The sequence below is a fragment of the Grus americana genome, chromosome 1 (assembly GCF_028858705.1).
Source record: "Grus americana isolate bGruAme1 chromosome 1, bGruAme1.mat, whole genome shotgun sequence".
NCBI lineage: Eukaryota > Metazoa > Chordata > Aves > Gruiformes > Gruidae > Grus > Grus americana.
In genome coordinates this window covers 88,358,000-88,623,863 of record NC_072852.1, presented here as the reverse complement: position 1 = coordinate 88,623,863, position 265,864 = coordinate 88,358,000, and the positions used below count along the sequence as shown (strand labels likewise).

The 265,864-nt window shown below is 41.5% G+C and overlaps 4 protein-coding genes across 10 annotated transcripts; 2 read left to right on the top strand and 2 right to left on the bottom strand.

The window, feature by feature from the left end:
- Positions 1-3,731: 3,731 nt before the first annotated feature.
- Positions 3,732-12,487, top strand: TENT5C (terminal nucleotidyltransferase 5C). 3 transcript variants are annotated; one of them, XM_054827188.1, is made up of 2 exons: positions 3,732-3,781; positions 6,453-12,487. In XM_054827188.1, exon 2 carries the CDS (start codon positions 6,479-6,481, stop codon positions 7,649-7,651), a length of 1,173 nt encoding a protein of 390 aa, XP_054683163.1. In that variant the 5' UTR covers positions 3,732-3,781; positions 6,453-6,478; the 3' UTR covers positions 7,652-12,487. The 3 variants fall into 3 exon arrangements, with proteins under 3 accessions (XP_054683163.1, XP_054683172.1, XP_054683181.1); XM_054827197.1 differs by lacking the exon at positions 3,732-3,781 and adding an exon at positions 3,795-3,957; XM_054827206.1 differs by lacking the exon at positions 3,732-3,781 and adding an exon at positions 4,989-5,019.
- Positions 12,488-31,445: 18,958 nt separating this feature from the next.
- GDAP2 (ganglioside induced differentiation associated protein 2) lies at positions 31,446-68,955 on the bottom strand. 5 transcript variants are annotated; one of them, XR_008577330.1, is made up of 18 exons: positions 68,824-68,921; positions 68,118-68,189; positions 66,943-67,189; positions 65,252-65,391; positions 60,991-61,144; positions 59,367-59,455; positions 56,917-56,993; positions 55,692-55,851; positions 53,877-54,027; positions 52,850-52,926; positions 51,414-51,490; positions 50,296-50,435; positions 49,670-49,724; positions 44,733-44,876; positions 43,678-43,842; positions 42,674-42,826; positions 41,357-41,417; positions 31,457-32,419 (listed from the first exon to the last, which is right to left on the bottom strand). XR_008577330.1 is itself a non-coding variant. In XM_054827166.1 (15 exons), the coding sequence occupies exons 3-15, from the start codon at positions 67,116-67,118 to the stop codon at positions 43,795-43,797; spliced, it is 1,488 nt and encodes a 495-aa protein (XP_054683141.1). In that variant the 5' UTR covers positions 67,119-67,189; positions 68,118-68,189; positions 68,824-68,921; the 3' UTR covers positions 43,531-43,794. The 5 variants fall into 5 exon arrangements, 2 of the variants coding, with proteins under 2 accessions (XP_054683141.1, XP_054683130.1); XR_008577331.1 differs by having other exon boundaries at positions 31,446-32,419; positions 41,357-42,826; XR_008577327.1 differs by lacking the exon at positions 41,357-41,417 and having other exon boundaries at positions 31,458-32,419.
- Positions 68,956-69,059: 104 nt separating this feature from the next.
- Positions 69,060-91,392, top strand: WDR3 (WD repeat domain 3). The gene is made up of 26 exons (XM_054843111.1): positions 69,060-69,354; positions 70,417-70,626; positions 71,101-71,219; positions 74,074-74,152; positions 74,498-74,593; positions 75,065-75,175; positions 76,212-76,313; positions 76,429-76,526; positions 77,433-77,528; positions 77,836-78,066; positions 78,878-78,971; positions 79,605-79,706; positions 82,040-82,125; positions 82,581-82,716; positions 83,428-83,484; positions 84,172-84,272; positions 84,423-84,534; positions 84,650-84,784; positions 85,513-85,563; positions 86,207-86,272; positions 86,772-86,864; positions 87,437-87,484; positions 88,556-88,599; positions 89,098-89,226; positions 89,905-89,998; positions 90,622-91,392. The coding sequence occupies exons 1-26, from the start codon at positions 69,184-69,186 to the stop codon at positions 90,775-90,777; spliced, it is 2,817 nt and encodes a 938-aa protein (XP_054699086.1). The 5' UTR covers positions 69,060-69,183; the 3' UTR covers positions 90,778-91,392.
- Positions 91,393-93,185: 1,793 nt separating this feature from the next.
- Positions 93,186-211,189, bottom strand: SPAG17 (sperm associated antigen 17). The gene is made up of 48 exons (XM_054810419.1): positions 211,036-211,189; positions 203,047-203,187; positions 202,602-202,661; positions 186,513-186,644; positions 182,535-182,742; positions 177,969-178,163; positions 171,271-171,452; positions 168,329-168,484; positions 167,520-167,601; positions 166,347-166,465; positions 165,355-165,492; positions 165,159-165,272; positions 163,534-163,684; positions 161,632-161,862; positions 159,207-159,295; positions 158,421-158,537; positions 156,685-156,839; positions 151,975-152,159; positions 150,244-150,338; positions 148,938-149,174; positions 147,629-147,740; positions 146,938-147,066; positions 144,855-144,968; positions 140,547-140,752; positions 136,034-136,154; positions 132,835-133,208; positions 131,080-131,212; positions 126,082-126,302; positions 125,328-125,472; positions 124,021-124,175; positions 123,424-123,600; positions 120,979-121,106; positions 120,674-120,804; positions 118,905-119,032; positions 118,329-118,511; positions 115,848-115,961; positions 113,596-113,641; positions 111,850-111,952; positions 111,355-111,408; positions 107,819-107,921; positions 107,103-107,199; positions 105,707-105,805; positions 103,646-103,797; positions 103,043-103,212; positions 99,205-99,265; positions 97,806-97,950; positions 96,444-96,581; positions 93,186-94,358 (listed from the first exon to the last, which is right to left on the bottom strand). Exons 1-47 carry the CDS (start codon positions 211,129-211,131, stop codon positions 96,445-96,447), a joined length of 6,621 nt encoding a protein of 2,206 aa, XP_054666394.1. The 5' UTR covers positions 211,132-211,189; the 3' UTR covers positions 93,186-94,358; position 96,444.
- Between the last annotated feature and the right edge of the window lie 54,675 nt (positions 211,190-265,864).

Sequence of the window (265,864 nt, the reverse complement as noted above, 5' to 3'; positions counted from 1 at the left end):
CTTGGCCTGCGTATCACACATTCAGGCAGCTCTGTTCTTTCAGGCTTTTAAGCAGTTTTGGGCTTATACATCAGAGGGTTCATGAGAAGAAGAGTCTGCAACCCACAGCCCGAGTTGTCAGAGGTGGCATGCAGCAAAGTGGTAGAAGGGCTAATGGGTGGGGACATCTTCAAAAGGACATTTGCGAGAGCAACTCTGGGTTTGTGTCTCCCTCAGGTCTAAATGCAGCAGGAGCTTGGAGCTCCCACTTTGCACAGGTCCTGGTGGTGAAGGGGCCTGGTGGCATTTCTTGCCCCTTGGAGGAGGAGTGTCTCTCAGCTTTTGCTGAGCTCAGAACTTGGAGCAGGAACTTCCCAGCTGTCGCTGTGCTTCTAGTGGAAAATCTAACCTCAGATTTTTGAAAGACTGCTGTTCCCTGCATTAGTACACTCTGCACGTCTGTACTGGACTTCACGTGTGTACTTTTATCTATGTGTCGGGAGGAAGGATTGCTGCATCTCCCCGCAGGAAGCCTCAGACTTGTAAAGGCAACTAGCAACAAAGGGGCTCACTCTTGATACTCTGCAGCAGGATTTCACCATAGCCCTGCGTGGGTGAGACGTTCCTACCTGTCTCCACACTCCCAGCATCTGCAGACATGCAGTTACTCCACACGTCAGACAAAAAAGAAGAGTTTCCCAACTGCAGATTTGATGATCAATTACAGAATGGAGCATGACAGCTACTACTACTGGGTATTAATAACTCTGCTTCACTTTATGGCTTTAACAGCTGTAGCAACCAAGATTTATAATGACACATTACGTTCAGCAATGCATCACGTAAAGAAACTAATCTGACAGTGCCAGGTCACTGAGCTGACTTACAAGTTTTTAAGTGCATTTCTTCTGCCAAATTTGCTGCCCTATTTACCGGATTAAAATGAACAATTTGCACTATGTTCATAAAACTCCATATTTGCCTCTGTTTTGGCAGCTCCCAGAGCCTGTCACACTGCCATCCCAGGAGCCATTTGGTCCTTCTTCCTTCCCCATCTTCTCTTTTGAAAACCCTTTGAAACAGGTCCCGTGGTGTGTATCCTGAAGGGGCATGCACCACAGGACAGGAGAGGAGGGACTGTAGCTGGGAAGAGGTGCAGGGGACACGGGCAGAGATGAGGGATGGAGCAGCTGTGGGAGAAGGGCGAGATAGTGGTTGTCCAAGGGCAGAGGTGGACCGTGGCTGCTGCCGCTCACTGCCTCTCGGCAGAAATTTGTCTGTATCCCAGTTGCTCTCGGAGAAAGGATGGCTTGCAAAGATTGGGATAATCCGTTACTTCTCCCTAGACTTGGAATTACAGTTGACAGCGGGAAAGTCAGTCCTAAATAAAGGTTAAATGTCAAGACTGTACCCTGGAGCTGGGTCTGGGCCTGCGTCAGAGCCACCTCGGCAGCCACAGCACTCGAGCAGTAACCCATGGCTTTTAATCTCTTGTCTCGCCAGTGGGCTGTGTGCTTCCACGTTTTCCATCCTCACGGCACAGTAATCCACCACACAGACACAAGCAGATGGATAGCAGGAGGCTGGCTCTCGTCTCATTCTCCTAGATGTTCATTACTCAAAGATGCATTCCTCGTTATTCCTGCAACTCACCCAGGAGTCTGGTCCAGCAGGCTTTAAATGGCGTTTCAAAATCCCGTCCCACGGGGCCGTTCTGTGGAACCAATGAAAAGCAATTAAAAAGAACAAGTATATAGTCAGGAGGTTTAAATTCACTGCTGAGAGGGCTGCACTTCCACTGACAAATACTCAAGGTCTGCAAATCAGAGGAGGCAGAAAACATCTCAGGCATCCAATCTTTCAGATATAGTTGAGATACCTCTTTGTTTTTACAAACATTTTTGTGAAACAAGAACTTGTAAACACATAATGTAAACTGTGAACCTTTCAGTATGTGCTGCAGTTTATCTTTGCCTCTACTGGTATCTAATGAATAGTACAAATAGAAAATATTTTTCAACATGTAATTTAATTGCTGTTTACCCATGGGGCAATGGAAAATATACTGTCAAAAATAATCAGGTATTGTCATAAAACAATAATTTTTGAGGCAGAAATATTGCTTAAAAAAATATTCTTAAGAGGGGAGACCATTCACTATTTTAACCTTGAAGTGAGACATTTAGTTACTGGTGTTTATGTCTCCGTCATTTCTGCTACTACTTCTTTTTGAGTTCCCTATTTCTCTTTCTTGTTTTAGAAACACAGGAAAAAAATTTTGAGAGAGATCTGGATCCTCATGTCCAACTCTGTACCACCACAGACAATCACATTACATATTTTCTTTTCTAGCTCAGTCTTGAAATGAGTTAGTTTTATTTCCCTTCCTCCCTCCTGCGATGCTCTGAATTCATGATTATCTCACTGGACAAAAAGATGGTAACTTGCCTTGAATCTGATTCTTGTGTCAATGTTATCCTTTAACTTAAACAGTTCCTTTTGTTTCCTGTTATTTATCCCAATGGTGTGCTATTGGAGAAAAATAAATACATAAATAAAGCAACCCACCCATATTCCTGCTCAGCTTTGGCTTTGTTGGTGAAACAAGGCAAGTCTGTTTGCGTTTGCTTGGCAAAGAGGAGCTTTTCAGTTTCCTTTTACAAGGTCAGCTCTTCTCCATGTGTGTGCAGGTTTTAATTCATCTTTCTTGACTACATATGACCAAACTGTATAACAGATGTGTTGTTTTGTAAATACTTTTTTTTAGCTCTACTAGAAATACATCAACTGGCCTGTCCTAGGATAAGTTTTGCTTTTTTTCCTCCCTTCACTGATTCCTGTTTATCCTATGAAAGGCAAATACCCCAGGTCCTTTCCTCTGCTGAAACGCTGAGCGTTTACAGCAGAAATTGTAGCTTTTATCCCTGCAGCACATGATCTTGCACCGTGTACTATTAAACGCCAGCCGATTTTGATTACTCTGTATCTCCAAGTTATTCATTGCTTCCTGTCTAATAGTTCCGTCCTCCTCCACGTCTCCAGTGCCTCCCACAGCCCATCAGCTGTGGTTTTCAGTAGCACGCTGTTTCAACACTTTCGCCCTGTCCTTGCTAGCGCATCCTTGGTAGTTTTTGTATAAATTCCTACTTTGGCTGTTTTCCGATGTAGCACCATAACAAACTCTTTAGCGAAGCCTGGAAATTTTGGCTCTATGCTGACAGTTGTTCTGTCCCTAACAAGGTACCTTTGGGAAAGTCACGCTGTATTTCAGCCTGCTTTTCGTTGTAGTCCACTTCCCTATCTTCCGTTAGTCCCTTTAAATCTTTAGGCCGTTGCTTTTCCTTCCGTGTGCGCTCGTACATGGGGGGGGGGGCGGAAAGCGACCGTTGGGCGCCCCCCGCCGCCACCTGCTGTGAGGGGTTCGAGGCGAGCCCCTGGAGGCGGCGGGGTGAGGGCTCCATGGCGGGGGGGTGCCATCCCCGTCCTCTCCTCACCCCGATCCCCACCGGGCTCCCGGGCTGAGCGCCCGGCGGCCCGAATGGCGGCCAAGCCCACCCCCGCTCCCCCTCGGCGGGAGGGCTGGGGCGGGTGGGGGTGAGGGGGAGCCCCGCCGCAGCGGCCGTTACTGGGGCGGCCGTTACTGGTGCCGCTGCCTCGCGCCCCGCCCGCCGGTTACCTCACGGCTGAGGGGGGGCGGGGCAGGCCGGCGGCGCGGCGATAAAGGGCGGGCGCGAGGGGCAGGGGATCGCGCGTGTGAGGCTGGCGCGGTCGCTCGAGGTGCGCGGCGCGGCTGAGCTGACCGGTGAGCACCGGGACCGGGGGCTGCGGAGGCGGGGAGGCTCGGGCCTCGGCTGCCGAGCCGGCGCGGCGGGCGGGGTCACTTACATGAGGAATCTCCTCGAGGCAAGCGCTTGGTAACGCTTTAAAAATGGTGGTTATTATTTAAAACGGCTTAACGGCAAGTTCGGCGTGGCCCAGGTGAGTACGGGTCCTGCGTGCGCGGAGCTGAGCCGGCGGTGCACCGTGTGAGTCGCCCCCGTCGGCTTAGCAAAGCGCGCTCAGCTCTCCTCTCAAGAGAAAATGTCTTGTTAGAGGAAGCTGAGCCTCCCCGCCCGCAGTGCCGCTTGGGTTTGGAGGGGGCTTGTGACACTGGAGTGTCACAGGGGTACCACTTGCTGCAGGTACAGTCGTCAGGGTTTTGTAGGTGTTGTGTCAAACTATGTCTTATAGGGAAACCTGCTGCAGAGTTGTGTACTTCATTATGACAAAGGTGATCCTTGTTCCTTTGCCTCTGATTTGGGATTTGCATCCATGTGAAGCTACAACGCTCTTTACTCCTGGTATTAAAAATAAGTAGTGCCTATCTCTGCTTCAGAGTTGTTTTCCCAGTGAATGAACATCTGAAGGTATCAGATCTTGTTGTGATGGCAAATGAAACAAGGCATGTGAACTGCTAGCATCCCAAGTACACTAAAGTCACTAAGATCCTGCTGTCGCTAACAGAAATCTTGTAGAGTAGGCAAACATATGAGTGATTTGGGGGTGGGAGGCTTCATTGGTTGACAGCCTGAGAATTAAACTCTCCACTGAACTGGAAATGAAATACTTTATCTTCCCCCAACAACACCAGCAACATGCATTACCCTTCTAGGTGAGGATCACCAAGCAGAACCAAGTGTGTGTGGTGGGGTGGGAAGCACTGCTCTGAGTCCTTTCTGGTCCCTGGGTGGGCTGTGCATGTTTTCTTAGCTGCTGAGGAGGCTACAAATGGGAAGGAAGAGAGGGAGCGCTGTCAGAGGTAGTAACTGAAAGCGCTTGCAGCTTAAGCTAGAAGTTATGGAAGGCTCTTGTGTTGTTTAGTAATCTGAAGGATTTAATGAAAATATAGTGGTTATAAGATGAAAATGTACTTGAATGTGTTTGAAGTGCCCGAGAGCAACTGCTGACAGGCTTGATGCCTCTGGTTTCCTGCTACATTGCAGCCTTGAGTTTGAAGAACCCCTTGATTTGTCCTGGATGAAACTATCTTACAAATCACAGGTGTGTTTCATGTCTGCTGGAGCTATGGAACCCACAGAAACTTGTAGTGCAGCAGCTCATGCTCAAGGGCAGAAATTGATTACCCAGGAGCATTTTTATCTTACTGTATATTTAATCTTGAATTTGACTCTCCTCTGTAGAAGAGGTGATGGATCAAATGAGCTGTTAAAAAGATTAAAAGCTGGAAGAAATGACAAAGGCATGAAATGACAATAGCTGCTCTTTGAATCTTGCTTTAAAAGTGTTCCATGAGCTATGTTGATGCATGTTAGGAAACTATATGCTTGGGTTTTAAACAATTCCTGGTAGGCAAGAGTTAACTACTTTAGGTCTGGCTAGTCTGACCTTGGCAGCTTCACAAGTACTTGGGGCAGAAGAAGGTGAGGCCTCAATTAGGCTGTAGCTGTCAGGAAGCACCTGGCCACAATAGAAACCTGGAACACTTAGAAAAGTGTATTAATACCAGTTGGAGTTGCATGACTGTAGAACATATGTAAGTACCTATGTACTTCAAAACACAAGCCACTTAAGCACAGGAGAGTGATCTGGTCAACTGTGACAAGACTCCTTAAAGTACAAAACTTCAGATGAGGCTGTGACCAAGTCTGGTCAGTGAGGTTCTCAAGTCCTTAGTGTTAGAGTAACACTAACATGATGTACATCATCTGAATATGTGAGCAAAAGGTTGGGGCAAGTGTGAGTATTTCTGAAAAGGTATTTTGATTATGCAGTGTGTCTGAAGAAGGGTAAAGAGTTGCTTACAGAGACTGGAGTGCAAATTGAATAGTTGTCTGACTTTTCAGCATCCTGGACAGAATTTCAACTGCAGTGCTGTAGCTTTTTGCAGGAGCAAGGTGTACTTGGCCCTTATCCCATGGGTGGTAGATGCTGGATGGTTGAGAAATGAAAAACTTCTATGAAAAGGAAGAAATCGTGTATCTGTGGCATAATTAAAGCTCTCAGTGGACTGGATGTCTAAGCCCTGAAACTGGCACCTGAGCGTCTTCCACTGTTGTGTTAGTTGGAGAGAGCAGTTTGAGCATTATGTATAATGAAACAAGTTCAAAGCTTAACTTTCAGAAGTGCTTTGCACTTATGGCTCATCTGGCTTCAGCTGGTGCTGCAGATGATCTTAAACTTGGGTAAAGCTTAGGTATCATCTTCATTGATGATTTCCCTTTAAAGCAAACTGCTTTCTTGAAGTACTTAACTCTACCTCACCAAAAAAAGGATGACAACTAAATCTTTTGCCTGCACCAATGAAGAAGCTGTGTATCACTTCATGTGAAAGGCTTGCTGATAATCATTAGGACATAGAATTGTTTCTTTCTAGTTTGTGTCTTTGTGTAGACAGAAAAGCAGAGTACAGGATGTGTAGGAAGTCTAAACGTAAAGTCTGACTTATCTTTTTTTTTTATTCCACCTCCTTACAGTTTCTTTGGAGAAGAAAAACCTTAAGATGGCAGGCAAAGGAAGTAACAGAGACTGCATGTCATGCAGTGTGCTGAACTGGGAGCAGGTCAGCCGTCTGCATGAGGTTCTTACAGAGGTGGTTCCGATCCATGGACGAGGTAACTTCCCAACACTGAAGCTAACTCTGAAGGACATTGTTCAGACTGTTCGGAGTAGGCTGAGTGAAGCAGGCATTGTGGTACATGATGTCCGTCTGAATGGCTCTGCAGCTGGTCATGTCCTGGTCAAGGATAATGGGCTGGGATGCAAAGACCTGGATCTCATTTTTCAAGTTTCTCTTCCAAGTGAGGCAGAGTTTCAGTTAGTTCGAGATGTGGTGTTGCGATCCCTCTTGAATTTCTTGCCAGAAGGAGTAAGCAAGCTAAAAATCAGTCCAGTAACACTGAAGGAAGCCTACATCCAGAAGCTAGTCAAAGTGTACACAGAATCTGACCGCTGGAGCTTGATATCACTTTCCAACAAACATGGTAGGAATGTGGAGCTGAAGTTTGTAGACTGTATAAGACGACAGTTTGAGTTCAGTGTGGACTCTTTCCAAATCATACTGGACTCCCTGCTCTTTTACTATGACTACTCAGAAACCCCCATGTCTGAGCACTTCCATCCAACTGTGATTGGGGAGAGCATGTATGGAGACTTTGAAGCAGCTTTTGATCACCTCCAGAACAAGCTGATAGCTACCAAAAATCCTGAAGAGATCAGAGGTGGTGGGCTTCTGAAGTATAGTAACCTCTTAGTACGGGACTTCAGGCCCATGGATAAGGATGAGATCAAAACATTAGAGCGCTACATGTGCTCCCGGTTCTTCATAGACTTCCCAGACATCCTGGATCAGCAGCGCAAACTAGAGACCTACCTCCAGAACCACTTCTCCAAAGAAGAAAGGAGCAAATATGACTACCTCATGATTTTGCGCAGGGTGGTGAATGAGAGCACAGTCTGTCTCATGGGACATGAGCGAAGGCAGACTCTCAACTTGATTTCGCTGCTGGCACTCAAAGTACTAGCAGAACAAAACATCATCCCTAATGCCACTAATGTTACCTGTTATTACCAGCCAGCACCTTACGTTAGTGATGTAAACTTCAGCAACTACTATCTTGCAAATGCTCCTGTGCCGTACAGCCAGTCCTACCCCACTTGGTTGCCTTGCAATTGATCATTGCGCTTGAGCGTTCTTGAGTAGATGGAGGCTACTGAAGGCCAACATGCTGAGTGTATATAGATAAGAAATAACTGTTACTTGGAGGTTTTCTAATGGAAATGTGACTGCATCGGACTGTCTATTTCCTGGTGTGCGGTAGGAATATGCAACCAGGTGACCTGCTATGAACCTTTCAGTATATGTCTACAAATGCCAAGAAGCCTTATTGCCTCTTTGTTAGAAGAGAACCAGCAGCCAAATATTAAGAGTAGTAGTTACAAAACTCTGTACTAGTTCTGGAAGTGGCTATAAACATGTGATCTAAGTGGAGTATTCAGTAAACCGGGTTAGTTAATAGAGGAAAGACTGTAAAATGTCTTGAGTGGAGCAGAAGCCGCTTGTGGAATAGCAGCAAAACTCTCTGCTTTCTATTGCCTAACCTCATTACTCTACACTTCCTCAGTTCAAGTTCTGGTCAGCTTTCTATTGAACTAATTGTGCAAGAGTGGGCTCGTGTCATGCTTGGGCTGCTTCTACTTTCTGGCTGTGTAGAACTGGTAACAGAATGGATACTGTCTGTCTTATAGAGGGCCTAAATGTTCTTTCCTGTAGTACCTAGGGATATATGGTCCTGCCTCAAGTTCAAGATTAATTTCTTGGAAGTTGAAGATGGATTAGTAAATCTATCTCTAAAGCATAAGCTGGCTAAACTTTTCTTGAGTACAAAAATTTGGAAGGTGGCATCTCTGAACATGCACCAAAACACAATCTGAAACTTGCTAATGTGAAAAGTCCTTGAAATGAGGAATTGAAGCCTGAAATAGAATTGGAACCACAGTTTGAATAGTTAGAATGGAACAAATACTGTTAAGTCCAGGCTCAAGATAAAGCCTTTCTGACTGCATCTTTCAAAACAATTTTTGGCACAGTTGGAAAGTAGCACAGCTCTTACACTGAGGTTTAGCCTGACTTTCTTCCTCACAGGTCCACAGCAAGCAAAAAAACCCCAAAACAAACCCAAATCACTGTAAATTGCAGGATTATGTGCACTCCTGCCACAGCATAAATTCCTGAAGTGCCTCCTGAAATGAATTTCTTCTTGTACAACTTCAGGCAGGTCCTGAAGGCTTGTCTTTCTGTCACCACTTAAGGGTTGAGCTTACAAGTTTATCACTATCACCTGGTCACTGCATGAGATGGTATTTTGAGTGGTTAAAGTCAAGTTCTTCCTCTCTACTGGTCTTAGCCCACACTTGAAGAGGTATATAAACCCGAAGCAGGGCTTTCTACAGAGGCTGTGTGCGGTGAAAGTCTGCCTCTGTTTTCAGAATAGCCTCTGCAAGAGTGTGTAGTCCCTTGGAGGTGTAGGGGGCTGACCTTCCTAAAGGGTATGTGCTGAACTTGCTGCTTTGAAACTCCTGTGCTTTATAAGGAAGATTAAAAATTCCCCAGTTATGTATATAGTGGTATTAGAAAGTGGTATATTAACTGGATGATTTTCACTGAATTGCAATAGTAAAATACATACAGCAAATTAATTTCCTTTGCTTAACCAGAGAAGTAGACTAGAAAGGCAAATCTTAGAGCTATTTATTATGTACTGATGCAATGTTTAAGAATACTTGTTTGCTAAACCTTTTTTATGACTTCTAGCTGTCTCTGTAAGCTTGTGAGACCAAACACAGAGCTTATGTCTGATCAAACAAATGATTTAAACTTAGAAGGTAAAGCAGAAGAAACATCAATGTATGGTTGCTGTTCAAGGTGGAAAGAAGTAGCAGTGCAGCATTTAAATGGCAGTAAAAAAACCTGCCTGTTCCTCATAGGACCAAAACCTTCTAGTTATATTGCAAGTTCTCTCACTTTTCATAACTACTTCATAAAGACTGCCTCAATAAAGCAGTGAGGCTACTCTTTTGTTCAGACTTCATTTAGCTTAGGAAGGCAGAGAGGGATACAATCTGGAAAGCAGACTATAGCCAAGCATGCTTTAGCTTAATTTTTTTGAACAGTCTTGTAAGCAACTTCAGTAGCAAATAGACGAATAATTTGGTGTCTTCTGTTGTGTGGTTTTTGGTTGGTTTTTTTCATTAAAGGCTTCCTGAGTAGTCAAAGTAGCTAAACTTGAAAGTGAACCCAGCCTTTTTCAGTAACTGTGGCTTGGACTTGATGTAGCTTACAGACAAGGCATCTCTCACCCAAGACTTTGACTATTTAGAAGGCTTTTTAAAAAACTAACATGATGCCAGTGTTGTCATGTGTGTTAAACTTAGTGCAGCCTTACTGCTGGAATGTGAACCTAGGTGTGAGGAACTTTGACATGCAGGGCAATACTTGGCTTAGCATAGAGTGTCACTAGAAAGAAGGAAGTCTTGCTTAGGAGTTTGTAATTGCTGTCATCTTTTAAATAGCTGTTTTTAAAGCCAACCTAAGCTGTACCCATTGCAGAAGTAAACCATTGCCTGAAGGGACATGTTTGATTTGCATATCAAATAACTTAGTCATGTATCTGTCCTGTGCAATCTCATGGCTGATCTTTAGAAACTGTTCCTGTGCATCAGCTCATGTGGAAGAAGGGGTCAGATGCTTAGGAGTCCTCACAAGCTTGAAACAAGTAGACATGTTTTACTGGTCTTTGAATGCCTTGGCTGCTGGACATCAGGCCAGGTGCATCTGTTGGAAAAAGATGTGCCAGAAAAAAGGCTTTAATGGATTCCTACTGAGATAGAGCTATGGAGAATTTAAGCTTCCTGCCATAAATACTGTGCTTTTGCTAATGTAACTTGTTGCTGAGGCCTCTAAGGAATCTCTGTGTTGAATGGCTGCTCTCTGAACAGCTGACTTCTTGAGTTTATGCTTTGCAGGACTGCTGTGTTCTCTGCCTGGTTCTTAGGTTGCTCTGGCATATTAGAAATATCAATGCTTTGTAGCCTGGATGCTGAGCTCTTGAATAGTTCAACTCTATCCTGAAGCTGCACACCACAGCTGCATTGGCCCTACTGTATACACGATTGCTGGAACACTGTTTGTCTCACTACCTTCAAAATAATCCTGGCTTGGCAGGTAGAGCTGGAATACTCAGTAGCTTTTTATCACTGTGTTGCCAGCAGCCTACCTCTTTGTTTCAAGTTGTCCTAGCAGCCTGATGTTGCATGTGGCAGTAGCTTAATTTGGTGTGTGCTAGCTGGTTTGAGTTCAGGCTTATGGTGGCCCCTGTAGCAAGGACTAACATGAGAATGACTGCTAGGTAAAAGTTAAAAATGATGACCCTAGGCCAAGTCTAGGCTGCCTGCCTGATTAGGTCTCCTGTCAGTACTTAATGATGCCTCTGCAAACCTGCTCTATCCTCTGTTGCCCACTTGTGTGTCAAGTGGAGGTTAGAGAAAGACTATGCTATTTCAGACTATTACCCTAACACATTCCCTCTGGGCCATGGCATCAAACCAAAGCTGCAGTAACACTAGACTGCAAGTCTTGTATGAGTGCATCATTCCTCAGGACTAGGCTTCTAGTAAACTAGACTGTGTGATTTAAAATAGCTGTTTTGTTTCTGTAGCTTAAGCTGTGCTGGGCTAAGCCAGTCTGAGGTTAAGCATCTGTTGTCAATATTTATTGCCAAGTCTCCCTTGACTTACAGTTTATTGGTGTGACTTCCTCATTGTGAGACAGATTTTTTTTTTTTATTTGATGAAGATGCTACCAAGGAGACCTAGTAGTAGACTGGGTTTTAGTCACTTTGGTAAAATCCCTATGCTGACCCATGGTCACTCTGAAAAAGTTAAGGTAGAGCATACTTCATGCTCCCTCAGCTCAAGTTTTAGTTGTTGCTGTGTTTGTCCTCAGCTACTTCAGTCAATCACTAAGCTGGAGGTTGAAGACTACTGCTTTCTCTTGAGTAACCATTTTCTAAAAGAGCCTCACATTTTATTTTAACATCAATCTTATCTACAAAGCAGTATGTAATATTGAAACTTAGACCCATATTTTTGGGATTGAGTTCTGGGGTTAAGCATTTGGTATGTTTTGTGCCTAGGCTTTGTGGGTTTCTGATCACAAGAATAGCTACTAATGTTGGTAGTGATCTCTGCTTATCACTATACAAGTGCTTGGGAAAAGGCCTCTTAGAAGACAACTTGGACAAATTTCTTCAATTCTAAGCTGTCAGTGTACTGATAGTACTTGTTTACTATCCCTCTCAACTCATTCAATCCGGGTGCCATAATTGTTAGGCACAGGAGTAAGGAATAAGTTGACCATAGTCACTGGCAACTTGGTTTAACTTGGGCATTGAGAGAGCCAAATGGATAGTAATACTTCCAGCCTTTGCATCTAAGTCTTACTCAACCATTTCTGAAGTATGGTGAAGTGTATTTCATACACATTCGTTAATTTCAATGAAACTAGTTATATGGTGGGATGCTGGGCTGTAGTTGTAGAAGCTTTGGGGGGAATGTTTGGAGCACTCCTGTTTTTCTCACTTGTATTGGAAGAGAAGGTCACTCACTGAAGTGTCTGGATTGGGCTTGTCTTTCTGATTAGAATTGCACTTTCTGTTGAAATTTAGAAGGCCTTTTTTTCCATGTTTATCTTATATTATTTTTTACTATTAAAAGAAGTCAGCTCTTGGAAAATCTTTCTCATACCTCTTTGGAAGAAATGAGTCTTTTTTTTTTTAAGCTGGCAGAACAAGGTACTAGAAATATTTGGATTTGTGATGAGCCCAAATGTGAGATTGGTCACAGTAACTTTGTCTACTGTTCTGCACTGTGGTGTTCACTTGTCATTCTTGGAAACTGGGTTTTGGACCTTAATGATTCTGAAATTCTTGTGCAAATAAACTTATGCTAGACATTGCTTGTCTCAAGTAATTCTTGTATCTAAATAGTACTGACAAAGTATTTGTGGAGCTTATTGGCCAATGTGTGTGTAGATACACTGAGGGGGGAGAAAGTGATGGGGTACACAGCAATGCTTGGGTTTAGATGTTACTCACGGAGCTCCTTTTCCCTCATGAATGCACAATCTGCCTACACATCTGCCTCAATTTACTGAAGATGAGTCAGTTAAGTGAGGCATGATTCAGCTTTCACTTACATTATAGTGATAGTTTCTAGAGAACCATTTTTGCCCTTTGACCATTATCTGGTCTCAACTTTAAAGCATGTAGAGGCACAGCCCTAGGCCTGTTAGATACAAGTGTCTAGTCTGAGCTGAAGTCTGCCAGTCTGTTCTGGGATGTGCTCCAGTTTATATGCTACTCCAAATCAGAGCTCCCTGCATAGCTCAACTCGTGAGTCAAGGAGGTGAGAAATTAAGTCAGTAATAGCTCTTCAAGTTATTTACAGATTAAAAGCCTTTGTACTTTCATTCTGTCCTAAGAGCTGATGCTTCTACATACCAATGGTCAATGGGGGTTGAGGAGGCCTATGCTGAACAAAAGCTAGGGGCATGTGGTGGTCTGCTTGCTGCTCCTTCCAGTCTAGGATCAAAAATAAATGCATTGTGAAAAGCGTGCTTGCTTCTCATCCCCTCCAGAGCTCAGACAAGCTCTAATATATCAGTGAAGTAATGCTGGAGAAATTCCAGTCTTCAGGACCTTGTAACACCTGCAGTGTAAACTTCTGTGGAGATTAGCAGAGGCAGTGTGATCCTATGGAAGTAATCATGAAACTTGTGTAGTCCCTTTTCAAGGTGTAATTGCTTTCCTCTGAACTTAAATGGAGAGCTGATATTGCAGCTGGGCAATATAAACCATCTGCCTGCCACCTGAAACCCCCTTACCTCAACTCTTCAGTTTATCTCCTCATAAAAGCTTCAGAGTTATTTTGAGTAACATCCTTAATTTTCTAGAATACCAAACTTAGATTTGCAGAGTCTGATACTGAAACAGCAAAATAGCTATGCTTGAGCAAGTGGTAGTATGTACTCTTTCAGTTCCATAAGGAGCTTACTTAATGATGAAAATTGAGAGGAACTAAAGAAAAAAGTTCTTGCTCTATTGCTGTTGTATTGTTGGTGAAAATATAATTTTAGGTGTCCTGTGGTACTGCTGGAACCCAGCCTTCTTCATACTGTGCAAGATGAGGTCAGTCTTGTGATGGGGGAGTGAAAGGCATTAGACAAATGATACTCTAAATTGTTGCCATTGTTCTGGCAGATGCACCTACTTACCTGCTTCCTTCCATGATGAAATATTTGATTTTTTTTTAAAATCAGAGTATTCAACATGGCCTTACAGAGACAGAGTAGATGCTCCTGTGAGCAAGAGAGATTTTCTTTGCATGCCTGCATATTTTGAATGTTGCTTACTATGTATTTAGTGCACTAATACACTAAATACATGAAGTTGCTATTTTCAGCAATAAAATATGGTTTATGTTTATCCAGTGACTTAAAAGGGAGATATATAAAAGACTGTAATACTAATATGCCACTTGAGTGTGGGCATTAGACATAGTGGTCGTGTTTTGCTGCAGTAGCAGTGCTGTAATCTGTTCTGCTTCATCTCAATGAGAAAAAGATGAGCTTCATATCCTATAGACAAGACTGCCCAGCGAAGGGAGTAGTTAACCTGCCAAACCTTAGTAATTTTCCTAGTAGGAAAGAGTTGAGTCATCATGCTGGAAAAAGAGAGTCTTGCCAAGAACTGCGTGCAAAGCAGCTGCTAGATCCTAAACTGGTAGTTCACGTGTATGTTAAGTAAAGCTATGCTACTTACTACAGTGTTATCACATTGACTCTCAGCTGGGTGGTTTAGTAAACCAGCAGGAACAAGTTGCCTAGGCTGGCTGATCCTGCAAAATGATGTGCTGAGTCTTCATCACTGATAAGTAAAGCAGAGGACAATCCATGCCACCTCACTGCTCGGAGAATGGAGAAGTGCAAACACTTGGAGAGGTCTCGCCAAGACAGAGCACAAGGAAGATGGCCAGTCTAATCTGTAGCAATAACCTCTTGTCACTGAGAAACCCCTGTAGCTAGCCTGAGTGCTTCAGGAGACTTCCAACAAACATCCAAGGCCTGAACTGCTTTGAGGAAATAATCTGTCCCTGTGTATTCCTAGCAGGCAAGTGATGATGTGGTGCTGTAGAGGTGGTCTTACCGTCAAAGCTAGAAAATTTCCCTTCTGATGTTACACAGTTTATTGTGGTCTGTGTTTCAGCATGTGAATGATGTAAGCAGGCAGTTCATGTGCTCTTACACCCCTGAAACATATGTTAACTTTATTCTACCTGTTCATGTAGCAAATCTGCTTCAGAAAACAGTGAAACTTGTGCTACCCAGGGATTATACTGATTGCACCTCAAGCAAAGGGAAAATTGTCTCCCCTGCAAGGGAGTGGTTGAAGTGTGAGAATTCTGATTCAGTCACTGTCCTCATGCAGCAAGGCAAGTCTTCTGAGCGTGTCGGATGTGTGGCACAGGAATTACACCCACAGGCTGGTCCCTTTGTGGATGCCCTTCTTGCTTCAGAATTGACTGTCCCCCTGCAACAATTCTCTTCTTCACCCCCTCTGTATCTCTTATCTGAATAACTTCTTCTGAAAGCTATATCTCAGTGTGCCTTCTGGAAAGTTATTCAGTCTTGCCCTAAAGGTGCTCAGTAGTGGCAATTCATTGTATACTTGGAGAACCTGTTCTAATGTTTGATTGTGGTAATTACTGAGAAATTCATTTGCATTTCCACATTGGTCTTTGAACTTCATCTTCAAACTGTGGATTGCTGCATCCTTATCAACAAGGCTGAAAAGTCCCAGACTGTCTCATGCTATCCACTAATCCTTTCAGCTCTTGGATGAACTGTGGAAAATGAGCACTTGAAACTTCATGTTGTATATATTGGATTCAGAAGCTGGAAACCTTTTCTTCTGGATCTTTGTGATTCCTGTGCATCTCACAACCCCGCACCAGTTGCTAGCCCAGTGCTCTACATATCACGAAAAAAAATAGTGCTAAGATTGCTTCTCATCCTCTTGATATTTGTGTCCACAAACTGTGCCTGCCATTTTTACCATGGCATTATGGCATGCCGAGTGCTCGTGCCGAGTTGGTTATTTGCAGTGATTTCAAAGTCCATCTGCTGCTTCTCAAGGCAGCCTCTCCCATCTGGTATTAACAACATCTGTGCTCCTGGTTTCCAGATGTAGTATTTTGCATTTGGTGGTATTAGAAAAACATTTTGTCTGAATTCAATGGGCAAATAGTCACAATGTAGATGGACTTGTCGTCTTCACTATTTACTACCTTACTGACTTAAGTGTTGCTTGCAGTTTTGCGTTGTTCTTGCATACTGAAGAGTACACAAGGTTGTCGTGGGCACTTTGAAACCTGCAGGTGGTTTAAAATGAACGTCAGCACAAAGTCTGCAAAGGTACTGGGCACAGGCTATTTTGGGAGTATTCTTTTTCCCCTGCAAATACAGGGCAGAGACAGCAGAGGAAGCTTAACAGCAGTTCCCCAGTCCTTTCCTCTGCACCCCCACGTCTAAAACACTGTGGTGACAAGTATCTCTGGGGCACGAGTTCACAACATGACCAAAGCAGAGCGCTCCGTGTTTCTGCTCTTGCCATCACATCTGTTAGTCATCACAATCATCTGCCTGTCTGTTTTACTGCTCATGTGGGGCTCCCCAAATATTGTGTAGCCCTGACTAATTGCCAGGACTGATGTAGCTCTCTAGACTTCATGAGCTCCCTTCCACTTTCTCCTCCTGGGCAGCTTTTCCTAAGACCGGGGGAAAGTAAGTTATTTTTGGGAAGAGAGCCTGCCGTCTCTCCCACCGCCCAAATTCCCTGTGACACCAGCGGGAATTTGTCAAATGCTGTGAGGGATTTGCTAACAACCTGGCAGACCTGAGTGACTAGGGCTCCTGCATTACAGCTGTCCTACTGCCCAGCTGCGCTGGAGAATGTTTCTGCAGCTCTGTTTGATCGGTGGGAGCAACACGTGTGGATGGGGCTCAGCCTCTGGCAGAAATTCATGGAATTACTGCAGAGAAATGCTGCTCGTAAAAAAAAAAAAGGCGTCTGTTTTGGAGCAGAGGAAACTTCGAATGTGGAGTAATATTCCAGCTAAGTATATGCATACTTCAAATTGGTGGTTAGCCTCCTTCCTTGCAGCACTTCTCTGATAGAAGGAGGATTCCTATTTACTACCATTTCCCAGATAAAAAAATGAGCCATGAGGAGGGGAAGCAGCACACTTGGGTAACACAGGGACCTGCTGGCAGGCCAAGAGTACATATTTTGGAAGCGCTGCCTGTTGATGAGGTGGGAAGGGAAGGGATGATGGATGGTAGTGGGACATTTCAGAAATCAAACAGAAGGATACAGGTGTTTAAAAAACCTCACAGATGAACTGAGGAACCACAGTTTTGAAGTAGAGGTGTACGATCTTCTCACAGACATCTCTGACTTAAAACTGCAGCAGCATGCCAGCAGAACTTGCAGGGGGGGCTGTGTTATGCCCATGTGTAGGATGCTCTACGCATATCATTCATGACTTCTTGCAATACTCAATTGCAGTATAAAATCATGGGGGTAAACGTGCTGTTCTGTTATTGTGTTACACACATGGCTGTCCTCAGCAGTTATGGCATGAACTCCGGCCTTTGGTATTCTCAGCCAGATTTTTGTTGTCTGGTTAGAAATAAAAGATTGCTATATGGGTATAATTGCAACTGCAGTCAGGAGTTTCAGTTGATCAGAACTTGAATTTTTGTTTTAATTGAAGTACCAGTTGAAAACATGGATTTAGTTAAAAAAAGGACATTTCTTTCATAAATAAGAGTTCATGAACTAGCAATGTGATACTTGACAGAAGTGGTCTTGCCTTTAACTCTAAAACTGATTGTGAAGTTATGACTTTTAATTCCAGAACAGCAGCTTTTACTTTTGTCCTGGTTTTTGGCTGGGATAAAGATAATTTTCACAAGAAGCTGGGAGGGGACGCAGCCAGGACAGCTGACCCAAACTAGCCAAAGGGGTATTCCATACCATATGATGTCATGTTCAGTATATAACTAAGCCAGGGAGGAGGAGTCACTGCTTGGGGACAGGCTGCACATGCAAGTTGCATTGTGTATCAGCCGCTTTGTATATTCTGTTATAAGTGGTGGTGTTGTTTTCCTCTTCCTTTGCTGTCCCAGTGAACTGTCCTTATCCCACGAGTTTTACATTTTTCTTCCCATTCTCCTTCACATCCCACCAGGCTGGGGGGAGGAGTGAGCAAGTGGCCACACGGTGCTTAGCTGCTGGCTGGGGCTAAACCATGACAACTTTGAAGGCATTTACTATCTGATTACTGATTTTACTTACTGCTAATAAAGAGCAGATGAGTAGTGAAAGAGGCTACAGTTCATCTCGGGCATCCTTTGACTGACTTATTGTAACACCAGCTCATTGTCGGAGAGCATATGTCCATTGCTGACAAAGCCTCCAGATCCCAGACTTCATGGAAAAGTAGTGGTAGTACTGCTGTAATGCATTGTACTCATCTGTACTTGAATAGAGGAAAACCACAGAAAATCAATTTAAACTTGGTTTCTTTATGATGACTGTTCCTGAGGCTGTTTCAGGCATGCTTGTTAGATTACAAACAATCTTTAATTTGTAAGAGGCACCATCTCAGAGGAGGCTGTTCATTGCTATATATATATATATTACATTGTAATAGATCACAAATAGGCTGCAGTGTGACAGCACTGGCTCATGGAACTATTTGAAACAGTCTGACCTAAATGGCTAAATTTTATACCCATTGAAGTGAAGCCACTTTTAAAAATGACAGCAGAGGACTGAGAAACCTTTAGAAAGACATTTAAGGTTTGAGTGGCCAGAGCGGTATGGAAGCTGGTGGTGCCCACTCTGCATCTTGAGGAGAGGATTTCTGTGCAGAGGCGATGTCAGAGGGGACCCCAGGGCACTGCCGAGCACCGAGCAGCAACATGGGGCCCTTCAATCTCCTGCCGTATTCACTGCATAATGATGAGAATTAAGTGTCAAGTTAAATCTTACCTCCAAATGACGTGAATCAAGCAGCAAGTTAAACCTTACCTCCAAATGTAATCGAGCTCCATAGCAACCTAACATACTTTTTTATTTTTCCAGTGGTTTAATTTCCTTTTTATTTCCGCAGCAATGGATTCTTGAGAATCCAGACATGCCAGAGTGCTGGCACATTACCTAGACTTTAACCAAATCTTCATTCTCACAGCATAGAGTTAGCAGAGAACTGTAGCACTGAGAAAAGAATGTGTAGATATTGTATAAATGTTGTAAACAAACATTTAAAGAACTGTTTTTAAAGCTTAAAGGACTGTTATTACTGAAAATAGTTTTAAAGAACTAACGTCTTTTACTACATAGTTGCCATTTTAATTTTTCTTTGGGTAGGTGCCAGTTGTAGCCTGGATCCCCAATATCACCCGGAGATTCCTGTCGTTGGTGATAAGGACAGCAAAATGTAGGTATGACTGTTATTCAGGCCAATGTTTTGCTCTCATGCTCCAGTGTGAAGACCATTTTTTCTTTAAAAAAATCATGGTGAAATATTGCACAGGCTCACAACAATATTTTTCTTTCACAAAAGATCATTTATATAAATTCCTTTCTATAAAAAGATGCGTTCGAGCAAGCTTAGGGGTTTATTCTGGCTGAGGGTTCCTGACGTGCAGCCACCTAAAATAAGTTGCTTAGAGCATTTCACACAGCGTTGTGTCCTCTGCCTGGGGGGTTACTGTGAGATGAGGTAGCCTGTAGTGCTGGTGCCTGGCTGCAAAACCTGTCTGGTGCTTTTTGCTCATTGATGCTTCGGCTTTGGGTTAGTTGAGGTCCAAATTCAGCCTGCAGTTAATATTTACAATATTGCTTCTACAAGGGGCTGGTGCACCAGGCATTGGATGAGGTCGATGTGGCGTGGAGGGCATGAGGTTCAGGGAAGAGAAAGCTGTTGTTTGTCGTGTCAGGTGTACCAGGACAAGCTGTGAGAATGTGATGGTTTCTGTGCACACACTATTTGTTTGGATTGTATTTTAGAAACCTTTGCTCAACCTCGTCCTTTCTTCTGACAAGCTGTGCTGTAGTGTGAGATCACTGGGCTGTAAAAATGTCCATGTCTCTCCAGTGAATATGAAGAAATCCTGGAGCAACTGGCTCAGATACCTACACCATAGACAATTGAAAAGGGTCAAGAAGAGTCTTATCCCAAACTGCTGGAAATCGGGCAAAAATACCAGGAACTTTCTTCCAAGCCCAGTGGAGGCATTTCTTCCTTTCTTGTGACTCTCTGTTTTTGTGATGACGACGTGGGTCCATTCTTACAGGTTGCTCGAGTCTCCTTCTCCGCTCTGTGTCAAGCTGGGTGTTAGCAACTCTTCCAGCCAAGGTCTGCAGGGAGCAGGGTGGAGATGTCTCCTACAGGGAAGACAAGTCATTGCACTGTCTGTCTTCCACTCTCCCCTAAAGTTGAGTCACCCACTTGTCTCAGCTTTTGTTTTTTTCCACATCTGTGGATGTGCCAGGAAGCCCTGCTGCGATGGCAGGAGCAGCGTGTCCAGGGGCAAAGTCTGACTCAGAGACCAGAGCTTTATTGGAGCAGAACAATTAATGTCTTTCGAGCATGTTTAGCCCATGCTCTTAACCATTTTTCTCCAGTTATCTTTGGTCCACAATTGGGTAAAGTAATTGTCAGCCCCACAGACTGCAAGGACTCCCCTGTTTCCAAGTGAAAATGACTCCAAAATTATTGCAAAACATTTAGGAGCCAACAGGAGAAAACCAGTTGGTGCTGAGAGGCACCTGGTGATCATACAGATGAGACCGGCTCAGCCATGAGACATTCAGGGGTCTGGAAGCTGGTCTTGGATATCCAAGCGATAACCTTTAGGATGTGAAACTGGCTGTTCCTGCTAGTGCTTTGATATGTTGTGGTGTATCTCTAAAAACCTAATATCCCAACAGGAGGAAATTCTGAGTAAAACAGATGGGAAGAAAACTTTGTGGAGGAAAAAAGCGTTTTCAAGTGGGGAGAATTCTTTAGGAAGAATATATTAGATAGCCAAAGAGCTATATGTCCACATTCAAGAGAGACGATAGGTTTAGCTAAAAGCCATTGTACTGAACTACAATGAAGGCAACAAGTAGAAACAGATATGCAGAATATTAGATATGGGGGGAAAAGCAGTAATAGGTGGCATTTGATGAAAGTTAGACTTCTGAACTACAAAAAATGGGGGGGGGAACGGGGGGATGGGGATATGATGCTGAAAACCAATTAGATACATTTTTCTTAAAGATAATGGGAAGGTCTTTCAGTTTTAGAACAAAACTTACTGTGCTAAAGGCATACACCTTCTTATTTTTGGATGTGTGTTAATAAAGATACAAAAAGATGGAAGTGTTTAATAATTTTTTCTGATGAATGTTTGGAAGGGAGAGTGTTCTGCTTAGATGACTAACTACTCTTCAGCCCATTAGCAATAGGGGAAAATTATTAGAAAACAGCAACTTGGACAAGGAGTTGGCTGGAGAGCATTCTGGTCTGCTGATATTAACGTTAAATCTTGAAATATTGGGTAAATTCCAGGAGAATGAGAACATACAGCTTCTATTCCAATATTGTAAGAGGGGATCTAGGAACCACATAAATACTCACCATTGACTCCAGTTTTACAGTTTAGTGCAAGAAATGGCTTCTACATGAGAGGGAGTGGTCCTGGCATGGGAAGTGAATAGGGGAGTCTTTCCCATAAGCTTTTGAACATAATATGAAGTGAGGTTCAAGAGGAAGCATCATACTGACTTTAAAAGATAAGAATTGGAAAGATGTCCCTTTTTTTTTCTGCCACGGGTTTCCCAAGGGTGTTATTTTGACTGTGGGCAGGGGCAATGAACTTCCTGCAGTGCAGCAGAGCAGAACCCACTTGCTGCAGCCACACAAGAGGATCTGGAACTGAGTTAAGGAGGATGATACAAGATATGCCACTTCATCTTGTGGCACCAGCATAAGGGGTCCAGTAGCTACAACTTGCCTTCTCCAGTCTTGGCTAGCAAATGCATAAGCTCCCATCCAGCCCCAGTTAGCACTCAGGAACAGTCTTGTAAACCCATTCAAATTTGAGATCACACACTCCATGTGGTTGACAACAGAAAGATTGGTGTCAGCTCTGAAAACCCTTCCATTGCCTCGCATGGCCATAGGGGTTCACCCACAGTACCTCACTCTCATTTACTCCTGTCCCATTTAATAGCAGCAATTAGGGTGCATCCAAGAGCAGGCCAGCTTCACCAGTCCCAGCTGCATGGTGCCTCTGCTGAGTACAAGGCAACTTTTTCCTTCTTTAAAGCCACCCTGAGGGGAACAGACCTTCATGGAGACAAAATATTTTTTTCTCTGACAATCCTTTAACAGGAGTCCTCAGGAGACCAGCCACTCTGTCCTTGTGGAAAGACAGGGTCGTTCTGTGGGTGTCTTCACCCTACCCATCAGAAGCAATCCTGATGGACACAGCTGAATGAAAGCCTTTCAGGTAGACCCTCCTGAATGACAGGATGACATCTGAGGACCCTCACAAGTGTCTTGATGGAGGCCAGACTTTCACATGCGAATGGTGGTGGTGCAGTATTTGCTGCCCAGTATGACCATTCCAGTTTTGAATGTGGCTTGTACAGCTGGAGATATTTAAAAGCCATCTGGACATGGTCCTGGGGAACTGACTCTAGGGGGCCCTGCTTGAGCAGGGGGGTTGGACCAGATGAACTCCAGAGGCCCCTTCCAACCTCAACCATTCTGTGATTCTGTGAATCTGGATAGCTAGACCAAGTCACATAGCTAGATAAGAAGTCTTCCTTTATGATAATGAAAAGGTGATTATGCATATATTCTACTTTTTACATGGTATTAAAAAAACATGGGGAAATGCTCCTTAGAACAGTTTTATGTAGACAGCTGTAAATAATTACAACTTTACAGAAGAACATTCTAGAACTGTCTTTATATCTGAGAGTGGTTTTTCCTTTTGTTCCTACAACAAGGTTTCGGTGCTTGGAAAGGGGGAAGGTGAGGCATGATGTGTGTTGGGAGGGGGAATGTGCTACTGTAGTTCCTTGAATTTCAGCCACCTCAGCCTCAAAGCTTAAAACTGTGGTGGACTGCTTGAACCTTTTTCTTCTGATGTCATCTCTCATCCTCTTCTCACTTCCTGCATTTCCTGCCCCACATAGAAGAAAGGGGATGTAGCAGATCACTGCACTGAGCAATGAGGCTGGTCCATGAGAGAAACTTTGCTTTACACACTTGGCATTCTCTGCCTGCTTGAGAAATAAAATGGAGCACAGAGCACCTTGTTCTGAAATTTTGTAAGCAAAAAGTCTTTGAAAATGCTTCAAGTACTTGCTACCTGTATTTTATACTGGCACAGTCCTTTGGAGAATGTAACTCAAGGCTGTAAGGGCAGTGTTCCCATTAGGAAATACACATGACGTAGTTTGTTCTTGAACTTTTGCTTTTGAAGAGTATTGAAAAGATTCCTTCCTGTGTGTTTAGTGCTATGGGTACTAAACATCACTGATTATGCAGGCTTTTTTATAGAGGAAGCAAAACAAGGTTACTGATCATTGTTGTTCAGACCCATGATCCTGTTCGTAAAAGTGGAAATATATGTCCTGTGATTTAACTCCTGCCCAACTTAGCCAATAAATTTTATCCCCTGAACTTGCTAAAAGAATTCCTGCTATCTCCAAACCCAGTTCAGCTCACCCTAAATAAATATTGCTAACAAGGAAGACCTTTGCTTTCAATTTCTTATTCTAGAGAAACATGGGTAAGAGAGAGAAGAGAGGCAGCCATTTAAATGCTGATTTTTAGGCTCAGATGAGTCATTCCCCTCTGATTTTGTCTCTGATTAATTGCCTCAGTGAATGAGCAGTGACTCATTCTATTTGTGTCTGCCTGCTGTGTTCTTTGGGTGAATCCCTGAGTCATTTTCTGTTACTCCCTGCCACCTTTTATACATATCACACACCTGTTCAGCAGCTGCATGTGCCTGTTTGGCCCAGCGACAAATGGTCCGCCCCTGTCATGAGTCTTGCTTTGTATTCATTTCAGGTCAGAGAGATGCCTGGAAGGACTGTGATGGTAAATATAAATAGGGTTGGTTTGTGGAAAGCTGTAAGGACAATTAACTATGTGCCATTACAGAAGCAGTTTGCTGAAATTTGTCAACCTCTGTACTTCCTCCCCTGCTTTTCAGGCTGCTGCAAAGTTCAGCAAGCCGCCTTCTCCTTCAGTGGCTAGGGAATGTGGTTTGGAATATGATTGAGTATGTTGTGAAGTACACAGAGGACTGAGTGAGTCAAAATAATTTTGTACCTTTAGGCTTGGAAGATGATGATACCCCGGAGCTGGTATGATGTGGAGAAGGTCATGCCTTAAAATCATTTTCCAATGTTAAATTCCAATTTTTGTGTAGTTTATTTGTTTGTTGGTTGGGTGTTTTTTTGTCTCGTTGGGGGGGGGAGGGAGGAGTGGCTTCACCCAAGGAGCAGACACTTCCTCTTTGCCCGGCGGTGCCCCCCCAGCTCCCCGGAAAGCCCCGGGGAGCGGCGGCGGCGGCTCGCTCAGCACCGCGGACAGCGCCCGGGCCGCCCCCGCCGGCGGCCGCCGCGGTGCGGGGGGAGGCGGCAGCTCCCGGTCCCTGCCCGCCCGGCGGCCGCTCCGCTCTCGGCGGGGAAGGGTCCGCCACCCCCCCGGGGGAACCTGCCGGAGACTGGGGAGGACCCCGCGAAAGCTAGCGTATTCAGACGTGGGGGGTCTGGAAGGGGGTGGGAGGGGAAGGAAGTTTGGCTGTTCACGTCTTCACCCTGGAATGGGCTCTCTGATGAGTTGCTTCACTTGATGGAGGGATCTCAAAAAAAAAAAAAAAAAAAAGAGGCAGAGACGCTGCGGGGATGGTTGGTTGGGGAGAAGAAGATGAGGAGTTCAGCAAGCTAAGCTGCCATGTTCCTTGTGATCCCAGTCTGAATGGAAGGCGCTAGAGAGACAGCTTATTCTCCCAGACCTCTTCCCACCAGTCTTTCTGAAGACAGCCTCCTTCTTGAGCTCAGGGAGGGCACTCATCAGCCAGCAAGTGACTGAATATAAATATCTAAAGGGCAAGTGCCAAGAGAATGGGGCCAGATTCTTCCAATGGTGCCCAGTGACAGGACAGGGTGCAACGGGCACAAACTGGAACACAGGAAGCTCCATCTGCATATAAGGAAAAACTTCTTCACTTTGAAGGTGACAGAGCACTGGGACAGGCTGCCCAGAGAGGTTGTGGAGTCTCTTTCTCTCAAAAGTCTCTTTCAAAACCTCCCTGGACATAATCCTGTGCAACCTGCTCTAGGTGATCCTGCTCTAGAAGGGGGGTTGGACTAGATGATCTCCAGAGGGCCCTTCCAACCCCTACCATTCAGTGATTCTGTGATTCTGTGATTCTGTGAAGCCAGGTCTTTGTTTGCTGAGCAAGTACCAGTCTACAACTAATGGAAGGACTGTAGTTGGACTTTCATTCAAAGTATGTCTGTAAAGAAACTTCTCCTGAGATTGCAGATCATCCTCACATTCTCCTGTGATGAGAAGTATGAAGGGATGATGAAGGCTCATTTCTACCCATCTCATGGCTTTTCTGGTACCTGCCACCTACACAAATACAGCACATCCACCTACTCACAGCCATGGTACATGTATACTAGTCTCTCAGTCTCAAGTGGTTAATACCATTTCATGTGGATCCTTTCACTGTGAGAGTCTCATAAGGATCAATTAATTTGCCTTTTGGCATGAGAGAAGAAAGCATTTTAATCCCGGTTTTATTGGTGGAGACCTGAAAAGAGAAGAAAAGAGAATAAAATTGAAATAGTCATACAGTAAAGTCCCTTTCTTCAGGACTTTAATATTTTGTGTCCCTGCAGGCTCACCTCTACATTTACTGTGAAACACTCTTCCCTGCAGCATGGGCTTGCAGAGAGTCCTTTGCTTCTTCCTCAAAAAGCACAGACAAGCAAAGTCTGAAGGCAAATCCTATTTAGTAGGCAGCTGCACAGAAAAGAGATAATTCAGGACTAGGGCTATAATAAAAGAAATACGAGAAGAAAAGCTTTCCCACCTCAGCTCCCACCTAATGCTCAGCTAATCAAAAATCTTTAGGGATTTGTTTCCAGCCAGCTGAGAACATTTAAAAGGCAATGCTTACCTGGTGTTGGTTTTGAATAGCACATGCCCCCTTATTTTCTGGTGTTACAGTGTGAGCTCCCTTCCTTGTTTACTCTACTTGCTCTCTGGGGCCAGAAACCACGTATTAGCTCACAGCACTGGTTGGGCAGTACTTCAACGTGTAACTTCTAATCCCCTTGACATGTGGTAGAAAAATAATGGGTAGGCCATGCTGTATGGGTTCTTTGTATGGCAGAGTGTAATACCAGTCTCTAAAAGACAGAAAATATCAGAAGGGAGAATATGTAACTAAGAATAGAGAGGTCAGGACTAGATCAGCCTGACCATGGAAATGTCAACGGGAGGAAGGAGCTGGATACATAGATGACCTTTCTTCTGCTGCCCTTAAAAGCTGTCTGGGGTATGTGCCCTGCAGTGTTGGTTCACCCAGTCAAAGAGGACTCAACTACCCACATGAGCTGCCTCCCTCCAGTGTGCCCCCTCTCACGGGGCAGAAAAAGGGTGAGGGGACTTGGGGGTTGGCTTGAAAACCTAAGTGGGTTTGAGTGCCCTTTGACTCCTAGAAGAATTAAAGGTCCCTTTAATGGTAGAAAAGTAGATGGAGAGGAAATATTGCTGGTGCGATGGGACTGAAGAGAAGAGGGATCATGCTGTGGAACAGCCCTCCCCAGGCTGACAGGTCTCATAGAGTGGAAAAATATTGGTTTTTGTCCTTAGGAACAAGAAGATGCTGCTGATGGGGGACAACAGGGAATTCAGGAGCCCAGACATCCAGGATGGCCTTCCTTTTCTCTCCCTCCTCTCCCACAGACCCCAACCCTTACAGCCCCTGCTTGCTCACCCACACCAGCCCCCCTCCCCATTAGCTTTCCCTTCACACCCCTTTGCAGGGGCTGCTCTGCATCTGGGCCGAATTTAGCCCTGTCTTCTCCCTCTTCAATTGCAAATCCCCCACTGCAGCTTTCCTGCCTTTTCTAGAGAGGTGCTCTTCTCTGCAGGACAAGGACCAATACCCATCTCCAGGGACCTCTTGCCATGCCGTGTGTGTGTGTGGGATCAGATTGAGTGCCTGTGCCCAGCCTGGGCTGTGGGCAGCTCCTCTCCAGTTTCACGTGTGCGCTGGCATGCCAGTGGTGCAGAAAGCCTGGGGACAGCATTTGCGTCCTCCCCGGGAGCCCGTGTCCCTGTGGTGCAGGGGTGTCCTGGTCAGCTGTGAGCGCTCCCTGGCAGCTGAAGGGTGGCAAGTTGTGTACACAGGAGTGTGTGAACTCAGTCAAACTTCACAAACACGGATAAGAACAGAGCCAGGACGTAATCTGTGCTCAAATATAGCAACTCAAGGTTTTCTGAGAGAGACAAGCGGAACAGTGAGGCAGAGCAGGTGTCGCGGTCCCTGCAGCTTTCACTTCCCCTTCTCAGCAGTGAAGCTGGTGCTGGCTACAGGGCCTGATTTAGACTATGGGCAGCAAAACAACCCGTCACAGGCAGCCTTGTTGCTATGCAGGACAGGATTCTCACTGTGCCCTACATGGTGGCCTGTCCTGGAGCCATGCAAGTCCCTTGCCTCTGGCAGAGTAGCTGCAACCAGCCCCCACCTCGTCCCCATTCCCATTGCTAGCTCCGGTTCTGCTATTGAAACAGTTGAGCATGATCCCAGCTGGCGGTTTGGAGCAGCCTTGCTGCTGGTTTGCGGATCAGGAGTTAAGGGGCTGTGCCCCTTTTCTGCACAACCCCTCCTGCTGCTCTGCAGAAGGAGCCAGCAGAGATAGAGCTCCAGCAAGGGAGCCAGCTCCCCATGACACTGGAGACTGCAGTGCCAGAGAAAGGTGGGGTGGATTGAAATAAAGCTCTGGAGCCTGGAGGTTCCCCCTCACCTCCAGAACCAGAAGCTAGGCAGCTTCTGCTCAGTGAAGGATGAGTAACATTGCTTGCAACACAGCTACTGGCCAGATTCAGTCTGGGTTGGCCTCTCTGACAGGTCTGGCCACAGCTATCAGGTGGTGGAAAGACTGGCTTGGTGAAGCATGTCATGGGCCAAGGCAGCTCCAGCCTCTCTGTCAGCCCCTGGAAGACACTATGGGGAGGGTCACAGCTGCCTGACATCCCCTCCCTGGTACGGCTTGGCTGGCTGAGTGCCCACCAGGCCTAACAGGGTCTGTACTTATGATTGCAACTGATAAATTGCTGCCCCTATGAGCCCCAAGGGAACTGCTGTAAGAGATGAACCGGTGCTCCCCAGCCATCCCAGGCAGGCTGCATGAGAGCCACCTGTAGCTCTCTGTAGGCTTGGGCACGGCTCGGGAAGAGGTAGCTGTGTGTAGGACATGGCCTGAGAAAATGGAAAGAGGAACCTTTGAGCCTAGGGTCAGGCTTAGAGCGCTCCTAGGGCTGGATCTAGGCAAAAGCTGGCTTGTGCTTAAGTAGGGACCACTGGAACATCAGCAGCATCAGAAGAAGACCCTCTTTGTTGGAGGCATTACACATGCTTGGCTTTCCTGTTGGTGCAACAGCAGTGTGGGCGGCAGGTACCGTGGCCATCGTGGCCATGCCATTGCCCTGGAGGAGAGGCCAGGTTTCCTGGGGAGCCGGAGCCAAAAGGGAAAATGTTCAGAAACAGGGGCCTCCTGGTTACACTGAAGCCAGGACACTTGGGGGGTGTCAGTGTCCTGCGAAGCACATCCCCCTCCTGCCCTGCTTCATCAGCCAGGCTGGCTGCTTTTGATCCCGGGCCATGCTACAGCAGGGCTTGTGGCTGGAAATAGCTGCTCTCTCAGTGTCCTTTTCTGACCCAAAACAGCAGATCTGTGAGAGGACACAGCAGCTAAAATGGGATGAAGTTGGAGGGCCAGGTGCAGCCTGCACAAAAGCTTTTGTAGTGTCCCAGGTGCTGATAATGTACTGAACAGGGGAGGGAGAAAAGGAGAGGGAAACCAGCCGCATCCTCCTGCACACGCACAGCAGCTCGGGCTCCCAGCTGAAGCCTAAACCAGGTGTTTCCTGGGGTGCGCAAGTGAGGGGGCCCCGTGGCTATTCCCTTTCTGCAAGATACTTTGGTCCCCATCCTCCTCTTCCTCCTCCTCTCCCCTCATGCTTGCACACTGTGTGGGAAGCGGAGCCACCTCTGTGCCCCTGAGAATTTGTCCCACTGCTTTCCTGCGCTCCTACACCCCACAAAACCACTCTTGGCCCTGGGTTTGTGCTCTGACCTGAGCACGAGCAGATAGATGGGGGCTGTGGCCAGCATGAAGCCTGTCGCAGCGGGGCTCTGCTCCATCTCCATCCATTGCCATCAGTGTGGTCACCTGCAGCCACAGGGTTTGACGCAGGCAGGCAGAGGATACCCATACCCAGGCTGAGCTGGGTGAGTTTCTCGAAGTAGAGGTGTCATACAATACCTCCAAACCCTGACACACACACCCCCCACCCCCCCCACCCCCCCCCGCCAAGCTCTCTGCGGAGCTGGTGGTCGACTTGCAAGTGAAATGCCACACACCAGCAAAATCCTGTATGTGCTGCTGTATCCCTGGTTCAGCCTGGTGATGGACTGAGCCACTGTCCCAGTGCTGGCTGGGTGTCCGCTGCCAGAGTGGGGTCCTGCAACAGGGTCTGTGGCTCGTGCTGCGCCTGCTCCATGCATGGCTCTTTCCTAGCCTGGCTGTGCTGTTTCCCAACTCTGAATCCAGTCCTCCATGCGCTCAGTGCTGCCCACACCCTGCTCTGCTTGTGCTCACCCCCATCCCACCCTGGGAAGTCTGGGGCTGGCAGGTGGCTGGGTGGGGATGTTCCCATCCACCTTGGAGGAGTGATGTGTGGGTGTGGGTGGACCTAGTTACCAGCTTAGGAAATTTCTGAGCTGTTCATAAGTCCATCCCAGTAACTGATCTGAAAAATCAGTGTGTGTGGTCCCTCAAGGCACTTGTTCCTTTGGGAATGCACAACAGCCCAATTCATGGTCTGACCAAAAGGGCTCTCTGATGCTGGGGGGGGGTTGTGCCCTTGTGTCTGAGTGGTACAGTGCAGTGGACAGAGCAAGTAACATGCTCACCTGGCCAACCTGTCTGTTTTGCAATGGGAAGGGAATCTTCACAGAGAAGTCAGAGTTTTTCAGAGAGTTTGGCAGCTGTGGATGGCAGCAGCATGCTGGAGACACAGCAGCAAGGTCAGACTAAACATCAGCTGTGCACAAGGTTATTGATGTTTTGTTCTGGAGGAAAAGATCCTGAAAAGACCTTGAGGAGGCAGTGAGGCAAGGCTCTGTGCCAGGATGGGACCCTTTCCCCAGTCGCAGCCATTTTGGAGAGACCCTTAGAGCATGCACCTGACCTCTGGCCCTGGCACATGTCCCCATGTTTGCGTGACCTGGGTGTTTATCCCAGAAAGGGAAGGCAAAACAGCCCTGAGCTTGTGCTGTATCTCAAGAGTCACGTTGCGTTTTGGAGTGCTGCAGAAGCTGCGTCCCCAGGGAGGCAGCAACTGTACCAACCCCTCTCCTAAGCACCAGCATCCCGGGCTGTGCTTGCACTGCTCGGGCCGTGGCGCCAGCCAGGGAGCTACCAGCCATCGAACAGGCTGACTCCAACAGCTGCCGCCAGCATGGCTCCTGTGGCAGAGTCTGCCAGGCAGGTTTTGCTGGGGCAGGTGCTGCAGCCATGCCGCTGCACACTAACCAGGAATGACAGTTCATCATGCAGCTTGCAGCATCTGCTTATCATGCAAAAGTCCTGGGCTCCAGCGGGGTTGGTTCCCAGCAGTTGCTGGCCCGGGCAATTAGGAATTTAAGTTAAATTGGGCCAAAAATAATTTTAAAAAGGGGTCTACTGAGCTGCAATTTGCTCCTCCCAGGCTGGAAGAGGATGGTACAGTCACAGCAGCACAGGAGACACTGGGTTGTCCAAGAGAAACAGCATGTGGTGCTTTCATGAAAGGTCTGTGGGTATCTCTCCAGCTGTGCTAGAAACTGTTCATTACCAGCCTAAACCCAAATCAACCCTGTCTTTAGGCTCGCTAATCTTAACCACTGCCCTGGAAGCCTGACCAAATATTCCCGTTCGTGTTTGTACCCTTTTGCTGGGCCCTGAGCCATGGCAGCACTTCTCCCCTTGTACCACAGAAGGCAGGACTCACCAGGCTTGGCTCTTCCTTAAACACATGGGTCATAGAATCATAGAATGGTTTGGGTTGGAAGGGACCTCAAAGCCCATCTAGTTCCAACCCCCCTGCCATGGGCAGGGACACCCTCCACTAGACCACATTGCCAAAAGCCTCATCCAGCCTGGCCTTGAACACTTCCAGGGATGGGGCATCCACAACCTCTCTGGGCAACCTGTGCCAGTGCCTCACCACTCTCACAGTAAAGAATTTCTTTCTAACATCTAATCTAAATCGACCCTCCTTCAGCTTAAACCCATTACCCCTTGTCCTGTCACTACACTCCCTGATAAACAGTCCCTCACCATCTTTCCTGTAGGCCCCTTCAGGTACTGGAAGGCTGCAATTCGATCTCCCCAGAGCCTTCTCTTCTCCAGGCTGAACAACCCCAACTCTCTCAGCCTGTCCTCATGGGTCAGGAACCAACAAGTAAAGTCCATATAGCCTTGTACTAGTAAGGAAGGTTTTAATATCTATTTCAATAATCTTTAGGTTAAACACCATGAGGCAGAATGGCTAGAAAGAAAAAAAAAAAAGCACGACCCTACATCCGTACACTGTGTCTGCAGATTAACTTATGAAAAACGTTATTAAAAACCTTGGAAAGCCCAAATTAATGTCAGTGCATTCCCTTTTAGCCACTTTTTGGCTGATTCAGCTGAATATCCCATTAGGTTTGTGAGATGTTGGTATTTGCTCTGCAGCAGGCATCCCCTGTCAGTGGGTTTATGATTTTCTAAATGTATCTTTGCTTGTCCTTTATTTATTGCCTTGGGTGATTTGCCAGGTAGGGATATAAACCCTATGGGTCTATGCTTCTCTAAAATGGTGGGCTAAAGCTTTTTGGAAGTCTCAACACAAATTGCTGGCATAAAATAGCCCATTTCATTCTGTCTCCAACTTGAAAACTTCCTTTTTCTTTGAAAAACAGCATTAAAACAGAAAGGAGAGTTGGCTTTCTAGCCTGTCTTGTGAGAGGGAGGAGGGAGGACAGTCGCTTTGTTTGGGGGATGTTTTTTGGTTGTTTGTTTCTTTATAAGCAGACACAAATATCTGCAACATTGGCAGACTTGGGTTTCTTCTTTTTGTTTGTTTATTTTTTTTATTTAGGAAATTAGGTCTTGATTGCTCTCTTTTTCCTGGAAGACTTTGCCCAGTACTGGTGGTGTACAAGATGGATTTGATACAACCCAAGCAAGGGGGAAAAACAAGAGCAACCAAGAGGCTCCAAAAAATATTTTAGCCAATGAAACAATTCAAAACATACATCTTTTATGTTGGTTCCTTTTAGAAGCTGTTTGTCTCCAGATGTCTGGCAAGGGGTCGGAAGAAGCATTTTATGTGAAAATTCAAAGAGCGGTCACTTGTTCAGCTAGCAATGGAGAAGGTTTCCATCTCTGTTTATCCTTATCTAACCATCTTCCTGTGGTAAACAGGAGGGAGAAAGGAGATGTTAGGGAAAGCAGCTCGTGCAAAGAGAACTCAATTCAGGATTAAAAAGCAAATCTGTGACTAAAAAAGCCCCAAACCCAACCCAACCCCCTTCTTGGCTGCCTTGGGTTTCTATAGACCAGAAAGCAAAAGCCCTACAAGTAAAACTCGCAGAAAGCCACAAATTGCCTGTCACCTTTTGGAGACCGTAAGTGACTGTCGTCCCCGTGTCTTTGCCCTGGGAGTGACATTGCGAAGGGCTGAGTCACTCCACAGCATGAGCCCTTTTTCTACCCAGGGAACGCTCTGGCTTAACTGATATGGTTTGTATCTTGGGAAGGATTGAACCTTGTTTCGAAAAACCTCCTCCATGTTTGACTGCTGGCTTTGCCTGGGGGAGGAGCTTTTTCAAAATGTGAACGGAGCTTTTGCTGCTAAAGCTTTGGGGAAAAAAAAGGGGGATAGCTGCTCTTAGTCTTGGAAAAAGAGGTAATTGCATTTGCATGTCATGGACTGAACAGCTTGAGCAGAAACCTGCAAGAAGCCTGGCCCGTTCCCACCGCCCTCCACAGCTCGGTGCCTCTCTGCAGCACAAACAGAGACGCCCGGGGCACGAGGCCGGCGAGCAGGCACAGCCGGGCTCAGGGTCGCTCCTATCACTGTTGCCCCTGCAAAGCAGTGCTGCAGCAGCAGCTGCTTGGCTTCCCTCTGCCTCAGCCCTGGGGCTGCCCGCCCTGAGGCCCAGCCGCACCAAAGCCCATCCCTGGTGGGTACCACGGCTCCCCATGCCCGGCCAGATTAGTGCCAGGGATGGGGATGAAGGACCGAATTCAGGACCAGTGTAGACTTAGACATGGCTCCCTATTCACTGTGCTGCTGCTCCTGGCATCTGGTGTCCTTGGGTAAACAAATGATTCTGTGACAATTTTTTTTTCATCTTTTTTTTTTTTTTCTTCAGAATAGAAAATCAAATCTGCCTTACTTGGCTTGGAAAGTGGCAAGAATAGGATGGGAGGATGTCGACTAGATGTGACCTTTCAAAAAGGTGTCTGCCAGCAGGAAAGTGAAAGGAAAGTGAAAGGGGAAAGGGAAGGGGAAAGGGAAAAGGAAAGGGAAAGGAAAGGGAAGGGAAATAAGGTTTAAAAAAAGTGAAATATTTAAAATTTAAGGAAAAAAAAAAAATCCCATGACTATCACAGTTTAGGCCATCAAATAACATCCTCAAAGTTTATTCTTTGGTTGAAGAAGACCTTGTGCTTTCTGGCTTATTTTCTAGGCAGTCCCAAGAAGCTGCCCAGGACCTGGCTGGCTGTGTGGAGCAGTGGTGCCGGTGCTGTGCCTGCCCGCACTGCAGGCAGGCGGGTGTCTGTCCTGGGACACAACAGCGCATCAGAACACCGCAGCCTGCACGAGTCAGGACTGAGCCCAGTTTTAAAAAAAAAAATAATTAAATACAGCCTTTTGGGCCCTGGGAAACAGAGCACCCCCTACCCCTGTCCTTGCCCCCCCCATCCCATGTCTTCCCAAAGGGACCAAGAGACTTTCTGCCAGCCCTTCAGGCTCCCTGTTGGGTTGCCTGGTCCTGGGGGGGAGCAGCTCCAATATCGCCCCATCCTCCCCGCCAGTCCTCCCTATGTGAGGCTACTCAACTGAGCATATGAAAATAACTCGTATGTCCCAGTTTATTATTTCTCCTAAGCAGATGAGAGGGTTGGAGGCGGATCAGAGCAGAGGAGTCTCCTGGTGAGTTTATTCTTCAAAAGCTTGGGTGGGCTGCTTCTCATTAGGGCTTGTTATAGTGCCAAGAGAAAAGAATATTGCTCTCCGGATTCATGTATGCGTCCCTCTACCGCTGTCCTGGAGCTGCTACAGCTGCTCCTCTCTTGGGATTTGCCAGACACAGCAAACCCCGTGCTGTTTAGACTGCACGGGGTGCTGGCAGCTGGAGGTGGAGGGCTCGGAGCAGCGTGAGCTCCCAGCTGTGCAGTGCTGCCGTGGGCACGGCACCCATCTCTCCCACAGTGCCTAGGTGCGGGCACGTGCTCCATTCATGGACCCCGTGACACATCAAAGAATGACTGAAGAGTCCAGGGGGCTCCTGAACAGCTTTGTTCCTCCTCACTCAAAAAACCCCCAAGCCAAAACCCCCAAACCTCAAGAAGTGTCTGGAGTCAACACAATTTAATGATAATGGTTTAAAACTGCACCAAGCTGTGCTGTGGAATGGGGTGCCACTGGAACTGCTTGTGTCCCGTCACCCTTGCTGGTTGCTCCAGGGTTGCAGGGCATTTCCTTGGGCCAGCTGATGAGCATTGCCTCAGGCAGAGGTGTGTGCAAGACCAGGCTAATGAAATAGTCCTCCAGAAAACTTTGCCACTGACTGCGATGTATTTTTTCACATTGTAAGGACTGTTTCTAGCTCTGCTGCTTGCTGCCTATCTGAATCAATAAAATAACTTGCCTCCAATAGCAAACACCAACATGCCTTTCCAACCCAGGTGCTGTTCTGTTGCACTGTGAGCCCCTTGGAAACACGCCACCTGAGGATGGGGCACAAGGGAGCAATGGGTTTTGCAGAGGGTAGCCCCGGGGTCTGTTTTTAGTGACTCACTTTGAAGGCTCGTTGCTAATTGTGAAATATTTCTGCACTGTTGCTTCTGTAATGACTATTTAACTAGTTTTGCTCACTAATGATAACAGTGATGATCGCAGGGCATAGAGCGAAACATTTAAATGTGATGCAGCAGAGGAGAATTTGCCTAACTCCATCAACGGCTCCAAAAATGTCTAAAAGGGCATCTTGCTCGTGGCCACTCCATCTGCACAAACTCCAATGTCTTCTTCAGGTCTAGGTACACTCTGTTGTACTGAGTACCCGTCCCGGCGCCCCTAGGCTCTGCTGTCCCGGGCTGGCACATCAGCAAGTCCCACTGATGGCTGCTACTGCACCAGCCAAGCTGCAGAGCACTTCTACGTATTGTGCTTTGGCATCGTCAGTTGGGGTTTAAAATTTATTTAAAAAAAAAAAAAAATTCCTGGATCAGCCCCTCAGCAATAAGTCCAAAGAGATGCTCAAGTGCAAACAAAGCTACTGAGATAGGACATGGAGTGTTTCCCTTTAATGTAACTACTTAATTGGGATCTGCCAAAAGAAGCTATCCTACCATTACTGTAAAATATGTTTGCATTCTTGAAATGCAGGTATACAATGTTCTTGTCTGGTCTCGTAAAAGCAACTCTTCTGCTTAGTGGTCTTTCTTACGGCTCTGGACTTACAGAAATTCTTGTTTATTGTTACCGTTCTGGCTGTGCTGTTGACCACCAGCTGGTCTCTGCTCAGTAACATCTTAAGTTCACATTTCAAACCAACTGTGCGTACGAGCCTCTGGATGTATTTTCATAACAAATCAGAGACGCTCATGTTCCTGAAATGTTGCACGGTCCAGCCACCTTTGGAAGAGCCCTCTGAAGTCCACTAGGAACAGAAAAGGGGGATTGCCCCTGCCGTGCAATACAGAGTGCTTTCAGGGAGATTTTCAGTTATGCCCAGCAGTTTTCTGTCAATTTACCCCCACCTCGCAGACTCAAAGGGTTTGACAGGCTGGTCTGATTAGGCTTGACTTACTGATGGCGGCAGATTCAAGTGACCTTGGGGTCTGAGGTTTCTTTCTCTGCTCTTCTGTGTTTGGGTGAGCACTCACCAGGTTGGTTCAGTGACTCTCTTTTGGGAATTCCTGTTGCTGGCTTGTTTCTGAGTCCTTGCAGCTTGCTGAGGAGATGGCCCAAAACCTTCTAGGAACTCCCATATCTGCATAGGATGTCTGTGACGCTGAGGGCAGTTTTGTTACACTTAGACTGTTATTGCTCCTGGCTGCTACTGAGAAGAGTAGGTTCCTTTGCTATGGATCCACCTGCCCCAAAATGCACACCTTCTCTTGCACGCTTTTGCCACTCCCCTCGCGTTCGGTCTGGCAGGCACACGGTGCCTCACTGCTCCATTAGAAACCCAACTCAGCAAGATCCAACGAGGAGGATGCTGATGCATGGTGAGCCAGAGAACTAGCAGAGCTAACACACACCAGCCAGTCAAGGGGCCACGTTGCACCTTCCCTGTTCCTGTGATGATGTTTGCTAGTGTTAGTCTTCAATACACAAAGCCACCTTTGAAATGCCCTTTCTGGGCAGACAGGGTAACAGCCTACTTGCAAATAAGCAAACCTGTTCAGATGATGTAAACGTGGCTTTTCCTGCCAAACTATTAGCAATGCTCAAGTGTGTCCAAGTTGTTACACCAACCAGCTGCTGTTATTAACCTAAACCGTGCAAGTTACGAGCTCCTTATTACACAAACATTCCGGTGAGAATGAGAAAGAGCGTTTGTGATCGGCTCTTTCTAGGAAATAAGCGTGATGGTAAACTGCGTGGACAACACCAGGCACGTTCTGCGGGATGGGCACCTAACCACAGCGCAGGACACTTGCGTACTGATACATCTGTCCAGTTTCATGCAGTGCTGCTTTATGGTAGGCATCAGTTTGTTACAACGTCATGCTAGAAACCAAAACAGTCCTACAAACAAGGCTCAATTGTGAATGATCCTACTGATAAATCACATATCATAGAATGGTTTGGATTGGAAGGGACCTCAAAGACCACCTAGTTCCAACCCCCCTGCCATGGGCAGGGACACCCTCCACTAGGCCAGGTTGCCAAAAGCCCCATCCAACCTGGCCTTGAACACCTCCAGGGATGGGGCATCCACAACCTCTCTGGGCAACCTGTTCCAGTGCCTCACCACCCTCACAGTAAAGAATTTCTTTCTAATATCTGATCTAAATTGACCCTCCTTCAGCTTAAACCCATTACCCCTTGTCCTGTCACTACACTCCCTCATAAACAGTCCCTCTCCATCTTTCCTGTAGGCCCCTTCAGGTACTGGAAGGCCGCAATTAGATCTCCCCAGAGCCTTCTCTTCTCCAGGCTGAACAGCCCCAACTCTCTCAGCCTGTCCTCGTAGGAGAGGTGCTCCAGCCCTCTGATCAGCTTCGTGGCCTCCTCTGGACTCTCTCCAACAGCTCCATGTCTCTCCTGTACTGGGGCCCCCAGAGCTGGATGCAGTACTCCAGGTGAGGTCTCACGAGAGCGGAGTAGAGGGGCAGGATCCCCTCCCTCGACCTGCTGGTCACACTGCTTTTGATGCAGCCGAGGGTACAGTTGGATAAAGTAGCTCTGCTTAGCACTACAGCCACATTTGAAACTTCACCTCCACCCCTTTCTTCTAGCAGAAGGCCACATTACAGCCTAGCTGCGCTAACTACTCAGGAGATGGTGTATCCATGTGCCAAGTAAGAACTGCAGCTCAGGCAGCAGCTGAGGTTTATGGTAACCACGAAGACCCCCCCACCCAAAGTGTTCCTCAGTCATGCCCAGAAACCACCTTTCCTGAAGGTACCAGGCACAGAGGTTTTTATGGGGAAAAGACACACAACACAGGCCATCTCTTGGCTGAGAGAGTTGGGGCTGTTCAGCCTGGAGAAGAGAAGGCTCTAGGGAGATCTAATTGCAGCCTTCCAGTACCTGAAGGGGCCTACAGGAAAGATGGAGAGGGACTGTTTATCAGGGAGTGTAGTGACAGGACAAGGGGTAATGGGTTTAAGCTGAAGGAGGGTCGATTTAGATTAGATGTTAGGAAGAAATTCTTTACTGTGAGAGTGGTGAGGCACTGGAACAGGTTGCCCAGAGAGGTTGTGGATGCCCCATCCCTGGAAGTGTTTAAGACCAGGTTGGATGGGGCTTTGGGCAACGTGGTCTAGTGGAGGGTGTCCCTGCCCACAGCAGGGGGGTTGGAACTAGATGATCTTTGAGGTCTCTTCCAACCCAAACCATTCTATGATCTATTGCTCTGCAACAGGCCCCACAGTCCCAGCAGAGGCAGTCAGTATGTCACTTCAGGACTTCACTGAAAGGTCAACGATTAAATCAGTCATTCTCCTTATCAACTATTTAAAAATTGCTTTCCTTTGCTTTCTGGAAAAAAAAACAAACCAAACCAAACGAAAACAAAAAACCCATCAAGAGCAAAATAATCATGCTGAGCCTTTCTTCTGAGTGTTTGCTGTTCATGTCAGTTCTCAGAGAGTTACAGAACCCTCCCAAAGGACTGAGATTAAGCCCATCACATTTTCCCTCAGCTTCCTTAATGGGTGATCTGAAAATCACATATGCAGATATCAATTCAGCTGCAGGCACCAGTCAGAGATGAATCAGGACCACACTAACATAAACAGAACGCACATTTGGTGTGCACGCTGGCTTAGGTCTCTAGCCAGGTACAGTCTCTCCAGGACCTGGCTCAGGCTACTCATGCCATTCCTAACTCCCTGGCTAGAAAGCCAGATCTCACTCCTCAAACCAGTTCCACCAAGAAGCATCAGTATTAGAGGAGGACACTGAACTCTTGCTCGATGCCTCAGGCTGTCCTCCTTCCACAGCACAAGGGGCGGGCATTTAACTATCTTCCTTTTTCTCCTCACTCCCAAAAAAGGGGAGATGAAGACTCCTCCAGTGGACATAAGGAACAAAGAAAAGGCTCTGCTGCCTACATATTCCTTGGAGTAAGGGCTGCTTCTCATAACATCTTGGTGAAAGCGCGGAGCACACGCTACATTGAGTTTTGCTGCTCTTGTGCTAACCACGCTGTAATTGCAAGCAGTCCTGCCTCATCTGGACGAGGAATCGGGTTTTCAAGGGAAGCACAGCTGAGAAAGGCTTCAAACAGGATCTGATCAGCCAATTAAAACCAGATGCAGTGCTGGCAGACAGGCTGCCGTGGATGATCTGATACAATCCCCTTCCCCTCATTTTCGTACATAATGTCCTTCCAAGCAAAGCCACCTCCCCCATAGCAATGTCTAAATTGCATTAGGAATCTTGGCATTTTTTCAGTTATACATGTTGTGAGTGGTTTTGCCAATTAAAATATTTCAGTGGGACTGTAGTGTCAAGTAGTTGACTGCTTATCAAAAATCCCCCCGGTATTCAAAGGAGGCAGAGGCCATGCTGCAGAGGGCCTGGGGCTGTAGCATTTTAATCTCTGCAGTCCTTAACCTTTACACAGCACTTTCCCCCCCCTCTTCTCTTGGAGGAAAGAGCTCCATCCACCCTGGGACCAGAGGAAGAACACCCTCCCCACCACCCCACATGCTTTGCTTTAGTTTTAAGCGTATGAGCTAAGAGAGCTCTGCATCCCAATACTGAGGCATAAAACATCTTTCTGTCATTCAACTTTAGAAGGAAACAGCACCTTGCAGCAGCAGGTTCGCTCGCTGCTTACTGCTCCAGTGTTGCTCACGGCTGCTTTAGCTCATCCAACATCCTCATCCTAGTGCAGAGGCTGCACATTGCTGGTCTATGTACTCAGTCATTTATCCCTCTAATTCGGACTGATTCTTTCCCATGGGAGACTGAAGAAAATTCAGTGGGTCAATTGCCTTAGGAGTACATGCTAGGAATTGGTGTTTGCCCTCCTTGGCACTGGAGAATCATAAATTGAGTTGTTCCAGGTAGACTACTACTTACCCTCTTCCCCAAATGCAGCTGAAACACTTCACTCACTTTCCCAAGATTGCACTTGCTAACAGAAGTCACTGGGATCAGTTCCTATTTAGCCAGTATCAACATACTCAGGAATTTCTGTAATATGCTTAGAGGTGCAAACAAGTTTCAGATTGGGACTATTCATTCTGTTGCTTGGTCACAGATGTACCAAGAGGTTCATCCCAGAGAGGCCAAGGAAAGGGAATAACTCCTTTTGCTCTTGTTTTTCAGTTTGACAAAGGAGAAGGGCTGATATCAGCTTGTTAAATAGCAGAACCATCTAAATTAATTTCACATGGAGTGTCTGGTCTCAGCAGTGGGATGCTAATCCTGTGCAGTACTACAGCCACATAAGCGCTCAGGGACAGACCAGGGAGAAGGCCTCATTCAGCGCAAAGCTGAGGCAACAGAGGCATATGTGATAGGAAAAAAAAACCCTGCTGGGGAAGAGAAGATGCCAGAGAAACTCAGCAGCTCTCTTTTCATTCTAGGATCTTGAAAGCAGGAGAGCACAGGAAAAGAGCAGCTCGGCTTCAAGCATACATCGCAAACTCACATTGGCTCAACGGCCTGTAGAAAGCAGACATTCTGACTTTGGCCACAACTTTTTGCTCCCAACAGCATCTGGTTAAGAAACGAGCACAAAACACAACAAGAGAAGCAGCCACCAGATACTTTACCTTTCACTGCCTTGGCATGCCCAAATGACAACAGGTAAGCCAAGAGTCACCTGTCCGTGGTCAGATGTCAGCTTGACAGACTTTTACAACATCTAATTGCAGTGTCAGCAAAGGAATAGAGGATGCTTTCAGAAGAGGTGCGGCTAATGAGTACCTAAGCACCACATCTGAGTTTTACTGACAAAAACCCTGTCACTCTACTGTCAACATCACACAGGGTGTTACAGTGGTAATAACACTCATAAGTACACAAATACACTTCTCTACGGAGACTCCCCTTTAGAAGCTGCAGATGGTGTGAAATAGCTTTAAGCAAGGCAATAAAACCTTCATCAGAACTTTTAGTTCTGCAGTGACTGCCTTGGGTAGGGGTGTTAAAATGCATACAGAGTTATGGCATACACAGACTGCCTCACTGGCCTCTTCAAGAGGAAAGCATTGTATCCACCCTTAATTAGGGCACACCAGTGTTTATCTCAGCCTAAACCAAATGCAGTTCAGCTGGTTTAATGCTTTTTTTTGCATATTAGAATTAAACATTTTAATAGCAATGAATAACCTGAGCACTTAAGTGATTTCCCCCCCCCCCTCCCCAGCACATTACATTTAAAAGTCTCCACTAAATGGGTAAATTGCTACGACTCCAGACTCACTGGAAAATGCAGGATCTTTGCAGCACAATGCAGGTCTGTCTTGCCACTCAAGTTTTCATGACTTGGGTAAAAGAAAAAAAATTAAAGCAAAGTCTTTCAAGGGAAAAATATACACAATAAGATGCACAGTGCCAAGATCTCCTTTTTGCTTTGCTAATGCTCTGGAGGCACATTCGCACTTCACTGAGCCAAGTAATTTCTTAAAATGACTGGACTAGGTTTGAAAAACGTGCAGACTGAGTCCTAAGAAGAACTGTTTGGGTTTTATGACTCTGAGCCATCTGTGAGCTAAAGAAACAGAAACCATCTAAAAGCTGTGAAGCTGAGAGTTCAGTTTTCACAATATGCTCCGAATTACCTTTAATCTGCCTATTAAGTGGACACTGGCTATTCTGCAACAGCCCCACTGAAAATGCCATGGGTGTGAAAAACAGCAGATGGTTAATGGGGGTGGAAAGCTATACAAATTGTTAGAGAAGCATGGAAAATTCATTGCTGGCTATAAATGTCACTAGACGAGGGCAGCTGTAAACAGCTAGATGAAAAGAGGAGGTAGGGACACGTGGTAGCTGGTCTGTATAGACTGCTGCTATTTTCTTCTCGAAAACCACCAGAAAAGTGCTGAAAGAATCACATGTGAACTGACCATAAGGTACAACACTCCCAAGTATTAACACCAAGGTGGTTTTCCATTGTGCTACAGTTTCCAGCTTTAGGAGCACCTTGGATCTGATAATGGAATCACGCAAGGACCCTGGGGGACACTTAAAAAGCAAAAACCACTTGCTTTTTATATGTTGTATATACATGACTCTCAAACCCCAGCCAAGTGATTATCTTAATCTGTAACTGACATACCAACATGCTGAGAATATGTGGAATATAAACCCAACATTAAGCCAGGAGGCCAAGGTAAGAAAGGAAACTCAGTACGGCTCATCTTTCACAGCACTCCTAACTTGCACAAGCCCTAACTCTCAGACTGCAAACACAAATTGTGACATGCAATTAGATGACCAAGGGAGGATTTTTTTTTCCTGTTTGTCCCAACAATTTACAGTATCTTTAAACAGGAGGGAGATACCTATTTCCTATCGACTCAATGGGTGTGAATAACCACCTTCTAACATATCTCACAATGACTTTTGCTTATGCTTAAAAAAAGGTAGTTATTGCAGAAGTGGCAGAACAGGGAAAATTGAAGTTCGGTAAAGAAAGAGTAACAGATACAAGTCAGGACAGGAAAGCAGCTAGAATGAAAACATGAAAACCATGCCATCATTTTCATATTCAGTACTGTTGTGACATTCTTCCTACCAGGGTTTCCATCCTTCTGTATTCGGGACTGCCATCCCTGATTATGTTTTGCAAGGGAGCCTTCTCCCTTCTCTTTTAGCTTTCCATTGGTAGGCTGAAAAACTTTTCACCTCCTGTTCCGTAAGTATCCTGTGGCTCTCTCACATGTATCATCTGTCAAAATCAGTGAGTGTCAGTGTAACAGGAAATAAAAGGGACACTGATATCTCTAAGAAACAATCTCTGCCACCAGAGGTTGGGGTTGGAGTCACCATTTCCCCCTCCCCTTCAGGCATATGGCATTCATTTATCATGCAAACACATCTGGCCGTGTCAAAGGAGAACATAAACAACTATAGTTAGAGAAAAGAAACTGCAAATGCTTTTCAATTTTATTCTTACTGGGAGGGTAGTGGCATCCTGACATGTCACATCATCCAATGAAAACTGACAGGGACTTTACCACGGCTCCTAGCTCACCTAGCATTTATGGTACTAAGTCTTGCAGTAACCTTGGCTTGGCTGTAGTGTTTTGTTCAGCCTGCAGACACGGCATTCCCAATTCCAGATACTTTTGCTGGGTCAAGACCAAACTAATCAGCACTAACGGAAAGGGAAAGTAATCAGATGTGAAACACAGAGACCATATGATGAGCAATGTGTCAGGCTAGTACTGCACAATATTTGTACAGGCCAGTCAGAAATGGGTATTGCAAATGGAGCTGGAAAATGGTAATAGTTAAAAACATGATCAAGTGCTTTTGATGGATTTCCCAGAAAAGAGAAAGTCTGTTCAGGAATAAATGTAACAGTTTCCAAAAAAAAAAAAAAGAAAAAAAGAAAAAAGAAAAGAAACAACCAAAATAAAATGCACCTAGTAATCTTTAAATCAACTTTTCCATTGGATAAATATAAATCAACTTTTCCATTGGATAAATATATTTGAAATAGTTGTACAGTTCACAGTGGCATAAAGTTCTCTGATTGCTTGAGTGCTTGAAAATATCTTATCAGTAAAAAAATACCAGAGCTGGGGGAGGAAAACCCTCTCTCTGAATTCTGTACATGGGCAAATGCACAGGTTTTGGCAGGCATCGGGTCATTGGATCCATGGGAAACCAGCAGCATCGCAGGACTGCACATCACAAGTCAGGGGACGGAGGATAAGAAGAATAGTAAGGCCCATTTTCCTGAAATGAGAACAGAATGAGCAGCTGAACAAAAGTCTTGTCCAATACACCTTGGTGCAATGGATGATTACACAGAGGCAGAAATAAACAGGTACTCCTGGCTTTGTCTTCCATGAGTACGGTGACTGCTGCAATTCACCCAGGAGAGGACTGTGCTGGTACACAGGCAAAAATAGGCCTTGGGTTTGCCTCTATTTTTAGGAAAAAGTGCAGGTTACACTTTTGCCATTAAGACAAAGCTGTGATGCAAGGAAGCCACAAATGCTAGCATAGCCAGTCACTCAAGACAAAGTGGCTTACGCAGACACACAGCTCTGGCTATTACAGCACATCCTCTTCAGAAGGATTTGGCCAATGCAAACCATATTAATTCCAGGTTAGAGACCTGGGATGAAGAAGGGAAGAGGAGGAGGAGGGACCAACACAAAGGCAAGGCACCCTTACACACTTCCGTTTTTCCTCACTGCTTCCCCCACCTTGCTGCATGCTTGTTGATAACATGGGACAGGGAAGATGAAACACAGATAGTATTTCTTTTTGCAGTCAGTGTGAGGTATACAGCAGGCATATAACATGAATTTTATCTTGTCCACAGGCTCCTAGTGTGTTATGTTACAGTTCTTGGCTGAAGAAAGGCAGTCTGCCTTTTATGCACATAGGAGACTGCTCTATTGGGAAAAGAGTCTGCTTCTTAGCCAAGCCCTCTACTTGGAGAAAAAGAAATAATTCAAGAAAATTGTTACTCACAGAAGAACAACTAGACTCGCCAGGAACCCTTTCTTCTCCTCACTCTTAAGATGTGGAAGTCAGCCCCTTCAAAGCAGAAGGGGAGAAGCACAAGAACTACGCTTAGGAGCAAAGACTCATGCTTGCCACATGCGATCACTTACCCTGGCATCATACTCGAGGACGAAAGGGGGGAGATCAATCTGTTCTGGGGGTATGGCTGTGAATAACTGCTGAAGGCTTTCCACATAGTGGATTTTGTCCTTTAGCCCTGAGACTGTAAAGGTTGTGAAAAACCATGCCGAGACCTGAAAATAAAACCAAACAACAACAACAAAAAAATTAAGATGGTGCTGCTTCAAAACCTTCAAGGTCAACATAATACTCCATAGTTAAACAGGCTTGAGTTAAACTTGAAACACTACTATCACGGCAATAACACAGCAAGGTCAGGAAGTACACGCCGCTGACTGTTAGCAAACACTGTCTTGAGAACTTCTAAGCTTGCATTTTCTGACTCCACACTCACTCCTCCCCAAGTGTCAGTTTAAGGTCCCGTTCTACTGTACAAGAGTTGACAGCTGTTCTGTTAGTTGTCTTCAAAAAGCCATCTGTATCGTGGCACATTTTCACTTCCAGTTTAGCCAGCTCAGAATATGACCTATTTGACTCTATATCTGACAGAAGCATTTTCAACCGTTTGCCTTCAAGCTTTCACAGAAGAGGCAGTTCAAGGGAGAGAAAGAGAGAGACTTTCAGCTGTTCAAAGGTCCTATTGCAATCTCGTCTCTGCTTTAGGCTGGCTGGCTGGCTGCGTCCTTCTGTTTTACCACATTTCTTATCAAAGCCTTATCAACTTATTCTATGAGAATAAGCCTTATCGACTTATTCTACAAGATTTTACTTTAAGTATTCACACCTCTGTCTCATTTGGATATAAACAGGATAAGGAATTATTGTTTTGCAAAGGCCAGTAAGATGCCATTGATGCTTCTACAAGTTATTAAATATTCCTTTTTAGATTGACTGCACAAACTTTTACTTTTCAACCCACGTTCTCCAAAATTAAGCAGTATATTACTTTTTGTTTATTTCTTATCTAGTATTTTCCTGGCAGGCTGAAGGGAAAGAAAAAACCCTGTTCTACAGGTCACAAATGCTCATATTAGGGACCACTCACACGGTCCTGGGCAACCAGCTCTTGCTGACCCTGCTTGAGCAGGGGGGCTGGACTAGATGACCTCTAGAGGTCCCTTCCAACCTTGACCATTCTGTCACATGAAAAGCCTCAAGGAAAGTGGGAGTTTCAAATAAACTGAAACATTAGGTTAATAAAAATGATCTGCCTGAATACAACATTGGAAGACAAAATTGATGCCTAAAAACTGTCCTGGAATAACTATGCTGCCTCCTCAGAACAGCATATTTTCATGAGAAAGGAACAATGAAAAAGAGAAAAGGAGATAAAGAATAGGACAGGACATTTAAGATCAGTTCATTATTTTAAGGGCAGAATTAGGGATTTGTTAGCAGAAAGCAAGGAGACAGATTATTACTGGCATCCATTATTTACTATATTTTTCCTAACAAGACCTCTTATGAGTGACACTGGATGACAGTTTGAGTGAAAAATACCCTCTCAATCCTGTACCAAAGTAGCATGCATTCCAAGGCCTATTATGAGTGACAATCATTAAACAAAACAGCTATGGATGTTTAATGTATAAAAGCCTAATGGAATATTTTTGCAGCCATCACAAAAACTGTTATCAGGAAAAGTGATCCCCCCAGTACACAAGCCATTGCAGTTTGACACATCTTACCCAGTAATACAGAAAAAAGGAAGAGGGGCAGAAATGTTCCTAGAGAATTTTTCTATTATCTCCATTCTCAATAATCACAGGTTATAGAAACAGTAATACCAGAGCAGCTATTTCCTTATTGGTAAGACGACATATAAGTTGTGATTTAAACCAAATCCCTGTTAATGTCTTGAAAGCAGAGTAAGTTATACCACAGCAGTCAAAAAAAGTTAAAAATCTAGTAATCTGCTGAAGTTTTCCTTCATTTTTCTTGTCCTGCAGTTCTGAATTTGAATAAGAGGCTATCAAAGTCACTGCCAAGCTACAAAACCAGAGCGTTGAAGTATCAGATATCCTTCCCTCATAAAAAGAGCAAAACACAGATAAAGTGTGTCACCAATCTCTTAATTGGGTCATACCCCATAGAGAAACTTAGTAAAATCTGGGAAATTTTATTACAATTGGAAAGATGTTGTGTAGAAAAAGCCATAAATTATTTGCAACAATCTTTATATTGGCATCTGATGTCCAGAAACTGCTTTTATGACTGCTACAGAAAAACAAGACAAAAATTGTTCATGATAAATACAAAGATTATGATGATTAGGAATACCTAATTTGAGTATTCAGGTATGTTTCAGTTTTGAAACATTCTTGATTCACAACCAAGTTACCAAATTTATAAAAACAGAATTTCTCTGGGTGAAATTTTATCAGAACTGTCCACTGGTACGCTTCAACTCAGAATACAAGCTCTAAAAAGCTTCATTTGGAGAGCTCTCGGAAGAGGGGAGCTGAGAGGATTAACACAAAAATACCCCAAAGAGACCTTTACTTATATATCAGCAGCTATAGCAATAACAAGCAGAAGTACATTGACATGCAGGAGTACAAAGGAACTTGTGATAGCACTTCAAGGGTATCACAATCTAAGGCCTGGTGGTGAAGTGTTCACGCAGCAAAAGTTGCTGCTGGCCTAAAAAACTGCTGTTGCCTATGCTGTGATTTCATCACAAGAACGGTTACCTTTCAACAGCACAAGAGAATCAAGTTCTTCACAGATCATACGAACGTTCACATCAAAGCACGAATAAGGCAGGATCAGTGCACGATAATGGATTGTGCAGTGACACACCCCGCTTCTGTGTTGAACCTTCCTCCCTGCATACCAAACCCCATGTATTCTAGACAGGCAATTATCCTCAGAATATACATAATTCAGAACAGTTTCGTACCTAGAAACCGAACAAAGAATCATGGTTGGCACCATAAAGTACATTGAGAACATTGCTTGTTTTCTAGGGGCACACAAGATTCCAAGAGACATGACGAAAAGCCTCTTGATCCCTTTTAGCCCAGAAATAAGCAAAGCAACTCTAACAGATGGCAGCCATCCACTGTGCTAGGATTAAATACTGCTGTAAAATGGACAATTTATATCAGAGATTTAAGAATGAGATATATGTACAAGGGTGATGTTTGGGAAGCTGCATGAATACACAAGCCTTCCTCCTGCATTTAGGTCACGGGGTATTTTCCTTTACTTCTAGGGAAGGAAGTCAGTGCTCCAAATAGGAAGATGAGTGTGCCAAACATTTTTGAAGATAGTTGAGGCTTCCAAGCTAGCAATCTTCCATGGGGACAACAGCCCTGAAATAGCCAAAAGAGGAGGGTAGGGAAAAAAAAAAAATCATTCTCTCTTAGCAGCCACCTCCACCACCATGACTTTCTGCTGCATATTCCCCATCATGTTTCATAAGCTAATGGTCTCTGTGATAGCCAGCAGCAATCCCACTTGCCTGTCAGGTAGGGAACAGGCTTGGCAGAAAGACATGGACACACATCCTCTTTTGCCTCCAACTGTGCTGCTGGAATAGGATACAAACCAATTCAATTTCCAGGAAGTTAGAGAACTCTCCCTGCTTCCCACCAACTATCTGTATGCCCCACAGATCTGTCAAGTCCCACTGCAGTTCCCAAAGGGACAGAGAACATGGCAATAGGCTAGTGAACATGAGTTCTCATCCTCCAACAAAAAAACCCCAAACATTTCTCAATGAAATAGAAATGTATGGGAAGAGAGAGGGGAGACAAAGTGTTGCTGAGAATCCAAAACACTAGTACTTCCTAGCTTCAACTTTCCCACTCGACTTTCTGACCTTAGTAATGTTCTATGCCAGCTCCTGCATTTTGAGGAGCATCAGGGCTGGAAGTTTTAATTCTAGCACTCAGACCTCAGATCCATACCTTGTGGGAATAATTAAGATCCTAACAGAAACTGGAAGGTATGCTATTGCAAAGCCTCAGTCTCCTCTACATAAAAACAAGGAAGCTCTAAGTCTCATGGTGTCCCAGATGTGCACATGCAGAGAAAGGACACCCTGGAAATATAGCAAAGAAATTCTTGCTGAACATGTGCAAACAGATGTTTTTTTCCAGGCGTATAATCTTCTCAAATTTCATCAACATCAGCAAAAAGCAGAATAAACACAGAGGTTAATCTGATGTGAACGTGGAGGATCACATTTCTAACTGTTTTAATAGGATAAACAAATATTTTAGGAAAGGCTGCTGCTGACACTTAGTTCATCTGAAGTACTCATACTGCTGCAATATGAGTAGTACATATGAAGTACAGAAGGGAGCGAGCTCCATCTTCTGTTGCCCCACACAGATCATAGCCAAGGATAATATCTTACTGCTTGATGAGTTTAGGTTTTCATCTCCTGAAAGATTAACAGAATTTTTCTGCACTCCATCACAAAGACATTCTCCCCATCTTTCTTTGCTACTTCACACTCTATAATGCTGACTAATCTCAGTGCTGCTTGACACGTTGGCCTCTGCCCTTACCAGGGCAGCTCTTAAGTGATACGTAGCACACACGCAATACCTCTTGTGGGGAAATAAAAGGTGAAACATCCAGGAAATGAACTACACAAGAAAGAATTCCCAGAGTTTTTGGTCATGGTTTGTCACCCTGCCAACAAGACAGCAGGAACAAGGGCAAAATGTTTCTCTTTGAAAGAAAGATCCAAGGCTTCCGCCTCTCTCTGTTTAGAGCACACACAAAACAGGGTGCAGGTTGCTGCACTGCATTGGAGTTCAGCTTCCACTGAGGTTGGAAGACTACAGCTCGATCAAAGATGGGGATGAATTTCAAGTTCTGACTGTGGAGCCAGAAGATACTGCCTGATTTTGGAAGTTTTCCATATAACTCCATGTTCCTCATACTACAGTCTTACATGCTACTCCACCAACACCTGAAATACATTTTTCTTTTGTACTATTTACCTCACCTTTGAACGAAATGTTGGGTGGACAAAATACAGTGCCTTCAAGTTCCTCTTGTACCTGGTTTAGAGAAAGAAAAAATTCTTTACGTGATTTCTAATTAGGATCACCTACACAACCCAACATATGTAAAAACACAGATCACTTTGTATAAGTGCCCGTGATGTAATTTTACAAAGTTAGATCTAATATAAGTTAATGTAAAGGGGGAGGGGGAAGCAGAATGATTATTTGTCAGGTAAAGACATTATAGCCTGCAGTCTTTTATGTGGACAGTGAAAGTTATGGACAAATTATGACTGCCAAGGTTACCCAAGCCTCTTTCCTCACAACTACCAACATACTTTTAACAAAACCAGGCTCCAGAAGCTCCACCTCTGGATAGAGACAGACAATATGCCTCTCTAACTGCTCCAAAAGGGAGATTAGATGACAGAACTTCCTGGTTTAATAGATGGTTTTGAGAAGGAAAGAAACCATATCTTCCTTCCTCTTGCCTTTGTTGTTTATTTAGGTCTTTGTCCCAGCAAAACTCTCTAACAAATAAATGGGAAACCAGATACAGGGGATGACAAATGTTTGCATAGCACAGAAGATGACCAGAAGGGGTTCTTTTCCTATCGGCACTCACTTGGCATCAACAACATCATAGAGTTTCTTCAAGAAATTAGAGTCTAGTTGATTGTAATCATTTGTGAGCGTATGGAAGTACACCAGGACATACTCCTTGGCTGCAATATGATCCATGACGTGGATGAAATACAGAAGAGCCTGAGACAAAGAAATTAAATTTATATTTGCAAAGAACTCTTTCACGGTCGCATTACATCTTAATATGCTTCTTTTAATTCACTGACAAATCAGAAATCATGAGGTTGGGTGGTTTCAGCTACAAAAGCAAGGTGAACATTCCAAGTCTTCAACTTGACTGTAATAACTTAGATGTCTTTTTTTTGTCTAGATGATCTCACATATGGAGATAAATTCTTGCTGTTTCCATGAAAAACTAATTTGACTCATTACATTTCACTCTTCGTGTCTTAGCAGTTATAGAAGCAGGACAAGTCTCTTCTTAAGAAAAGGAAGTCCATGTTAGGCCTGTTTTTCTAAAAAATAGTCCAGTTCCTCCTTGAAAAAAGCCACCCTAACACACAGAAAGCTTTACAAAGGAATACGTTTTTATCTGCCTACAAAAATAGTTTCTATTTAATCTCTTAAGTCTCCTACAGATAATGTTTCTGTTATTAACACTGAATTACCCTTATAATCACTCTTACATCCTGAACATTCATATTCAGCCTTGTCCTGGTTTTTGGCTGGGATAGAGTTAATTTTCACAAGAAGCTGGGAGGGGACACAGCCAGGACAGCTGACCCAAACTAGCCAAAGGGGTATTCCATACCATATGACATCATGCTCAGTATATAAGGGGGAGGGCTGGCCAGGGAAGAGGGATTACTGCTCGGGGACAGGCTGGGCATCAGGTTCCAGGTGGTGAGCAAATTGCATTGTGTATCACCCACTTTGTATATTCTTTTATTAGTACTGTTGTTGTAATTTTCCTCTTCCTTTGTGGTCCCAGTAAACTGTCCTTATCCCAATCCATGAGTTTTACATTTTTCTTCTGAATCTCCTCCCCATCCTACCAGGAAGGGGTTGAGGAGTGAGCAAGTAGCCATGTGGTACTTAGTTGCCAGCTGGGGCTAAACCACGATGAACCTAGACAACTTGAGTTTTACAAAGCCTTACCTTTTCCATGTCTATCAATGTTACAGGGATATTCCTTCCAACCACCACCATCACTGTGCGGCCACAGTTATCTACACCTACAAAGGAAAGAAAAACATGTCTCTCAACTTCTCTCAGTTGTGCCAGGTTTTATAGTTGGTCCCTTTCAAATGAGGGAGAACCAGCCACAGCGCAGAATTTTTGCAATGCATCTGGTTTCCATCTTAACAATAGAGGAAATACACTTAGAGTCACTGTTCTCACTATACCAGTAGCTATTCTGATCCAAAACCAGGTGCATCACATCCAAGAAACTTAAGTCTTAAAGACTGTAATTTTATGTTGCCTGTGTATGCCACGTTTATCTAAATGTCAGGTAATAACATGTTTTTTATTAAAAAAATAAATCAGACAAACAAAACCCAAAACCTTCACTTGCAGTTCTACCACCAAAGACGACTTCTTCCTAGAAACCAAGCTCTGAACTCCAATGCACAGATTCCCAGAGTACACCTTATGGACCTTCTACAGCCCACAGAACCTTGTATAAGGCAAACAAAAGAATTTAAAATTGCAGCTACTGAGTAGAAGGTATCTCACAACTTTGGTATTTGCACAAAGATCAAGGTAAGTATCTGGATTTTCAGGAGGCCAAAGATATCAGCCGAAGTGCTGAACAGACCTTCTCTGCAGGAACACAGCTATTCTTTTGAGAGCCTGACTACTTGCTTGTTTCTCCCTGTCGTGGTGTAAAGCAGCAATAAGCCACTGGGACTATGGCAAGTTTTTATGTCTGAGCATGATGCTACCTAAAGAGTAGAAGCGAACTGAAGAGTACAGGTTCCCCACCTCTGCTTCCTAGGCTATAAGGACGTCACAGCTATTTTCTTCCACTGAACTCTCCATTGGGTCACTGAATCTCTCCCTAATCTCCCCATCCACTGAACTCAAGGTTGCAAAATGTGCTGCCTGTGGTACTCAGCCATTAGTACTAGGAGACACCTACAGAAGAGAGCAACACGTACCTAACCTGAGGGAAATAAAGCTAGCCATTTTGTTCAGGAAAGCTGTGTTAAAAGTTGCTTTGGTAACTGCTTATTCTCTACACTTATCTGAAAGCAACATTCATTTCTTTGTTACAAATTATGTCATACAGAGCACCTTATGCATTGACTTAATCTAACAGTACTGATTTACATCTAAAGTTACAGATAATTCAGGATATGCATGTATTCTCAAACTGTTAAAGCAGAGCAGTTTGGGAGTTTACCACACAGTCTTTCAAAGCCAATCAAGAGAGAATTCCTGCTTTACTGCAGAGATGTTGCCTAGTTCTTGTCCAGGCTTCTAGCTTAATAACATGGATTATTTTGTACTCAATGCCAAAGAAATTACATTTTTATTTTGTATTTTTACTTTAAGACAATTTACATCAGTCATCAGTACCCTGAACTTACCTGTCTGGTACAAGGCTTTAAGAGAAGCAATATCAGAAAGGTCTTCAGCTCTTGCCTGACACAGCCAGCGATTATAACTAGAAAGTTAAGAACATCTGGTCAGATCTAATCCCCCTTTGGATTAGCATTAGAAGCCTGAAGAGGTATATGGGAAGGGAAGGTCAAAACAAGCCATTTCTGACTGAGCCCTCTCTCTAATGTTGCGGTTTTCTAACAACTTGATAGTTGCTCTATAGATCAAAGAAAGAAGTGTTGGGGAAAAAAAAAAAATTAGTTACATACCTAATGATTTTCACTAGGGCAATGAATACGCACCAACTAGTAACTATAGTGGCACCGCATTTGGGCTGAAAAGACCTCAGAGTTTTTTCCATTTAAATACCTCAGTGTTTAAAAACAATTAGGAAGAATAAAGATAATTTCTTTAAAAAGTCTAGAAGTTGAATATAACTATGCAGCAACCAGTGTCACATATGGATTTTCTTTCTCCTTTGAATGATGAACAACTTAGTGCCTCATCTAACAAAACAAGCCAAGCATCATGCCTCAAGTGGACTCCAGCATGGAACTGGCTTCTAAGAAAGTGATCATGCACATTATGGTTAGTAGAGGGAGAGGAGGATAAGGAAAAAAGCCTCAACATTCATTCATTTATTTTTCTGTTTTGAAAGATGAATGAAAAGTGTTTTGCTATCCGCCCAGAGCCTCAGGACCAAGCGGGCAGTATTGATGCAAATGACCCCACTACAAAAAACGGTGACAAAACAGTGACATCTTGTGGCAAAGAGATAAGGCAGCTGGTCAGGTGCCCTGGGTATGCTAGTGGGTTTATCACTAGCTTCCCTTTTCCTCCTACTACCCCTTCCCTTCTCCCTTCAGGCCAAAGAGGCTACCATAGTAATACCAGGCTTTATCTGTATTTCCTTGCCAGAAGATTAGGCTTTATAGATAATAAAATCATCATAAGGGTTGGTCCTCTGAAGAGCTAACTAATGCAAAGCATTCACGCAGACAAGGAAATTCTCACTTCCTCTGATGCTGTTTTTGCAGTGCTGCCTCTGACAACTGTCCCTGAAGGATGAGGCGTCTCTGTTTATCAACGTCTCCCTCCATGCGGGCAAAAGCATGGGAACCAATGAAAGACAAATCTGCCTCCAGACCCTCTTCATCTGAAGCATCTGCAGTAGAAACAAAGGTAGTGTAAAATGTTCAAGCTGTGTACAGGACAGCAACGCCGCTGATGAATTGCTACGTATTTCAGTGAGCCAACCCAGTCAGCATGCCACAAACTAACACAAATCCCCACAATGTACCATGATGTGGCTCAGATATCTCACCAATACCACTGATAGATTATAGCATGTGATTGACAACTACACACTCCCCTAAATGTTGGTTTGCCTGGAAACTAACCAGGCAAGTCCTAGTCATCAGCTTGTAACAAAGGGATAATGGTTAATTCTCTCAGAAAATAAAGTCTGGAGAGAAAGACTTGGGCTTTACAGCTGTCCTACATGTCATAGGGGGAAAAATAAGTATGCAGAAGGGCAGATGCTGCAGCTTTATTCAGTTTAGAAGCTGTACTGTAGAAAGGGCTCACTTTTTCTGTCATTGACATAGCCTGAACAGATGCTATAGAGCTAGGGGTAACCTGAGTTTGACTATTTTTAGTATTGTTTACAACATGACTGTGTGATGAATTACAAGAGCATGGGTTTGCTTGCTGGTGACAATACCAGAATGCTCCACTGAACCTGATGTCATCAAGGAATATTGTTAAGGCTTCTAGCACCACTTCTCCAGGCAATCTGGATGGGAATTGAGTTTCCCAGTTTTAGTGTGATGTACTACAGTAGCAATGGGGCAGAAGTGTGGGATTGTGCTACACCCATTGGCGCCTACACATGCAAAACAAGCCACAGCTGCAAATACCACTCTAATCAGCAGTTTGGACAGGGGGAAAAAAAAAAAGATCGGAATCTGATCAGCAGGAGTAGGTACATCAGATACCCAACTGTGAACAGGAAAATTAAGTTGTCTGTATCCAATTCAGCCTCATCCCAACTGGCCATGCAAAAGCAGAAAACCTTTGAAACCCATTCCAAGTTATCTGCTTTTGAGGTTTAAGGCTTTGCCTGAAGTGTAAAATTTTCATAGCACTACTTAATAAATAATGTAGAATATGACAGCTATACCCATTTATATAGTAAATTGTTTTGCACTACATGTTTCACCTCCTTAACCCTGATATCTAGGCAATCTCTTTATAAACAGACTTTTCTCACTGAGCTTTCACAGCCATTTCCCAAATAGTGATCTCTGGGTTGATCTAGTTCCTCTATTTTTTAGGGACTTTCTCCTAGTTTTCATTGAGCATCTACTATTTTGAGGCACATGCTGTATCAACAGAATCTTATAATTTGAGACAAGATTTGCTAATATACAAACAACATTTTGCTAATAGACCATTAAGAATAATGCCTTTTTAAGTTATGGGCTGCACAAGATTCTGAAAAAAAGCCCTGCAAAGCTGCTAATTACCTTGGGAAAAAAAATTTGCAGAGGGAATGAACTTCCCCACCTCTCCCCCCTCCCCGCCCCAAGGTAAAAAAAAAAAAAAAAAAAAGACAGAACAACAGCTCTACCACATCCTCTAACCATACTGCTCTACACGATGAGGCAGAAAGCAGAAGTTACTGATGTGGAACACATGAAGCCAGTGAGGCAGCTTGACAACTGTCTTCATTATATCCTGCCTTAGGTGAGGTGGGGTAGGAAGCCTGCCTCTTCTGTTTTTCCATCGATTTTCACAGAGATACTTAGTCCAAAGTTAAGAACTTACCGTCCGGAACACCCGGCTTTTCAGTAATCCTGATCTGCCGCTCTGGTACTACAGGCTCTCCTTCTGCATTGCCAATATCTGCAGGGAGGTAAGGCAAGGATTGTATCTCTTCTTCCAATGATCTTGGAAAATACAGAGGCAGCAACTTCTGGTAAGTGGCCTACAAATAAGAAAAATGCGTGAAGGTCTATCACGCATCCTTGCTCTTCAGTTAAGTAACACCTGCCCTTGTAGCAGCAATGTTCTCAGAGGTTTGGGGGCAAAGCACCACGTCCTTCAATGGCTTATTTTGGGCTGCCACCTGGCAATAAAGTCAGATAACCTCGATAAAGGTTATCTTTTTTTTTTTTCCTTACTGAAAAATGACCCTGAGAGGACGCTGCTTTAACCTGCATGAACTCAGGTAGATTGCAGATACTTTAGCTTTGTAATGAAGTTACAATACGCATGGATGATAGACTTCAGCAAAGGCTGCTTACATTAAAACACACCACTACACAGATCACCTTTAGTGATCTCACCAGGGGGAAAAAAAAACCCCCAACAACCAGCCAAGAGAAACTCTCCCCACATGGAGGAACACAATGAAAAGTCTCTAGTGAACACTGTAATACTTCATGTGTTCTCTCCAACTGATTAGCAATTTTAGAACCCCAGCATGTTAGCTCTTTTCCTCATCTGGATGCCACAGAACCTGAACACAGCGGATGTTCTGCCCAGGAACAGCCATTAGCAAGTCTGATATACAAGAGAAGTCAATGTTCAAACTGCTAGCATTTGTCTGAACACAGATCATTAAATGTGAAGCTTGTTATTTCAACAAGCCAGCAGCCAACGTTTAAGATGTTTGTAGGTGATCTGTGGGCATGCTAAACCGGCACAAGAGAAGCAGCATTGCTTAAGGAGGAATTTCCCTTCTGGCTGGCAGATCCCATCCAGCACAAGTGCATGCTATAACCTCTAGTATCAGCTCCTGTTTATGGCTCAGGAACACAGAAGTCAGAAGTGCAAAGATTCTGAATATGTCCATAGTGACTGCTAAGAGCATAAACAGTACTGGGAAAGACACTATGCTACTAGGAGACAGAAGGATGCTGTTAGACCAAAAGTCTATGTGATTTGAAGGGGAAATACAAATTCAGCTCTGCAATGCACAAGTTAATACTGCTGCAGAGAAGATCAAACATGCCCATGAATTTTTGTGGAATGAACATCAAGGAGATACCTCTTCAAGCTCAGAGACTGCAAACACCACCTTCTCCAGTGTGGCTCCATGAATCTCCAAGAACCTTCTAACTGTGCCTGCAAGGAAGAAGATTAAATATAGCTAGCAAAACAGGAGGAGACATTTACACACATGACTACAAGTTAGGAAGTCAGAGTGCAGAACAGACACATCTCTCTCCTCATACAACAGAACTCCACAGGCTGTATGCAAGTGTAGATTAAGTGGTAGTTTAACACACCAAATGAGTTGCTTGGCATACTGGAAGTTCCAGCTTCACTCTCTTCTGCTTCTCACTTTAGAGATGGATACAAAAAGAGAGAAAGTGTCTGTTTGATTTTAGCTTATTAGGTATTCCTCAGTCTGTGGAATGTGATTCTATGGCCCTGCAAAATCAAGACAAATCCTTCCTTTACAGAGTCCTGTGCAAACAGCCAAAACCAGATATTCCTAGAACAAGTCACTGTGCCCTAAGTTATCAGGAAAGCAAGATAAGGAAGCCACAGCAGAAGCTGGTACAAGACAGAGTCAGCCACACAAAACCTCTGGGGTCAGCTATGCCAAAAAGGCACATAAAAATTGTATTTGTAAATCATGATAGAATTTATTTCCTCTATCACTTTTTTTTGGACTGTCCCAAAGCTTTAGCATAATCCAGGGACACAGTCAAGTTCCTAAGCATTTGCAGCTGAGGGGAAAAAAACAAAACATTTTGTAACCAAGCTCCCAGTCAGACATATCCTTGTACACAAGGTCCCTGAGCTACAATAATCTTGACATGTCAGAATTTTCAAGTGCTTTGCTGTCAGACTGCCAAGAGAAAGTGTCCAAACAAGCAGGTCGGTCTAGCAATATTTTATCAAGTAGTGTATAGCCCTACAGAGACAACAAAAGAGAGCAATAAAGCAAAGAAGTCTACCCTACAGAGAATACATTAGCGCGAGTTCAAGAGCGAGCAGAGGAAATAAAAAGAGCTATTCTCAAATACTTCCTGTACAGGAATTCACGTATAATTGGGTTGACCCACAACATTACAGGAAAAATGCAGTTGTGCAGTTCCACAGCAAACAGTTTTCTGAACCTGAGTGAGACATCCGAAAACATATGCTCACATAACAGGCAGGTAGCAGAGAAAACAATGGACAAATCCGTTTCTCCAGCATCAGCAGCTCTGCTAAAACAAAGGGTGAGAAAGATTTCTCCAGTCAGCTTGCATAGCAAGAGGAAAACCCTCTCCTTCCATCCACAGTAACTTTCCTATTGTGCAGGAGTACCATGCAGGAAGGTCCAGGGACTGGGTGGTGGTGGTGGAAAGCAGATAGGAACAGGCCAACAGAAATGAAAAAGTCAAAAGAGAAAAGGGAAAACAAAGACCCAGGCAAGTATGTAATATTCTTCTCTAAGCACTTTTCTAGTCTTTAAGTATTGTCAGCCTAGAAATTTTCTAACTGGTTTTTAGTAGCCGTAATTTTTTTCTTTAATACAGTTTCCTCCTGAACCCAAACTCGTTTGAAAACTGTTAGCATCTGCAATGGTTTTTGGTAAGAAGTTCCATAAAAAAAAAAAAAGTGTAAGCATAAGAACCATTTCCCCTTGCTTATTCTGAACCTGATTCATACTAGCATTCTTTGAAGGTTCTTATTTTGGGAGACAGTGAACAGCTGATTCCTATTCACCATTTCCATGCCACTCATGAGTTTACAGACATCTATCATACTCCCTTCAAGTTCAGTGTATTCCAGTCTGAAAAAGACTTAATCTTATTTATATATTTCTTGCCTTTCCCTATCCTTGTTGACCTCCTCAGCTTGTAGTTCTGCTATATTCCTTTTGAATGTGCAGCTTTAAAGGGTGGACAAAACACAGATTTATAGCATAATATTCTTTGTTTCGTTGTGTCTTACTCAGCTTGCTGTTTTGAACTCCAGTGAACTTGTTTTCATGGAACTATTACAATCTCAAGATTTGGCTTCCTAGGATTAGCCCATCATTTCGCATGCAAAGGCAGAAGCATATATGGGTGGGTCACTTTATGTTTGGATATGCTGATGACACTAAAATGGCAGATGAAATTCACTCTGTTGCTTGAGGTCTACAGCTATTTAACAGTAAGGCCACATCTTTGCTGGTAATTGAAAATTGTTCATAATAGCAAACTCTCTCACTTCACTGTTCAGCATCTTTTCTAGGTTATTAATTAATATATTGAAGACTGCAAGTTCCAGCACAGATTCCCATGGATCTTTACTGATAACCTCTCAACAAAGAAAGGATCATTTGTTTTTATCCTCCCTTTCCTGATCAACCATGGATGGCCTTGCCTTTTTACAGCCTCTAACAAACTACAGCCTCCTAAAATAAAGGTTTCTCCCTATCAACAGCAGTTTGTCAGTGGTATGTGATTTGCTGAATACTGCCATCCAGTTTACAACACTTTCCAACAAACTTACGCAGTGCTATGTGGGTTGCATCCTCCAAGGGGTAGCATCTTTTCAGGGAGTTAATGACGCAAAATCCTACAGAGCACATTGCCTGTTCCCTGAAATCCAGAAAAAGAAAACCAAATTAACAAACAGTCAAATGAGAAGAAATGTCTGTCAGTACAGTAGATAACACCAGTACTTTTTTTCCTGCCTCTATGCAGCAGCAATCCTCTTTCAGGTTCGTGCAGAAGCATTCTGTCTTGGCACGACGCATACATACCATCATTAAGCAGAGGAAGGGGGAACCATTAATGATTCCACACTGTTTCCTCGTGTTTGCTCTCAGATTTCTCCTTCCACCTCAGATAAGTTGTTCCTGCAGTTTCTCATATCCTGAATGAAGAAGTTCTTCCCTCAAGCTCCCTGCAATCCTTTCTAAAGTACTTTCCTTCCTGTATAGGACTGACAGCAAGGAGAAGTAGGGGAAAAGAAGGTATTCCTTATTGCAAACATTATTCTGTTCCTCCACCTGACCTATCACTTGTTTTGTGGACACAGACAAGGTGACTTACTCAATCCTAGGTATGATTAGACAATCACTGGCCTGAAGTGACACATACTTTAAGATCAGTAAGATGCTTCAGACACACACATTTTTAGAAGAGTAAAGCAGAGGTGTTGCCAACAGTCATCAGAGGAGATTGAGCAAGCTCAGAGTTGGTAGACAGTTTCACAAGTGTCAAAAGTTACTCTAGAGAATAGATTGACTGAAAGGCACTCAGAATTCAGTAAGCAGATTTATTAGAATTTTTTAACTTGTTTCGATCCAGACCTGACTTTGCTTGTTACTTCTGAGGCAGAACAAAACTGGCATATACTAGAAACCTTTGCTGTAATCTTGATTATGAAACACATACTATTGCACTGTAACACACAGTCCAGACTTGCAAGAATTATCTTCCCAACCCTAAGAAATTGTTAAGTTTATTGCTGTTGTGCAGGTATTATTTGTGACTGCTACCATTACAGCAGCCATCACAGGAGAAGAACAGAGTACAGAAAAGAACACAGAAAAATAGAAAGCAGAAAGATCAAAAAACCTGTTAGCTAAGAGGAAGTAGAAAATACCACAGATGGAAGAGGAGAAACTACAAACCCATCTGCAGCAACTGTGGATTTAGAAATAACCTTGAACCCTGACTGAGAATTTTAAGTGGCTGTTGTATGCAGGCAGAGAGGCCAGACATATGAACTGATACATCAGTCAGATCTGCCTGTAGATATGTCCACGTGGCTGCAGAGACGCATGAAGTTGCTGCTTGAGCAAGATTATTTAAAGCATTTGGCAGCATGGAGCCCAACGCAATTACCAATGCTGCCTCTCCCCAAAGTCACTGAATGCTGCACAGCTCTAGCTACACTGTTTTAGGACTTGAACCAGCTCAGATCTCTCTGCACATTTTATCTACACCGCAAAACAGATAACAAAAGGCATGATATGTACCACTATAAGCCACTAACGTTCTTATGTCCTTAACCAAATCCAGTATACATGAGAAGATATTCACAGCCATTTGGCCTCTGTGCAGACCCGAGTATCTAGAACAGATGTGCCACGGATGGCAAACCCTCACATAAGTTGTGTGCTTACTTTGCGAGCTGCAGAACATTGCGGTAACAGCTATACAGAGAACTCTCGGCTGCTGTGCGATACCGGCTTTTATATTTGGGTCCCACTGTGTGAATGATGAAACGTGCAGCCAAATTAAATCCTTTGGTGAGTTTAGCCTCGCCTGTCCTGCACCCTGAAAGAAATAAACACAAGGATAAATGCCAATGTCATGATAAGAAAGCTGGAAGTATTCAAGCCCTTGACTTCCTCCAGACAACTCCACTTCATATATAGAAGTCTGTGCTTTAAGACATTAAATATTAAGGATAGCATGCTATCTCATAACAGCTGCTAGTTAGGTTGAGGAGGTGAGACCTGTGCTCATTCCCCTAAATTTTAAAACTATGCATGTAAGGAAAAAACAGATATTGCAGGAAATGCTGTCTTAATTGCAGTGCTTACTACGCCACATACAAAACCAAAAGGAGAAATGATTTAACGACGTGCAGAGAACTGATGCACAAATACGCTATACAACCAGCAATAAAAAGTCCCTCTGAATTTAACAACTTGGTTTGGGGAGATTGCTTTTTGGATAAAAGGACTATAAATCTCCTTAATCAAACCCACCAGCTGTTGGCAAAGCTATTAAAAATGAATAGATCAAGCACTCGTTTCATCTACGCTCGCAGAACAAGGTAGCCTTCTTTGTATCCACAAGTCAGGAGTAGGATCATAGCTTTCCTGGCAGACTAGGTGACTAGTCTGAAGGCACAGAAGTTCAAATAACACATTTAGTTGTGCCATTCCCAGCACCTTCCAGTTACATACTCTAGCATCATTTACTGCATGGTAGCAGACTTTACATCTGTACCTCTTTTTGGTTTTGACTGCTTTTTGGCTATGCCCTGCAACTTACTCATACTTAGCTCCTATAGGTTTTTTTTGCAAGGGAAATCAGTTTGTCAAAACGCTTGGTGACACACATAGACCCCTCTATTCCCTTCAGTTTGTTAATACATTTCTGATAGCGAAAAATCCAGAACAGCTACTGTGTTTGAAGCCTGTTTTTCCTTCAGCACTTGGAAGAAAGTTCTGCTAACTCTCCCCCTTCTTCACCCAAATCTAGTCTGCTTCAGTTCTGGACAGCTGAAGAAGTACTTCCAGTCTTTCTCTTTCCCTACCCTCAAAGACAAGCATTTTCCACCTTCTTCCTTCTGCTTGTACAGCTGCACTTCAGCTTTCTGATCTGGCTGAAAACTACTGTTGTCACTGGATTAGCTTTCAACCTGATCTTCTAGGTTGCTAGCGTCCACGAAAAGGCCTGAGACATGAACAAGCAGCTGCAACCACCCTTCTGGCAGCAGCACTGTGGTAGCTTGGCTTAAGTCAATCATGAAGCTGCCCACTGAACAGGAGCATTCACCTCTCCCACTCCACTCTGTTCCTTGTGGTGCTCAGGTAAGCTACCAGCATGCATGAACGTACGTTTCATAATGAGAGACAATCCAGGTCAAGAATCTCTCTTACTCAAAACTTTAAGCATGTCTTTTTAACAGCAACAACATGTTGTCTTTAAGCCAACATCTTGTAAACTTTTTGATCCAGTAAATCACGTCATTAGCTTCTATAGACCTCCACCTTGTTTCCTCATGGTTAATCAGAAGGAATACAACAGTATACTAAAACTAAGCATACTCTTCTGAATTACTGCACATCCTCTAAGAAACCTCAGGTCAAGAGAGCAACTAAATAAGCACAATATGGAAAAAGTAGAAGCTAATACTGAAACAATATATCAGCTATCAAGTTACTATTCTTCCTCCACAGTCCATCCAAGTTGCACAACACCAAAAGAACAAGCAAAGGCCTGTAGGAAGAAAACCTGTCTTGTGGAAAAGAATGAAGCAAGTTTGACTGAGGTATAGTCATGAATTCTGTGGAGAAACTAACAAATTCAGACAACCAGATGTGGCATCAGTAATCTCTAACTACACTTACATCACACTTAGTACTTCCCAATGCCTTCTGCCTGCAGATCTCTACAAAATTTATAAAACTAAAATAAGCAGCAAGTATTATTCCTATTTGAAGATATAGGGTGAGGCGAGCTAGTAGAGTGAGCTGCATAAGGTCAAGGTCTGTGGCAAAGCTGGAAACAAAGATCTTAATTTTTTTTTTTATCCGATGAGATTTCAAACACTGGAACAGCTTTCTCTGAATCCTCCGTATAAAGTGTGCAGCAGAGAAAAGTCTCACTGGAGTTGGAAGACTACTATACGTTGCTGTTACAGAAGGTCTTTATTAGACTGCAACAAGTATGTTTTGATAGGCAAGCATATATCAATAGCACTTCATTTGCAAGCCTAGAACCTTGGCTGTAGTATTTCTGTGTTAATCAAAACTGCACGCTGTTCCCAGGAAGGCACAAGTTAGCTTAGCCTTAAAGAAAGCAAAGGCCTTTGAAAGGTCAGCACGTCACATGCTTTAAGGTCATGACTTTTTTATTGGAGTCTTTGAAATATGAATGCATACCAAGTAGTAGGAACAAAGCAGGAGAGAACTGAAAATTGCCACCGCGCCTATTTTACAGCTTTAGAGCAACAACCATACATTTTGACATTTTCCCCGAAGAAGATTCTCCTATGAAAAGAGTTCAAGGTTAAATGGAAAAGAGCGCAAAAAGGAGGCAGAGGTCACAAAAGAATCAAACCAATTTCTTAACTAAGCTCCCTTCCACTTCTGCTACCGTGACAAACACACTAAGGGTGCACAAAAGCCAAAGCTGTAACCCAGCCTCTCTTTGCTCCCCCATGCAACACGCCAGTAGAGTGTCACAGAAGAACTAATTTCTGAAAAGCTCTTGTCACCAAATTAAAAGGAAAAACTGTCATGTATAGGGCGTTGTGAACCTGCAGAATGCATTAGAGAAAAGACATCAGTGTCATCACAGGGCTGAAGGATACAAAACTACATATAACTGAGCATGGCAAAGGGAATTTAAGAAGAGAAGCCCACCTTTTACAAAAAACTCCTTACAGAGCTGACAGAGCTCAAATTTTAAGGACTCTTTGAAATGTCCCTCTCTTCTCACCTCACAGTGCACATAAGAAACCCAAGTTTCTTTTAGAAGAGTTCTGGTGTACATAGCAGGGTCCTAACTACTGTATAACATCTGCGGTATTTTAACAGTTGTTTCCACCCAAAGCGTGACTTTTCCATTTCCTATGAAATGGTTACTCTTCCTCCTGTTTTATTTCCAGGTTACTCACAAAATGCAAGCTGAATCAGCAGAACATGATTCTATAAAAACAGACGCTATCTATTCTATTGTAGTTTAAACCGCTGAGAGCTTGTCTTAGAACTATTATGGCTCTTCTATCCATTTTCTTACTACGTGATAAGGAGATACAACTGCTACCCAAGTAAGGGAGCAGTATTAATCAGGGATCAATTGGGTCTCAAAATTCAGCTCAGTACCATAGTTATTAGAAATGTGAATTTTTAGCTGAAAACTGTATGACCTTGGATAACTATAAACTCTTTGTTCCTTGCACACAAAATAAGGAAACTCTTCATCCAACAGACACTGGGAATAAAGCTGAGTATTTGTAAATATCATTATCAGCCATTAACTCTGTTAATAAAGAATCCAGGTAAAGCAAACTTCATCCATTTCTAGAACACCCTTCCATTAGGAATGGTCTTGTAACTTTATTAGAAAGCAATTTGTTTTGCAGAATAGGCAAACGAACCAAACAATTTAAGTAGTCACTAAGACTTTATTTAGACATGCAGTGTTTTATCGTTCCATCTATTATTGCCATAGTTTCCTGAAAGACTGTGTGTGTATATTAATAGCCTGACAGAGGATACACGAAGTGTATGTTAGAACCCTCTTAATTTCTACAACAGTGAACCTCAGTTCCTGTCTTCCACAGTATATACACAACACTCTGAACAGGGTAAGAGCAAAATCTGAAGATGTACAACACTGGGCCCTCAAGCAAAAGCTCTGATAACTACTCTAAGTGGCTTCAGATAACAATGGGAATTATTGTATCATAAAGTAAGGGCTCAGCAACTTGAACATCTGCCACAGATTTTCAATGATCTGTAACCTGAATGGCAAAAAGACAAAAGACTAGATTGGCATGTGTTTCCTCCATTTATTTCACATTAACACCAGACATTGTGGGGGGAGTTATACCTTGATTTTAGTTTATGCCCAAATCCTGATGCTTTGTACTATGCAAGGACAATAGATTTCAGTAAGATAAAAATGTCTCCAGCCACTTACCTCTGAGCTTCTGGAGTTCATCCCTCAGGTCAGGCCCAGCATGCATGAATATGCTTTCAGACACTGGATTCTTATCAGTGAGAGACTCATTACTGGTATTTACTATGGCTGTGCAGTTCAGTAACGCTACATTTCCTTTCCTGAGGAAACAAGGAAACAGTTTATTGCAGGCTAAATGTAAGATTAAGCAGGATATTCTCAAATAAGTGCTGACAAGCAAGGAAACGCCAAGTTAAAGGAAAAGCATAAACAGTAATCCAGCGCCCATATAGCGTATCGTACCCCAACATGCTCACGATGCAGAATCATCCGTTGCCTCTAACTGACGAGGAAAGATTGCATGCAACCCATCATTTCCTTAAGAACTCCTAGCCTCAACAGTAACTTAGTGATATATGTAGAAAAGGCAGTGTTGTAGTTGTCTGTAGGGCAATTTAGCTGGCAGAACATCCGAAGCAGCGTGTTAAACCGATGAGTGCAATATGTTCCCAAAAACCCCCATCTATTCTCTCTTGTAGATAAGAGGACAGGCAATCCTTGTGGTATATCACTTTCAAAACTTCAACAATTTTTTTCAATGTTCTTTTCTCAGTTTGCATACACACTATCCAGGGCACCTCACTGCTATTGCTCTTCCCCAAACCACTGAAGATCGAGGGGGATACTGCAGCTAGACAAGTTTTCATCGCTTTTGTTCCAAGATTGTGATGCCGCAATTTGATCATGTTCATTCTGCTGTTCAAGGATCAGACATGCAGAAGATACACAAGGCACAGATGCATAAGAGACAATGGATTAGCAGAACTTTGATCTGCTTTTTGTCACAGCAGCAGCCATTAGACATTTTGGTATCAAAGAGCACAGGAAGGGAAATAACGATTCCCACGCACAGGGAGAGATTCAAATAACAGTTGAAATTGCATGCATTTATTATACCCAAGCCCAAGTCATAAGAGATGTTTAACATTTACTTCTCTTTCTTTACATAATCAGGTTCAGGAAATCCATGAACAGTCCCATTTCCTGCATGTATTAACCAGAAAAAGGTTCAGGCTGATCCCTGAATCTGTGTCCCTGAGAAATCCTTCTCTCTTCACATTAACAGAGTTACTCATCGAGAGAGCAGGTTCAAGTATCTGAGTTACAGGAAATAAAAACTGATGGAGTAAGTTCACCTCAGCAGACTGTACTTTATCAATAGATTTTGGTAGGAAAATATGAAGACAGAACACAGAATCAGGCGGCAGAGTGCAAAGCAAGCCACAAGAACCACATGAAAAAAAGAAATACTGATCCAAACCAGAAAAGTGAAGGCAAAATAAAGCCACTAAAGAAAGAAAAAAGCTAGTAGACAGTATGTTTTTTTTAAATGAAAAAAAAAATTGTATCACAGTGCCCAATTAGGTTTTAATATTAAGCATATAGTATGACAGTAGGACATACAGCTCCAATCTGCTGCATGGAATGCCTATAAACATGCAATTTATAACCTATGGTGGAACAAAATCTCACATTTGCAGATTTACAGTGAACAAAGAGATTATTTTCTTCCCAGATCTATACTGTTTGATTCAAGAAAAGAAGGTTTAAAGGCTTTATTCTACAGCAGTCATCGTTATACCAGGCAATCAGATCCTGCAGTAAATGAGGAGAAGTGATGACAAAACACACCAGAGCCCCATGGAACTTACCATAAGATTATTTTTGCATTGATGTCTTTCCTGTACGGAAAAGGTGATCTAACATCAAGTTGAGCTTTTTCAACAGGATTTTGGTGAGAGTCCAGCTGCTTAGCCTCATAGGCATCAGCCCAGCCTGGCAGACTGTCAACATCCACAAACTGGGAAGGAGCACCCAAGGGATCCATGGAATGGAAACAACAACTCCTTTCCTCTGCTAACTTGTCACACTCCAATTCTCACTGGAGTCTTCCAGGTGCTTTAAAGGAAGAAAATCAAACCAGGTCACCAGCTGTTCACTAAAAGTAATTCCTGTGGGGCCAGACCTTTCACAAGACTGCAATGCAATTACAGCTAGCAGAAAACAGAAAAGCAGATTTCCAACTCAACTGCTCCCTCTTTCCATTTTGTTATCTGCATGCAAAAAAGCAACGCAAATACTTGCGGTATGCCAACCCTTTTCCAATATTGTAAGATGATAACATCTTCTCTGTTAAATTGGTCCAACGGGCTTGTGACCTTGTACTTTGAAAATGTTGAAAGCAAACTCCCAGATGTAGAAAGGGCCTTAGCCTTTCTGAAAATTATTACTTCTTTATCTAAACAAAAAGCAAATTTGTAGCAGGGTATGTATAATCTATCCCTTCTGAGATTTTGGTCTAGTCCTGGGTCATATATTTTAAAAAAAAAAAAAAGAAAAAACACACAAAAGAAAATAACGTTCTAATCTACCACAACCTCCAAAAACCCTTAATGCAAAAACCTGCTTCCAAACAAGCCATGAAAACATCCTCCCTCCCCCCAAATCATACAACCCTTGCAGTTCACTGAATTCTGAAGCTTCACAAATAAGATTTGCAGTTGCTTAGTTCTTACAGTCATGCACTTGGGCACAAAACCCCTTCACCCAAATAGGTTTTACAAGAAAGAGAGCAAAGTTGTAAATTTGAACAGTGGCCCAATGAACTTGCAGACTGAGCTCTGCCATCTCACTTTTTTTTTTTTAAAAGTCCGAGATGACACAGGTTGCTAGGCTAAGACTCAAACTCACCAAAACATACTTTTCAGCAGCCAGCACATAACATCTAGGCTACTATGGTTTCCTTGTATCTACTAAACCATACTAGTGAATTAAGCCAGCACAAATGTGCTCACATAAGTAACTTCAGTTTGCTGCATACACACACCTACTATTTAACCTTTTTCACAGTTCATAAATGAAAATAATTTTGAAGAGACAGCATCCACAAGCAGCAATTCTGAAACATGAATGATGAAGTACATTCATTAGCTAGGAAAAAAAAAAATCCACAAAGTGAGGGATAATAAAGGTTGACACTAGGACAAATATAGCCATAAGAGCATCTAAATAAGATTTTTGCCACGAAGAGCTTGGAAAAAGGCAGTGAATAAAAAGGTAAGAGCAGTCAGACTGTCTCCAACCAAAAGCTGATCTACAACGGTGTCTTCCCTCTGACGAACAGCCAAAACGAGGGGCCCAGTAAGAAGCAGAGGACGGGTGCACATGAGCTCCTCCTGCGTATCTCTCCCCCCCCCTCCCCAATCTGTTGCCCGGGGCCTCCTGCGGCAGAGGCGGCCCCTGCGGGGATGACCGACGCGGAACAAAGCGCTGCGAGCGGGAGCCGAGGTGCCCGAAGCCCCTGGGCGGGGTGCCGTACCCCTGCCCGGGAGAGAGGCGCTGTCTCTCCCGCCTCTTGCAACCCCCCGCCCGCGCTGCCGGTAGCTTGCGCCGGCGGGGGGCGAGGCCGGCAGCCGGGCGAGCGGTCAGGGGCTCGCCCCGACTCCACCCGGCCCCTATCAGCGCGGAACCGCCGCCGCCGCCGCCGCCAGTAACAACGGCCTCTCTCGCAGAGGGGCGGCGCAACAACTCACGGGCGGGCCGCGCCGCTACTGCTGCCGCTGCCAACCCCGCCTGGCCAGAGGGTCCCGGTCGGCGCCGCTTTGGCGACATCACCCAGAAAAGCGGAGCGGCCGCCGTAGCCTTCCGCTTCCGGGAATAGCCCCGCCCCCCCAATGCCCGGACCCGGGCTGCCCGGCCGCCGGCTTCGTCGCCTCACTTCCGGTCAGAGCTGTCTCCTCCCGCTCTGACGTACGTCCGGTCTCGGCGGGTGAGGGAGGCAGGTGCTCAGCACACGTGGCCGCTGGTTGCAACGGCCGGGCGGGGCGAGACGGGATTTTCTCAGCGCCGTCCTCCCCTTCCCCCCGCAGCCCTGCTCGCCCCTCGGCGCCGCCATGGGCCTCACCCGGCAGTACCTGCGGTACGGCCCGGCCGCGCTCTTCGGGCTCGTGGGCAGCGCCAGGGGCAACGCGGCCTTCGTGGCGCTGCGTGGTGAGCGGGGTCGCTGCGTGGCCGTCCCGGCCTGCGAGCACGTCTTCGTGTGGGACACGCGGAAAGGAGAGAAGGTGAGAGCGGCGTCTTCCCAGGCGATGCGGCGGCGGGGCCCGAGGGGTGCTGATGAGGGGCGGGTGTGTGCGTGCGTCCGTGGGGGGATAGGGGATCTCTCGTGGGGGGAATATCTGTGTAGTTTGCGGCGCTTTTGGACCACCTGAAGCAAAACTGTGTTAGCATTAGCGGGCTACGTTTTAAAGCGAGTGTCACCTCCACAGCTTCCCCCCTTTTGTGTACTCTGAGCACACCTTTGAGGTTCGGTTGTGGTGCGAGTCTGCAGCTCATGGTGCACCCTGGCTGAATCTCACAGCTGACCCTTTGAGATTTGCCTTTGGTATCTCACTTGGGGAAGAGTAACTGCTGCCACAGCGACTGGAAAGCTGTTCGCTGTAGCACCGTGTGAAAATTCTGGGATGAAACAGGGATCTAATGGAATTTGCGTTTTGCCGATGGAACTGGGCTTCCCATGTGAAAGTTGTGTCCCATAGAGGGTTTGTGAGCTGTAACTTTAAGGACTTTGCCACATATTTCCTCCTGTCAGATTCAGAAATCATTGTCAGTACTATTGTCCACTACAGACTGAATTGAGGATTTGCTTTACAGGCCCTAGAGTGGTGACTGATGGCATGTTGTTTCTGGAGATGTTTTTATCATTCTCAAGTTCTTGATCAGTCTGTGGAAAAGCAACTCTGTTCTATACCTGAGAAGGGCCAAGCAAGAGAGAATGGGTCAGGAAGAAGGTTTCAGACTTTACTCTCAAACAATGTTCCCTGCCCTCTGGCACTTAACATGCAGGGGTGGAAATTTGGGCTTCTGAGTTCCAGGCCTCATTCTGCACTAGTTTCCTCTTTGATTATGAGAAATTATTTCTCTTCTAGCTGTTGTCTGCCTTGTAAAATGAGGCTAATGACACTATATTGAGCACAGGAAGCTGAAAAATGAACTTCTAAAGTGGCAGAAGTGCTCAGTTGGAAGTTCAGTAGAGGAGCAGAGTATATTCTTCCTGCTGTGTAAATATCTGGCTCCTACATGTCATTTATCAACATTATGCATGTTTTGTCTCCTAAAAATCGCAGGTTCTTATCCTTAAGGGTCTCAAGCAGGAGGTCAGTTGCCTCTGCCCCTCTCCAGATGGGTTGCACTTGGCTGTTGGGTATGAAGATGGATCCATCCGTATCTTCAGCCTCCTAAGTGGAGAAGTGATTGTCACTTTCAATGGACACAAGACTGCAGTTACAGCCCTGCAGTATGACCATCTGGGTGGTCGGCTGGTATCTGGCTCAAAGGTGAGGGTTGAACATCTGGACGACAGCCGTTTCAAAGAAACGCTCTATGGAGAAGGTTGACTTGCACTAAAATGTTTGGTATTTTGGATGGGTTATGTGGACTCTGCCTATAAGCAGAGGATGGCAGAGAGAGGAGTTAGGGCTGCAAGACGGTGATGGAGTTGGGGAGCCCAGGGCTGGGATTGCAGCAGGGACTGCAGGGCAGGAGTAGGGTACTAGCAGAGCTGCTGAAGGTGAAGAAGCTTGTGAGGTCAGGAATAGCAAAAGTGCCTGGAGGCAGAGCAGAGGTGTATTTATTGGTCTGAACATACCCCCAGGGGAAGGAATGTCACTTGTGTTAATCATCCCTGACATTCAAATTCAGAGTGAGAAAGCATGTTCTCAGGTAATGGGTAATCTTTTCAGTCTCGTAGCAGAGGTAGACATTTTGTAGAGACAAATGCCAGTCCCTTGGAGACACTCTGTCTGTTCCAGGATACAGATGTCATCGTGTGGGATGTCGTCAATGAGAGCGGTCTGTACCGGCTGAGAGGACACAAGGATGCTGTCACTCAAGTCCTTTTCTTGAAGGAGAAGAACCTGTTGGTCACCAGGTGAGCCAGGCTAAGTGTAGTGGTCAATCAGGAAAGCACCTATGGTTTTACTTGCAATTTAGACATCCTGGGTGCTACAGCCATTTGTATTTTCCTTCTCCACTCATGATATCTTGGACCCACCAGCATCTTAGAGTACAATTTTGTCATAGCCGTGTATTTCAAAAGTCCAATGCCTGAATCCATATGTATTAAGCGGAACTAAAATGGCTATTCTGAAAAATAGTGTTTGGGAAAGGGTTTAACTTGCTGGCAAATGTAGCAACTTAGAATTATTGTAACAAGGAATAGCAATAATATGTTTGTTATGTATGTAACCTTTTTTGCTGTTTATCTTGAGGAACTAAGCAGACTTACCTTCTGTATGTGTAATTCACACAGCAATGTGACAGAAAAAATTGGTTCCTAGTAAGCCATAATTATAGGAATTAATTAAAGGTGATAGGTGTTTTTTTGAGTTGTTTTTTAGTTATTGAACATGAGTTGCAAGTTGGCTATATTCCTTTAATAATAAATGGTTGACATAAGATACTCTTGCTCAAATTTCCATCAATATTTCTTTTATTTATTGATATGTCATCTAATCACTTAATAGAAAAGTGCATGCAGTCAGTTCAGTGTAAAATTAGAACAAGTCTCTTGTGCTTTTTTTTTTGTTGTTTCAAATGGAAAAAGTAGTACTTTGTTGGTTTGGTAGATGATGCCTGATTCCTAATGCAATTCAAGTCTTTGCAGGTCAGCTTTAGAAATGCTTCTTAATTCTCTCAGTAGCTAAATTGAGATAAAGAATTCCTCTCTTTTTTATTTTTTTTATTAACAGTGTAGAGATGTTACCATATTTTTATGGAGATGCATAGTTTTGCTTCCTTACTTTAGACTGTTCCTTCCCCAAGCAGCTTACTGCAGTCCATTGCGTACAGAATTTTTTGTGATGTTTTCATATGACCAATTTACAAGTACCTTTGGATCCTGTGTAACAAAAGAGATGCAATAACAATAAATACCACTTGTAATCAGACTTTTTTTGTCCTGAGGGAGCTTAGTAATGGCAAAACAAGTTTTATATTTTGATTTAGTTGAAACTTATTGAGGAAAATAGGTTCTAACAAAGTTACAAACAATAAAAAAAGTATTAATTGTTGTAGGGTGTACCAAAAGAATCTGTATAAATGTTCAAATTACTTTTCTCAGGTGCTTGTGGTGGATTGACCCAGGCTAGATGCCAGGCGCCCCCCAAAGCCGCTCTGTCACTCCCTTCCTCAGCTGGACAGGGGAGAGAAAATATAACAAAAGGCTCGTGGGTTGAGATAAGGACAGGGAGAGATCACTCATCAGTTACTGTCACGGGTAAAACAAACTCGGGAAAATTATTACCAATCAAATCAGAGCAGGGTAATGAGAAATAAAATCTAAATCTTAAAACACCTTCCCACCCCCCCTTCTTCCTGGACTCAACCTCACTTACTATTTCTCTACCTCCTCCCCCTGAGAGGGGAGGGAGGGAATGGGGGTTGTTGTCAGTTCATCACGCGTTGTCTCTGCTGCTCCTTCCTCCTCAGGGGAAGGACTCCTCACACTCTGCCCCTGCTCCAGCATGGGCTCCCTCCCACGGGAGACAGTCCTCCACAAACTTCTCCAACATCAGTCCTTCCCACAGGCTGCAGTTCTTCACAAACTGCTCCAGCGTGGGTCCCCTCCACGGGGTGCAGACCTTCAGGAACAGACTGCTCCAGCATGGGTCCCCCACAGGGTCACAAGTCCTGCCAGCAAACCTGCTCCAGCCTGGGCTTCCTCTCTCCATGGGGTCACAGGTCCTGCCAGGAGCCTGCTCCAGCGTGGGCTTCCCATGGGGTCACAGCCTCCTTCGGGTGCCTCCATCTGCTCCAGTGTCGGGTCCTCCAGGGGCTGCAGGTGGAATCTCTGCTCCACCATCATCCTCCATGGGCTGCAGGGGGACAGCCTGCTTCACCATGGTCTTCTCCAGGGGCTGCAGGGGGATCTCTGCTCTGGCGCTTGGAGCACCTCCTCCCCCTCCTTCTTCACTGACCTTGGTGTCTGCAGCGTTGTTCCTCTCACATCTTCTCACTCCTTTCTCTGGCTGCAATTGCTCATGGTGGTTTTTTTTCCCCCCCTTCTTAACTCTGTTATCCCAGAGGCACTACCACCGTTGCTGATGGGCTCAGCCTTGGCCAGCAGCAGGTCTGTTTCGGAGCTGGCTGGCATTGGCTCTGTTGGACATGGGGGAAGCTTCCAGCAGCTCCTCACAGAAACCACCCCTGTGCCCCGCCTGCTACCCAAACCTTGCTACATAAACCCAAAACAGTGCTCTTGTAGCACTGAGGTAGCATAATATAGCCAGAAATGTGTTTTCATGGCGGCCTAATCTTACAGGGGCTTAGAAGGACTGAAACAGCTGTAATTCTGTTAGGCGGAGCAGCTCCAAATCACTGCTCAAAATGAAGGCATCTGCTTTTCTTGTAGCCTGGTCAATGCACAGGCATAGCACAGGTTGAGAATGTGGAGGGGGGTTTTAAAGGCAGCTTTAGAATTTTCTTGTCCGAAGAAAAGAGTATTATTCTCACTCTAAATAAGCAAGAAAGGAGGTTGTGTGACACTGGGGCTTGCAGCTGAATGCAGAGGAGGAAGCAGTTTTCAGTGACTTGCAGATACCTTTTTGCGGCACCTTGGTATTGCTATACTTTGTCCTTGCATAGCTTGCAAAATTCAGTGTCTGAGCAGCTGCTCTGTGATATGTTGTGGCATGTTTTAGGTTTTTTTTATTTCTACCACTTTTCTAAGCACATAAGCTCTGGCAATCTTCCCTCATGTCTTGAGTTTTTCTTCTTTGTTCCAGTGGCAAAGACACGTTGGTGAAATGGTGGGATCTGGACACCCAGCATTGCTTCAGAACTCTGGTTGGACACCGTACTGAGGTAGAGAGATTGTGCAGGAGCTGTTGGGATGGAGGGACTTTGGATTACGTGTCATGGCTCAGTTTGTGCTTTCCCTGCTCTCAGGAGTTGTAGACTGGTGCTGTGATATGTTTTGCTTGTCATTAGGCTTTAGGGATGACCAAATGAGAAACTTCCAAACTTTCCAGGAGCTGTCATCAACATGCAGTGGGTGACAATTCCAATACAGATGACCCTGGAGGATGTCCTGGCTAGATCCAGTCTGCTCTTGGTTGCTATTTAAATAAATCAATTAAAGATACTCTGCTGTTGTTATGATTGTTAAAGGAACCATAAGCCAATTCCTCACATTGTGCCTCTGGACAGGTTTGGGGGATGGCTTTGATATCCGAAGAGAAGCGTCTGATCACTGGGAGCGCTGACAGTGAGCTGCGGGTGTGGGATATCACTTACATCCAGGAGGTAAGATATTCCCTCTGTAACTCCTTGCAATCTTGCCAGGCTGCTTGGCTTTGGACTAAGATGGGACTGGAATGTGTTAAATCTGATTGACGTTCTGGGAAACAGAGCCAAAGCAATGTCTCTGCTGTCTGAAGGGTCCAGAAAGCTGCTCTTAGGACAGACTTTGCTGTTTCCTGTGTTTTGAGCTTTCAAGTGAAGCTGCGGGCACTTCCAGAACAAGGTTTCCAGAGTGTGTCAGATATTCCTACCTTCTAGCTTAAGGCTAGAGAAGACAGTCTTGTGGGTGGATGATAAGCAGGGGAGGACATGGAGCGTTTGGTGCCTACAGTCATGCTGTAGGTAACTCCTTTGTTGCAGTGTACACCAACCACTTGTTCCTTCAGGGAAATTAAACATAAGTGAGATAGGAACCAGAACACCGTAGCTCTTGTGGTTTAAGGTATTCCTTATGGGTTTTTTGTCCATGAACAGGCAAAAGACCCTGATGAGCCAGAATCCAAGAAAAGCAAAGGATCTTCACCTACAGCAGAAGAAAACACTGAAGAGGATGAGACCCTGGAGTTGGATGAGCATCCTGAGGAAGTAAGCTCAGTTTTTCATGCTGTCTGTGAGGTGGTATATCAAACCCTCTTTACATGGTGCTGCTTGCAGAGCCAGCAGGAGTTTGAGAGTCACTCACATGTTGCTCCTCTGTATTGGGTTTATACCCTGACTGTTATATTTAGCCTGTTAGGGAAAATGTGGTAATTCTTGTCTTGCTTCATTAAATCTTCCTGAACAGCAGTTGCTGCCCCATCTACCTGCAGAACATCAGCAGAAGTATGTGTGCCAAAACACGTACACATGTTATTCTACACTGAAAGCTTTTTCTTTGCCTTCTCTCTGAGGGGGGGCAGCAAGTGTTTAAAGTCTGAAAGTGCTAACAGAGCTCTTTCATTGAACAACATGGGAATAAGACAGTTACTAGTGTGTTGGCAGCTGCTGAGTTCAGTCGTGTTGCTCAGCTTTGCAGGTCAGTAGCAGAAGCTGAGAAGTCAGAGTAATCATAATGAAATATGGTGTGAGATTTGATTGTGGAAAGCTGTTCCCACTTGTGCTGCTGGTGGAGACTTTACTGAGTCTGTCTTTCCAGTGGAACTTTCTGGAGTCCTGCTCAGATTTCAGACTGCTTGTAGTGATGGTAGATACCTGACCTTGTTAAATAGTCTTCCAACTTCCTTTCCAGAGGATTTCTCTCCTTTCAACTATCTGTTTAAGAGTCTCTGTTCTCACCTTCTCTGCCTGTTCTGAGGAACTGAGCTCTGCTGCCTTTGTAGCATAAAAATTCAGCTCTGTCTCTTAAATGGCTATGGTTTGCCATTAAAGTCGTTATTCTGCCACTGAGACTGTCAATGATTATTTTCAGCTAAAATGCAACAAAACATAAGGAGATAAGCCTGTAGCTCACACAAATGCTTGTTTTGTCCCTAGATTATCCTTGCTGGCTGTTCTACCAGGATGCTGTAGGTTCATTTCCCCTTTTTCTCCTTATGACTTCTCTTGCCAGTAGATTTCTGAGTTTGCTTAAGAAGATCACTTGGCCTTCCAGACCAAAATTCTTCTCCTTCTTTCCCCATAGCGCCTCGTAAAGTGCAGCAAAGTTGGATCCATCATGCGGGAAGGGAGAGACCGAGTAGTCACTCTTGCCACAGACCGAACAGGCAAGATTTTGGCCTGCCATGTAAGTAATGGGGGGCTCTGCTGTCGAGCTGTAGAGGCGGCTGTTGGAGACCTTGGGTAATTTCTGTAAGGGCCAGCCAGGGCTTTGCATGCCTTTGACTTTGCTCTGTCTCTAGGGAACAGATGCTGTTCTGGAAGTGTTCTCTGTCCTTTCTGAAGAGGAAGTCCAAAAGAAATTGGAAAAGAAAATGAAGAAAGCAAAGAAAAAAGCCAAGTAAGTAGTTTTTTGGATGTATTTGGATGCTGTCTGTGTCCAGAGAACTGTTAGAAAACCTCTTCAGCAATATGATGCAGTGGTTGAACTTCAAGCTACTGGTCATTCTGTCTGTGCTAGCTGTTTTATTTTGGGGGCACTTTCTGTGCATGCTTGGTGCTTGTCTAAGCAACACTGCTCCCAGAGACTAAGGAAATACCTTTCTTTCTGAGTCTTCCCCCTGCAAGAAAATCAAAGGAATGGGCATAAAAATGGGTTTTTCAGAGCTGCTCACTTCTGCCTGACATTCATATTTACACTGGTGCATCAAATAAAGTCCTTGATAGGACATACTAGAATGAGAGTTTCATCTGAGAAGTCAGTGACACTGATACATCATCTCTTGTTTTACAGCAGACAGAGATACAGGTGAGAGCTTTATTGATGTTTATTCTGTGTTAAGTGTCTCTGTGGGTATCCTGGCACTTAACAGGTGCTTCACAACAGCCCTTAGGGAGAGATCTGGCTTCAGGGTAGAAACTGAAGCACAGGGCAAGTAAATCTGGAGATACATTTTGCAATGGCTGAGAACTTTCGGTGAGTTGTAGGAGATGAGCAGAAACTGGTTTCTCACTCAAACAGAGCTTTCTGTTGTCTGTTTTGTATCCATCTTTCTTACATGCCTTGTTCAAGTGCTTTGGCACCAGAGGAGCTTGCTTTTTTAGGACAGTTTGTCTCTTTAGTAGTCTGTATACCAGCATGAACTTCACTGTCTCATCCTGTTCTTAAATGTAGTTAGCACTGCTGGGTAAGAGGGTGGTTGTCTTCAGCAGGCTAAGTTGTTTTCTTATGCTCTTCTCTGTCCCTGTGTTAGTTTGTGTTGGCTGTGCTGTGTTTTGACTCTCCTCCGTTATCTGACATTTCTAGACAGAACTCTGAAGAGGAGCCTGAAAGCAGTGTGGAGCTGAGCCTGCAGGAGAGGATTCAGCGGGTCACTAACATCAGAGCTTCTTCTAAAATCAAGTGAGTGGAAAGCCTGTTGTAGAGGCTGAGCTGTGGTTATGCAGCGCACCTCAATATAGGGAGAGGTGGAAGAAGTTTCCCCCGCGACATCTGTTCAGCTTGGAGCTGGGGAGAGACCTACCATGATCTCCAGTCCATTCGCACCTCTGCCACCAATTGGTCCCCTTTGTGCACACCTTGTGGCTTAGTGTGCACTTGTTTGTGGCGTGCCTTTGTCTATATTCCTCTTCTGTTCTTGATACTGGATCCCTCCTATGTTTTATCTTATTGCCTGTATGTACAGCTCTGATTTTCTCTAATCAAACAGGTCGTTTGACTTGATTCTCTCTCCAAAAGGAGAGCTGAAGATTGTATTGCTGCTCCAGAACAACATCATTGAGTCGTACAACCTGAACCTGTCAGCACAAGTCCCACAGGCTGTCCGTACATCCAAGATAACCATTGGAGGCCACCGCAGTGATGTCAGGACATTGGCTTTTAGCTCTGACAACATTGCCATTCTCTCAGCAGCTGCAGAGTCTGTAAAGATTTGGAACAGGTACAGAGTCCAGTTGTGTCGGTCCCCTCTGCCCTTTTCATGTCAGTCTCCCAGAACTGTTCAGAGAGGCAGTGTTAGGGAAGATGAGATGATGGAGAAATATAAAATAGTGAATGAAGTAAAGGAGTCAAATAGTTTTCTATTGACTTTCTTTCCTTATTAGGGAAACTGAGAAGCTGTAGAGCTAAAACTGCATAATTAACTCATGGAGTTTGATGCTGTAAAGCAGCACTGAGGCTCAGTGGCAGGTATGGAAAAACAAATCTCTAAACACAAAGGTCATTCATAGCTGTCCAGTATAGACTGTATTTTGTTGGGATTTTTTTCCTTTTTTATAAGAGGTACCAACTGTAACCCTAAACTTGCTACTGTCTGTACTTTAGGGAACATGTGGGTTTCTTGGCATCTTATCTTAGGGATCAGGTATTAGACTGAGTAGGCTGCTGTTTTGATCTAGAGCATTGTTCCAGTGTTTCCTGAGTGGTCCGATTTCAAGCTCTGTTTCCTTTGAGCAAGCTATCTTATACTCCTCCCTCCTCTCCTGAACAACAGTGCTGTTTGAGAACAGGAACTCTGTCCTTGCTTATAACAGCAAGAAGTCGTGATGGCGGACTATGTAACTGCATGTTTTTATAGAAAATGTTCTTAGTGGTAATGCTGGTTAGCATTTGGGTCATAGCGTGGTGGTGGTGTATCTTCTGGCCATAGCTGAAAAGACAACTGTGGGCAGAGGACACTCTGGAGCATGTCTCACCTAGTGGGCCAGATTTTGTGTGTGATAAGAGGTTTTGGGCTCTGCCTTTGTCCACAGATCAACCTTGCAGTGCATCCGGACAATGGACTGTGAGTATGCGCTCTGCTCGCTCTTTGTCCCAGGAGATCGGCAGGTTATCGTTGGCACCAAGGTAAATCATGTCCTGCACTCCAGACTGCCCAGGTCTGGAAGTATGTTCTGAAAATGTCACTAAGGCAGTCTTACAGAAAATGCATTGTATCTCCTGATCTGGAGCGCTCTGGTTTATGTGTAAAAACCTTTTTACAGTGAGGTTCTGCTCTGTTCACAGACTCTTTATGTAGCTCCTATGGCTTAAGCTGAACAGCTGGTGAGCACTTTGGGGAGTCCCTGATGGAGATTAGGAGTTTGGCTGTCTCTGTGTAACAGACAACTAATGAAGCTGGCTGTTCAGGAGATGGGTGGCAGGGGTGCTCTCCTGCTAGTAGCTGTCGAGCCTGGCAGGGCTGAGCTGGTCCTGTTCATAAACGAGTGTCCAGCCCAGAGCCTGCAAATGGAGCAAGGGCTCCTCTTGGCTGTTGGCAAGGCCTGGTCACTGCTGGAGTCTTGCCTCTGGTAGCACAGACTTTATGACTCTGGGCTCTGCTTTGAGCTGGTTTTCTCTTTGCCCTTTCTGGGACACCTCCCTAGCACCTCAGGCTCAGGTCTGTTTGCAGATATGATTAACGCTCTATAAGGTGTTCCTGGAGTGTGTTGTGAAGGCAGAGGTGTTGATTTCTCCTCTGTGATGTATCTTTCTCCCCAGACAGGGAAGCTGCAGCTGTATGACCTGGCTTCTGGAAGTCTGATGGAGACACTTAGTGCTCACGATGGAGCGCTGTGGTCCATTGCTCTTTCACCAGACCAGGTAACTCAGCCACCCTTTGAAGTGTCATCTGTTGCACATCTTTTTGTGTTGCTCCTTCCTGTACTGCTGTGTTTGCATTACTCATGGGGGCATGGGAACCCCTCATCCTGGGAGGCAGAGGATGCAGCTGGTAGCACCTAAGAACTTTAGCTGTGGATACACGCACAGCTTAATCAAATCTCTCTAGTAGTGTGGCACGTGACAAGGAGTCTTTGGGCTGAGTGAGGCCATCCTCATCACCTCATCTGGCTTCTGCATGATTGAGAACACTCAGACATCCATGGTGGAGTCCACATGCGCAGCAATACACACCTTGTGGATGTGCTCCAGCTGTGGAGAGCTTCAGCCCCTTGTAACCTGCTGCAGTGGTTGATTATCCTCCTTGTTAAAATTGCTGCTGCTTTGTCTGCTGGATTAAAGATCTTGTTAACATAGTGATCTTTTTTCTTTCTGTTGCACTCTTGTTGAGTGACCAAATCACCCCTCCCATCTATCTGATATTAGGCAGAACTTCTCCTGTCCCTGCAGGATATGTTTTCCAGGCTCTTAATTGTTCTCGTGGTACTTTTTAAGTTACTGTAGTCTTTTTTTTGCTGGTGGCCCCAGGATTTGGGTGCACTGTGTGATAGGAATTACGCCAGTGCTAAATGCACCAATGCCTTTTGAATCCATCCAAGGAGTCTACTTAGCTCTTCTGGAGATAGCTCTGCAGTGAGAATGTGTACTCAGATAACAATCCACTCTGTGGCCAAAAAGCCCATTTTGGGGCACTGCTTTGCAGAAGGCATACACGTGGGGCTTAAAGCCTTCCTTCCTAACATAAAAAGTTAATGTTTTGGTTCTGTTTGGGCACTCTTTTTTCAGATTGATTGCATATAGCTCTGACATTATATAGAAAGATTTAATTGGTTATTTTTCTAGTAATCCATGAAATCTGTAAGCAGCATGGTGTCAACTTATTAGGTATTTCTCATTTAAAATTAAGCTTTGAAACCTCTTAGCTGGTCTTTAATCCATGGAGTATGTGCTCTGTTGAACTATATTATCTTAGTTTTGTCATGAAAATGTAACACAAGACCAAGAGGCATGCCTTGCATGAGCAACACTTGTTACTATTGTCAACTACAGCTTTAATCTCAAGGAAAGGGATAAGCTCAAATTAATTTTCCATAAGCTCATTTCTCCATATTCAGTTTACTTTGATGGAAACTGCAATTACCTGTTACTTCTGCTGACCACGCTCACAGTTACCAGGCCTGCCTGTTTACTCTGTCTGAATTATGGTGTTACATTAGCTTTGTCCTGGATCCCCCCTAGTATTTCCAAAATTGCTGAGAATGGACATTGACAGTTGAGAGAGTACTTCATTCTGCTCTGTAAAAGTCTTGGATTTGGGGGATCTGAACCATTGATTTATAAATGTCTGATGTAGGTGGCTGCTTTTTGACAGCCTTGTGAGTTTTTGGAGAAGTTTTTTATCACTATCTTGTAATGTGATTATGGTACAATGGCTTTTCCCTGAGCACAACAAATGAGAAATATTTACTGAACCCATGTTTACTGAGCATTGATGTTTAATAATTCTCATACTTCCCTCTAGAAACGGGTCAGTACTGATGGTTTTGGGTTTTTTTTAATGTTCCCATTTTACATGCACGCACTCTTTGACCTAACTACCCTGGCTGTAGAAATCTGCTTGTCTTTTACTACTTGTATCAGTTTTTCTCCATTACCACAGTTCAGGTTCATATTGGTTTCTGTGAAATTCCACTTTCTTCTGTTTGTTATGTATGCCTTTCTTATTATGTAGTCATTTTGTGCTAGAAGCTGCAGTGTTGCTTCTAGTGGAATCAAAACCATAGCAAGTAATAATCTGCCTGGGATTAATTTACTTCACAGATTAAAACATACAGGACAGATACTACCCTTGTTCTTAACGTAAAGGGGCTTAGTTAAACTGTTCTTCCTTTAGAAGGCTATGCTTGTGGAGTAGTGGTAGGGGGTGTGCAATGTGCAGTCCAGTAACAGGGAGTGTCAACTTGCCCAGAAAACACATGCACTTCATTACCTACAGCTGAGATGACTGCTTTCAGTTCCAAAATTTCAGCCCATGCCTTGATTTATATTTGGGGTCTTTGACTTAGACCTGCCTGCCAGAGCTTTTGAAACTGTTCTTGCTCCTGCTGGTGTCCTTTTAATCGTTAATGCTGTGGGAATGGGGGTCATTTCAAAAGCCTCCTTGTGTGTTGACAGTTCCTCATCTGTAGAATTTCACCATAACTCTGGGTTATAGTAACATTAGTTTCACTATAATTTTTGTTTTTCCCCTGCAGCGTGGCTTTGTGACAGGAGGTGCTGATAAATGTGTCAAGTTCTGGGAGTTTGAGTTTGTGAAGGATGAGAGCAGTGCTCAGAAAAGGTGAGGGGAAAAAAACCCTTTCTAGATTGCGTTCAGCTGCAGTATCCGTTCTCATTGATGGATGCTTTAGCCTTTGCTGTGCACTGTAAGAACTGCCCGTGACATGTATGTGGAACATGTGGAGAAGAGTGTGAGCTCAGCACTGTTTTGAGAAGGTCTGAACTTAGCTAGGGAAGGGCACTTGCCACATTCTGGTCCCTTGCTTGTGTGTGAGTTTAGCCTCTAGCTGCAGGATGGGCCTTCAGATCATTAAGCAGTAAATTTAGCAGTGAAATTTATCAACCTGCAGTGCTGTGCTTATTTCCAGTCCTGCCTTGTTCAAGTCCTAATGAGGAATGAGATGCTACATGTTAGAATTAACTTGCTTTCCCAGGGTGCAATGTGGGAGTTGCGTTCATGTCTCTTCCCAACTTGTTTGTTTGGAATAAAAATTGTTTTTTTCTTCTTGCTGCCAGGCTCTCCATGAAACATGTGCGCATCTTGCAGCTGGATGAAGATGTTCTCTGTGTGCGGTACAGCCCCAACCAGAAACTGCTGGCTGTCTCCTTACTGGATTGCACCGTGAAGATTTTCTACGTTGACACGCTCAAGGTGCATGACCAAATGGGCTGTGAGGCTGTGCAGACAGTGGTTACAGCCTGAAAGATTGGGAATACGTAGGAAAAGTGTCTGTTTATTTCAGGACACTAGTAAGAATCAGAGAGAGACCATGCATCCTACTTCAGGTGCCTGTTTGCTAGCAAACCTGACAGAATCCTGGCTGGCCCTCACTGGGGAGAAGATCCATTTTTCATCTGGAAAGTGTTGTGAAACTGCAAGGTGGCAAGGCTCACTCTAAACCTTGCGGGCATGGTGGTACTCCAGAGCTGCGAGGCACTGTAAGGGTGGGATGGATGTGTCACACATGGTATTAAACAGGGCATAGCAGAGGCAAAGCTTGGGGGAGAAGAATCTTCCTTGTGAGCAGTGTGTGTTGGTTTTGAGAGTTGTGTACTAGCACGTGAATGTTAGGGAGTGACACAAGACAGACCAGCATTTACAGATGAGTGAAGAGAAACAGAGGTAAACTCCGTAGGCAGTAGTGATCAGCACCAGAGTTAGCTCAACTTGCTTGGACGCTTCCACCCTCATCTCAGTTCTGCCATCATGGCCCCACTGCTAACTGTGTTCAGGGCAAGAATGAAAGTGGGGCAGTGCTAGAAAGACAGATCTCCAGAGGCAGAGCAGAACTACCCCAGAGCCTGAGATTTTTGCACATCTCTACTCAGCATGTCTAACTGAGACACCTTTCTTCTGCTTCAGTTTTTCCTCTCTTTGTATGGACACAAGCTGCCAGTGCTGTGTATGGACATCTCCTATGTAAGTATCATTAAGATTGTGCATGTGCTGCAGGTGGGACTGTGGTGATGTCAATGCCTCTGCTGGCAGCAAAGCCTCTAGGATGATGCTTTTTTGTCACCTTGCTTCCAACTTAGTCAGCAGTTTCTTGATGGGACACAGCAAGGCCCTCCTGATCCCACAGTCTATGCTCACTGGGAGGGGTCACGGAGTGGCAGTCATGACAGAACTGACCAGGGCATTTTGTGAGCGAGGGGAAACTAAAATGCCATGGGAGTTCCCTACGCTCGTCTTAAGAGGTACAGCCTACTCTAGGCTGAAGTTACTCTGTTGAAGTGTGAATGGAGTCTGAATTCTTCGTTAGTGGGAGCAGAGAGCAGGTGCTGAGGTGGAGCAACTTCTTCATGCCTGTTCTTGAGCTGCATCCTGCTCTGAGGCATCCTTGGAATGAGGCTCACTGGAAGCCAAAAATGTCAAGGTTTAGCTAAGGTCTTAAGTGACTGCAGAGGTTCAGAAAAGAGCCAGGGTGCTGTGCCAGTATCACAAGCATGGGCCACCCTGGTGAGGGGGGGTGGAGGGATCAGGAGGGCATGTTTCAGGAGCCAGGTATCTGCCCACTCAGCACTGCATAGTCACTGGTTCAGCAGCGATTTGTCATGGGGCTGCCAGCCAGCTACCCACACCTTCCCCTCTTTTCATGCTTTGTAGGATGGGACTCTAATTGCAACCGGCTCTGCTGACAGGAACGTGAAGATTTGGGGCTTGGATTTTGGGGACTGTCACCGCTCACTATTTGCCCATGATGACAGGTCAGCCAAATCCTACAGCAGCTCTGGGGTGCGGGCTGTCTTATCTCCAAGGGGTTGTGATCCAGCAGTTACCCCTTTGTCCAGCATAGAGTGGGGGGAAGTCTGCAGTGTTTTACCAAGTGGGTAAATTTGAGTCTTTTTCCTTTCCAGTGTGATGTATCTGCAGTTTGTGGCGAAATCCCATCTTTTCTTCACAGCTGGGAAGGACAGCAAGATTAAGCAGTGGGATGCAGATAAATTTGAGCACATCCAGACCCTGGAGGTAGGAAGTTTTGGAGACTGTTGAAAGGAAGCATTATGCTTGCATAAGCAGCACTTCCCTCAGCGCCTGGGAGCTGGGCGGTGTTCATGTCTTACCTCTTCTGTCTACCATGCAGGGGCACCACCAGGAGGTGTGGTGTTTGGCGCTCAGTCCCAATGGAGACTACGTGGTGTCAGCATCCCATGACAAGTCCCTGCGCCTCTGGGAAAGGACGAGGGAGCCGCTTGTTTTGGAAGAGGAGAGGGAGATGGTGAGAGTTGCATCCTTCCTGCCAAAGACAACTTCCAGGCCTGTTTTCTCCCCAGCAGGCAGATTCCTCGTTGTTCAGCGTGGGAGAGCCTGGCTCCACGCTCGGCCGATTTGCTCATTACTAACCGCAGCCTAGTGCTGAGGTGCCCAGGGTTGACTGGCGTCTTTTGCATGATGGGGCTTTTGCCCGGAGCTGTCTGGAGACGGCACCGCAGGTGTTGCTGGTGCTTGCCTGTCTGTACTGCATTGCAGATGCCTGGCTAACTTGATTTATTTTCACTGTATCCCTCGGAGGAGTCTGGCTCTGTCTCCCCTTCCTAAAGCAGTTTTCAAACTACAGTGGGGGAAGGATGTAGCAGCATGTGCACAAGCAGAAGTGCGGGAAAAACCTGCAATAAATGTTGGGGGGTTTTGTCCCAGCCTGTTTGCAGAGAGCTGAGGTGACCCATAGGCAGCATCTTGACGCCCAGTAGTTGGTGTTCTAGGAATGATGATGGTAGAAGGAGAGACAGTTCCTTTTCCAGATGCCAGAAAAGTGTGGTTTGGGTCAAGTTTGAGTAACAAGATGAGCGTGAATACACCAGTAGTGAATTATACACTGATGGGGCCCTATTCATATGAGAGATGCCAGGCAAGAGGCTCTTTGCTCTTGCAGGCTAGGGCAACCCTTGTACCCTTGCTTGCTGCCCCCTCACCTGCGTTAATATGTTGTGTTCTCATCCACTGTAGCAACGAGAAGCTGAATATGAAGAGAATGTGGCAAAGGAAGAGCAGCCTGTGGTGAGTTGCACCATCTGAGTGTCTGTCTGTCTGACTGTAGAGTCTGGAATTTTCTGTAAGAGACATAAAAGAGGTCAGAGAGGACTGGTAGTTTTCTTGCTACCAAGAGGGGAAGGTGCTGCTGAAGCTGTGGTTGCCCCATGATGCAGTTGACTCTGGTGCTTCCTACAGATAACTTCAGGAGAGCGTGTGGAGCTGGTCAAACTGCTACACGGTAGCTGTGGACGCTGAAACCTTGCTGTGCTGTTGCCCGTCCTGTCTCCCCAGTTCACGTCCACACCAGCTCTGTATCAAGGCTGGGCTGCCTTCTGACAGCTGCTTCCACGTCCATGCAATGCAGGATGGGTAGGGAAGCCCAGTCTCTCTTGCTGAGATGCTTGGGTTGTGTGGCCGATTGTTTTGACGCTGATCGGATCACTCAGCCTCTGTTGGTGAAACAAGAGCTGTGTTTACCTGCCTCCCAGAGCTCTTCTTGAGGAAGAGCTGTGCACTTGGGAAATCCTGTATTTCCCCAGATAAAGTCTCAATGGGAATGGGACTGATGATTTTCCTTAGCATGGAGTGTGATAGAATGCAGGGGGTGCCTAAGTGTATCAGCTGCTCAGCTGCTGAAAGAGGGAGCTGCAAACTCTGTATTTTGTAGGTGGCTGGAGAGACGCAAGGAGAGACAGGGCTGGCAGGAAAGAAAACTATTGAAACCATCAAAGCGGTAAGTTTGTGCGGGTCCGCCAGCATTGTGTTGTGCCTGATCAATCTCTCAAGGAGGTGTGCTGTCACGGGGTCGGAGCATCTATTTGAAGAGGAGTAACTTGTGCTCTTGTAAATACAGAGGAAATCCTCAGTCTGAATACTCAAAATGGCTTGTGCCACTTAAAATACTCAAGGCTTGTGCTTTGAAGGGGTACTGCTTGCTTGGGGTGTAGTTCAGTGTCAAGGTAACAAAGCTTCAAGCAGTTGAAGCTGCAGCAGAGAGCACCTGGGGCAGTGGGGGGAACGTGGGTGGTGATTGACATCTTCAGGACATGATTGACATGCTCAGAGTAGTGGTGCAGTCTGGAGTAGAGGTTACCTTTCTGAGCGAGATGTCCTGTGATGCTCCGTGTCAGCCCTCCTGCTTCCCCCTCTGCTTGTCCAGTTGGACATGAGCTGTGTTTTGGCTTGTGTGGTGTCACTGGTGTTGCATAGGCTTGCGTTTTTGTGTGGCACAGGCTGAGCAGATCATGGAAGCTATCGAACTGTATAGAGAAGAGATGGCGAAACTGAAGGAACACAAAGCCATATGCAAAGCTGCAGGAAAAGAGGTAAAAGACTGAGGAATGTACCAGTCCCAAGGCGTGTTGGGTGTATCTTTCCAATTCCGTCATCTGGGTGGAAAGGCTCAGCATGCAGATAAAATCAGGACAGCTGGAAATAGCAGAGATTTGCCAAAATCTTTTGGAGAGCAAGGTGGCATTGTGCTCTGGGGGAGGGTTAGTGGTGTGTTCTTTCCAATGATCTTTAAAATCACAGTAGGATTTAAGTTTTGTCCCTGGGAGAGCATGTTCCTGAAAAGTCATCCCAAAGTCTGTTCTTTGCCTTCATCTCAACATTCCTTGCTAAATAAGGGGCTGTGATACAAGTGGAGAAAGTGACAATTAAGAAGTGGAAGAAAATTCATACATGTTTGAGTCAGTCATATGTATATGTCTGAGAACGAGATTGTCTAGCTGCTACAAATGAGGCCTTCATTGAGGTCTGGGGAGGGCGGAGGTGTGGGAATTGCAGGAAGAAACTTGATGAAAGCTCTTTTCTGTTAGGGGTTAAAGTATTTTCTTTGGGAATATGCATTTGTACACACGCACCTGCCCCGTTCTAACCAATTCTGTGTCTCCAGGTTCCCTTTCCTGTCAATCCCATCCTCCGTGCCTATGGAAATATTACAGTAAGTGGAATGCCCAGGCCAGAGGCTGTGGGCCATTCTTAACTGGAGTGGGGCTGTTTGATTTGCTGGCTGAGCCAAAACACTGGGTTGCTGTGGGGAAGGAGGACTACTTGTTCCACTTGAAATGAAAACTTAGCACTTTTGCTTGTGCAAAGTGAAGACAGTTTGGGGTTTTTGTGGTAATTTTTTCCTTTTGTTTGTGTGTTTATATCTTGCATATGTGTTACAAAAGTTTAACCCCATTGGGGTTAAATATAACTCTGATGGTAGCCATGACTTTATCATGAGCCAGCAGTTTACAGTATTCCCCAAGATATGGGAAAGCTAGTTCAAACCTTTCCTGTGCCTAAGGGCACATCTTCCTGCTGCCAGGAGGGTGCAGTTGCCATGCTATAGCATATTCCAGAGGAGCTGTGCTGTATTACACAAAACACCTAAGTGTCCACCAGAATGGATAATTGAGAACCTGTGTCATTGTGCCCCCCACCATGTGACATCAGTAAGCACTTAGCCAGAGCCATTCTCTCCCTTCCTCTGTGAATGTCGGCATATTTAATTACAAGTTGAATAGATTGAACAGAGTGAATGAAATCCTATGACTTAGTAGTTAGGCACTTTTCTTTGGTACTTCCCAGCTGTGCTCTGCATCTGCCAAATGCTTGCAGCACATAAATGGGAGTAGCAGGAATTAAGTCTTTGGGAGATGAGTTTGTGTAAGGTTTTGTATGTATGATTTGGTTGTTTCACCAAGTTTTTTTTATCTGGTTTGTACAAGATTCATTGAACTGAGTATGAGATAATTTAGCTGGTTGAATATAAAATAGATTTTTCACAGTATTTTCACCAGTTTAGAGTATCCTGAGAAGGCTGGGTTTATGAGAAGGTGGAGGGAGAACTTCCCAGACTGGCAGCTGAAGCTGAAGGAGTTTTCTCTTTGTTATATTCAGCTTGATCTGTCCATCTCACAAGACTCAATTGCCTGTTTTTATCTGGGTGAAATGGACCTTAAGGCACACGTTTGTCTTGGAATGTTTATTGATATGCAGAGCTGGTGTCTTTCCTCTGTTACAGCCTTCTGCGTACGTGCTAGAAGTTTTCAAGAAGGTCAAGTCAAGGTGAGTCCCAAAAGCCTTACCACTGAACACGGTTTGTGACTGATAATTGGATTTCTGGGCCCAGGGCTGGCTGGGGTCCCAAGATGGTCTCTCACACTGGGTATGGGCAGTGCGGGAGAGTCTGGAGTTACTGTCCCTGGCTCCTCTTGGAGCGTGCACGGAATTGGGGAATGGGAATTGTTCCTTCCACGGGGAGTGTTGGTTGAAGCTTGTGTACATGGGTTGGCTGTTTGGAGATGCACATGTATGTGAACAGCAGCTTGGGGATGCTGAAGAGGCAAGGTTGTGTGCCTGCTCCCTGTGCCAGAAGATGTCTGCTGGCCTGGGCTGTAGTCTGTGCAGCTGCACTGTGCTTTGTGGGCAGTTACAGACCTGCAGCAATAAATGCTTAGCACAACTTTTGTACTAGAGCCTTCCTATGCAGTAGTGTGTTTCCGGCTCATCTGCAGCAGTGCAGTGGCTGAGATTAATGCTTCTGCCTCTTCGCTTTCTCCTCAGTGAGCTAGAAGAGTCTCTCCTGGTACTGCCCTTCTCCTATGTCCCTGACCTGCTCAGACTCTTCAATGAATATATTCACCTGGGTTCAGAAGTTGAACTCCTGTGCCGAGCTCTCCTCTTCCTGCTGAAGTGAGTCTTTCATCTGCCCAGACAGATCTGAGTCTTAGCTCAGGTTCCTCTGGGCCCCTCGTGCTGCTGCATGTCACGAACTCTCTTTGTGCCAGTTGCGTGAACAGAGAGGTTCCCCTTGCTCCTGTGCTGCCTGGAGCTGCAAAGATGACGTTGCTTTCTGTGAATGTATGTAACATAAGTGTGTGGGGAAAATCTGGGCTTTTTCATATGTCTGGCACTGAAGCTTTTGGGAAGCATCCTTGGGAGTAAAGATGCAGTCTCTGCAGGAGGTAAGGAATCACTGCAGCCCGCAGTGAATGGTGTGCGGGAATGGACTGATCAGATGCAGAGTGTTGACGTGCCGAGATGGGGTTGCTGGTCCTGGTCCCCCAAGTCTCATTGGTATGAAATATCCTGCATCAAGGCTGAAATGGCACTGTTGGCTGGCACTGAGTCTTTGTAGAGCCCTTGCCCTCAGAGGGACCTTCCTTCCCCTTGAACCACTGTATATGAAAGAGGAGCTTCAGAGAATAACTCTTCCAGATAAATCTGCCCATGCCTGTTATATAAGGCTGGTCTTGGGCGGCCTAATTTAAGAAAAATCCTCTGTCCAGAACATAGAAAGGCTCAGGAGAGGGCCTTTCTTCATTTTCTAAGAACAATGCTGCAATACATCACTGCCTGCTTTGTTCCCAGGATACATTTTGGGCAAATCACAAGCAACCACATGCTGGTGACAGTGATAGAAAATCTGAAGAAAACTACCATCTCCAGAGTCAGTGAGGCCCGGGTGAGTGTTGCAGCCTCCTCTTTTCCAGGATTTGGAATAACAGGATGGGCCAGTGTCTGGGAGCGTGTGTTTTCTCTGGTGTCCAGTGGGAAAGTTGGTTGGGGGTCTGAGCCCATTTCACCTTCCTCCAGTACAAATAGGCTGCTTATTCCTCATGTTCTTCCTGATGTGAGACTACTTGGTGATAAGCCTACACTCGTGTTCCCTCAGTCATTTGGTCTTGGTTTTCTTTGATGGGTGAATTTGGGCTTTGGCTCGCTAGTTTCTAAATATGTAAGAGGTAAATAAACTCTGTTTCTCTTGGGCTTTTCTGTGGGCTACAAGTCTCTGAAAGAATGGCAGACTGTGCATCTTCCCAGAGGCAATTTCAGGTGCCTGCCAGCAACTTGTCTTTCAGAAAATACAGAGGATTACAGCTGCTCTTTAGAGAGAACTGTGAGGAACAGAGTGCAGGACTGTTTTTCTCCTACTCAGATGAAGCTTACATTTAAATATGTTGTTTATTTAAATCTGTGGATTGTCTTGCTTTCATCATTTCTTAGTAGAGTGGCCAGTACAGGACCCTCTGACCCCTAACAAGCTTGAGGTGTGACCAACAGCGTTGTGCTGGTCTGTCTTTACAGGATGTGCTGGGATTCAACATGGCAGGGCTCCAGTACCTGAAGAGGGAGATTGAGGCCAAGGATGAGGTGACGTTTTTTGCTGATGCTACTGACCGTTTTGAGGAGAAGAAGAGGAAGAGGAAGAAGAAAGAGAAGATGGTTCTTGCAGTGCTGTAGCATTTGTTGCCCAAGACCCAGAGCGTCTGGATGGGGTCGTGTAACCTCAGTACTGACCATGGAAGTGTTCTTGTGGCTGAACATCTGTGATGATGTGCTGGTGACTGGGACAAAGTCTGTCCCCTCCCCGTGTGGTATAACCTAGCATATAACCCCAACCCAGAATGGTTGTCTCTGAGATGAACTCTCTGTAGTCTGTTGAACTATTTCTGAGATGGCTGTCAAAGGTACATGCTTTTCCTCCAACGGAATGCCTGTTAGAAATGGAGTTGATTTCTCCTGCAGAAGAGGTCAGCTCATTCTGGCAGTGTTTTAACTGAACAGAATGAATCCAGCACATGGACTGCTCATGGGACCATGCCCTGTCCAGGGAAGGCACTTGCAAGATTTTATCCTGTTTTGACACCTGCTGGCGGCTTGTGGCAGTGCTTAGAGGCTCTAAGCAAAGCAATGTGACTTCTGCCAAAGCATGAGAACTTGGTCTACGGCCACTTGCTTTTCAGCGTGACAGGGAAAAACCTGGCTCCATATTTATATATGCTTTATGAGACAACTTTGTTCATGGAGTTTTGTCCTGATACTTCTCTAGTAAAGCCTCAACTGTCTTGCCCTGTGTGTCACTTCTCAAAGGATTTTTTTTTTCCAGAGGGTAAAATCTGTGGGAGCAAATGAAAGGGCTGCCACCCAGAATTGTGCTGTTTTATAGAGCTGGCAGACTCAACATGCGAGGCATGGGTTGTTTGTGTTGTACTTGCTCCATTTTTAGAAACTGCACTCAGTTGTTGCCATGTTGTACTTGTCCTATATCAGATAAAATGATTTATTTTCACTGCGGGCAGGATAAAGTGAGCAAGTCTCTGCTGGTGTTGGGAAGTTATTGGTTTGTAGTACATGCTGTCTTTTTTACCAGTAATCACAGGTTTGGTGGATGTGGTGTGGGCTGCTTCTGGGTACTTTGCTGAAAAACTAATTATACTGTTGGACTTACAGGTCTGACTTGAGTTCTCAAAGCTGGACTTCTTTCCAACTTGAACTTCATCTGGATTTTTAACTGTACTCTGGTTGTTACTGACTCCTGTCTTTGACTTAGGGTCTCTCTTACTATGAGTTATGCACAGGGAGAACAGTTTAGTTGGTCAATTTTTTGGCAGCACCTCAGGTATAATAATGACACCTTTTAGAATAACTGTTGTTAGTAAATAACTTTGTCAGGGAGTTGATGGTTCACTTCCTTCTTCAGAGTCTGGATAATTTACAACAGCACTTCATGCTCCTGTTCCAGGAGATGGGTCTCAGACTCTCTATGGAAATAGCAATCTTCATTCAGCTCTGCTAGTTGTTTTTGTGTACCTCTATAATTTTATATTTGTTGAGATGTGGATGAAACTTGTGATCAGACAGCTCCACCCAAACATGTCTCCATCCTGACACGTTCCATTCCATTCTTCCTCCCAAAGGAGACCCTCATAGGAGGGGTTACTGCAGTGCGAGGGAGAGGAGGCACTGTAGGATGATGAATTGTGTTGGTAACCTCAGCTGACATCTTGGCCAGCCCACTGAGAAAACAAAGGATGAAAAGTGTTACAAATGGAGAGGTGGCTTGTGACACCACAGTGTACCTTCAGCAGTGATGACTGAGGAGATACTAAAAGGGGAAGGCTGATTCTATGCCTCCATGTGATGTGCTCTGTTTATGTTAATGCCAGGGAGATAAATATTATGGAACCTAAGTAATGAGCTCATTTGATCCTCTGGGAGGTCTGGGAGAAAAGCCACGGCCACAGGTGCACATGAACTCAGGGACTGATGACAAGGATATAGGTGGTGGTATAGAAGAGTGACTTGGGATGCAGAGTAATCTTACCATGATGACGACAGATGTCTGATCTTAGTTGGAGGAGGTGGAACTCCTTCACCTTTTGTCTCTGCTGTCACTGGGATTTGGGAAGAATCCTTGGAAGAAAAGGTCTTTGAGGTGGTAGAAGGTGGTTGTCCTCTTTCCATAGGTGCTGACACAGGCTTCACCATTGAACTTTCCTTCTGGTTCTCTGATTTGCATCACTCATGACCAGTCTGTACTGGCAACAGTGGCTTGCCTCAGTGTTCAGAACACACTGCCGAGGGGACTGATGTAGGACAGTTGGCTGTGTCTGCAGAAAACTGAAAAGCATCAGGGCAGGAATCAGCACAGTCAGTTACAAAATCATTGGTGCTGGAGCATCCTGGATCAAGTTTGGCACTGCTTCTTGTGGTGTTTTCTCAACTGTGGGTAGGGCTTAAACAATGTTCACAGCTGGGTATCTGTTTTGGCATCTTCCAAGCTGGCCTTCAGCCTTGGTTAATAGGTCAGATATGACTCAAAGAGCCGATGGACAACTAGTCATGTCTGGTGGGGCAGTGGAAAACACCAGTGCAGTACTCAAATGGCTACTGAGGGAGCTCAGCATATGCTTTAAATGGAAGAGGTCTGTCCTGTGCCAACAATCCATTGATATACCAGAATTCTGATATTCTTGGATACTTCCCCTTTCTTAGGTGAAATTCTGTGGATTTACAAACCTGAGCAGGAAAGCACTGGCAAATACAGGGCCAACTTAAAATCTGTATTGTTAGAATTTGTGTCTCACTTAACAGCGTGGATGGGAGAGTCCAAAACTGGCATTCATATTTCACACTGTTGAGAGCTATTATTTAATCCCCAATCATGGGATTCTCAGTCCCTGTAAAGTGTTGAGAGAACAAGTCATCTGCATGTATCAAGGAAAATTCCCCATCTCTCAGGATGTCACATGCTGGAAAAAGGATGAAGCACAGGAAAGCCCCTCATTGGAATTGAATTCATAAAAAGAAAGCAGAACTGCACTTGGATATGGTGTCTCACAGAGAGACTACCATGTTTCTTTTAGTCACTACTGAGTAGGAACAAAGGTGAGGGGAAGGCTATTTCTAAGTGGGTCAGTCTTCCACTATGCAGAGATGTGCAGATGAGCATTTGCAGATGATCATGGTCTGATAGTGAACAAGAGGATATAAGCAGAATCCCTCCCTGACAAGTGTAACTTTGTGTACTCATAATCCCCATCTGGTGTCTGCAGCTAATTAAAGGTAGGTGAACACACAGAAAGTTAAGCCTATGATTGTGAAAAGAATTAGAAGACCAGAGCAGATCAGCAGCTTTTTCTTGAAGAATCCCAGTTGACTTCAGTGAAACCTCCTGCATGCGCAGTACTTAAATAAGATTTCAGTTGCGTCAGCACAGGTTATAGAAAGCTAACTGCTTTTAAAAACAAAAATAAACCTATCGGAGAACCATTCAGCACTATTCTGAAGTGCAGAGAATCAAACATTGGGATTGAAATACAGTAATCTTTCCACTATTTGCATTTCAGATAGGCACACCAGAAGGCTGTGCAACTTTTGGACCATTTTTTCCATTTGTAAGGGACAGACAAAATATTTATTCATGTTAATCTGATTAAATAAATGAAAAAAGTCTACATTAGGATGTTTCCATAATATTGGACTAAAATTCAGCTATTTCAGTATTGCTGATCTTCATGTTATTCTTCTAGGGCTCTGACCTGTAGTGAAAGAGGAGAGAAAATTAACATGAAAGGAAAAAAAATCCCAAGTCTACAGCTGTTGAAGCAAACAAAGTATGTCCAGATTCTTTGCAAGTGTTGTGTGAGCACTGTGATTGCGATGGACTGGCCTCAGCAGAACTGGCCTCTACTCTTGCTTTTGGATGGGAACAACATGAGAAAGGGTTCTCACATGGGCTTCAACGAGATTCGGGTTGCTTTTATTTCACAAATTAAGTTGCCTAAAAATCATGACCAGGATAGTTCAGGATGGGCAGTCTACTTAGGAATACTGAGGCAGCTTCCTATGTAGTATTTAATTTTGAGTATTTCTTAAGAGAATCTTTGTGAAATGTTTCAAATATATTTTCTGAGTTTTTTCTCATTTATAAGTGAGCTATGACTAAGTTTGGTCAGGTGATGCTTCATCAGTGATTTTTTTTGCTTGTTGACATAACTATTTCTATTCTGATGGTTGAACAAGAGCATGTAACCAAATACAGGACTTAACCTAGGAGTGTCACATTTCATGTTTCGTGAGACTAAACCAACCAGTCCAGGGTTCCTTGACATGTTTGAGATGAATATGGTTTTGAGTCCAGGAGCTTTTTTGGGGAGGAATTTTCAAAGAGGCATTTGTTAACAGTTGCTTGGGTAGCATGGGGTAGTTGTAGCCAGCTTCAGTAGGAATTACCAATCAATTCACAAAAAGACTTTGTCAGAACAGAAGGGAGATTTGGCTATGGAGACAGCAACTATGATTAGCTGGATTAGCCATGTGGGAGGAGAATACCATGTAGTTAAATTTCTCTCCATTTGGAGCTTTTAGCAGGAGATGACACTGATCAGAACTTCTGTTTGGACACAGGGGTGTCTCACCAAAATGAGAACTGACTGGGTGACTACTTCTCTTCCATTTCAACATGAAGGGAGAGAAGTTTGTCTAAATTGCCTTCAATGATGAGCTCCAGCTTGTAAGCCCCTAACCTGGAAGGCTTTAAATTTGCTGTTCTTCTAGACTATAATTGCATGTTACTCTGGGGGTAAAATTCCCCACTGGAAAAGGTAAGAAGATATTTAAACAGGAAAAAAAAAAAAGCTATGTTTGATGTACTCTGGGCAGTCCTAGAGCAGATGCGGAGTCAGAGGTGCATGTGTCTCTGCAAAGTTTCTTTTGAGAACTGACTGATGTGGTTGCTTTTCTTTTTCTTCAGAGGAAAGGAAATGAGATACAGCTGGGATTTCTTCACTGACTTGTTAGATAACATGGCAGACTTAAAGATGTTAAAGTTGAAAGAAAAAAGATGTCGTCAGTGTTACACATATGAGGCAAATGGGGACTCTTGAGCTGAGGAGAGAAGAAACATCCGTAGGGTTCCTGTTTCTGTACTGTCACCATCAATGTTATTGGTAGAGCGCCTGAGTTGATATGGGTGAGGTGAAACACCAGCCTAATGTTGAATATGTTGGCTGGTGGTTTGAGGAGAAATTCCCAGTAAGGCTTTCTTTTTGGCAGGGAAGACTTCTCCATTTTCCATATAGTCTGATTCTCTAAGGTTACAGAAATGTGCTGTATGAAACAATGTGTGTGGAGGGTTGTCTGTGCTTGAACTTGTCATGTTAAGGTTGCCCTGTCTATCTGTAAGACTCCTGTCCCTTATTAGACTTGCTGTCAGTGTCAAAGGGTCAGCAGTAAGACTTGGTTTTAGAAAGTGAAGAGTGTTAAAGGAGAGGCTGATTTATTAGGGCTTAACTGCAAGAAATCCACCCTCCTGCTGCCAGGAGGCTCAATGACTTGTTTAATATGGAGACAGTTAAGTGAAGGATTTGGGACAGGACTGGGGAAGCTCTGCTGTGAGTGCATCCACCGAGCTGAGCAGTTGTAGTAATCTGTAAATCTTTTGCAGTGAGTCCTTTGGTTAATGTCATCCACTGCTTCCCTTTTCTTGTCTCAGGTAGTCATGTCTGTGTGATGTGTGCATTGATGTCAGTTGCATGAGGTTTGGTGATGTGGATCAGAAGCCAAGAGGAGGTAAAACAACTGTACTTTAATTTATGGCTGGTATTGCTGCATCCAGTACTTACATTAACTAGAAAGCTTTCGGAGAAGTGTAATCCGGAACTGCGGCTTAGGGCTTGTAGGAACTGCTCGGACTGTTGCTGCCATCCCACCCTGGGGGTATCCTTGTGGACGGCACTCATAAACGTCATTGGTTAACACAGGTGGAATATCATGTTAAGGATCTAACCATTTCTGTACACTTATGTAACTAAACTAATGTGTGTGGAGGCTGGAAAGAATTCTGGACATAAGGCTGTGAAACAACTTGAATCTGGACTACTGCTCAGCTCAAAGATTAAAGACCACGTAAGATACTGGGGAAGGGCACATGTTTTGGTGCCTGGTCTGCAACTGTGTGTCTGGGGACTGGGTGAGAGGGAACAGAGCAGGAGCTGGTTTTGCTGCTATGCCACCAGTCCTGTCTAGCTCAGCTCCACAACAATAGACACGAAAGACTTCTTTGGGTCACTATGATCCAATCTGGGGAGTTTCAATGTCACTTCCAGGGCGTATAAAGCCTCAATGGAGCTGCTGTTAGCTAGTACTCTGGTCAGTCTCAGAGGACCCTGAAGTTCTCCTTTTTTTGGTAAGGGTGGCCCTTACCAGGAGTGGAGTTTCTGGTGTGTTTGGATGCACCTTGCCTTGCTATTTCTTTTATAGGCTTCCAGAAGACCTCTTCTCCCAGACTTTTAACTGTAAATTTGATTAAAAGTCAAAGAGAACTTCACTCTTTCTTCTGAAGTTGCCCTTAAAAATAATTTTAATAATTATTTATTAATTTTATCTGAAAAATAATTATAGTTTCTGGAGCACAAGGGAAGGAGAAATACTAGTTCTTGACTTTACTGTTTTCTTTTACACTACCTCTGTCCTCAATTAAACAACTGAAAAGCCCACTGAACTCAGACTGGGCTGATTTCTGATGGCATTCATACACTTCTGTGCTTGCATCTCTGCTGATACAGGGATTGTCTCATTTGTCTGTTTAGTATCCAGAATGATACATTATTTTGTTCCTCATGAGGCTGTACCATCAGATGCTAACATAAGTTCAAAAATGTCATAAAAGATTTCCATTGGGGGTGGTGGGAAAGGGTTCCTATTCTTTTCATTTATTTTTAAAAAGCCACATCTTTCTGAGCTTACCATTCTTCCTTCCCCCACTTTTCAAACCTTGTTACTCTGATGTAAATTGCTTTGGGGGTCAGAAGCTTAAACTGTTCATTTGTTGTGCTTTTGAAAACACCTATTTGTGTGTTTCTGAAAAGGACAGCAAAGCTTGCTACCTTCAGCAGCCTGCACTGGAAACAATGCTTAAGGCTCCTGACAGGTCCCCAGGCTTGATGCTAGAAGGCATGTGTGGGAAGTAAGACACCAAAGGATATTTGCTCTCACAGGCAGGAGAAGAGTCTCTGTTTCTGTTAATATTTCAATATCATGGGAAATTTCTTCAAGGCCACCAGTACCTTCCCCTCCAATTACCATGGCAAAAATCTCTATCTCCAGTTCAACCTGCAAGCCTGCTGCCACCTAGGAGAGACAGAGGATTACTCACAGGTAAGGTGCATGTTTCATACATAATCCCCTCCAGCAGTGCTTGCAGCTGGTGGTTCTTCTGTGTTTGATGAAATTCAAGACTTAGTGCCCAGCGCACATGATGGTGCTTGCCAGTTACCCAGTCTCTGTTTCACTAGAGAGGTCTCTACAAAACAGTGTCTCTTCACATTGCAGTTTGAAAGAAAACTGCCACGTGTTTGCATTTTTTCCCCTTAAATTTCCTTTTAGGTTCCAGAGGGAAAAGGGTAATTGGGACAGCTGGGAGAGAATCGAGAGGTGGTCGATGTCCCAAGGCTGTCAGTGTTGAAGAGGCATTTGGACAATGCCCTTAATAACATGCTTTAACTTCTGGTCAGCCCTGAAGTTGTCAGGCAGTTGGACTAGATGATTGTTGTAGGTCCCTTCCAACTGCAGTAGTCTATTCTATCCTAGAATAAAAGAACATAGAGGTAGGGAGACGAGTGATACAAAAGGGATGGATGCGTGGAGAGGAAAAGAAAATAGAAATTATTACAGCTGTTTTTAAGTACTGAGTTGTGGCTGGTGCTCTGGACTAGGAGGTGTAACTTGCATTCTGGCACTACCTCCTTGCACCTGTAAAAGCATTGGCAAGGATATTGCCTGGTATTAGCTGGATGCAGTGGGGATACTGGCCAGCACAATGTTTATTCAGATATGACATGTAGGTGAAGAGAGAGACTGAACAAAAGCAGAAAGCATGAAAACTTCCTACTTAATGGGACAATTTCATGTGCTATGGTACTTCACTAGATAAAAGACTTAAGGTGGAGAATATTTGCAAGCAGGAGAAGAAATGGCTGAGGCAAGTGTTTACTAGGTTCAACTCTTGAAGGTATCAGGACAGGAGATAAAATGTAGGTGTAAGACAGAGCAGATACAACAAGTACCCTAAACCATGGGAAAAGTCAGAGGCAGTGGCAAAGTATCCCAAAAAAGCTGTCTTTAACCTCGGTGCTTGACCCTGCCACTTTCCACTGAACTTAACATGTTTATCCCTCTGCATTCTGGCACAAACTCTGAGACTCAGAGCATGGCAGGTGCTTGAAGGCAGCAGAGGGACAGTGGAAGGCAGCATCACTTCAAATAACTAAACAAATCTTGTACCCTACCAGCTCTATTCTGGGACAGCTGGTGCAAGAGAACCCCTAGATGGCCTGAAGGCCAGCTGAGCCTAGCAAAAACCAAAAGATATTCTGTGTAACCTACAGGTCCTGGTGCGTACATCACTCTCAGTCCTGTGTGCAGAGGTGGTTGCTTCACCCGAAACCTGTCAGAAAGAGAAGAGAATCAGTTTGCCAGAAACTGTTTCAGGCAGGGAAGGCACTGCTTGGAAGCAGGCTGTCTGCTCTCCCTCTGTTTGTGCAGACAACAGCAGAATTTTTTAGCTCATCCTTCCCATCACAATGTACAACTTGGGCTACAGTGGTATTCCTCGGCTTCTCACCACGGCTCAGGTTTCTAACAAAAACACTCAAAGGAGCAGATTAATGGGCCAAAGTAAGTCTCCAAAGAGCTTGTTACACTGCCTGGTCCTTACAACAGATGGTGAAACATCAGCATTCTAAGCCTGCATACACAAAGGAAGTACAAATTACATCTTCTTGGCAAACACCTGTGTGTTGCACACCAAGTCTTTAATGATCTTTATTTAATGTCCTTTGATATGATTGCATTGCAGACGCATGATACAGGTATAAATTTTCTGTAAATAATCCTCTTTAATTTTACAGTACCCACTAAGGCAGTAGTTTCACTTCATTTCTCAGTGATTGTTTCACATTTGTGCAGTCTTTTTGTGCACACAGCTTCCACTGTTAAGATCTCTAAAGACCATTAGAGCAGATATTACCTCTACTTTTGCATGGCTCTGGACTTTACCCTGTGATTTTTCATTTCCACTTGAAGAACAGTTACCAGCATGCACTTGCACCAGAAGCTGTTAAAGGAAAGGCAGTAGAAGAGGCATTCCTAGCATATGGCTCCATCTTATGGAAAGCTCTGGCAGTATTATCAACTTGCTGTCAGAATTCCTGTGCTTTCTTTGGAGTGCTGACTGTTATGACAAACTGGACTTGATTTTTGTCAGGACTCTCCAGCAAGTTCAGGCTATGGTATGGATAGTCTGAAGGGCACATAGTTAACTACTGACCCTGTCACGGAAAAATTTTGCCTTCAGTGTGAGGCAGACATGGCTCAGAGTTGCCCACTGTTGGCCCTACCTCTGCCTTCAGCATGTTCTGCTGTCATTCAACAGCTAGTCACTTAACTCTCTTCTCAAAGCATCTAGTAAAAGGCTTAAAAGATAAGCTGGATTTATCAGAATTTTGGTGGTATTTTCCTTGACTGTCTACATACAGTGCCCTGGCATGAAAAAAAAATAAATAATGTGCACATCACGAGTGCTAGGATGGTGGTTTGTGATCTGTTGATTTATCCTGGCATGTGCCATGACGCTTAAATGGGCATTAATGGAAAAAAAAAAGTCTCTTTGAGGCCATATCTAACTAGGCTGACTTAAAAAAAATCTCTGCCCTCCATCCTGATGTAAGGAGCTGTACAGTAGTCTCTCAGCTGGTCTTGAAGAGATTTCTAAAGTGCCTAGTTGGCTGAGTACTCACAAGAGATCACAATGATCCCACCAGGGTAAGTCTCCTGTGAGCTCCTCTTTTGATGATCATTAGCTACCCAAGGAGTAACAATAAATGTTATACATAAATGTTTATGTTTATTTCATTCCAGCACTATAGTGCCGTAATAAAAGGATGCTATGACTGCTGAGGTAGGGTCACTGTGACACCTCTCTTAACTCTCTTTTTAAAGAGGATATCAGACTGTAGGTCAGCTGCATCCAGAAAAGGGAAGTTGGGCAGGTTCTTGCTCATGTAAATAATGCTCCAAAGAAACAGCATCCAGAAGCTGCAGCACATCAGGGCCATGAGACTTGCACACTCAAGCCCAAGAATGTTTAATACCCTCCTTACTGTTTTCCTTAACCAGTGCTAATGTTGCAGAAGAACCCAAAGACTATTTATCACCAGTGCTAAGAAGAGGAATCAGCTTTTGAATGACCTAGACCATCAAGACAGTAGGATGTTTATTTCCATGCTTTCAGTTAGCCTCAGTCTCTTGGGACCTGTGGATCTAGCAGAAAAACAGGAGAGGCCCAAGCCTGGCTTACTCTAAGTTTCTGAAAGAACAGTATATAACTGCCCATTGGGACAAATGGATGAGATTGACCTAAACAACAGCTTTCAGTTAACTGCTACATAAACTAAGAACCTCTCCAGCTGCAGGAAGTAATTGAGGATAGGTGGGAGTGAGAAGCTGACATTGGAAAACTGGTGGGAATAGCTATCTTAAAGCACAGGAATTTAAAAAGCTTGGTTTTGGCTTTGCGGCTTTTGAGCTGTCTGAAATGAAAACTTCCCACCAAGTACTGCAATTCTTGAAAGCATCTGGTGGGATTATAACCATTCAAATGAAGCTATTTTGAAGTGAAAAACCTTCAGTGGAAGCCCGGAAGTTGTATGGACCTCTGTCACAGGTTCTCCTTTAAGCCAAAAAGCAAGGTACATATAGCATAAAGGCAAGTGCAGTTGAGCAAATGGAGTGGGAAGGATACGCTTTGCCCTCTTTTCTGTCACACGTATGGCATGCGGGGGGGACAGGGCAGTGCTAGTTTTGGCTGGGATAGAGTTAATTTTCTTCATAGTAGCTAGTATGGAGCTAGATTTTGGATTTGTGCTGAAAACAGCGTTGATAATAATAGAGATGCTTTCATTACTGCTGAGCAGTCCTTACAGCGAGCCAAGGCCTTTTCTACTTCTCACACCACCCCACCAGCAAGTGGGGGGGGGGTGCACAAGAAGCTGGGAGGGGACACAGCCAGGCAGGATAGCTGACCCCAACTGACCAAAGGGATATTCCATACCATATAACGTCACGCTCAGCATATAAAGCTGGGGGAAGAAGAAGGAAGGGGGGAATGTTTGGAGTGATGGCATTTGTCTTCCCAAGTAACCATTACACATGATGAAGCTCTGCTGTCCTGGAGATAGCTGAACACCTGCCTGCCCATGGGAAGTGGTGAATGAGTTCCTTGCTTTGCTTTGCTTGCATGTGTGGCTTTTGCTTTACCTATTAAACTGTCTTTATCTCAACCCACAAGTTTTCTCACTTTTACTCTTCTGATTCTCTCCTCCATCCCACTGTGGGGGAGTGAGCAAACGTCTGTGTGGGGCTTAGCTGCCGGCTGGGGTTAAACCATGACGAGGGGTCATAAGCACACCTGCCTGAATACCGCTATAGTAAAACCACTGGAACATATGTGCAGTCACTCATAAGGGGAATTCTAGCGCAGAAGAAAGAGCAATCAGAAACATTTTCTTACTGTATTTACATATTCTCTAAACCACAGCTGGGTAATCTGATAATTTCTTGTGATTTGTCATGCAGGGCAAGAGCCAAATCTGCTGGACTGCAGACCTAGAAATGGACTTACTTATGCTCACCACACTGGAACACAGTGTGGTGCTATGTTGTCCCACACACTGACACTGACTAAGGGAAATGTGTGCGTAAATAAATGCTTTATTTCATCCTTGTCCTCTGTCTGTTTCCAGTGTCATCACTGGAGCTGTTTTTCAGTGCAGCTAAAGACACGTAGCTGCCTGAATACAACTGTGCCCATTTAGATTGTCTAACTAGCAGCATCCAGTGATATTTTCCAAAGCCAAATGTAATACTGGTTGCCATGAAAGAGTTCAGTAAGAACCAGTAAATAATCTGTGATGGGCCAGGACTATGCACATAGCACCTGCTGTTCCTTACTCCTTTCCATCTTCCTAATAACACTAATATGCAAATAATGCTGAAGCATCTCTACTATTATCTCCTCTCCTCTATTCAGTCAGTCATTATTAAATGACTCCAAACATAAAAATGCCATTTGTTATCTCATGCTAATCAGATCAGAAGTTTGACAATTAACAAGCAATGCATATTTGGACAGTTAAAAACCAAGGTACTAAGAATTTAAACTAACCTTGAGAAGTTCACACCAGCGTTCTTCAGGATCACCGTAGCCACGTAGGTGCAGTCTTTCTTTAGCACTCCAAATGTCACTCTGGGTGGAATGAGATGGAATCCACTAAGATGCTGTCGTCTTGTTGCAAGAGAAGATGTGTTGACCTTTCCTGCGACAGGATCTTCTATCTTTGCAAACAGAATTAAAATATTAGACAACAGAGAAAGTTGGTGGCCATCAAGTTCGGTTCAGAGTTACTTAACCTACATTTGACCTCTGTCCAGTCATCCTGAAAAAATACAAAAAGACACCCTAATTTGAGTAAACACTGAAAAGGCACTTTGAATATTGTCCAGAAATTTATACTGGTTTTAGTTTTCAGACATATTAAGCCATTGAGATGTCTCAGGGGGAACTATGCTTTTGGCATACATGTTTGTTCTAGCAGTTGAGAGGAAAGGTACTTTTACAATTGCCAGTAAACTTACATGTAAATTGCAACTGCTACCGTTTCAGTAAACAGATTCAAAATACCTTACGGTATTGTTCCAGAAGGAATATTTCATGCAAAAAAAGCTGACTGAGAGAATATTAATATCAACAACAAAGATGTTCTTTTACCTTTTTATTTGGTATGGAGTTTGGTTTTCTGCCCTGAAGTGATGATGGTAATTTCACTTTCTCTTTTCTTGGCTGTCCTGCAGCATTCACCAGCAGGCTCTGAACTTTATGTTGAAAGGGTGTCTCTTGTGATCTTGCAGCCTTGTTTAGGTCTGGGAAGGAAAGATTTCCAAAAGCATGAAAAACAAAGCATCATATTCAGCCTAATCCTGATGTTCTTGTTCAGATAAGACTTTTATTTTCCATGACAGTATTTGATTAGCACAAGGACAGAAGAATTGGTCTCATTTTTATTTAAGAGGACAGACATTAAGAAACCCCCTTATAGCAGCAAGTAATTAAAATTAACTAATAAGTAAAGTTGACCTATAACTATTAGAACTAATTAGTTGGAAGCATCTCAGTGGAAACGTGCAATGAAGATAGAAACATCTGTGAAAACACTAAAAGTCAAAACTGAGGACATTACCATTCCAAAGGCATGCCTGCACTGCACAATGATCAGTTGTGCAGAAACACCCAGGCTGATCAAGTCAAATCTGTATGTCCATATAACAACAAATTCCAGTCCAGACCCCAAAGCAGTACAGCTCTGCCAGCACAACCAGCTTGGAAGCCCTGTCTCTGAACAGGATTTATTGTCTTGAATACAACAGTTCATTCATATGGATGACCTCTATGATTCTGATTCTGGGCTTAAGATGGTTTTTTAGCTACCTTGTCGTCTTTGAAATATGCTCCGCTGTATAATGTAGATAGATGGAGCACAGGGATGGCCAGAACAACTTAGATCTAAATACAGCTGCTTTTGCTCAACAGCTTAAAACACATTTAGCTTATTGTAAAGTCTGATAACTTCTGAAGGGCAAACACAAGATAATTATGGTGGCTGTCTTCTCACCAGACATCAACCTCTAGCTCAGTATTTTGTACTGAAGAGTTGTTTTTTTCTCAGTTTGGGCTGCAGGCACCGTCTAGCTGAAATGCTGAGTCTGGTCAGTTAGTCATTGTGAAGAGGCAGAAATGTTATTTGAGAACAGCATCTTCTCTAGATTCCCCTCTTATTTCCAGACAACAGAACTGCAGGTGGGAGAGAGGGGCTTCCCACCTACACAGCAAATGGCCCAGAGCTTATAAAAAAAGCTAAAAAAGAAAACATATACAGTATGGAACAAAACACTAGCATTTCTTGGTTTGCCTATAGGTAAGCAAAATTCATGCACTGACATTAGAAGTTAGTGTAGTTTTGGCATCTGTCTCTCTCTCCACCCCCTCCCTGCCCCCCAAGCTGCTGTTTCTTTTGTCACCTACTGTGCGGCCCTGGAAGTACAGATTAGTACATATCTGCCCTGAGGTTTATGGATTATGCATAAAGAACAGAGGAAATTTAGCAAGTTTGAAGGCAACAGCTGTTGCAGAGCCTCACAACTAAGAAAGGGTACCAGTATAGTGTGGAAGGGAAAGGAAGGGGAGAAGAGAAGCTGTAACTATGGGACGCAAGGATAGATTTTTTTTTTTTTTTGCAAGCATGCACTGCCAAAGCTCAGCTGGCATGGCATTATGCGGCAGCCAAAGGTTGGGGCTAATAAAAGCAGACTGGTGGCTCTCCAGTGGTGATCATCCAAGACTGTCATCGCAAGCAGATGCATAAATAGAGTGAATGACAGTAGACGTAGCAAGGAAAGCAAATATGAATGGGGATGTTTAAATGGCAAAGACCATTTAAGCACAGAAAACTCTGTTCTACAGTCTTCTGTTAAAGGCCTTAATGAGCAGGAAAAATTGGCTTGTGCAATTTTTTTTTAGTAGAGAAATTACTTCTTTGGCTTTGTCTGCAGTTCTACTGTCCCCATGTTGTAACAGCAGCCTCCTAGGGTAAAGGAGGGAATCTCTCCCATTAGTTTTATACCTCTCTCCCTGCCTGCCAGCGTTGCATGCAGATGTATTTGCAATGCTGAACAAAGATAGGTGGATTTAAATTTCTATTGTAAATATTTTGTCAAAGTTATAAGAAGATAGATAGTAACCTGCTCCACACTACATTCTGGAAGGCAGCTTTACCTGTTGTGCTGCTGGAACCTTCATTTTGTTTTGAATGTGCCTGCAGCAGAAGGTCAGGTGAAGGTGAGGAATCATTCATAGTATTGAGATGTTCAGATGCTAAAGGGAAATTAATGGAATACTGTGACCAGTGTTTTTCATGATCATCAGTTTCATAAACAGATTTAAAAAAAAATCACAGACTTTGGCATTTTAATCTAGACAACCTTTGAAAGCTGTCTACATAACCATTAAAGGCTAGGTAACTTCTGCATGTGACAATTTGCTCCACTGGGCAACAGGGATCAAAAATGCCTACCTTGTGATTGGTCATTTCTTGTTCTCTGGCTAACCGAGCAATAAACCATAAAGGCCTAACAGACGATCCAACACAGGTCTTCTGGTGACTGCAATATGGTGATTGCAAAATGAGGAAATACGGGAATTAGTGGGGGTCTGATAAAGCCCCATGGAGGACTGCTTTCCTGATATGATCCTTTGCTGTGTGTGACTTTTAATCTCACTATGTGATTTCAGTAACTTGTGGGGCTGCTTTTCAAACATAACTGAATTATTCCTCTCAATGCTGTAAAGCTCAAACCTAAGATGATGGTTCGTTCTTTCACTGCTTCCCATCATGCAGTCACTGCTTTCCTCCTATATCCTCCAAACTATCCTTAGCCTGCATGTTTCCTATTCCATATTGCTTTTGCCCTCATCCCCAAGCTGCCCCTCTCACCACTAAATTTCAGAATTCCATCTCCCATTTTACTCCTATAGTCATACTAGTCTTTTCCTAAACTTGGCCTCCTTAGTTCTTGCTCATCCACTCCTAACTACTGTTTATTCCACTGAAGTTTTTCTTGAGCATTTTGCGTCCATCCACCCCTCATTCATAGCACAATTCTTCCCCTTTGCATCCAAAGCCTATGGTGCTTCCACATCCAGTGATGTCTGCAAAGGCACCTTTAACGCACTAAATATAGAAGTCTCACAGACCACATTTATATTAGTGGATTAAACAGGAACATTCCCAGATACTGGAATATGATAATCTACACTGTTAAATTGTTAGAACACTGGCATGATATTGACTGTGCCACCTAACACTCTCCCTAAAAACACTCTCAGGTACACAAGTTTTGGCCTGGGAAAAGGCCATCTTGTATTGGGAGACTGAATTTACACAGCCTACTCCATATTGGTGGATCTCAATGTTAGGGAATACTGCTGGGTATGTTTTGTGTATCAGAGTGGGTATAGCCACTGTAGTCCAAGTAGTTCATCTGTCAAAATGTCTGGGAATACATGGGGTCAGATAATGTAACCTTAAATTGAACTGCAATATGAAATGAGACAACTGGATAAAACAATGAAGACGATACTAAAATATTACAGACAGAAGAGCTCAAATTACCTCTACTGGTTTTTTTTATCATCTCTAGAGGGAAATTCCCACTTTCTTTTTTTTGAACTGGAGGAAGTTCCATAGACAGTGCTTCCACATCAGGAAACTAGAGAAAAGTAAGAAAGAGGGCTTAGGTCTCCCAACTAAACTTTTATAAAAAAACAGCAGACACCAGCCCCCACCCCCCCAAAAAAAAGAAAAAAGGAAAAAAAAAAAGGGGGGGTGCAAAGGAAACAAATAAACAGAACCAAAGTGGTAACTATAAAAAAAATAGACGTCATTATAGCTCGGATTCTAAAGTACATTTTTGAGTATGTTTTATGCACTTAGAGCATTTAACAAGTGAGATTACAACAGGAAAGATGCCAAGGCCACCATTAACCCAGAAAGGGTAGTTTTACTAATTCCTCTTTAGTTAGCGGAGAGAGTTTTTTGAGGGGTAAGTGAAAAGACCCGAGGTCCAGCTTCTGCTCTGAATCAGACTCTCTCCAGAGTTTATGTAAGGAATCTACGGAGTTTGTACTCACTAAACATATACCATCTCCAAGATATGTTTTCTTTGACAAGGCCATATAATTCCCAGTATTAATTCTGCCACAACTGTCCTCTGTAATGGTTTCTTGAGATAAATTGAGGCTGAGATGTAAACCCACAACTGTCTTTGTGGGAGTATGACAGAAACTACCTGGCCTAACACAAACTCATCCAGTTTTCAGCTACATTACCTTTTTCAGGAAAAACTCCTTGCCAAATTCCGATTCAAAATATGGAGGAATTATTTTGTTTCTTATTGCCATTAAGGACTTCTTTTCTTCATCAAGTTCTTTCCTAAGTAAGTTTTAACATTGTTGATAAGGAAAAGAAAGAAAAAACATTATAACTGAGTTCACCCTGGTGTTCAGTATTATGTTTAAAATGTTGAGGAATGGAAATGATAAAGGCAAGTGGCTTTTTTATTTTTCTGGTTAGTCACATCAAGTGATATTCTTGAAATTGGCAATTTTCTCAGTGATAGATTAAGAACAGGCTAGTCTGGCACGCACAGACAATGTCCTCCTCAGATATGGAGATATGATATATGGAGGGGCTGATCAAAATGCATATGGAGAGTGGTTTGGCTGCTACAAAGAGTTCCTCCTCAAAAGATGCTGCAGTTCTCTAAATCTTGTGCGACATGTGTGAGACTGCCAATAGTGTCTTTCCAACCTTCCAACAAACATTTAAATCTGAGAATTAGTATTTCAGATGCATTGCTAAAATTTCTAATACAGAATTAATCTGATTATTTTATCACAGAAAACTTGATGGCTCTGTGGATACAGAAAAAGGTGTTCAAACTTCTGAAGGTAAGATTCGCTAGAGTAAAGACCAGTTTTGTTTTCAGCTCGATTTAGTCCAGTTTTACACTACTATAATTTCACTGGCTTGCAGGGTCTAATATCAGCTATGAAATTATCACTCTTAATCATATTGAGAGTTTTGACACCTGCTTTAGAGCCAGAATTGCAGATGATGTTCTTGGGTGCTGGCTATTCATATGTGTGTGTATATATATATTTTTTTTAAAGTAATTCTTGAAATAGTATGCAAAACAGTGTAAAATTCTACATTAAAATAGAAATCTGAAATTATAAATTTATCTCATGCAAGTCAGAAAGTAATTAAGAAGCAGTATGGAAGAGAACTTAGTTTTCAATTGCTGTTTAACTTTTCACAAAAATAAGAAAGAAAAAGCAAGTTTCTGATCATAATATTAGTTCATCACCATTTCAAGTTTTTCTGTTTAATCTAACAGTAAATGACCTAAATAGCTGTCAATATAATTATTTTAATTCCATTGTGAATGAATGTATGTTACCAATAACTTTCTCCATGTTAATCCTAGTTCATGCATCAGTTTTTCTATTTCAACATGAAATATATGCATATTTTTAATTCTTTAAATTTACACTATCATGCTTGGATTACACTGAGGAATTTGACATTCTATCAGATTCACAAAGCCCTTTCCTCTAGAACTGAAAATGATAATGGTTTTAATGCACAAATGCTTAAATGAGAAGTTTTAGTGTGGTACTAAAGAATTATATAATGCAGCAATACAATTATGTATCTCCATAGGAAAAAAGTCTGTGAATTTACTTTCCAAAAAATCCTATTTTTCTCTCCTTTCATAGTGGCTTTGAGATTACTCCTATTTTATTTCAAATGCTTTTGTGAGTTACCATATCTAGAGATTGAAATCCAGTGACTTTTGATTTACACCTAAGCAGAAATTCTCCTGAAAATTCATCTGATTATGAAATGTACATTTTTAGCTATATATGCTGTTTCAAAGCATCTATATAGATCTTTTTTCTTGAACTCATCAAATAGCTTTACCATTCATCAGTGGAGATAATGGACATTTTTTAAAAATCTTGACAGCAAGTGAGAGCAAAGGAGATTAGAATTAAAAGTGAGGGTCAGCCTTAAATACAATTTTATGTGTTGCAAAGATTTTCATATTTATACACATACACACTTCCTCCTGTAAAAGCATTTCTAATCTGAAGATTATAGCATCTGCCTCAGAACTCCCATGAGAAATACTTTACAAACAGGAAGTTGAGATACAGTTAGTTCCCAAAGCAGAATGTTCAAATGTTGCAAAATGGGTCTTGTTTTAGTAAGGCATTGATTTTTAAGATGACCCTAATCTTAAGGTTCTTCTTAAAGACAATGAGTTTACCTCCTGTCCACATGTTTTACCTCCTAAAATGTCCTCCGAAATGCAGCTGCATTTCCAAGGTGTAAACCATGAGTGCATGCTGAACTTTAGAGTGCACTCCACAATGAAGTGGGAAGGAAGAGAACCCTTGACAATCAAGTGAGAAAGTAGTGGATGTGGTGGGCAAGCAAAGGGCCTGGGGTGATGTGAACTGAAGGGACATCACAGTCAACAAAACAGGGAACAGGGCTGAAGTGGGGTCACACCAAGCATATGCATGTAAATAAGAAAATGCCTATGGGATGGCATCATGGGGAAAGCTTTCATACCCCTTTTGGGCAATCGGCATGGCTAGGTGCCTCTCTGAAATGCCTGTACGCTACTGTTTGGTACAACAGGAGGAATTAGAAGTCTGCACGCACTCGTAGGGCTATGACCTCATTGCTATGACAGAGAAGCAGAAGGATAGCTCGCATGAATGGAGTGCTGTGACAGATGGATACAGGCTCTTTAGGAAGGGCAGGCCAGGAAGGCAAGGAGGGGAAGTTGCCCTGTGTGCAAGAGAGCAGCCAGAAAGCTGCTGGGGAGTTCTGCCTGGGGATGGGTGCTGAGCCAGCTGAGAGCTTATAGGTTGGGATTAGTGAGCAGACCAACATTGATGACATTGTTGTAGGTGTCTCCTATGGACCACCTGATCAGGAAGAAGAGGTAGATGTGGCTTTCTTCAGACAACTGGAAAAAGCCTTGTGTTCGCAATACTTGGTCCTCATGGGGGACTTTGGCTACCTTGCCCGCTGCTGGAAAGCAGCTCTGCAGAGAAGGACCTAGGAGTCCTGGTGGACACCAAATTGAACATGAACCAATAGTGCACCCTTGCGGCAAAGACGACCAGCAGAATCCTGGGCTGCGTGAGAAGGAGTGTTGTCAGCATGTCCAAGGAGGCAGGGAGGTGAACCTTCCCCTCTACTCAGCCCTAGTGAAACCACATGTAGAGTAGTGTCCAGTTCTGGGTTCCCTGATACATTGAAAGACATAGACTTAAAGAAGCGAGTCCAGAGAAGGGACACAAAGATGATTAAGGGCTTGGAGAATCTTTCATATGAGGAGAGCCTAAGAGACCTGGGACTCTTTTGCCTTGAGAAGCTTTGAAGCACCACCATGTGATAGTCATGGGTCTGGGGTTCTATTTGAAAAATCAGCTGGGATTTGTAGAATACCCAAATCTTAATCTAAAGTATCAGCATTTTAAAATATTAATATAAATTATTTTCCACACCGGTGACAGAACCAGAAGACAGAACAGAGGACTTCTGACTTCAGCCTTGTTTTAAATAGCATAAGTTAACAGCAACACTACTAGCTTTTGAAAAAAAAAAAAAAAAAGAGACAGTTAAACCATTCAGCATTTCTGTTGCAAAGAATACCCCATTATTTGCTAGCAACTCACTGGACCATTACCCAAGACCTGGTGAAATCAGAAACAGTCTTTCCAAAAGCAGGCTTAAGTTGGCTCATAAAATAAATAACTTTCTGTCCTACTAATATTATTACCTGTGCTCTTGTAGTCTGCTCTGCCACTTGGACACTGGTGTTACTCCTTCTGGGCTGAATGATCAGGAAAGAAAAAAAAAGTAGTGAAAATGAGAAAACTAGCATAATTTTCTGTAAGCACAAAAAATATTTACGAGATAATGTTGGATAGAAAACACTTTTTATGAAGTACATTAACATTTCAGGTGACTCCTGGACTTACACAATTTGCATGAAATTGTTCACTCGTATCTGCATTTTTATTATATTATTCAATCAAAGAAACCCTCAAAATCTTTTCCCAACAAACTTTAAAAGTATCTTTGAGATAAGGAAAGAGAGGCACAGAGGGACAAAATAACCACAAGAAAAGCTAGTAAAACATTATGATATGTATCTAGAGATCTAGGTCCTGGTCCTTAATGACAGTCAGTAAAATACATTGCCTTGCCTGTGTGCTTGGTTTCATCCTTTGTGTTCTTTACATTTGCATCAGTTCTCACTGGTCTGTCCTACCTGAACCTCTGATGTTGGTCCTCTCTTTGGGTAGTGACTGTCTTCTCTGTGTGACTCTGGCGATGCGAATCCACTGCCTGTTCATACAGCTCAGTTATGTGAGCTGTAAGGTAAAGAGTATTGTTAGTATATTCTGCTAAGCACCGCTAAATGTAATGAACAATTAACAAAGGAGGATATATTTTTAATGCATCTTTCTGTCACTTGATGAAAACCTATAGATTTTTTTTATTAGTGTGAGGGAAGAGGAAGAGAAGCTCATTCCAAAATCAAGTTCAGAACATTAACAGATAGGAAATTAATTCAATTCAAAGTAGAAAGAACCAGAAGCAGCTCAAGTTTATACCCCTACCCTGTATTTCCTGAAATATCTTTATGTGCTTCCAAGATACAAATCAAATACCTGTGAATAGCAAAAGTTGCTGATATTCAGCCACTTTTTGACTGGGGAGCAACATTCCATGTATCTGTCTCCAGCTGAAGAAAATAATGCGGGCTTTCAGGGACCTTTATTACTTTAACTTACTTAGGTTGTGCTTAATTGTGGCTATGAAGGAGCCTTAATCAACATTCTCATGGAAGGAACTACTAGCTCAATATGTATAATGGAGAAAAGCCAGTCTTTCCATATTTAAGACTGTGACCAGCTTTGGCGTTTTACTAAAGACTTTCACTATCCTCTGACATGTTCTATAAAACATATTGCTTACTTCATGCCTTGCACCTAAACTGTGAGACCAAAGAAATTTCCTTGGTTGAAAATAAATTTCTGTGGAAAAACTTAGGAGATTTGAGTATTTGAGAGATATGATCCAATTTGATTATGACAACATCTCTTAGTGTTTCAGGAACTATGTAATTGCAAACTTCAAAACTAGGGTGTTATTTTGTGTGTCAGCTTTTTCACCAAAAATATACTTTTATTTTGCCACTTTTTATATTTTTGCCTCTTTTAAAGAGCTTCTCTTTCACACTTTCTTCATTAATAATGGTATGTTATGAGTACACCGCCATTTAATTATGTTTTTTAAAATAGGAACCTGTGTAGCAAACATTTGTTGCAGCAGTTTCCATTTAGCTTGCATGGTGTGCTTATTTTAACAAGCAGAAATAGTCTTGACAAGGTAGGAAGGGCAGAAAAATACAGGATTGAATAAATACTATGGAATTTTCTGTGGGAAAGGCTTACGGATTTTTGAAAGAAAGAAACATCTAAATTTTCATTTGTACCTATTGAAAACATTAATAAATGTTAACAAGTATCTTATGAAAACTTTAACAGAAATTCACAAGGGAAAACTAATACATTGTTTCATCTTTTCCCCTCAGGCAAGGTTGATGTAACACACAATCATTTGAGATCAGATCAGATTTTCAAATGTAATAAACAACCAAGACTTATCCAGTTGCTTTGAAAACTTGTCTGAAATGTTGATACTTGTCTAAAACTGAGTGGTGTCATAGTTTTTATACCTGAAAAAACTCCATATGGGTAGAAATGTGGGTCAAAATGACAAATGCACATGCCTAAACACAGGAAGTGTCTTTTAGAGATACTCAATCATTGATGCCAACAAGTTCTAATTACCTGTGAAAATCATACTCGGAATAGAAGAGACAAAAGCACGTACATAGTACATAGATGAATTCACCTTTACATTCCTTCTTTAAAAATAATACTACAGTACTCTATAATTTACTATGGTATTTTACAATTTTAAAAAATAGATATTCATTTTTTATTACCTCTAGCACTGAGATCTTCAGATGACTTCTCCCAGTTAGGGAAGGACTGTAATGAAGAATGAAAAACTGTGACCATGTGAGAAAGAAACCTCACAACAACAGCATCCTGTTCAAAGGATTTCTATCCTAAACAAGTTTTATCTTGTTACCTCAGAACGTGACTACAAGAACGGAGGCATTTCAGTGTGTTAGAAAACATGAGCTGGTGAAAAAGGGAATGAAGTACAATTTCCCTGGTCTAAACAGGTATTTGTTTCCTTCTTGGTGATCTACTTCATAGATGGCTTTGTATTTTATATGGTTGCTGTTTATCAAATCAGCTAAACCAGTTCATATTCAAACTCAAATCCTTCTGCAAAGGATTTGAACCAGATCTAAAACTCATGGTCACAACGAGAAGTCAAAGGGGAAATGTGTTCAGGAATTTGTAGGCTTTGTTACTGAGGAGCTCTCTTGTGGTTGGTTTACAGTAAAGTGTTTGAGGGATAAGAGACTCCAAACTAAGCTGCTTGCTTTATTCTTATACTGTCCCTGAAGCTGGTAACTGGAAACCAGAGTTCCTGTGATCAGGCAGTCTAGGTTGTAACAGAGCTGGGGAACAGTGGAGACTTGTGACACTGATTCCTGGGTCACAGCAGGTCCACAGTGAGATTGTACTGCTCACAAAATATCTGTCCCATGTGAAATCTGTACCTGGAAAGGTGCTCACAGTAGCTGAGACAACCAACAATAGTCACCAGACAAGTCCATTGAAACTGAGCAGCACTTGAGATTCAGCACCTGGATCTCATTACAGCAAACAAATGTCTGCCTGGAGGATACAGGCAGATGGAGTTACTGATAGATCACTTCTCTACGTTCCTTTTTCCAGAAAAGTTGTGAGCTTCTTCCTGGTTTTTTGCTTGATACTTCTTTACTCTCTTTTTAAGACTTATAGCTCACTTGAAAGTACAGAGCAAAAAATATATACGAAAGCTTGTAATATCAAAAAATATGCTTTAGTTTCAGCAAATGAAAATGCTAATCTGGCCAAAAAGTTCAGAGACAAATTCTAGAATTACAAGGTGGTTTTTTAAAGTTTGCATGGAGAAAAAAAAAAAAAAAGGTAAAGTTGTGGATCTATCGAGAATGCTAGGAAAAGGAAATTAACAGCATTTAAAACTGGAAAGATCTCATTCTTGATGTTTTTGCGTGTTGAGACAAGATTTAAAACGTAGACTCTAAGGCTAAGATGATGTTTGTTTGCTGAAATACACTCACTTTTGAAAGCTTGGTAGATCATCTGGAAGTAAATATTTAAACTAACATAGCTAGATCTTCCTTTTCAAATGCCAGATTTTTTATTTCAGTATGTTTGAATTAACTATACGCGTGTGATTTGATTAAATGGAAATAAAATTATTTCTTAAATGAGACTAAAAAAGAAAACAGTGTTTTGTATTAAGCTACTAAAAATCTAGTGCGTGAATTCACATCATGCAAGGTACCAAATTTAAAGGAAGCTGTAGGAAACAAATTATTTAAAGAACTGAAATACACAAAAACTGATCACTCGTTACATAAGATGTAAGCAGTGTTTCTCTCATTCATCCTAATTCATTCCACCCACTTCTCCTGCTTGAATTTTTCTCATTTTTTTTACCACTCATCTCCCACTAACCTCACTGTTTCCTGACTGCTACCCCAAGTCCCTCTTCCTCTATTTACTCACCTTTCCCATTACCTTTTCCACTCCCTTTTCTTTTCATGATCTAATTAGCTGTGCAAATTAGCAGAGCACATTTTCCAAAAAAAATATAAATGCTGGTCAGCAGTAATAACAATATTCCTCCAGACTGTTTTGGGATTACCCAGGAGCAGAGTTTAAATTCTCAGTATGCAGGTGGCTGTGGTTGAAATAGAAGTCTCCCAGGTGCAATGACAACAGACTGGAAATATTCTCATCCTAATGCTGGGGGATATACACAGCTCAGTATTTTTGGTCTGTGTGTTTGGGAATGTATCATTCTGAAGAGCCAAACTCTTAAGCTGTTTTCAGCATTTCTTTCCCAAAATTGCAGTAGTGCCATTCAGTAGCCCAGCTGAATGCTGAATGTGGCTCTGCTTTACCATTAAATTCAGCAGAGCTGGCATTGTGCTATCCTAATATTTGCTATTTTATTAATGGATAATGATGCATTTTAAGGCTGACACTTCCAATGCAATACAATGGTTTTGTTGGGAAAAGTAGTTAAAAATTGTATTTTTCTCACTGTAACCAGTTTAAGGAGACTTGCAGCATTCTCCTTTTCCTCTTCGGTTCTTGGTTCTTTTACATTCATCTCTTCCAGCTCATTTTCCTGCTTTAAAATGTTGTCTATATATTCCTGGTGGAACAATGAAAAAGAACAAGAAAGATGCAGATGTTTTGTTTGCCAAGGCAGACTTAAGGGGCACATATATAGAGAAAAGAGTTTGTAGAAGTAATGGACGTGGTTCTTTTCAACATCATAAAGGCCCCTTTGTGAATTTGTGTGGATGGTTTATATAGATATCTAAAAGTTTGCATGGATAAATAGTTTTTAAAAAACCCAACAGGTCAAAGAAAGGACTACATGCTGAGAAGGCAGCAAGTGAAAGCTTACCAAGGACTAATCAACTCTGAAGACTAGCAAGACTATTGAATCTGCAAGAACTAATGTATTAAGGACACCAAGAGTCTACTGAATCTCCACCAAGCCACTAGCACACGAGCGTCCACAATGAACTATGCAACTCGGACAACATCCAACAGCTATCTAGAGGCCCCTGGTGTGACACTGTGACTCCCTGCTTCTGAGCAGGCAGGTAGGTTTGGCCTCCTCACTGTTGCACCAGCCAGGCAAGGACGAGTGAGCATGCAAATGTTTGAGTAACTATGTGAGCGAATAAAGGAATGTGTTGAGTAAATACCTACTAGTAATAATAATCAATTATACTATTAAGATCAGCTTAATGAATCAAAGGTGTTCTAACAAACACTGTGATCTGTATCTCCCTCCTGTTTGATCTCCTATTAGCGAAAAGGAAATTTACAACATCATAATTGAAGAATTAGGTTCAGAAAAAATTCTGAATCTCTATTTTTAGACAGTTTACTTTGCCAGAATCACACTAAGCGCTACAGAAAAGAATACTTTTCCCACACTTCGTTATGCTTTAGAAGACCAACTGGATGAAAAAAAGGGTCCTTGCAGGAGGTTATCCTAACACACCACTCTGCTAGAAAGCTACATGCAGTACCAAGCTTTATGAATAGACAAGGTTTGCAGAAGCAATCTGTTTCTAGTTCCAATTGTTTTTCATTCCTTCGTACCTCTTAAATCTTAAAGGAGATGGAGAAAGGAAGAATACCTTTTTCTTTAGATCTTGATCTAGTTCTGACAAAGTGAATATTTGGCTAAAGATTTAAGAGAACTCTTTCTGGAAAAATCCATTAATTAAATATTGATATATGAGCAATGATGATATTTCCATTGCAGATTAATGTGATTATTGCAAATGTCTTCTGAGTGCCAATAATTGCACTTCTTCCTTCCTAATGTAACAAACAGCATTTTTCTTTCTTTAGAAGCCAACAACAGATCTGGTCAATGGATAAACCTACCTTGGGATTTTCATGTGGAACTTTTTTTAAAAGCATTGCCTTTGAAAGATCAGTATGCAAATTAAAGAATATTTTTTATATATTTATAGACTATAAAAGGGTAAAATTTAATTCTGATAGACTGGCATGCCCCAAACATGCCGGGGCTGAACAGCTGTCAATGTTTTTCTATTGCAAGCATGACTTTTTTGAAATGCAACGTGAAAAAAAATAAATCTAACTGGCTACAACATGCTACAACCTTCACAAATTTCACATGCTGTTAACTTTCAAATTCAGTCTGCAATGCTATCATCAGAATACATTAAATGAATAAATTATAGAACACATGTATTTTGTTTTTCTCTAATTGGTAAGTAATAATGAGTTTTTAACTGTAAAATCTCTTCTAAGAGCATCTTCACAATGTGAATTAAATAAATCAATGTTTTATACCAAAACTGAGAACTATGAAGCTGCTGACAAGGATCAACTGCAGAACTTTCAGATTCCATCTCAGAACTCTTGCACATGAGGTATAGCTTGCACCTTGTTATGAACCAGTCACTGATGAGGGATAAAGGGTGTGTACTTTGTCAGAAGGCGACAAAGCTATTTGCTAGACATGGACAGAGTCACAGAACTCAGGTGTGAACCTGGAAATGTTCTGTACTGATTTATGAAAACAAATACATAACCAACACTCAGTGACCTGCTCACCAAATTAACTGTAGAATTATGGCAGGTTAGAAATTCTTGTACAACTTTATAGAATTAAGTTTTTAAGGCTTTGTGAAGGAAAACAAACTCTAAGCAAAGTAAAAGCAAAGTAATAGATATCAATATTGACAGAAAGGAAATTATTTGTTAGTGTACTATCTGTAATGTGTACTGGACTGGATCCCACATATTTGCACAGAAAAGTAGGTTCCACAAGAAATGAGTGAAAACAGTTGAGCTGTTTCAGAAATATATTTTTCTTAGAGCACCTGTCTACATACGAAATGATGATTTTTCTTCAAATGTAGATTTTTATTTTTTGTCTCAGGTATATACTGCAAATTCATGTCACACAATTTGTCTGTTCTCTATTGCCCACTGGAAGAATGAATAAATGTGATTGTATTACCTTGAGGGAAAGCTGCAGCTTTTCTCTTAGTTCATCATTGAGTGGCTCATACTGGAATAGCTGACGGATTTGCAGTTTATTAGGACATTTTCGCACAGGTACTGGCAAGCACATCTGCTCTTTGGACCCAAAGCAGAGACCCCTCCAAGTATGTGTTCTGACTGAAGAACCTGTGATCTTCCTCTGAACATAGACAAGAATAAGCAAACCTAGCAAGAGGCTACTTATATTACTGACTAAATGAAGATATCGGCAATGTGTGTCTCAGTTGAAAAGCACCTGCTTTCCTTATAGCATCATAGATCTAGACAATAAAGTCAGTAGATTCTTGGGCACAATTTATCTATCCTAAAACCTCTTCATCTGGAAAGATGAACTCCCCTTAAAATTGCTATATCACCCTACTGAGAGTAATAGAAGCCCAAGGTGACTACATTTTCCCTGACACAGCCTACCTCTTGCTTTGCCTGGTAATAAACTGAACTTAACAATGTCACAGTGTTTAGAGCTCCCCTTCCCCCCTGTGACAAACATCTATTGTTTAAGCAGGAAAAGACAATTTTGAAACAATTATACCTCAAGAGGAGAAAATGTGTCCTGGGTCCTTGACTGAAGATCTGGAGGAACAATACTCTCTGGTTCTTTCTTCATTACCCAGGAGGAGGTTTCAGCCAATGGGCGGAGGACAGTAATACTTAGAACAGCTGGTTCAAAGACACATTTTGCTAAGAATCAGCTCGAATACAAAAAATGATGGACAAGTGTCTCAAACCTCCAGAAAAATACACTTACCTAAGTATAAAAAAACCTTACTATCAGGTGGTAAAACTCCATGTGAAAATGTGGTACTCATGGCTACAGATACGATCAGATCACTGAAGTGATTATAGAATAGTTGGACAATTTTGGATTACTCAGATCATGTTTAACAAGAGACTGTCTATGCTACTTGCTTTCAGTCTTGGGTAGCAGTTCAGTTGTACAGCGTGTGGAGTATCCCAAACAAGGAAGAGCAGACAATTGACCCGTGTTTACTGAATATTAATCTCAGTAGTAGTACATCATATTCAGAACATGCATAATTCTTCACTGTATTTTATACTTCAAAATCTGTTCACTGGATGGATTCCATTAGAGATGATTTATTATCTCTTTTTATTGTTCTGATTAATGTTCTTCAAAATATTCTAACCTAACCCAACCCAACCCAACAATCTACTTAATCTACTATTATCTGCCGCTTAGGTGGCCTTCAAAATTGATATCGCCACTAAGGTACTTTGTCACAATGATACAAAATTGTGAAGCCTTGTTGTCAAGGCAAATAGAGCCAGTATTGAGCAAGGCAGAGTATGAACTCTGGAAAAGCAGACATGCTACTATTTCAAATGATTGCTGTTTGTGAGCAAGTTTTCTTGACTAGGATTTTCACTGGGTATGTATCTTCTCCATCTTCCTGATCTTTCCACCCTCCCTATCTTTTTGGCTCCCTCAGTGCCCTTTCTCTTTTCTTTTTCCCATGGCAAAATTATTTCATTTTGTTTATACAATGGGGAACCGGTCATCATGGTGAATAGAAGCAGCATTAAAAAATGTGCAAAACCTGATAAAGAGTAGTAGGTGGGAAAGCTGTTCCCTATGCTTATGATTTCAGTCTTTGAGAAGAATGTCTTATACTTTATGGCTTGAAGCAAACTACCCTTATCATCTCCCCATATACAGGGGAACCATATGTTCCTGTCTTTTTGAAGACATATTTATTTTCTTAGGATCTACCTGATATGCCACAGTGTATTTTATAGAAACACAGTATCACCAACTAACTTCACACTGATAGCCAACCACTTCAGGATGTAACTTCTTGCATTGCTACTACAAGGTGGTTGGTGCCATGTACTACTGGCATCCCCTATTTCAGTCATATTTTTCCAGCTTCTTAATAACAGCCAGGCTAAGGGTCAATATCAGAGTATCATTGTCTTCACTGATAAATAGAGATATATCATTAATTAAGACTGCGATACATTAAATGTTTTTTCATGGTAAATACATAGAAAATCTATGCATTTGGTAATCGCTATTGTTTGTGTGTCTAAAAGTGGATAAAGATATGCCAGTTATTTGTTCACTTATCCCTTCACAGGGTCATTCAGTTAATTCTCTGCTTCCTAGAGTTTTCCCACAAGCTCCTCCTTCTCCATACTTCACTGCCAGAAGCGTGGGTGCCTGTCTACATGGGGAAAAACATTTTCAAATTTCCTGTCCAAATAAGAGTTTTGAAACTTCTGACTCCACCTTTGCAATTATTTGTGTTATTAGTTTGTCAGAAAAGAAAAGTTTCCTACCAGGACATTCTTGTAGAGGATCCTGCAAGACGGCAACAGCAGGATCACTACAGGCCTCAGCAAGATACTTGTGTACATCCCTGCTCCGCAGGAGCTCGGTTCCAGAACCATCCGCATAGATGATGAAGAACCTACACAGCCAGCCACACACATCAGACTGTATCAAGAAAATGGAACTCCAGCATGACGACATCAAATGTGCAGTTACAAAGTACTGAACAAAGGAAGCGCAAATCTACAAACCTTGTACAAATACAGTGTAGCGAAGAAAGAAAGTGTAAACCTATGAATCCAATGCAGTTTACCTGGGGACGTGCTCATCGTAAGTGATAGGTTTGTTAACTTCTGGGAGTACTGCTGCTGAACTTCTGTCCTCCTTGTCATCAGAACCAATGCTAGGAACACTCACAGATGTGCTGCCATCAGCCATGACCTATAATAGAAATTACACAAAATGACTTGAGTTACATGATACTTTTAAAACAGTAACATGCTGCTGAAATTTAATATGATTTAGCCCAGTGAAAGACACAGAAGAAGTGTATTTCATGTTGAGCAACCTGAAATTCACAGGAAAAAGAAATTAAGAAGAAAACTGAAAAGGTGGTGAAAAAACCAAAACAAACATTTCTAGAAAGACATGCCATATCATAAATACTAATATAACATGCTGGTATTTAATAAATGCTTAAGGACTGTTAGTTGTCAAACTGGGCCATCCATGCTTACATTGCATCTTCAATATATATATCTGCAGGCATTAACAGGCAGCTTCACGCAAAAATACTCACTTGCTGGTCGAGGCAGGTGAATGTATACTCAGATAGGTACTGATGTACCTCTGTGAGGTATATCTGTATCTGTGTATATACACCTACACACACACACAGATACACACAAATATATGCATAATTATATATATGTTTATATGCTAATATTGTAGTTAATAATTACAGAGTACATAAATATATACTCCTATATAGGTGTATATATAAATATATACACACTTACAGGTCTGTGTATATATAGGTATATAGGCAACTGTGAATAAATATATACATCTATATATACACATATCTATATACATGTTGATATATGAAGAGATATAGATGATATAGATATAGATTATATATTTAGATCTATCTACCTATAGATATATATAAGTATATATTTATAGAAGGGGCCCTTTTCAGGCATTCATTCACTTTAAAATACGGTGTCAGATAATCTTATGATAACACTGACTGAATTTCTACAGTGCTTTCCTTCTTGAAAATACTATGTGATTGTTAACTAACATGCCATTAACATATACACACAAGGTAACTAACAATGAATAATAACCTAACAAGGAATAACAATGCCTCTAATTCTTACAGTCAGTTGCCTTTGGAAGACACAGTTTAAACTAGAGTGATTCAAAGGGTGATCCATGAGCTGAATCTGACACACACAGTCCATGCTCTTTTAGCTGTAGTCTCATGTGTGGCTAGGACAGAGGAAGAACCAATCCTGTCACCAGTCCTGCACCTGGATGCCATCCCTACCAACCAGGTGAGAATTGGATTCGAGGAACTGGGTAACAGATGATTGTAACAGCAGGCAGGACCCAAAAGCTGGATGCCTCCTGTTGTATCTGTACACGATAAGAAGATTAGATCCATGAGTTGTTAACTGGTACTGTATCCACATGGTCACCTGCTCCATCACATAAGCACTCATTCAATGAAAATGGGGTCTTAAGAGCAAAATAGTGTCGAATAATGTAAATAAAAGATACTCCATTAATGGCAAAACCAATGAAACTTGTTTTCCCTACAGTTGTTCTTCATGTCTGCCTCTCATACTGCATTAATCTCATCTTTCTTACTTCAACCCATACCCTCTGTGATCACTGTGCCTAGAATACCTTCAAATGCCCCACAGCCTCCTCAACCTCCTTCCTTTGTTCCCTAAGTATCAGCTGAGAAAAAGCAGGATGTGCTCATGCTGACACCAAGCAACTTCTTCGTTGATTTGAATTGCATTGATTTTGTAGGAACTTGGTATCTTTGAAATTTCTATCTGGTTGATTAGTTCAAAATTTGTTAGGGAAAGATTGACACATAGCATAGATTTATATAAGCACTATTTCTTCAGCCAAGTTAAAAACTGTATCATAAACGCATATATCCCGGGGAACCTCAGTGCTGTTTCACAGGAATCTAGGAAAATGATGACAATTGCAACAATAGAAAGGATACTCTAAGGATGTCACATTTAGAATCTTTAATTAGAACCATAATTAGAAAACAGTATGCAGGTCACAGACACTTAGATGATGTTTCCGGAACTCAAAACTAAGTACTAACCTAGCTCAAAAGTGTCTTTTAGATACCGTGATACAGTATGACTGAATCATTCCTTTTACAACAACATTTGCCTTACCAGGCAGATTACAGTGTTTCTATGGACCTTCTGAGAAGACAATATCCTCTCTCATTTTTAATCCTCATTTGCAGAGCTGATTTTTTGCTATAATACAAGTCACGCTAATTAAGGTAGCTTTACAGGTGAGGTAAACTGTAGACCATGTGATTTATTTCAGTGTCTAAAAAAGGAGAAATACTAAAAAAGGGAAATCCATCACATACTCAAGAACATTTCAGAGACTGGATTCAAGTATTCAAGGCTACAAGCTGGCCTTGAGAGATGTTTATAAGATAAAATTACTTAAAATGCAGAAACTTGTTTCCTTCCATATATTCTACCTTGAAAAGATTTCCTTCAGTATCCATCATCTCACAAATAGTGCTGGAAGTGTGTTTCATAATGTATCTCCCTGCTTGTTTCTCTTCTTTCTTGCTGATGAAGTTGTAAACTTCATGGGTATAAACTGCTGAACAATCTTCATCGATGAAAAGAGAGCCTGTCTTGATGGGTAAAACCTATGACAGTAAAAAGGGAAGAGGTTCAGTCCTCAAGGTGAAATCTTCAGTTTAGAGGTCCTATGAAAATGAGTAACAGACACAAGTCAAGAGGAGAGCTTTCAGACCTTTACTACTGAATGATCCAGTTTTGAGGGACTGAAGGGAGAGAAAGAAGGAAGATGAGGTCCAGGAGGCAGGCTGATGTTAGTCTCTGTAATATTTTATTTAACTTCAGGAAATTTAAGACTGTGATTTAAATATACTATACAATTGTGAGTAAATGTCTAAATATTGGCAGAGTATAAAAGAGATGGAATCACAGGATTTCTGAAGGCTATAGAGAAGGGAGTTAAAATAGTCAAGGTGAGAGATGCTGATAGCAGGGAACTTGGAACACAAAGATAAATTTCACTGTCACAAACTAAAAATAATTCTCACCTGATATGTTCCCTGTGGCTTTGCTATAATAGATGTCCCATCTCCAAAGATGGTACAACAGGTACCATTCTCACAATTTGTTATAACAGTAGCAAACTCAGGATTCTCTACTTGCATACATTTCACCTTCTTTGTGGTGGTTTCTGAGGGTTCATCTAAGAATTAATACAGAACAAGAAGACAGGAGCACATGAACCATAGAAAGGTCTTTTGCTTTTTCTCTCATAGGGCTGGATCTTCATCTCAGTAAAAGACCCTTATAAACTTCATAGCATCCTTTATCATGTAATTTTATGTTACGTAAACAATATGCAATCCTCGAATTTCTAGACTGCACACTCAATATAGGAAAATCCAACAGCAAAAAATGTCTGTAACCATCTGTGGCTGGCAGGAGAGTACACTCTAATTTATCAAGTACAGTACTAATCATAATGATCTGGATATTTGTAACATACAATTTGGATCACTGAAATTCTTTATGTCTGTAATACAAGCTCTAAGGTGTGAAGAAACACAAATCTTGGAAAACAAATCAAACTGGTATGTTAATCTGGCCATTGCCTTCCCATTGAATAGACAGATCAGTTCAAGGTCATTGCTTTGATTTTTAAAATCCCACAGGGAGATGTTCCTGAACATTTCTTGTTAAGTGAAAAACTATCTTTTCCTACACAACCAGAACTTCCTACTGTGTTTGAACACAACAGTCCAGACACCCACACAGTGAATGTACACTTCATGTTAATTACAGAAGACAGGACTTGTCCAGCAACTGAACCAAGCATACAGAGTATACTGACAGGCAGAAGAAACACAGATGACCATTAGCCCCCATTTATTTCAGGCAAATCTAAGTTTTACTTCTCTAGGTGTGGCATTTTCCACAGCCATTTTCAATCAAATTTTCAATATCTCCAAGGTTGGTGAGTCCATGGCTTCTCTGGTGAATATGAGGATGCCCTGGTCCTTATACACCTTTTCAGTTAAGACTCAAATCATCTTGCTTGCAAGTATTTGGGTAGGTGGAGAAAGGGCAATGAACATACTAGAACTCTGGCACTGAGGTCTCATGGTAAAGATGCTTCATATAAGTATATACATGGAAAGAGGGACAAACAAGCAAAGTTTGCTACGATGTAATTTTTGCACTGAATACTGATAAAAAAAAGACCAAGCAGACAAACTAAGCATACACTGCACTATTGGATTTGTTATCTAGGCTACGGGTATAAGCTGTCTTTAACACATATTTTGACAATTATCTGCTTCACAAGATAGAGCAGAGATCAGTGCTCCCCTTTTACCTGTTTCCTTGCTATCCTTGGGTACAAAAAGTTCTTCACTGTTTTGATAAAAAGTTGTGATCCTAGTACCATCAGCATGATCTACTACTCTGCTACCATCCAGCTTCTCAACAATTATCACTTCATCATCTCGTACAGTCATAACCTGAAAGAATGACAGAATACTCATTTATATTAGCACTGTGATACTTGTAATGGCAACAACAGTTACAGAATCATAGAATTGTTTTGGTTGCAAAAGACCTTTAAGATCAAGTCTAACCACAGCCAGGCCCACCACCAAACCATGTCCCCAGGCACCACATCTAGGTGTGTTTTAAATACCTCCAGGGATGGTGACTCAACCACTTCCCTGGGCAGGCTGTTCCAATGATTGACAACGCTTTCGGTGAAGAAATGTTTCCTAATATCCAATCTAAACGTCCCCTGGCACAACTGGAGGTAATTTCCTCTTGTCCCATCGCTTGTTACTTGAGAGAAGAGACCCACCTGGCTACAACCTCCTTCCAGGTAGTTGTAGAGAGCGATATACAAGACATTATGTACTGTAACTCTGAAGAAGCTAGGCTACTTCAACTCTATCTACTTCAGAGACCAAGGAATTGCATTCTCTATAAAATCTAAAGCTTTTGTGTTAGTAACAGTGTAATAACTTGTAGGATGTATTCAAAGAACAAATCCTACAATTTACATGATGGTAGCACTGTCTCTTAGCTTAGTAGACAGTGCTATAATAACACAAAAATAGTAATACCGTTCCATCAGCTGGGTCAGTTGCCTGAAAGAGTAAGATTGGCTTCAGATCCATTCTCTTTGCTCCCTCAGTGCCCACTCGAATGCCTGATGGAGTTGTTGTTATCCAGGTTCCTGCCTGGTTCTCCTTAGGTTGCTCAAAATTAACCAGACCCTGAACAGTATTTTCAAACAACTCATCCTTGGTTGGGTTTGATATACTGTTTCTGTCATTGCCTTTTCCTGCAGAAACAAAAATTTCTATATGAGACTTGGTATTCTCTAAGGCAAAAAACAAAAATCAATGAAGTGCAGAGTTTCTGTGAGTATTGGTTTTGACAGAATTGAAATAAAAACTATTTATCAGGCTGGAAGGAAATTACAAGTGCTGTTACTCAAAGGGGTGCCCTTGAACTAATCTTATTTAATGTGTCCGTTAATGACATGGAATAAGTAAACGGCATGCTAATGACATCTGATTATGACATGACTTTGGAAGGAACCACCAATGCAGAAGAAAATCTGAATAGATTACAGGAAAAAAAGCATCCAAAACTACCCCATGATCTTGAAGATTAAAGTAACAGAAATTTGATACAGTCTATTAGAATGAAATTTAATGTGAAAAGGAATAAAAATAATTTCTGCTTCAGACAAGTTTGCAACAGTAGAAGAAAAGAAAGACCTGGAGGTATCATCCATACAGAATGACTACAAGTTATCAGTGTAAAAATATAGTGTCAAAAAAGGCAAACACAACACTATAGTGCATCAGAAGAAAAGGAATGGAGATTCCATTGTGAAAGGTAATGAGAGATCTTATTAAAAGGGTGATAGAGAACTCTGGTCTCCCGTATTCAAGAAAAGGAATTTAGACTGTGTGTGCAAAAGACAACTGCATTGTCCAGAGGAGTCTCAAAGGCTTACAGCATACACATCCTAGAGGGGAAAAAAAAAAAAAAAAAAAAAAAGGAAAAAAAAGCCAAAAAGAGATGAAACTGTTCACTATAAATTATAAATTTGTCGAGACTAAGCAGTGGAGAGGAAAGGTGGGAGGAAAAAGTGATTGTAAATAAAGGATAAGGAATAAAGGATATACATTGGCCACAAATACTGAGTGTCCTGGTTCTGGCAAGGACAGAGTTAATTTCACAAAGAGCCAGGACAGGTGAGCCAAGCTGGCCGGGGGCTATTCCATACCATGTGACGTCATGCTCACCATAAAAGGGGGCTAGTCGGGCAGGGGCGGGTTCGGTGTGGCTCTGGGACAGGCTGAGCGTCCGGTCGGTCGTGGGATCGGTAAATTGTTCTTTGTTATCACCCATTGTGAATATCTGTTATCAGTACTGTTGTTGATTGTTTCCCTCTCCCTTGCTGTCCCAGTAAACTGCCCTTATCCCAACCCTCGAGGCTTTGCCGTTGTTTTTCCGTTCTCTTCCCCAGCCCGCCGGGGGAGGGGTGGGTGAGCGGCGCGTGGCACCCAGCTGCCGGCTGGGGCTAAACCACGTCAGTCCTTTTTTTTGGCACCCAACGTGGGGCTCGAAGGGTTGTGATAACGACAAGTTTGACCCAAGTGTGTTAAAACAAAGTTGTTATAAGCATCTATAATGTTATTGAAACAGTTGCTGGTCATAATGCTGTTCTGTTTGGTCACATGGCTCTGGTTTGTAAACCCGTGTTTACTCTATGTAATCCCTGTGGCGCTGTTTATCATCTCTGGGAGAGGGGTTTATGTTCTCATATTGTTGTATTGTGTGATAATGACTTATGATAAGATATCATCGACGGTCATGAGTCTGAGCTGGTACTTGTATGTAGCATTTCTGTCAGGCCCGTACCTTGGTCAGTATCTTTCAGAACTGATTAATAATTGCACCCAATCTATGGGAAAGATGGGGGGGATACCTTCTCTCACTCTTTCACCTCCCCTTTTCCCTTTTGGTTGGTTACAACAATTTTTGAGAATTTTGAATACCCTTGGAATGTTCAGGCCAGTATATTCCTATTGCTATGTCTCCTGCATGGTTTCCAACTCCTGTTCAGGGTTAGCAAAAATTGTTTCAAGAATACCACCCAAGGATCTTCCCCAAGGCTGAATGGTCAGGGCTGGCATGGCATGTGGGAGACTATGGGCAGGTATCTAGAGACCTTCTCACCCCCAATGGTTTGGAGCTTCACCCCCGAACAACTGCAAGACCCTGATAAAATGGTAGAATATTTGAAAGGAAAATGCTGTGGGGATTCTAAGGAGGCACAACTTACTGCACTGTGTTGGGCCCTGGCCACAATCTATCAAACACTGCTTGAGAGTAGACAGCACCACCCAGAGGGAGAGAGCAGACCCACAGGCCCCGCAGCTGCCCAGGCCCCCGCAGCAGGCCCCGCAGCTGCCCAGGCCCCCACAGCAGGCCCCGCAGCTGAGCCAAAAGATCAACCCATACCAGTATCAGTCGCCCCTATACACAAAAAGAAATACACAAGGAAATTGGTTCGCTTAGTGAAAGATGATGATGAATCGGGACCATCATGAGAACAAGAAGAGTCAGAACCAGAAGTGATCACCCAATCCCTGTCCCTGAGTGAGCTGCGAGATATGCGGAAAGATTTCAGCCGCCTTCCAAGAGATGCGACATATAGATGGGCCCGTGATCGAGGGGTGGACTTGAGCATGGACGCCATCTCACAGGTCATCCATCAATGTGAAACATGCGCCGCCATCAAGCAAGCCAAGCGGGTAAAGCCTCTGTGGTATGGAGGCTGATGGTTGAAATATAAATATGGGGAAGCATGGCAAATCGACTACATCACGCTCCCACAAACCCGCCAAGGCAAGCGTTATGTTCTTACAATGGTGGAAGCAACCACTGGATGGCTGGAAACATATCCTGTGCCCCATGCCACTGCCCAGAACACCATCCTGGGTCTTGAAAAGCAAGTCCTGTGGCGACATGGCACCCCAGAGAGAATTGAGTCAGACAATGGGACTCATTTTCGGAACAACCTCATAGACACCTGGGCCAAAGAGCATGGTATTGAGTGGGTGTATCACATCCCCTACCATGCACCAGCCTCTGGGAAAATTGAAAGGTACAATGGACTGCTAAAAACTACCCTGAGAGCAATGGGTGGTGGGACCCTCAAACACTGGGACACCCATTTAGCAAAGGCCACCTGGTTAGTTAACACTAGGGGATCTGCCAATCGAGCTGGCCCTGCCCAATCAAAACTTCCACGCCCAGTAGAAGGGGATAAAGTTCCTGTAGTGCGCATGAAAAATATGTTGGGTAAAACAGTTTGGGTTATCTCCGCTTCAGGCAAAGGCAAGCCCATCTGTGGGATTGCTTTTGCTCAGGGACCAGGGGGCACTTGGTGGGTGATGAGAAAAGATGGGGAAGTCCGGTGTGTACCCCAAGGGGATTTGATTTTAGGTGAAAATAGCCAATAAATCAAATTGTATGATATTAATAGCTATATACTGTATTAATGGTATGACCATAAGAATCACCCAAAACTAATGAAGGATGGACTTTGAAACCGAACAAAGTGCCATGATGATGGAACTAGAACTGACTTCAACTGGTGCCCAGGAACTTCATTAAAAATCACATCTTTGACATCCAGACTGTGATCATGGACCACACCAGATACACCGGCCGTGAAAACTCCGGATGTAGCGTGCAACAATCCAGTAGCACGCACCATTGCTCCTGCTCTGAGAGACTGTAATGGCAGATGGAACCCAAAAGCCATGGACTAAATGAACTTGACAGGCATTTTAGAGCGATAGCCCGTAGAGTTAAGGGAATGAGATCTGTGAAATAATCTGGGCATGACGTAAATGGTATGGAATAAGGGGTGGATAATGTCCTGGTTCTGGCAAGGACAGAGTTAATTTCACAAAGAGCCAGGACAGGTGAGCCAAGCTGGCCGGGGGCTATTCCATACCATGTGACGTCATGCTCACCATAAAAGGGGGCTAGTCGGGCAGGGGCGGGTTCGGTGTGGCTCTGGGACAGGCTGAGCGTCCGGTCGGTCGTGGGATCGGTAAATTGTTCTTTGTTATCACCCATTGTGAATATCTGTTATCAGTACTGTTGTTGATTGTTTCCCTCTCCCTTGCTGTCCCAGTAAACTGCCCTTATCCCAACCCTCGAGGCTTTGCCGTTGTTTTTCCGTTCTCTTCCCCAGCCCGCCGGGGGAGGGGTGAGTGAGCGGCGCGTGGCACCCAGCTGCCGGCTGGGGCTAAACCACGTCACTGAGACTGAAAATTAGAAGACAGTTTGTCAGAGAAGTTCTCCAACATCTTTACAGTTATCCTAAGGAATATCCTAAGAACAAGGACTGGACTTGATGACTTGAAAGCCTCTTTTTGACAGACTTTTCTCTTTGGCAGCAATTTTTATTCACATACTTCCAATAAATTCTAAGTTAATATTACAACAGGTCATAATTACTCTTTGCACTAAGTAGCACTGAGAGTGATCTTGGACTACACTCTGAGGTATGAAGTAAACTTTCATTTGGTTCTTTCTCAGTCAAACAAAATAATGCAAGAATGGTTATATTGGGACAGACCACAAGTTCATACAACCATTTGATAATGACCAATAGTAGGTGCCTTGGAATACATACAATGAGAAAGAAAAATACAGTAAGTACTCTGCGAGAGAAGCATTTCTTGATAGCAAGACTAAAAACTGTGTAACACAGAAGTAAGGATTTTACACTACTACATAAATAAGGATTTCTTTTAAAAGACTTTTTGTTGAATCACTCTGCTACTGATGTAGCTCTTACCCTTTTACTTATTAGAGTCCTAGCATGTTAGAAGAAAAAGAAATCTGGAGTAGGAGAGAAATTATTTGCTATGAAGGTATCAAATTAGCAGTGTGCAGCAACTGAGTACAGATAAAATTGCATTTTCACATTGCTAGAATTTTCAGAGTAAAGAAATACACTCTTTATAAAGTATCATCAGCCCTGCTAACTTTAAATTTGTCCAAAACACTGGAAATGTTACCTTTCTTAATGCTGGTCTCAGGTAAAGGCTCCACCAATTGTGGTAATGGTTGCATGTTATCTGGAATTGTAGGTGGTGGTATGACAGGGCCAGAATCAGGACTCCTACTCACTGTGCCATCAGCAAACAGAATCTACAGAAATAAAGGACATACTAGAGTTTAAAATCACTTCAAACACCAATAGAAAGTCTCAAAAGAATGTATCTCAAATGCAGTAGTCACTAGAATACTGTGGGTGATGGAGGGGGAAAAAAGTAAAAGACTGTCAGAATGAATGCAAGAAATGAGGAAGCCATCTCAAAAAGAAAGGACTGATAATTGCTGCAGTTCACATATATAATTAATGGAGACTCTATTTATTAACAACTAGGCATTATAAAATCTAACAGCAAAGATTATTCTTTGACTATTTAAGTAGTCAAATGTTGATGACTTTTTTTGTAGCAGCGGTAATGCATCTGTATCACCACATTGATTTGTATTCATATATTCCACATGTCTAGGATTGCTGTTAATTTTAGCCATCAAGACAGCTAACAAAAAGAAGTCATGGTTATTTATATTATTATAGCTGGTTTCTGAGATCTATTGTCCATCACACTAAACTCTTGATATGCATGTTCCCTTGTGTGGCAGGGAACAATTGTCCCTGAATTAATTTACAAATACAGTACAGATGTTCTAGGGAGAAGACAGTACCATGTGGAAAACAAATGGACAACGTATAGAAACATCTCAAGAGTTACAGTTACTGTAAGGTAATTAACTGTTTCTTCTTTTTTGAATGCCTATGTATATGCAATACATTCTTGATGTGTCACAAGCATTAAGTTAATATAATGAAGGACGCATGCATAATCTGCTTATACAAAGACTATAGTACAATCATGCTAAGGCACATAAGATCTATATGCTTCTGTCAGAAGGAAGTGTGTTGAGAATATATAGACATACAGCAGCTAGCTTCTTTGCATACTACTGAAATGGATATATTTCTCAGAAATCCTGGCTAAATGGTTTAAGATCTAATGTAATGAATGAATGTAAAGAACTTGGAGTTGTTGTCTACTTAGACAGAAAAAAAACTTGAGGAAATAAGGAATTATTTTGACAATTTCTGAGTCAAAATAGATGATGACTCCTTTCATCTGTTTGCTAACTACACATGGAGACTTAGACTTTAAAAAGATAATTGCTTGTAGACTGATTACAGTATCTGGAAAGATGGTATCTAGCCTATAGCACCTAAAAGGTACCCAAATTCTGGGCAACTTAAATACGTGTAAACAAAGAAGGTACTTAGGAATATAAAGTCTTTTTGATCAAAATTTAGGATACCTAAAGGTGTCTGCAGGACTGAAGAATAGTGCAGGTCTTTTCTGGATCCCATATGACTGTTTAGATGAAAAAATATATGGATGCTTTTGTGTTGCCAAAAATACCCAAAGCCCAACTAAACCACACTTCAGATGTTTAAGTCCAGGAATGTAGTTCTCAAAACTGTATTCAGCTATTTTGTAATCCCAAAGTTCCCTAAAATCTTCACGTGCCTAAAATTTTCATCATTAAAGCTCCCTATGTGCCTTAAGCTCTGATTCTGAATAAAGCCAAGAGCATTTTAGTCTTGACATGGCTGCATAACTCAGTGGTTACTTTGTCTATAAACTGGACACTTCTCTCTCTCAGCTGACAAGCAAAAATTCAAAAGGTAATCACACACGCAGACTGCTTTCAATGAATTCTACTAAACATACCTGCGTAGATCCGTCCATCATGTACTTTATGACAGTTCCTTGACTGGTGATGACTCTTGACACCTCTTGTTCTGCTTGCCTTGCCACAGATGTATATAGATGAGCATTCTTTACCTTTTGAGAATAACTTTGCCTAACCAGAATTTCCAGAGTAGACTGCTTGGTCTGTTCTCTTTTGGTGTCTTCGTGCTTTATTTCTCCTTCTGTAATCTCATATTCCTTTTCTCTGCTTTCCATAACCTCTTCCTCCTTTGCTTCATCTCCTTTGGCCTCACCTTTCTCAGCCTCCTCTTCCTTCGTTTCATTTCCTTCGGCCTCACTTTTCTTTACCACCTCTTTCTCAGCTTCAGCTATAGTGGCTTCACCTTTCAAATCTGAAAACAAATTCTCAATTACTTAATACTGTGTAGCACACCTAGCATCGTGGTGTCTACAGAAGGTATGCAACTTTAGGTGAGTAAGGCTAACCCTCCCTGGCTTCCTCTGTAATCCACAGAGTAAGGGACAGACTCTCCTTTTCAGAGAACAATTCAAAGCAGTCACCTACTCAGAAACTCTGCAACTTCCTGTGGAGGTGTCTGTCTTTCCAAATGAAAATACATGAAATTTGAAGATTTATTACAGATGCTGACATTTGGAAGACTGACATTAGGTAAGAGAAATTTCCTAACTGCCCATAAAGGTGAAAAAACTTACTGAGTTTCACCAAGTTTGAATTTGTATAGAAACTGAAGTTAGGTATTTTGTCTACTTGAACAAATAAGGTTTTTCGATCAAACTATGGCAGTGTGTTGAGCGTGCTAATGAGTATAATTATGGTAGCTGTGTCAAGAGACTACATGTACATGTCCGTAATTGCTCTGTTCACCTCAACTATTCCGAATTTCAACTTATGCTCCTTGCCAAACTATGCATGCTTGAAAACCCTCTGCATTCTCTACTTCATACCAGATTGATTGAAGCACATTTACCCTAAACTGGCAAATCCTGCCAAGCTGGCTGCATCCACAGGGGCATTACTAGCAGAGACAGAGCTGTGATCACCCCACTCTACTCAGCGCTTGTCAGGCCGCACTGGAAGTACTGTGTGCAGTTCTGGTCCTGACAATTCAAGAAAGATGCGGACAGACTGGAGAGGGTCCAAAGGAGGGCCACAGAGATGATCAGAGGGCTGGAGAGTCTGTCTATGAGCAAAGACTGAAGGAATTACGTCTCTTCTCCCTGGAGGGGGAGACCTCATAACAGTATTCCAGTACTTAAAGGGTAGCTACAAAGAGGACAGAGGCTCTCCCTTCACAAGGAGCCACATGGAGAACACAAGGAACAATGGGAGAGGTTTCATCTCAATGTAAGAGAAGTATTTTACAGTGAGAACAATCATTCACTGGAACAACCTCCCCAGGGATTTGATAGACACCCCCCCCCCCCATTGCTTTAGGTTTTCCAGATGTGATTGGACAGGGTGATAGACAAGCTCATCTAGGCTCTCTTTCCCACAAAAGGTTGGATTAGATGACCTTCCGATGTCCCTTCCAATCTGGGCTGTTCAATGATTCTATGATTTTGATATTAAAAGGAAAGAGATGTCTGAGAAGAAAAATGAAGGTAGCTTTTACTAGCAATTCAGGTCTGTGTGGCCAAAAAAAAAATCAATACATTCCTCTCTCACTTTATTATAAATTTGTGCTGGATCCTTATATACCATTCTACATTTATTAATGCTATTTAATACAAATTTATTATTTTTATTAATTTATATACACTTTATATACTTTTATATACATTATATTAATTTATATACATTTTATTAATTTATAACCACTTGGCTGGTTTCTAAGAGGTATGTTGTTTCATCAGTTGCCAGGAAGACAAATGATTCTGCCGGTTTTTATGCAACAGCTCATGCATAGGATGTGTTGGAATTACTGCTAGCATGTACTTGGTGTGTGTGATAAATCTGGTTTATTTCTGGATATGGGTACCTCTGCAGTTGTGCTGATCTATTTTCACATATTCAATAGCTCCAATACAGCCTGAGCTGTACAGGTTTGTTTTACATAGGCATTAAATGACATCTGTAGGTGGCTGTTTCCAAAATTGACTGGATGACAACAGCGAAATTCACATTTATCTGCTTCAAAACCTAATGGTGTGACTACAAAACCCCAAGTTTTACTACAGTTTACAGTATGCAAAGATGAACCTCATGCCGGTTTTCAAAAACATTGGGAAACGGAATCATTGCACAAGGATAAGTCAGGCACAGAAACTTACATGTATCTATATACCACATGAGTCTTCAAGACGAAAATATCAACGATAAGGGCAGAAAGGCTTATTATGACTGTCTTCTCTGAATGTACTGGATGACATAAACCAAAGGACTTACCTGAAGTAATTCCCGTTTCAAACTGATATTTTAGAAAGTCAACAAAACCTGATTGCAAAATATCCAGTAGCGGAGAGTCCATTACAGCCTGGGTTAGTTTTGTTAATCATTCTTACCATTGAAAAATGAGTATAATTTAAATCTAGTATAAAGTACTACTTTTCAGTTTCAAGCCCCTGAAATTTTACTACCTTTGTATACCAAGTTTACAAGCTATCACCAAAATTCTGTTTCCTTTGTACTTTCAGACTGGGACATCTTTGTCCTTTCCTTTCATAATTAAATTGAGTTCTCTGGTGACATAGGCTAACTATAAGATACACCTTCCAATGCTTTCATCATTCTTGTCACTCTTCCCTGAATCTTTCAAAATATGAACATCTTAAGAACAATACATACGATTCTAAAGGAATTGCAGATATAGGTAACATAACAATCTTCCTGTTATCACTCAAGATTCCTCGATATATATGCATTTATGAATTCAATTTGCTCATTTTTCTTTTGTATTCCAATATATGTGCATATTCAACTGATTATCCAACATGACTCCCAAGTGCTTTTTAGGGTTGCTGCTTCCCTACCCCCAATCTGTTACGTCCAACAATGGTAGATTTTACATTTGTTTGAATTAAAACACATTATTTATATTGCAAATACTATTAAATGGACATTATGATAGACTTAGTAATCTGAGACGTTAAAAAATTCATAATGTTACATCTAAACCCATCAAGGCAGAAATAATTTTCTTCTGTAATTTTAACTTATTTAAAAATTCCTTACTTTGCAGTGGCTCAGAAAACTAACCTCCAAAAGTTTCATCAAGGAAAGTTAATACTAGTCCATTGGGACATGAGACATTCAAACTTGGGAAAGCAAGAGGATTTGACATCACTTGCGTTTGGGAAGCTGATTCTTCCATTTCCACCTACAGAATGAAACATGAATGAGTTTTTAAAGAATTAAGAAAAAATTAGACTCCAGATTTCAGTTGTAACAAAACATTTAAAAAATGCTTTCTACCATTCATTTTTAACATTTTGAAATTTTATGAATTCTGAAGTGGAAACATTAGCTTATTTTCTTTGATCATGCTATCTTCTTTTGTTGGTCTTTATTAACGTTTGAAGAACAACTCTTCCTAACTAACTTTATTCATTTTGCTGAGTTATTATACTATCTTGTGCACAGGGTCAGAATGACAATAAATGGATAACGTGAAGCAGAACAGCGTGAAATAATTCTTACAGGTATATCAGCTATTTTACCTATAATCATTAAAAGAGCACAAAAGATAAGTAAAGCAGTACTTCCAGTCTGCTGCAAATACAGCACCAACTTGAGAAAGGGACAGGAAGGAATGCTTGACCGTCAAAACTTGTGATCCTCTTTGCACTGCTCTGTAGTGGAAACTGTTCTGATGACTGGAAAAGATGAGGATGACTTAAGAAATGTCTGAAGACCCTGGAACATTTGGAAAAAATACAACAATGCACCCTTTGATGTCACCCCTACCCCCCCCAAACCTACATGACAATGAACTACACTATGCCAGTAATCGTAAGAAGAAAATGATTTTGGATTGCAGATGTAACAGAGAGAACCTAGTCCTGATATTATCACACATTCTTGATTTTGAGGAATAGAAATATAGGGAAAAGTAGGGAAATTTGGCAGATGTTTTGCCACCTGTTTTTCAGAATAAAGAATGCTGTACATTTTATGGTTACTTTACACTGTATTACTGGGTAATTAAGGCTACCCTCAATACCCTAAGATCGTAGTCAAAGGATCATGGGGTAGAAGTCACAGAATAGGGTAGAAGTAACCATCAGTTGCCATTTACTTCTCCCTGTCTAATGGTAAAAAAAAATCAAGTATACCTACATTGTTAGAGAAAACTGTTAATGTAAGCTGTTCTAAAAATTTCCAGGGCTGGAGGTTTCCTGGCAATCTGTCTCAGTGCTTTACCTTGATTAACCCTACCAACATTTTCCTATTGGTTAGCCTGAATCTCTCTAGCAGAAAATTAGTTTATTTTTGATTACTTCTTTTGATTATATGGGCTAGCATAAGAGGTGATGGTGTCCCTTTACCTCTTTACAGAAGGCTATTCTGTCTCTCAACACTGGATCAAAGAAACCCATACCAAGTCCTTTAATCTCTCCCCACTGGTCAAGTTTTCTAGACCTCTGATCTTTCATGGTGCTTTCCTTAGAACTTTCCAGTGTGGCACAAATTTTCTTGCAGTGCAGTATCCATAATTGGACATAATATTTCAACTGAGGCCCTACCGGCCCTGAATGGAAAATAACTTCACATATTTAGCAGGCTATACTCCTGTTTATTCACCTCAATGTGGTCTTTGCCCTTCTCACAGCAAGATGGCATTGTTGACTTCTATATAGCTTGTGATCCATTGCAACTCTCAGACCTCTCTCTGTAGAACTGTTATTGACAGAACTGTTACCCATTCTGTAGATACATATTGATTATTTATATGTAATTGCAGAACCTAGCACTTACTGAATTGCATCATGTTTTCCAGACCATGTCCATGTGAATTTGTCAAGTTCACTTCAGATTCTAAACCTGTCCTCCAAAATACTTGCAGACTCACACAGCTGTGTGCTGTATGCACTACTATAGATACTCTCTGTCTGAAGACATTCTAAACAAGATAGTAAAAAGCCTTTTGGAAGAAGAGGAGGAACTTAGATGTCCTCCTGACAGAATTTTAATGGTAGGGATATTTGTTTGTATACAGTTCATTTGTACCACAGAATTGCTGTATGTTATGCTGGGTGCTGTTTGGCAACTCCCTACACTACTTTCCATGCTCATGCTCTTTAAATACCTAGCTAAACTTGCTGAAATTAGTTCAGCAGGACTTTTTGTGGATATGGACAGAATCCATGTTGAAACAAGAACCACAGCATTACTTCATCCACTAGGTACCACAGAAGCAGGATAGGTACGTTGTGTTGTAGAGTCTTCCAAGGCTATTCCTGCGACTCTCAGTATGTGTTTGTTCTTGTCTTTCTTATTACTCTCTCCTCTCATTTGCTTTGTAATGGAAGCTATCTCCTGTTTCTGATAAACCTGCACTGCATTTAACACTTCATTTCCATATTGTCCATTCTATCTCTTTGAACAGTTCAGCTCAGCTCTATCAACGGAATTATGATCTCCATTCAACCTCCCTTGCCAAGGGAGCTGATAACCCATAAGCCTCTGGTGACGGCATAGCAAGAGTGATTTTGAGAGAAGTGGAAAAAAGTAATCAGAGTAGACAAAAGACCAGTTTTCCAAGACATAATTCCAAAAAAGAAATGATCAGATCTTTAGACCAGAAGGTGGTGAAGCTTTTCAGGGCAGTACCCTAGAAAATAGTAACAAGAACTGAAGTAGAGTTTCATGAAATGCTTCTGGAATTGGAAACCACCACACTTGGATGAACTAGTGTTAATTTTCCATGGAAAAATTCTGAGGAGCAGGACAAAAGAGAAAACAGTGCAGGAAAAGATGGCAGACCTAGTGCCACTCATATTCTTTACATACCACCCACCAGCCTATGGAAGAAGCAGAACATAAGAGGGAGGGACGACTAGGTTAATAGAAAATAATTTGTCATGAAAAGTATTATATGCAGTATTATATGCAGTAGATTGGACGTAAATTTGGCTCAGGATGAGAACTGGGACATTGTATTTGCAGTTCTTTCTGCATCATTTCAGCCATACTTGATTAAAGATGGAACCAAGTAGGGGGAAAATGAAAACACACTACTATATGCTTTAAATATTTTAGCAGTTAGTCTGGAAAGATATTAAGAACCACATTTAACAAACGTTACCTAGAAATGCTACTCTTTTGTAACTTGATCACATTGAAAGGGACAATGTATTTTAGAATATTAGTGTTACATGAAACTGTTTATGGATTTCACAGCTTTGTGTTCTGATTATGCCAATTTTCAGAAGACTGTTCTTTCCTAAACCAAAGGCGGTAACTAAATTGATTCTCAATACTATTCATGTTCATTTCTGAACTTCTCTCAGAGTTTCTTTTGTATTTTAATTGTGTCCATTTTTAGGACACTGCTGGTTGGAGAAAACAGTGTCAAAAAAGAAAAGAGGTTAAATCATCTCAAATAGACAATGCCTGCATCCTCTTCCACCATCCTGCAAGTATCTCCTCTCATATTTCTTTGAGAACTTTTCACATAACTCATACTCTGGCTGATCTGTGAGATCACTGGACCAAATGAACTTCCTGTGGTTGTCTACAATAGAATCATAGAATTGTTTTGGTTGGAAAAGACCATTAAGATCATCAAGTCCAACCACTAACCTAGCACTGCCAAGTCCACCACTGAACCACATCCCTAAGCACCACATCTACGCATGTTTTAAATGCCTCCAGGGATGGTGACTCAACCACTTGCCTGGGCAGCCTGTTCCAGTGCTTGACGACCCTTTTGGTAAAGAAACTTTTCCCAATATTTTCCTAATACAATATTCTGCCAATAATTAGTTAATGACCTGAGATAATCTAGGTTAGTCATCTTGCAGAGGGGAACTGTCATCCATTTCTGAACTGATATGGTCTCCCCCACTCACATGTTTTAATGCCAAAAAGATTCTCATAGAGCTCTGTGACAAATGTTCAAGATTAAATGCTCTATGTATTTCTGATGTACATGGTCCTGTAGTTCCTGCATTACTCTGTGCTAAGTATCCCATAACAGAAATTCAGAATCTGCTTTTAAAATGTCATCCATCCTTTCCAAAGGACTGTCCTGTGACAGAAGCACTTCAGACAAAAATAACTTCCTCAAGTTGCTGGTCCCTGGCTTGTGATCAGCCGGAAACACCAAATTGCAGAGCAAGCTTTTGCAAAACTGTCTCCAATAATTTACTAGTTGGTTAGACATTCCAATACAGGTTTTGAAAAGCACAGAGAAATTCTGCTACTTGGTTAAACTAAAAATTAATTTCCAGAGCAGTTCTAGTCACTAAGATTAATAAGGTAACAGGCTAATGGTAAAGCCAAAATTGACAAAAGTATGTGGACCATGGAAGACACACAGCTCTACATCATGTAAAGGCTAGTTTCATTAACAGCTGCCAATACATACTTCTGACAACAACTGGACGAGTAAAACATATCCTTAGAAGCACCATTAATTGCTAGGAATTTGTTAAGGCACAGCTCAAAGCCCTCTGAGAAGAATATATGTTTCTGTTACATAAGTTCCTGTATATGAATTTTTGTTTGTTTCTTTTCTGTGTTCATTGGATAATGTCTACTCTCTCACCTTTCCTTCTTGCTTTACCAGGTCATCAGGTGGTGGAGGGCCTATTTTGCTACGGCTTCCTTTTTTAGATGGCAGAGATTTTCCTGATTTTTGTTTGACGGACTTATCTTTTTTCTCTGAAGCTGATGTAAGTGGAGAAATTATGGTCGGAGTATGAACAGAAGGGATGTTCAGAATTCTTGTTAAGACAGGATCTGTTTCATCATCTAAGGAAGGCAAAAGCAATATTTTTAATGTAATTAAGTTTCATAAATGTAGGTGGCCACATTTTCTTTTTAACAAGATTTTGTACACTAAATTTTACCTTTGAAATAATAACCTTGGTGGGAGAGTTTATTATTTCAGATAGAGTGACTGAATATAAGAAATTATTTAGAAAATCTTTCCATAGACTGACTATGCATCAGCCTAAAAGGCATCCTAACACTATTGCTTCCCATAGGTCATCACTTGTCTCTCAAAAATGGAAAATACATTTTTTTAAATTCTATTTTACCTCCAGAATACTTAGATAGGTGGAGACGATTTGAGTTTAGTATCTAGGAAATGATCACTGTTGTTATGCTTTATCATGGGCTGATCCAGCACAGACCAACTCCAGCAGTTTTGCACTACATAGCTCTATTTTGCTATGAGTCAAAAAGATTCTGATCATCTAAAATTGCTGAGACTCTCCCAATTCTTAAAGCCCAAGCATTAGGGCAGCCTGCTAAGCATGTTAACAGGAAGTAGTCATGTTGCCTTCCAAAACAGTTTCTTGAAAATAAAATTAATACAAATTAAGATTTTCTGTAAAACATTTTTGTTTCAATGAACTGACATTTCTCTTTAATCAGAAAAACTCAGTCAGCTCTAACCCTAACATTTTTTTGAAAGATTTTTATTAAGCATCTTTTCTTGCTTGAAGTCTCAAACCTACAATTCATGAAATAGCACCTTGTTTCCCATCCAGACAATTTAAGCAATTGAATTATTGTTTTGGAGAACTTGTTACCCCAGATGGAGCAACTTACTATCCACACCTTAACCACACCCATACAGATAAGAACTGAAAACACCAGTGAGCAAAACGTGATGATCTCAGAAACCATCTTTTGAAAAGGTTTTTTTTTTTTAAATAAATAAAGGAAGCTTGATTTCCTTAGTAGTTTCTACAAAGTATGAAGTTTTATGACAAGTCAGTCATTTCACGAATATCTTCAGGAAGATTTCCAATTTTTTTTTTTTTTTCAAAATTACATTTTATTTCTGCTTATTCCAATGAACAACATTATTTAATGTGAAAACGGATCAATCAGGCAAAGAAAAGTTAAATAAGTCATTGACAAATTGCAAGCCAGATCACATTCAGACAAAGAAGAAAAGAAGTGCATCTGGAAGCATGCTAATAAAACCACTCTGGTGTGAGATCATAGCATTTTTTGTAATGCAGATGAAGTGTTAGTATATTTTTGGCTGAAAAGATAAAAGGTAGGCCTAAGTGCTACTACGTCCATTGTTTCCAGAAAGGTTTTGTCATAGATGGTTTTAGCTCTGCAGATAAGTAAATGCAGAGGCCACCTTAAAAATAAAGTTCTAAACTACTAGAAAGGTTGTCTGTATGGTCATTTGCCTTGTGGATGATTCTGGATTTACGGAAACTGCAAAGGTGACCCAAAAGTTAAGAATCTAAGTCTAGAAGAAACTATTAGATCATCTGGTGATAAAGTCCTATTTAGGAGTCCATGGAAAACAAGCCCTCCATCTCAGTTTTTAAGCCTTCAATCTCAGTTTTTGTCTTGGTGCCAGCATTAGGGAAATGCACAGATATCTGAATATATCCATGACCTTTAGCCTGACAGGGAAATTCAGATCACCAAAAAGATTTTTGAAATCCCCATTTTCATTAGCTGATGCACGCCTGATGCATGAGAATCTGATGCTTTGCTAGGTGGCTCTGCTTTCATGTACTGAAATTTATGCTGTGTGGCTTTTACAGCTTATTGGAAGTGTGAGGAAAGGCAAACAAATCTGTTTTATTTGTAATATGTTAGAGATAAATTCTCAGCTAATTCTATAAGATAGGAAATTTTAAAATTCTCCATGGGGTCCATTCTGATACACATTTATTAGACAGCATAGCCATGGAATAAACAAGTAACAGTACCCATCTCCAAGTGGATGGTGAGAAGAAACAGCTTACCAATAAACTTTGACAGAGCTAGCGCTCCACAGAGAAGTAGGATAGCCAAAATGAAGCATTCTGAGGCAAATGCCCTATAAAATCATTAGTAAATGTAATCCATCTTGTCAGGTGTGTATAAATATCCATGTGAACACTGCAAACTAGGTATAAGCAAGTTCTTATATATAGTGAGGGGTGCTATCCTTCACAGCCACCCACACTGTGAAGTGGAGCATGCTGAGTTTCAGATGACACTACTTTCCAGATGTTTTGAAATGTACTGAATTTAGGAATAGAAGCTGTAATAGGCTCTTGACCCCTAAGGAAATTTCACCTGCCCCTGTACTCTGGTTGCCCTGAAAAATCAGAACATAGTGTCTGAGGGTAACAATGAAAAAGAGTAGATTGTTGAGACTGAGGGAAAGTGTCTTTAGAAATCTTGAGAGAGATGTGAAATTCCCGAGGACTGTCAGATTAGGGAAGGTTTCCTTCCTCCTGCACACACATAGAGAGCTCTAGCACTTTGAGCTGTAGTCTCATGATTTCATCAAAGGCAGAAAGAGCAAGTGCAAAGGTTCTATAATACCCAGGGGTAAAAGCCCCGCAGGTGCTCAAGCAGTGCCAGATATACAAAGTGATGAGGAGCTTACTTCTAAGCCTGGTTGGTGGTTGGAAGCTAGATTTCGGTCATGCTAGAGAAATCAAATAATAATTCAAAATTTAAATTAATACTAACATTTAACCAAGAAATAAAAAAGATGTATAGAGCTGGCAAACAGTCTGAGGACTTTTGTCATCTTAGCTTCCCTAAAAGGAAAAGGGAAGAGATAAAATGAGAAAAACAATAAGAAAAATGAGGAAAAACAATAAGCAAAATGAGAAAAATAATATGAAAAATGAGAATTAGAGAGGTTCCAGAAAATTATTTCAGTAATGCAAAGAAGATGAGTGATTTGCACCCAATTTGACCAATCGGTGGAGAGAAACTGTGGATTACATGGCATACTGTTCTACATTAGGGATGGATGGCATATGAGAATAGTCTAAGCCAGAATATTTCTGGTCAGAATTTTTCTTAGTGCTTACGATACAAACACCCACAAGGGGAATTAGCCATAAGTAAGTGATTGTAGAAAAACTGCAAACAATCAAAGAATGTCAGTCAGCAGCACTGGACTAAAGCTCAATGTGGCAAGGATTATTCTAATGTAGAATAGGATGCTTATGGCAGATGTGAAAAAGCCTGAACATCATAGCTCTCATGTAGGTGTTTAATTAGACATGTCTCTCTTTTATGCCAAAATACAAGTTTCCACAGTCCACTACATTGTGGATGTTCTCTTGGCCCAAGTTTAAAGAGTCTTTTTTTAGTAATTAATTTGCAAAATGTATTTGAATAATTAAAACTGAGTTTATAGTTGAATGGTTTACCACAGTCCACACAAAGATGCATTCAATTAAATGTTTTCATATTTTAAGAGCTGAAAAATGCTGGGATTATTTTCTGATCAGAGGAGGGTTTCACTTTTATCCGTATGATGGTTTCAGTGGCCTTTTAAATGTAATGGAAACAAAAAGCTCTTGGTAAAAGCAGACACTATTTCCACTGTGGTTTTGTGAAGCAATTGCTTCCAGTTGGTGAATGTGTTTATTGAAAGGCTGAGAGAAATTCCTCATTATGTCTGCACAACCGTAACCTAAAGTCCAACTCCTAACATAAAATGAAAGTTCCATAATCACCTATATAAGTTTACAAAAATATTATTTCTTGGAAAACCAAGAAGACTCCTCAGCAAATCACATTTTCTTTGGCTCAAATTAATTGGCTGATTTTGCTGGGCTACTTAATAACAATACTTGCAAGTTTTCTCCCTGCACTGCTCTGTTTTCACAGTAAGTTAAAAAGCATGGAGACCTCCCTCCATTTTGAAATTTGAATCATAGAATATTTTTGACAATGTAATCTCATCTCAAGCCTTGCTGAAAATTCCCCACCATGTAGTAACAGCTGCTGAGAAAGGCAGAATTGCATGCAACAAATTATTGGGTTAAGGAGTGTATGAAGGAAAAAAAAAGAAAAAAAAGAAAAAATCCTGAATTCCCCCTATGGTTCTCAAATATCCTCTTCTATTTGCTTACTTTACCTGCTGTCTTCCCTGTAGGTCCATAATAGCTCAGGGACAGCTGTATTCCATTTTCCAAGGTGGCTGAAAAAGATCCAAATTTGCTCACAGCTTTCTTTTGATTTTTCAAATTTCCTTTAAAAAAAAAAAAGAATGAATTTTAAAGATAGCAACACATACCAGAACCACCTGACCTGTAAACCAATGACTGATGTGAACAATGGCACCTCAATGTAGATGACTAACCTGTAAGATTAATATAGGACAGGGAAAACTTTGTCATTCCACTCATATGGTAGTATATAATAGTCAGTTTTGTGTAATATAGCTGTGATTTTTCATCTAGAAATTGCAGTCTAATTAGCTAGGTGCATAAAAACAGGTTTAATAGTAACAACTAGTGAAAAGTCTTTGTGAATTTAAACAGCAAAAGAACCTAGTTCTGGAGTCAAGGATCCTTGTTTCTGTTCCCTACTTGGCTGATAAGACTGCTAAACTGTTCATTTCTCTCACATGTGACCTATGCAGTAATAAAAGTCACTGTCTCTCAGTTATTGTCACGGGGACCGTACCTTGAGGAGAAAGTAAAAGAAAGGAGAAAAAGTTCAGAAATAAGATCCAAAGATATGTCTGGCATTTGTGAAAGTGGATCAGGAGACAAATTCACTTAGAGGTGCAAGACAAGATGTCATGTGAGGAGTACTTGATCCTTGAAAACCACATGAACTATGCAAGGTAACACCTCCAAGGCAGTGACACTGGATCCTACCTTGCCTCTAGTTCAACTCCTATGGCTTTAAAGAAAGGTTCTGCTAGTAAGAGGTAATAGTTGGGATTTCCAATATAGAGAACAGCTTCTTAAAACTGTGAGGAGCAGCAGAGTAGACAACAAAATAAGGTTAAGGCACTCACCCAACACCTACTCATCTCCCAGTTCTTTGATCAACAAGGCACACCTGCTGAGATCTCATGTGCTCCTATTTACTGTCTCCTATTTATTTTTAATTTTATTTATTGCAATGTTCCTTGATGACTATCACCTGCAGGATGCTGTTTTGCCATTTGGACTGCATTAAATGCTTACCGTTGTAGCATTTGGCCACTGCCAAGTATCAGAGTGGATTGATTTTTGTCTTCCCTACTGCCTTCCTATAAGGTCCTCCTGTTTACACAGGAGAAAAGCCTCTCACTCGTGCCAAGTGAATACAACTTGCCCCAGATGCTAGCATACTGGTGACTGAAAGTACTATTTGGCAGACCCCAGACTGATACAGGACTACTTTCAGAAAGGCAGACAAGAAACATCTGTGAAAGGGCTGCAAATTTTCTATTCAGATAACCTACAATTACATCACTGGTAGCAGTTGAAGCCAAATAGAGGAGCAGGATGCTTTCTAACACTGATGAAGATTAAAAAAACTAACACACCTACCAAAAGTTGTACTTTTCCAACACTTCAGTTCTGTGAGAGCAATTCCATAGTGCTTTTGGCAAACATATACACAAATTGTTACAGACTGGCTTCCTTCTTGGAAAGACTCTCACCTGGGTTCAGAAAGGATTTGGATTCAATGCTTTCTGAGTGTTAGCAACATGTCAACCAGAAGTAGAAGTTGCTGAACTGCGGAAAGATCTGTTTCCACAGCAAACGTCTTGAGGAGGCACTAATGCTATGGTCATTTGACTCACAAAAGGAGGTCCAGTTCAAAGGGGAAAATCTGTCTTTTTAAGGGCAGACATTTATTCTGGTAACAATGGACATGATTCAGTTTGCATCTTCTTAGGCCTTCCCAGGCCACATTAAGATCTGGAGTCCTCCACTAAAGAAGAAAATTCTTTTTTTTAAGGAAAGGTAATGCCTTTCATTGATTTCCTTGCTTTGAAAAGAGACTGGTTTGCACCTGTTGACCTGTACCGTGCTTCAACATCTCTTTAAGATCTGTCTACATGGTGCCTAAGTTGGCCAACTGGATTTTTACTTGTATGTACAGAACACTGATCTTATTTACCATCTGCCATTAGTAGGATTTTATTTTCTGTAAGTTGCATCCAATTACTAAATATGTCTAATTAATTCTTTATACCAGCGATGTCAGTCACTAACCTGATCTAATTTTCTGTTCTTCATTAATTTCTTGCACTTCGATTTCTTTTAAGTTTTTCTTGGGGTCTGTGATATGAATGAAGAAATTGTGGTTGTCTTTTATCACTTTCACCTTTACCAAAGTTAGACCTGCAAAGCAACGGAATATTATTATTGCTCCCAACAGGCTTCAGAACTGCCCCGCACCCAAAAAACCCCATGCCTGAAACTATAAAGCACATAAAAAAGAAAATTGCTCCGAAGTGGAATGAATTGCTTAGTCATAGACCAAGAAGACAAAATTGATGTTAGCTGTGTTTAGACTAAATGTTTAAAAACTCCCTGACAGTTAGATCTGAGAGGCTGCAGAATAATAACCCTGTTGCTTATATATATTGCATTTGACTGGACAAATTATTAGAACATGCATTCTTGGAATACCATGCATTGTTGCTATTGAACAGATAAATATGAACTGATTTTTCTCCATTTCTATTTTTCTGGTGCTTTATTTATCTATCAATTGTTAATATACTACAGGAAAATGTAAACATTAGTAGTGACAGAGGCTAATACAGAATCACATGGTACTCTCACAATGTCTTTAACTGAATTTCTACTACTGACACATGAAAAAGCATTTATGGATTAAGAAACTATGCCATGAGTTAGTGACTGAGTCAAAGCCAAGCATAAAGAATTAAAGAATCACCTTTTACAAACTCTATCTTCTCTACTTGAATCTGTCCTCCATCAGATGGGAAAAGATATTTAGTGGTCCCTGATACTTGAATGACATCCTCCCCTGTATTGTAGCCAAGAAACTGGAAAAAACAAGTTTTATATTATGTGTAATGAGAAAGGCAGAAGCCATGAAAAAGGCAAATGAAGGACAGATCCTCAGGATCCCACTGTTCTCATCAACATTTTTTGCTTAGATATTTAACTAATGTAATAACAACTTTAGCAAATACATAGCATGTTATTCTCATATCAAATAATTTCTCAGTTACTAACTGAAGTAACTTGTTACTCATGAGAGCACAAACTGGTCCTTCAGTGGTATGGAGTCATCATGGAAACTGAAGAGTAGCAAGTAGACTGTTGACTTAACATATAATGGGAAGGAAAGAAAAATTCTGTCCAAGTAAAAAGGGAGAAAGTACAATGCCATGGGATCAGATAAGGGTTGGTAAAGGTTCAGCTTTCCACCCTCTAGATTTTGGAATTCAGACACTGTAAATCTGATTCTTAGATTGCTGTGCCTTCCAAAGAGCCACAAATTGGCAAAAATTAGGTGAGGGTACTCAAGTAAGATCAGACTGAAATGTAATATATATCGGAGTTTGAATTCAAGCAAGTTTAGACTATAATATATTGACCTACACAAGTTTTGGATGCAAGGTTTAGACTCTGCAAATATAAAGCAGTGCAAGCTGCCTAAACACTGAACACAACTAATGAAGAATTCCCTCTGTAAGAAATAGCCCTCTGTTAGGTATAACAGATAGAATAGCTTGTATTAGAGCACTCCAAGAAGATTAATTTTGAAACAGGAAATTGAAGAAACACTGAACTCCTTTTACTTGATTTCCAATGCGGACAGCCAAAACTTCAACTAGGTCTAGCAGTCCCCAAATATGGGAGTTGGAACAGGTCTTTATGTCCCCTTTTCCTATTCTCTCCCATGAAAATGACATTTTTAGGCAAAATTCATCCCATAAATATATTTTCCATGGGAACAAAACCATGATCAACTTAGCTTTGTGTTCATGTCATATACACTAAAACCCATCCAAGTTAATTAAACAGTCAGGTGTAAGATAATCTTAAACATTAGAAACTGCTTTCCAAAACTTTTAGGAAAGGATTTGCTGCTAAAATGATGGAGTTAAACAAGACCTAGTTAGGCTTAATTTGCCCTAAACTCCAATTTCACAATGGATAATAGCTTTGCTGTAATCTTGCCTCTCTATATAGTTAGCACTTTCCTTACGTGGTGCAATAATATGACTCCTTACCTTATAAACCTTCTCAGGATGTGGTTCTGGGATGCTGGGATCCTCCTCAAGTTCAGGGGCTTGTGCTGGCTCATCTTTAAACTTCTCTTTGGAAGATTTCTTGTTGATACCTTTACTTTCTTCTTGTACTATTATCTCCTGTCCTTTCTTTTTACCTCCTGAATTTTCTTTTTTTCTTTTTTTTTCTTCCTTAAGTTGTTCTTCCTCTAGTAATCGGTCCTGCTCCTCCTTCCAAGCCTACATTAAATGTTAGGAATTCAAATGATTGTGGTTCTCTTTGTATTACAAGATATTTCATATGTGCATGCTGAAAAGAGTACAAGTAAACAAACTCAAAGCAACCGATGTTCTAAGTCACTCATATGTTTTCCAAATGTATCTACAGTTTTACATTAGTACACACTATATTTTGCCTAAAATTACCGACTAATTCAATCCACAAGATCAGTCATTCTTGACCACAGGAGACGTTTCAGACAACTATTTGTATCTTACACATTCAGTCATAAGAGTTATTTTGTTGTGCACTTTTCCACAACATTTATCACCAAATTAGAATGCATCACTGATATTGGTTTAATCGCAAAATGCAACTGTGAGATAAAATGCTTTTATTCTTTTACTGAAAGAGGAATGAGGTATCAATGTCAGAATTACCAGCTTGTATCAGGAAGACATCAGAGATTTTCCAGAGTATTTAGGGCTTTGTAGCATTTTATATTCTAAGTAAACCAAAGCACAAGCATTTCTGTGGAAGAAATGGTAAGCACTCACAGTGTCAAGTTAGTCATTAGCCTAACTTAAGCCATGACAAGCTCAAGTTGAGTACCCAGGAATTGGTTAACACGATTTCATATCTACATTCCAATATCAGTACAGATTCTCTGTCATAAGGGAACTCTGAGGTGCCATATTTACACTTCCTTAATTTCAAAGAGATGTAGATAGTGAAAGCAGGAGTTGGGTACATAAGTACTTCCATGAATCTGGATCTTATGTTTTCATAGCCTTATAACCAGATAACTTCAACAAGTAGGACATTATCCATGACTCTCATTTCCTAGCACAATTATGAATTGCTTCTGGAATGTCTAGTCTAACTCCAAACAATCTTCCCTTAAGAAAATAACATAACCGGATCAATAAGGAATAAATTAAAGAAAACAAGAAATAAAGTATACAAAAAATAGCCCAGAGCAGAAAAACTAAGAGGACTGAGTGAGGTCTATGTAAGAATGAAGGCTTACCTTCCTGAGAAAGCCATGTTATTTAGTCCGTTTTAGAAATGTACATATTTTTGCCTCACCTTTAGAGAACCTTCTCTGATAAAAGGACTTTTTTCATTGTTGTATTGAGATTCTGAAATGGTCTCCATTACGCTGTCAGGTCCTGATGTGCTGCCTTTGAGAAATGAAAGGGGAATAAATAAGGTTACAAATATATGAAAATTGAACATGAATTTTAAAAAAAGGAAAAATAAAAATAAAAGAAGTGCAAGTAAATAAAAACATATACTTGAAAATAGTAAAAGTATAAAAGTAGAATAAAGAAAATGTTAAATATTTTTAGAGATAAAATAGAAAGTCTGTTCAGGTTAGAAGAAACTTATCTGATAACTACATATATATAGGACCAAATATACTAAACAATATATCAACACATTTAAAGACTGATTCTCTGCTTCTTGAAGGCTTTGCTCCTGCAGCAAGGTGGGGTTTTTTAAATGCAGATGAGCAATGCTGAATAAATAGTAAGCAGTATTTGTTATTTTTGCTACTACTACAGTTCCATAATTCAGCTCCAGTGCTTTAACCCAGCTTTAACGCCAGAATAAGCCCAATACCAGGGTCATAGACATTACAGCCTTTCAAGACAAAAAAAGTCAATAAATTGCTGTCTGAACCTTCAAACCTTCACTAAGGAAACACTTACCATATCCTCTGTTTACTATTAGGGCTTTATAGCATCTATGACTCATGAAAAGAATATCTCTCTAGGTCTGTGGTTTTATATCATGCTTGGATACCAAATATTTACCTACTAGAAAAGATAAGTTGAAGTACACTATCAGAAACTTCTACTTGTATTACTTAGTATTAAAAAGTAAAAATGGCAGTGTGGGTTACAACAGTGTCAGTGAAATTGAAATCACCTAAAGACACTGTTGCTCATCTGCACGTCCCAGCTAGAGGTGATTATCTTCCTTCAGCAAGTGAGCTTTTCTGTGAATCATGCCTGTCATGAGGCACCAGATGGGCAAGACTCAATCTAGCTCCTGTGACAGCTAGATAGGTACAAATTATGATTTAGGAGTCATAGCTGTCCTTTTGGTTTCCAAACTATAATGAGACACTTTAACTGGGTTGAGGAATAACATTCATATTTTCGTAAATGCTAATTGCTAGTACTAGAAGGTTTCAAAGTGCATTCTCCAAGAAGGTGAACAAAGCAAAGGCTAAATATCAACAAATCATTGTTAATACTGTTTAAATACACAAATAGATAATTTGGACAAAATTCTCTTTTGTCAACAGGAGTTTTCAGATTTTGCTGCCTGCTCAATGGTTACTGTATGAACTGCTTACAATTTTCACTATCCAAAATGTTGCTTGCAATTAGAGATTGCTCTGCAGTCTAGTCAATTCCAACTTCCAGTTTTAGCTTCTAGCCCACAGCTTCTGACTTCCAGCTTTTATCCTGCCCTTTTAAAAAGGAATTTTCCTGAAGCATGTTGCCAACTTTAACTACTGCTCATCTCTTCATTTGTTCAGTCATCTAAACAGAGATTCATATTTGTATGTAATCCTTAAAGTAATTCCCTTAAATAAGCACAGCTATTGTAAATGTAAATTTACATTAAAGGTCTCAGTTTTCAGAATATTTGAATATGTGTATTTAATTCATTTCAAAACATATTTCTGCCTATATAGATGACAGAACAAGGGTACCCTATGAAAAAATATATGCAATTCTGCTCTGAACAACTCTGGGTCTCAGCACGCAACATGAAAAATGAATAAAACAAGAAGATACCCACTTTTGGTTTTCTTAGGGAAGCCAGTTTTTTTGAAAGCACATACAGACAATTCAAAAGGTCCTTCTGCCATGGCTTTTTCCAGTTTAAGAGACTCTTTTTCCTGAGCCATCTTCTCTTCTTGGTATTTGACTTCTTCCTCTTTCACCCAGTCTTCAATTGACTTGGCCACCAGCTCAAAATAGTTCCTGAAAAGCACAACATTCCTCTGTTTACCATAATACAGTTTTTACTAATTTGTTCTCAGGTCAGACAAGATCACTTGGCTTCTCAGTTTCTTATACAAATATTCTATAACCTTTGAGAGAAGGCTAGAGGAGCTGGTACTTTTGCCTGACTGGTATTTGCTTAATATATCTTACATTTGGGATTTCGGTCCTCCTTTCTGCAGAGATGTTAGAAACTTGTCTTCCAAAGAATGACTGACCTCAAAGAAAATCCAGGAAGTCAGAAAACATAGAGACATTCAGTTTAAGAAAGGTTGAGACTAATTCACCTCGTCACTGTTTTACCACCAGGATAACTTAGTTTCTTAGTTGCTCTTGATTTATATTGTCTTCTAGAATACACTTCATTTGTTTGTTCAACAACTGAGGAGGTGTTATTCTATTTAATTTCTAGCTCTTTTTCTTTGGTGTGACAAGAAAGGTGATTGGAAATTGTCATCCAAATCCAGACTAGAGAACCAGTGCACTGTAGCCTGGCATACATGAAGGATATTCACAATTAACAGTTGAAGTGAGCACTGAGAGACAAATGATCCAGAGTTTGCAGCTAGTATCAGTAGTTGCATTGTCTCGTCTTCCAAAGGTGTCTGAAATGACTGCTAAAATAGTTCATTGTGAATAACTGCTTCCAAGGTAGGATGAAGCCTGGAGGTCTTATATGCAGTTGCCATTCAACCCCTTGTTCGGAGTGTTACCATAATTCTTTAAAGTAAAATTCTTCGTGTGTGCAAAACTAAAAGGGGCTTTTAAAGAATGCATGAGATTCAGTTGTTGTGCCTTCACAATGTTTTGCATTTATAAGTTCAAGATGATTCAACTGCATTTAAAAGCTCTGTATGCATTACAGTTTTTGGTTGTGAAGATGTAGGTAGCACAACCAATTCTGGACCTCATGACAGTTTAAAAGTTCTTACTACAGCGTTACATTGTATATCCAAGATAATTAATATGTAGGCTATCTACACAGACTGGAGATGTATACAGTTCATGTACAGCTTAAGGATACATACGCCTCTCCCAGCTCCTGCAATGTAGATAAGGCCTGCTTTGGGAAACTTGACTGGATAAAGAGTTGATCATATACTCAGTAGGGATAAGGTGACTCTGCTTGTATCTTAAGAAAAGTGTACAAGCTATAAAAACAAAGGTGTTGAAAACAAAAGGCAAAACTAGGCTGGAACCTAGAGCTGCCAGTACTGGAATAACTTGAAGATGAATATACGTTATAAATAAAAATGAGATTATTCGCGTGGAAAATATTTTAGAGCAATGAAACAGTCATTCAAAGTCAAAAATACACATTCTATTAATATGTATTCTGATGTCACTACTGCCAATGTCTGACTCAGAATCATTTCTCAGAAAGGATTATTCTTTTCCAGTAACTTGTGTAATGTGTTTACTATGAAACAGTAAACAAGTGTCATTAAGATTAACTTTGAGCAAAAGAATAGTTTTGATAATGTCTGAATTTGGCATCCTGATAGAGTGGCCACTTATCCTAACCAGAGTTGAAATGTTTTATACACACGTATCACTGCAGGTACGTATGCCCATGCCCTTGGATCCCCTTAGTCAGTAGCATCCATTGGATTTCACACTCTGCCTCCTGCTGCTACCCTTTGAACAGCACAATTCCTGAATTTTTGAATGTTCTACATGAACTATGAGACCTGAAATCCATAGAGAAGAAGGAAGAGTAGCTGGCATCTCCAGGAGCAAAAGTTGCTGCAATGTAAGAAATTTAATTTCCCCCTTGCATGAAAATTTGCTGTAACAGGACCCACTGTAACCAACTGATTAGCAGGCAACAGAAGTATATACCAGACAGCAAATATGGAACAACCCTGCAAAGAGGGTCTGTGGTCTATAAGATGTCACAATAAAGAAGTAACAAGTAAACAAACGTAGAGAACTCCTAACAGAGAAATAGTCAAGCACAGCATCTGTTGTGTATTTGTAACTCTTCTGTGGTGAAAATATGACTCTTAAATATATCCCCCAAATTAGAATGACAGTAATTTTAATAAAAGGAAAATCAATAAATTGTTACTAAACTCATCAGGAGCCAGTTATTTCATACAAAGGTAAAAACCAGTAATACTGCTGCTTAATTGATAAGTTTGTGCCTGTTTCTGGCAACTCAGCAGGATCTGGAAGCTAATGCAAGCAACAGTTTGAAGCACTCCAGGTATTTAAAGACTGTCTTCAACAGAAGTGTTATGTTGCTTGGAAACATACACCAGCAAATATTTATGATACTTTGTCTGGAAATCTGACATGATCTTTAGCAAAAAGGTTGAATAAGGTCAGAAATTGTGCTGATTATTTTGCAGAGAAAAGGCCACATAACAGAACCAAATGAGAGCACATAGCTCTTCAAAGATACTAAGTAGCATACATAGCAGTGATGTTGAATATTTCTGAGAAGCAAGAGTAAAGCCAAACCTTCTTGCTAGCTTTCACACCGGTTTCTTTAGGAACTCATTGCTGCTTTGAAACAGAACCAGACAAAATGTCTCTGAGCAAAGATGGCATGCCCCAAGCAAAAGCCATCTTTAATGTCTAAGCCTTCTTTCCAGTGTATGTGGAAGAGTAAGAAGGAGGAAGCGTTAGGTATTCCATCTTCAACTGAACTGTAATGCATTTACCAGAGAACATGCCTTATTCCTTTTTCTGGATGCAGAATTAGCAACTTTTGTTTTACAGGTATCAAGAGCTCTTCCCATTTTTCAACTGGCCTTGAATTGACTATTTCAATGCCCTTTCAAGGTAAGCAGCCAAATTGTTCTAGGACCCCATAGATGAAGAGTTGCTGTTTCAAGGAGAAATACTTCCTGAGGAGGTCTGGTTCCTCACTATCTACTCCTACAGACAACACAACAACAATATGCCCCTGGGATGAGGTGTTACTCAGTGTATGTAATCACCAAGTGACATGTTAGATGTACTAGGTTACGTGATCTGGTCTCCAGTGTCTGTTCTAGAAGAGTATGGGTCTCCTCTGGGTCTCATGTCATATGTGTCAGCCCTGTGCAGACATCTCAGATACACCAGGCAGCTAAACTGGCACCAGGAGTTTATGATTAAGCAACTTGAATCAGGCTCTTAATGTCCAGTACCCCAAAGAAAGGTAAGAATAGCTGGCAAAGTAAACAGCTCTGGGCTCTAATAGACTTTTGTGTAACAGACTTTGAGATCACTGACACTCTGCCTGGGTCTATCTGAATGCAAGACGCAGATTTACTTGAACACGCCATCTTTCAGTATCTTTTGGGGAAGATTCTGGCTATCATATACACGCAAAAAAATTGACTGACCAGACATTTAATGGATTTGCCCAATAACCACAGAACAGCCAGCCTTTTCTCCAAGGAACTTTGTGTTTCTGCTGGTAAATCTCTTCCACCTCTGGTCCCAGTCACTGATAATCACAACAGCCTCTTTTCATGGCAAATAATTTAAGTTCAAGGGCCTAGAAAGCTGAGATGGACTCACACAGAGTTCCTGGACTGATACCAAAGATATGAAATACAACATATGTCTTCAGGAAGGCATACTTAGCCTATTTAGCATTCAAATCTGTTAAAATATATAGGTACCAACAGAAGTTTCTATTAAAAGATTCCCATATTCTGATAAATGAGGCACTGCACTTAGAAAGGGATTCCTGCAGACAAATTTGTCTGTTGGATAATTTGCTTGAAATTCTATTTGATAAATCAAATCTAATTAATCCATAGAACACCAGAGTGACATGGTTAAAGATAGCTCAGCTGCCTCTCCGTGGCATTGTAGCTTCTCTGTGTATCAGTACATGGACACATATTCTATTTTCGGTCAATTATTTGGAATAGCAGTTGGATCCCATCATCATTTATATCACTGTTTCAGTGCAAAAATGGATTCCAAAATGTATAGGTAGACTGACAAAAGCTCTAATAGTGGACATGTCAACCACTTGCATACCTCTAATTGGTAAGCAAATAGTGTCAAGGAATTAAGAAGAATGTGGTATTCTATGAAAAAATTATTCTAATATTAATAAAGGGCTTCTAGCTTTTCTCAAAAAAATTTCCCAGTGACACTCACCCAATTTATGTATACATAACTGAAAAGCCTGATAATTATATTCTTAGACAGAATTTTCTTTTTAATCTCCCTCACGTGAAGTGTCCTCAACATAATTTTCTTGATGTGGATATCCCTAATATGACTTTGCGTGTATGTGTGCATTATATATATTTTTATAGCTTGTGAGAAGGAGTCACATGCAGTTACTGCATGGTTCTTCTCAATTGGAAAAGCTTTGTCTCAACAGAATTCTTTTGATTTAGCACTCTTTTCCACCTGCATGACTTGCTTTCTCATAAATGTGTTGTTACATCATGGTAACTTTTAATTTCAAAGCTTTGTCCTAAGCATAGCCATGCAGGCTTTAATCGAAAATGACTGTGAATGAGACATGAAAGATAAAATCAATTACCTGAATCCAACATTAGAGTGCAATGCAATATCCCAAGTCTCTTGGCACAAACGATACTGATTCATAGGATTGTGAAGAACCATTAGCAAAGAGTTATCTCGGGTATGATAAAATGAATCAATACATCTATATTCTTGGGATGCAGTGTGAAGAACCTGAAAAGGAAAGAAATAAAGGTACATCCTCCCTGCAGACAGTAGCATATATACAGATGCTACACAGCACAGATTTTAGCAAAAGGTGCTTCAGAACTGCACTCTCCTACAAGATGTATGCAAAGCATTTGTATCCATCTGAACACTTCAGATTCCTGGAAAAGGTGGAAATTGAAACTCCGTCGCTATTCATATTGAGAAGAGGCAGTCACTATGTGTCACCTTCTGAGAATGACCATGAATTAAAAAGTTCTGCTATATAATAAACAAATAAATTTAAATATTAAATAAATTTAAATAATAATCAAATAAAATAGGAAATAAAAACAGAATTATCATATACTAGGTAAAAAGAAAACAAATTTACTTCTTTTTTTAAGCTCAGTTAAGTTCATTTTTAAGCTCAGTTAAGTTCATTTGGTATTCGATTTGCTATACTATGACCTGCACATCTCTGAGATTTACTGTGTTCTACATTATTTCACTCTGACCCATCATTTTCAACGTTTAAATCCTCTGCCAGCTGAAACTTATTTTATAGTTATAGCTAGAAGAAAGCCTTCTTTTAAAGTATTATTTTTACAGAACTATGCAACTGAACTAAAACTGAAATAATTCCATATCAAAAAATAGTCTCTTTAAACATGAAAACCTTAATATCAGCTGGTGTAAAAATTACGTTCAGATGTGACATAGTACAAGGAAATATTTTTACAAAATGTTAATTTCTGTTGCCATAAAATGTTATTTTCTGTTGCAGCTATTTTCCATCAGTATCTTTTGACTAAATTCACTAATTATTGACAGGTCAGTTAACATTAGCCATTTACGTTGCACATTAGCCATTTACGTTGCACATTAGCCATTTACGTTGCTAGGAATTCCCCATGTACTGAAACGTACGGTCAGACTTTAAAGTTGTGATGCTAAATTGGTGCTGAAAAAGTACAAGCAGCCTTTCCTTCACTCACGTATAGCATGTATCAGGATCAAATAAGAATTGCGGCATATGAAGCTCAAGGAAGCACAGGAACCAATAATCCACTCCTCCCAAAAGAATGCCTACCAACTGAAGCCATCTACACTTGACCTTATCTTTCACATTTGTCATTCTGTCTTTCTGCAAGATGAAGTGTTTACCTTGCAAGATTTCTACAAATTAAGCTTGTAGCACTGAAAGGGTGAAGTACCATTACAACAAAATTTTCTATTTGCCCATAAAACATATACCGCATCAGTATTTACAAAGTATGCTTTCACATACACTGGGCTAATGAATCCCCTAACTGCCAGGGAGGATCACCCCTAAGGGTAAGATCATTTTGTCTCCATCACATGTTCAGTTAAAAGATTCACTACCAGCTGCAGTGTGGCCAAACCAGGAAATACAAACCCATTACAAACTAAATTTCACACACAAAATTGAAAAGCAGCTAAAGAACAATAGGTGCTGGTAAAAATGTAAAAGGAATAAAACTGAATCAATTATCTGGCAAGGAAATATCCTGTACCCTGCTACTAATTCTTTGTACAGCATTCTGAGGGGTGACTGTATGTGTGAGATTGTCAGTTCACAGATACCTGAGGAAGAACATGGGGTTGAAAATGCTCAGTGAAACTCCAGTCTGTCAAACAACGCCTCTGTGTCTTTTTTATTTCTTCTAAGTTTGCTCCTAGGCCATAATTTTCCAGACTCACCTCAAAATACACCAAAACAAAATAATGAATATCAACATTTCAGTGTCAGTTGTATTAAATTAACTGCAATCTTGTTGACTTAATAGACAGCATCCCATGTTGCATCACAGTTAATTGCATAATGCTGCACATGTGTAGACCCGTATGGCACTGTTTAATAAAAAATACAATTACTCCCAAAGGCTTTTGGTCTTGGCTGTTTTATGGCAAACCTAATCTAAATATTTTTATTACTAGGTTATATGTTTTTGAGTTCTGTAAGCAATTATGAATATTTAAACATGTCCCATGAAGTAATTTTAAAATTGCTATATTTATCCAGGGCTGTATGGCAGGCAGGTGTTTCTGAAGATGCCAAACTACACAGCTTGTTAGTTTGACAGAGTTTGGCAATTACTCTCAAACTCTCATGCTAATATTTGATCCATGGTATTCAGTGAAATCAGCATAGAATTGTCATTAGTAGCTTCACCAAGACCCATCATCTTAGAATTCAAAGAAAGTGATTTCATAGTGCTTAAAGGTTATGGCATTATATGCAAAACATCACAAAATTAACATTTGCATGCAGCGTTGCGAAGGAATCCCCAGTAACATGTCCTGGCATTGAACAGTGTCTTCCTTTGTCTCATGCTATAGAGCACAGTTTATTCTATTCTTCACACTTGCCTTATCAGAAATAGGAAGATCCAATTCTTTGTTCAAAACAGGATCAGCCAGACCATCTCTTCCATCTTTGCCATTTGTTTCTGTATGTCCTGGAAATTGAAAGCAGAATTTTAAGAAGTGTTCCAGAAATTTCAGCCCTAAACACTAAGGTTGGAGTGATGCAATTTCCTTAGCCTCCCTGATGAGATTGCCATCAAGTTGAAGCTTCCTTTTATGATACTAGTCCAATAAATACATGACCAGCTCTGCCACACTTCTTTTCTAAAAGAGCACTTTAAAATCCAGGGACAACAACTGCCAGACAATTAAAAAAAAAAAAAAGAAAGAAAAGAAAAGAGCACTTTATAAGATCCACTCAAATAATTATCTTTATCCGTCCTATGCTGGCTTTGCATGGTCAAAACATTAAAAATACCCTAAGAAGTGTCCTCCAGATTCATACATGAAGAACCACTTATCTGCGTACTATCTGAGAAACAATAACAAGCATTCCTTTGCACAGATGACATGAAAAAAGAAGGCAAAATCAATTATTTTGATATTTTCACATATTTTCAAAGAATGCAAATTTTAAAATTTAAATTCATCGGATTTAGAGAGTCCTATGAGGTCCTGACATAGTATTACTTCTGCTGAGGATCTGAGCAGTCATTCAATTGTTACAGTGGGCACCTGATAGAAACAGGATCACATGAAGACTTTTTCTTCTATATTCTCTCATTTTTTTAAAATAATTCCCTTTTAACAGAATTCTTTATGTCCTGAGTTAGGGCAGAGGTCACTAATATTTGATCAAAATTCACACATAAAAGAAAAATACTCTTCCTGGGAGAAAATATTTCAGAAAGTATTTGCTCATAAATCTCTCATAAGCAGCTCAGCTTCCAGACATATATATTTTTAGGCTCTGCTTCTCTAGAAAATTAGACCTGTTTACTGACTGCCTTTAGAAGATTTAAGAAATCTGAAGGCAAACATTTTCTCTTCCTGGTATTTGATTTTGTGCTGCAGAAGTTGAAATGTTGGTGGCTATGTTTGTAACTGCAATATTTAGTATTGTGACTAACGTAAAAGTAAAATAAACTAACACCCAAGAAAGGTTCCCAAAATTCAGAAGACAGGCAGATAAGCAGGATTCATTTTTGTCTGCTCTGACCTTCTAAGGAAAGGATCCCATCTAAGCTGGTTGCCTAGACATCTATATTCGGAAAGCATGGGCAACATCATAAACCTAAAGGTACAGCAGCTTAAACTGACCTAATTTCTACTTTTCTTGCATCCCAGAAAAATAATCACTTGTTTTAAATGTTGCTTCTTGGCCAACGCTGCTCCTAATTTTTCATTATGTTAGAATCTGCAGGAGAAAATGTAAAACTTCTAGAAAAGTCACTCTGTATTGTCTACAAGAGGTCTTCTCTATCTCTGTTTCTGCTCTCTAATATGTTCCCATTCTAATATGAATGAGACAGTTATAATGGCTCAAATGCCACATACTAACCTGCTAAAGATATACTAATTACACACACTGGAAATGAGAAGCTGATGAAATTGAAACACAGCTCAGACATTCTTTATGATTTTAACTTGAGGATTTTCACATATTTCTGGCCAAATACAGAGCGTAATGTGACTATGAAAACTGGATGTTTAAACTTCTACCTCACAACATCAGTTCTACCATGCTAGCCTTATTCTGATTTCTTTTCATTGGTCTCACTTTCTTCAACACCTAATAGATACGTTCCTCTTTCCCCATTACTTCTGAGTTTGACCCAAAATTCTGAATGTCAAAACTCTATGCTGGATTAACCTGCATGTGAAAGAAGAGGGAAGTCTGAAAGAAAAGAATTTAAAAGGAAAGGGTATGTATGCATTTGTAATCACAACATATAGCACACCTTCTTTAATTTTCAACTGTTTATATCACCTTCTAGAGTCCTCATGTGCAAGTCATATATTCTTTGCATTTCCTAATACTCTTTCACTAGTAATCATCTAATTAACCTCATACATCACATTTGATTTCACTCTGTGGTTGCTACTGACTTTGTAAAGACTCAGCTGCCATTATAACTCAGAAGAGCCTGTATTCAGAAAGGTATTTAAGCATGTCTTCAGTATTTTATATCTATAAAATATATTTGATGTCACAAGCAATAAAACTGTTTTCTAGTCCATACTTTTCTACAGATATCATTTTAAAGAGTTGCTTAAATAAACTGTTAATGTTGTCATACAAAATAGCTAGCTTTTGTCTTTATCTAGTATTCCTACATAGATAATCAATGTACAGCCTATACAGTACTTGAAAATTCAGTGATTTGTGCAAGGAAGAAAAATCACAACCCTGTAATACTAAATGATATGGTAAAATAAATAGTGGATTGAAATTCTTCGGGACTAACGTAAACAGAGAGGTTTTTACCAGAGCCTCTTGGAGATTTCCCATTAAGCTTCTTTTCCACAAGGAAGAGTTGTCTCATCTGTCTTGCAAACCTGGCTGGATTATCCCAAGGAATATAAGACACTTCAGAATCACCTCCAATCATAGATCCAGAGCTCTCCAGGATACCAGAATCACTCAGCCCAGTCAGCCTCAGGCTTTCAAAAGTAAACACTCTGAAGGCTCTTTCTACTTCAGCCCAACTCAGAAGTTCTATAAAAGAATTACAATCATTAACTGAAAACGTCCTTACAGCTCAGCAGAAGATAAATAGAAGACTATGTAAGTATATTGCTCTTGGCAACTCTGCAAAAGCCAACAACAATTTCCTTAATGGTATTGGATCAAATTATGTGAGCTACATTTTACACTGCATTCGAAGTTGAATGCTTCCAAATTGCAAAATGATATGCCTAACTATTAATCCATCTTAAATGAAGTGCTTCCTACATCTGAATACCTCCTGGTTCATTAACTTTATATAAATGATGTTGATTTTAAAATACTGAATAGACTTTATCAAATTAGTTAACAACTAGCTATTTTCAGTTAATGAAAAGGCTTCCATTACCATAAACTTTTTTTATTATCTGTAGCTTCTCAAACCAAGCATCAAGTGTTTTTTTCTCTTCAGACAAAATTTTACACATCATTTACACAGAAGTATGCAAGGTGCAAAGGCAATAATAAATCCTATTTATGGTTGTATGCATTGGTATCCATATAACAATGATAATAATGAGAAGGAGTGAATTTTAAGACAGGTAGTTCAGTGCCCAAATCATACAAAGAGTATCTTCAGTTTGAAATGTTTTCTTTTTATGGTAGTTAAACACCCAAGCATGTCACACATTATGAAAATGTTGGATATCTCATCTCCTGTTCAAATCAATCATCTTCTTGATAAAAGTGAAGACATTGCCAGCTAAGTTAACAGTTGAGAGAGTTTGGCAGTATAGTATGGTCCAGCGAAGACCATCAAATTTGAACCCATCAGCTGGAATGCTACAGTAATACAGAACACCTTAATAGCTTAATGTCCAAAATGAACATACCAACAACTAGAAACAATCCAGCGAGTATAAATGAATCCAACACAAGGGATTTCAGGACTACGTAGCTGGGAAAGTACCTTCAAATCCTGTGCCTTATAGGATGGCATAAAGGTAACCAAAGGGATTTAGATGTTTATATTTCTTAGTAGTCCAGAGTAAACTTTCAAAACTACCTAAGGGTATTTATGCAGTCTTTGGGATTGTTTCACAGTGTACGTCATGGCGGCATGCACACTCCAAGAAAAGATAACCGCAAAAGTGATTATAGTTGAAGAAGTGAATGTATTCTTGGTTTGATAAAGGGACTATTATAGAAGATGGTTCATTATTAACACCAACAGCTTACACAGAATACATTCTGAAAACCATTTATTGTCCAATAAAAATCTACCTAAGATACGTGTGCTCCTCGGCCAAAGAGGTGTTGGTAAATAAACATACAGTTTATGTCAGTGTCTCCCAAAATGCATTCTACATCCTAGGATCAAAATAGCAATATGTACATCTATTTTATTTTTCTTTCTCAGATTTAGTAAGTATTTGAAAGTTTGTGAATATAAATAAATAAATGAGTTCTAACACACTTCCAGCTCTTAGTCACGCAATATTTAATACTCATTTAGACTTGCACATTAACCATGAAACTGAGGTTAAAGTTAGCCCTAACTTGTATAGCAGGCTAAGGTACAAGCAAGAATGAGAAAATGGGAAATTCTGCAAAGGTTTTAGGCACCTGAAAAAACTTGTCCCAAAATTTCTGCTATTTAATAGGATCATCAAACATGAGAAAAAATGGAAGTTATATCAATGAAAAAGAAAATCAGTTTACCACTGGTACAATAATGCATGAGCTCGTGAACTCTGGCCAAATGTTTAGTGTTGTTTTCAGTTGAAGGAAGGGTGAAATGGATAAGTTCTGTAAGAGGCAGTTTATCCATCATTTCACATTCAATCTTTTCTGGATTTAAGTTCTCCTGGACCTGGAACAAAAACCAAAGTACCAGAGTTAAAGTAAACTTTCACACCAGTGGATTTCTAAAAATTATGTTTGGATAAAGAAGTCTTTTTATAGCAAAAGACATAAGCATGTGCTTAAGTCAGCTGAGCATAAACTTAAATTTGAGCATGTGCTTACAGTGTGTCATTGAATCATGTTGTCAGATTTTCTGCCTAAAATATGCAGAAAAAATGAGATACATAAGAGAATAACTGACAGCATAACAACACGCCCTTGTTAGACGATATTTGCCTCTGCTAGCTAGACTTAAAAATTCTGGAATACAGAAATATGTACTGATCTATTCAGACAGGTAGCAAGTACCTTCCACATATCTTTCAGTTGGTCTGTGCTACTTCTCGTAGTAATGAAGTCTGTAAACTCATTGATCAGTCTGTGACAGCAGCATCCCTATACATTTAAGGATTTATCTTTTGAGACTTACTAGTATCTTTCAGCTTTGCTCATTTTAGTATTACGCACTTACAGAACTTTTTTTTTGGATTGTTGCTTCTGATCTTCCAAATAATTTTCCTCTATCCACTCCTCAAACATTGTGCTATATCCTGAATTTCCTCTGCAGCAAGTACATCATATACATCAAGCATAAGCCTGCTAAAAGCATCTCTCTCGGTTATTACCCAGTCCTGCCTTCTGCTTAAGTACCTCCAATGTGTCCAGCTCAATTTGTTTCTGAATACCATTTTAATCAATGGTTGTCAAAGTATTCCACAGACCATTTATAATTCATGAAGCCAGGCAGACATACCTTAGCTGTGAAATCTAGAACTGTATTATCACTTGTACTGCCTTCAGAGTATTTTCAAAGTTTAATGGTAAAACTACACCCTGGCTTGGAAAAACTTCAGGAATTCACTGTAGTTTTTTGGTTCAGAAAGTCAGGGGACTGTTACTTTGAAATAATCCCAAACCTTGCAGCCTCTGAACCTTTCTGCCTTTGTTAGAATTTGGCAGTGTCTTGGATAGACACTATGCTCCAAATATTTAGCCAACCTGAGCACACTTCTTGTGCTCACTAACAAACTCTGTATCTTTTCTTATACTTCTCTACATCTTAGTATTTAATCTAGTCCACATGATAAGTCACTGTGATCTAGTAACTCATTTTCCACAGTTTCATCAGTGTTCGACTACAGTAAATCGAGTTCTGTAAAATCTCTCATCTATGCTAAAGGCTATACATTCTTATTAATAATGCAAACAGATCACCGAAATCAATATAATGCTCTACGTTTGTGATGCGTCTTCTGTCAGGAGCAGTAACTCATTGCTTCTTAAGCAGACTAAACATATGTGTTAGTGTGTCTACCTCAGTAAGAAAAATCTAGGCTATACTGTTCTGCTTTGTAAAAACATCACTCCATCCTTTCTAGTTCATTGAGTATTCATTGCCTGTGGACTTTAGAACTGTTTCTATATGATAGGTAGCACTATACCTTCAGCAGGTGCAACCGCTGAGCCAGGGTATCATGGTAGTTAAATAAGAGAGGGTACTTGGGGGTGACAGTCTTTTTTTCACTGTATTTTGGAGAAAAGTAGTCATATAGATTCTGTTAAAAAAAAAAGATGTATTAAACCCCAATAATCAGATTTATTTGTCATTTTAGGAAATGTACAAAAGACAATACGAACCTTTTTTTCACTCTCAGAAAGTGAAAGAGAAGGAAGGACAGAGGCTATATGATCCGCAATGGTATGATGTAGCCCATCCGCCCGGGGCTCTAGCACCACCAGACTAGGTGGTGTAAGGTCTTCTTCACTTGCAATAACCTGGCAAACATGGTATATGTTAGCTTTCATTACAGTATGACTGCTGCTTAGCTTCATTAAAACTACCAAGCAGATCCTGCTATAAGCTAAACACACATCCATACATTTTATCAGGAAAAAAACCCTGTAATTTTTTTCTACAAGTAATAGAATTAAATGTTTTCTCCTATTATTCACTTTTGGAAGGATGAGAAGAAAAATATTTCCAACTTGAAATGTTAAGAATTGTTAATGAACACAGATAATTAAAAATTGATCCTGTATCAGGTCTTGGACCTTATTTTGAGTATTTGTGCTTGAGTCTATTTTCAGACTAAATTGAAAAAAGTAAAAAAAAAAAAGATTGTGCTAAAATTTTATTTCCAAAAAAAGGAAGACTTCCAAATCATACTGTGGGTTTTTGCTATCTCATAAATTGTGCCTGAATTCAACAGAAGTCAGATCTGTCTAGCACTGGCATTGATGTATGCCACTTCTATGTTTTGTCCAAGACCTTTGCACTGAGTAAACCAGTAAAAGTTTAGTATCAGTAACATTGTTGCAGGTCATGAAAACTTGTTATTGACTTAGCTAAGAAATTACACCTTCTTCCTCATTTGACTATACTGGATCTGTAGTCTTGAAAAAATAATTTTGGAATAACACTGTATATACAGGCTAAGTGCACAATACGAAAGAAAACCAAACAAGTCACTTGTACTGTGATTCCTTTGTATTGAACCTCCTTGGTCAGTGCCTCCATGCAAAGTTTCTGATTTGAGGCTGAAACAGATGTATTTACTAATCTTTGACCGATTCATTATACCGGGTCTAAGCCAAATTAGCCACAGGAATTATAAGGAGAATATTCCCACCTGTTCCAACATGCAGTTCAGCATTAAGGGTACAGAAAAGCATTCTTCGGGAATCTGACTCAGCAAGTCATTGTAATACCTCATGTCTACGGAAGTAGCCAAAAAAGCAGCTTCTTCCTCTGTTGTAGTAAGAGATAAAACATTAATCATAGAATCACAGAATCATAGAATGGTTTGGGTTGGAAGGGACCTCAAAGATCATCTAGTTCCAACCCCCCTGCCATGGGCAGGGACACCCTCCACTAGACCACGTTGCCCAAAGCCCCATCCAACCTGGTCTTAAACACTTCCAGGGATGGGGCATCCACAGCCTATCTGGGCAACCTGTTCCAGTGCCTCACCACCCTCACAGTGAAGAATTTCTTCCTAATATCTGATCTAAATCGACCCTCCTTCAGCTTAAACCCATTACCCCTTGTCCTGTCACTACACTCCCTGATAAACAGTCCCTCTCCATCTTTCCTGTAGGCCCCCTTCAGGTACTGGTAAGCCACAATTAGATCTCCCCGGAGCCTTCTCTTCTCCAGGCTGAACAGCCCCAACTCTCTCAGCCTGTCCTCACAGGAGAGGTGCTCCAGCCCTCTGATCAGCTTCATGGCCTCCTCTGGACTCTCTCCAACAGCTCCATGTCTCTCCTGTACTGGGGCCCCCAGAGCTGGACGCAGTACTCCAGGTGGGGTCTCACCAGAGTGGAGTAGAGGGGCAGGATCACCTCCCTCGACCTGCTGGTCACACTGCTTTTGATGCAGCCCAGGACACGGTTGGCTTTCTGGGCTGCAAGCGCACACTGCTGGCTCATGTTGAGCTTAAGATCGATTTCTTCAGAATCAATTAAGATCGATTTCTTCAGAACTGCCAGTTTATATTACTAACCAGTTCAATCTTCAGACAATTTTTCTTAAAAAAGACTAACAAAGGTCATTACTGTAGAGCTATTAAACCTGACTGTGACTAGGAACAGATAGAAAAAAATATTTTCTAAAGAACTTAGTTATCATCGCTGCAGTTTCCAGAGACTTTCACAATGTATTCACCAAGGAAACCACTCTCACAACCTCAAATCACATCTTCAGCTTACTGTGCAGGTAATTTCAAGGATTTGTGCTGTCAGATGAATGAATGGCATGACAGAATGAACAGCTACAGACCACTGCTTTAATCCATTAGACGTACCCTGTGACAAAATTACCATTGGCAGAATTTCTTCTGCTTGCCCTTTTTTTTTTGAAGATGTAATCTGTGACGCTGATTGTACCTAAAATGAACAAAAATAAAAATTAAAAAAAACTGAGAAAGTGTGGAAAAAATGAGGATTGCACAGATAGGTGGGAGAAATTAATTTTATTTAAGCTTTGGCTACTCACCCTAGACTATATGCTAATCTTTGAAATGGTTGGTATTAAGGGAGGCAAATCCCACATAACTCTGAATGGAACAAGATAGTAAGAATGTAGCTTTATGAATGCTTTAAATGAGCATTCAGAAGTACTGCTAGAGATGGAGTAAATCCATTTTTTCCCTGCCACTAGTACATGCCCTATGAGCCAGTTTCTTCTGCCCACTTAAGCTTTTGTCTACCATGAACAAAATAAACTGATCTTGCATAGAACTAATAATCTTTTTTTTTTTTTGATAGTTCACAGATTTGCAACAAGACATAGTAGCCTTGTGCAGGTGTACTGATTTTTCAGACACAAGAAGGTGTCATCAGAAGCTATTTAAAGAATTTTTACACCTGCGATACTTTATGCCTGTATGATCCTTCGAATTTGCCTTTTTCTGTTTACCCAATGCTCAACTATTTTCTTCCCATTTTTGAGGTTTTAAATGCTGAAGACAAAAATCCCAATTCATTCACAGAAAATTACACAGGGAGTGATGGTCCAAGGTGAATTTTTGAGTGCAAAATTAAAGACAGGCAATTCTAGCCTATAACTAGTTATTCTCTACGAGAAGCATGGTAAAACACAAAGGATCCTTGCCTCGGTTACAGGTGGTTGTGTCGATTTGTTCTCTGATAATGAAGGCACATTAATAAACTTGGTGTTTTCCAAGTAGTTACAATGCTGTCTTCTCCAGTCCAGGCAGTCATACATTAAACAAGCAATGCTTTCAAACAGCGCAGTGCCAAATGCAAGCTAGGACAGAAAATCAAAGGAGGAAGTTTGCATGCAAAAGTATCATGTAACTTAGCCATATGAGTCATTAGCTCTAACCAGCAGATACACAACTGTTTAAAAAAATTTCCAAGGGATTTTTTTTTCTCCACTAATTCAAAATGTTTTATAGAGTTATTCTAAGAAAACAAGGCCTTTACACCTAACATCTTTATTTGCCTAAACACTGCCACCCTGCATGGACTGCCACAGTCAGTATGGACAGAGTATTGCCCAGCTGCTTCAGGTGTAACTGTTCAAGGTCTGCTCTCTTGCAACTAGAATTTAGGGTTTTTTTTCGGATGGGAAGGAACAGGAGAGGTAACTTAAAAGCAAAGGAATGTCAGCATACCAGCCCAAAGGGAGAATGCTGTATCTGCAAATGTCTGACAAGGAAAAAGTCAAGGTTCTTGAGGTGATGTACTGTGGTTTTCACTGAAGCTTGGGAGGAATAAAAAGAGTAATACCAACCGCTATGTTAAACGTGAAATGCTTTTGTACAAGTACCAAAACCCTGAGACCACATGCCACACTCATGTTTCAGTGGCTTTAATGGATGTATTCTTCCCCTGCACATCCTAGACATTGTGGAAAAGATGAAATTATTGTAATTTTTAGACAATTTCTGTCAACAGCCCTTTTCTGAGTGATTATTTCACTTTTGTGAAAGTAGAAGTCTCTTGTATTAAGAAATCTGCATTGAACAGGTGGCTATCAACACTGGATGTCTCAGTTTTAAGTTTCCTAAAAGGAAACATGGTAAGGAAGCACAACTGTCATTAAGCACTAAATATATTAACTGACCCTTAAGAAGTATTAAGCATCTGCTTTCTTCAACTCAGACCTTCTTTATGGCACTTCAAAACAAGCACCCCAAGTTATGGAATTAACTAGTTATCACTAGTTATGGAATACTAGTATCAGTTTTCATAACATTTAAAGACTAGAGAAAATTATTGGGAGAGAAGTTCTATATGTGAAAACAGAATTTTCAAAGTTAATATTCTTGCACTTTTGTTTTTCCAATTCAATACTCTTCTGAAAAATGAGTTAATATAAAAATCTTCCATTCACGTATTACTTATAAGAGATCACTAGAGCATGTGAATATTGCAGTTAAAGTATTGGAGTGTTCTGAATGCACAATCTTTTAAACCAAACAAGAATTTTTACAAGGTTGCAAGTAACACAACCTGGTTCTACTCAATGGGACACATGCAAAGTTTAATTACAGTTTTATGATTCAATTTGCTTGCTCTCTCCTCTTCTCAGGATAGACACAGATGCTTGTCAAAAGTTCTCTGAGTCCAACCACTAATGATGTTATTTTCCTTTCTAAATATCTGAAATCTGAAAGTGAATATTACTTACTGTATATAAACTTGCTGTATTAATACTCTTATCATTTCTCTATTGATGTCTAACAATTTGTCACAAGAGTTTTCCTTCTGTATATTTTGAACTTTGGAGATGCAGTAAGCTAGGACTCAGAGACTCTCCAGGCAGTCCAATAGAACAGACTTCCACTAGCCACCTATGATTTCACAACTTATATTCTTCCCATCTGTTTCTTTAAAAACTTAAAAGTGTTCCTAATTCCTTAGAGCTCTGCTGAATTCTGAGATACATAAGAATGTGAAATTACAACTACAATCTGCTGAAACAATTTCAGTGACAGATCATTTTTCTTTTATTTCAGCTATAATATAGCTGCTTGCAGGATATTTATGAGTAGCAACAGTCCCCCTATAAGATGTGATTATGTGGAAGATAGACAAGATTAAAAAATTTCTTTCCTAAAACACACTTCATATTTTAAGATTAGATCAAGAGTATAATGATAAGTAATGTTGTAAGTAGCAAGTCAACACGTATCCACAATTGAGGCATTCTTAGTGAATGCCTTAGAAACCACTGTGGATTTAGCCAAACTTGTTTCTGATCCCTTCAGGATCAAGGGTACTTCCTAGCTCAGCAGATTGTTTATATACAGGATTTAATGTACTATAAATCAGTTTTAGGAGGATGTAGACCGTCCTTTTGCCCTAATAATATGGACCACAAATACAGTAGGTTAAATTATGGCATGTTGCTTTTTTTTCCTTTAGCAGTTTATATTTTTTACTGCTGGCATTGTGGATTGAAAAATACTGGACCCTTTTACCTCACTATACTTGTGAATCTAGGCTGGAAAAAATTTCCAATGGTTCACTGTCTCTTCCAGTGCCCGGTAATAGCCCTGACTCAGCAGACTATAATGAGTAATAAACTACAGCCGTGTTTTGGGTTGGACAAAAAGAAGTGGTAGTGAGTACGCTAAAAGCACATCTTGTATCAAAAAGCATTTTGCATTCATTTTAATTTGTTCTAATGTGACTGTTCTGAGATACAGTAAGTAGACCTGCTGCTATGAGGACAAAAGTACAATTTTTGTGTTATTTCATGCTGACATCTGGCACTCTAATGAGATCCAAACAGGTTCTATGTAAAGATGCTGAATAAATTTAATAACTTAAACTGTTTTAAAACTCTGCTGCGGTGGCCTAAAATATTAAGAAACTCCAAGTCAAGTCTCTTTGTGAATACATGCTGAATAAACTCATTGGATACATAGGAAATATAAATTTTTGTTCAAGATTACAAATATACTAACTACTCTGGTTCTGTTTCATAGAAGCCTAACCTAAAATTCCTGTCATTTCTAAATTGGTCTTAAATATTACAAATCCCAAAGCATGCCATGCATTATGAAAGCAGAATCTACTGACCAGCATGTCTCTGTCAGACCAATCAGGGGGAAAGGCACTCTCCTTAACTATGTGATGAAGTCTGGCAACATCAAAGAGACTTGATCCATGCTTTCCACTGTTCAGAACTGGCTCCAAGTATTTCCAAAATATTTCCAGGTTTTTGATAGCTTCATCTTTCTTTCTTTTCTCTGCTTCTACAACTAAAATTGCTAAGTATTAGATAAATCATCGTACAATGTCTCCCTTTTACACAAAGCGCAAATCATATATTAGTCTTCCATAAGTACTGTTAAAATAATCCCATCCTCAGAGTCTCAGCAAAAATCTGACAGCCAACTTTGTGATTAACAAACTCCAGAAAGATAAAGCCTCAGTAAAACATGCCACTTCTTTCAGAAAAAATAAAATAAAAAAACCAAAACCAAGCCAAAACCACCCCTCCACCTTTCTGCCCCAAACTAAACAACAGCAGTGAATGCTTGAAACCTAGGAAATGTAAAAATCCCAGGTTCCTCTTTTCCAAAGCTGCCAGCACATACCTTGGTGAGCCTGTTCTTTAAGTATAGGATAAGCAAGCCTTATTATCACAATTTTATTGGTGTGGAAATTGGGGCAAAAGGTAATTAAGGTACAGTATGACTATGAATAGCAAGCCTAGAAGTTGTATGGTTTCCATTTTTACTGCATAGTAATGATCAATTCTCAAAGGTGCTCTAGCTACAGAGAAAAAAAAAGTTCTCTCTTAATGTCAACCTTACAATCACATTCTGGAATCCAAGATCAACCATATTTTTTATAGGCTAATTTAAGAGGCATAAGGACACAAACCTGCAGTGACGTGCTTTCATTTGGACTTACAGGTGCTCAGCACTTCTAAAACCTCATTTGTATAATTCCACTGGCTCCACAGGTTGAAAACAAAACAACTCAGTGAGGCTGTGGACCCTTCAAAAAATGTTGATCTCTTTAAGGTTTTCCAAGTTATATATGCCTCCTGTAGCAGCCATTAGAAATGTTTGCCGATTAACTTATAAAATGGTTTTATCATGATTTGGAAGCTATCTCCCATTAAGTGGCTCCAAAAACTGGGTTGAAGACCTGAGAACTCTCTACCAAAGGATTCAGTATGTATACGGCATTCTCATGAGTTCAAGGGGAGACTGAACAAGTACTTAGCAAAAGCCTAAATCCATTGAGGTTTACTAAAAAGACAAGACACATCAGGACCAGGAAAATCCCTTGACTTGACAATAACTGGTGGGTAGGTGATGCATGTGTTGAGAAGTTTCATACATGCTTTTCCTACTACTCTTTTCTTTTTTGTTCCATTCCTTTCCTTTACTCTTCCTTGGGCATCAGTTTATGAGCACTTCTGGAGACAGATCACTGGCCTAGATGGTCCCTTGATGTTAAACAGTTCTACGCTCCTAACAGCTCATCTCAAGTCACAGGATCATCCTTTTTCTCTGGTTTTCATCTGCTCATGAAAGATATCCTCTAATTCAGGACAATACCTCACCGGTGGCAATGTTCCTCTAAAAAACTCAGCTTTGAAAGCAGCATAACACCATCTAGGGCTGCTGAGTCAATGGATTAATCTCTCTGCATTTTTGAATGAAAGGTGAATGGCCCTGTGCTAATGGCATTGTAGCTAGACATTCCTGTTTTACAATAGAAGAATAATAACATTTTACTAACTCTACCCCAAAGTTTAATAACAAACAACATACAAAAGGGTATACGACGCTTAGGCTTCCCCTTTCACAGAAACATCACGGTTTGCCAGGATCAATCTTTAGATGCTCTGCCCTTGATTACTGCCTCTCCTCTTAATTCTTTTGCCTGCAGTCCAAAGGCTTTTCTTTCCTCACGTATATTTTTATCATGTAAACCTTCTAAGAATGAATTAAAGTTTTCAGGAGTAACCCCAAAAGAAGATGCAGGAGCTGGGAGAAACTGTCAATAAAGATTTGGCATAATCCCACAAAGGAACTGAACTACATTGAAGCCTTCAGTAATAGAAATGAGACAGTATCCAGCAGTACACTACATGATTTTGGAACAACAACAAGAACAACAAAGTCCATTATCATCATATGACAGTGGAAGAAAAGCATCTAGTTTATACTAATACATTGCATAGTGATTTTGAACCATCACTGTGAAAACAGAAAGCCTAGAATCATTAGGATGTGTCAGGTGATACATTTACAGCAGAAACGGAGAAAAAGGAGTTCCATTTTGTTGGGCTGAGAGATTGGTCTCAGGTCTCGCATTAGTTCTCAGAAAAGCTGAATTAGTAGTAGCACAGCTACAAGAGTGACTACAGGAACAGAAAACTACCCATACGAAAGGGTACTAAGAGTGCTTGACTTGGTAACATCACAAAATGAAGTCCATTAGGGGATGCAAACACCTGGGAAGGAAAAGAACATGAAAGCTGTGGTATCTAATCATGCGCATTTACGCTAGGAACTATAGAAACACTGTAACATGATTCTGTTTACAGGTTAATATCTTCCCTTCTAAAAGTATCTCTGTACATTATTGAAATGATCAACCATGATCTATTTTGTAAGTCATTCAACTACAAAATACTTGAGTTAATACCTGCTCCAAGGCACACTGAGCTATACCTGCATCACTGCTGACAAATGTTTGTTTTAATATAACTTTAACAGCCTCAGAGACTCAATAATATTCTTACTCAGTCTACTTCAATACTTCATTAACCTCATGTGTGGAAAGTTTCTTCCTGCTAAATAGTATTTTTGCTACTACAGTTTAAATTCTTCACATTCTGTTCTAGCCTTTTACAAACTTTAAAACATTTATCATTTTTCCACTACATCATTCATCCTTCTCTTCTAAAACTTAAGGATAACAATTCCGGTTTTTTCCTCATAGGTAAAATTTCATAGATCCCTAATAAATTTCTTTCCCATCATTTGGAACTTTTCTCATTGCCACACATTTCTTACAAGGTCTTACCCCACTATTGAGTTGCATGATAGGACTACCTCAGGTATTTTTAAGGACATATTCTCATTTATAATCTAGAGATGGTATTTGGTTTTTAGTGGCATAGTGATATTGCTGACATTCATTTTTGAAGTCAGCATGATAGCTTATCTTTCAAACTTGTCATCTAGCCATGTGCTTCCTAGCCTTTATTTGTACATTTAATTATTCCTGTATAAGCATACTATATTGTCTATATTAAACAGAACAGTCTTTTTCCAGATTATTATTCTCTGTTCTCTCAAGAACATTTTGCATTTGAATCACACCATCTTATTCCAATACCAATGACAATACCAAACAATACCAGACCCAGCACAAATTCTCTTGAGTCCACTCCATGCATCCTTCTATTTGATAGTAAACCTTTAACAGTTACTCTACAGAGACCAAGATTTTTGAACGAAACTGTACCTACTATATAGTTATTTTCATCTAGACCTACCCTGCTCGCTATGGGCCGTGTGAAATAGCCTTATTAAAATCCATATATACAACACAGACTACTTCTTTGCTCAGAAGGCCAGTACTTCATTTTGTAAGGAAATTAAACTTGCCTGACTTGATTTGTTCTTGAACAGCATACACTAGCTGTTACTCATGTCCTCATTTTTCTTTAAAGTGGTTATAAACTATTTGTTCCAGTATTTTTCCAGAAACAGAAATTAAGCAAATTACAGTGCCTTGGCTATTTGTGTTCTTTTCCCCTCTACCTCACAGCTCTTTTTCCACTATCTCACTTGCTCTTTATGAGTTCTCAAATATAAATGAGAATGGCAGGCAGATCTTTAAACAGAATTCATTTAAGTTAATCTGAATCAGCTGATCTGAAAAGTTCTCTACCTGACCTAAGTAGTACTCAGTTATTTTACCTATTCTTCCACACAATGTGAAGCTGACTCTTTCTGCTACCAGCATTAATTGTGGTTAGTTATAACTATCACTTGTCTGCAACATTATTTGTAATGAAAACAGATTAACCCCCACAACACAAGCAAGAAGTACCAAAAGTGCCCCCCAATATTAACCACTGCCCAACTTCTCAGGATCACCTCCTGACAGTTCTTCCTCTCTGTTGAGCAGCAAACATTTTCCTTGGTCCTCCTCCTGCATCCCATTTTGTACCTTGGCATTTCTGATTTCATGCCAGTAGACTCATAATAAACATATATTCTCACTCCTAGTGACCTGACCTATTTCCAATTCTTAAATGCTTCCTTATATCTGAGGTCCACAAAGAATGCATGGTTTAGCCAAGTTGCTTTCTTACTATGCAACCAATCCTTTCTTAGTAGCAGAAAACCTGCATTACTACCTATAATACTACTTACACAAGATACTATAATCTATATTTACTTTTTTTCCCCTTTAAAAAGTTTTCTCACAAATTTTACTTACTAATTATCTAAGTTTACTGAAATCTTCCTGCTATTATACATACAAGACTAAGAAAAGATAACATAACTTTGGAAATATTTGGGGAAACTTGCCCCTGCCCCCCCTCATCCCCAGCAGGTGTTGTAAATAAAATTAAAATAAACAAACCCATGATTTCTGCTCTCTGTACTTTCAACTTTTTTCTAGTAAGACATTACTTTTACATTTTACAAGTTCTAACAAAACTATAAACTGGAATTTATCACAGAATCACAGAATGGTAAGGGATGGAGGGGACCTCTGGAGATCAATCATCTTGTCCAACCCCCCTGCTAGAGCAGGATCACCTAGAGCAGGTTGCACAGGATCGTGTCCAGGTGGGTTTTGAATATCTCCAGAGAAGGAGACTCCACAACCTCTCTGGGCAGCCTGTCCCAGTGCTTGGTCACCCTCAAAGTGAAGAAGTTTTTCCTCATACTGAGATGGAACTTGCTGTGTTCCAGTTTGTGCCCATTGCCCCTTGTCCTGTCACTAGGCACCACAGAAGAGAATCTAGCCCCATACTCTTGACACCTGCCCTTTAGATATTTATAAGTGTTTATGAGATCCCCTCTCTGCCTTCTCCTCTCCAGGCTAAAGAGACCCAGCTCTCTCAGCCTTTCCCCATACGGGAGATGCTCCAGTTCCCTAATCATCCTCACAGCCCTCTGCTGGACTCTCTCCAGTAGTTCCCTGTCTTTTTTGAACTGGGCAGCCCAGAACTGGACCCAGTACTCCAGATGTGGCCTCATCAGGGCAGAGTAGAGGGGGAGGACAACCTCCCTCGACCTGCTGGCCACGCTCTTCTTAATGCATCTCAGGATCCCATTGGCCTTCTTGGCCACAAGGGCACACTGCTATCTCATGGATAACTTGTCCACCAGGACTCCCAAGTTCTTCTCAATCCACTCATCACCTAGCCTGTATTTGTGCTTGGGATTGCCCTGACCCAGGTGCAGGACCTCACACTTGGCCTTGTTGAACTTCATGAGGTTTGCACGGACCCACCTCTCAAGCCTGTCAAGGTCCCTCTGGGTGGTATCCCTTCCCTCTAGAGTATCAACCACACCACACAGCTTGGTGTCATCCGCAAACTCGGTGAGGGTGCACTCAATCCCACTGTCCATGTCCCCAACAAAGATGTTAAATAGTACTGGTCCCATTACGGACCCCTGAGGGACACCACTCGTCACTGGTCTCCACTCAGACATTGAGCCTTTGACTGCAACTCTTCAAGTGCGACCATCCAGCCAATTTCTCATCCACCAAGTGTTTCCCTGTCAAATCCATGTCTCTCCATTTCATAGACAAGTATGTTGTGTGGAATAGTACCAAGTGCTTTGCACAAGTCAACAAGAAAGTATTCCCTGACCTGATCCTCTTTCACCAAGGGTATGTCTTCCTTGCTCCAGACTTTGCTCTTGTTTCTGGGGCCTGGGATTTCCAAAGGCCATTTATAACCACAACCTCTTTTTCTTCTTCCATGTACCTCAATGAAGAATTTTTCTCTGTGTTCTTGGTAACCTTCTTAGAGGCGTTAGAATGATGCTATTAGGTGCCCTGTAAGTCTTCTCTTCTCCAGATCAAGCAAGCCAAGGTCATTCAGCCACTCCTTATAGGGTGGCTGTCTGCTGGACTCACTCAAGTTTATCAGTATTTTTCTTTACTGTGGAGCCCAGAACTCTGGTCTCATGAGAGCCAAGTAACAGGGAATAACCACTTCCCTCAATCTACCAGCTATGTTACTACAGCTCTGTCTGGTTAGCTTTCATTGATGACTCATATTTAGGTTGCTGTTCACTAGGATCCCAGTTAAAGAGAGGTGTTACAGCCTGGGGACAGCTGAGTACAATTCTGTGGCACATTCTTCTCTGGCTGGGGCCACAGTCCCAAAGTAGCCGGCTGTGCACTTCCCTTGAAATTACCAAATGAGCCAAGTTTGCTTAGCAACACACCTTACTGGCTAATGATTCATAGAGGTACGCATTTGATAAAATGTTGTTCTTTGGTAGCTACTGCAGAAAACGATGGCTGCAACCATTACCTGCTTAGTCAGTCCCTCTTTCCACTGTCCAGCTGAGGCACGTTTTTGCACTGGCAAACCATTTAGTTTGGTAACCAAACCAATGGCAACACCATTTCTGCCCTGGCAAACACAGTTGCTCACAGGTAGCATGCACAAGCACAAAGCACAGAGAGGGAAAAAAACACAGCAGGAACAGTCTTGGATATAAAATAGTCTCCTTTCTACACAAATCTTGTTCTCATGACCAGATTACCTTCAGGTGAAAGTAAAGATTGTTCCTGAAGTTTAGTTGCTTCCAAGTATGTCTGCAACGGCTTATAATTCTCAGAAGAAATTCTAATTACACTTGAAATGTTAATCCCAAGATCCGACATCACAGGCAACAGCTGAGGGTTGTGGAAATCCAAAATTATAAAGTAATGATGGGCACCATCATCTGGTTCATCATCTGTTCAAAACACAACAAAACCAGATTAGAGCAAGGATATTTAACAGCTAAACAAAATTCTTTTTCTTCTTGCCTATATAGGGATACTGAAAATTAAGACCAGAGAAACAAGTTCCTTTATAACCTCATTGGGATAATTACATACAAGTTTCAAAATATGTGCATTAGACTGAAGTTTTCTGTAGCAAACCACCTTGAACTCAGCAGGAAGAATAAAAGTCAGAAGTAAAATTTGTTTGGAGAAGCACCAGGAGAAAAATTGGAGAATCTGATTATAACTAGAGTGCTAGTTGTAGCAGCATTTCTGTAATTGCTTCTCTTTAAGAAGGAGTTTAGTGTCAGGACATACTCACATGCTCTAATGGTAGTTTAAGCTATCTTATTTCTTCCTGCATAAAGCTGGCCAGGGAGCACACAGAGAATAAGTAACTGTGTCTTAGCTGAGAGATGATATTAGCTGTAATAGTTTAGAAGGATCAGCTGCAGGTATGAGCTGACTCAGTGCTGACTGCTCCCTGCCCAACAGGTTCATGTTAGCTAGATGGACTCCCTGTCAAAACCCTCATCAGCTGGTAATACCAGCTCACATTAGTCCTTTTAGTTGGCAAGGGACATATCCAAGTTCATCCTAAAGTACAGATGAGAAGTTTCATTGACTGCCTGATCTGTTTGGGCTTATTATGTCAGTAGAAATACTCATAGCAACATTTCAGTACCAAAGCAAAAGGTTAAGTATTATGTAAGTAAAAACGAGCCCTCTAGAAGCTTGAGTCTAATCTAAGTTAATTGCGCAGATTCCCTTTATGGCCCATAAAGAAATACAAGTATTCAGACAGGTATCAGGTGATTTAATTCATCCAGCATGGTTATTCATCCTAAGACAACAGAAACTGCCTGCTGAAGTTCCTGTATCTCTCCATCGATTACGGAACACATACAATTAATGCAGATCCTTCTTATGCCTACTAACACAACACATTTAAAAGTCCTTTGACCACTCCTCAGCTCACAGGACTCATTCATCCAAGGGAGAAAAAAGGGCAGGAAGAAAAGGCAGCCTGGCACTGACATCTGCCTGTGCTCAAGTATATAGCTAGGGCTGTGCAAATGCTGCTACCACCTGGAGCAGCAGGCTGGCAACACGGTGGTGTCTCCTCTTCTTGTAACATTAAGTAAACATAAAAGAACTTAGGAATTTGGAGAAGGACTGAGGAAGCTGTCACCACAGTCCAGTACATATATTGCATAAAGCAGAATCAAACCCAGAAGAAAACTAGTCCATTATATCACTGCTAGTACTGAAACTGAACTACATATTTTGATGCCTCAGTTACTGCAGGAAGAAAAAGCATGAGCACATACAATTAGTGAGCATTAATGATTTCTAACAAAAAAGACAGATGTCTGCATAGTGACTAGTGATCCAAAAATTCCAATGTATACATGCTAAAGACTGCCTGCCATTCAACAGTTATAATTATGATTATGCTAATAATCATGACAAATTAATAATAGTTCTAATAATTAGTGACTAGTTCATACTTAAATGATGAAAGACATCAATACAAGTAATCTCAATATTATTCAAAAGCAGAAATATTCCATTTCAGAAAGGTGATAACGTACTAGGGAGAAATGATAAAATGACGGTAAGCTACTAGAAATAGATACAGATTGTCTTTGAGTCAAAGACATGGTATCCTGGTTCTGGCAAGGACAGAGTTAATTTCACAAGGAGCCAGGACAGGTGAGCCAAGCTGGCCGGGGGCTATTCCATACCATGTGACGTCATGCTCACCATAAAAGGGGGCCGGGCGGGCAGGGGCGGGTTCGGTGTGGCTCTGGGACAGGCTGAGCGTCCGGTCGGTCGTGGGATCGGTAAATTGTTCTTTGTTATCACCCATTGTGAATATCTGTTATCAGTACTGTTGTTGATTGTTTCCCTCTCCCTTGCTGTCCCAGTAAACTGCCCTTATCCCAACCCTCGAGGCTTTGCCGTTGTTTTTCCGTTCTCTTCCCCAGCCCGCCGGGGGAGGGGTGAGTGAGCGGCGCGTGGCACCCAGCTGCCGGCTGGGGCTAAACCACGTCACATGGTCATATATAAGCAATAGCTCAGAGTACGCTTGAGTAAAAATTGTGGTGCTTTTTTTTTGTTGTTGGTTCTTTTTTTGCTTGATACAGCTATAGCAGAGTGGCCAAGAGTGCTGAAAAAAAATTTCATTGTATCAACTTTAAGGATCATCCAAGGTTCTTCATGTCTTCTGCTCAGACTCTTGTAAAATATGGAATATGCATGAAGATTTTGAGAGTACTATATTCTCAGCAGAAAAGTTTCAGAGATCTACATGTTCTTGACAGTGAGAAATGGAGCTGGCACCACTTTGTCCCAAGACATGAAACAAAACTTTAGCGTGAGGTCCTTAAGAACCTTAATTTCCATGTTCTTGAGGATAGGAATTCCTGACATAGTTGTTTCATCACACTTAATGTTCATTTAGAATAGTCTCCAGAAGTCTTGGCAATACTTGACTTCATTTTCTCTCGGTATGGACTTCTAGGTGGAACTGCCAGGAAGAAAAAGAAACAATTGCCTCTCCATAAAACAATAGCTGTGTTTTTCCTGTAGCCTAGGGTGAAGGGTTTACAGAGTGCTGTCCCTTCTTAGGACTATAGGTACCTCCTCACTGTCTTCCTCAGCACGACTAAAGGAAGTAGCAAGGTCAGATTACCTTTTCCATTGTTATGTAGTTCCTTATTGTCTTCAGACTGGAAGTCAATCCACTGAATATATATTTTTTTTGGAAGGAGTCAGAATCAATGTGTTTATTATTAAGCCCAACTGTGTGGTGCACAACGAATGTGGTGAATTATTCAGAATGGCTTCAGCTCAGTACAGTCATAACTAAAATGACCAAGCGCAAAATACCTCAACAATTTCCCCTTTGAGGCAATTTGCAACTATTGCTATTTTGTAAATATCCTTGGGACCAATGAGACAAATCCCAGTCAATAAAATCACAGTTTAACAGCAATGCTAGTAGTTCACAATATAAAGCTACTAAGCATACTAACCAAGGATACTTTTCATGGTTGTTAGTTTTTGGAGGCAATTTGTACTTTCCTTACTTTGTCTTCTCATTAGCCATGGATAACAAGGCAGCAAAGCATGGAAATCATATACAGATACTTGATGTTTTCTCCCCACCTCTCAAGGCAGTACGGAGCAAAAATGTTGGAGCTGCTAAAATTGTTTCTACAGGGCCTAATGGAAGCACATCAATGCCCGCCCAAAGTCATTCTGTACTGTACATTCTGTACAAATTTTACTAAGATGACATGAAATCTTTACATCACTTCAGTTTGGATTCTTAAATGCATGAATGTTTATTTGAAAACTTCAGGCCCTGAAAAACCTTAAAATTATCAAAAGAATGATGTTATAGCCAAGCCTTATCTGAAAAATGAAGAGCTCTGCACAGACAGCTACTATCTATTCTTGTGTACTTTTGTCAGCTTCACTAAGATTCAAGCTTTGCTGTCATCCAACACCTGGATGGATGCTTTTTAGATGCTTGAAAAGTGCCATTGATCTTGAATGAGATGCAGACAAAGGTCTGATGAAAGAGCGAGGAAAGCCTGCAGCAGTTCAACTAGGTAATATATAATGCATCCAAAAAACAGCAAGTGCTTTGCCAGCAGGAGAGATCCTGTTTATGTTGATGTTGCTCAAACATATTATGGTCCAAATTAAATATAACTGTGATCTAAGGAGGACAGCTATGCACATTCTCCAATACTTTTTGTTCCAGTGAAATTTGTAACCATAGGTGCTATGTATTAAGAATAAAGATTTTCTCAGCACTAGTTAGCATATTATTCCTTACTTTGTATAGCTCATTTCTGGAGTAGATTTCTTCAGGTCTCAGTTCTATCCATATGTTTTTTCAGCAAATGAAACCATATTGCCCTTTGAACAGAACCTGGCTTCATCCCCAGACAATGGTAAACAGCTCTGTTATACTTTATAATACAAGGAGAAAGCTGCCTTTGGATACTGACACAAATGCATTTAGTTATTCCGAAATCTTTCTGGAAGAAAGGTTTTCTGTAAGATTTGTTTGGCCGCTTTCTTTCAGTCTTACACATGCTAAAACCTTTTGATGTCAACATGCTACATATACCTCACCTGTATTTTATATCTATCCTAATACTGAGCAGAACACAGTGCCCTCTTCAAATGCAAAGTGGCAATGCTTTAATATTGCCAAATAAATCTTGACTTTTCAACATGGAACAAAACAAAGTACTCAGAAGCTAGGTTGCAAGATTTCTAGCAACTTTATCAAGAGTATAGTTACATTTTTTACATACCAATGTATTTGTCTTCCTCTTCCACTTCTCCCCGTCGCTTCAACTGGGTGTCCTTTTTAACAGAGACTCGTGCTAGAGAGCCTACTTCTGACTTTTTTCCTTTCCTTTCTTTCTCAGCTGTCTTGGCACTAGGCAGGTTCTCCTTCTTGCTGGGAGGTTTAGCTTTCTCTTTCCCTCCGTCTTTTTCCTTTTGTTGCTCTTCTTCTGCCTGACAAGATGAATAAACTAAGTTCTCATTGTAGCCTTTGTGCAGAACAAAGGCCAGACTGCTGTAAAATTTTAGTGGTTCAATTTTTTTATTTGAATACTTTTCCCTCACAGCCACTATAATGTTGATGTGGTGAAGCTGTCTTGAATACTTTGCTTTATCCTTCTCAGACACAACATTCGGTTTATTATAGTCTTACTAAATCATAGTGTTAAAATTTCACATTAAAAAGGAACTGTGAGAGGTAGGTAGACATTATACCTACAAAACTAATGAAATGCCTCCTGGTAGAAAGATGAGTAAAGAATCACTGTGCTTTAGTTACTGCCACTATAGCACTTGCATCAGCTAGAAACCTTCTCTGGACTGAAAGGAAATAAGGTAAAAATTCGATTTCTGTTAAGTCTTTAGCATCTCTGTTAACACTCTTGAGTATGGTGTAAAATGGTACCAGCACTATTTTTCTTTGATGTAAATATCTGTCTACTATAAACTAGAACCAAGAGTCTTGTGCTTATTTCACACAGGATATTACTCAGTCATTCTCATTATTTTCAAACAAAAACACCTACATTAAGTTCTGCTCAGTAATTTAAGAGTAAAGAATGATTTTGTAGGTATCCCAAAGCCTCACGCTATAAATCCAGAAATCTCAGAGTCAGTCTAAAATTAAAATAACCCAAAATATATTAAAGTGAGCTGCTGTAAGAGCAAGAAAACCTCCACCTTATTTCTACCCAGCAGCAGGACTATGCACTAACTATGCAAGAATGACATTTAAGGATTGTAAAGCTAAATTAAATACAATAAAACGATATTAACTTAACTGACTGTTACCATCCTGCTGGTGTCACTTTAAAGTTTATTAAAGCAATGAGAAAAGCTCTCCATGCAAATGAGATAGGGCAGTTGACTACACAGTTGCTTTCCCTAGATTCAGCTGAAAAAGCAGAGTTTCCAGCTGTAGAAGTTGTGTTTAGTTCAAATTCAAAACCAAAGCAGAAAATCTTTTCCTGCTTTCCCTTCTTCATGCATTCCCTTTCTGTAAAATTTAGAAATGCCTTCAAGAGATTCTTAAAGCTGTATGTGCTGTGAAATGGGGGATTTGGATGCTTTCATTATTTTCTTTCAAATTTATTCTACTTTGGACATTTCAAACCAAAGATTTTGATACTATCTTGATTCTAAGCTGATGAACATATCAAAATAGACGATACAATCATCAGGCTACAAACTCCAATCAGCTTTATCTTTTGCATCTGCATAATTTTACATAATTAAGTCTCAAATAAGCAGAGATATTTCTGAACTTGCCAAGATTCCAACAAAGACCACTAGTTGACCTTTGTACCTCAGGAAGTGAAAGCCTCTCCTTTCTAGGACTCTTTCCTTTTCCTCTCAATGTCATATTTCTCTTTCCCTACATGGTGCAGCTTTTTGTGGAGTTTCTAATCTTCCACTCTGTAATTGTGTTATTTTAAGCTTCATATTATAGAATCTTACTACCTCAAACAGTTTTCTAATTCAGAGACACTTCATCTCTTCTGCATATTAATTTAAATGCATATACCTGTCAGTTTATGACATGCTTCTGCTAGTGAAATACAGACATTTATAATGGTTTATTTTTGTTTATTCATTTGCTGTTTTTCTTCTGCCAATCCATTCTATTAACTGGTGTCTATTCTAAAAAACAATGGACAGTTATATGTTGGCTTTGTGAGAACTGCTCTGCTAGTAAAATCCTCGTTTCAACCCCCCCCCAAGTTGCTGGCAATGGAACTTGTACTGTACAAGCTAGTTGGAAAGGATTAAAAATTTTATGGCAGACAATTTAGAGTTAGAATTCTAAATTAAAAGCCAGTTTCTGCCCATTCTATACTGCAGAGTATCCTCATAACTAAGAGTCCTCCAAAATCTTGACTCTGTCCTTCAACTGCTGCTCTCACATTTGCCTATCACATGTTGATAGAGATGTAATCCAGAGAAGCTGACTGTGTTGTCCAGATTGCTTGGCTAAAACAGAGAAGAAATTGTAAGTTCCAGAGATTCTTTAGCCTTCAATACTGACTATCCTTAGATTCTCCAGGGAAATAAAATTATACTCACAAGTGTAATCTTGCCGAATCAAAGCTAAAGGCTCTGTTTTAATATTGACATGCCTAATCTTTAAACTTCAAAGTTATGTTTTACAGTTCGCTTATCAGCACTGGCTGATATCTAAAAGAAAAGACATTTTTTCTCCACTCATTATAAAAAAATCTGCTCTATAACTTCAGCCTCTCAATTTCTCTTCAGATTGAAAATGCTTTTTTCCCCCCTCACATTCTTTATATACTTCTGTAGCTTACATTATCATTTGCTAATCAGTTTTGCAATTGACTTCTATGGGAACAGGCCACAACTTCAATTTATCACCTGGCATTTAATGTTCTTGTGCTTGTGTGCTATACTTCATTCACCAATTATTCCCACAAACAGAATTATTGATAAAGAAATTTACAGACTTCTCAACTACACAAAATCCATGAAAACATTTTCTTCTTGCTTCTTTTACATGCACAGACTGCTTAAGTCTCCATGTCATCACATTTTACATTATAGTTTTTGATCAATTAACAGGGTAAACTATTGCAGCAATTACATGACTTTCTGATAATGGTCTTCAGCTGCATGAATGTTTGCTGGAAGAGGACTATAGCAAAGACCAACTGTTCAGTAAGTTGTTGAAATGTACCACTGACCACTTTTTTTTTTTAATTATAGATGATAGAAAGCAATTAGAGGTCGGATCTGATTGTGATTTTGTGCAAGCTTAGTGAAATTCCTCCTAGAACACATAAGTAATCTGACTGAGGCAATCTTGGAGCTAGTAGTAACAGTCTTGGAGAATATGTGGAAGCGAGTTTTGGGAACACTGGAAAATGTGGTACCCAGTTCTGAGAAGCAGACTTCAAGATATAAACTATTTGGAGAGAGTTCAGAGGAGAGGAACAAGCATAATCAAAAAATACAAACCAGAACACATATTTGGGTTTGTTTAGGTAAATATGTAATAGATTTCTGCAGAACTGAAGGTAAGAACTCTTGCCCTCATATACAGTGAGAAGCAAAGCAGTAGCGGGTTTAAATTACAGCAACGTTGATAAGGTTAGAAACCTTTTCCAAATGGCTACGTTGCAGAGATAGTTGAACACTAATACTGATTGCCATAGAAAAGTGAAAGCAGAGCAGTGAAAGGTTATAAGAAAAGGTTCAAACAACATCTGCCAGGAACACTTTATGTATATTTTATCCTGTGTTAGTCCTGGAGGATGGAATAGATAACTTCTCCAAATTTCCTCCAGAGAGGTGATTCACGATAACAACTTCTTCATAGTGCTGCTCTGCATCTATCCTTGATACCTCTCCAGTAATAACCCCTCCTACCTTTACTTCAGCAGAGATATATTCAGCTGAACCCAGTTTTTAGCTCTCTTTCCTATTGGTCCTAAGACTCAGCTAAGACATTACTACTTATTAGTCTATCAAAGAGTTCTGGCACAATACTTTTTCTTTTCTTTTTTTACCCTGTCTCACCTGCATTTGAGTAATTGCGAGCTTCCTCCTCAAAGTCTAATTAACTCAAAAAAAAAAAAAAGATAAATTTCTATCCACATTTCTCTTCAATTACAGATCTAGGAAGTTAAGCATGAGAAAGCTGACAGCACTAGAATGGAAATGTCTTCATAAAGTTATCTAAGCATCCTCTCTAAGGCATACTACAGTACCTTCTTTTCAGCTTCTCTTCTCTGAAGGTCCTTCTGTTTGAGACAAAGCAGTTGAAATTTCAACAGCTTTCCAGTTAGTGTTACAGGAATTTCTTCACCGCTATCCAGAATGGCTTTGGCTACTTCTATCACCTGCAGAAAAAAAAAACCCCAAAATAACTATTACTTGTATAGTTTTAATATTGCATTTGACATTTATGTTGCATGCTGAAATGAGGAAGTGCTATCTCACATTGTACCGTGCGTAGGTCAAAATGGCCATGCTTTCAGAAAAACAACATATCGGTAAGACACAGAGCTATTCTTTGGTTCTTAAGACCTCAAATGAAGTTATATCTGCATCAAAAGAGGTGTGACCAGCAGGTCGAGGGAGGGGATCCTGCCCTTCTACTCCACTCTGGTGAGACCCCACCTGGAGTACTGCGTCCAGCTCTGGGGGCCCCAGTACAGGAGAGACATGGAGCTGTTGGAGAGAGTCCAGAGGAGGCCATGAAGCTGATCAGAGGGCTGGAGCACCTCTCCTGTGAGGACAGGCTGAGAGAGTTGGGATTGTTCGGCCTGGAGAAGAGAAGGCTCCGGGGAGATCTAATTGTGGCTTACCAGTACCTGAAGGGGGCCTACAGGAAAGATGGAGAGGGACTGTTTATCAGGGAGTGTAGTGACAGGACAAGGGGTAATGGGTTTAAGCTGAAGGAGGGTCGATTTAGATTAGATGTTAGGAAGAAATTCTTTACTGTGAGGGTGGTGAGGCACTGGAACAGGTTGCCCAGAGAGGTTGTGGATGCCCCATCCCTGGAAGTGTTTAAGACCAGGTTGGCTGGGGCTTTGGGCAATGTGGTCTAGTGGAGGGTGTCCCTGCCCATGGCAGGGGGGTTGGAACTAGATGGGCTTTAAGGTCCCTTCCAACCCTAACCATTCTATGATTCTATCTGCTGCAGTATGAGATAAAACTAGAATGGAGAAGACTTCTATGATTATGTAAAGGTCAACAGACACACAGTTGTCACAGTAAAATGTCCTTTTTTTTTTAGGTTTTAAACAAAGAAGCAACATTAAGCAACTACTTATTATAAAGTAATAAATTAAAAAACATTTAAAAGAGAGCAAATCAAGAGGAATAGTTTGGAGTACTGTTTAAAAAGTGACTAGTGTCTGAGGCACTAGCCCTGAATGACAGATAAAAACTTCTTGAAGGGAATTTGAGAGTGTCTGTCTTGGTGAAAATACACCCCCTCCCTGTGTAATTCTGATTCTGTTGGTATGCAGCCTAATTGGGGTGAAATAAGGCTATTGAGTTTTCTTAGGGTGATGACAGCAGCGGGAACATACAGCTGCATTGTCCAGATGTGTGGCATTGACAGGCTGTTTTATGACTATGTTTTTTACAGCTTGTTTCCACTAAATTTCATACAAGTCACTAACATCTGGGCCGTTTTCCTTGGAGCCTCATAACCACTTTATTTACTGCGAAAAAAATAAAATAACATAAAAATACCATAAAAAGTTGTTATATGTTTCTTTTCACTTGTGTTGTCTCTGTAATAAAGTTCACCTATGTAGGAAGCGCTGTTGAGGAATAATATAACCATAATATTTTCCTACTTTTGTTTTTAAGCAACCATCAGCTTTATTTATAACCATGGGCTGAATTAGGTGTTACTCAAATGTTCTGACATATTTCTCCTTTCCCCTCTTGGAGCAATTACAGTTGGGCACATATGGTGTCAATTTTGCTTGCTAACATTCAGACAATGAAGGTGCACACTGCATCTCACTGAACTGTGTCTTGTCTAATGCAAACACCACCATTAGCTTTGAGCTTTCATAGTTTCTTGCCCAGCTTAGATATTTTCACTTCTCAAGTAAAACCTAGGTAAGCAAACGTAGCCACTAAAAATGCTTCTCTGAATAAAACAAAGCCAAAATGGAATCCAGACTATTACAGGCCAAATTATTCTTTCATAGAAGTGAAAGCAAAGTACAGAAAAAGAAATCTCTCAAAATCCAGATTTTTCTGAATCGTGTAACAGGGAGACAAAACAACCAAAATATTTGCATTTATAAACCCTCTCAAAACAATCTTGCCCCTCCAACACTAATAAACCTTATGATCTCCGTGACATACACATAGGAAAATACATCATGGTTAAGATGGGTTTTGCTTTACATCTTTTGTATTCAGAGTAAGACTACTTACTGGCCACTATCTCAACAAGCCAACCATAGAAGACTTCTGGAAAGACTCCCATCGACTTCAGAGTCATGGCAGAAAATCAAGAATATGTTAAGAACAGACTTAAAAACTCCAACAGACTGTAGGCACACTAGAAACTACTAGCTATTCCAACAAAAATAGTCACCCAGAGCTAGCTACAGAAAATCTGTGCTCTGAAAGAAAGAGACTTTGGTAGAAATATCATAGTAATTTCCCTTAGAGAGAAAAATTCTCATATAGTTTTTTCTTGCAGAAGTGGTGTTAACAGCCTATGGAAAGGGATGCTTCCCAATTGCCTAATCTAGATGAGTTGCACATTTCTTGACACACAATAGAGGGGAAACGGAGGGATTCTCGAAGGATTCCTGAAAAGTGTATATATAGTAACCTGGCTCAACGGCTGTTGCTGATTTATTGTTCATGGAAGAAGGAAGGAACGCTTAGACTCTTTTACAACCCATTCTTCCTGAGAAGTTCAAAGCATTTTACCAGTCAAAAGCAATACATCATGATTATTCCTATTTTGTAGATAGAGAATGAAGAAATGAAGAGGCTTGTCCAAGGTCTATACTGAGCTGGACAACTCTGAGTGGGTGTGAAGGACAAAGTTTCTTATGTGAGGCGTTAGAGTAGTACAAACCAAACTATTTAACAGAAGGACATTCCATGACTGTGGAGGTCAGATAAATAAGACAATGATAAAATGAGCACACTACATTTGGCAATACAAAGGAAGCAAATAGTTTTTCATGCAGCAATGTAAAATCTGCTTTATGCATATACAAATAAAAAACCAGTCCTCCATCACTGCTAGTTTAAAGACAGAACATAGATCAATCCATGCACAGTAGATACAAGAAATTAAATTTATTACACTTATGGATGTTTACTTCATCTGTGGTCCTGTGAATTATGCAGGCTCCTGGCATAAACAGTTAAGAATCCAGAGCTTCAATTAAAAAAAAAAAAAAAAAAAAAGCTGAAGACAAAGTCTTGGTAGGAGTACAGAAGGAATTTTTTGGGATACTATGAAGTGGATTAATTTCAGATTGACTACACTTCACCCTGCCAGTGATGACCTTTTTCTTATGTGAGAAACCATGGAAACTTGGATGGACAAACTAAGTTAGGTAGGGCCTCTTTTCCTTTAAAGGAAGAAGGAAACTTAGCATTCCTCACACAGCAGGGGTCACATTTGTGAAGTGCAGAAGGGCTTCAGTGATGCAGTATTTGATCTCATATGGTGGCAGTATGAACCATGCAGAGATTTAGCTGCCTGGTGCAAAGGGCATGTATTTCAAGCCATTCAAACACTGCATGAGCGCTTGTAGGTGACACTATATTGTTGGCAGATGCCAGTGCCATTGAGACAGGAGATAGGTCTTAGAAGTTAGGGAAACATTTAAAGCCAGTCTTTACAGTATCTTTCTTTGAAATGCCTCCTTTTCAATATACAGAACCACTGCGGCTGCTAAATCATAATCAGAAGAGCTTTTGAAGTGATAAATTGCATTATCAACTTTCACAGCTTTATCATTACTTGGAACTAGTAGCATCATTTGCTATGAAAAATGGTCCATCTATTTCATAGTGTAGTTCTCCTATGTCCAGGATGAGCTTTCTAAAGCCCTGTCTTCCCTCCTGTTCCTGAAACTGTAAGAAATCCAGACCATCAAATACACCTCAGGCTCACATAACACGTCCTAAAAGAAACATAATTGCTACTAGAAGAACTTCTTAGTAAATCAAATCCCTTAGTAGGTGACACAGTTCAAGTCAATTTGAAGTAGGCAAGCCATCAGTCAAGAGGCTATACAGATTACAGGTACCAACCAAGTTATTATTTACTGTTCAAATGTGTTTTCCTGAGCAAGCTAATAAAAGCAAGGGGAAGAAAAAGCACAATCTTTACAGTCTGCCATCAGTATTGTGAATCCCTCACAAGCAGCTTTCAAGACAAACTATGGAACAAAAGCTGCATGTGTCACACTGATAAATTTCTTCTGTTCAAAGAAGACTTCTTTACACATGCTATTAAATATTTCTGAATCTGCCATCATTTCATTGACTACAGCATACTATGATTGATCATTTTGAAAGAACACCAGGAAGGCATGGAGCTGACTGAAACAACTTCTTTCAGATCACACCTGCAGTGTGTTGAAAGGTAATTTAATCTCTACTATCAGACCATTCACCTAATTTCATTTTTCCTCTCAGAACCTCTTCCCAACTATGCTGTCAAAAGATCACTTTCTTAATCATTATCCTTTATTATAGAATCATAGAATGTGAATTAATGACTCACAATTCAAACTGAGCTTAAGGACTCATATATATCAGTAAATCAATTGCATATCTGAACAAAGATCCATACAGAGCTTATGTATCCACAAGACAGACTGTAAAACTTAAGCTAAAACAATGAATCATCTTTGTTAATCAATGAAGACTCTACCAACATGTATTCCAGAGAATGAAAAAAAATTAATTAAAGCAGATTTGATGACTCCTTCTGCCCCTCAGAGCTGTTTTCAAACAAACCTACTAAAATAAGACTAGGATACTTTCACTATTGAGCAATACTGAACAAATATGTGTGCTGTTCACATACTAAATATCTGCCTTTCTATTACAAGAACAGTTCTCAAAGCAGCAGCAATGGCTGCTTGTGTCCTAGAAAAATATGTTGTCACTCATATGAGTGAGTCTGGTTTTTTGCCAAATCACAACACAGCTTGATCTGGTTAGCAGAAACCTAGTTAGAAACATCCATTGTAAGAAGGTCTGTTCTTTAAACTGCTCTCTACAGAAAACGTGCAACCCGAGGGCATACCTTAACTGGTTTAATCTCAGTAATGCAGGAGAACTTTGTAAGACATGTGAACAGCATATGTGTCTTAGTGTTACAAGTATTTAAGTAATGTGTTAAGGGAAACACAAACAAGTGAATAACCTAATTTAAGTAAAAATGAGAAACTACATTACATAAAAATTAGGATGACTTTTTACCTTGGCTCATACAAGAGCTCTCACCATCTATGAAATGTACCTCCTATGACTTCCTGACCACCTAACTGCTACCAAAAGGATCTGCTTTAAGGGAAGAAAAACCACGATACGAATATCCAGTGATTCCAAAGATCAGTCATTAGCATTGCTATCTCAGGGAGGAGGAGTTTTATGCACAGGGAAAGTTTTTGTATGCAACCCTTCAGGTACCTGTTTCCTTTTAACACTCTGACTGGGGGAAGATAGTTGAAATAGCATTTAAATGATTTCTGAAGAACTCGTACAGAACTCAGACCTTTTTAAAAAGACAGGACAGGCACATCTGCTGTGATCTGTGCTCACATGAGACATACTGCTAAGATGAAACCTTGAAATGTTTACATTTCACTGGTATGAATCTGCCCAGCAAGTCTTTCCATTGTGGAGTAGAATAGTTTATGCTTCTAAGAAGTAAATTTGCTCCAGTAATTCCAGCCAACTGGATCCACACGATGAACGTTGCAGAGCTAAAGGATTTAGTCACGCTTCTCTAACGTTGCATCTGGCTAGAAAGAGAACCCAATCAGAGGTGGAACAAAATAATTTAAGAAGCAAAGTTGTCTCATCAACATCTCGCCAGAGTTTTCTATGAAGCCTCAAAACTCATGGGCCAGGAAGTCCCAATGGCCTTGTGGGCTTGGCACCACAAAACTCCTAGGCAGGATCTTTCCATCTTGGTCCAGTTTTACAACAGGGATTTGGGCTTTTTTTTTTTCCTTTGGTGATAAAGGATCCTGGGATTAGTTGCTCTAATTGAGAAAAATGACACTTACACTCTATTGTCCTTAATTAATCAATTATAGTCACCTGAAATTTTTGAAGGCAACAAAACAGAGAACAGCATTTCCTTTGGCTACTCCAGAGGCTCCCTCTCGACCCATGAGCCTTTCATTATATTTTTTCTCCACTGTCCAGCTGAGGAGGGGAGTGACAGAGCGGCTTTGGTGGGCACCTGGCCTCCAGCCTGGGTCAACCCACCACAAAAAACAAGGTCTCACTAGTGATCTAAAGCAAGTTTTAGATAGATAGATGAGTTTCAAAAGGTATCAAGTTTCTTTCCTAGAAAAAAAAATTGTCAGCAATTTTTAGGTTTATGAAATGGCCTCAGGCCAAATATTTACAACTAACAGTGGTAAAATAGCAATACATGCAGAGAGCATTACCTCTAGAATCCTAGAATTACGATTATGAGGAAGAGTTGCTATTCTGAAATGGAAAGAAAAGATTACATGTTCAATTGTCTCATGTAAATAATAGAACCAGACCTCTCAGTTTTTAGGAAACAGAAAATTAGAAGACACAGATTGTTTTCCTGCCAGTAGCTCAACATTTTTTGCCCCAGTTTCAGCATTTAGAAATCCTGGTACTTCTAAATGTTACATATTGTCCTTAGAGGGGGCCCTGGAAAGGGACACTGAACTGGAGAGACTTTAGAAATTGATTGCAAACAACTACAATTTATAGGTCTGATTGGTTCATAGTAACAACAGTTCAGTCTCGTGGAATAAATAAATCCCAAATGGAAAGCATATAATTTGATAACTCAAAGGACTACACACACCACTATTGATGATGCAGTGGCATCAGATGCTTTGACAATGCCAAAGACTGATGCAAAAACATGGTGGTATGTCTTTAATCTGGGTAATATTTTATTCTCTTTAGGTGGCACGGGTTTCCTATATTTGAAATAAAAATCCTTTTGCTGTTATGCAATGTTTAAAACTATTTACCTGATCATAGGCATGCCGCTGATGCCACTAGGATGACCTAGGTCATTAAGATATCCATACTGGACTGGGATGTAGAACACAGAACTAGGTGAAATCTTTGCTGTTCTGGAAAGGCAGCTGAACTGAGGTGAACGCCTTTTCTTTTGTCAGAACATTTTCTTTTGTTTCCATTTGGCCAAGTTATGAGAGGGCATTTGACAATGATATTCTACTCTCTTTGATATTGGTGCTAGCAAGGCAATTTTCTGTCTAAGCAATTCAGCAAGCACTGAGAAGTCCACCAGTGAAAGGCATTATGAAGTAAGAATTAAGGTGAGCAGGACAGGTAGGAGCTCATGTAGCTTATTCTCAGTGAGTTCCAGTAAATTCTTCAAGATGTAGGAAATCTTGGAATACCTTAACATTATCTAGGAGGAATGTGGATAACCCAAGTTTGCAGTTCATCTGAAGATACCAAAGATTTGTGGCCTCGGGCATGATAGTTGTCTGTTTGGAATAGTTTGGCACAGCCATAAACTGTCCCTATTGAGTTGGCAGCAGCGCAAACCGAATTGCTTTTATCTCCTGTGAGATAAAGAGGGAGGTAAATCTAACCTCAGCTCAAATGCAGACACTGGTAGTCTTCCATAAGGCTAATTCGTATTAATATTCACAAATTGCTGATGACCAATGGGAGTTGCGAAACTTGCTAAACCTAAAACAAATTTTTTCCTTAACATCCTTTTAATTAAACTGACCTAAATACTTGGACCCTGGAAGCAGAGCAGGTAAACTCTCCTCAGAAGTCAAGACAATAACTACCTCACATAAATGTACCACCTCATGCAGTGGGATCATTTACAAAACATACTGTATTCTGTACTACAATGTACCTGGTAGGAACTTGGTAACAGAAACAACAGAGCTGAAAACAGATGAGCAGGTAGAGCCCACAGCAGGATTTAAAGTCCCTCATCCTTCCCTGGAGCAGGTACCTCCCTAAAAGCCATCTTCATTTAACAACAATTCACAACTGTTTCTTGACCATTAATCCTCTGCATATCCATACAGTGTAAGGGCCGAGTCCTTCTGCAATAAAATCCTCTTAGCTTGCATCCACACAGCAGCACTTCACAAAGGCTGACTGGAGAACTGTTCTATTTTATTACAACATTTAAGACTGCAGGATTTGTTTTGCTCTGTATCAGAATGAAAAATAAAATCAAATCTTTCTATCCATCTGACCATTCAGCATGGCTGCCAAAGTTGTTTTTACCATCAAACTCTCTCATCAAATTAATGACATCAGACAAGTTTTGGCTCCTGAGCTGTTCCATTTTATAACAACTTTTTAAATTATTTTTGTTCTACAGCGGAATGAAAACAGAATCTTTCTAACCTTTATTACAAAATAGAATTCTATTGATATACATTTTTAGACTGAGAAGGCTGGGTTTTAATACAACTATCTCTACTTTTGAGAAAGACTACTCTTGACCAGAACCTTTCTGATGGTGTTTCATCAAAATCTATACACTTCCACAAAAATATTTCACCTTTAATTCTATGTTTCCACAAGAAACCAAAAGGCTTCCTTAAAAACCCTGACTAACATTATTTCTGAAACTTTTTTCTTCAGTGACACATACCCTGGCTGCTTACGAGTCTTTGCTCTCCTCCAGAAGCCACACAACTCACAACAGCTTGTACTTCTTGGGCGAAAATATTCCTTGCCATAAGTGCTATGTCTGTGACATTAAGAGTTGTGTATTCACATCAAGTTAAAACCAAAACTTCTGATTTTTCTGCCGTAGGAATTTACTATAACATCCTTATCACAAAATAAATGCATACTCCTTGTCCCTAGTGCTGCCCTCCTTTTTCTTTTCTTTTCTTTTTTTCTGAAGATATTGTTAGAGACAATGATGAGAGAGTCTAAAAAAGGGATGAAGATATTGTTAAGTCTAAAAAAAGGACATAAGAATAGAAAGGTATAAGATAATAGAAAATGTATGAGGTAGTTAAGACCTACTGAAGAGAGGATATAAAAGTTATTTAGAAATAGAATAGCTATTCTTAACTGGTTTCTTGAATGAAATTTATGCCATTGGGGTGAGTAATAGAAGGTAGTTTTCAGTAATTATGCTCATGCACAGACACATTTTTTAATATATATATTAAATATATATTACATAGCTATATACCATACAATTATATATCATATAACTACATAAAATACAATATATAAATATATATTAAAAACTTCATAATACAGTAAGAGCACCTATCCCAGGAACTACACGCTCAATTCCAATCTAAAATGGACCTTCTCTTTGCATCATGACGTTACCAGCACTTCAAATAGTCTTACCAGCAGCAACCCTCATTTCAGAAGTCTACATTCTACACATTTCCAGCAAAGCATTCACAGAAATGCTTAAAGACTGCTTTAAATCCGCTACTTCCTGGCTAAATTAATTCCATTTTTTTCCACTTCAGCTTGTTCATTGATATGCTTTGCTGTCCTACGGAAGTTCTTAATATCTTGGGCTTTGTATTTTGTGTTGGAAGCGACAGGAGAAGAATCCGTTTCATTTACACCTAGAAAACCCAAGGAGCCTTCTGTCTCTGCTACAGTCTATTCCCTATTATGGCAAGAAGTACTGTGAACATTACACAATTTCCCAAGGATTCTGACAGCACAATCTTATGGAAAAAAATAAACCAAAGAAAAAAGCCCATGTACAATATAAATAATTTTAAAACAATGCAAGATTCTATTTCTAACCAATAACCTTTTTGTCCTCAAAATGAGCTCTCCAAAGTGTGAATTAATTAAGATTTGTATGCAAGAACTCAGTTGAATTGGATTTTAATGGCAAAACTGTGCATATTATACTTGGCAGTAGATGGATTTAATTTGGGGGTCTCTGGTTTATTTGTTGAAACTGCACAACTAAGTTGGTATCTCAATATGTCTGGTGATATGCATTGGCTGTTATGTATCTTGACTTAGACAGTAAAACTGGCACTTCTGCTTTTACCAGTCCAGAAGTTTGATGTATCTAAGTTGATACTACTTCCCTGTTAGCAAGGAGGTAAAATAAAGCGAGGTTTTATATGAAAATCATTTGCCATGCTTATCTGGAAGCAAGTAAACAGGAAAATCAAACAGGTCCTGTGTTCAGCCAGCAATGATAAGAAGCAGAACAATTCGTAATCAAAATGCTATATTCTCTTCTGTTTAAATACTAACAGTTCCAGCACGTGACATGCAAGCTAATGTTTGCTTGTTCGTCACATGCAAGAATCAAACAGAGATAATTCAGTGCAATCAGATGGGTAACAAGATCCTGGATAGCCTGATTTAAGTGTCCTCACTATTTCAGACTTAAGGAAGAAAAGCAAGAAAAACAGGAGAAAGACAATATATGCCAGCAGATATAAGGACAATAACATCTTTTTTTTTTTTTAAACTGTATGAGGAAAAACTGTCTTTAAGATGACATTGGTCTGGTATTAAATAGAAAAAGTAGAAGAGTCAATAAAGATGCATGAAAAGTAGGGCTAATCAGTGATTATTCTGATCTATATTCAGAAAAACAACAGATAATATTGTTGTATCATTTCATTAATAAGCAGTTATTTCCAACTGTATGAATAGAAAGTTGCAAAAAGGCAGCTTTTAAAGCTAGGCATACCAAAACCCAGTAGACATGGACAATGTAATCAAAGAAGTATTAAAAACAGGTACCTGAGGAGCTCTTTAGATGATGAATATTGACTTTAAGCAACTCTTGGAGAACAAGGGCAGTTTTAAAGTAAATAAAAGAAAGCTGATGTCACACCAATGCTTAAAAAAGGGAAACTAGAATAACACATGTATTTGAAGTACTGGCACTGATCACTACAGAATAACAGAGGAGCTGATATTATTTCCTTAATATCCTGACAGAGGATTCAATGAACAACAAGTGAAAGGAAGGTAAAATAATTATTATGAATTCAATTTTGTTCTTTTTTGAAAAAAACAAAACAAAACAAAAAAGGTGGCCTTTTCACAAAGCTTTCTCTGGTAAGACAGCAATTCTAGTTGAAACAGATAATACGATACTGTGAAAAGCAAAATTCCCTAAATATTCTTTGACTATTGATTTAGAAAGCAGTGACAAAGATTAAAACTCCTTAACTGACATCTAAAAATGCAATTACAAACAAAGAATCATCATCAAACAAATACAACATATTGAGGCTACTCTATTTAAAAGTTTGTCAGCAATCTGAGAAAAGACACAGTCTTCAATTATAAGATCTCCAGAAGACACAATAAACATGGGAGATACAAAAAATGTAGTGGAAAACTCATTCATACAAAGAAATTTGGTTAATGTAGTTAGTATAGTGCAAGAAAGCAATATGATTTGATTTTGTTAAATTACAAGACATATCTTGAAAGAAAACAAGACCAATTTAGAGGATGGAGAAACTGTAAAGTGGTAGCTTTGGGAAGGACTCATTGGGCAAGGGTGAACCAATCAATCCAAAATTAGCTTTCAGTGTAAAACAGTAGCCCAGATCACTTACACAATCTTCAGATTTGTATACGATGAGCTATCAAATAGGAGTACATGCATTACATTAATGCTTGGTTTTGATATGTATTCAACAAAAACACTAAGTCCATTTGGTGTCCACAATTAAATAAAAATAATGAACTGTAAATGTTTGTTAGAGAAGATTCACAGACATTATTAAAGAATTGAAAAAATAAAAAGAAGGAATTTATTACACATTGCTAAATAAAGAGAAAATTAAGGGACAACTTGAACACAATCTCAGAATTTCTACACAGAGAAGATTAACTGCAAGATTTTATTTGATTTACTAAATACGTCTGTAAGCCATACATTCAAACATACATTTACACTGAAACTAGAAGTAACTTGTATCAGGAAAGATTCTCCCCAGAAGCAAATTAAGTTGTAGCAGATTCTCAATTGTTTCCAAACATTTAGAGAAAACATCTAATCTTGATTTTAAAAATTTCAACATACAGAATATTTTTTTTTAAATACTGTGACCTGTGGTACAGGTCATACTAGTCTCTTCTGCCAATAAAATCCATCTACTGATTTCATAGAACATAAAACAAGCTGGTGATAGCAGCATTGGTAAGAAATCCAACTCTTGGGCTACAGCATTTACAAATTTTCTTGTCAGTAGCATTGCTCACCAAAAATGAAGAATCAAAACAATTTAGTGATCTTATTTTGCACATATATATATGTATTTATTGCTTTTGCATTCAGTATGGTCTCTTGGGAAAACAGATCATATTTACACTTGAAAGTTTTGCTAGAGATGAAGGGAGAAGGAAAATCTTTCCAAAGCTCCTTTGGGATGGAAAAGATGAAGAGGAGAAAAAAGGCATCATTAAAGATGGCACAGGATTAAAAAAAAAAAAAAATTCACCTGCAGGAAACTTTCCTTTCAACTACATCAAACACTTCCACTACATTTGAGGTCCAAAGCCCAGATAGTCCATTTACCTTTTCCTTTCCAATATGAATGCCTTCTCCAACCAGCTCCTCCTCCTCCACCCACCCCCTGCAAATTATGGGACTTGCTGCTATCACAGACTTCACTCCACTTGTGTAATGGCCTCTTCCCCTGGATTGTGCCCATGTTTTCTACTTCCACAGCATACTATACAGAGCCTAGAAGAAAATTAATTTATTCCTTAGGTTTGTTTATATATATATATATAAAAAAATAAAAAATTCTGCCATGCCTAGGAGCTTTTCTAATTTGTAGTCACCTCTACCTGTCCTCAAGGAATCATAAGTCTAGCGAGGATTTCAGGAGTGCAGTGCACACTGCTCATGCTGCCTCCCATCCTCAAAATGCAGGAGACACCAGTAGAGTTAGCTATCTACCCAGTGATCAACATCTGAGAAATATTTATTTACAGCAGATTTATTCTGCTCCAGTCTCACAGAATTCTAAGATGAGAATGGGCCACAATTTGGATTTGGCAGCTGATTTGATAATATTTTTCAGTTTGACAACTATAGGTAGGAGCCTTGCTGTGAAAAACCAGAATTAATATATTAATTCTTGACAGGTAGTGGAATGAAGAATAGTATTTTTAATTGCAGTTAAGCCTTTTTGGTTACACAAGATGACTTGTCCTGGAGATGAGTCAGAGCAGTGTGGAAGGATGCTGCTCTTGCAAGACTTTAGTTTTGCTGGCTTCACAAGCAGAACACCACGTTTTAGAGGCAGCGATCTGGGATCCACATCCAAACAAAACTGCTCTAATCTCTGCTACTTGTGCCTTTTTCATCCTTCCATGATACTTTATCCAAGCATCTCAGCTTATTTGAGAGAACCACAAAGTTATTCCACATCTCTCTCCCTTCCATCCCTCTCTCTCTCTCACGGCCATGTCCCTTATTCAACTGTCCATTTTCGGCAATGCCATCTATCTACTTCCAGTCTTCTCACGTGAAGGGAGGACATGAGGTTCCATCTTCTTTCACAATTTTTCTCACCATGGAACTACTCCCCACCTCCACCTTGTCCCCTTATAAGTATGGGACAAGATTCCTATTCCTTCTCAAAATTTCCTGGGTAACATAAAGGCAACTTTCCTGACCCTGTCCCAGTGAGTCCCAACAAAACTGGAAAACAACTCATACAAGGAAAAAACCCAAACAAAACCCCTTCCATCCACACAGCCCGTAAACTCAATCTCACCGAATTTTCAAGGCGGGGGGGGGCAGAAATCAGCTTCATGAACAAATCTACTATGGAAAATTTAGGCTTGAATAGATTTTCAAAATTCAAAGTTTGGAAACTAAAACACTATCATGTTTAGTGGTGGTAAGTCACTTTAATTACACATGACATTACCAACCTTAATAGAAAGCTGACAAAATGAACAGGTAGATAAACAATAGAAGATACATACCTTGCATATGTATATACATATAACGCATATATTTTATTCAAACATACTGTAATTTTAGGTCTCATCTGCTGGAAAAACTGTACATGATAGATTAATCTCAATCATTATTAAATCTGTTGTTATTTTACAGGCAGCATAACATTTTCCCTTCCATATACAAAGAAAAAAAATTCCACGGCATTTTTACGAGAGACTCAGCCTAACATAATTTAATTAAGTGCTGGAATTAGCACAAAATTACAAATCAGAACTTCTACTCCCATCAAGTCACTTAAGAGACAGAAAAGGTGTTAGACACCTAATTCTCCTGGATTTGGAAATCTTTTAGCTACATAAACTCATAAACCCTGCCCTGATCCTCTTCACTTCGTACAATAAGAGTGATAGGAAATACAACCCAGTGAGACGATAGAAACTCTGAAGGGAAATAATTTAGAATAGACAAAAGAAATTATTTTAATATTATATATAATTAGGTTGCAATATACCAAAAGCAGTTTGTTAAAGTGTCTTGACTTAAAGCAGGCACTGCAGACTGCTGTGCTGAAATTTATTAAAACCCCCTGCATTTCAGTAGATGCAATGTGCAAGACCAATGACATGGGTAACAATGTTACTATTAATACCATTAATAACCACATTACTATGCATGTCATCAGTCCCAAATTCACACACATGTACACTTCATATGTTCAAAGACCATTAAGCTCCAGGAATCTCATTTACAGCCTCCCTAGAAATGAATACGCACTTGTGGAAATGCCACCGTGTTGAATCCTGCCACAGAGGAGAGAACCGTATGCAGTGAAGATGCTCCTCTCAGAAGAACATTTCACAACCCTGTGTTCTGTGCTAACCTCGTACTTGTTTATCCTTACTGCAGTGAAAGCTTTGAATGCCCAAACTGCACATGGACTTTAAGTGAAAACTTAGGAGCAAATTCTGCCCAGAGAGGCAGGATTGTAATATGCTTGCGGCAACATGATAAATCTTTTAATTTGCTACAGCCAGAACGGAAACTAAGTCCAAGCAAAAGGTCAGAACAAGCATTTTATATTCTCTGTTAAAGGAGGGGAGGAAAAAATGTCTTTGAGGAGTAAAGTAAGTAGCTAATGAGACACAGCACTGACAGCTGGAATTTAATAAGTATCCACTTCAGAAGGAAAATTGCTCTTAGTAATTAAATACAGGTATCATACAAAGCTTCTGCTTAGAGCTAGACTTCAAAATCAGTCAGTAGGACAGAAGGGGTTTTACATCCCAGGTAATATAAGGGTGAGTCTGCCTGGGAGGCTAGTCCTAAACGAAGAGGGTTAATTGCATAAAATTCACAGTCATGTCAGTGGTAAATAATTCCAAAGGGACTTGTTCAGATAGTAGTCTGGCATTACCGAAAAACAGACTGCAACTAAAAAGATCCGTTATAAAGTTGTCCAAAACCTGAGACACATAAAAAGTTTATTAGTCATTGCAGAACTAAAATGCAAACAAGATTGTTTTAGAGGGATCCAAAATTCTTTATGCTCCAGGTCTGCAGGGCCATAAAACTCTACCTGAGAAAATTTTAAACAATCTTCTAATTAATCACAGGATTTTATAACCTCTCACAAGCTGTAAGTAAAACATTAACAAGGTAGGGAGAAGGAAGTCCTCTTTGTACTACGCATGATTCCTAACCCTGCTGACATACCCCATTAGAGGAACCAGGTTAGTAGTTAACATCAAACTGAGATAATAATGGGTACTAGCACACAGAGATGGTGTTTCATTTATGGCATTGCATTCCCATAAATGAAGGTATAAGCCTCTAAATTACTGGGACGATCTAGGAGATCAGAGTCTTATCATTTTTCTCTAATTTGTGACACTACCATCAAAATATGACCACATAACATATTCTTAACATAATAAAATTCATATCCGTAAAAAGACATCTTGATCCTCACTTAATTAGTAGTCCAATAGAACACTGTTGGTATGACAAAAAGAAAGCAGTTTAAAGTATCTAGATGGTTGAGTGTTTTTACCAGCTACATCCATCAGATTTGCATTTACTCAGGTATGCCTAAAACAATTACACAGCTATATTTACCTCAGTGTAAAACAGCACTGACTCTGCAATACATATTTTAACCTACCTCATAGTACATAGGCACATCCTTAACCTTTTTCCCCTTTTCATTCCCAGATTCTCTGATCTGCAAGGAAATAAAGCATTCTACTGTGAGAAGATTTTAAGTTTACACAAATTATTTTACTCGTTATTCCCCTTTGCAAACACTACACTCGCATTCCAAAACAGAGGGGAATCATCTTATAGTACCCCTGTACCTTAGGGAGGGAACTTCTGTGACCAGCACCTTGAAAAAAAGTCTGTAACAAAACCTCACTATTTACAGGGAGCAGACCAGCTTATACAGTAAGCTTTTCTTTTTCCGTTTTTAACATTTTAATTAGTGTAATTTTTCCACAGAGCAATTCAACTGAATACAAAATTTATAGTTACCATAGACCAAAGAAGTTAGTATCTAGAAGTGAGATCTAGGGTTTGGCTTGTTACTAAAAGTTTCTTTCTTGGAATACCTGTCTGAAAATGTCTTCATGTGTTATCACGCTGAAGAGCTTCCGCTGTGGCACCTGCACAGCAAGAGCCAGGGCCTTGGTGTGGATTTCATCCTCAATTTTGTTCCCAACAACAAAAGCGATGCTAGGCTTCCAGTCATCCTATTTTCCAAAATAAAGTATTTAAGATATTAAAGCACAAGCAAACAAAAGCACTTCCCCACAGTTTCAAGGAGTAATCATGTAGAGATGGTTGCTCCCTTTAAGACATATTCAACATCACTGTATTAATCACACTGAAGTAAACTATACAACCCGAAAAAACACATACTACTTTGTCCCAATTCTTTCTGCCATCAGGTGGCAGCATTATGCTATGGAAAACACCAATGCCTACTCACAACCTCTACAAATCTCGCATGCAAATGCTGCATTAGCATCACACAAAGATAAAGTAACTTTTAAATGTCATTTCAGATCTGGCAGTTCAGTAAGCAAACAAGAAAGGAATTTTGAATTTATGTACTATCGTCATTGAATATATGTATTATTGTCATTATTTGCAGTAGGAAAAAATAAACAAATTTCAACCAGAGTTGATGGTAAAATGAGGGAAAGGACCATTCCAAAAAAAAGTTAGATGTAAATGGTAAAGGGAGAAGTTTCTTTTTCCAGTTTTCCTGTACCCTTCTTCATTTGTTCTTTCTCTTAGCTGAAAAAAAACGTACTTAAATGTTTGCAATTTGAGTAACTGATGGCTTGGGATGGGCGAAAGCAACAGTTGACATAAGTTTCAAACTAGTAAACGCTTGCATGGAGGGAAACAATTTGTCATACTCTTTAGGTAAAAAAGCATATATTCACATGAATATGGCACAACGTGATTATAGATACATGTCCCATTTTTTTAACCACAAAATATTCAGAGAAACAAAAAACATGGAAAGATCACCTGGGTCACTAAGTGTAGCCTTCTGAAATTGCAAGTAGCTACAGAGCAGATACCTAATCCAAAAGGGCCCCTACAATTCCACGCGTCAAATTTCCTTGCTGTTTTATAGCAGCACAAAATAAACATTAAGTTTTAAAAATTACAAAATGCAGGAGAGTGCAAGCATATCACTGATGCTTTAGGAGCATGCAAACATGATGGAATTTATGAGGAGAGTGTCCAGCTGACCTGGGGCAGCAGGCACTGCTTAATGGAAAAGTGACTGCAGCAATGACCTGTGTGGGGACTGTACCAGGTACACTAAATTTTTTCTTTCCTTTATAGTTGGGAGGGAGGACAGGGGATGATACCTCCTCCTGCCTGAAGTTGCCACAACAGCTACCAGTGCACAGCACTATGAGAGAGATAGGTATTCCAGTTTTATGATCAAAACATGTGCACAGAAATTGAAGTTAATCTGAATTCAAGTTGAAGTTGTCATTGTATAGATGCCAAGAGTTGGACACAAAAACTTTACCATTCTTTGAACAGAGAGCTTTTAGATATGTACTTGTGTGTGAATGCATAATTTTCTAGGCTTTCAGAACTGAGATTGAAATTCCCTCATGTGGCAGTATCCTGGTGTTCCCAGGGCTTGTCAGCAGAGACAGAGACTTTAGAACAACCATCCACCTGTGACATGAGCTAATGGAGGAATTGGTATCCCTACGCCGTCCTCTTCAGTGAGGACCACCAAAAGAGTGGAACGACACCCAGTAAGTGTCACAGACAGATGCTAACAGCACAAGAAGAGTAAAACTCGGGAAGGTCAAGTTCAAGCCTAAATGCTAGGGGAAGCATGGTCCAGCAGCAATATACAGCCTGTTCCCACAACTTCCTGCAGTTCTTCAGATATGTGAAGAAATCTCTATCCGATAGTCTTAAACCCTCTGCCTTATGCCTTCTTAAGTGCCTCCTTAAAACACGCTGATATCTTGTTGCCCACAAATTGCACCTGATTAGCACTGATCAACATCATCCTGCAACAAGGATGCCTGTGAAACCTGTCTTCCTTATAGTCCTGTCTCTTCTTGATCTTTCCACTCCTTGGTCCCAACTGCCCCTAGCTGACTTCTCTTTCCATTTCCACCTCTGTTCTTCATCTGAGTTCTGCCACTTCTAACGCTTCCCACATCCATTACTTGCTCCCCTAGCTCTCGTCCTCAGTCTCCTTGTCCAGCTAGTCCCTAGTTGCATTATCTGATCCAACTTCCAGCTTTCTCCATCCTCAGATTCCTTCTCCAAATCCATGTTCTCCAGCCCCTCTAATACTTCCCAGGCACTGTCAGTTATGTTTGAGCAATGAGACTTTCTCCTTCATGATACTTGTGCATTCCCTGGGAAGGCACTAAAAGCAACAGAGAGAGAATTTTCCTGATTTCCACTGTGATGCCCACCTTCACAGCAGCTCCTAACAAAGCACCAAGGCAAAACATCCTGTTTGCGAAAAATGAATTTTTTAAAAAAAACTTAGGATTTATCCAAACACAACATTCTTAGAAAAAGGTATGCCCTCAGAAAAGGTATGCCCTTGACATCAGTGTGTCACATCTTCTCTCCCCAGCTAAATTCCCTGCTTCAAATAAACAAGCTGCTAAAGCTTCTCCACAGAACAGCTATGAGAATATTTACAGCACAGGCAAAACACTGGCTAATATATTAAAAATAAAATACATGGAATGAGCCTTTACCAGATAACTGGTGGTGAAAATTATAACCCCACTTAATTCTACTGAAGTATATGCAACTCAATACAAGGTCTTTTGCATAAAAAATTAACTGTATCAGAGATAGCCCATATCTCCCTAGCTGCAAAATGAAGAAAAAAATATTCCTTTTGTAAAAAAGGTGCAATAGCTGGGAATCAGAGCTAAATAAATACCAGAAATAGCTACACGTACTTTAGCAGGGAATAATTATCCAGAATTCCCAGAGTCACTAATAGCATGTCATCTATTTCTAGACTGACCAATTTTGAAGCCCTCAAGGATCATTCTTCAGAAAAGCTGAACATAGAGAACAGCACATGAAGTCAATAAGGGCAGTGAATGTGCAGCGTTAGTACATAGTTTAAGGTGTTTAATTGACTATGTTCTTTTCTGACTTTAAAAATCTATTATTTTTGCAATACTGTCCTTATATTATCAATACTGTAACAGTATCCTTAATGTTCAAGGCACTGAAAGGATAGAGAAGAAACAGACCCTGCTTCTACAGCTCACCACCTAAAATCACAACATAAAAATGAGAAGGAAAAGTAGTAAAATGTATATGGTTACTTTAAAAATATTTTCTCCCTCAATATACAACTGCTCCACTACTTAGTTTAATTCTTTCAAATGTTATTGTAGAAGTGAGACCTGAGAAAGGATCTGAAAGAGGATAGATTAGTGACCCTAAGGCTACCTCAAATGAGGTTCCCAGCTTAAAGAACAGGATAAAGAAAACCATAAAAATAACTACTGGAAAAGCATGGAAACAGTCTAGGGAGGCTGCCATTGAGAGTATCATGCAAGCACTACGTACTGTGAACAAAGACGACCAAAATGCCGGGAGTAGATATCCCAGAGAATCAACAACGGTGATTCAAACATGAATGAAGAAAAAAAAAAAAAGCTGAAAATGTGGCACTGGTAACCAAATACTCCTTAAATAATCTGAAACAAGCTCCAATTAAGGGAAGGCCAGACCAATCTCACTGGAACACATCCAGTGACAATCATTGTCACAAATGACACTGGCGCCCCTGTTTCAAAACTCTTGGCCACGTCAAGAGTTGAAACACACCAAAGTCTCTCTCAGTGTTAGAAATAACCATCTATGTGTGAAGCTTGCATGTCCCTCAGGTGAAAAGGCTCCAATCCCAGCAAGATCCACCTAATTCTGAAAGCTCCGTGTAAGCAGCTAGCAGTTTTCCAAAATTCTTGTTTTCACAAAACACACAAAGCATCTCGTCATCTCCCAGTTTCGTTCTCAAGTCTCCTTTGTGTGCCCCTGTATTGTGATTTTTTTTCCAAAAGTTAAAAACCAGTACACATAGCCTACATCTTTTTTGTCAGAGTAGTATTGGAATAGCTATAGGTATGTTAAAAAAAAATAATCTATAACTTCAATTCACACTGAAGAAAAAAGCAGATGTAGCTCACAAAATTTTGTTTCCTTTTTAAACATATCTTATTTTCTTTGCTTCATTTCCTAGACACAAAAGAGCAGGTGTTCTAAAGAAAACATTTGAAAAAGTCAGGTATATTGTTTATTTTTGCAGTACCAGTTTCTAGATCTCTTTGGCCAGGAAAAGCATCAAGCAGCCATCTCCACCCACACACACACACTTTCCAGGCAACCTGAGTATCTCTCATTTTGCATCATCACTTATTCTTGTGGTATTTAATGGTTTGGGGTTTTTTGCTGGGTGTTTTGTTTGCTTTGTTTTCTCTTAGGGCCACAACTAGTACATTCATTTAACTACAGCACAATTTCAGATTTAACTGTAAAGGCTGAAGAGAAACATTTGAAAACTTAAACTCCAAACACTTCAGCACCAAACAACAAGAGTTCTTTAATCTCCTGATTTTTAAGTAATGCCTTCAGAAATAATGAGATTTAATAGTGTTTTCTGAACACTTAGGGCAATATTACCTCTAGCAATCTTTGATTTCAGCAATGAGGGAGCCTATAAATCAGTTAAATACAGCTGGCATTATTGGGAAATGTTGCTCATCAGCAATTTTGTAGGCCTAACGTAGTGACTGTGTAGGGCATCACTGTTAAGAAATCTGCAAGTCCACTTTCACGCTGACTGATGCACCCCCATATTACTAATGGATTCTGATTTTAAGAGCCTGAGCTTTCACTGTATAATCTGGGCAGGTGAGAGAGTATCAAAACCTCTCGATTGAATGTTAATTCCTTTCTGAAGAAGAAGCTGGATGAATAATAATCAAAAGTTTGGAGCCACCCTATCCAGAACACTCTTAGTGGTTTTACAAGCTTTAATTTTAGTTCAATTTTCAGGCCCTAAAAGGCCAATAAAGTGACAGAAACCTTACAGATGGAACGTCAGAGCAGCATGTGGCTTCCAGTTGCTATGCTTAGTTATACTAGCTAATAAGAACATATAATAGAAAACAATTATTTCAATTGTTAAGGGCTGTATTTGCCCAGAATTCACCTTCCACTTAGCCAATATTGCCCTTTAACTACTTAAAGCATGCAAAGTTTAAAATTACAAATCTTAAGTTATATCTTTGTAATTTCATTCTGCAGTGAACCCAATCAAAATATCTTGATAAATATCTGCAGGCATATACAACTTGCAGCAACATGTTCTTCTATGTAGCACATTAGAAACAAAAAAGATGCACATAAACTACAATGTAAGGCTTTGCAAAATCCGTATTTCCTCTGTACATGTTTTTAAGTTGTCTGTTTGCCAGTTTTCACAGTGTGTTTAGTAAAAGCAATTATTTGGTTAGTATATACCATTTAAATCATATTTTAGTTAGCATACCTGTCCATAAAATCTTAACACCACTGGTAAAATGACTCCTTTTCATAGATCAGACTAATAAAATATTGTAAGTCATAAACACACATTAAAATGTGAAATTTCATTGCTCAGCCTACCTGGTACAATTTAAAACTATTTCTAGTAAATTCCCTTTGACTCCACTGAAGGCAAAGAATATTCTCTAAACTGATACAAGTAAAAGATTTAAAAATTCTTTAAACATGAACTGTGAGGAGAGAAATTTATTTAATTGATAGGAGTTCTTGCCATCTCCTAAATAATTTCAGATTCATATGGTATATCACATACAATACTGAGGAGGAGTAAGAAATAATTTTGTGCAGTGTGTCTGGTGACACCTACAATTAAAGTTGCTCAACACTTTCTTTTACAGGTTGCTTTCAGTGTCTGACCTTTATATATTCGAGTGTAAATATTGTATGCTATAAGATTACTGGGGCAGGGAAGGGAGGATAGCATGGTTAGACTATTTGCAGAATGAGATTTGATTTTTAAAAGTCATTTTTATCCTTTAATAAAAAAATCCTATGTGATTAAGTAATTAAGATATTCAATTCCCTCTGTGTTCAAGAGGAAGGAACTAAAATTTGGCAGCACAGCCATACTTGTGTCAAAGATCTGCTTTTACAGAGCGCGTTTATTTACATTAAGTATACCCACATTTGGCCATACTTGATGAATCTTGATTCACACATGGTCAGAAGAGATTTGTTGGCATTTGACAGTTTTGCACCAAGTATGCTCCTGCCCATGACTATAAGAGCTGAATAAGAATTTTCCTGCAATAAGAAACTTCAGTGGCTGCCCAGCATCGCAGAAGCCTGAGTTCAAGCTGACCGCAGCAGGGAGACAGTTTTTCCCCATATCCTCAAGGCTCTGCCTGCTAACAGCGAGACAGAGAAAGTGGAATTAGCTTAACTGGAACTAGCTTAACTGGAACAGAAAACAGTTGGACAATACCAGAGTTAAGGAACCAAGGAATCTTAATTCAGCCCCACGGGAACAGGTATTATGATAATCTTTCATTAGGTGATCACATATTTTTTCCTACAGAATTCCTGCCCCGTTCCATGAACATATTTAATGTTTCTTTCCATCTGCCTCAATGTGTGGTCCTGAATAATCCTAATTTTGGCATTTCCTAAGTTTTGAGCATTTTATTTCCTACCTTTTAAAATACTTCAATATAATGGTTTCTATTTAACAAATGTAATAAATTACATATAGAAGCAGCAGAGTAAACAAAGCACTTTGTTCAGTGAATTCACTGGACAATATCCACAACCACAATAACCACCACCATAAAAAAAAATAAATCACTAACTGGCACCTTGCTAGTAAGCTTGGGAGAAAGGTCAGGAACAGAGTACATGATGGAGATTGAATCTCCACCCCCTTCTCATGCTTCAGGGAGGTTCTCCTAGAGCAGGGGTGAGTTTCACAAGCAAGAAGGGGCTCAAGAGCCTTTGAACTCTACTGAAAAAAAAATGTATCTACATTCTAGGGAAAAATGGGAAACAACAGCTTTAGCTGAGCAGCTTACATCAAAAAGTGATTTTGTTTGGCTAAACTTGTACTGTATGGTTACTATCAAATAAAAGTAAAAAGCAAGTATTTAAGAGATTTTTTTTCATCTGTGGCATTTTCAGGAAAACTGATTATCCACTTTAAAAGCCTGCCCCTGAATTTAAAAGTCCTCATACTTAACCAGAACTCCTGGCATGTTAAAAAAAAAAAAAAAACCAAACGCAGCAACAACAAAAAACATCCTCAGTTTTTTAATAGGGCAAAACAGGAACCCAGCAAACAAGGAAGCCACGGAAGTCATTTGTCTCACTTGCAGAAGCAGCGCTAGATAAACACATGCTAGATAAATATTATTGTTTGCTAAACTACTTCGCTATTTTGAAACCAAATTCTCTCTTCTAAGTCAAGATTTATTAGAGTTACATTGCCTACATAGAACCTGGAAACCTAAATATGCCTTTAGATCCTCACACACTGTAAAAGAAGGGGGGAAGGGGGGCGGGGGGAAGAAAAAAGAGCTTTTTAGCTGCACACACTCAAGCAGGAAAATTACAGCCTCACATTTTCAACGCTACAGTTAATGCTGTGTCAGCACCTCCATCAAACCTCGTTGTTCAGCAGTTTATAAAAAGTTCACTCCGAGCCGAAACTTGGCACCCAGAGCCCCAGGAAAAAAAAAAAAAAATGCCCAGGAGGAAAAGCAAGAAACCCGCCGGGCCGCTGCTCGGTGCCCGGGGTGGGGGCAGCTCCACCGCACGTTGCGATGATTCACCGTCCTCCCCGGGGCGACTCTGGGGACCCCGCGGAGCCCCCAGCAGCGACATTGCGACAGCTAGGCCGGAGAAGCGGCGAGGGCCTGGTCCCCCCACCCTCAAATCCCAGGACCGACCGGCCGGCCGGCCTGCCCGCCCCGCTGTGCCCCCGGCGGCCCCTGCCTGCCCTGCCCCCCGGCTGCCTTCACCTCCTCGAGGTGGGCGGACACCAGCGCAGCCTCCCAGCTCTTGGCCGCGACCCCCGCCGCGGCGACCCCGGCGGTCTTGGGCCGCTTCGGGCCCATGGCGGTGCGGGCGGCGAGCAGGCCCCACGCGTCGCCGTGGCGACCGACTCCCGCGGGGCGACGCCTTCCGGCCGCGCCCTCGCCACGCCACGCGGCGGGACGGTGGCGGGCTGTTACGTGTCGGACGTGCCCCTCCGCCCGGGTGCCCGCTCCGTGCTCGGTGGGGTTGGCTGCGCGTGTCCCGCCCGGGCCCCTCCCGAGCCGACGGCGGCCTTCTCGCCTAGCCGCTGGCGGGGCTTCCAGCGGGTTGGCAGCCGCTTTGCATCGTCCTTCGCGACACGGGCGGGCAGCTGCGGCCGCCACCTGGAGCCGCCTCCGGCACGGCTGCCCAAAGAAGAGGCTTCGCCGCGGCTGCGTGGGAAGCACATAGCCACCAATTAAATGTCACATCCAAAGGGCCGCACCAGACCATCCCGCCGGCAGCTCTCGGCGTGCCCGGGCAGGAGAGCGGAGGAGTGAGCTCACGCCGCGGCGCTGGAGCGTGACCTGAGCGCGGCCGCCTGCGGAGCGGCGGGACCGGGGAGCGCACAGGTGCGGGCAGCCAGGCCGGCTCCCAGGCCGAAATCGCTCTCCAAATACTACCATATGTTACGGCACTGGGACCAGAAAGGGAGAGGGAGGCACAGTTGGGAGAAAGCAGGAGAGCTGCCAAGATAAAGAATTCATTACAGAGGAGTCATGTCGTGATCTCACACTGGAGACGAGTGAAATATTCTGTGTGATTTAACATTTGGTGAAAATATACCAAACCACATGCTGCCCTTCCCCCACCCCCTTATACCGACCAGGGTTGCTCAGTACCTCCAAATCTTTATTTTAATTTCATCGAGGCCTTAAAGCCCTGCTGTGCAGCACGTTACTGCTTTAGTCAGAATTTCATTCTGGGATGATACTAACCTAGTGTATGTGCTGAATAAAACACCTTTAATTACATGGTTTTAGTGGAGAAGTAGGAATTTAGGTTCATAGGGGATGTAACAGGCAAGTCTCTTAGTTTGCAGAAGGGTATCTTCGCCGGCTTTGCAGACAGTGATGTAGTTTGTAACATGGGAAAGCTGCACAGTAGATTTGCCAACATCCATAAACATTTTCCCCCACCCCATTTCTTGGCTGGTGTCCATTTTTCTCTTTTTGAGGTTTTCTTTTGTTGTCCAAATAAAAAAAAATCAGGCTTCAATTTTTCACAGAAACGGAGTGTGACATTCCCACCATACCCTTGTTCTTCATTAAAGTCTTGGATATGTAGCCTGTGCCTGCTGAGGAGCACCGAGAGAGTATGGGAAGGAAAAATGGCGCAGGATCAGCGGTCGCTGCAGGAGAACAGGACAGGGGTATGGGGCAGAATGCAAAGATAATGGTGCCAAATGTCCTTAGTATGAACCACCCTTCTGATTTTTCATGGCTCAGCTTTCAGGGCTGGATGTAAGCTTCAGGAGGATCAACAGGAGAAGGTTGTACACCCAGATCCTGATGGTATGGCTGGAAATACACACTACCATCATGTCTGTGGGAGACAACAACAGCTTAATTATGCCCACATCTGGATCTGTATGCTCAGGATTGTTAGGACAGTTAAAAAACAGCCTACAAACAGCTCTGAGAATGTGAACAATAGCTGTGAGAACCATGAACTGGCCTGTTGATATCTAGTGTGTGTGTGCTTGGATGCATAAGGATTGTTTGAAGGAAATTGTTTTGTTCTGCTTCTTCCTGTCTTAGTAAATGCATCTAGATAAGTTGCTGTTAATTGTTGTTGGATGCTGTGGCAGATAGCGAGTCAAGCTGAAGTGGGAGAGCTTATACCAGTTCGTTTAAAATTACCTCCACCACTCTCCCAAACAAAGGAGAGAAAGAAATTATATTTACCCCCTATTACAAAGGGCCCTAGCGTATAGTCCTAAAATAGGTTCTGCGTTAGTGAAGTCACCTAAAGACGTCTCCTGTTTCGCTGCTTGTCCCTGTCCATTTGTTTGTGCTGCCAAAGATGGTTGTAGGCCAAGCTGTAAACCAGATCACTGAAACCCTCTTGGTTAAATCCTCTAACAGACAAAGAAGACAAATCAAAAATATTGGGAAACTACAGCCTTTGCTTCCTCCAAATGGTCTGCACTATAAAACACCCAGTTGTCTCCCAGCCATCTGAAAACCTCCAGCTTGTTTCTGAGAACTAAAAGATGAAGTTGCTGCAATCTTAAAACTTGTATTAACAAAACTGAATGTAATTCAACTATACTGATAAGCCACAGATGAGAAGAAGAGGTGAATTAAGCATCCAGAGAGACAATACACAGTTTGGGGTACCTTCTGCACAAAAAAGGGATGCGCACACGTAAGCCTGACGTTTCCATGTAGTGAAATTGAGTCTACCGTTTGTGCAAGAGTTAATGGGCAAATGAGTTAATGACTTTGCGTATGACAAGAATATTTATGGTGAAATTTTCAGGGAGAGTGGCAACCTGAAAACCATAAAGTCAGCCTTTTATTTTCTGGCTTATTAGAAAACATAGTGTGTGAATACATGAACAAATGAGAGTGGAATAACCAAAGCCGTGAATTTACAATATATTTGCAATTCTGAATAATACTCTGTGTGAATAGAAGGTAGCTTGCCTTTCCCTGGGAGATGAGTTAATGACCCTGTGTATTCCAAATTTACACAGCAGGGTAAGAAAGTGTGCATGGGTAATACTGCAGAGTAGCTAAACACAATGACATGCTCCTGTGCCCACACTTTTAATAATAATATAGAAGGAATATTTAAAAATTAGGTATACTCTTTACATCCTTCAGGAAGAAGAAACATTGGTTGCCTTTTATTTTAGGGTGACTTAAAAAACATTTGCACTTACTTGTTCTCCAGTAAAGTGTGGGGAGTGGAAAGGCATTACTAGTTGTAAAAGTCATGTCTTCTCTACTTGATATTTCCTGAAAGACTACAGTTGACTAAAGAACTAGTAAAGGTTTTTGGATTTAAAATAATTAAAGCCTGATTGACTGAGAGGGGAATTAATTTTAATTATGCTTGCTTTTTTTTAAGTGCTTATTTTAAATGCTTGACAAGTATTTGGAAAAAATGGTCTTTTCAGTAAGAACCATCAACTTCTCACCTTCAGTTGAGAAGTGAGCAAAGAGTCGTCTTTGCTTGAGTCCTTATGAACACACTTAATTGCTTTATATTGCTTTCATAAGATTTAAATGTTTCTTAAACTGGGAGGCTTCCTGAATTATGGCTTCAGAAAGCTGTTTACGCTTTAGAAAACTTTCCAGAAGGTTGTCTAGAACAGCTAACGTGGCCTTCAGCACTGCTAAGGAAAACAGTCCATCATATTCCTTATAACTCTAAAAGAAGAAAAAAGGTATTTAAAAAAAGGTACTTTTTTTTTTTTTAAGAGAACACTGTTCAGTCCTTTTTCCCCTCAAAAAGGAAGAAGGGGAAGAACATAAAACTCATTTTGCTTTCCCTTCCCTCTTCATAGCACTGCAGCATCTGGGCTGGGAACAGCTTTTGCTCGAAGTTTGCAACCCCCCAGGACACAACCATCTCACAAGTTACACAGATTTGGCAGCTCTGGCATGTGTTTCCACAGCCTCCCTGAACTCTCACATACCAAGTTGGATGTAGGAGGTCTTTGCCTACAGTTGCTGCTCTGGCCACCAAATGATTCCTTATAATTTATTTCTCAGTCTCTAAATTCATTTATATAATTTGCATAAAGCTTCCCACATGGACTGCATTGGCCTCGTGGATGCGGACCAAATATCTGTCTTGGCTTTAGGATCTAGAAAGCTTATTTTTACATCAGTAAATTATAAGTGCATGTGCCCTGAAAGGGACAAAGGTTAAGCTGAGCATAAATATTAATGCATTCTTCTTCTGAATGTGGCATGGTGCACTTACAATTTTTCTAGTGCCAAAGGTCAATAATTTCTTTATTAAGACTGAGTTCTACCATAATAATAAAATAAGCTTTCCTCCTCACATTGTAACGGGCATTCCTAATGAGATAAGGGTTGCTAGATGCTTGCTGAACTGTGAGGGCATGCAGGGATAGTTAGAGAGAAAGGGAACAGCTAAATTGGAAAGAAAACCCAATTCAGTCAAGTCCATCTGCCACATGGCAAGGCCTGCCCTCTGATGCTGGGCCACTATATGCACAAATCAATAGATATAACCTATTAAAGCTTGTCTGTCTAATAATATGGTCAAAATCAAAGCAAGTTGTAGATATTCCCTTCTCCCTGTGGCTCTAGCATTTAGCGTCGGACTGGCCAGTTACTGTTTTTTTCTTCACTCAGATATTTCCCATCAAGCTGAGTTACAAATGTACGTAGCCTGTGTTGTTTATCAATCACCAGCGTAACACACAGAACAGATCAAACTTCCTTTATACATACAAATAAGTTTACATTTAAGAGTGTCCACCAACTTTGTTTTACTGGGAAAAAAAAAACCTTACAAGGCCCTGCATTTAATTTCAGAAAAGATGCTTTCATAGTCTGCTCTCTCCCACGTGCGTGCATGTGCGAGGAGAATGCTTTCTCCTTTCTATAGCCAATGGTATAAGGATTTCTGGCAAAGCTCAAAATGAAATCTATTATGATCTGTCAGTAAAATGACTTCCAAATTCCAGCTGGATGCTGTGCAACAGTCTCTTTAAAGAAAGACTCCCTCTGCATTTGGTATTGTAGTTCTACTGTCTCTAGGTAACTGTATTTTGGAAGTAGTTCAGTGCTGCCAGTCAGCAAAAAAGTCCAATTTCAGATATCTCAGGCTTTATTCCTGCCCCTTTCCAAAACAGATCACAAGGTTTTATTCTTCTCTGTAAAGAAATAAATCCAAAGAAAACATTTTCCCACCCTTGCAGAAAGCCAAACTCCCCACCCCCCCATTCTCCTGCACTTTCAAATCCTGTATCATTGCCTTCTTTCTTCTGGCACAAAATGAGTAGTTTCCCTAAGGTTAGAGGGTCCTCTGTGGAGAACTGCTTCTGTAGCACTCCTCACTCCTGCCACCATCAAGAAAGGAAGTCTTACACGGTAGTGCCGAGCATTAACCACTAACCTTTCTCAACAGCCAAACAAAGCAAAGTCTAAATAAGTGGAATTTGAAATATTATACCATTACTGGTGCAAAAATAAAAGTGTTTCTAATCCATTAACAAGAAACATTAACACCGGGGAGGGTAAACAGACCTGAGATATATGCCAGAGTTTGCACTGAAAATACTGATAATAAGTGGTGGAAAGACATGGTTTGTTTATTTTTTAAAGGAGAGGAGATGATTTATAAAAATACATGCAATCTGAACTGGAATTGGAGTAATTAAATGGCTAGAACCATAATTCTTTAGCTTTGGTATCTTAGAAATTTTTTAACTGAGTTATCTGAGGGTAATGTTTAATTGCAGAATAACTAAATTGCAACAATATATGCTATTCTGAAACTGTTGTTTCAACTTTAATTCCTCCTCCTTTCTTTCCAATCTATTTCTCTGAGCACATACACTCCCTAGATCTAGTTCAATGAGTAGATTTTGGAAAGAAGTGCAGGGAGTAATGGCTATTTCCTGCCCTCACCTGTCTCTCTTAGTCATACTTGTGCCTAAAATCTGCTTTATAGAACAGCCATGATTAAAGTTCCCAGTCCTAGGACTGTATCCCAAAACACTGTCATGTCTTACCCTATCATCCACTAAATCCTTTATTCTTCCATAAACCTGAAGTCTAACCTAGTAGTCTCTTTACCTCAGACCAGAACAGCATCCTACACTTCTTTCTTTCCCACCTGCACCATTGCTACTTCACAAGCTTTTCTCATTCTGCATCTCCAAAATTCAAGAGGGGCCCCAACCCCCTGAAATACTTCCCCCTGGCCAGCACACACTCCTGCCTGTGTCAGCAGACTGTGGCACCACAAAGCCTCAAAGCCAGCATCTCCCAGCAGTGGCAGGAGCAGACCTCTCACATCTGAAGGACCAGGACTTCTCTCCTGCCAGTCCTTGCCTCTAGATGCAGCTGGTCCGTGTGATCTGTGATACACCTGCCAAGCCCCCCCACCAGCCACTGAGCTCCTGGCACAGCACCCCAACAAACGTATTTATGCAGATGTGGTCTTCTCCCTCATCAGCTGTGCTGGAGTGCCTCCTCACAGAATCACAGAATGGTAGGGGATGGAGGGGACCTCTGGAGATCAGAACCCCCCTGCTAGAGCAGGATCACCTAGAGCAGGTTGCACAGGATCGCGTCCAGGTGGGTTTTGAATATCTCCAGAGAAGGAGACTCCACAACCTCTCTGGGCAGCCTGTCCCAGTGCTTGGTCACCCTCAAAGTGAAGAAGTTTTTCCTCATACTGAGATGGAACTTGCTGTGTTCCAGTTTGTGCCCATTGCCCCTTGTCCTGTCACTAGGCACCACAGAAGAGAATCTAGCCCCATACTCTTGACACCTGCCCTTTAGATATTTATAAGTGTTTATGAGATCCCCTCTCTGCCTTCTCCTCTCCAGGCTAAAGAGACCCAGCTCTCTCAGCCTTTCCCCATACGGGAGATGCTCCAGTTCCCTAATCATCCTCACAGCCCTCTGCTGGACTCTCTCCAGTAGTTCCCTGTCTTTTTTGAACTGGGCAGCCCAGAACTGGACCCAGTACTCCAGATGTGGCCTCATCAGGGCAGAGTAGAGGGGGAGGACAACCTCCCTCGACCTGCTGGCCACGCTCTTCTTAATGCATCCCAGGGTACCATTGGCCGCCTTGGCCATGAGGGCACATTGCTGGTTCATGGAGAGCTTGTTGTCCACCAGGACTCCCAGGTCCTTCTCCGCAGAGCTGCTTCCCAGCAGGTCAACCCCTAACCTGTACTGGTGCTTGGGGTTATTCCTCCCTAGGTGCAGGACCCTACACTTGTCCTTGTTGAACTTCATTAGGTTCATCTCCACCCAACGATCTCCTCCCTCACACTCCATCCAGCACACCACCACCATTTCCTGGATGACAAATGAAATAAAAGAATATGGGAAGGCTGGGTACCACAGTAGTTAATGTATTGAGTTCACAACCTGTAATTTGGACAGTCATCCTACAGAACCTCAAATAATTTGAAAATTTACTTATTCCTGAGGGTATCAGGATCTAGCCATGACCCTATATAGTGCCCCCTGCAAGTGCACAGTGAAAACCAGGTGATGGGGATGAGCAGGCTATGAGCAGTCTCTGCCTCATCTTGCAAGGTCTCATCTTGCACCCTCCTTCTCAGATAAGTGAGAGATGGCAAGTATTATGAAATGTGGCTTACATTTCTGGAATTATGTGTGAGAGAGTATTCTTCAGCTTCTTTGGATAGACACTGTGCAGTTATGCAAAGTTAACCACAAAAAAGACAGTTTCCTGCCCCCCAAAGTCTGCATATATGTCCTATGTGCAAGATTTTACTGAGTCTTAACAATATGGGAAGTCAAAAAGAATTTGTGCTGGTTTTGTTTCTGCAAATGATATAGCAAAAACAAGGCTCTGTCAGACTTTCTGCATTTCTTAAATTAGCTATTTGAAGGAGAGCAGATTTAATTTAAAATTCTCAAAAAAATAATTCCTTATTTAAAGAGAAAATTACATGATTTTAGGAAGGGTAAACAATATTTTCATCCCTATCGGATGCCAACACCTGCTTTAATGTAAAAGCTCCACTTACTACTGACAGGTGTTGTATAACAAATAACGGTTGCAAAGAACAATCGATAACACCTTAGCATCAATATAATACAGCTTCTGCCATGACCACCCATTCATATGGCTTCAGTAACCTTTAAGCAAATAAAATGCAGTAAGTGTTTGTGTTATATCTTGCACTGGTCAAGTTTAAAAGGATTTCTAATTAGCACTTTTCTTAGTTAACAAAATGTATTAACACTAATTCCCATCAGCCAAATTCCTTAATTCACATTAACATCAGTCAGAATGAACCCAGGCCTTTTTCCATCTCTCTCCATCTCATTACTTCACACAAAGCAAAACATTTATTGTGGCAGGGTTGCAAGACACTGAAGGCCATCAATGGAAAAGGTGCGCTAGTTAGCTAAAATCTGGCCATGCTCCCAATGTATTCACCTGCCTGTGCCAGTGTTTTCAGATCACGCCATCTGTCATGCTTGTTTTGTATCTAGTGATTTTTAAGAGAGGTACTAGTCAGTTTTTGAAAATAATGTGGAGAGATTTGATATAAACAGCTGAGCTTAGCAGTTAGGCCCAAGATACCGTCTGTGGTATCTAAACCCCAACTCTCTTCTACACGGATGTATTCTGAGTACACAGACATCATAAAGCCATTGTGACTGCCTGTCATCACGGATCAGAAAGTAAGACTGTGAGCAAAATTAAAGAAAGCAGAATTTCTTAGCTTACTTTAAAATATATATTAAATGCCAACAGAAAGCTTTGTTTGGTGAACACATCTTCTTCTATTTGCCTTGAATTATCTTTGCTTTTCTTCATTGTCCCACAAAATCCCATGATGACTAAGCAATAAAAATTTAAAGAAAGCACTGATGAATTAGATACTTTTACTGCAAACTCCTGTCAGTAAACCTCAAGTGCCATTACTACCAGCGTGGATCAATGAAGTGCAATTTGTCTGGTTTCCCTTTAAACAAAATTCTGACAATTGCAACATTTATTTGAACTTTTTGGGAATTTTGCAACACCAACTATTGCTTTCCAGGACAGAAAATTAATGAACTGAAATTGAAAGGCCGTTTTCTGGTCTAATGATGTTTAGACAACACTAGAAAGACAGAACTGTGCCACCAAGAAGTGTGAGCGTTTGGGTGTCATAAAAGGCTACTCTGAAATTGAATCACTGTTATGGTAGTTTTCATTTCAGAGGTGACGGAATTTTATTTCAGAGATCATAACATAGCTTTTGCACAAAAGGTTCAATTAGCACTTTATGTTCTTTTTTAGAGCTTAGTACTTGGGATTCCAAGCTGGTGCAAATATATCACTGTTATTTTGGGGCAGTAAGCTTGCTGTGGGAAAAGCTGATCAGTTCTGAAGCAAGGAAAATATTGACTACTAAAGCTCAACGCTTACCTCATTCAGACCTTGCCATCAGAGTTTGAGTAATTCTAGATGCTTTAAACAACAGGCTGAGGCCCAGATCTGTAGGCAGTTAGCTCCCCAGATACCTTGAACTATCCAGGCTTATGTACCTGGCTCACACACCTTCGGCCACGCATCCTGGATCACTGGATGTATACTCACATCTAATGAGAGGGCTGTCTAATAGGACAAAACAGGACAGACTGAGCTGGCTTACTCTTCTGCCCAGAATGAGTGGATTAGCAACACGTAGTAGATCTGATTGGCAGCACTTCTCACCCAGTGGTTCTAATAGATTTTAATGAAACATTAGTCCGTTGATCCACTACATGTACTAGAATGCTGTTCAAATCAGAGACTTGGAGATCTTTACTGCCAAGCACAGTGGAGTTCCCCGTAGACAGCACTATCCTCTTTGCTTTTCAGAAATGTGGCAAAATGATGGAAAGCTTCACCACGATGTAAAACAAATTCTTTGCATGAGTGTTCATGAGAAAGGACTTATGATGATGCACCTTGGCCTGGGAGGCATTCCTCAAGGCTGCATTTATGCCACCATTGATTATTCCATCAGCTAGCCATAAACAGTGTGGTTTTTCGGAAAGAATGACTACACTCCTGTTCCTGATTTTATCTACAGAGGGGATGTGAAGGCATGGAGAGAGCAAAGGAGGGACAGAGCTCAAAACAGAACCCTGGGGCACACTGCATCGCTGCTGCTACACACAAACAAGCAGTTGCTGCAAGGGTGAGAAGGGTGAGAAGGCAGATGTGTGAAGCTGGGAGAAAATAATTCCAGTTCTGTCTGTGCAAACGCACTGCTGGTGGGGCATGGAACTGGTGAGGCATGGCAATATTACCATTAGGGACTGCACTCTGTGTTTAGTGTCTTTTTAAACTGAGATACCTCGACCTGCTTTAACCCATTTGTTTGCCCATCCTCCCACGCTGGGCTCTAGATTTCCACTTATATATTTGGAATTTAAAGAATTGTTGAAGGGGGGAAACAGTATGCACAGACTTTCATCCATTTGTTATCCTCAAGTCAGTGGGGAAATAGAATGTTTTAATCGAATTTTGAAAGGCTGCTGACCTAGACGGGAAGCCCTGGAAATCATTTGCATTAGACTTTTTAAAAGAACAGCTTATCAGTTTGATAAAGATCAAGCTGGGGATGTCTTTCCCAGCTACTTTATGGGATATTTATGAGGATTTGATGATGGGTGGTTAAAAGAGCCTGTGGGTTTTTTTAGTTTTGTTTTGTCTTGTTTTCAAAGAACGTAGGATGCTTCTGTACAGCAGTATGTCTAAAACATAATTTGAAGAAAGAAAGATAGAATAAGACAATACAAAGCTAGTTGTAATGTTAAATGTCCATATTTTCATTGTGGTTCTGTATGCATTTGTAAAGCTGGAGCTGCAGAACTCAGGCTAGATTCTTGATAGCAGTTTTCTTCACACAGTGAAACAAGATGACTGTTCTCCTTTAAGCTAACAGACGCTCAGAACTTTGTATCTATGAGAAGAAAGGTACAAGCATAGAAATGCCAACATCAGTGTGGGAGACCAGTCTTTCTTAGGTAGAATAGATAACTAGGCTCCTTCATGGAAGAGAATATATGTGTTGCAGAGTTATCCCCTGTGCTATCCCTCCAACTGCACTTCAGGGGAAGGCTACTCGCCTGGACCAGACACAGTAGGAGATAAGAGTGTACACGCTGAACCATGAAACTATATTTCCTATGTGATCATTTGGCTGTTTCAAACTTACACTCATAACTGAGAGCTCTGGAAAACACTCATAATTATAATAATATTCTGCCAAATCTCGTGAAAGGCAGGCTTATTACCTGAGATGGAGCTTGTGATAGCTATCTCGATTATTGGCTAGGTGGCAGTAGAGATTATTTGTGTATTAATACTCATGCACGCTATTTCCTATACCAGTTTGAAATTCAGCTTGCTGTACTGGTGACAAAGTTCCTATTATCACAAATCTGCTCATCCTTATGCTACTGCTGCTGTGCGCGCTCTTATATCCAGCAAAAAGCAATTTTCATAAGGATGCCTCACTATTTATCTGCGTGCTTCTTTCACATTCATGGAATGCAAAACCAAACACCATTTGCTTGGCCCTTTTCAGGAATAAAGTTATAATTAATATTATACAAATCAAACAGATGCCTACTGCTCTGGGACAGCGAAAGCCTATTTTCTCTCAATTCCCCAGCAGACTCTCAATTTATGTATTTCCAGTGACCACTCCGCTTGTTTTCTACAACAGTGGGTTTGGGCAGGATATGGGCTGCAGCTTGCTGGTGTAGTGATGTGGGCTCATGGCTGATAATTAATCCTCTTTGGGGTGGCACCGGCAAGCAGGCAATAATGTTGGGAGCAGGAGTAGCTGTCCTAGCACCAGGGCTCTTATGCCCACTCAGGGAATGTCATTCCAGACGGTGGTTTAACTCCAGCAGAAGAAGGCCTCCTGTCAGCACGGGAGTCTCCATCTGGACAGTCACACTGGCAGAGAGACTGTAATTGGGAGATCTGCAGTTTAGACAAGGGAGCATGTAGGGGAAGCTCTGGCAGCTGATCCCTGTGATTTCCGATGGCAAGGAAACCAGTGGTTTGGAGGCCACGTGAAGTACACTGTGGCAGGACCACTGGAGACTGAGGTTGTACAGCCACCAGTCGCCAGCCTGCCAGATGCTAACAGAGTAGGGGTAACACAGCCCAGCCTGGGACAAGCATTTTTCGGAGAATCGGGCAACATGCTGATCCCACCATCGAGTCAGAGACCACCAGGATGATTTGGTTTTGGACCTCTAGAGAGGAATCTATGCAGCTTGACAAGAATGTGCAACTCCTGTCTCCTTCAGAGAAGGAAACTGCCCTGCAGGGATCTCTTCGCAGTGACCTTGGCCTCACTCCATAGCTGGGTGGGAAGATAGGTTTCCTGGGGCCTCAGGGAACGGACACACTGATGTTTCGGCTTGGATCTGGGAAACCTGAAGCCCAGAGGAACTGATTTACCTCCTACAGCTTCTCTTCCTCGGTCCGGTATATGCAGCACCCTGTGGAGCCCTCTGCCACAGCCCTCTCCGCGGCTGCAGCTGCCTTCAGCCCCGCTGCTTTGCCTTACCACCTGTTAGTAGCTGCACTCTCACGCGCAGCCTCCAGCCTGGGGAGATTAGGCCCATTCATATCTGAAATGACTGTTAAAATGTCTCAGCCCCCTCCATGCTGCTCCCCCACGGACCCCTGTCCCCCCCTGTGCAGCTGCCCCCCCACCCCTGAAGCCCCTTGGAGCAGCTGCTGTCCGTCTGGCTGCCCTGGCCTCCTTGTCAGCTGTTTGATGTCACCCATCAATCTTCCATCTTTCCTGCAAATCTCTGATGATCGAGTTTCACATTTCCAGGACTCCAGCCGTAAAGCCCCTTTCACTGGTATAATTAGTAATTAGAGGAAAAATGTTAGCAAACTCCTCTTGGCATAAACAGACACTCAATCCCCATCTGTCAGGTCAGGAAATTTGCATTAGGGCAAAGGCCCAATACAGATTTTTCTATCTGAGGTGAGTGACCGCACACGCTCTGCGCTACTTAATTAAGCTGGCCACATGACAACAAGCAAGAGCTATTTATAAGTGACCACCTCGATTATAAACAATTTTCAGTGTTTTGAAAGTCATCGAGTCTTTCCCGCTAGGAGTCCCCATGAGCTTTAAAAGAAATGGGCTCTCTCAGCCATGCTCTGCAACTCCTTGGTAAGGAGGCCGGGGGGTCATTCATGACTGGTGTTCAAGTGCATGGTCTTTCCTGGAGCTACACTGCTGAGATGACTCCATTCAGTAATGTCATCCTATTGTTCAAGCACGACAGGTGAGTCAGACTGAGGACTGGACCTTAGCAAGCATTGTGATGACCGCCCTTCTCTGGAAAGCTTCCAGGCAAGATTGGATTGTTTTTCCTCCTGTAACAGATGCTATAGCTCGAAGATAAGCTGATTTAGGAAAGTCCTATGTCTTGTGTTATGCAGGAGGCTGGAGCAGATGATCACAACGGCCTCTTCTGGTTTTATCATCTGTAATGGAAGCAAACAATGCCAGCCAGGCCCTGCCTAATCCACAACTTGGGCTCCATGCATTGTTGTTTCCTACAGCACATCCTCTGGTCTTGTTTGGCTCCTCTTAAGAACTGTTTTTACCCTTCTGCAGAGGAGAAAATTCCTTTATGACTGAGGATCAAGCCTCTGGTCCTTCCATAATTGTCTGAGGAATGGCCAGAAGTTGTACAGCTGGGCAAAAGCTCAGCAGCGGTTAAGCTCAGAAACCCTTTTCTGAAGTTTCTGTTTCATTTATAGGTGTTTGTGCAACCAAAACAAAGATAAACGAGCCAAGTCCGTGGCTGTGTTCCACACCCAGAGTTGGGCAGTCTATAAATACAAAACCCCAGCACCACAACCAAGGCAATTCTTATGTGCCTGAAGTTTCGTGTTGCTTTGTAACCCAGTCCTGCCTGGTCTCTCCAGAAGGAAAGTAATCTCTTTCCAGGTTTCTGAGGCAAATTAGACATAGAAGCACATGGTTGTTTCAGGTACAGGCAGAGAAGCTGGGCTTGCTTGAGCCACACTCAGATAAGGAGCCATACTAAATGGCAACTGGAAAATATGATCCGATTCTTCTAACCGTATTTAAAGTTCTCAGGCCACTGTGTAGCTTAAAGGGACCTACCTCTAGGAGCTTGAGAGGGACAGGGTGAACCACAGCTGCTGGAGTGGGAAAGGAGTAGTTTCTAGAGAAGGAGAGAACCCTCTAAAGCTATATGAGATGTTTCTTGTCATAGGCATTTTCTTTGCAGGATGTGTAGCTGAAGAAGGGCACAGGCAATTATATTTTTCTTGGTACCGTTTCCAGATATGCTGAACACTGTGTCTCAGGGTACTAAAAATCAAACTGGGCATTGAGTTCACTGGTAGATAAAAAATAGAAATTAATACAGCATCACAGGAGTAATTTTAAGACAGAGATAAATTCTTACAGTAGCATAACCTCATACTTTTGACATGATGCATGCCTCACAATGCTGACCTTTTTTTAAACAACTTAAAAGTCTTTGACCTTTACAGCTTAATAGTATTCTTTTAAAATATTTTTCTGAGTTTATATTCCTAGGCCTCAAAGAGGAAAGGTGAACTTGAGGAAAAATAAACCAGTTATGTAGGATCACACTGACATCCTTAACTCCACAACTGATAACTTAAGATCACTTTCAGCAGCCCCTGTCACTTGAGCTAACTGGAATAACTGGTAACAGCAGAGGTTTGCTATTTGGCATTAAAAAGAGATGAGGTCATACAATTTATACTACCACACACTATTGGCTTTCAGAGAGACTCTATGGCAGAGGCGGAGTGGTGAGATGTGGACTCTCTTCCGATGGCGACTGTGATCAAAGGGGATCCCCTCCGCCGGCTCCAAACAAGCTATGATCCTTGTGCCCCAGCTCTATTCCCTCATCCTTGCTGCAGTTCTATTTTTTCCCCATCCTTACCTACATGTTGCAGTTTAATCCCTTCTCCCCATCCCTGCCCCAGCTTCTTGTCAGCTTGTCCCTGACTCCCCTCTCTGATTTGTGTCACCAGCATTGACTAGTTCCCTGATCAATCTGTTTCTCTGCCATTCTGAGTTTACAATAATTTCTCCCTACCTGTGTTTCTCACACTCTCTGTTGCCCCATACCACTCCACCTTCTCAGACTCTTCATTCACTCTTGGCATTCACGCTCTTTCCTGCCTTCCTTACTCTCTGCTCCCTCTCCAGCCTCTGGGTTTGTGTAGACCAACTCCTTTACCTTGGACACAAGTCCTGCTAGAGCCGATCTCTCTCCTGCCACACCTCTTCATCTGACAGGTTTCCAATGTAGCCTGTGGCTCCAGCCTTCTCCTCAAGCTGAGTCTCCTCCTCAGATTCCTCCTCCTCTTTTCTTCTGAATGTAGCCTTCACTTTTCCTCAGATCCCTGCCCTGAGCATTGTCCAAACAACTCCTGTTTGCAATTTCTATGCTCCAGTCAATTTCCTGCTCTATATCAGTTGTTTTTCATTCCTTCCCTCTCCTCTCCACATCCACTTCCATTCAGTAGGTCCTCTCCACCGTGTTTTCTGAGCGCCAGTTGCAGATCATTGCAGTCCTGAGGGAGTTTGTCCTACCACTATTAACTCTAGAAGCAGTGTCTATAAGAAGCAACCTGCTTGACTTCTTATGCATGCAAAGCACGCACAAAATCCTTGGTGACAGCTTTGACCTGTGCATCTCAAAATGAGACCTTTCCAACTTGGCCAAGCATTGATAGTTTTCACAAGGAGAGAAAGAGGAACACTTCTGACTCCAAAGCCATTCCCTCTGACAGGACCACATTTTCCTTTTGAACTTTAGTACCACTACAGCTTCTAAAATAAATTTATCAGAATGTGTTCGATATGAGTGAAAATTAAAATGTCCATAATTTTGTTTTTCAATTTTTGAAGTTAAATTTTCCAGACAATGTTTTATCATGTTTTATCATGAATATGACAATGACTAGGGCAGGCTAGAGACAGGGAGAGTGGGAGAAGTCTAAGTGAAAGGAGACTTGAAAAGGAAGAAATCTATACCAAAGGTGTCTATGTGGTTTTTTTTCTTTATCAGTGGTTGCAGTAAGTCTTTAACGACATAGTTATGATGTAGTACTCTCTTCACCCCTCTGCTTGTCTTGTCTCCTCCTACTTCATTCACTCCCTCCTCTAATTCCTTGTCCCCAACATCTTTATTCTTCAGTTCTGTACCTGTTTCATCTCTACTCTAGCTCCTTATACTCTCTTTGCACTTCACTTTGTTTTTCTTTCCTACTCTACCTCTGAATTACCTCCTAAATCTCTTCTCTTGGCTCCCTTTCCCTCATGTCATAATTTTCTTCCCCCTTCGATCTGCTCCATGGAATAACTCTGGCTATGAGGATAAAAAAGAAAAAAGCCAAGAACACTAGCTGTAAGGCCAGATGTCTGGACATCAGCATTCATTTGTAATCTTATTTTTGGTCATACACAAAATGTGCCCAGCTGTTGCACTAAGCCCTTTAAGCAATCAACAAATCCCTGCTCTGCCTGCCCTGAATACATTCATGCATAGGACCCCATCTGGAATTGCTCATCTCTTCTCAGGTCCTCTTAAACTACCTTATAGTTCTGGGTCTGATTGAAGAAAGGATTTTATAGGGAATATTTTGAGAAAATATGAGCAAATCCCATCATGTTAGTTGGAAATCTCTTCAATTGATGCTATGTTTTCCACTGTGGAAGCAGGATGTGTGTTTCCCCTTTATTGTTTTCTGTCCTCTCTAGCTGTCCTTCCCTTGCTTCGTCTCCATTCCTCCATATATTACTGCTGTCCTGTGAATTTGCTGGAGAATATGTCTGGTTTGTCTATGTTTGAAAGCCCCAGGCTACTCAGTGATAACACCTGTCCCACCAGTTAGAGAGGGTGCAGATCTAATGGGGACTGTGAAGGGAGGCAGAGGCAGCTCTCTCCGTTCAGCATGACACTGAGGGTTAATAGAAGGAAAATATTGATATTTTATTAAATTACTCCTATAGGTCAGATCATATAACATGCCCAAGATCTAAACAATGATCCTGTTCTGGAGGAATGTGAGGTTCAGACTGATGAGATAAACCGTTTGCTGGAATATCTGAGTTCACTAAATTGCTTCCCTTATTTAATTACAAATTAATTGAAAACACTCCTTGCCCAGTGGAACAATACTTAAAACCTGATTTGTTGATAGTATCCTAATCCTCCTTAATATTCCTGTAGACTCTCCCACCATTATGTCATCAATTTTACACTTTTTTTGACTTTGGCAAAATCTTTTATGCAGGACTCATTAACATAAATAAGAGAAATAGCTGCAGCCCTAGGGTACACAAAGCCTTATTAATCCCAGCCAGGATGATGCTGACATAAATAACAAAGCGGCACACTTACAACTGATGTAAATTTGGTAGCAGAGACACTGTGCGAGCTCAGAAGGGAAGGACGTAGCTCTCTTAGCAGAGAGAGGGGACAAGTATTCGGACAGGAAGCAAATGCAATCTATGTAGGAAGACGCTGAGTTATGGAATTAGTTGAATTTAAAGCATCTAGAGGGTCACATGTCCTCTGCCTGTTGCATTTCTAGTCTTCAACCAGTACAAGATTACTCACCTTGCTGCACTTTTCAGTGCTTACCATGCTTAGATCTTTCTCTTGACACTCCAAGTGAGGCAGAATTTGCCTGAAGCAGACAGCTCCACTGTGTGGTAGAAAAACCTGGCCTATGAAGAGAAAAATCTGAGTTTACTTTCAGTCCCCAAGAAGCAAGGTGCTAACTTTTCAGCCAAGCCATTTGTCTCTCAGTCTGGGATGATGTCTATTTGCCTGCTGTGAAATTCTTTGTAAAAACAACAGAAATGCAAATACAGCAGTGATAAAGTACTTAGCAATATCAAATTCTTACAAAATGTCTGTTGGCCAGCATCATAAAGTATCTTTTCTCAGACAGCACAACACTATAAATCCAAACCACTGTACACTTTCCTTTGCCCAGATAAAAGCTCCTTCCTTCCCTTCTATCCTATAGATTTCCCTATTCCTGAAACATTAATGATATAAACAATTTATATGGTGTACCAAAAAGTCTGACAGATCCGGGCAATTTTGGACCCCAGGACGGGGGAAGGAAAAATAAGATCTGGAGATTCTGGGTCTGAATTTGTCAAAGCACCTTCCCTAGCTTCAGTGGGGACAGGATGCAGGGAAGAGGGGATGCTTTGTGCAGGTTGGTCTTGCCTATTTTGGGTCACAAGTGAAAAAGATGAAGTCTAATAAACATCTAGTGCAAATCCCAGAGCCCTGATAACATGCAGCCTCAAGTGCTCCTTGAGAAAGCAAGTACTCACTTCACACTCCCATCTCTGCAGATTTTCTTCAAGTATACTTTTTTCAAGGATAGCCCCCTTCCTGGCACATAACAGCAATCTCTGTTATTGCTGTTATGTGCTATTGCACATTGGCTTTGTCTCTGCAAAAGTTACACCATGATGTAGGTGGTAAAGGCTGAGTGTTACTACCATCGTATGAATGCCACGCAGCTACTGAAGACATTTAGTTAGCACACAGATGGGCATAATTCAGAGAAGCCTCTGTAGACATGGAAGGCTGAGACTGCATGTGGTGAGTTTTCCAGGTAACTGGTGCTCTTACCATAGAGGAACTGGAAGGTATTGCCTAAAGCTATGCATTTGGTAGGGCTATTTAGCCAGGTTCCTGGGAAAATAAGATGGTAAATATAGCCTGAGATGCTATATAAGCAAGCAGCTCCACTTCAGCTAGAGCTTGTTTCAAGCCAGCAGTATCCATCCTAAATATAGTTCAATGTTCTGGTAGTGAGTCCAGGACCCATCTGGGTCCACAGTGAGGCAGACATGTGAGTCTTCACTAGCCCAAGGAAGTGAAAGGCTGGAGCAGCTTATGAGAAGTGACCATCAAATGAGTTAAAAAAAGAAACAAGGTTTCTGCTATTTCCACCCTGTGAAGCTAGTGGCGGGGCTTCCTTGCTCTCTGATGAGGCGAGCAGCAAGGGTGGTGGTGGTAGGGATGTACACTCTCTCTGTGGTGGGCTCTCTCAGTTACCTGCTCAATAATTCCAACTAGTCAATGTCCCCATGCATTAGCAGCATCACACCATTTGCACTTGCCCCCATCAGCCAGAGGGGCTTTTCTGGAAGAGTGCCTTTTCTAGAAGAAGATTGGCTCAGCACAACTCAATTCAATTCAGCTCCCCAAAGCCACCCTGAAATAAAAAACACTTTGGGCTATGTACCCAAGAAATAGGGACCATGAGCCTGGAATTGCAAAAAAAAAAAGGCCTGGACATGTTTGGGTAATTAAGTAACAGAAGTATGAATGCGTCAATGGGTATAGTGAATAAAAGGCTGTATCAAATAATATATCAAATGGCCTCAAATATTCCAGGATAATGGTTATGCAGTTATGCATGTTTGCAGTGTCCCTGGGGTTTTCAAGACAAGGAAAACCCAGCAGAGGTTCCAACCAGTGGCTACGGATCAGTGGAAGAAGTACAGGGACAAATGACCCAGGACTTTCAAAGATCATCTGAACGTTCAATGGCTAGATACGTGTATCACCATCTATGTTTTTCTACAAGTCGGTTTACAACTTTCCTAACTTCACTCTTCCTAGGGCTAAAGTAGTCCCTTTCTTACCATTTTGACATGGTTGGAGTCACTTTAACAAAAATCAGGAAGATTAATTTTTCTTTAATTACAGTGAGAGGTGGGGATGGAAAGGAGCAAGAGACCCAAAAGTCATAAATTAGTTAGGGAGGGAGGGAGGAAAATGTTCACAAACTGCTGACAAGATTAATATGCAGTTGATGGGAAGCGCTTTCACACCAGGGTGCCAACAAATAAACACAATTCAAAAATATCGTCCCCGCTGCAGTGGATAAGGGTGGATTCCCAGTGACAGAGAGAGAGGGAGGGGGAGACATTTAGAGAGGGCGGGAGACCTGTTTGCCCTGTGAAGCTTCATGGCCAGAATTCCTCCAGTGGAATCTGATAGCGGGGGGCTAGCCAGGCCAGAGGGTTACTGCTTTCCGCATTAAAAAAAAAAAACAAACCAACCCACAGGGAAAGAAGGCTTGGGCAGGGGAGGTTGAGGACTGTGTGTGAAAACCTGAAGATCAAGGCTGTGAACAGCTGCTGTGGGGCTGGGAGCTTCCACCTGCTGCAAGTACTGCGGTAACTTCACAAACACTGCAGGATTTGCAGAACCCGGAGACAAACAAAAGAGTAGAGTCCTCTCCCTGCATGGCACGCAGTGGGAGGTTGTCCCCAATTTAGGTAACTGAAAAATGTCTTGCTAATGCAGGTTGCCTCAAAAGAAAAAAAACTACTTGGGGGCGGGGGGGGATAAATTAAAGGAGCAAGAGGGGAAGCACTTCTACAAGCTGAACAGTGCTGCCAGAATAACAGTTTACAATCAGTTTACCAAAAAAAATAGAGAACCTGATTATTTTTCCCTTTCCTTTCACCTTTTCTGCCTTTGCTCCCTGCTTCCTCTGTCTCTCCGTAGTTTTCTCATCTCCCTCCCATGCTGCCATATTCCAGTATTGAGGGAAATTCTGCCATTCCGCTGTCAATCACCTGTTTAAAAAATGCAATTTAGATAATATTTCAGCTAAGCTGGGATGTAATTGCTAGGCCTGGCAATTGAACAGCACTGGATTATATGTCTATATATATCATCAGAGGAGTTTAATGAAATTGTTCACTAATGAAATCTTAGCTTTAAGACTTCACATCCCTTCAGAGAAATGTGACATTAAGAGCCCTTTACCTCTGTTGTGACCGAGAAGTTGTTACTGTGACTGCACTGTAAACAAAATGATAAAAAAACATTGCTGAAGTCAATGGGAATGCCACCAAAGGAGAACTTTTTAATGCCTGTGTTCGTCTTCTTATGGGTAAAAGCACAAACTTCTTAGTCCAGTCCTGCAGCTCTTCGCTCTCGCAGTCCTACAACCTCTGTTCCATGCTGATTTCCCCCCAGCTGTGCCACCCCTGGGATCTCTCCCCCACTCCCCGCCCAAGTCTGCTTCCAGCCCCCTTCTAGCCTTCAGCCGTTCAATGACTAGCGCAGGCTTTGCACCCAGCAAACTACACAACAATTTTGCAATGTGCATAAACGGGGACTATGAAGGACAATAACTCCTTGCCTGTTTGAAAGGGAGTATCTAAATCTAGGTTTCCAAAGGGAAAAGGCGCTGGAGGAACTCCATCACACTGCACTCCACCTGTACCTCTAAGCCACTATTGGATAAGGAGGGACAGTTTTACTTCTTGTGCTGATCCAATTGGTCTTGTAAACCTTTCTGTTCCCACCAGAGCATGACAGCTCTGTCTGTGTAACAGCTAATGCCTCTCAGTTGACCTCCAGGGTCAAGGACATTGTGCTGATCTGGGGATGACAGTAATAGTTCTGTTGACAGATGCATTTCAGCAGCTGTACAGCCGCTTGGTGGGACTTGAAGTTAACCCTTCCTGTGCCACCCGACACCAATGGCTCAAACGTAACTTGCATGAGACAGATCATCTGCAGCCCTTTTACCCTTCATGAAGTATACAACTCTCCAAAATAAATTGCCTCATCATTTCAAGGAAGAAATATGCAGGTTCTAAATACCAGGCTCTCCCTACACCCTCTCCTTCTTGATGTAGTTTGTCCAGCTTTATGCCTCTTACCTCTTTCCTCTGTTTGCTTACTCTCAAATCCCTGCTTGATAGTTAAAATGCTCATTTAGACCTTGAGGTCTCTCTTTGGTCTTGTTCCCTGTCACTGAAACCAAGTCCTCTCTTGCCGACAAGACTGAATCTACTGCACTGAGGATCCTGGCTGATTGTCATTGATGGATCTCCTCCTTGCTCCTTTTCCAATTTCGATAATTTCTTTCACTGAATTTTTTTATCTGTCCACCTCTTTCTCCCTCACCCTGTGGTGCCCAGTCCTTACGTTGAATGACTTCACTGGTTGCATCAGTGATGTTTTGCTCTGAGTGCAGGTTTCTTTTTGCTTTTATTCTCTTCAGCGCTGGCCCAGTGCCTTTATTCACCCACTCAGCTGCTCTTGGGGCACATTTCCTGTGAAGCACTGCCTTCTTACAGTTCTTTCCCTAAAGTTTCTTTCTCTTTATTTCCATTTCTTCCTCACTTGCCTCTCAGCCCTTTTAGGATCTAGATGGGGTCTTCTTCCATAACAAACTCTCTAGCATCTGTGGTCACACCTACTCTGCTTCATTTACCTTTGACATGTTTTTTTGCCTTCTTTTCCTGTTGACTCCTTCATTGCCCCAAATAAGTGTCTCCAGCCCTGTTCTCTTAGTCTCCCTTAGGACTTGTGTGGTTGACTCAGGGAAGGAAAGCTTTTCACAGCCCTCCTCACCCGTGAAGCCACGGCAGCAGCTGTTGTACCTGCAGTGACTTGCCACTTAACTGAGTACCACCAGAAACGCTGCTGCACTGCCCTCAACTTCTAGGCAGACTCCTGAGACTGCGTGACAGCCACACCTGAGCCCAGACAACTAACCCCACATCCAACTGATTCGTGTATGTGAACAGCAAGATGAGAGAGCCCCCCAAAAGGTCTGCAACATTTGCATCTACAAGTCTAACAGTTCCAAATTGCAATCCTGTAGGACGCAAGCATGCCCTTTGTGTTTCAGGACTGGCCTATAAAAATCAAAATAGATGGTAATTTTGCATCTGGAAAAACCAGTCTGGTGCCTTCTGGCATCTCTTTACCCTAGACCCTTTTCCTTTCCCCTCCATCTCCCATGTTTTAAAGATTGAATACTCCAATAGAATTGAAAGCTCTTCCTTGGATCATAAAAGTGCTGTTGGAATCCACTCCTGTGTAGCAAGATATAAAAAGGTGAAAAAATGCACAACTGAGAAAAGAGAAAGAAAGGTAAAAGGCATAAGATTTTGTGTTTTAAGAGCTCTTGCAATGCATACAGAATCAGACAGGTCAAAATGTTCTTCTGGTTTTTACTTCTGCTTTTAACATTTTGATTCCATTTTAGATACACATTTTCATTTCTACCTCTTTCTGTTTCTGAACCCTTTTTTCCTAATGCTTAATTTTCCCTGACTTTACTGAACTACTTGGACTGCTCAGGAGTTTTTATAGCGTGAACTGGCACACCTTTGTCGAGATCCTAACAAATATATATTGGCGATGTGCTTAAAATCACCAACACAGCCTCCATCACCACACACCACTCTTCCTGTCCTAATAGTAAGAACAATCCACAACTTAATTTCCCATTGAGACTGCAACATTGTTTAACACCCATTTTGATAGAGGGGCTTGAACTACCAGGATGATATGGATCAGTACAGGCACCCTCCCCCTGCCCCTCAACTTTATTAGATTAAGGAAAATTGATCTATCTCCAAAGCTAATCTCCAGGCTTACTATTGCCCTGCTCTGGATTTAAAGAAGTAACGCACATCTCTCCATTGTCCTCACTTAGGCACAGTCGATTCATCAAGCCAAATTTTAAAAAAAGTAGTAAAATGGAGTGATGGAAATTTTGAGAGGCTTGTATTCATGTGTCTTTCGCATTTGCAGAATGCATATCTTTTAGTGCATAGCAGTGAAGTGGTAAGGTCTTTCTGAATCTAAATATGATGTTCCAATATAATTTTGCTAATAACCCTGATACTTGTACATCCCTTGTAGTGACTAAGTGATAAAAATTTTTCTCCTCTTCCCTTGCTATGACGAAATGTTTGGCTTGATTTTCTAGATGAGTGCATGACAAAAAAGGTATTATTTAAAAAAAAAAAAAAAGACAAACCTTTTCCAAGCAGGTGGGTTTTGCATTTAATCCGAAAAGTAGCAGAACTTTTATTTCACCAGGCAGCAAAATTCTGCTGCCTGGTCCTGGTCCTGGCCAGGCTCCTGCTTCCCATGGTCAGAAGCCTCCCTCTATCGACCAACAATTTCAGTGTTCGAGAGAAGGAAGCTTTGGTTAGAAGCCAGAATAGGAGCTGATCTGCCAGGTATTTGGGACCTCTTGTAAAAAGGCTTTGAATCTGCAGTCAAAATCAAATGATTTAATAAATGTATCTGCACAGTTTTGTATTGTTTCTACACTGACTGCTTTTTGTTAATTAAATGTACACTTAACACTATTGAAGGAGTTGGTCCAGCAGGGCTAGGAAATGAAATGCTGTTTGTTTATAGGGAGTAAACTAACTTCACAGAATCATAGAAACTTCCTGTCATTGTGTCTCTGTTCCTAACCATAGTGAAAAAAAATGAATAACTTTGGCCTACATATTTCTCACTTGAAGGGCCTTCAAGCAAGAACTGTGGAGAACTGAATCAGTCAGGTCTAACATTCAGGGAAAACTGCACAATCTTGGCTGTACAAACACAGTTGTCATTTAAAGTCACTCAGAAGAATTAGGATAAATTTGCTGACCTTTTATTTTATAGTTACTCAGGAGAAGCACTCAGTACACACTGATATGTATAAATAGCCATTTTGATGGCTCCACAAATAAAAGGGGGAAAAAATAAATTCATTTCAATAAATATATGCTCTGTATTGGTTTTTGGGGTTTTTTTTCAAGCAAGGTTAGCAGAGAAAGTTATAAATTTGTGGGATCATATTTATTTACAAACTCCAGTGTACCAGACAACAGAGAAGCAAACTCAGGCAGGTAACTAAGCAGGACCCTTTCTCAAATGTGCATTGCCCCGAGTCATTGTGATGATGGAGCAGATACTCACTCAGTGCAAACCAGCACGGTGCCATTAACTTCAGTGGAGCATTGATGAAGTACAACTGGCTGCCTGACTTGTCTGGGAGAGACCCTCATGGTTCTGGGCTTTGTAATGTCTACTGACATACTGATTTATTATTAAAACTTAGGGGTGCGCAGGAGAACTGGACAAGGTACTCTGTGTTGCTATTTTGAGTTGCTTAGGAAGGCTGCAATGTGCACCCAGAGACTTATTTTAACAGGGTTGCTCAGAAAGTGCAACTGGGGAGCATGAATTAAGAAAATGTAGAGAGTGAGCAAGCTGAGGGAAAGAGGCAAGTTTGAACATATTTCTAGACTCGCAAGACTACAGCTGTGGGAATAATTAAAAAAGCACACTTTTTTGGATAATTTATTTTTGAAACTCTGCAAAATTTGTCAAATCGTTTATTTGATGAGCATTATTTGACCAGCTGTACAGGGAGCCACACTGGAGTGCTGTAATGAGTGCTTTGGAATGTGACCAGCGTTAATGTGCCTGTGATAGTTGGATAATTCTTTTACCCTGCTCATTTCTGTGGTTTGCCGGTAACTATGGCCCCGCTTGATTGCTGTTATGATGTGAGCTTTGAATTCTCTCTCTCCTTTGGCCTTTTCCTTTGGCAGTTCCCGCAGAGCTGAGCCCTGATTAGAACCACAGCAGGTCATTCGATCTTCAGATGGCTATAAAAGGTCTGTGCAAGTGACCATCTCGCTTCTGTCCCAAATGTATGATCACGCATAGTGCGCATTGCCACACTCCTGGCATGACTTCAGCAAAACTGGCAAGTTTTCCTTCCAGAGCTAAAGCATAACACGAGGTACAAGGAGCAATTCCATTAAATGCCCCTTTAAACTGTCAAATTTAGCAGGAACTTTAAAACAGAGCAGGCTTTAAAGTGATGAGGGAGAAGAACCGTTCGCCTGCTTGAAATTGCAGCTGGGTTTGTTACCATCAGGTGTGATATGAAGTCAGCATTTTCCTTGATGACTTTTTCCTTTGCCATTGTTGCAATCTGGCACTGCAGATTGGAGTCTCATTCCAGGTTTTTAAAGGGAACTGTTACTTTCCTGAAGGGTTTTATTCCTTGTCTCCTTCTAAATGGATTTTGTTATTTTGTAATTTCTCAAAAAATAGGTGAATTTGATAAAATCCAGATATTTGGAACTGAGATGGAGAGCTCAGATAATAACAGTTTTACTGCAGAAAAAACAGAGGTTTAAATACTCATGCTATTAAGTAAGGTCTACAGCCATGTGCTGCCCTCTTTCATTCATGGGGTTCTTCAGCATATCGATGCCCTTTTTTCAGGCACTTGCTGTGTTCAGGTGCTGGTGGCATGTCCATGTGAAACAGACACCTGGGCTGTGCCGGTTAGCTTCCCAGCTTGGTGGGAAACACCCACAACAGGGATCTCCGTATCTCAGTACCTGCATGTACCTTGCTTTGTTCACCAGACCCATGGTCTGGAACACAGGCTGTCAAGTGCTGGACACAAAATTGTTTCTTCAGGAATCTCAGCCTCTTAGTTCACAAAAGACAATGTTTCAAGAATTCACTCTGATCAGACATCGAGGCAGAGTGTGAATTTTTTCTGCTGCTTGCACAGCTGCTGTCTTCAGACACTGATGCTATCAAGGGTTGAAATTCGTAATGCAGAAAATCTTCATATAATTAAATGTCTCCTTTTTTTGCTAAGTGCAAGTATCATCCAGGGACAGTACTATTTCTTGCTCCATTATTTGTATTCCTTATTTTAATAGTGTTCAAATGGTAGACTTCAAGCCAGAAGCCTGAAGTTTCATTCCCAGCTCTAAGATCAGCTCATTGAGAATACTTTGGACTCAATTGGTTTGTGGTTGTGTCCCAGTAGGAAAGAAATATTACTTTGCTCTTCTGTCATACTGTCCTTTAATATAGCTCAATACACTCTACATTAGCTCTTAAAAGTCTGATCTTAAGTAGGAAAATTTTAAGAGCAAATGGCTTATGAGTTTGAAGTAGCCCATTTTAGATTTTTTTCCCCAAAAGTTATTTTTTGTGAATACTTTTTAAAAAAAAATTAAAAAAATGTAATGGAATCAAATGATACAATATATAGCTTCTTGGAATGCATAATCTCATTTTAGGTTTTGGTAGTTTTGATTGATCAGCTGAGATGTGAGTATTCTTCAAACCAATATTTTTCCACTTTCTTTGTAAAAAAATTGTTGAGAAGAATGATCAGCTAAAGAAAAGGAATGTGGTTCACAAGGTGCCACATACAAAAGTGATTCAGCACTGATACAAACTCTGACTGTTCAGTGCATTTTATATGCAGATAATTGTCATTATCATTAACATTAACACTTCAGTGTGTCAGGATAGCTTATAAATATCAAGAGGCCATTCTTACTTTCAGTGAGTTAATTAGAATTTTTCAGGTATATTTTACTTTTATATTGGAAGCACCCTACCCCAGCTCAGTCCAAACATTTGTGCAGAAATTAAAAGCTAAGTATTGGAATGTCCACACAAACCCAAACCCAAATTCCTCTTTTATTAGTGCTCAATTGCACTTATATTACACAAGTCGTATCACGGAGTTCTGCCAGATGTCAGGGAACAAAAAGGCACACACTACCAGGTGAGCAGAGGGCTAAGACATCTGTGTTGCAAAGCCAAAGGCCAACCACAGAAATATCTTGGCAATAGCCGTCACCTGAGGGATCAGATGTCTCTCCTGGAATGCAAGTCCAGGATTATAGCAAGCACAAGGGATTCATTTGATGAAGTACGCTGAATCTCTGCTGACATGGCCAAAGATACTGCTTTTCTCTGGCATTTCTGCCTCTGTTCTCTTCTGGAGACACCATCTTTTTTAGCAGAAGTGGAAGGACAGGAAGCACCTCTATGCCCAGATGCTGCAGATCACAGACTTGTTTCAGGCTGGCCCCAAAGATGCAAAGCCAGATTGTGATGGGTAGTAGGAACAGACATAATGCCTGTTCTTCCACTTCAGAAAAATTCAACAGAGCTCATCAATTGGTTACAAGCAGCCAGTTCCCATCAGAAGGAACTGTAATTGGACTCTGTATGACACACCAGTTACCCACATTCTATGACATTCTGAGAGATCCCAATACTTCAACATTCATGTTTGTTCCCAAATCAAAACACAAAAATTTAACAACCAAAACTTCTCCCATCACTAAAGAAAAAAAAAGTGACTTAGAAATAATGATTATTTATTTAATTAATCAATGTCTTGACCAAGCAAAAATCTTGATGCATGCACTCAATGAGTTTGGTTTGTTGAACTGACATGGTTCATTCTGTGAAATGTAATGCCTGTTAACGCTGAATTCTCCCTACTACAGCACATGTTGTCTGCAAAGCTGCTCCACTGATGCCCCTCTCTCTCACAGCTCTGAGTGCAACTCAGTGGCTGGATTGCAGCTGTAAACCTGAACCTAGGATGATCAGGTTTTGGTGAGAAGGGAAACGGCGTGACATGAAGAGGAAGGTTACTCAAAAGGAACTTGGTGGACAGGACCGACACGAGTTCAAAGAAGCAATGGTCTGATAGGGAAATGCAATTCAAAAATTTACTGAACTGAGGTGGCAAAAGTTATAGATAACAAGGCCCCAAAGGAACAATCATCCTTGCATCACCGTTTGCTAAAGCAACAGCCCTCAAACGTCTCCCATTGCTTGTCCAGAGACATGCAAAATAATGGAACCGGCACAATAGATTTCATTCAATGTATATCACTATCGCCATTGTGCTTAGCACCTGAGAGGTCTCTGTGATGGGACAAAGATCTTTCTATGCTAAGTGTCATACAAAGACCACAAAATAGTCCCCTTCCAGATAAGATGATGATGGAGACAAGAGTCTGGAGGGAGGGGAAGGGTCTTATATGATGCAAAGACTTGTTACCTGGAAGTCACACGTGCCTAGGCTTCTCCTTGGACCTCATATCCTGCTGTGTCAGATTCATTCTGAATGAATTGTCAAATATATAAACTTTCCTATCTGTGCTCTAGTTATGTTAAGCATCACATGATCTGAGGCCGGATAAGGCGTGTCAGGAGTGGATTTACTGAGGTGCATTACCCTTTGTTAGCATCAGCCATACCACTTACGCTTATGCAGCTCCTTGCACCTCATTTAGGTAGGACCTGTAACTACCTCAAACAACATAAACAAAGACGTCATCTTCCCTTACACAGAAGAGATGGGAATCCAATGAGGGATGCAATAGATGGTACTAGGGATGTCTAAAAGAATGAATGGGTGAAGAAAGTGGTCCAGAGCAGTGGAGACAGGAGTGGAAGAATCTGCTACTGGAAGGGAAAAGGTTGCTTCATGGGGAGAAACACATCTGTAATTTTTTTTTTTAAATTTTAAAAAGTTAAAAGAAGATACTGCTCTGTGTTCATATTACAGAAGACTATATCAAAAAGCGTGACAAGCATTTGGAGCAGCAGCTGGTAAAGAAGATATAGATCCTTATTTCCTATATCCTGATTCTGATTTTGTACATCTTTAGAGTACACACCCAGAGCAAAAGGGGATCAGACAACATGTATCACAAATCTGTATGGATGAAATGATAGCCTGCTCCCCTCTGTATGTAGCTGGAATTTCTTATGGGCTAAAGGCTTCTTCCCAAAGTTTATACCATTCCTATAGTTCGGCCACGTGATGACAAAGACATGGCCAAGGCATTCTCTGCTAGGACAGCCTTCCAGCTGCCCATCAGTAGGAGGAAGTGTCACTTGAAAGTCTTTTGGAGGTGGCTGGAGAGGAACCATGTTGCAGGCTAGATTAATTTTTCTGTTAGTTTCTACTTTGCTGTCCTCTTTTCTGAAGTCCCCACAGCCTTTCCATCAAGTGAAAGGAGTGAGCTGATCACATGGCTGAATGTTATTCCCCATTATGCGACCGCATGTGTGCCCCTCACATGATGTGGGATGCTGGCATTTTTGGCATGTGGTGGCTGTGCCTCTGATCATATGACAGGAAAAGAGGAAAGGGACAGCAGTTCTCCCATATGAGGCTATGTGGCTGGCCCCACGCTTCCCCTATTTAAAACTTCACCTTGGTTATCTGATAAGGAATGGAGAGTGGAATTTTGTGAAGCGGGGTAGCAAGGAAGGCTCCTGGACAAGATACTATAGGGAAACACCCTCTAGGAGGAGAGGTCAAGAGGCTGCTTATTTATTGAGATTTTGAAAACCTATTTATCCAATGCTCAAGAATCCAACTTAAATACAGAAAGCACAAACTGAACCCAAATCAACTTTTCTCATTTCTTCTTTATTTCTTCTAAAACACAGGCTCTTGCTTTTCTCAGAACACGTGTGACAGTGCTGGCATTCCTCGTATCAGAACTTGACAGCAAAACCAACTCCTGTGGTACTTTCAATGTTCTCACTATGAACAGAAAATCTGCTTGATACAGTAGGCCTTACTAGAACTGTTTCCACCTCAGTTTACGTGAGGCATCATTTTACCAGTCTGCTAGCTAAAGAAAGGAACAGTCTGCAGCTCACAAAGACACTTGCACATCAGATTTCTATTTTGATTACTTGTGTCACAGGATCTGATTTACTGCTGGACAGAGGCTTGATTGAGATCAGCACAGATCAGTTTAGCTGCATCCTGGTGAACTGTCCCCCCACCCTGCCCCTTACGCAACCCTTTAGGACAAGTGTGACCTGCTTAGCATGACAGTGAGTCATCAGCTTGGCTCAAATTGTCTCCTGGTACCTTGAGATGGATGATTAAGATCCAATTGCAGGCCAATTGAAAACTTAACTAACTTCAGCAGTAAAGCAACTCAGTTAAAGCTGAAATGAATTAATCAGTGAAGCATCCAAGGACTCTATCAGGGATCATACACAAGTGTTTGCTGCTATATCAGTTTTCCACCCAGACACATTTATTTAAGTTGCGACTACCTGTCAGAAGGAAACAGTAGCAAAGTTTCCTCAGGCATCCTCTGGTAAGGTTCTGGTTATTCTGAAACAATGTGCTTTTTCTTCATGGAAGAGTCCTAAATGGAACTATATGCCACTTTGTTTTTGCAGCACACCACGTACCAGGAGTACAATACTAATGAAAAGGCATCAGCATCTGATGTTCAGAGTTAGGAGGTGGAAGTAAGGCCACTGGGCATTTATGCTTTTCTCTGAATCTGTTTGAAGGACTTCCAAGAAAACTACGTTTCTGACTTTACCGTCTATGAAAGAGGGACAAATAATGCCTCTTTATTATGTGTTTTCTATATATTTTATTTTTAGTCTCCACCCTGCCACTCTATCTACCGATCATCATTGCTCCACAAGATGATGGATGTCCTACTATAGTCCTCCCCCTCAGCATGCTCACAAAATAATTGTGATTTCACTTGTGCCACTGTGTACCAGAAATGTGAAAATACTGACTCAGTCCTATTCATAGAAATGCTGGAATTTCTCACTTGAGGTCAATTTACAGCATGGGGTTAGAATTAATTGCATTATTTGCTTAAATTAAAAAAAAATATATAGGACGCTTTCCCACTATATCTGATGGGAATAGAAATATGAAGGAACCATATGGTAGAAGATGAAAAGGTAGTAGCATGGAATGATCTTAAGAAAACATAGGGCTTTTATTCAGGCTCTGTCTCTCCTTTGGCAGCTTGGTCATAAGGTGAGAAAAAAAAATCTGACGTTTTACAGGGCAAATTCCTCAAATTACTTTTGTACAGCTTAAAGTTTCATGTTATCTTCAGTACCAACAGGGAGTCCATATATATGCCATTTGAATAGTGATGTGCAAACCTGAACAGTTATCATTTACCTATTGCACGTACTACTTACACAAGTAAGAGAGAGCTCTAGGACTGGCATATATAACTGTGAGTATCTGGACAAAGTCCAGCTTGGCAATGGCAGACCAAGCAAGCTGCATATATCTGGCAGCTTCCTCAGAATTTAACTAAATCTAAACTTAACATTGCAATACAGTGAAGCTATTCCTCTAACTTCCTGTGAGGTGAGGGATTTAGACCTGTTATTGAATTACTGAACTGACTTTGTGGGCCCAAGAACATCTGAGACGCACAAAAGAAAGAAAGATCAGAACCCCGAGAAAGCTCCTGCAGCTGGATGGTGAAACTTGTTTAAATTGCTCTGTGGTATAATGGGGAAGTTTTCTTTGGCCATCACTGATGCTTCAGGAGTTTCTTGAAGGGCTTCTTTATAGGAACATCTGGGTTGACTGTAGCAATTTCATCATCAGCTCTCTAGCAATATTTGCAAAGCTGGTTGTCTCCATGGTTCCAGAATGAGTCATGTAAAAGAGTTCTGAGCTTGTCCTGTGTCAGAGCCTCCCATGTGTGACTGATCCCCGTCTGCTAGCTCACACACCAGACCCCATTTCATGGCTTTTCCTCATCTTTCATGGTTTAGTCACATCACAATATTCCTTTACTTGCATGGCAAAAATAACATCTGCAGGAGCTTTCCAACGTCCTGTGATTGAAAATAAGATACAGCAGGGATTCTGTGTGGGTCTAACATGTATGTGAGGATAACACAAAAGAGTGCCTTCTCACAGCTTTCACAGCAGGTCATTTTGATTGACGTATTTGTAGAGGCTACAGGGTGGATTGTAGATTCAGCTGGCATGTCAAACCAGATGGGAGAATTCCACCGAGTACACAATGAAATGAGGAGTGCCATTCTATGGCTTTTTCTGCTTCTAACATATGGATAGGAAAGTAAAATACCTCTCTGTAATCTCCTTTTCTTTCTGAGGGCCACCTCTATTCATATCATCACTTTCCTCCCCTCTTCCTCTTCCTCTGTATTTTCCTTCTTAATTTGTGTCTCCTTTCAACTTCAATCTTCTGGCTTTTCCACATAACCATCTTTTTCTCTGTCTTTCCCTCCTCTGGGTCTTCTTCATTGCTCTTATTATTCTATGACCATAGGTGTTCCCAGTGCAGAAAGAGCAGACAATACATGACAAGACACGCAGATCCAGAAGGGGCTAGTGAAATTTTCTACCCCAGTGTGGAATGAAAAACACAAGATCAGGTCAGGGATTGAGTGAACCTTGTGGCATTAGAGGTTTGGCAGAGTTCTTTTGCTATTTTGGGAGCTGCTGAACTAGATGGAGTCGATAAACCTTTTTTTTTCTTGTAATTTTATTCCTTTTTTTCTTTTCTTTTGGTGATTCAGTTAAGGAACCCAAATATGTTTTCCTTGCTCAAAGGAAGCTTTTGTAAGTGTCAGAGACAAAAGAAGTGCCCCGTATGCTGGGCTGGTACAAGTAGTTACCGTATATTATAGCTTGCAAAACAGCAAAACCTATCATTAAGGTTATGTTTGGACTTTTATTATAATCTCCCATTTCAGTGCATGGTCTCAGCTCTGGAGGTAAAATTTTTTAGAAAGTTTGACCACAATCCCTTTGTATGTTTCTTAGTTATGCAAGTGAAAAAAGTTTCTCATTGTATGATGTGTTTAGATGCTTTTTGCTTAAGGAATACTAAAAAAAATTAAAATAAAACAGAGGAATTGTGAAATGTGGAATTAATCCTAAATCATACTAAAATGATTCTCTGCAGCAAAAGCAATTATCATGTTTTAAAACTTAGCCTTCTACCTACTGGATGCAGTTCCTTTCCCCAGCAGCGTATAACTGCCTATATAAAGAAGCTAGCTGAAGGAAGCAGTAAAAGCATCCTTCTCTTTTCACAGAGCTACACAGGTCTTCCACAAGAGGCACCAACATTGCTGCAGGCTGTTAGTGTATCATCCAGCACATTTTACTTTCAAACTCACATACCCCTAAATGTAGTATTGCAGTCCTTTGAGCCACGCTTCGGAGTTTGACCCTGGACCCGTAGAAGTAAGGCTGTGCATAAATACAGGAGAACATACCATCTACAAGCCATTAAATGCAGCAGAAGCGAAAGAAAAAAAAAGAAGAAAAAAAAAAAGGTGTATTCAAAAAACCCTGATTATCGGGGCCAGAGTTGTTCAAAATATACAGAGATTTTCTTGGCTACAGATTAAACAGAAGGACCTTGTTTACATTATTTTTGGCAGGGTGGCAGGTGCATGGTAGAGCTGACTGCAAATCTTCTGGGAGAAATAAAATGCACAAAGGCCTCCTTTGCCTCTGGGAAGCCTCGAATCAGGAAAGAGTTAAAGAAGCTGGCTCCTTTGGGCTGCCGAAATGCACTTGCTACCGGTCTTGAACTCCCCTCAAACACATCCCCGCCATACCGAGCACCACTGGGGGCTTCCCACCATCACGTCCTGTCTTGCTTTGAACCCTGGCTATTTCAAGGGCTTCTGCCCTCAGCCACCACCCAACTCTTTGTGGCCATCCATCTGTCTTCTCAAATACTGACCAAGGCTGTGACAGGAGAGAAACCCATGGCAAATTCTGCTCAGCAATGGACAATGCATTTGTGCCTCTGCTTGCTGGCAGCCTTGCCCATTGCCCTGCAGGGACCTGTGCTGATTCACCCAGAGCCCCTCTGGGCTGCCCTGTGCTGGGACTCCCTCAGGGCTTTGCGCCGTGGAGGCAGCAACAGTCCCTTTGCAATGGCAGAGGGAGGGTGATGGAGGCAGGACAGGCGGCCAGAGGAGGGAAGGAGCCAGGCAGGGGCAGCAAGGAGGCGGCATTCCCCTCTCCTCCAGCTGCCCCTCACAACAGCCCTGTGCCCTGCGGCAGCCCTCAGGCTGCCAGGGCAAGATGGAGGCAGGGCAGGGGGCTGCAGTGTGGCTGAGGCAGGAGGAGCAGTGGCAGCCCCAGTGGGCAGAGGAAAGGCTCAGGCCTGGGGCCACCACACGGGCTGCCAAGGCCGGCTGGCTGGGCATGGCCAGGCAGTGCAGCCATCATTATTTGTTCTGAAAATGGTTTTGTTACGCACAGCCACTTCACTGTAGCTGCCTGCTGACACAGGCAGCAGGCGAATCGGTTTTTTAGGCTAACAAATTTAGACTTAGGCACCACCAACTCAGATTTACTGCCTAAATCTTATCTAGGAATTTGTCTCTGTGTTGGGTTTGCATGGCAGGGTTTTGGTAGCGGGGGGGGCTACGGGGGTGGCTTCTGTGAGAAGCTGCTAGAAGCTCCCCCTGTGTCTGACAGAGCCAATGCCAGCCAGCTCTAAAACGGGCCCGTCGCTGGCCAAGGCCAAGCCAATCAGCGCCTCTGTGATAACATATTTAAGAAGTAGAAAAACACTTAGAGAGAGAGAGTTTTTGCAGCCGGAGAGAGGAATGAGAAGATGTAAGAAACTCTGCAGACACCAAGGTCAGTGCAGATGGAGGGGGAGGAGGAGCTCCAGGTGCCGGAGCAGAGATCCCCCTGCAGCCCATGGTGAAGGCCATGGTGAAGCAGGCTGTCCCCCTGCAGCCCATGGAGGAAGGATGAGGGGGTGTAGAGATTCCACCTGCAGCCTGTGGAGGACCCCACGCCGGAGCAGGTGGAGGCACCTGAAGGAGGCTGCGGCCTGTGGGAAGCCCACGCTGGAGCAAGTTCCTGGCCGGACTGGTGGACCCATGAAGAGGGGAGCCCACGCCAGGGCAGGTTTGCTGGCAGGACTTGTGACCCCGTGGGGGACCCCACGCTGGAGCAGTTTGCTCCTGAAGGTCTGCACCCCGTGAGAGGGACTCCATGCTGGAGCAGGGGAACGATGAGAGGAGTCCTCCCCCTGAGGATGAAGAAGCGGCAGAAACAACGTGTGATGAACTGACCGTAACCCCCACTCCCCGTCCCCCTGTGCCGCTGAGGGGGGGAAGGTTGAAGCCGGGAGTGAAGTTGAGCCCGGGAAGATGGGAGGGGTGGGGGGAATTGTTTTAAGAGTTGATTTTATTTTCTCATTCCTCTACTCTGTTTTGCCTAGTAATAAATCAGATGAATTCCCTCTCTAAGTTTGGTCTGTTTTGCTCGTGACGATAATTAGTGAGTGATCTCTCCCTGTCCTTATCTCGACCTACAAGCATTTCGTTATGCCTTTTCTCCCCTGTTTGGTGAATGAGGGGAGTGAGAGAGCGGCTCTGGTGGGCACCTGGCCTCCAGCCATGGTCAACCCACCACAGTCTCCAAAGCTAATGCCTGTCCTGAACACTGCTTAGTACTAACAGCTTCCCCTGCAGAGCAGTTTCAAAGCCTGTTAGGGTTTTGCAGAGTTCACAAGCTCCACAGGAGGGAGTCTGTACCTATATTTAAATGCTGCACCTATCTACTGAAGGTATTTGTCACCTACAGTAATGGTTGGTAAGGGCCGATTTTTGCTTTTTCTGCAAAAGAGTGGTGGATCAAATGAGGCTGCATACTCTTTGGTCAAAGTGGTCCAGGCCTCAGGCCTCAGGTCTGGCAAACTCTGGAAAGTCTATGAAAAAAATGACACACACACACAAAGTAGCATCACTGGTTGTTTTACAGTGAAGTGTCAATCTCAGTTTTCTGCTAGAAATTAGAAAGTTATTGCTTTCCCTCTTTCCCCCCATGACTTTTTGATAGTAATTTAACTTTGCTATGTGTTAAGTAAAAGAGAATAAGAAGACCCAAGGTCTGACTAAAAGAGAGGAGTCCTGGAAATGAAAAAAAAAATCCCCAAACCTGGAAGATGAGAAGCAAAGCTCCTAACTGTGGACAGTCTGGGATATTTCTGAGAAGTCAACAGCATAGGAAAACATCTAGCCTCACAAGGGTAGAAAGCATTTGCTGTCGGCAACATTTGGCAGTGTAGCACTGACCTGAGCTGGGAGGCTGAGCAGCAACGACTGCTTCAGATGATGGAGGTGAATACACAGTGACAGGCAGTTCTAGCAGAAGTATACACAGCTTCTTCATCTACCTAGTAAATCGGTGCTGGTAACACAGAAGCCTTCCTGATGATAGATGTGACAGAATTAAGAGCAGAGTTGTGAAGGTGGGAAAAAAGTGCATAGACTTACTGTGCAAAGAGAAGGCAAATCACAGAATCACAGAATGGTAGGGGATGGAAGGGACCTCTGGAGATCATCTAGTCCAACCCCCCTGCTAGAGCAGGATCACCTAGAGCAGGTTGCACAGGATGGCATCCAGGCAGGTTTTTAATATCTCCAGAGGAGACTCCACAACCTCTCTGGGCAGCCTGTCCCAGTGCTCTGTCACCCTCAGAATGAAGTTTTTCCCAAATATTGAGATTGAACTTCCTGTGTTCCAGTTTGTGCCCATTGCCCCCTGTCCTGTCACTGGGAACCATTGAGAAGAGTCTAGCCCCATCCTCTAGACATCCACCCTTTAGATATTTATAAGCGTTGATAAAATCATTGCAACTTAAAAGAGTTAAGCTAGAGAAGGCTACTGCAAACAAGGGACCTGGAGTGCAGGAACCAGCAATGACAACTGCAGTCTGCAGTGCAGCTCAGGAAGGGAATAGGTGGTAGATTTGAAGGACTTCTAAGGCAGCCAACAGAGACTGATTGAGAGTCTCCAAACAGGTTTGGCTGGGGAAAGGGTCCAGAGAAAACAGGGAGCTTATGGAACATTCATGTCTGACACGTTTAAAGTTTAATGTTCCTGGTGGAGAATGCTTTGATACTACTGCCTTCAGAAGATTTGAGAAAGTTTATAAACTTACGTGTTTTGAGGGTAAAGTTCAAGTCCCATCTCTTTACTTGAGTATTCTTTGCCTTTACTGAGACAGTAGCAATGGAAAATTCATTTGTATGCACATTCTTGCTGTGAAACAGAGAAGGACAGCAGTAGCCTTAATGACTCATAAACTTGTTAGTGCAAAGTTTTTTTAAAGGGTATTTCTTGAAGTGGTTTTCCATTTCTAGCTCCTCTAAAGCTTGGATTAACAAGTGGTTTTCTTTATAGATGATGATAAGTTCCTTTTCTACTTGCAGGTTGGCAAATATGTATGGCATATAAGAATGCTCCATTCTTATTTTAAGTGTCATTAACAATGGAGCTTTCCATACAGCGAAGTTGTAGGGGCTTGACAGCAGAAAATAGGTTTCTCAGACTCTGCTTGGAATACAATAAAAGGCAGAAAGCCCGGATGCAGTCTGGTGGTCACTGCAATAATCAAGCATAGCACCTATCTTACTTGCCTACTCTGGCAGCCAAGATCTTTCTTCTCCAGGCATCCTATTTTATGCTCTGATAACTAAGTAGAACAGAAGTGGTATTTCCCTCCCTAAAAGGCCTCCCTGCTTTCCTCTCTCATTTCTCCACCTGCAGCTACTCTTCTGATAGTCACTTCTTCAGCAGAGTGCTTTCTATCAGATCAGGTTTTGCTGGATGCCCCTGAGAGTAGTGTAACCCTTGCCCTATGCTGATGGATTGAATAAAGCCACTAATCGTTAAGTGAAAGTTACACCAGACATTGTATGGAGTGAAAGGAGGGGGCACAGTTTTCTGCCTCTAGGGCTTGGCAGATTTCACAACAAAACAGCTGGCTGCGAGACATGGGTGCTGATGGAATACATTAATTACTGTCATCAAGGTTTTAGACACACTTGTGTGCTGCTGGTAATAGCAGCATGCAGGATTATCAGAGAAATCGCCTGTAAAAAAGAAAAAAAGTGGAGAAGGAAAGAAAGGAAATTGGAAAGAAGGTTGTCTGATTCAGGCCCACGCTGCATTTTCATGGGCAGTCTCATCTGCTTTGACCAGTGCATTCCTTCACCTCCCCATGGTTTCCACAACAGATGCATAGAGTTTTTCTGAACATAGTGGAGTAACTCAAGGCTTTTTCTGTCCTTATCATTGCAAACATTCATACAATAGCAGGAGGCTACTGGGTGACTTGTAGTGACATAAATTAGAGACAGCCTTCCCTGTTGGACTTACATACAGCTTAATGGCAGCTTGACTATAATCTGTAAAAACAATAAGCAGTGGGGAAGGTACTGGTGGACTTTGTTTTATAATGAAGAGGTCATAAATTGATTTTGGCTTGCTGTTGGCTCCTTCTAGTAAAATCTAGCATGTCTATTTTGTACATTGATTTTAGTAACATTATCAAACCAAGTCACTAAGTAGTCAATATTTGCATTCAGCTCGCTCCTTGTAAGTCAGAAGTGATTACTACCTTAAAGTGACATTCACTTGAGCCTGTTCTGTTCACCCACTCACAATGTCTGAACTTCTCACAGTCTGCCATGTATGTTTTATTCCATTGAGACAGGGCAGGAGGACCCAAAGATATGCCTACGTGGCCCAGGACACAGTCTGGAAGAGACAGATGAGAATCTGTGTTCAAAAATAGCTCCAAGAGCAGTATAGCTAAGTCAGTAGATGGGATAGTACCAAGCTAGTATTTCCTGCTTCTTGGCAGCACAATAATGATCTTGGTGATGTGTTGCCTATGCTGTTTTTAATGCCTGTGAGTTTCATGCAATGTGCCACCTAGACTTATCTTGGGAGATTTTGTCTACATTTACATTGTTCTTTTTTGTTGTTTTGGGGTTTTCTGGTGTGTTTTTTCTCAATGCAAGAGAATAAACCATGTCTTCTGGCCAAGTAGTGCAAGTTGGCCTTCAGCCATACTCCACGCCAGGATCTAGTGAAAGGAACTGTTCACCCAAAAAAGATTTCACAGCGGCACAGTAGGAGGGATAGTAGATGGCATTCACATCCTCACACACTGCCCCCATGATGTTCTTGTGATCATGTTAATCATAAGGAATATATAACTTATTTTTGATTACTTTGGAGACCCATGGCCACTGACACCAGTTAAAACAGCTCAGTTCATTACATTTGTTCTTATGCAACCTAGGATAAACATGGTCAGGCCAGCACCTTGTCCTCCCAAGGAGAAATCAGTCATCATGGCCTCAGGGTACCCACCTATGATTTAGGGACTGTTACTTATGAGCTTCTGCCCTGAATCATGCAGCTGTCTCCCAGCCATGCAGAGCCATATGTCCTTTGTACTTTGGCCCTGAGCTCCTACAGAGCAGAGGTAGAGTATACTTTTGGGAGCAGACACACGCTGCAGTACCCTCTAGAACAATCTGGATCAAGCTGGATCAACACAAGGATCATGACAGCTTGTGGCACCAGGCATAGCCAGTGTGAGAAGCCTGGCAACTTTTTCCAAGCAGAGAAGATCAGGACTGAGCCACTGGTCCATCTATTCACAGCTTGGCTATGCTGCTGGTTGTCTTATGGGGCTGAGAATAAGTACACATTGTGATGCTGTGGTGATGCTGTCCGTGTACATGAAAAGCGAGGCTGGCATCAGAACAGTATGACACTTGAGTTCTTTTGGGCAAAAACTGAGGTACACCTGAAAATACTCACAACGACTCCACCTCTTGCCCTCTCAGAGGATTTGGCTCTTAGCTCCTTCAGGATAGCTGAAATGAAGGGCTGTGCCGCCTGAGAATCTGAAGACACCTGTGGGACACAAGCAGCTTCTCCATCCTGGGTGATGGACCACAGGGTCTTTGGGAGAGGAAGATCAAATACTGAGCAGGGATATGAACATCCCCTTGCCTCCTGCTGAGAATTCCTTATGGTTTTCTCCCAGCAATCATTCTCTTCCATCCAGTTAACACACCTCTGCCTGGGATTACTCTCACAGGCAGACTTTCTCTGCAGCTATCTTCATCAGCTACTACCTCTAAGCATGTTTTTGTAGGGTGCTGGTGTAGGGAGGAGATGGCAATGAAGGTCTAGCTGTATCCAGCCTTCATTAGATTCACATGTGCAGGCAAAGATACTGTCTGGAGTACACCAGTAGACTGTGCTGCTGCCAACCAGCAACCTTCTATATCCAATAGCCAAACTTTGCAGCTTTATAGGATGATGCCTTGTCTAGATTTGCTGCTTGGCAAACCAGTTTGGATAGCCTGGAGGAGAGCTCTGGATGGGATAGTATGCCAGAGAGCATGGATGTTCCTCAGCTAGAGGCAGATGATAACATGCTAGGTGAATCATTTCTAGATTGAGAATTTTGTGCTATTTCAGATGGCACCTTCTACCATCCTTATGTCTGAAACATGTCCTGTATGACATGTTGGATAATTCTTGGGTTCGAAAGGAGGAAAGGGAACTTGTGCCATGGGGACAAGTTTGGGTTGGATTTGAAGTTCTGTTAAAGGGGTCCTGGGCAAAGGCATGTCATTACAACCAGCTCACCATTTCTAGTGTATTTTAGCCTCCTTGTTCCAGGCTATGTAAAATGTGCCTTTCTTACTTTTGCTTGGAGCAGGCTGCTGGTTTTTGCTAAGTAAGCATTTAGCTGGGACTAGATTGAGTCCCAGTTAGAGTCATTCAACTGGTGGCTGGAGCTTGTGTCACTATCACTGGCTCATTGGAGGTAGGGATAAGGCTGAACAATACGGGGTCAGGCCCTGGCAGCTGTGAGCCCTGTTATGACCTGCAATGGGTTTCCCAAACATGACTGTGGCTATTTGAGGGACAAATTCTGAAGTATTGTAGCCAAGCTGAGTTGCAGTTTGTTCAGTAGGCTCTAGGCTTCCTTCTGCAGTGTGGTAAAACTTCATATTTCTGTATTAGTTCTACTGGGGTCTTCAAATAATAGGGGAAAGTATTTTTACCCTCACTCTATACAGAAGCAAGCTGAGGGAAGGCTACATTTGCAAAGTCATTGAAACAGCCAGTGGAAGAATTGGGAGTAAAGTCACACGTTTCTGGCATTTGGTCTACTTTGTTTTCTAGATGGCTGATCTTTGAGTTCAAAGGCGCGTGATGAGTCTCACTGTTTTCCAGGCACCTGGTGAGGCTGAAGGGAGTTGTTAGCTTTGTAGTTCAGGGCAAGGGTGCCTCTGCTGCCCTGTGGACTAGTCCATTACTAAGCTGAGCTGCCTCTATTTAAGCTCCACCTGCCACTTTACGTGCAGCGGGGTAGAGGTCAGCCTACAACACTCCAACTAGTCATTAAGAGAAAAAGCAATTGACCTTTTTTGCTTGTGTTAACTTCGCTGATCTCTAGCCCTGAAGTGTTTATTTTGAAAAAGATTCTGTCACTGCTACTGCACCAAGGAGACAGAATAATGCCATTAATATTGTTTGTTTTGGTTGGAGGAAAAGCACTCTGAACCTCTAACAAATATCCTCTTGTTAGCAATTGGAAACGTATAATTAGGACGGACTCTCCAGTTATTTTAACGAGATTTCAGTTTCCTCTCTCTCTCTCTCTTGCTGTCGCTCTCTTTCCCATTTTTAATGAGATCCCAATTTCCTCTCTTCTCATTTGCAGATGCCTTTCCAATAAAACAGACAGCTTTGATTTTCATCTTAGCATGCATTCTTAGCCTTAATTTATTCGTCTACATAAGTTGCCCACCACACTCTCCATGTGCTAAACGGCTGTTAATCGCTGAAAAATTAACAAGGTGTTTAACGCCCCCAAAAAAAGGCTAAAGAAGTCTTTTTCTTGTTAGGTGGAAAGACTTGTATTTTTCTCACATGGCCAAAGCGCAACTAATTCTAGGCATTGAGGGCAACACAGGACACCTTTTTGCAACTCTACCCTTTCTCTCTGCTATGCTACTTCTACTCTATACCTACTACTCTACCTTTCCCCAGACCTCTCCCCCCAGCCTTCTCCTCTATGAGCCAGAAAGAAATCCTGCACTTTCCTTTTGTAAAATTGACTCTAGGCCAGTTTATTTTAATTGCAGAAATGCTGTCAGTTTGTGGGCAGCCTGGCAAGCCCTGGAAGATTTGTAGGTGTTGAAGGCATGAAGAGAGGGACCTTTCTCAGCATAGCTGATTCAGTACAGCCAATTCTTCCCCTGAGGTTTGGGGAGATGCAGCCTTGGCAAGTTTGGTCAGTAAACTGTTTATTTATGAAAAGTTATTTTTATTTCACTTAAATAGCTCTTTAAGACTTGCAGAAATCCTGAAACAGTACAGAGTAGAGATCACCTTGTGGCAAAGAATTTGGGCTTTATGTTTTATTCAGCCCAGCTACCAGATGAGACTTTCTGTAGGTTTGATATGTCATTTCTGTTATCTGAGATGTGCCACAGAGTGCTCACTCACTAGTTCTTATCTCTGCAGAACTGAGATGGCTCCATGTTTGGATTTTGTCTCATGTCCAAGAAAGATGGTAAGTGTTGCAGCCAGTAGCTGGTAGTGGGTTGTGCACAGCTCCTGATGATGCATGGTGTGCTGAAAATGCTGCATTATAGAAAACAGTCCTGTTGACTTCTGGTAGAGCATTTTCCCTCTCTTACTCTGTTACAGATGGAGAAGTGGCTTGTGCTCATTGTCTCATCTCGGTTTTACTCGGATGTCATGCTACTGTGGCATCAGAAAGCCTTTTGCTCCCTTGGTTTCCAAACAAGTAATCTTCTGTAAGTCATCTTCTTCGCTGATATTCCTCAGTCAAACCAAAGTCACTGGACTCTGTAGAAGAGTATTAAGGCCATATTCTGAAACCTTCTGAATTTCTCTGTAGGAGACTGGACAAAATGGCCTAATTGCTTTCTGATCTCAATTCTGTGAATTTATATTTATGTTCCCATGACTCGTCCTTAAAATGGAGTTTGAATCAACCTAGGAGGTGAGCTACTAGCAATCTGTACCCTTTGATAGTTCTCAAAATGGACAGTACTTGGAATTTGAACTTAAAGTCTCTAAGTCTTTAATTCTAAGGGAATTATCTGAATGACCCCAAATTATAGGGAATAATTAGCCCACATCTGATTTATCAGAGTCAGATGTAAAACATATGCTGCCTGAGGGACTGAATTTCTTGGAGAGTTTGGTCATAGGTGATAAGAAGTTGCATTGTTTCTCCCAGACCTGTACAAATCTACTTAACCAAAGCACTAAAAACATGTTGGGAAATGCCCAGGCAAAGGCAGGTGCATTTGTGTGTAGAGCTCCAGCTGAACGGTGGAGGCAAGGAGAACAAGCCAGGGGAAACAACTACCTGTGAGATCTCTGAGCAAGCTCAGACAGAGCAGCAGGGCAGAGGAGCCTGCAAGGGGAACATTGCTTCACTAGGAGTTGTCTGATGAACCTAACATCATACTATGAAATTGTGTTGTTTCATTCAGGGCTACCCAATTTCTGCTTGTATCCAAAAGACCCTTTTTGAACAGTGGACTTACTATGCAACCCCCTTACTTAGACATAGTTGTTCTGTTGCTTTAGTTAAAGTTTTATCAAGCCCCTCGCTTGTATCCATGCTATTAGGCTCAAGAAAGGGTGCACAAGCTGGGCGGGATGGATGGGGGAGGCAGCTGTGCAGCTGCGTGGCCATTAATGCACAGCATGATCCAGGCGAGCGCAGGCTGCAGGTGGTGCTGCTGGGGGCAACACAGTCACCTATGGTGAGTGAATCCACACCTGTTTCTACTGGTGTAGCTTAGTCCTTTACTGGAGGAAGATAATCTATACCAGGATAAGCATAAAGTGTGACTGTATCCACAGCTGAAGCAATAATTCCAAGGTAAAAATAAAGTCAAGCCTCTAACCAAAACAGTTTATGCTGGTACAGAAATGTATGCCCAACAAGGCCAAATGTGTAAACCACAGTGAAAGATTATTATTATTGTCAATATTTTTATGTGCTTAGGATGAATTCCCTTCTGTTCCGTGTGTGAAAAGGCTTTTGGGAGGAATCCTTAAAAGCCAAGATCCTATTTACTCAGTGTGAAACAGGCATATAAGTTCCTATAGTTTCTATAATAACAAATTCACTCAGTAACAATTGCGTTCTGGAGAAAACTGCTGCCCTCTCCTTTCTGTTCTGGTGCGTGTATTCTTCAGAGCCATCCCTTCCAGCTCCCACTTTCCATGAAAACGAACTCTGTGTATAATTGTTCACCTTAGCACAGATCTTCTGGATGAAAAGTACCACAAAGGTAGAACAGAAAAAGTGGCAATAATTACTCATTCAAAATTAATTTTCCTTTTTTGGCCATTTTGCTGGAAAGACAAGAAGCACAAAGATTGAGCTCTCTTAAGATATGGGGAGGTGGGGGGGATCTCCGTCAGTCATAATGAGCAACATTGACTAGGTAGTTCTGAGTAATCTTGAGACGTCTGTTTCTGTGAAGACTGCAATACCAGACAGCTTTAAACTCTCACAATTAGTATAAGCTAAATGAAAACTAAGGTATTACTCAAGCAAAGTTGAAAAGAGAGAATGCTTTAATGGCAAAAGCTGTAATAAGAGTTGGTGGCTTAGAGTTCAAGTCACTAAAATTTAGAATTAAAATTTTCACCATAAGAATAATGAACCATTGTAGCAATTTACCCAGGGAGGTCATAAATTCTCTGCCACTTGAAGTGTCTTAATGGAGACTCATTGTCTTTTTAAAAGGCATGCTTTGATTCTGCCACAAATTAATGGCTGAGATGAAGCAATCACTTGACAAATTTTTTTTTAATATGTTATATGGAAATCAAGCTAAATCATCACAGAGTTCCCCTCTAGACTCTATATATTATGTGAGCCATCCACATGCACTTCCAGCGTGAAACACCAAAGAGGGCAAAGTATTACAGTTTGAGTAATGAGATAAATATGAAGAAACCGAAACATAGGTGGGCCACTGAGAAAAAAAAAATCTTTTCAGTGACATTTATTAGCTCTGGAACTCCATCTACAAGAGATGGTGAGAGCCAGTTCTTGAGTCATTTGAAACAATGCTGCATTTAAAAGAAGTACAGAATTTCTGAATATAGCAAAAAGAGTGTGCTTTCTTTGGTCCCAACAGACTATTAAAACAATGAACTTTTCCACTTCTACTGTGATTTTTATGACAGTGCACAAAATTTGGAGAATATTAATGAAGAGCTAGCTCATGAGAAAATTACTGCTGATGACTGAACATCCATGGGCATGTTCATGTTTCGGGTGCCTGTAGTGAACCTTTGTCAATAGTGTGGAAGCTAATATCACCCCTGGGGTTTTTTCCTTCCTCATCTCATTTGCCACAGTACATCAGTGAATGCTGGTGATCACAAATTACTTGACTATTATGGAAAGACAGAGAAACTGATCACTCAGTCTCTCAGCAGGTTGGTACCTGAGACTGTCAGGCAGAAGGTTTGCAACTGAGGACCTGACAACCTCTAACCATTGCTCGATATCCAGTAATTATCTGGCTGAATTAATTGAGGCCATGTCTCAAGGCAATGTTAAAAGAGATTCAGAGGATAGACTTTAAGTGACTTATACACTTAACAATGTATTTTACAGGAGATGATAATTTCTAGGTCAGAATACTCTACAAGCATGACTAGTGCATTGATGTTGGGACAAGGGGACGGCAGGGTAGGATAAGAGGGTAATTGGCAATGGTTGGTTAAAATTGTGCCTTACATCTCATATTTTGGAGGCTTGCTGGGCACACCAGAAATACTAAAAGGCAGAGAAGTATCATTTCAGTGAAGGGGGCTACAAGCTTTCTGTTTTTTCAAGAGTGATCCCCAGCTGGCTGCGTTACTTTAAGTTGTCCTGTACTAGTATTGGAAAGGCCCAGGGTCTTCATTAACAGTTAATTAAGCCACAGTGGCCCTTCCTTCCCATCAGGGGTTGCCTTCATTTGCAGATTTAGTTAAAGGGATTCTGTCAAGTTGGTTAGGCTTATAATGTGACTGATCTTTACAGCTGCATAGTCCAGCAGGAAATGCCCAGAACGCACCCCCAGGGCTCTGTCTGTCTCTCTAAACTAAAACCCATCCTTCAGAAAGCACAGAACTGCTGGGTTTTTTAAGTCGCATTTTATAGCCCCGGGTGTGAGTCAGGATGTGATGGATGCTTACAGGCTTCAGCCTTATGCTCTGAGTGCAAGCACTAGCTGGTATTTACACACGTGTGGCAGGCAGGCTGAGCCTATGTTTGCCTCTCTTGTAAGTACAGTGAAATACTTAGACTCGAATGGGACTGTCTGAAAAATAACCTTGCAAATGGATGCAAGAGATGCAGTAGACACAATTTTATTACTGGGAGAGCAAGTGGGTTTTCAGACAGGCAGTTAGGTGTGGGCTCCATTCAGGCTGGGGTGAGAAGGGCAGAGATTCAGAAGATGTGTCACTCGAGTGGGTTATCCACTGAGCATGCTGGCCGCAGCTGGAGCATCAGGCAGGGAGTACATCTTCTCTTCCCTTCTGCAGCTAGTTAATGCTGGCACGAGAAGTGGCCGTAAGTCTACGTCTTTTGCAGAAGTTCATACTTGTTATGCCTTTGTATGCCCAATTGCATAAAAGTAATAAAAGAAAAAAAAAGCCTAAGGCATTGTGTATTCAAAAGTTTAAAAATCCCAGAATTAAAGTTGCCTGCCAAAACTTAGCTCAGCCTTTTTTGTAAGTGGGTAATGACGTTAGCTTTATTAACTTAATTGTTATTCTACTTTTTTGCAGGTTACCTGCTTCATTCAGTGCACAAAATAAAGGGTGCTTAGGGGATGGATCATGGTTATGTTGTTAACGAGGTACATATCAATGCAACTTGGGCCTCACTTATAGATGGAGGAAGGAGGACAAGAGATTTCATAGTCTCCCACGTTAGGCAGTTGAATGGTGTTGAAAAGGGGAAAGCAGGTGTGGATAGACAAGATCTATGAAGCACTGTGATAGTAAAAGCAGGAGCTTGCCTCAAGTTTTGGGCGAGGATTGCCAACATTGTTCTTATCTGAGTTTCTGATAAATGGTTTCTGCTTCCTCCATTGCGCTCGTAGAAGTTTCTCTCTTACTTATTCTGTGGAGCATAATCAGCACAGAAAATTATTTTTTCCAGCAATAGCCAGTATTGTCCCAGTGTTTGAGCAACCACTTACAGTTTTACGTCATTAACTGTTTCAAATCATGTGCAATTTTAAGTTTGTAATTCATCGCAACACTCTCTGCCAACACTTACTGCGTGACAGAGCAGAAGACTGACTGCTGGTGGTTCTCTGAGCACATTGTGGAAAAAGTGGCTTCTTGGGAAGGCAGGAGTTCATGGACACACATAGTCTTCAGTATGGGCCAGTTAATGCCTTTCTCCTGTGGCGCTGAAGATAACCACATCCACTGGAATCCACCACACAAGAAGCACCACGCAGTCAAATATGTGAGTGGCAAGTACTGGTTGCCAACAGGACATCCTCCTGCTACTGTGTCAATCCTTCCTGCCATTTTTTAGGCTACCTCCTTGTCAGCCCACTGACCTAAGAGTTTATTTAGTTTGTGCCTTTTGCATTGATCTGAGAGGACTGGTAATTTCTCTAAGAATCACTCTTATGCACCACAAAGTTTCAAACTTGAGTCTGCTACAAATCCATCTGATGTCATCAGTTATCCTAACCCCGAGCAATCCGGCAGCATAGCACTGTTGTTTTCCTGGCAGTGTGACAGCAAATTAGCTCAGAATGGCCCAGAAAAAATATTTAATAACATAATAGTGGCCAAAATGCAATTCTGGACATTTCTCCTTTAGTCTATAAATCAAACAAATAACTTATCAACCCCTCTTAGCCTTAATTTTTTTTTTTTTTTTTTTACATATAGGTAGCATGCACATATAGGAGAGCTTCTAAGAGGCATAGCATTGTCCTGATGGCTTGCATGAAGTAACGGCTGTTGATTGGATGGGACACCTGTGCTATCATATGACAGCATGACAAGCTTGAAAGAATTTGTTCCCATAATAAAACAGCATACTTCATACAAGATCTGTGAATGTTATTGTTAGAGAGAGAATTGAACTTTCTAAAAGTGATACAGTGGGTCATTGAAAAGAAATAAAAAGCTGCACTCTTCCTTACCTTAGAGGTGTTGCAATGGATAGCTTATTGTCATAGACAGTGACATGTAATACCTCTTCCTGTAGAATACCTGTAGGTTGGAATACACGGTAGTAAGTGGTTTTCCAATAACTGGAAGAAATCCTGAACCATGTAGTTCCTGAAATGTGTAGGTATTTCACTGTAAGCGGTAACATCTCATGTTCACAACTGGTTTCTGCGTGGGACTCTGTCTTAACCGACATGTACCAGAAACTTTCATGCAGATCAATACCAGTTAGAGTTGAGAGACCTAGTAACATCCTGTGATTTTTGTCAGATGTGATAGTAGAAACTCAGGAGGTCATATAAAGCAGAACTAATCCTTAACATCAGGACTCCTGGGCTGACATAATGGAGTTGGATTAAGGCCATCCTTACAATTGGTAACCCTGTACTGGTGCATGCCTTCTCCTGCTTTCCACCCCAAAGTGCCTTCCTCACCCTCAGAGGGTGACCTGCTACAGTGGTTTACAAAAACTGGCAAGGACAGGCCTTTTAAAAACTGTTTTCTTTAGTGGCAATTGTGAAACACACACACACACACACACTCACCCTTTTTTTTGTCCAGTATGAAAACCATATCCAAGTGATTCAATATTTTGTACTTGAATGTAATTTCCTTTTTTGGGCCAAATGGCTTACCACATCATCAGCACGTTTGTTCTCTGTACACATGGTGTTTTGAGATGGAAGCATATCTAGGGTAACTGTTATCTATTAGAAGCTGAATCCCTTTTTTCCTGGCTTGTTCAACAGCCCACTTTTAGGGGATTTAAATTCCTCTCATCCTTTTGTTCCTATCACTGTTTGGAAAAAATATGTAGGAAATTATGAGTGATAGGTAAAAGTTAGCAAAGAACAGATCTCAAAGCCAGTGGCATCCTTGGTGCTGACTATTGAATACTGCATAACGAGTCCTGCATGAATGCTGGGACAACCTGATAGCTTTGGTTCATGAACATTAAAATGAGATAATCAGTGATCTAATCATCAGAGCACAATTCTCTCACGACTTCACCCTCTTTGTTTCTGACTTCAGCAAATTAGTACCATCTAATGATTCATCAAAAGTTCATTTGCAGACTGACATGACATCAATATTTATTCTCCAGGTTTACTAGAAATGATTCCTTTATACAGAATTATTTTGCTCTGCCTGTGCATGCGCATGAGGTTTCCTGACTGATCTCAGTGGTTCCTTTTGAACTAAATGAGAACATAAGTCAGACACAGCGGAGAGAGAGAGTATCTCTCAGGTTATACTACTTTCAAAGGATTGTTTTTTAACAATCAGGATGGCTCTGAAAACACTTCTTTCCTGGATTAGCTTAATTAATGAAAAAGAAATCAGTCAGATTTGCCTGTAGAGGTTTCTCTCAAACTTCTTAATTACAGAAACACATCACTTTAGGGAACAATTACAGAATTTCGTGAGTGCAAAAAAGGATTATATATGCTGCCTTTTTTTTAAAAAAAAAAAAAAAGACTGAACAGACTGCCTTAAACAAACATAAATGTTACAAATCAGCACCCTGTAGCCTGTCTGGAGAGAGCTGCCGTGAGTCTGACTGTAATGGAATTTTTTTATTCCCAAAGCAAAAAGAGATGAGGCATTCTGAAGTAAAAAGATTTTTCTTGCTCAGTGTTCTATTATTCCCTCTTTATTCTGAAAAGGTTACTTGTTTCACAGTATTGTATATTTTTGAGTTTCTTTATGTCAGTGCAAATATCGTTTGACAGTAGTGGGGACTATGCAACGTGTAATCACATAAAAACTCACATTTGGGTATGCCTGTTTCTGTGAATTTGTATTGCACACGTGTGACTCTATTCAGCCATCTCTGTATATGTTTCTTATTTGCAAACTGGCTTATTCACACTTTTGACAAAACAATCTCCTGTGTTTATTCTAAGTTGTATTCCCACAGATCTTTACAGCAGAATCAATCATTTCTTAATGGGAACATTTGTTCAAAAATTTGTGAACTGACATGTTTGTGTGATCTTCATGTTATTGTAAGCTCCATTCACTTTAATAATTAATTGTAACCTCCTTTGTTTTGTAAAATTACTGACCAACGCTTAATGTTAAACCAAGTTTAGATCAGGATGTTTACTTGTAGTGTAGTAGCTGAAAACTTTTTAAGAAACATCACAGCCTGAATCCTCTGAGTGACTAAGTTTGGGATTTGAAAATTAATATAGAGACTTTGATCATTCGAGGGGACTGCAGACCAGGAGCCTGTGGGCCTGAGAAGAAAAACAGAAGCAGATCAAATTATTTTGTACTAAGGAGATGACAAAACCTCAGTGTAGGATACTGCAAAGATTACTCCTTAAGTGCTGTGTTTTTGCTGTTGGCTCAGAGGATGAAGTTGGAATATTGAAGAAGGTATGAAGAAAAGAAAGGAAGAAAGGAAGAGAGGAAAAAAGAAAGAGAGAAAGAGAGAGAAAGAGAGAGAGAAAGAGAGAGAAAGAGAGAGAAAGAGAGAGAGAAAGAGAGAGAGAAAGAGAGAGAGAAAGAGAGAGAGAGAAAGAGAGAGAGAGAGAGAAAGAGAGAAAGAGAGAAAGAGAGAAAGAAAGAAAGAGAGAAAGAAAGAAAGAAGGAAGGAAGGAAGGAAGTAAGTCTGGAAAACGTGCCTTAAAATGAGAAATTAAAATAGCTTATTTTGTTTAGCCTATGAAAGGAAACATTAATGGGTAAATTAATCATGATCAGTAGATGTCTACAAAAGGACAAGATGTATGTCATTCTGAGACCCTTTAATCTAGCTGATGAGGGTATAATTAGATGTGGCATCTGGAAACTGAGGTTAGAAAAATGCAAATTTGAAAAAACATACAACTTCTCAACCATGAGTATAATTAATCACCAAACAGTTTATCAAGGGAAAAGCTAAATTTGTAACTGGCTGCAGACTTCAAATTGAGAATGTATTTCTATTTTAAAGTTACTTTCCAGACCAGTGCCAGATTTCTGGGTAATTCCTTCATGAAAGCCTTCTCCAGGTCATGGAAATGGGAATCATTCACTCACTTCGATAGAGGACATTATATCAGTAAGGAAACGAATCTTTGAGTGAAGATGTGTTTTGTGTTACAACAGATTCAATAGTAACAGTCTTTCTGGTGTTAACATCTATGAATTATCACAAGAAACAGATTGAGAGGTATATTTTTAAGTTTGCCCAAGTTTAAGTTTTTCCAGTTTATTTTACAGAACGTTTCAGACCTAACCCTTTGCACAGGATGCATTTTTGAAGAAACCACCATCCATTTTGTGGAGCAGGGAAGAGAAAAGATTTCAATTTTTAAAAGAATTTCTTGCAAATTTTCATCACAGCTTAGTACTCCCCTGATCTGAGATATGATGTGAGGAAAATAACTGATGCGGCTGATGCGTACAGTGAAATTCTGTTTTGGCTGATCAACTGAAGCATCCTTGATAGAAATTTATCATACTGGCAGTGCATCACATCCTGATGACATATGTTATGTATGAGTCTGGCCTATCAGTGTTTAGTTCCCAAATCCCTCCAAAGCCAGTGCAAATTGATTTCTATATTTACTGATGATCACTTAATCCTATAGACTTCCTTCCTGCTGAGTCCCCTTGGCTAATGGCATAGGGAAAGGCATGGGGAAGCAAGAATGCTGGACTCAAAGGCAGGTTCTTCCATTCATTTATCATGTAAGTAACTATAAGAGATGTGTCCTGTTTGGTTTTGGTTCCTTTAATGGCTGTGACACATGCTCAGAATGCTTTTGGTCCAGAAAAGCTGAGAAAGCATGTACTCTGTATTTCCTCATCTTGTTCTCACGGTGATTGTGGTGACAGCACCTGAATCTGTTCATAGGCTTCTTAAAATACAGAAAACATCATTGTAACACAGCTGAAATGAAGTATGGAAAAAAAATGTGACATCTTATGTCCTTCCAATTCTAGTTTATGTTGAGTTTCAGTCTACAATGTTTATATAAACTAGTACAATGTTCAACTGAAGTCAGAGAAGTTTTGGGTTTTATTACTTTTTTTTAAACTTTGGGAATATAATGCATACAAGTCTTGTTTTTCACACTTGCTAAAATTCTTTGCTGCGAAGACACAGAGATGATGATGAAAAATTCTTAATAGAAAAGACATGTTGAATTGTTAACTAAAGACCTTTGAGCTGATGAACATTTCGACACGGTGGAATCTGACAAAATCAAATAGAAAATAATCTTGTATAGTCTGAGTAGAAATTACTTCTCCTTTCACCCTTTATGCTCAACTATTTTAAGTACTGCCTTTGCTTAGTGGCTCTCTTACATCTAGCTCAGCAGCCAAGGCATGGGACATGAGTGTCTACTGTCATCTCTTCTTCTGTGCCCTGTTGGCTGTGGGACAAATAATTGACCCATTGCCCCCAGCTGGACAGACCCCTGAGCAGTGGGGTTACAGCTCCTCACGCTAGCATCGAGCTGTGACACTAGGAGAGTTACAAGGCACCTATGTTGGACTGGCACTCCTGCTGTCCCTAAAGCCCTGTGTAAATGGAGGAAAATTTGCTGCTACCACTGTTTTAAGCAGCATGTCAATTGTTCCAAGCAGAGTTCAATGACATGATACGTAAATTGGCAGTAGCAGCTGGTGACACAGCTGTCCCAGGTCTCCACCTCAGCAGTGCAGCAGGACAGATGTTTGCAGAGGTACAGCAAGCAGTAGTCAAACCTAGTGTTCAGGGCATCGTTTCTCTCCCTGGTTCTCCCACTGTCACATTGTCATCAGAAAGACTCAAGGCAAATGGATATAGCGCCAAACATGAGTTAGTGGTCGATTTTTTAGGGAATGTGAGGAAAACCCACCTTGAGCCCACACCCAGAAACATGGAAGCTAAAGTATTCTGTACAGACAGTCAGAAATGAGCTATACTGTGCTACCTGTGAGCTGCATAAAAAGATTTAAAACAATAGCAGTGAGTAGAAGGGGATGCTGTGATATATCAAGTTGTCAAATCTGAGACAATCCACTGTGGGAGAGATTACTCCTCCCAAAATTTGCAGGCAATAGTTCCAAACCTGTCTCTGTCCTTCCCCTTTTGTGCAAATAATGAAAGCTGTTGTCCATCTCTCTTTGTACGCTATTCATAGCTTGCAATGTGAGTTTACAGGACATGATTTGGTTGGGGCTTGATCCTTTGTCCCCCTCCTTCAACAGGGAATGTTCTGTTGAAGAGGCTTATATGCCTCTCTCAAAGAGCAAGGTGAGCATCCTTCCCTATCAATCTCACAAAGTTTTATTCCTTCCTACCTCTCTGTGCTGACTGATCTGTCAGCTACTCTTGCTGTGGTGGTGGCCACCTCCTAATTGCTCCTGCTGTGCTTCAGGTCTGTCTTAGAGGAGAATTGATGACATGCAGAGTCCTGATGGAGCACAGCCACTGCAAAGGTGGTGCAAGAGGAGCTACCCGGGGGGGTAGGGCTCTGTCCTGTGAATCTTCTCTCTGCAGGAGTCCTCAAGGGCTAAACATCACCACTTATAGTCCATTTTCTTTCCTCTGCTCCTCACTACTTGCTTGGCTGGTTAGAGCTGCCACCCCCTTGATTAACAGGAACAATGAATGGATGCACCAAGGTGGAAAGGGTGGTGGCAAGTCTCATAATTTCTCACAGGAGGATGCTCTGTGGGATGAAGGAGGAGGAAGCAAATCACCTGATTTTTAACACAACAGGGAGCTGTCTGGGAAGGTCTGAAAAAAGGAAACCAAGGCAATTAAAAAATAATTTACCTGGTGCTCCCTCATACTATCATGACAGCCTTGACTGTTCAGTCTTACTATGTGAACACATTCAAAACCCTCATGCGTCCCACAGAAGCCCAAGCGAGTGCACACTGTCCCTCTGGGGCTGCTACCTCCAGGGCAGGCTGAATGCCTATGGAGCCCTATGGTCCAAGGAGCTCTGACTGGTATCTGGGGTGCATGGATATTTCCATTTCGGCTAAAGTAAGAATGTCTTTAATGGGCGTTCTCTGGCACCTGCTTTCTCCCATTTTTTCATCTCTTGCCTTCATCTTTGAATCAAAGCGAGACAGATTTCTCTATGACACCCTTAATTTATTTGGTCTGTTGCCAGAAATATGTTTCTTCCTACACACGCAGGATGATTGCGAGGCTGCTTGCTTTGCTGAAGTGCTGTCCTCAACAGAGACACTTAGGCAGAATCAAGCCCCTCTTTCCCCATACTGCAGCATACCCACTGCTTATGGACCATATATCGCAGAGAAATATCCTTTTCAGTGAAGGAACAGGAATACATAAATGCTTCCTTCTTTGTCCTTCCTTTTGTCTAACCGCCCCCCCCAGATGTTTCAGATTCTGTGGTTCATACATAGCCAAATAATGCTCTTGGTTTTGCACAGCAGGAAAGAAAGGGATTTTGAAAGTGGACACGTAACAGTTCCTTAAGTCTGATGCTTATCAAATATTTC

Bases quoted from the DNA above. Each gene is read 5' to 3' on its own strand.
- TENT5C (XM_054827188.1), top strand. From the start codon at position 6,479: ATGGCAGGCAAAGGAAGTAACAGAGACTGCATGTCATGCAGTGTGCTG.
- GDAP2 (XM_054827155.1), bottom strand. From the start codon at position 67,118: ATGGATCCCTTGGGTGCTCCTTCCCAGTTTGTGGATGTTGACAGTCTG. The intron at 54,028-55,691 runs GTAAGTTCTTAA...TTTCTACTGCAG, and splicing joins AAAGCCGGGTGTTCCGGACG to ATGCTTCAGATGAAGAGGGT. The intron at 51,491-52,849 runs GTAAGTTCAGGG...TTTCCTTTGTAG, and splicing joins TAAAGCCTTGTACCAGACAG to GTGTAGATAACTGTGGCCGC.
- WDR3 (XM_054843111.1), top strand. From the start codon at position 69,184: ATGGGCCTCACCCGGCAGTACCTGCGGTACGGCCCGGCCGCGCTCTTC. The intron at 82,717-83,427 runs GTGCATGACCAA...CTTCTGCTTCAG, and splicing joins TCTACGTTGACACGCTCAAG to TTTTTCCTCTCTTTGTATGG. The intron at 84,273-84,422 runs GTCAGCCAAATC...TTTCCTTTCCAG, and splicing joins CTATTTGCCCATGATGACAG to TGTGATGTATCTGCAGTTTG.
- SPAG17 (XM_054810419.1), bottom strand. From the start codon at position 211,131: ATGGGCCCGAAGCGGCCCAAGACCGCCGGGGTCGCCGCGGCGGGGGTC. The intron at 203,188-211,035 runs GTGAAGGCAGCC...TTTGGAAAATAG, and splicing joins TGTCCGCCCACCTCGAGGAG to GATGACTGGAAGCCTAGCAT. The intron at 103,798-105,706 runs GTAAAGCTGCCT...TTTCCTTCCCAG, and splicing joins AGGTTCCAGCAGCACAACAG to ACCTAAACAAGGCTGCAAGA.